General features: G+C 42.9%; 2 protein-coding genes across 7 annotated transcripts; one reads left to right on the top strand and one right to left on the bottom strand.

Annotated features, from left to right (window-relative positions):
* Positions 1-55741: 55741 nt before the first annotated feature.
* LOC130887920 (26S proteasome regulatory subunit 4-like) lies at positions 55742-57298 on the bottom strand. Its single transcript, XM_057790644.1, has one exon. It carries the CDS (start codon positions 57270-57272, stop codon positions 55950-55952), a length of 1323 nt encoding a protein of 440 aa, XP_057646627.1. The 5' UTR covers positions 57273-57298; the 3' UTR covers positions 55742-55949.
* Positions 57299-61126: 3828 nt separating this feature from the next.
* Positions 61127-186634, top strand: Fam110b (family with sequence similarity 110 member B). Of its 6 annotated transcripts, XM_057791200.1 has the most exons (4): positions 120481-120662; positions 125460-125546; positions 160821-160957; positions 184845-186634. In XM_057791200.1, exon 4 carries the CDS (start codon positions 185159-185161, stop codon positions 186257-186259), a length of 1101 nt encoding a protein of 366 aa, XP_057647183.1. In that variant the 5' UTR covers positions 120481-120662; positions 125460-125546; positions 160821-160957; positions 184845-185158; the 3' UTR covers positions 186260-186634. The 6 variants fall into 6 exon arrangements, with proteins under 6 accessions (XP_057647185.1, XP_057647183.1, XP_057647184.1 ...); XM_057791202.1 differs by lacking the exons at positions 120481-120662; positions 160821-160957 and adding an exon at positions 61127-61361; XM_057791201.1 differs by lacking the exon at positions 160821-160957 and having other exon boundaries at positions 120481-120637.
* Positions 186635-288358: the final 101724 nt, after the last annotated feature.

The raw sequence follows: 288358 nt of genomic DNA, 5'->3' as shown, positions 1-288358 counted from the left end.
GAGGTGGGACTTGGGAAGTTAGGTGAAGAAGTGGGGGGTGACTATGATCAAACTATATTGTATGAAATTCTCAAAGTAATAAAAAGTATTTTAATGGCAACCTCAGGAGGAGGAGTGGGAAAGGTGAAGCTGAGGTTTGGGTTCTCTTTCTCTTACTGCAGGTTCCTCCTAGAGTGCATTGTAGAATGCCTAGAATTCCAGTACTTGAAGAATATGATAGTTTAGAGTAACAGAAGTCCCTCAGTCTATAGGCTCTCTGAGATCTCTGAGCCCACTGATATAAAAAGCATCCACAAAAGTTGGGGGTGTGGTTTGGGGGCCAGGGTGTAGCCTCAAACCACGGCTTTTCTGAAGGTTCTGTGGCCTGCTCATGAGTCTTGGCACATCCTCCTCTGGTCCCAGGCAGATCAGCAAACTCACTTGTCCAAGCCCTTCCAGCACTTGCAGGAAGGAATCCAACACTGACTTTGAGTCTGACTGTTACTCTCAAGAGGCAACTGAAAAAACACATTGGTCCACACAAGGTCAAACGGAGGTTATAGTTAAGAGATCAGGCACACAATGTTTTTCATGACTTAGAAATCAACCTGAATAAAGAAGAAAATTTTGCATTGGTCACTAGGAAGATACCATCAACAGCCCAAGACAATCCATTGCCCCTTCCCTTCATACAGAAAAGAGTACACGTAAGGGTAAAAGAAGAGAGTCAAGAACACACTCCTATGGTGTTGGGCCAAAATTATCTCAGGGCCTGTAACTCGAGGCCTATAGGACAGAAAAAAGCTGGGCTCGAGTTTGAGTGAGGATGAGACAGCAAAAATTAGGTAGCTGCCCCTCCAGCCAGAGGGAGGGTTTTCTGCCTCTCATTGGATAGAGGTACCCCCACATCACAGGATGTCACACCATATCATACGCACGATGCTCACAGTAAGAAACTGAGTTCCTGATTGACTCGGCTCCCTATTGCATCTGATTATTCTGCATCATGAGGCTGCAAAACAAGCATCCGGCATCGTGGGGCTGCGGGAATGGGCAGATACCACACTCACCTTTCCCTGGGGAATACGGAGGCTCAAGAAGCCAGCACTATGGGATGCTGCTGTCACCAAAGTGTTGCAGGCAATAGAGAAGCTGACCAGTCCTTTTCTTTCTCCCCTCTATATCAGTTTACCTGTAAAGGAGATCACTAATGAACAAGGCTGTGGGACGAAAAAGCTGTCAACAGACTGACAAAATTACAGATCAAAAAAAGATGAAAAGACATGAAATGATGTAGAAAAAGATCAGAATATATACTACCCTGGTTCAGCGCAAAGTAAAAAAAAAAAAAACAAATTAAGGACAAAGTAAAAAACATATTAAGAGTATCAAATAGATTAAGAGATACGGTGGAAGAAGTAGAAAGGTCTTTTATGTTCTAGTTAGAATCCCAGAAGCAAGTACTCCAAACAACAAAGAGAAAATATTTGGAGAAAACTTGAGACTTTTCCGAAATTATTAAAAGACACCATTAGCCTTCAATTCCTGGAATGCCAAACCCATGTAGACACACTGTCCTCAAATCAAAGAATGCTAGCGAAAACAAAACATTGGCAACTATACAGGCATACATGCACCACATACATGCACACAGAAATACAAAGCAAATTTTAAAAAATACTTCCAGATATAGGAATTGCAAAGGCTTTCTAAAAAGGGCTCCAATAATACCGCAAACAGTCCAAAGAACTGAAAATCGTTACATTAAATTGAAAGGTTTCTGGAGAGGAATTGAGTCCATTATCAGAATGAAAAACAGCCTTCAGAATGGGAGCCATTGCCAACCGTATTCCCACAGTCAACTACAATCTAAACCCATGAAGAACTTGAAAATTAAACACCAGAAAATGAATCAGTCAATAAATTGGCCAATGGGTTGAATATTTGCAAAGATGCTCAACATCTGTAGCCGTATGAGGAACACGACTCAAAACTGCTTTGAAATTACATCTTCCTCTACTCGTGGCTATTACCTAGACAACAAATGACAGCACACGCTAGCAAGGCAGTAGGGAAGGAGAAACGTGCACGCACTGCTGGGGGGAATGAGCTAGCACCGTCCGTCTGGAAATCAGTGTGCAGGTTCCTCAAAAACCTAAAACTAGAATCACAACATGATCCTGACCTGCCACTCCACAGCTGGTGGATTCTAGACTGGCAGACCACAGATGACACCCAAATGTCCATACTCTTTCCTGCAGTAACTGTGAGAGCACAAGCCAGACTTATCCTATAAGTCCATCAGCAGATGGATAAAGAAAACCTGTACAAACACAGGGCAGAATTGGTTCACGTTTGAGACAGAGTGTTATTCTATAGCTCAGGATAGTCTGGAACTGACTATGCAGCCTGGGATGGCCTTGATTGAATGGAGACTCTCCTAACTTGGCCTCCAGAGTGTTAGGATTATAGGGATGATACACCACACCTCGCTTAATAATGGAATTTTATTCAGCCGCTAAGAATGAAAGTGAGATATTTTGGGTAGTTGGAACTGAAGGTCATTATGTTAAGTAAAATAAGTAAGGCTCAATAAGACAAACACAACATTCTCTTTCATGTACAGCATCTAGGTTTAAATTTGTATGTGCTCGTATATGAATATGTATGTTGTAAAACGTGAAGGTGGAGAGGTGATTGCTAGAGAGGAGAAGGAAGTGTGACATTAGGGAAAAGGGTAAACAGAGAAAGTCATGGAATATGTGATATAAAAGCAGAAGGAAGAACTATTGGGGAGAGCAGAAGGTGACCTGAGAAAGGGTGATGGGAGGAATGAGGATGGGCACTGCGGGAGATGAAAACTAAGAATAATGATATGAATATATGGAAAGGCCACAGGGAATTTTGTTAATGTGAATGCTAAGTAAAACCAATTATACTTTTTAAAGAATTACAAAGAAACATTCCATTTTTCCAAAGGATGGCATAATATGGAGTGATCTCAGACTAACATGCAAATAAAACAGGAGAAAAATATGCTTACATGCCTTTCTTTTAAATGAAAGCAACACAGAGAACAAAGAAGAAAGCATAATATAGATGATGATTAGGAAATGATCAATACAATGCTCAGAATGTAGCAAAAACCCTAGCCAGCCACAAAGGCAGTCTCCTTAAGAGATAACTTCAGTGACCTGGTACATCTGAACTCCCCTATAGATAGAACCATGGGCATGGATTCAAGACTTGATCCCATTAATTAATCATTGAGGGAGTCAAGGAGATAGTACAGATGGTTGAAAGAGAATACGGAGCACAAACTCATACACAGACCAGATGTTTGCAGTTCCTGCAAAAATGGGAGTCCTGTTTTGCAACAAGGGAGGAGGGAAGTCAGCTGAACTGCTAATGAGCAGGGATGTGTCTGTCTTTAGATAAAAATCACTTGGCATTTCTCTCGATTGTCTATACCTGCAACACTGTAAATTAGCAGACAGCAAAGGGAAGAAAGAAATCAGCAAGCCCAGAAGACTTATCATGTAGATAGTGCACAGTCTTCTTGGGAAGCACATGTTATTTTTCCCCCACAGTTGTTCTTTTTATGATAAAAAGTACCAGCAAGAAGGATGATTCATAATCACAAAGCAAGGCTGTTCTCAGCTTTGTCTGATTATCTTTGGGGTCCAGTAACTATGTTAACTGATCTTACAGAACTTGTTGAATTTGTTTCGGTGTGATTTACTAAGTATATAACTTGGGAAGCTTAGAAACCCTATTCAAATTCACCAAATGACAAAAGATAAGGTATGTGAAGATAAGAGCAAAGGGATAAAGCAAGCAGCTCCTAAAGTCTGAATGAACACAGAAGAGAAAACCTGCATTAAAATGGCACTCTTCTGCGAGTTCCTGCAGACAGCCATGCCGTGTCTAGGAGACAGCATTTCACAGCGCTCCTCCCCATCCTACAGGTGCTTACATTTTTTTCAGCTCGCCTTCCTCTGTATTTCCTGAACCTTGGAGGTAGTACAATGAGTAGATATGCTCTGTGGAGGGTTGAGCTCTTGAGCTCCTTCCTATTCTTAGTGTGTTGACCAGTTATGCATATCTCTACTCACTGCTATTCAATGCAGAAATAAGCCTCTCTGACGAAGGTTGAAAGCAGCCCAGGTCAATGGATATACAAAATCAACATATCCAAAATATGCACATGGATACTGTCCTGGCTGGTTTTGTGTGTCAACTTGACTTCCTCAGAGAGGAAGGAGCCTCAGCTAAGGAAATGCCTCCATGAGATCCAGTTGAAGGGGACTTTCTCAATTAGTGATCCATGTGGAATGGCCCAGCCCATGGTAGGTGGTGCCATCCCTGAGCTGGTGGTTCTATGTTCTATAGGAAAGCAGATTGAGCAAGTTATGGGAAGCAAGCAATAAACAATATGCCTTCATGGCCTCTGCCTCAGCTCCTGCCTCCAGGATCCTGCCCTGCTTGAGTTCCTGTCCTGTCTTCCTTCTGTGATGAACACTAATGAGAAAGCATAAGACAAATGAAGAGAAGAGGAGAGAAGAGGAGAGGAGGGGAGGGGAGGGGAGGGGAGGGAAGGGGAGGGGAGGGAAGGGAAGGGAAGGGAAGGGAAGGGAAGGGAAGGGAAGGGAAGGGAAGGGAAGGGAGAATACTGGGGAAAGAGAGAGAGAGACACCCAGGGCCAGACAGACAGACATGGAAGAAGCAGGAAAGTAGGACATACAGAATGAAAGGAAGGTAAAAAGCCCCAAGGCAAGATGTAGATGAAGATAAACAGGTTAATGTAAGTTGTAAGAGCTAGTGGGACAAGCATAAGTTAAGACTGATCATTCATAACTAAAAGTCAGTCTACATGTTGTGATTTGGGAGTTGGTTGGTGGCCTAAAAGAAAGTCTGCTTCACTTGTTGGGTCCATGGGGAGGTCATGCAAAGATGGGGGACAGACCACCAAAGTCTATTAAACCAGAAGCAAACTTTATTCCAGAAAAAAATTAAAATTAAAGAAAATATATCCATGAGGCACAAAAAGCTGTCAGCTCGCTGAGACCACAGCCAAAGATAGACTTGTAAGGCTGTAGCATAAGCCAGTTTCTGAACTTCCCCTGTTTACAGTAAGAAGCAACAAGCATTAGGCATTATCAAAAGAATTTTTACATCTTGAGGAAAACTCAGATACAAATTGCCTTTCTTACAATTTTCATTAACAGAATTTAAACTAGTGTTTGTATTTAGTCCATTGTTGTCCTTGGCACTCCCTGATGGTGTTTACCAAAGCTCTGCACTCCCATAATGCTGCCAGTAGCAGGGACAATACATAACCAAAATCACATACATCCTACCCTTTAAAGGTTAACTCAGCTCCATTGTTGGCCACAGGTGGCTGGGGTGTGATCGTAGGGCTCTCAGTTTGCAGAGCAGACCCTCAGTTTGCAGAGGGAAGCTTCAATCTTGTAAACAGAGCAGCCACTTGTAAAGCAAAGTAACCACTGTTAATAGTTAATCCTTGAGCTGCTGACAGCTGCCCTCGTTCTCCTAGGTTTACAACTTTGTATTTCTTTATTGATATATTCTTATTTCTGAAATCTACATTTCTATATTCTTATTCTTGGTTCCTTCACACTATTTCCCCAGCTCCAGTGCTGGCCACACACACGGCTCATCTCATAGGCACAGGCCAGCTCCACACCTCAACTGCTACTGTCCTTGGCACTGGCATCTCCAAATTGCTGACTTCACCTTCTCTGACAGCCTCTCTTAGGCTGTCTAGGGGAGACTCTGACCCTACTATGATGGAGGAAGGTCATTGGTTAATTAAAAAAGAAACGCTTGGCCCTCATAGGTTAGAACATAGGTGGGTGGAGTAAACAGAACAGAATGCTGGGAGGAAGAGGAAGTGAGCTCTCTTGATAGCTCTGCTCTCTGGGGCAGATGCGATGAAGCTCCGACCCAGGATGGACGTAGGCTAGAATCTTCCCGGTAAGCGCACCTTGGGGTGCTACACACATGAATAGAAATGGGCCAAGCAGTGTTTAAATGAATGGAGTTTGTGTGTTGTTATTTTGGGGCATAAGCTAGCCAGGCTACCAGGAGCTGGGGCAGCAGGAACACAGCCTGCAGCTCCCACTATACTACTACATAGTGTAAAGGTTCAACTTTTCTCTATGACTTCTTCAGTTCTGGGCTTCTGACTGCAACTGAGGCTGAGCCTTCACCAAAGGTTTCTTGGCCTCACTTGGCCTCTCGCTGTGCCAACTCTTAGTTACTCTCCTTGACGCCTTCATCCTTTCAAAGCCATTACCATTTGGGAGACTCTTACACATTATCAAGTTTGGCTGCCAGCATGAGGTACAACCTTGGCCACCTCTGGAACGCTGCTTCTGTGTCTTGACCCAAAGTGGTACTTCACAAAAATTTCACCCCAATGATATTGGCCTCTTCTCAATGACAGCTAATTTCTCAGTTCCTGCTGACCAGCATCAGTTGTCCCAGTAAAGCAAAGGTTTTACTTTAGTGTTTCTGGTTTCTTGATAATCCCAGCTGATCCTTCCGCACCAGCTCACCAGAACCACAGATTAATTCAGAATACCATCCAAATGGCTCTGTACCATCTACGAAAGCTCACAAGTCAGGTCCCCATTGTCTGCACTGCTCTCAGCATTATTATCTTTCCATCTGGCATAGAGATCTGAGCACTCTCTTCCAAGTCCAAAGTTTAAATGCTATCACAACCTCAAAAATACATGGTCAGGTTTGTTACTCAATACTCTACTCCTGGTGCCAACGTCTGTGTTAGTTAGAGATTCAGTTATTATAACAAAGCCTCACGACCCAAAGGAACTTGGAGAGAGAACCCATTAGTTCATTTGCTTTCACATCACAATAATCGAGGAAAATCATAACAAGGCATTCAAGGCAGGAACCTGGAGGCAAAACTGATGCAGAAGTCATTGAAGAACATGAGGAACAGCAATTACTGTTAAGTCAGCTTAATGTTGAGAAGGAACTTAAGTGCTATTTTACTTCATAAGTTTGGTGTACCTTAGACCCAGGTATTAATAGATTTTCAAGGGCACATTAGTGTTTCTGGGAGCCATGGAGACAATTTTTGAAACCCATCTGTGCTACACCCAACTGTTCTAGTCATTCTCATATAGTAGTGATTGCTCTCTGTTCTTGTCTGACCTCTCCATTGAGCCTGTTAGATGAGTTGACAGGCTAACCCAAATAATCATCAGTGTCTTCTGGAACATTCTATCTAAAAATCACACAAAGAAGGAAGAAGGGCTTTAGAGGACCTCAAAAGGTTTGCTCAATACCTCAGTATGAAAGATGGGCCTCAGTCAAGGCTGGTGATGCTTTGGTACAAGAAAATATGGGGAGTCAGATAAACAAGAAGGTGTACACACCCTCCTGAGACTTTGCTGAGGGCACAGTCTAGATCATGGAGCAATAGACCTACCCACATTACGAGACGTTGTTTCTTATTTTCCTGCTAAAAGTTCAGGACAACTGGGAGAAAAAGTAACTTTGTTTCTCCTTGGACAGATGAGATCCCTTTTATAGAGTTTAGTTGAACTGTTCACAGCACAGGCTCCTAAGGAGCAAACATAATGTTTGAAGTGAGGCTTGATTTTTAAATTCATAAGCCGTAATAATTCTGCAGAAACACTGTGAACTAATAGTGTCGTTCACTGTCTTGCTACTCTCCGTGGGGCTTTCTTGGATTTGCAGCTTCATTGTTCCATTTTCTCTCCCTGTTCACCTTGAGTCTTTAAAAAGCAAGCTGCTTCTTTCTACAGAAGGTTATTACAGAAGAAATGGTCACAAATCCTATCTAAAGGTAGAGAGTGGGGCTTTCCAGGTCCAGGTGGAGGTTGCCCTGTGTGACTGACTTATTGAGCCTCAGCAACCATTGCTTCTTTTCAAGGTGCTGGTGTACCTTGAGGTCATTTGGCATAGCAAGATATTTCTAGTCTGAGCCTTTCTGAAAAATTATGTCCCTGGAAAAGGTTTGTAAAGTTATGTTGAGTTGATTTACTCTGAGAACTCTAGCCAGATTATTTTTTTTTTATATTAAGCATGGACCCAAATATCTCTTCTTTCTTCAAAGGCAGATTCTTTTCAGAGAGGAGTAACTCATTTAATTAGTTCTACCTGACTCTTGGGTTTGAATTAAACCTTTAAAGTCGACATAACAGGGTGAAGCCATAGCTCCCTGAATGTGGCTAAAGAAGCAACGGTAGAGAGAGGGACAGCATAAAAGAAAATGAAGAGTTAGGAGACGCTTCTTCTCTGGGGTTTAACTGCACAGTTTGTATGACAAGAAAAGGCTGTTCTATAATACATGTTCCCCAGCATCTTAACACAAGGTTATGTAACAACACTTGATAGTTACGTCAATGACTATTTCCATTGAGTTGATATCCATCACTCAAAAACTGACATAGGAAAGTGAGCATCATCGTAAATGTTTATGTACTATTGACAGTCTCATTAAATTTGCCAATGCTCTTCTTTCCTGTTTTACCTCAAACAATTTCTCCTTAGCTTATCTGTCACTGGCAATGATCTCAATATTCTTGGACTTAGCTTGGGGTCACTGTTGGTTTTATGTTTACCTTTAAGAGGAAATATAGTAACGGCCAATGCAGTGGCGCCTGCAAGCCCAGCATTTGTGAAGTAGAAGCATGAGGGTCATGAGTTCATAAGGAGACGAGGCTACGTAATGAGGCCCTTTTTGGAAAAGAAGGGAGTAAAGAAAGTTAGGACCATGTTCAAACTCTGCCACCATCCTTCATTGGTTGTCTGCATTTGAACAAGTATTTGTTTTTTGTTTTTGTTTATTTTTTTAATTGGTGAAGTTTAGAATAAAAAGGTGGTTTTTACCATTACTTTGAGGACTAATGAGATAGAGCACAGAGAAATCCAGCAAAGGGCCAGATGCACCTTAAGGATTCCATGTAACTTAAGTTCTATGTTACACAGTTTGTTCCGCTATGATAAAATATGCCTGAGGGACATAAACATCATACATTATACTTTCTTATAGTCCCAGAGGCTGGGCATCTGACAACACAGTGACAGTCGTGTTGTAGGCTGGGGACAGTACCTTTTCTGTGTTCTGACAGGGCAAAAGGGGCAGATGGACAAGGAGGAAAGGAGAAGAAAAAACAGGAAGAAGACAAGGGAAGTTCTGGTATGCCTTCTAGGGAAGAACTTCGTCATGAGGCCTCATAGCCTCTTTCCAACCTAACTACCCCACCAAAGCCACACCCCCTCACCTCACTTTAGTTATTGGGCTTCAACATACAGATTTCACATGGGCGCAGGGGAACCGACAACTGGTTCTTATGGTGAAAATTAAGGGGGAGATCTGGGAAATTGTGCCTGAGTTTTCCACAAGCTACAGAGTTCATAAGCCAGGCTGGGACTGTACCGCAAGCTGCCGCAGACCAGCACACCTGTCTTAAAGGAAGGACTCAGCTGAAGCCCTTGCTTAGAAGAAAGTGTAGTGATTTCTAGCCACAACTTTACGGAGGTTGACTGGGCTGAGAAGGGTGGAGTTCTCAAAGCACTATTCGATGTGACGACCCCCGTGTCGTGACCATTTCCCCTAAGCTGGCATTTCCTTGACTCTCAGGAATGTTCACTCTTGCTATGTTTTTACATTTTTACACTAGCTAAATACTAGTTCTTAGTATCCAGGACAAGTTGCTAATGGTTGATTATGTTTGATAGTCATACAGAGTACATGAATATGTTTAATAATAACTCAAAGTCAATTTTCTACTAAAAGTGCTACCGAAATCTAGCAAATTGTGAAGCTCATGCCGTGCAGTCACAGAGGTGCTTCTGCGATTTTTAAGAAAACCGCATTGGATGAGGAGCACACGCTCCCGTCTTGCCAGATGCTTATATAAACAGTAATTCTTTTATGTAATACCTCCCACGTAGCAAACGCTGGTAAGTAGTAATTACCACTGCTATTTAATTCGCTGTAGTCAATCACTTGCCAAACCTAGATGTTCTTCCTCTGAGGTGTCCTCCCATTTCCACCAAGGTCATCTGAACCCAGTCTGGCGTATTCCACAGCACCATGAGTCAGTGCCTCCTGCGAGCCTTGATTGGCCTGGCTGGTCTGCTAATCACCCTGCAGCTGTGCCAAGCGCCCTGCGATGCCATGATACAACAGCCCTCACTGCTTCATTGGGTCCTAGCTACCCACCCCTAGTCCAGTCTTGCTTGATTCCCATAGTTTGAAAAGGCCAAGGCATGTTTTCCATTCCAGCGAGACAAGTCTTTCCTAGTCTCAGGGAGTACTGGGAATTCAGGAGTCATGGTCTGCGCTGGGAAACCCTGCCCTTTCTACAGCAACTACCCAAAAATTCTTTCAAACCAATCTAGCATGCATTAATTTTCCTACTACCAAACCTCAGAAACAGCACTGGCCAACCAAATTCATAGCTCAATAATGCATTATATCAAAGTTCCTTGACCAATACAAATATATATTGATCAAGGGCATATATTTAATTATGTTTAATTAATATTTTTCCTTAGGAAATTGTGTATTTTTAGAGGCTGTTCAAAATAAATAATTAAATAGGCAAACAAACAAATGCTCCACCCAGAATGCATGGAGAAACAATCAAATACTAAAAAACAAAAGCAAAAACAACAACAACAAAAAACTATGAATGTCAACTTTTCAGAATAAAATGTTCCACATAAATCTACGTTGATAAAGATTTGTTCAGCAGCTGTAGATCATAAGTATGCTTGCCTGATATCAGCCTATCTTGTGGAGACTCTCTTTCAAATCTGCATTCAGTGCTTTTCAATCTCCAAAAGCTTTGGCATTTGTAAAGATGGCGGGTTCTGTGTTGGCTATTTCATTTTCCAGAGTCCCACCAACTTGTTTCAAACCGTTTCTAAAATCAAAGAGGCAAAATCCTGCAGGCCCATTTTTCCTGAGAACATTATGATTTGATTATTTTAATTTTGCAGACACATCTTGTCAGATGCAGAGATTTGATGGTTTTAATATCTGAAATACTTTTTTCTTTGTTTGTGTGTTTTTTGAGATAGAGTTTTTCTGTGTCGCCCCAGCTGTCCTGGAACTCACCGTGGAGACCAGGCTGACCTTGAACTGAGAGATCTGCCTGCCTCTGCTGCCCGAGTGCTGGGATTAATGATTGTGCCAACCACCACCCAGCTATGAAATAATTTTTAAGATGTTCCATTTCCTGGACCACCACTCAATTTCTCCTCTGAACTATATGTACTAAATGTACTGGCAGTTCTCTTTATGTTGTTCATATCAAGCTTAAAATTAGAACTGGTTTACTCAAAGCTTTCTGCCTCAGTATATCTGAACCCACAAAATAGACTATTTCATTATCTTGGATAGTTTCCATTATCTCCTAGCTGGTAATAAAGGATAACACAGATAACTCTGATCAAAAACATGAAAAAAGAGCCGGGCGGTGGTGGCGCAAGCCTTTAATCCCAGCACTCAGGAGGCAGAGGCAGGCAGATCTCTGTGAGTTCGAGACCAGCTTGGTCTACAAGAGATAGCTCCAGGACAGGCTCCAAAACCACAGAAAAACCCTGTCTCCAAAGGAAAAAAAAAAAAAACATGAAAAAGAGCAAAAGAAAAACCTCGTTTCTAAAATGAGTTTGTTGCACATGAGAATGGTTTGCACTCTGTACTTTGGGCTCAGAGTAAAGCACACTGTTGATAAGGCTCCCCTGCCAAGGAAGGTCAGGCTTCAGCCGGTTCTTTAATTGGCAGGAACACTTAGGATCATCATATATACTGCTGTGTGTTTAAAGTAGATGCTATCCACCGTGGGTGAGAGACCAACTTACAGCTCACCTGACTGTGCCTATCAAACTTGACCTTAACTTCCAACCACTCAGCTCTGCCCTGCTGAGAGAGAGAGAGAGAGAGAGAGAGAGAGAGAGAGAGAGAGAGAGAGAGAGAGAAGCTGGGAACCTAACTCAGTACCTAAATGGAGTAATAAGTATAAAGGAGTTTGCTCAGAATTCTGTATGACATCAGCTCAGCTGCCAGGCAGAATATTATGCCTTGGGAAGTAATTTGACAGGCGTTTTCCCTACAAATACCTCCTGAACAGTTTCTTTCTTTCTTCCTCTTCTTCTTTTGCCAGAAGACAGTAAAGGTTTAAAATCTGAACGGGGCAAGCATAAATCAAGCGCATTAGCGTGCGTTCCCTCTCACAGACCTGTTGCGCGAGTGTCAGCTTCATGGGGTAGGTGAGCACGATGGCTCCTGGGGGGGATTTTGCGTCTTCTGTTAACAACTAAGTCATATGCATTTAGAGCCAGCCCTGAAAGAGGCAGAAAAATCTCTTTGGTTCCCAGCTACTTTGGGGGTGCGGGGGTGGGGGTAACCTCTTTCCCGTGCTGATACCTTCCTAACCATCTCCTTGTCATTTTCCCCACGGGAAACTGTGAACTTCTGCAGGCCAAGGGCTGAATTCCCCACAGGGAAGTAAGTGAGACTTTCTCAGGGAGTGGGGACTCCTGCAGCGTGCGCTCACCCACCTGCAGCCCTGTTTTCTCCTTGGCAAAGTCAAATGAATGTGAAAGCATTTCAATTGTTGGCTTCATGGAAGTCATAGCTGAACAGCTTCCAGCTTGGCAACGGCTTCAATTGCTTCACTGCTGGATCCAGTCGAAGAGCTCCAATGGCCTCCCTGAGGAATTCTTCTATGTTACTACTGAGCACAGTGCAGCCACTGTGTGATCTGTGGCTAAGAGTCTGAGGTTCTCACTGGAGGAGCGCAGGCCCCAGGAGCTCTGCAGTGAACAGCTGCAGTTGAGCAAGGCTTTGAGGCTGAAGTAGCCTCCCTCTAGGGTGGAACGCGGGCCCCATCGGCTCAGGCTGATTATAAATAGCTGAGAGAGAGGGACCAGGCTGAAGTGAGGCTCTGACAACTGGACCCTCTGGAATAGTGAAGATCATTTTGTCCCTAAGTATTACAGATAAGAAATATCTTCTGGAATGTTAGGGCTGATAGTTAGGAGACTGTTTGCATCCCCCCCAAAAAAGTGACTCAGTCTTGATTTCACGAGTAGCAGGAGCAAGGCAGAGCTGTGTAAAGAAAACCAATGACTGTACTGAAATACTTTAAAGTGTAAGCAAGTGATTTAACCATGTTCTCTTTATCATGACGCACAGTTAAATATGGAAAAAAAAGGTGACAAGAAAGGACAGAAGGGTGGAAGAGAGGAATGGGAGAAAAGAAGGAAGAAGAGGCAGAGATGAGGAGGGAGGGACAGAGGGATGGATGGAGGGAGGGAGCAAGGGAGGGAGGGAGGCTTTTGTACTTTTTAAGCTTCAATCACCAGCTTTGTTCATTTAAGATGTGTGAACTGTATCACAGCAACCCAAATACAAGAGGGAGGCAAAGGTTTAATTCAGACCTGAAATAGATTTAGAATTAGAAATCTAGGCTCTTTAGAAGTAAACCCAATTTCATCAGTTTTGCAGACTGTGGTGGTTTGAGTGGGAAACGCCCCCACAGGCTCATGCATTTGAACTCCTGGTTCCCAGTTGCTGGGGCTCTAAGATGTGGAAGCTTTAGAGTGCAGGGTCTTGCTGGAGGAAGCACATCACTAGGGGTGTGGCCTTTGGGGTTTTACAGCCTGGCCCTACTTCCTTTCTAGCTCTGCTCGACTTCCTGTGTGTAGATGAGCTGAACTCACTCAGTTTCCCATTCCTGCCCCCGCCCCCCCCCATACCTTCCCTGACTGTTGCGAGCTTTGCCAGCCATGATTCCCCATCCCTCTGGAAGCAGAAGCTGAAATTCTCTACTTCCATAATTGGCTTTCAGTCATGGTGGTTCAGCACAACATGAGTTAGTGATATACAGGCTTCAGAGGAGTTTCTAAAATCACCAAACAGTGTACTCATGGGCATGGCTTATGAAAATACATCAATAGCGCTGGACATGGTGGCACACTCCTTTAGTCCTGGGGGGGGGGGCAGAAAAATATGGAGTTCTGCTAGTTCAGGGCCAGCTTCATTTACATAGAGCATTCTGCTGTAGTATATGCTTAACCCAGTATGTTGGTTCATTTGATCTTAAAACTGCTTAGAAACTTTAAATTTTGGTCATCAATACAATAATCTGTCAGCATGACTTCCACTTGACACTAAAAAGTGGCTTGTGTCTGCACTCTTAGAACTGCAAAGAAGTGGGCTTATTCAAAAAGTTCCGAAGATCCACCACATAGGCACTCGTGTTTTATGTGTCATATGTGAGGAGGTATGTGTGTGTGTAAAATATTAGTATGCATCAGCTTTTCGTAAAGTTCATCATTCTAATTTTATTTATTTGATCACTAATTAATAGTCTATGAAGATGAAGATTGGGAACTGAATGGTAATTTTGAACAGTCTGCGTCAAGACATTCTCGGCCAAGCACATTTAAGTGTTAATCAGACGTCTACAGAGATAATGAAAAAAAAAACCAGGGAGTAAAGCCTCCAAGACGTGGAGAAGGGTGAAGCGCTTATGAAAAACCCCAGACAAATTACAGCTTTCATAACAACGTCCAAGGATCCTGGGATTGGAGCAGCAGGAGGGAGTGTGGACTGCGACCCTCGTTACTGAGAGCAGAGAAGGACGGCACACCCTTAGAGATTCACACGGGCTTCCCTCCACGTGCCACGGCAGCTTCTAGAGCAGAGAGAGTGAAAACAAACCTTTGTTTCCTTCTGCAAATGTAAGCATTAAGAATTTTAATTTAGACTTCAGTGAGTCTAGTAAAGCCGCAAGTAAATCTAACTTTGCACAGGTGTCAGCAATTCCCTGCACTAATAACTTTAGTCAGCTGTGAAAACCACTAAACGTGTTTAACAAGTCCCTCAGAGTTCTAATATTGCTATTGGGGAATCATAATGCTATGAGTTAAAATTAAAATTAGTTACTCAGTGCAGGGAACAGAGAAAGCAAAGTGAAATGAAATGTGGGGGCTCATTGCCAGATTCGAAGAAGCAGGGGTCTGTCTGCACTGGGCACTGACCAAGGTTCTTTGCTCCAGTTCAGACCTGGTCTGCTCCCTAAAGACTCCTGTTTTGGACGGTTGGTCCCCTAATGATGAGGTACGAGAGGTACTGGAACTTCACGGAAAGTTAGGCAGAGATCCTTGGGTCTTACTGGATCAAAAACAAAAACAAAAAAAAACCACTCTGTGGGTCTGGGCTCCTGAGTTAGCTCTCATGAATATAATTTGGAGACGTGAGCCCCACTCAACTTATCTCTTTTTGCACATTGGCAGTGTGATCCCTCCCCGTAAATCCAGCCAGAAGGATTTTTACCAGAGCTGAGCTGAGACCGGAACATCCCACTGAATCTCAACATCTACGAACTAAATACACTTTGCTTTGCTCAGGAGCCTAGCTCAGGTGCTTCATCAAATGGACTGACATACTTCTCACCCAGTCCAGTCATCTACTCAGCAAGCTGACCAGGCAGAAGCCCCAGCGGCACTGCTGCTTCCTCTTGGAAGTCTACTCTGCTGACAGCTACTTTATCTGGCTGTAACCTCTTCAATTGCTCAGGATAGTCTTTAGAAAGTGGTCTGTCTTCTCCCTTCCTGTAGTATTTGGAGTCCAACAGCCTTTACCCTACAAAAGAAGAACTCAGTCTTCATTTTTTTTAATTCCCACATACCTTTAATAAGTTAAGTAGTCCGTTAACTACCTGAATACCCTGATGACCATGTGCCAGTTCTCACCTGGGTCCTCCTCATGTATGACCTCGGGTCTTCCCACATCCCGGAGGAAGGCAATACTTTTTCATCATTTTGCAAACAAGGAAACAGAAACAAGAAACCAGGTCACAGGTCTGGTACCTGAAAAGCTACTTCCTACCCTCCACACACCAATCATACTTATCAACCTGTCTAGATTTTCTATTTGACTGACTGCCAACATTAGCATGAAGAATTTGCTAATGGACTCTTAGCCTGAATGATAATCTTGTAGAAAATATTATGTGTGTGCATGAGTGGGAGAGAGAAATCTCAACAGCACGAAGCAGGCCTCGGTGTTAGACCAAGTGAGCATGTGCCTGGGACAGAAGTTGGGGCCACCTGACTTTGTCTAGGTGAGGCCAACTGTGTATCACCAAGAGCATGGCTTCTTCTACTCATGTGACAGACAGGTCACCTCTCTAGTACCTATTATGTATGGGCTCTCAGGGGGAAAAGTAACCTTTTTGTTCCTTATTTTTTTCTTTCCTTTCTTTTTTTGTTTTTATTATTTATTTATTTATTAAAGATTTCTGCCTCCTCCCCGCCACCGCCTCCCATTTCCCTCCCCCTCCCCCGATCAAGTCCCCCTCCCTCATCATCCCTAAGAGCAGTCAGGGTTCCCTGCCCTGTGGGAAGTCCAAGGACGACCCACCTCCATCCAGGTCTAGTAAGGTGAGCATCCAAACTGCCTAGGCTCCCACAAAGCCAGTACGTGCAGTAGGATCAAAAACCCATTACCATTGTTTTTGAGTTCTCAGTAGTCCTCATTGTCCACTATGTTCAGCGAGTCCGGTTTTATCCCATGCTTTTTCAGACCCAGTCCAGCTGGCCTTGGTGGGTTCCCGATAGAACATCCCCATTGTCTCAGTGTGTGGGTGCACCCCTCGAGGTCCTGAATTCCTTGCTCGTGCTCTCTCTCCTTCTGCTCCTGATTTGGACCTTGAGATTTCAGTCCGGTGCTCCAATGTGGGTCTCTGTCTCTGTCTCCTTTCATTGCCTGATGAAGGTTAATATTCAGGAGAATGCCTATTCCATTTCAGAATACTGGTTCTTTTCACTGACTCGGCAGTAAAATGGTTGTGTCCATGCCTTCGTACTTGCGTTCTGTTGCAGGCAGAACAAATCAACACAAACTTAGAGATATCAACAGTCCATCCCAAGGGCTTTTCCCAGCCCAAAGGCAAGTGTCTACAGCTGTGTGACATTTGGTGGGTTCTTGGAGTGAGCTTGGTTCAGTCAACTGCTGGCTGGATTCAGCTCATTTAAGACTGGCTTTTCCCCAGCTGGTGATGGGGTACGAGTAGGGGCGGTGTGGGGGTGGGAGGGTGGGGTGTCCTTCTCAGCTTGTAGATACCTTCAGTCTCCACTCACAGCCCCTTGCTCCATTAGCAAGTCACCAACAGAATAAGGGGCTGGGAGCTTTTTCTTCTGCACTGTCTCTGAGCTCCACTTCAAGCGCTGTGTTGCCTCCCTCCCTTTCACTATTTAGACCCTCATAGGATCCTAAGGGACCATCTATGCAGATAGCGCTGCATAATCTTCCAACGATGAGAAGCCTTAATCTGATCTGAGAGTCCCCTCAGAGCAGACTCTCCATGAGCTTTATGAGCTTTGAATGGGATAATCAGAGGACGGGAATCCTGAGAGGCATCTCAGGAATTTTTGCCAGTCAGGCATGCTGACCCCCAAAAGATAAACTCCAAGGTGTTTTCTTAGGGAGAACTTAATTTTTGTGTTGTAGTTTTATTGCTCTAGATCTGTATTTTTCACACATCATTTATTATTAGCAAATGCGTCCAAATTGGAAGCTAAATTGATAAAATTCAGTTAAATTTCAGATAATATTTTTAATCAGTAAATAAGTATATAAGTTATCTTATATAACTTTACAATTTGTAAACATACTGAATTGAATTAACTTTAGCGATGTTAAAATTTTCATTGCATTATATATGATGATACATGCATGTTTGTGTTCAATTATTTGGAGAAGAATTGTTTCGTGTTTATATATACATTCACACACATATATATATATGTGTGTGTATATGACAGATCTTGTCATAACTATGGATAACACCATATTCATAAATGTGACATTTTATATAGACAGAAGAAAATTTATATAAAGCACTACGCATTAGTTTTGCTGACATTTTCCTTTGACTATCAATAATTATGCTTAATAAAATAATTTCAATGTTATGGCTAAAAGGTTTCTAAGATAAGCACATAGAAATAACAAGACAAGTAGGAAACACTGAACTAAGTAAGACATATGCTTGGTCAGAGTCACATAGTGATGGTGAGCTATGAAGATTTAAAAAGTCTCTGTATTTGAAGAAAAAATCAAACACATAGTCACACCAGCATTTTTGACTGTGTAGAACACCAAGTATTATTCAGTATAGGACACTGAATAAGTGAATGAGCGAGACATAGTGGGAGTAGAATTTACTGTATGAAATATTTAATGAAATGATCTAATGAAATTGTCCAAAAAATTGATCTTTGTTTTCTCACCCATGAAACCTAAGTAGACACTAAGATCCCTTCCAGCTTCCATCTATGATGGCTTATAATAATTTTCATTCTGAGTCCTTACAGCTCCACCCAGCATAGTCACAAATGTTCATACGTAGCAACAATAGAAATGAAGTTTCTCCCAGGGGCTTTTTTAAGACAACTGAGGCAAGATTGGTTGTGAGATTTCATTAAAACATGGGAGGAGCTTGGACAGTTCACTGAGGATGTACAAAGCACTTACCATTCCCGGAACACAAACAGGTGGCAACATGCCACTTCCTAGGTGTATAAAGAGAAGAGGGGCTTGTGAATGCTGAGGATTTCCATTCAGACAATCAGCCTTTCTACACAGGTGGTACGGGCTGTTCCCAAAGTCTGGAACTTCCAACACCAAGTTGAGTAGGGCGTTCGCTTCTGATATCTTTCTCATTGCACCGTGACTGCATAGAGCTTCTACGAGCTGAATGGTACGTGTGTCTAGGTCTTTAGGAGGAGATAAATTCTTAAACCCCTAGGAATTACTGACTGTGTCAGAGTCTCATTGTCCTGTTCCCTCGCCTCTGACATTTCCACCACTTCAACCAGAGGCCATTTCCTCTCGGTCTGTCAACAATGGAAATTGAAAACAGCTGCTCCCTAGCCCTGTGGATAATGGTCCCTCTATGCATGTCATACCAGCAGGCCTTAGAGGTCCCTGCCAATCTCTGAGGAGGTCAGAGAGAAGAATTTTAAAGTTAAAAGGAGCTTTGGTGATCAGAGAATCCACCTTTCACCGAGGTAAGATAGCTAATGGCTATAAAGATGCAGCTGAATTGGAGAAAACTCTTCTAATTGGAGAACAGTAGCAGAGTGGAATGACGGTCATTGGTGATAATGAGCTGCGTATCTTGAAAAACAGCATGAAGGAATGATCGGTGGAGGCTAGAGAGATGGCTCAGCTCAGTGGGAAAAGAGTTCTGGTTGTTCCTCTAGAGGACCTGGATATGATTTTCAGCACCCACACCCACATGGTGACTCAAAACCACTGTAATTCTTTTTCTAGGGAATCCGATGTCTCCAAGTCTTTGGGGACATGGCAAGTGTATATGCACAGATAGATAAGCAGGAAAACACCTACACACTAAAAATTAAAAATCAGTATATGTTTTTTAAATGATGTTGGAGTGATAAATATATCATTCACCCTGACTTTATCACACATTGTACCCATGTACTGAAGTACCACACTATCCCACAAATACATACAATTTTTAGGTTTTGGTTAAGATTTATAGAAGCTCACAGAGATGGCTCAGAAATTAAAAGCCCTTGTTGGTTTTCCAGAGGACCAGAGTTCAATCCTCAGCACCCATGTTATTTGGCTTGCTGCCACATATAACTCCAACTCTAGGGGTCCAGTGCCCTCTTGTGGTCTCCACTTACATATATGCATATATACATAAATAAAAAATAAAAATAAAATCACAAAAGTTTAGTGTGCGTGTGCCACACCCTAGAACTTCTGTCTCAGATCAAACCTGGTTACTGACACCAAGCTGCCTTGCCCATCCTGGTCCCTCTGTCTCTCCCCCTTTTCTTGCCTTTCTCATTCTTGGACCCAAATTTCTGGTTTTAGTTAGATCTCCTTCCTTTACAGCTTACTGTAAAGCAGCAGGTGGAAAATACTCTAAGATTGTAAATGTTCAAAATGTCTTTTTTTTTTTTTGACTTCCCATTTCATGATATCTTTTGCATGAATCCATCAGGAACCATTTTTCCTCAAGATTCTGAAAGGATCACTCCCTATCTTTTGGTTTCCAGGTTGTAATGAGAACTCTGATCTCATCAGATTTTGGCCTTTCGTATTTATAATTTTCATTCTTACAATGTTTCTCTCGGAAAGATAGCGTGATCTTTTTGTCACCAGCATTATGAAATTTAGCAGGGATGTCTCTGTCAAATCGACAGCCGTCTTCCTCTCCACTTAAACTGTACTGTGAGCCCCTTTGATCCAAAAGCTTGAGGCTTTCTATTCTGAGACACAAGAATTCTTTCTCTAATGTTTCCTTCCCCTCCATTACACATTTCTTTCTTCCTGTGTCTTCTATTCAGAGTTAAAGACTTCTGGATACCTTGTGATGTTGCTCTTATCTTTTCTCCCCGTTGTATGCTTTATCTCTTGCTGAGCGTTCTGAAAACTTTATCAACTCACCATTATAATATTGTGGTGGTTATTTCTTAATTCATATTTTTGTTTACAAGAAAACATTTCTAGCCAGGCGGTGGTGGCGCACGCCTTTAATCCCAGCACTCGGGAGGCAGAGGCAGGCGGATCTCTGTGAGTTCAAGACCAGCCTGGTCTACAAGAGCTAGTTCCAGGACAGGCTCCAAAGCCACAGAGAAACCTTGTCTCGAAAAACCAAAAAAAAAAAAAAAGAAAACATTTCTATCACTTTATATCTACTGAAATACTACAATTTTTTGGTTTGGGAGAAGAAAAATGCTAATTATAAATGCACAGAAAATGCCTAGTGTCGAAGAAGAACTTCTATGAGGGTTACTGGGACCTTGACCTGGCTTGCTCTGAGCAACACTGCATTCTTCCTTCTTTCCTGTATTTTTTTTAACTATTGCATAAAATATACATAATTATGGTTATATCATGTAATGTATTGGTACATGAATGTAGTATGCAACATTTACATCCAATTAAACATATTTTCCTCAAATATTCATCATTTTCTTATAGTGCAAAAATTCAAAAGCTATTCTGATAAATTAAAAAATATGTATTTATTTACTTATTTTATGTGTGGGATGTGAGATACACGGACCAAGTCATGCATGTGGAAGGCAAAGAGCAGACAACTTGTAATGCTTGGTTCTGTCCTACTATGTGGGACTCAAGATCGAATTCAGGTTATCAAACTTGGTGGCAAACACCATTATCAGCTGAGCTATCTTCCTGGCCCTCTGTTAACTTCCATAGTATACTGATGGAGGTGGTTCTTGTATTTTATCTGTTGCTTTCATTGGTTAACTAATAAAGAAAACTGCCTTAGCCCATTTATAGGCCAGCCCTTAGGTGGGTGGAGTAAACAGAATGCTGGGAGAAAGAAGCTGAGTCAGGGAGTCGCCATGATTCTCACTCTCCAGACAGACGCAGGTTAAGATCTTTCCTGGTAAGCCAGCTCGTGGGCTACACAGAATATTAGAAATGGGTTAGATCAATATGTAAGAGCTAGCCAATAAGAGGCCGGAACTAATGGGCCAGGCAGTGATTAAAAGAATACAGTTTCCGTGTAATTATTTCGGGGCATAAGCTAGCCATGCGGGCGGCCGGGTGCCGGGGACTCAGCCCCGCCGCTCTTATTACAACAGTATACTACTGTGGAATAATACACCATAATTTCTCTTATATAACTATAACTTAGTTATTGCTCACTGATCAATGGGTCTTTAATATCTTTTAATTGGGACATGACTGCACATATTTATGAAGCACTCTGGGATAATTCAATACATATATGTGATGCATAGTGATCAAATAATGGTAATTAGTCTTTCTATTTAGTGAATGTTTGTCACTTATTTGTGTTGGGAATGTTCAAAGCCATCTCAAGAGCACTTGCTTGATTCATGAATGTTCCTTATGTGTAGAACCCCATTCTTGTTTCAGCACTGTGTACTTCTGTTATCTCTTTGTCTGATAGTTTCATTCTTATTTTATTCTTCTATAGTATATTTATGTCTTTCTAAATGCTTCTCTCTACTTCATTTCTTTCTTTCTTTCTTTCTTTCTTTCTTTCTTTCTTTTCCTCTCTTTATTTAGCTTCTTTTATGTTATAGGACTCTTGGTTACGTACCAAAAAGGAGTTTGGAGACTCCACAAGGAAGCAAGATGTTAATTATTAGTTTCACTGTTAGGCGATCTGAGTAAACCAATTAATTAGATAACCTCCAATGATAGTGCCCTTGGGTCTTTTGGTCAAGGTAATTGAAGTTAACGGAAAGGATTGTTTTAAAATATTCTGATGGGAGTGCCTAGGTCTAAGCGAGGAAAGATGCTACAGGGGGCAGTAAACGGCCTTCTCTAGTCCTAGTGAGTTCACTTTTCTGTGATTCATGGTTTTCAGGGCATAGAAGCTGACAGTCACCTTACATATCCTCCTCAGGGAGGGACCCACTGTTGGACCAGAAACTAACATGCAGTTTTCTATCCAAGCAGCTGGTAATCTGGGAGTTGCTTAAAGAAACTTTCATAGAAATCTGTCAGTGTAATCCAACATTTAACAAACTAAAGAGAAAAAAAAAACACAGGATCATCTCATTAGATGCTGAAAAAGCCTTCGACAAAATTCAACACCTTTTCATGATAAAAGTTTTTGAGAGAGCAGGGATACAAGAAATATACCTAAATATAATGAAGACAATATACAACAAGCCAACAACCAACATCAAACTAAAGGAGAGAAACTCAAAACAATCCCATTGAAATCAGGAACAAGACAAGGTTGTCCACTCCCTCCATATCTATTCAATATACATACTTGAAGCTCTAGCTAGAACAATAAGACAAAAGAAGGAGATCAAGGGGATACAAATTGGAAAATAAGAAGTCAAACTCTCACTATTTGCTGGTGATATGATAGTATACATGAATGACCCCAAAAATTCTATCCCGGACCTTCTACAACTCATAAACAATTTCAGTAATGTAGCAGGATACAATATTGACTCAAAAAAAAAAAAAACAGTAACACTTCTTTGTACAAATGATAAATGGGATGAGAAAGAAATCAGAGAAACATCACCCTTCACAATAGCCACAGATAACATAAAATATCTAGCTAAACAAGAAAAAGACCTGTATGAGAATAACTTTAGAACTTTAACGAAAGAAATTGAAGACACCAGAAAATGGAAATAACTCCCATGCTCTTAGGTAGGTAGAATCAACATAGTAAAATGGCAATCTTAGCAAAAGCAATATACAGATTCAATGCAATTCCCATAAAAATCCCAGCAAAATTCCTCAAAAGAACAATACTAAACTTCATATTGAAAAACAAAAAAGCCAGAACAGCCAAAACAATCCTGTACAATAAAGGAACTTCTGAAGACTTCACAATCCCTGACTTCAAACTCTACTACAGAGCTACAGTAATGGAAACAGCCTAGTATTGTCATAAACACAGACAGGAGGACCAATGGAATCAAATCAAAGACATGAATATCAATCCACATACTTTTAAACACCTGATTTTTGACAAAGAAGCTAAAAATATAAAATATATATAAAATATAAAAATAGAAAATAGAAAAAAACATATTTAACAAATGGTGCTGGCATAACTTGCCTGTTTCCTGTTCTTAGTGTTCCGGGCGCACGGCCAGGCTCATTTGTCTGCATAGCATCCATAGTTTCTTCTACACTGCAGTGGCAAAATTGAGTTGCTCCAATAGAGACCATTTGATCGGCATCCCCTAAATTATGTTCTCTGGCTCTTTTCAGAAAAAGTTTGCCAGCTTCTGCACTGACTCACTGATAAAAGCATATCATATATGGCAGGCCTAGATCTCAGGTGAGCGTTGAAGTTTCAGCCCTCTGCAAAAGCTGGCATTGATCCATTAACCAGATTAGTTTAACAGTAAGTCCACTTAAGACCGTGAGCTTTAGGTATAACAGAGCAAGCGCATAAACTAAAAGCATAGAAACTAATGCTGACTTTTATAAAGTAATAAATTCCCATGGCTTTAGCATTCAAGAAGCAATAACGTTCAAATATAAGCAAATCCTCTAGAAGATAATTCATGTACAGTATTCCTGAATTCAATAAATAGATTTTTGGAGGGTCTAAGAAATCCCCAAATGTATCATAAGACACATAATTCCATGGAAAGCGAAAAGTTCTTGCTAGGGCAAGTTTAGGAAATATTGTCAAGAACTTTAAATTACTTACTTACCTTGTTGCTGTTTTAAAATACCCTCGCAAAGGCAATATGAGGAAGAAAGGGTTTATTCTGCCCCAGAGTTTGAGGGTACCCTCCTTCACGCTGGAGAAGGCATAGTGGTGGGAATATGGGCCACTTTGCCCCATTGTGTGCACAGCCTAGAAGCAGAGAGTGATGGCTGTCGGTATCCAGTTTCCTTTCTCCTTTTCATTTAGTTCAGGACCCCAGCCCATGGAAAGGGGCCTCCCACAGCTACGCTGGACTTCACCCATCAGTTAGCCAAACCTATCAAAGCCTTTACAGATAGGTCCAGAATCTCGCCCACTCTCAGGCATGTCAAGAAGCTAGGCCCAGGTGATTCTAAATCCAGTCAATTGGCAACATAGACCACTTTAAACAAGCTTCTTTTTAATGGGTTAAGATACATCACATAAAAGATTCTGAGAACTTCTGCAAACAAAAACTCTAAATAACTTTGTTCGTGATAAGTTTTGTCTGTGTTCATGAAAGAAAACGAACACTTGAAGTTCTTCTAATTCTGAAATTCTTTGATTCCATCTTACCTGTATTCCTATCTTTGGAAAGAATCATTGCCATGGGTCTCGCTGGCATTATTGGTATGAACCCAAATGATTACTAATGTTTTCAAAGCCTTTCAGAAACCCCAACCCCTTTACAGTTCTCAGTTCGCTGTTGCCGAGTTTTACGTGGAGTTAGAACCAAAGAACCTTGAAGTCGGCAAAGACAGAGGCAGATGACTCGGACGAGTGGGGTTTGTTGTCCATTGCCCCCCTCTCCTTAATTTTGAGTCCAGGGAATGAACTGGAAATTAGGACAGCCCTTTGACTGAACAAATAAAATGACTGCAACATCCAGAGAGCAACAGTGGGACCAGCAGGGTACCCGGGGAGCTTGTCCGTCCACATCTGTGCAGCAATGGGACCAGTAGGGTACCTGGGAGCTTGTCCATCCACATCTGTGCAGCAATGGGACCATCAGGGTACCCGGGGAGTTTGTCTGTCCACATCTGTGCAGCAATGGGACCATCAGGGTACCCGGGGAGTTTGTCTGTCCACATCTGTGCAGCAATGGGACCATCAGGGTACCCGGGGAGTTTGTCTGTCCACATCTGTGCCGCAATGGGACCATCAGGGTACTTGGGAGCTTGTCTGTCCACATCCGTGCAGCAATGGGACCATCAGGGTACCCGGGGAGTTTGTCTGTCCACATCTGTGCAGCAATGGGACCATCAGGGTACTTGGGAGCTTGTCTGTCCACATCCGTGCAGCAATGGGACCATCAGGGTACCCGGGGAGTTTGTCTGTCCACATCTGTGCAGCAATGGGACCATCAGGGTACTTGGGAGCTTGTCTGTCCACATCCGTGCAGCAATGGGACCATCAGGGTACCCGGGGAGTTTGTCTGTCCACATCTGTGCAGCAATGGGACCATCAGGGTACCCGGGGAGTTTGTCTGTCCACATCTGTGCAGCAATGGGACCATCAGGGTACCCGGGGAGCTTGTCTGTCCACATCTGTGCCGTACTCACCACTGCTTTTACCATAATAGATTTGAAGTTCTCTGAAGAAGCCACATAGACAATGTAGACCCTGAAAGCTGCTTGACTGACAAGGCCTTCATAACTGTGAAGAGACACACACTGCTGATCTTTGTCCAAATCACACCGATCTACCTTTAGTCCTCTCGACAGCGCTTGCCGCCAACTTCTGCATACAATCATCTTTGTGAAGACAAAGTGAACTTTGGGATAAATTATTACACATAACAGACCACAGGTTTCCAGGAACTCTACACCCAAGAGCGATAACTTCAGAAACCTACCGCAGAGAGGCCCCTGCTCTACTGTAGCTCACCTAACCTGAATCCCCTGCCAATGGATTTAGCAAAGCTTTCTTTTGTCTGACGACTTTCTTTTGCCTGATGAAAATAAAAGTCCATGTTTCCTCTCCACAGTGAAATCATGACCCTGGGCTATGGACACATGTTTGCTCACAAATAAACTTTGTGCTTTTTCCTTTGGAACAAGAGTTGTGTGTTGTATCTATGTCAGTATGCAGCTTTGCTGAGAGTCTTTGACATAGGACACCTCCTCTATGAAGTCCCCTATGACAAACCTGTCTTCTGCTCCTTATTTTCACAAATGAGTCTCATCATTTAAAAAATTAGTAAAAAATAAAAACATAAATTAGCTGACTACTATCTACCACCTTGTTATATGTAGTAAGGATGGAGCATTGCATGTGTCATGCTTCAGCTAACCAAAGCTGCAGAGCCAGCCCTGAGAGCTGTTTCTTTTCACACAAAGCAAGGCCTGAGAATGGGCTCAGTGACTGAGGATATTCTCAAATTACAGAATTGCAATGTTTTGCTTCCTGGTCCTTTATCTCATTCAGAAATCAAGCTGTGTTATCATTCCTGTTTTGAAAGCACAAAGAGCCAAGTTCAAAAATGATTAATTAACATACTGAAGTTCCCTAAATAGAAGCAGAATTCAAATTTAGATCCTTTGTCTACAGATCCCATGGTTGGCTCTCCCAGACCCTGCTGCCTCTTTGTCTTTCACATTCTCCAGTTCTGTCACAAAGAGGCACAAGCATCTCCAAATGGACCACGGGCCTCAATATAAGTCAAGATGCTCTGAAGCCACTTATGGAAAAAGTAGGGAGTTCACTGCAACATAGAGGCACAGGTAAGAATTTTTTGGATAGGACTTGGTATCTCAGAAAGTTAAGACCAACAGTTGACAAATGGGATTCTATGAAATCTACAAGCTTCTTACAGAAAAGCAAACTGTCAATAAAGTAATGAGTAGCCCACAGATTGGCAGGAAATCTTCACCAGCTTACTTCTGCCAGTATATAAAGAGCTCAAAAGCAAATAACCCTATTAAATTATGAGAACGGAATAGAGAGTTCACAAATTGAGAAGCACAGTTGTCTAGTGTGGAGGTGAGCTCTGTCCATTTCACACTGTCTAGACTCCTCTGGGAAGAGTGTCCATGATGTAATGTCTAGATTAGGGTGGCCGGGCCTGTCTATGAGGGATTGCCCTATTACAACATTTGATGTGCCATTCCTAGGTTGGGATCCTGGACTGCATAAGAGTGGAGAAAGTGAGCCAAGTGCAAGAAGGCATACATGCATCTTCTGCCTCTGACTGTGTGTACGGCCATCTGTTTTCATGTTCCTGATGCTTTTACATCCCTGCAGTGATGAACATGGCACCTGTGAGCTCAAAGAAACCCTTCCTCCCCTAAGTTGTGTCTCTTGGGGTATGCTGTTACAGAAAATGGGATCATGATGACTAGAAATACTTCAGAAAGCACTCGGCATCTCTAGCCATCGAGCGAACAAGCGAGATAAAATTGCTATACGAGTCCAGCTCATCCTAGTCAGAATGGTTGCCACCAACAATACCGTGAGGACAAATGCAGATGCAAATGTAGGGGAAATATGCCATTGGCGAAGAAAACCAGTGTAGCCACTTTGAGAGCAATCTGGAAGTTTCTCAAAGAAATGAGAACTAGACTATAATATGACACGTTTGGCGGTGTAACCCTGGGTGTCCACCCCAAAGACTCTAGATTCTATGACAGAGATACTTGCACTTCCATGTTCATTTCTGCTTCATTCGCAATAACTGGGATATGGACTCCATGTTGATATCAAGTGACAGATGGAGAATGAAAATGTGGTGTATTCTACACAGTGGAATTCTACTCCGCAGGAAAGAAAATGTAATTATGAAAATTGCAAGTATATGGGTAAAACATGAAAATATTATATTGAGTTAGGAGTTCTATTGCTGTAATAAGACACCACGACAAAAAACAAGTTGGGGAGGAAAGGGTTTATTTGACCTTTGCTGTTCATTGTTGAAGAAAGTCAGGACAGGAACTCAAACAAGGCAGGATCCTGGAGGCAAAAGCATCAGGGTTCATGAGGGGGTGCTGCTCACTGTCTTACTCCCTATGACTTGCTCAGTCTGTTTTCTTATAAAACCCAGGACCCGCAGCCCAGGGATAACACCATCTACTATGGGTTGGGACCTCCCCCATTGATTACTAATTGAGAAAACGCCCTACAGCTGGATCTCATGGAGGCTTTTCCTCAACTGAGGCTCCTTCCTCTGATGACTTTAGCTGTGTCAAGTTGGCACACAAAAACAACCAGGACAGTAACCCAGACCTAGGAAAACAAACATGTGTTGTCTCTCATATGTGGATCCTAGCTTTAGTCTAGTTCTACACTTCCAACTTGGAGCTCCAGTGGGCCTTAAATTTAACCAGGTATTCATCCACACCGTTCTGCTACACTCACAGATCAAGACCTTGCTCAGCCATCACCAGATGACTTCCTTCTGAATTAGATGGGAAGATTGAAATTTCATAGACAAATTTAAAGCAGTCGGACAAAGAAATTTAAAATAAATGTGCATATTGGATAAAAGAATTAAGGATTTATGTTCCTTCTATAAGGAAACTAAAAAAAAAAAAAAAAAAAGGGTCTCCTTTTTGGAAATCCGTGTACTTAGATGGGTTCCATACTCAGAAATCTCACAAAAACCTGTACGGAAATCAGTTTCATAACTACAAAATTTTGAGGAGCTAAGAATACAGACAAAAAAAAGATTTTAATGCAGCACCACAAAAAAATACATTGACTTTCCAATAAGTTCACGCATAGAATCGGCACCCACAGTCATCAGAGAAATATAAAGCAAAGCGATGCCACAGCCCGCCAGAAAGCTCCCATTGAAGAGGTCCACAGAGCCACATGTTGACAAAGTGCTAATAGGACTGTTATAAAGAAGGAAATTTGGGAAATGTCAGTTTCTCTGAAGTTTAGCATACCTTCCATCTGTGCCTCAGAAACTCACTGAGGACTCTATCCAAAGAAATGAAAGTGTGTGTTTTCACAGAGGTTTATCCTTAATTGTTCAGCATGCTGTTATATATATATATATTTCATCCCAGCCTCAGTTTCCCTCCTTTCGTCCCAGTTCCTCATTCCCATCCCCCCCTGTCCCCACTCCCCAATCCATTCCTCTTCCACTTCTGTTTAGGAAAGGGTGGGTCCCCCATCAACGAAATTTGGCATACCAAGTTGCAGTAAGACTAAGCGCCTCCCCGTGAACTGAAACTATGTGAGGTGGCCCAGTATGACGAGTGTGGTTCCCAAAGCCTGTACAGGAATCGAGACGGCCCTGTTCCCACTGCTAGGAGTCCCATCAGAGGACCAAGCTACACAACTATAATATAATATATGCAGAGAGCTTAGGTCAATCCCATGCAGACTCTCTGGTTGTTCTTTTGGTGAATAATTTCTTGAGTTCTTTGTATATTTTGGAGATCAGCCCTCTTTCTGATGTGGGATTGGTGAAGAACTTTTCCCATTCTGTAGGCTGTTGTTTTGCCCTATTGACAGTGTTCTTTGCCTTACAGAAACTTTTCAATTTCATGAGGTCCCATTTATCAATCATCAATCTTAGTGACTATTATTGATGTTCTGTTCAGGAAGTAATCTCCTGTGCCAGTATGTTCAAGACTATTCCCCACGTTCTCTTCTATCGGTTTCAGAGTATCTGAATTTATGTTGAGGTCTTAAAGCATTGTATTATGAGTGCATGTTTCGAAATACTTTTTTGCCCATTTATAGGAACACCTTTTATCTTCATTTGAGTTAAAAATAAATTTCATTTAAAATTTAAATAGAAAGAGGCAGAGTTGGAGAAAGCAACGCATACCTTTATTTGTATGTGCTTCCGTAGTTGTTACCTCTGTCACTGAAGTTATAAAATATCCGACAAACACACGAGCAGAGAGGGAAGGGCCCATGATATTTGGGGTGACACCGAGGAGCCATGGTGGTGGCTGTGTCGTACAGTGGTAAGGCAGTGGCTGTGAGGTACAGCTCCCTGTTTGTGGCTGTGAGTGCAGCTCCACAGTGGCGGCTATGTCGTACAGTCGCATGGCAGTGGCTGTGTGGAACAGCTCCATGCTGGTGACTATGTGTGCAGCTCCATGGTGGTGACTATGCCATACAGTCGCATGGTGGCAGCTGTGTTGTAAAGTCGCATGGCGGTGGCTGAGGGGTACAGCTCCATGGCGGTGGGAGTGTGTGCAGGAGGCTCTTCACAACCTGTGACTACCATTAGGTTCAGGTATATTCTTCAAAGTTTCAAACCTGGTGAATAACTCTTGCCAGCCATGCCCTATCTCCCAAAGACTCCACAACCTTCAAACTAGTACCACGAACTGGGGACCTAGTATTTAGATAATTAGGCTATGTGGGACATTACAGATGAAAATTATAACCACGACTTGATACTCAGAATCCATCCAGAGCAGCTGGGAACCAAGTCCAGGGCGATTCCTGCCTATCCTTCCCCTTCACAAATTCTGCTCCTGAAAGACAGTCTTCAGGAATGATCCTTTATGATAGGCAGTTCATCCCAAGAGCACAAGACTGAGTTAACGGGCTCAGACTCTCTTTCCAAAGTGGGTTGTAGCTCAGATCTAGGGGAAAATGGTGGAATGACACACAAATAAACTGCCATCCACATACGTTCACACACTAACCCCTCCTTGAGTTGGGGGACTGCTGAGCATCCGTATTAACTGTATAATCCAAGGAAGGCAGGAGCCCCATTCTGCATGATGAATTCAGCTTCCTGGAGCTTTTCCAGAACATTGGTGGGCAGGGTTATTAAGGCCATATGCATCCTCTGCAGCCAGGAGGATCTGGGGGGGCTGCTAATATCTACTGCAAGTAGGCTCTGTGAGGCCAGAAACAATCCAAGGACGAGGGGAACTTCATAATCTCTACTCTAATTCTTCCTAGCAAATATTTTTTGTGTTACTCCCCAACCTGATTCCTGCCAAGTAAGGGTCAAAGCGATGGTTCGGCGCCAGCATTCGGCTCACACACTCTTGCCTGTAAAACTCAGCTCTTTCTCCTCACTCACACAACGACGGAGCCCCCAGCGCTAAGGGTGGCACCTTGCCTGTAGGAATGGCTAGTCATTATGTACAGTATGGAAATTTTAAATTGCTTGTGCATTGATTTTGGCAAGGGTTTTACAGCTCTCATTAGTTTTATCAAAGACCTGAGCCTCATAAAGAGAACAGTCTACTTTCAACACATTTTATCTCAGAAAATGGAATAAATCAGGTATGGCAAAATGAGCTTTCTTCAAATATCCTTGAGAGCATAGATCCATCTGGACCACTTTTTCTTATCTTGTAGCATGTCAAAGATGACGCCCTTAGTTATAGGAGGCTCAACGAGTCAACTTTTGTGTTACGACGCCTTGAAGGTTGTTATGGTTTAAATATTGAAATGTCTTTTACGGGCATGTATTTGAAGACCTACTGGTCCCCAACTGGTGGTGCTGCTTTTGGGGGGTTGTGAAAATCTTCAGGGAATGGGGTCTCGTTAGAGAAAGTAGGTCCCTGGGTGAAGACACAGGCATTCCGTGCCACAACCCCACATCTTTTCTTCCCTATCTATTCTCTGCCTCCTGATTGCCAACACAGTGTAACCAGCTGCCTTACATTCCGGCTGCTGTGGAGTCAGCCTCCCTGTCACCTGGCCACACCAGCTCTACCTCCAACCATGATGCAAAAGTAAACTGTCCTTCCTTAAATTGTGCCAGTCCGTTTTGTCCAAACAGCATAAGCTTGACTAATAAAGAGGTGGGCCTATGCCGCAGTCACAGCCCTCTCTCCTCTGACTCAGTTCAGAGTCCTAGGCAAACAATCCTGCAATATAGTGTTTGCAGATCGCTGGTGACCCTCTCTCTGAGAACCTGATTGTTCTCTTCTCCTTCAGTGTATGGTGCGTTTTAACCATAGAGAATATAGTCAACCACTTTGTAGCCAGATTCTCCACTTAGTTTGAAACAGTGTAAAACTACTGGATGAGTCCACTCTTTCCCCCCAAATCCCACCTCAGCACTTGTGCGAAGAAGGCCGCTCTCCAGGTGTGAGAGAACTCGTCTGCACTTCTCTCTCCGGAGTTCTAATACCCCCTATTTTCCCCTAGGCTGTGGAGTACTAGAAGAACTCTTACCGAGTGTTTTGCTTCTCATTGTAGATAACCTCAACTTTGAAATGAAGAGTGGCCCATGAAATCTAAAAATAAAGACAAACAAAGCGTGTTTTTCTTAATTCTTCAGCTGATGGAGCCCAGACCTTAGCCAGTGCCCTCCAGCCTAACTTTTTAAAGTACCGGATACTGGGAGACACACTCACAGCCGTGTTCACTGCCATTCAGACTGAAGGGAAATACTGGGCAGGGAGAAAGTGCATAAATATGAAACTTTAAGTCATCCCCCGATTCTCTGAGTCTTTCTTCTCTTGCATTTTCTTCCTTGATGTGTAATGCTCATTTCAAGTTGAACTGGGGTTTTCAAGAACATTGCCGGTGATTTCCAGCATCTCCTTCTTTTCTCTTTCTCTTCACCAAAAGCCAAAGTTGTTTAGCTTGTAAGGTAGTCTAGTCACCATGCTTTTTCCTCAAGGTTTACAATTTTCTTGGTGAAGAACCTCATTGTGCTTTTCCCAGTCAGTCCAGCAGGGAGGACCACTGAGCCCTTGCTTCCTCAGATGGGCTGCTTTCTCTTCCTGACTCTTCTGCCCCGAGAACTGGCAGATAATTGTTCCCACTCATCCCACTACGGCCTGGGGACAGGGTACTGCAGAAGAATGCCCTGTCAAAGGCATGTGAACTTATTTTCAGCCCAGTGTGACAGATACAAATTCGGTCTTGTCACCAAGGGAAGCTGGTTCCATCTGGGAAGCTTCCTTTGGACTCGGTACCCGTGAGTGAAAACAATCACGGAGGCACACTTGTGCACACATCCCTGGCCAAACTCCCAACCTCAGTTTAACTTAGTTTAGGACCTGGGAGAGTTGGATGCAGTTAGAGTTGTCACACACCTTCAGGATTTTGATTAGTTACAATGTCTTCCTCAAACAAAAGGCCAGGTCTGGTGGAACCCGAGAAGGTTTCAAATCAGATCTGTCATGCTCTGGCTCAAGCTTCTACAATTTCATTTGAATCAAATTCAAGACTTTTCAGTTAATAAAGATGATAAGTTCTCTTGTCTGAAATTGCACCTTATAAAAATATTGGGATTTCTTAATTAGATGAAATGCTTCATTGATTTATGAGTTCCTTAGCTGTGTTAGTAAGTGCCACTCACAAAAATAAAAAAAAAATAAAAACTGGCAGCAGACTGAACAAATGTTCCTCTTCTGTCTTCATTGCAATAGTTTGAGAGAAAAGAATCAGTCAAGAGTTCTTGAGTTACACTCGAATAACATAAAAAGGATTTTTAAGGATTGCTTTTGCTAGAAATATTGATGTTCTGCTTCTTAGTTAAGAAGAATCTTCTTATAAAAATATTTTAGTGGTCTATGAAGCATCATTAACTTGAAAGAATGCTCTTTGGGTAAAATTGATTTATGTATATGGCAAGGTATAACTTCACTTGTGTGATTCTTTTTACACAGTTTTAAAGTTAATATTTCTATACACAGAATACAAGTTGCCATGGGATCAAGTTTATATTTTCATATCTTCATGCTGTTCCAAACCTATGTACACAAGATGACTGTGGGCTCAGGAGTGTCCCTATGACAAACTGCAGTTAAAGTTTTAAGCTCCTCCTCAAGTTCCTGCTCACAAATCCTGATTGTGATTCATTTAAAGAAGATGGAGTGAGCCCCAGTGAGATGGCTAGCAGGGGACAGCTCTGGGCTTGAAGACTGGAGTTCTGATTTCCAGCCTTGCAATATGGTAGAAAGAAAACACCTACCCCCACAAGCTGTCCTCTCACCTCCTCATGGGCATCCTGGCAAGCACACACATCACACGTGCACACATTCACACGTGCACACAGGCACACACCATGTACACATGCACAGTGGAAAATGCATACAATGAATCAATAATTGTTTCATTTTTACTTTAAATGTTAAAAAAATCAAAGATGATGCAGTTTTAAAAATAAATTGTACTCATTATATAGACTTTAACTCACAGAGACTCCCCCTGCTTCAACCTTCAGAATGTCAGGATCAAAGTAATACGTCACCACGCTTGGCCCCAGATTGCATTTTCAGTCTATAAAAGGATATGAATTTATTTCATGAGAATTTTTACTTGAAATGTAGGGATGTGTCTTAAGCTTTGTATTATAACCAGGATAATTGCTCACGAGTGTTCACACGTGAACATGAACTGACAAGAGGTCTCTTCGGGTACAATGGTGTGAATATCCCCAGGCTTCTGGAACGGAAGTGTAATTTAGAAGAGGAAAGAGGAGGAGAAGGGTGGGTGAGAGAAAGAGAAGGGGAGGATGGAGAGGGAGAAAGGGAAGGGGAGGAGGAGGAAGAAGAAGAAGAGAGGAGAAAGGGAGCAGAAGAGGAGGAGGATAAAGAAAAGGCAGAGGAAGAAGGCAATGACAACAAACTTTCCCCATCTCTAGTGCTTAGAGACAAGGCTTTGGAGAGTTGAATATGATGGTTAGATTGAATCACAGAGGTTTCAAAAGAAGCAGCGAACCCAAGTGACTGAACACATACTAGTAAAGGCACAACTGCACTTTTCATTTCTTTTGTTCTTTTAAGTTTGATTTGTGAGATTATAATGTAATTACAATGTTTTTCCTTCCCTTTCCTCCCTCCATATCTTACTATATCCCCCCACTCCTTCAAATTCATTCTATCTCTTTCACTGTTATTATATACATATTCATAACTATAATTTTCTCAGTTTGTATAGTGTTGTTTATATTTATGTTTTCAGGGATGACCATTTGGCACTGAACAACTAATTAGTATGTTCTTCCCTGTAGATGACCACCTCTCCTGTTCCCAGCTTTCCATGTGTGTGTGTGTGTGTGTTTGTGTGTGTGTGTGTGTGTGCTATGGGGACTAGGGTGCCCCTGAGGAATAGGGTCTCAGATTCCCTAGCACTGGAGTTGTGGCAGCTATGAGCTGCCAGACATGAGTGCTGGGTACTGAACTCAGGTTCTCTGGGAGAGTGGGAGGAACTCTTAATGACTGGTGGTGCATCAGCACTTCCTTCTGTTGATTGGCATGTGACATTCCATACCTCTTGTCTGTCACCAAGGAAGCAATCACAGGCTGGAGAGATGGCACAGCTCTTAAAAGCCCCGATTGCTCTTCCAGAGGACCTGCGGTTGAGTCCCAGGACCCACATGACAGCTCCCAGTCCAGTTCAGGGCAGCTGGTGCTTTCCTAGCTTCCTCAGACTCTGAAAACACACATGATCACAGACATACATGCAGGCAAAATACCTGTACACATAAATTTTTCAAATTAAAATGTGTAGGAATTTAAAGATGGTATTTTCATAATGAAGGCAACCACCAAATGTGGCCCCCAACCTTCGATTAGAACTGTGAACCCCCCCCCACCAAACCACTGCTTTTCATGTGATTCACCCTGTGAAAGTGAGTTAGTAAAAACAGACTATGGACAGATGTACTAAGCAGTTTTGTGTAGCTCACTGTAACTCTTAAACTTCTTTGGTTCCCTGAGCTATGGCATGAGTTTGGTTTGAAAAGGATCCTTTAGACATGCTACATTTCAGAATTGTCTCAATGAAACAGGGGTAGATAAATGATGCCCATGTGGTTAATTGGAAGTGAGTTCCATCATATTTCTACTTTGGGCACAGCCACAAGGAATTCTCTAAGCAATGTTTAACTCTGCCATCATTAAAGTGCAGTAGTGGCTTGATTAAATCCAAGGATCACGGTAGGCAAAAGCATATATGTGTGACCAAATACTGAGGTTTTGTGTGCCATTGTTTGCTATCTGTTCTGTATTGACATACACAGGGGTTGCGTGATAGGCTGATTAAGTTGCTGCAGCTAATGACAAGATGCTGTGGATGCACGCATATGCTAAGCAAATCAGTACAAGCTGTTCTGGCTGTCAGTGTTAGCACACTAAGAAGCTTTGTTCTAGTCAATCCCATCAGCACCAGTGCTGCGGCATCAAAAGGCTTTGTTCTCCAAGCCCTCACTCAGCCTTGAGCGTTCTGTTTTGCAGACCTTATCAGTGAAGACGTGAGATGTGTGCTTGACTAGGACAGGACACTCGGCGTAGCGCAGCCCTACCAGCCTGAGAGTCAGGGCTTCCTCTTTTTGATGGAGCTGCTCATAATCCCTCCAAACACATCAGAGCCAATCAAAGTGCTGCCTATTCAACACATATGCTGTATGCAAGATTCACAAACACTTTATTTGGGAAAATTGTCATGGTTTTCTTCTGCTGTGTTTTCCTAACTCATGCACAGTTTAGTTCCACAATAGTATTAAAAGGATGAAATACAGTCCTCCTATGGTGATTGAAGGGACCTTTGGCAACTGATTACAATAAAGTCATTGGAACTGAATGCCCATGAAGGAAACTTGCTGTCAGAGGTGCACAAACACACAGACTCCCCTTTTCTCTTGCCACGTGATACTCTGTACATCTCAAATTCTTCCATTATAGTAAGAAGGTAAACACGGATGAAGATACTCAACTTTGACCCTCTGGGAGGGGGATGCAGAATAAAGCTCCTTTCTTCCTATAGTCCTCCCTTCATGTATTTCTGTATACAAATGACAATGCTGTGTTTCCAGGTAGAAATCTTTCTTGCTCAGAAAGTATGATAAACCTGGTTTTGTCTTCTACTTGTTTTTAGGCCCTTCTTAGTGGTTATTCTATGGCATATGTCTGCCAGGTCAGAGTCTGAGGCTCTGGTATTCATCACCTAAGTGAGAAACTTAAGGTGGAAAGCCGTATTAATAATACATGCTTGCTCTGAAAATTCTTTTTGACATTATTATTTTTATCTTATGCCTATGAGTCTTTCATGTGCATCTGTATATGCACTGACTGCGTGCCTGGTACTTGTGGAAGCCAGAAGAGGGTATGACTTCCCCTGGAGCTAGAGTGGATGGTTGTGAGGGCCTAGGTGGGTGCTGGGAACTGAACCCAGGTCTTTTGCAGGGACAGAAAATGCTCTTAAGCACTGAGCTGTTTCTTCATTTCTAAGATATGTTCTTAAATGTTCCCAAACAGCTTTGAAATTATAAATAAAGCTGGTCAAAAGATTTTATTAGGAATAGAAAATAAAATATTGACAAATACTTGGTAAATTAAAGAGTACTTGTAAATATTAGTAAATATTAGTTGTTCTAACCTCAGAAAAGTATGTATTTCAAATGATCAAAATGGTTAGAAAGTGCAATAAAACCTGATGCCACAACCCAGGGTACAATCACACAAGGCAGCATTTAAAAAGCATAGATACTTCCTTAGAAATTTCAAATTATATTTTAATAAGTTCATTGACGAAATCATAGCAAATAATTAGAATTCAAAGAAAATCACCTGTCAGATATAGATTGGTTAGCATTTTACCTGAAATAAACCCAAGAGACTATTCTTATTTTAGAAAAGAAAAAAAAAACCTGAAATTCAATAAGCTCATTGTCAAGGTTAAGATGTTCTAGAAAAACAAAAACAAAGCAAAAACAAAACAAAAAAAGGTTAAATAAACTTTCATTTAAAGTGGCAAAATGAAGTAAATAAGAGCAGAAAGAAAAGCAGGAGGCCATGCTGGGCTCCGCGTGGCTGGGCACTGGCGGTTTGGAAAGCTCAATAATGCAGAAAACTGATCAAAGAAAACCCGAGACTTCTTTTCGCACATACTGTAGCAACATAAGAAGGGTAGAGCACCAAGCATTAGAGCGTGAGAAACAAGAAAACAATATGGATGGCAGCAGAGCCATTCTGTTTAAAACAGATAAAATAGATTCTGAAAAGATCAGTAGGTAAGTCTGTCTGAAGGGGAAATGCAAAAACTGAGCAGTGTGTAATATTTCAAGACAGAATCGGTATTTAACCACCTTCACACAGAGGAAATGCCAAACCCAGTTTATTTATGGGCTACGTTCGTTTTAATTCTGCAGAGACGTGGGCAACAGGGAACACCAAGGAGCTTTCATGTTTTAATACTAAAATTACATTTGTGGCAAAAAAATATGCAAGAACAGCAAATGAAAGGTAAACTCTAAGCCAGCTGACTCATGTACATAGACTCAAAACTACGTCGCTAAGTGAATCCAAGCAGATCGCACACGGTAATGCCGAGAACGTCCAGTGGGAAAGAAGCTCCACCACAGTGGTTCCTTCCACTGCTATTGTCTTTCAACAATCGTTGCTACAGCTGAAGATGTGTCTTTGAAGTAAATATGACTTAACAAGAGGCTTCGCAATTAAATAAGGAAAACCATCCGTGGCAACAGGGTTATACAGCTAACTTCAAGTGCCCTGCCTTTTTGCACTAAATTATAAATCTTGAAACTCATCTTAAAAATGAAGATTTCTGTAGGAGCTGAAACACAGGCCACAGAGGACTGCTGTTTACTGGTTTGCTCCCCATGGTTCTCTCACCCCACTTTGTTACACAATCCAAGGCTACCTAGGGGTGACACTGCCCATAGTGGCTTGGGACTCTCACATCAGGCATTGAACAAGAAAATGCCCCATAAACTTGTTCATAAGCCAATCTGATGGAGATATTTCCTCAACTGAGGTTCCCTCTTCCCAGATGACTCTAATGTGGGTCATTTGTTGTGTGGCAATCTCCTCCAAACAGAACATTCTATCGTAAGAGGAGATCTTGTAAGGTTCGAGAAGTAAACACAAGTCTCAGGAAGCTCCTGGAACTTTCCAGATTCCAGAGCCCATCTTAAGGTCAACTACTGGGGAGAGGAGACACTCCAATCTCTTGAGCTGCCTGCAGGTTGTCAGGGAGCTCCAGGGACACAGCATACATGAGCTGTCACCGGACTGGGGTGGGTTTTCTGGGGATGCCGGTACCTCTGGGGGCATCTATCCTTCTACGAGAAACCTCTTGCCAAAATTCCAGTAAGTAACTCCAGTAACTTGGTGGTTCTCTACCCACATTAGACTTCCATAGAATACTTTTTTTGGCTTGTTGCCAGTGCCTTTCTGGGATGAAAAGATTCTTTATCAGTGCTCCCCCGAAACACTCCCAGGGCACCATGACTTAGCATATCACACATGGTGACCAGGCACAGTCTGAGCTGCTGCCATGGTTCCAGTAGCTTTTACCTTAGAAACGCCTCCGTCCATTTTCTGTTGCTCTAACAACATACTTGATGCTAGGTAAAAACTTAAAAAGAGGAGGTTTATTTAGTTCACAGTCGGGGACATTTCCTGAGGTTGTGCGCGAATCTGCTTGGGCCAAGGAAAAGCTTTGGGGTGGATGATGTCACAGCGTGAGAGAGCATAGGAAGAAGAGCTCACACTGTGAGATGGAGCCTGGCTCACCAGTGAGCTGTGGGGCTCCTGCTCTCCCAGGAGTTTGAGAGTAACAGTGAGCTGCAAGAAAGACTTGCTCCTTCTTAAAGACCAAATCACTCCGGGGCCTTTTAAAGTTTCCAGCAACATTTCACACGCCACACTAGGGAACAAGCACGTGAAGCTCTGGAGGCACACTGCAATCAGTCCCAAACCAACGCAAATATCTTCCCTTAAATGGAGAGCAAACCACACACATCTGCCTCTGTACATCAGGAAGCAATGGTGCCTGCGGCTGCCATTATAACCACACATTGCCACATCCATACAGCTGCTGCCGGAAGACACAAAAGATGCTCGTGCTAATGCAAGAACACATCAGCACGCTCAAAACTGTGATGCAAGCTGATGGCCTACGACATGCCTTGGTGGATAAAAGCATGGGGAGTTAGGTGTAAATACTGTGAGCCACACACTAGGGTTCACGGTAGATTGAGCTGGAGATGGTTTACCTTTGCTGACTTTGCTAAAGTAAAAGCCGGAGCATGCCCACGTGAGGCTTGGTGTTCTATCAGGCTTTGTAGTTTACAATGAAGAATAGAGTTGAGGTGAAGGTCATTGTAGGAACAACATTGCCACCACCTTACAGCAGTCTGACCAATGTCAGTGCATTGGCTTCTGATTTTTCCCTTATGAATTTTTTTTTTTTTTTGTCAGCTTGGCACAAGCCAGCATCATCTGGGAAGAGAGAGCCACAATTCAGAAAATGCCTCCATTCGATTGGCTTGTAGGCACATCTGTGGGGTCATTTTCTTGATTGATGACTGATGTGGGAAGACCAGCCCACAATGGGTAGTGTCACCACTGGGCAAGTAAGTGGTTTGGGGTTAAAAAGAAAGAAGGCTGAGCAAGCCATTGAAGCAAGCCAGAAAGCAATATTCCCACATAGTCACCACTTCAGCTTCTGCCCCCTGGGAAATCTAACAAGTCCTTTCCTCTCCAAGAGGCTTTTGGTCATGGAATTTTATCACAGCAATAAAAAGGAAACTAAAATATCTATCTACACTCGAGTCTTTGTAGTTTGTGCTAACTTCAACCAGGCTGGCTGCCCAACTTGATTGTCTCTGCAGAATTTGTGGCCATTTTCTTCCATGTGCCTCACTTAAAATGACACAAACTCTGGTTGCTCCTTCTTTTTTCATAAGCTGGAAGCACAGATGGATTCAGGGAGCAGTTGACCTGGGAGCACTTTCTCTCCACAGAGAGGGAAAGGATGATATTACATCATGGTAACCAAACAGCAACCCATAAAAATCACGGATGAAATCGAAGAGACTGGGTGAGCTGAGGAGAGCAGGGGACAAGCCTCATATGTGAATGCACAGGCTATAAGCATTGGCTCAATGTCAGTTGCTAACTTCTATTTAATATCTGGATGATCAAAATTCAAATAGCTCCTCACAAATCTCATAAACCCAGCATACACGTAAAGGTTAAATATCATAGGAAAGCAAAAATACCATCTGGTTGGTATATTATAGGCATTTACTGAGAAACAAATTTTTAAATATAATTATGCTCGAAATATAATGTTATATTCACAGTATATGATGGTTCTCCCCCTTAATCTCTACTCCTCCTAAATCTTTAAGACGTCTGCCTTCAGTGTTATGTTCAGTCCCCTCCACCCACCACTCCACCTCACTGGCTGAGAGGATACCTGGCTCTATGGGACTTGAATCCCAAAGAAAGACTCATTCGTTTTGCTCAGTATGTCTAAACTGCCATAGTCTAAAAATGAGACTGGATGTCTTACTTCTGATTTTCTGAGAAGACTCTCTTTAAACACTGAAGAAATCAGAAATAAAAATAACCATAAACTTGAAAATTGCAAACCAAACCAGTCCTAACTTGGTGTCCCGGTGAACAGCTGATAAATGTGCCATCCTTTTCCGGTAAAGATGTCCTGGGAAAGGGCACAGGTTGTCAGCACTACCTTCGTCCAACTATAAACTGATAGGGATACGAGACAATGAGTTGGATGGTCTTTGATCATGAAGAACTTCCCCTCGGCAATTAAAACCAGTACGGAGCAAATCACTGCCCAATAGTGCCCTTACAAACATGGGATCTTCTCCACAGCTCAGAGGCAGTTTCTGCTTCACCAGCTGATGTCATGCTTGGCTGTGAACTGTTTGGATGTGGAAGCGTTCCCTAGGCAGCAAAGAAAGAAAAGCAGAAGTCTTGGTACAAGGAAAATTATATGTCTAGCGGTGTGGAACATAATGGCAGGAAGTTTTCGGATCCGTGGTGAGGGAAGGGAAAGGAATGAGAAAAAAGGCACAGGCAGAACCTGGTGATGAGGAGCAAAAGGACCTGGGATCATTGTGGAGTCACTGGATGATGCCACGGTTTCGAAACAGAGAGGGGAGAGTCTTTAGATTTGCTGAGGATGAGAGAGTCATAGAAATGGGGGCAGTTAGCTATTGAAATATTCCTGGGCTCAGGGGGACTTGTCAACAGACAAGGGGACCTGCAATATCTGAACATTAGCTTGCTTTCTCCTTGTTATCATAAAATAGCTGACAGGATTTCTTCCGATTCATGGGCTCAGATGGTTCAGTAGATGACAGTGGAGAAGGCATGGGAGCAGCAGAAGTCAGCAGGAACATGTGGAGAAAAGCTCACAGGCTTGGGTGCCGGGGAAACGGAGACTATGGACTATAGCAGGGGTGATTACAACCTTCAAAAGTAGCTGAAGCAACAGCTAAGCTTCATTTTGGCAAACAGCGAGAGGCTTTGGTGGGCCCATAAGGTAGTTAAGCAACTCAGGTGATCCTTCCCAGGATGGGTGAATAATTCTCCGATTGGGGAGTGAAGCAAGCTTAGGAAGTGTGGATTCCTTACCATATCAGCCAGTGATCCACTACAAAGTGACCAGTTCAAATGCTCCCTCGGTCTCCTCTTATTCATAATATAAGACCTGAAAGAGCCCATTGAACTGAAGGGCATGGCAACGTTTCTCCCTGGGATCTTTTCCCTTTTCTCTCATTTCCCTAATGACTGTATGTTCTTCCTGCTTACCCTTGTCTGTGTTTACCTATTATCCTCCGACTCGAGACAATGACTTTGGAAGGCACTGGCTGGGGGTGACCCTAGTGTGTTGTACTAAAAGTTGCTGGAACCTTTAAGAGGCTCCAGGGTGATTTGTTGTTTGAGGAGTAAGTCTTTCTTGCAGCTCATTCTTGCTCTCAAGGTCTTTGGAGAACATGAGAATGACAGCCTCCTGGTGTGCCATGCTCCCTCTCATACCGAGCGATCTCTCTCACACTGTGACACCGTCTGCCCCAAGGCTTTCCTAGGGCCAAGCAGATGCCATCATAACCTCAGGAATCTCCAAAACTGAAATTGTAGTAAAAGCAGCTCAACTATACATTTTCAATGGACAAGTTGTATAATATAGTATGATATATTTTTCATCTCTTAGCAAAGGTAAAATCACCTCCAAGTAGACTGAAGACTAAAATAGAAGACTCAAACTTTGACACCAATAGCAAAAGCATATAGGGAACACTTTGGGTCACTGATATGAAAAAATGTCTTTAAAAAGACCTCAAAAGCAACAAGAAAAGCTCCATCACAATGGTCATGATCCGTAAAGTGACAAGAATATCAAAATGCTGATTGAACCATGAATATCATAAACATGTATCACACATGAACAAGTAAAATTCTTTGACAACTCCAGTATTAAAAATCACAAGCCAAAGTGATTTCCAGAATCAAGGAAAGACCAACACGAGGAAGAAGAGAACCCTGAGGCAGAGGTGACCACCCTTGGGCTGTCCTTCTTCCCTCTCTTTCCCCCTTTCCATTTGGAAACCTTTGTTCTTCTCTAACCCTGGTTCTGTTTCTAATATTGAGTTTCCTGTTTTCTAATTTCCACCTGGAAGACCCATAACTCACTTCTATTGGAGCCCAACTTACGGTGACAGATTCCGTAAGGATTCACCTGTGCTCCAGTTTCTCCTAAAGGGAGCTTGTGAGTGGACAGAAACTGCAATTCTTTTCTCGCTGAGCACACACAGAGTGTCAGGGAAGTTAAATGCCCTGAACCAAGGTTTATTTTGACTTTGCTTAACTTTTAAAGTTAACAACCCTAGGAGGATATTTCAAAAGGGAGTCTTTTAATTTGATACACCAGAAACCAGAACCATACAGAAATATTAAGATAATTACGGATAAAAGTTTTCATAGTATATAATTTCATAATCCTAAGTGTTTTCATACCAATTGCAGAGTATTAATTCAAAATCGTGTTAGCATCTAATGCTCACAGGAGAAGCACTGAGAACAGCATGTTTCTGCTCTCCTAAAAGTAACAAATTGACACTCATACACACACTCACACACACATGTCTGTCTGTCTGTCTGTATGTATGTATCTTTATCTTCCTCATTCTTTTTTTCTCTACCTCCATAAAAAAGCACCTCACACAGGCAGCTCTCAGCCCAGAAGAGGTTTCTCAGCAGAAACTGATCTGGCTCACTCTTCGATCTTAGTCCTCCAAGATCTTCACTGCCAGAAACAGGTATCTGGGATTTGTGACACTGAGCCTATGATGATTTTGTCTTGGTAGCCCTAAGTGAAGCAGACTTGAGGGACTGCTCAGCCATTAAGAGCACTTCCTGCTCTTCCAAAGGTCCTGAGTTCAATTCTCAGTAACCACATGGTGGCTCACAACCATCTGTAATGAGATCTGGTGCTCTCTTGAGGAAGAGACCTGGTCAGTTGTCCTTATCAACTTAGACCATGAAACCCAATATGGACAAGTTCAATAGAACCACCATATGTGGGCTACCCATGCGCGCTTCAGAATTGCCAGGGCATAAATTTCAATTCAATTGCAAGTGAGGCAGAGCAGAGAGGAAACTATTAACTGAGAGACCCTGGTGAGATGTAGGTGAGGCTGTGCTAAGGTCAATGCCCCTGAAAATCCCTAGCTGCCCTACCTCACCTTCCGTTTCCTGTGTGTTTATCTTTCTGTATGACTCAATTGGTTACTGTTATTACAGAGGGCATTTTCTAAGTTTTAGCAAACACATTCAAGGAGTCCATAATAGATCTGGTCAAATGCTTGAAAGCATGGAAAACAACAAGACAAGACTGAAAGGAAATTTCATTCAGATGTCACTGCTGACATAGTTCCCTGGTGCTATCAGAATTTTCTCCTCGTCATTTTATCCAGTACTACCTCCCACAGAGTTTGCTTTGATTAAATAAATAAGCAAATAAATACTTGAAAACTTTTAGTGTTTGTAATCTTTGAAAAAATAAAACCCCTCAGAAGTCACCTTGGCACGCACACACACACAGACACACAAATAATTTTTTAATAGGACTTTCCGTTTCACAGTCTAAAGAGTATCTGGTTAGCTTGGAAGTATTTGTGTAATCTCAAGAATGTGGAGTGGCTAAAACTCAAGAGAATTAAATGCAGTGGAAAATGGAGTCAGCGTTATTGGAAATGTGTGTTATTATAAAGCACTTAAGATTTATGGCTGAGTTGTAAAGATTAGCAATACAGTTTTCTCACTTTTCCGTGTAAATAAATCATATTAACAATAGTTTTGTAAACATCAGCAGGTATAGTATAATTTTAATCCACATAATAAATGGTGAGTAGAAGAAACATTGTAAGCCAATTAAGATTTATATTGAAATTTCCCTATTAAATTTAGCTATAATTATTCTAAGGTCTATGATGAAACTTTCCATCTTGTTGACCTGCATCTAATTACTGAATTTAATTTATGCACATTTTAAAATAAAAATGATTTACATAGGTCATTAATCATATGCCATATTCTCATTTGATTCAAGGCATATGGAATGACATTATCAAAGAGTAAATGCTTGCTGCATGTCCTTTCATGAGATGAATTCAACAGGGAATAAATAATTTTTGTTTAGAAATCTATTCTTTCAGGACAGGTTCTCTGAGCATAACTATGGAAAATTCATAGGGTTATAAACCCCAAGCTAGCATCCGGTAACAGGGTCATTAATTAAATTTTTATTATAGAAAGTGGATCATGTGAAAAAATAATAAAAAGAACTCTATAGATATCTATCACAACTATTTTGACTATGACTTTCATATGACTTCCTTTTTCATGGTTGAGATGCTAGTGCAAGGCCAGCACCTCAGCACCCATGGCTGGGCTGTGAGAAGGTGGGTAATATGTGGGTGTCTCCATAGAGTGTTGTCCAGCCAAGTCCTGGAAACACATTCTGTGGGTTCTTTTTGCCTCTGAGTACATTACTCCATTTGGAGAAAACAACACAAGAGGTACATAAATGAAATGGAAATATTAGATAATGTTCTGAATTCCAAGTCCAGGCAAGGATATGCTGCCGTGGACAGAAACAGCTTATGAAGCTGGAACAAAGACCATGCTAACACCCCAGCTACAAATAATCTAGAAGGAGATTGTCCCTTGCTTTTTTTTTTTCAATTTGATTTTCTTTTCATTATTTTTTTGAAAATTAAACTGTTTTATACAGTATATCTTGATCATGGTTTCCCCTCCAACTCCTCCCAGATCGCCCACGATTCCTGTACTCATACTCTGTAGACTTTTGAATATCTTATACCTCCTCAGTCAGCATCTGTCATGAGCCTACAAGAAAGGAGAAACCACATAGGAAAACCCTTCAGTTTTATGTAGCCGACAGTCCATGAGAGTTTTCACCTGGTGACTCCTTGAGAAAGCACTGAATAGTTCTCCCCTCTTGACCGTCTGTCTCAGGGAGCAGGGGTCAGCTTCATAGATGTGACAGACTGGGGCTCCATGTGCGTGTGGTCTCTCTCTCTCCCTCTCTCCCTCTCTCTCTCTCTCCCTCCCTCCCTCCCTCCCTCCCTCCCTCCCTCCCTCCCTCTCTCTCTCTCTCCCTCTCTCTGTCTTTATAAGACACTGCTTCCTTAGTGGCTAGCCTTCATAGTGGAAAAAGGTCCTGCATGAGCTGCCGAAGCAGAGAAGTCAAGCTGTGAGAGCGACCTGGCTGTGTAGGGAAACCAACTGTCCTGTGGTGGGGATTCAGGCCACTCTACAAGAGGGAAGTCAAGCCTTGTTCTGTAAGCCTGATCAAGAGCCCATGGCTGGGAAAGTCAAAGACTGGACTTACTGCTATTGCTTTACAAAATAGTTACATTGTCAAACTGTCTTCTAAATATTCAAACACCCATAGATTGGTGCTGTGCCCAGACTTCATCATGGAAGCTTCCCAGGCAGGGCTGACTGCAGAAGCCAGATACTGGCTAACATGTGACTGGCTAACATGTCAAGAATAAGTGATGGTGGAGTACTTGGCCCTAAATAGGAACCTGCATCTTCTCTGCAAGGCTCTGGGAACCTTGAGGAGCCAGAAAGAATGTAAGAGCTGCAGGATGGGAGAGGAGCAGGAAAACATGTCTTCTGGACATTACAGACCCACTGAACTCAAGATCTGGCAGCAGCTGTGTTTTTCTGCACAAGAGTGTGCCCCTCAACATTTGCATCACAGAAGACAGAAGAGCCATAATGTTCGTAGGGCAATTAGCTGGAATTAGAGGACCAGGTATCATTTGCAGTGGTGTAGCCACAGATACATCACCCTTGCTCTTGGAAATAACCCCTTACTCATGCTTAGGCAAGAAATTGCAGTAAACACAGTGGGCCACACACACAAAAGAAGACACAGCAGTTGGAGGGGTCTTGTTGAGAAGGAGAGTTTCAACAAGAGAGGGAAGAGGTTGAAGGAAGGGAATAGGAGGAGTGAAAATGACTAAAATTCATTATATAAGTTAAGAATATATCATACAAATATAATTAAAAAGAAAAACTTAACAAAAGAAAAAAATATGTCCATATTTGTGGAATTAGAACAATTTTTGTTGTGGTGAGAAGGAGCACAAATTTGTTTTTTAATGGTAAGCATATTGATTATTAGAAAAGGCATCAGCATATTGTATGTTCATTGTAAAATATTTTTAAAAATAATAGCCATTAAGTTCTATGATACTGTGACTACATGGTACAATGCTTTTCCACATGCTGAGGTCAACCACATAACAGACAAACACTAGAGTAATTCCAGCCACAAAAATTTCTGCATATTTCCAGTCTCTGCTCCTTTAGATTCATGTGAATTTCTGTCCTCTGCAGAGATAAAGAACGCTTTAAGAGTCTTAACAGAGAATTTAAAAATATTTTGGATTAGAGAAATCCCAGTAAATTTACGAAACCACTTGGATGGTCACAATAGCAGGAAATACCTTCGATGTTTTATGAAATGAGAAGCAAGTGCTGCCATTAAGTCATGTGTGTTACTGATGGGAGATTAAAGAACGTAAATCATTTATTTTCTAGAGAGAAAGTTTGAAGTATTGTATAGAAATTGAGTTAACAAAGATGAAACCTTGTAGTCATACACTTGATATTCTTTAAAAATAAATTATGTAGCCGGGTGATGGTGGCGCACGCCTTTAATCCCAGCACTTGGGAGGCAGAGGCAGGCGGATCTCTGTGAGTTCGAGACCAGCCTGGTCTACAGAGCTAGTTCCAGGACAGGCTCCAAAGCCACAGAGAAAACCTGTCTCGAAAAACCAAAATAAATAAATAAATAAATAATAAATAAATAAATTATGTAATATTTTTGCGATAGTAAGTCAGAATTAGGAGGACAGACTGCCAAATGAATAGGCTTGTCACAGGAGAGTTTATGCGTCATTCATTAATTTCCTTACTCACCCTCCTGGCATTTAATGCAGAGCTCTTAATCTAGGCTCTGCTAAAAGCTCTAGGCCAGCAGTTCTCAACCTGTGGGTCACAACCCCTTTACAGTTGGATGATTCTTTTACAGGGGTTGCCTAAGACCATTTGCATATCAGATATTTATAGTATGATTCATAACAGTAGCAAAATTACAGTTATAAAGTAGCAACAAAAATAATATTATGGTTGGTGGTTACCACAACAAGAGGAACAGTATTAAAGGGTCACAGCATTAGGAAGATTAAGAACCACCACTCTAGGCATACAGTAGCAAGGTTCTTTTGCTCATAAAACTTTCTGATGTGGGATGTCCTTCTGTATATGTGTTGCATTTATTGGTTGATGAATAAACCTATTTTCTCCAATGACTTAGCAAAGTCAGATGGAAAGCCAAAACAGAGATAGATAGAAAAAGTAGGCAAAGTCAAGAAGATACTATGTAGCTGCTGAAGGAGAGAGATGCTGGGAACTTACCAGTAGGCCACAGCCTCATGCTGATACATTGATTAATAAAAATAGGTCAATTAAGATGTAAGAGTTACTTAATAAGATGCCTGAGTGTGTTGTAATTAATATAGTTTTGTGTGATTATTTGGGCCAGGGTGACCAGGAAACAAATGAATAGTCTCCATTTACAACTTCCAGCTCTCACACTGGGAAAATTAAATCCCACAACTCAGGAGGCAGAAGCAAGCAGATCTCTGTGAGTTCAAGTCCAGCTTGGTCTACATAGTGAATTCCAGGACAAACAGGACTACATAGTGAGACCCTGGCTCAAAACAACTACAGCAACAAAAACCAAAACAGGTAAAACTCTCCTCATATAGTATATAAATATAACTTTAAATTATTGCAAATTTGTTTTAAGTAATATGGTATTATAGAAAAGAAGTGATTCTGATGCATGGGATTTAGTTAGGGTATGTAGTTGGGAAGTATTTTATTAGTGAGAGGCAATTTGAACTGAGGCCTCAGGAAGTGGAAGGAACTAGACAAATAAAGATGAGAACCAAGTACATACGAGGTAGAGAGAATAGTTGTTACAGAAGCCCTTTGGTAGGGCTGACTGGGTATGCAAAGGAAAAGGTCAACATACTTGACTTAGAGTCAAGGCAATCATCAACTGAGGCCAAGGAAAGAAGGCCACATAGAGAGTTTGTGTTTTAGTCTATATGTAAGGATTTCCCTCCACATGTGTGGCCTGCTTTATCTTTCTGTAATGTAGCCTTCCTGCTGAAACAAACAATTAGGTTAGGACTGCATGAGAATGGTGGCTGGGAAACCAACCAGTTTGGAAGATTCATACAAAGCGTGTAGGAAATTCTACAGTTAGTAGCCCACTTGGGCGTGGCCTCTTATACTATAAATGCCTATGTAAAGCACGTGTTCCTTCTCTCTTCCATTTGCTGGATTCAGTTCCTGTTCTCCGTTCATGTAGAGGATTGTGATCTGTGAGCCTACCCCAAAATAAATAACCCTTTATTATGCTCAATTCTGAGCTCGTGCGGGATTTCTTTTTAGTGTCCATCTTCAAAAGTGGTACAGAGAAGCAGATAAAGGCAGCTTGTAATAAATTGACAGTAACAAAAATGAATTTTTAATGAATTTCTGTTGTTTTAGTTTTAATATCTCTCTCTGTGTTTCTGTCTCTGTCTTTCTCTCTGTGTGTATCTTTGTATGTGGTAATGGAGATGTATGTAACTCTGCATATTGGCACCCCTTGGTCTTCTTCTATGCTTTCCTACTTTTTCTTTTGAGACAGGGTCTTTCACTGAAACTGGAGCTGAACAAGTACGTAGACTGGCTTATCAAGATGCCCCAGATATCCTTGAGTCTCTACCTCCAAGAACTGGAATCACAGGTGTAAGCGGAGACTGCTTTTTGTTCCCAGCCTCCCAGATCTGAATAATCACACAGAAACTATATTAATTACAACACTGTTTGGCCAATAGCCTAGCTGTATTCCTACCTAGCCCTTATAGCTTAAATTAACCCATTTCTATTGGTCTGTGTATCACCACATATGACTTACTGGAAAGGTTTCCGTGGTGTTTGTCTTCTTTGGCAGCTACACAGCATCTCCTTGACTCCACCTACTCTCTCTCTTATATCTCTTTTTGATTTCCCACCTGGCTTTGATCTACTAAACCATTGACCTAAACAGCTTTATTTATTATCAGATAAAAGCAACACATATACAGAAGGACTTCCCACATCACACAGGAGTAAGTCTTCATGCTTAGGTTCTTGTTTAGGTTCTGGGACTTTGAACTCCGGTCCTCATGCTTATACAGCAAGCATTGAGCAAGCATTGCCCCCATCGAGTACTTCTCCAGTCACAGGTTGCACTTCTAGGGTAGAGCTAATCAAACTGAAAATCAAACTGCATATTAGATATGGAAGAATGTACAGCAAAGGAAAACATTAACCCCTAATAATAAATGTACTAGCAATAGAAATTTCAAAATAAATGCAGCCTGAGCAAGTGCTGGCAAGAAACTCTTCTCTGTAATATTGGGCATATGGTAGAGGATGTTGAGTGGAATCCCATCCACGTAGAAGTCTGAACCACTAACTAACTGTTCTGGCAGCTTCTGCAATCACTCTTCTATGAGGAGAGCACCTTTGCAAAGTACTTTTTAAGTGATGGTCAGCCTCATCCAGATGACCTTGAGCTGAATCAATGTCACATTGAAATGCATATTCAGAATAAATATTTATTTCTGTCTGACAAAGAGGTTTTCTGTTTCTCTTTTGTTGGTGTTTATGAGTAGGTAAAGGTAGCAAACTTAAAATAAGTGGAAATGGGTCGCAGAAGCACTGAGAAGAGAGAAAATGTCTCAAGTTCTTAAAGGCTTGGAGCTGGAGGAAGCAGAACACTGACACGTTATTCTCGATTTCCATGAAGGTTTGGGCATAAAGTGACATCAATTAGAAATCAAAACCATTCTATTTTGCCCACAAGGAATAACATGGTAGATTTCAGAAGTAAAATACTTCAGTATTCCTGTGGGTCTTGTAGCCCTCTAAGACATCAGAAAAACAATTAGTTCTGGGTAATTAAGGCCATCTATCAAACGCAAAGGACCACAGGATTCCCCAGAGCTAGAGCAGGCTTGTATGCCCACTGAATGAATGTAAAGCTCTCCCAGCCGCCAGACGTGATTGAGTATAGGCCAAAGGACACCAGAAATGCTGTTCACTCCATTTAGAGTCTAACAAGAATTTTCATCTCGTTAACGGAAAGAGACAGATGCTATTACACAAATGTGACAAAGAGCTGGGGATGTCGCTGAGGTGTCTGCCGCCTACAAAGCTCCTGGTTCACACCCTGGCATCACACGAACTGGGTGTGGTAGTACACGCCTGTGATCAATATATGAAAGAAAAGGAAAACACATCTCCAACCCTAATGCCCAGAGGAAGAATACAAAGATGTACACACACTTCGTTAATGTGTGCAAAAGCTAAGCAACACCATTTTCCATGAGCTAGCAATTCCATTTCTTTGGTATATATTCTAGAGAAGTAGGCCTGCCTGCACATGAACCAAGGGGCATAGGCAGACTATTTACAGGAACCAAATGTTGACAACAAACTGATATCTCCTAACAGTAGGATGGCAAAAGCAAGTGTGGAATATTCATTTATGCAATACTAAAGAGAGTGAAAATAAATTAGTAAACAATGCATGCAACCTCAAAGATGAAACCCATAAACCTATCATTAAAGGAAGCCAGATTCAAAAGAATATGAACTATATGATCCCACTGTGTCATAATAATGTGTCATAATAAGGAAACTCATCTATGACTGAAGAAGTCAGGCTATGAGTTGTGTTTGGAGAATACAGTGGTATTAGTGAGTAGGAGGCCGTGCAAAGTGCGCCTAAGAGGTGCTAGCAATGAGCAGTGACTACAGGGAGCTCACTGTATGGTCAGTCAGCAAGCATACACTTGAGAGTTAATGAGACCTAAACTGAATACATAGTGCAATCATGTAAATCTGTATATTATACATTAATTGGGCAGATACAAATATAAGGTAAATGTATATAAGTTATCTTTCGGTTAGCATTTTACTTATATAAAGGAGGAGTAAAATCATTTGAAAATTTCTAACTTGAGTTCTGTATTACTCAGGTAACACTCATGTATTACTTGTTAAGAAATACAAAATTGTATAGAATTAACCTCAAAACAAAATAAATACTAAGGAAATTTTTTGATGGATTTTGAAAATAGACCAAATCTTCAGGGTGAAATTTTGCAAGTAAAGGGACAAAATCATCCTGGAGATATGAATGAAGTAGCCATAAGGAGACAAAGTGTCTACAAAGCAGATGAGAACTGTGAGCAGGGAGGTTGACATGGTCAACACAGGAGCCTTCTGTGACTTCATTAACTTTTCTCTAGACCAGCTATGAAAATGCTGAAAACAGAACGAGAAGCCAAGCGCCAATCAGCTTGCTTCAAAAGTAAGACAACCCTTAGAGATAATTCTCCAGGAAGTATTTGAAAACCAGTTGACTTGAATTAGAAGCATAGTTGCTTATCCTGCAGCTTTTTGATCAGATGAATGGAACAAAGCTAAGAGCAAAAATAAAAGCTAGGACGCAATAATTTCCCCTTCCCGTGCTGCCAACCAAAGCAGAAAGGCACAGGCTGCACGTCCAGAAAACGCACAATGGCCTGCCTATTTGTTCTCTTTCTGGCTCAGAGAAAAAGCCTAGAGGCTGTGTGTAATTTCCTGAAGAGAGGGAAGGGTTGAGTGGGGAACACACAGAGCACACTCCATGTCAAGGCCGTCCAGTTGTGGCCAGGCTGGCATCCCTGAATGCCATCAAAGGGGCCTATGCAGGAAATAGATAGAGGCAAACTTAAGTCCATGAAATAAAACTCTGGACTTTGACAAATGCAAGGAGAGCAATGACATAATGATATGGAAATATACAGATAGCTAAGATGATAGAACTGTGTATGGTGAAGTGTTCAAGACAGCCACAAGTGCACACAGTCATCCTTGTGTACCAAGGCTCCAGCGGCACAACGGAGCTGGGTTAGTACAGACTAGACGCTCCTGGAAGGACAAAAGTTAGTTTAACTGCTCCAAGTTTATTCTTTCCCACACCGAGTTCTACTAACAGCGATCGATGAGTTAGTGCTGTTTCCCTTTCATTCTAAATCTCCTATTTCATGTGTTTCTCGCACGCTGGATTCACACCCAGGGAAATCGGGAATTGGAACAATTTGACTACTTTTAGCGAGGCTTGAGCACAAAGCTTTGCCTCTTATTCCTGCAGAGCAGGAACTTGTTTTGCCAGAAGTCTTAATTTCCGAAGGAGTAGGATTTCCACTGCGTCTCCAACAACGAATTCTTGAACTGGACACACAGACTGTCACATGGCCACTCTGGGGTCTTAGCAGTAAATCAGTGGGCAAAGGACACTTACTGTCTTGATTGCATGGAGGAGCTGGACCCTTAGGGGGCAATTAAGTGACTACTGCACCTTGGGGATAAGAAGCAATATGTCTGGAATGCAGGGAGTCTCTCAGGGGCTTTTCAGGGAGTTCTGAACGTCCTGAAATAAAACTCAAAGGAAGCTGCAAAAATCGAATTCAAGCAGGAGTTGTAATGTCCACAATCTTGAAAATTTAAAGTTTGGATGACCCAAGAGATAAGATGGCCTCACCAGCTAAAGGGTCTTCTGATGGCAAAGAGAATACAAAATACACAGTGAGATGAACTGATTATCATTAAAAGTACGACCGTTTTGAGAATTTATTTCTCATTTTTATAGAAAAGTTTGTATTTATATGTTAACAAAGATTGTATTTTATTCTCTTTCTCAATCTCTCCTATTAATATAAGATGTATTACTAAGGAAGTGTGTGTCTGTGTTTTTGTTAAAGGATATCAAATGAGGAGCGAGAATCAATAGGAGGAAGAGAAGACATACAAAAAACATGCCTTCCTATCCACTTTGACTAAAGTGTAGCATTTTGCTGTTTGTTTCACACTATGTGGAAACATGATTTTATTATCTTCACTTGGAAGTAAGACGAGGTTTAGAGTGACGTGCATTGATCGTAAGCTGACAAGGAATGGACTGACGGGTTTTAGAACCTGAAAATTTGGTCAGAATGAGCTGTTTATCTCCTTGGAGCGGTCAATGTCTACGTGCACATAAACATGGCCCATAGGAGATGCTCTCACGCAGAAGATCCAGCATCTTAGTATGCACGGTTGAGAGGCTAGATAGACGCTGTCTGTAGCTCCCTCCTGTTGTTCATTAACTGGCTTGCCTCATTGGCTCATGCAGCACCTGGCTCTGCCTATACTTCCTACCAGTCAGTTCTTCATTAACCAATGAGAATAATACATATTCACAGTGTACAAAGGATTATTCCACAACACTCGACCCCTCTTTTTAGTTTTTATTTTGAGACAGGTTATCCCTGAATTACTTAGGCTGGCCTTAAACTTGCTTATATACGTACTCTGACTAAGGGCTTTAGCTGCCGAGGTAGCTGGGACTTCAAGCCTGCACCACCATGTACAGCTGTGTTCAATTTCAAATCCCTTGTAATTTATTAACCATTTTATGTACATACATTATAGTGCAATGTCAGGTGATAAGAAGTTGCTATAAAAGAGTCAATTTTTGAGTGTATGTCTAAATCAGTTACAAATGGCTCACCGCTGCTATTTAAGTAGACTCTTCTAGGAGAAAGCTCAGGGCATGCATTGCTCTGAAAGGAAATTGGGTATTAAAATTCCTAAGTCCCAAGTCAGTGGTACATTTTGCCCAAATACCCATGGATTCTGCATTCTGGGATTAAACCATCCATGAACCACAAATATCCAGAAAACAGTGTATTTGCACATGTTCTCCTTTCCATCTTTCCTTAAACAATGTATCATAACAGCTATTAACAAAGGGGTACAAATGACCCAGAGAGGAGTACTTACACCATAGAGGACAAGCACTAGGTATTACAAATAGCTCAGAGATGAGTTCCCATTTGCAAGAGGCTTTGCATTGATGATATGTAAGTACTACACTATATGATGTATAACCAACTTGATCACCTAATGGACTTCCTGTCTATGGAGGTCATGGATCCAGTGGACACTAAGACCCAGTTGTGTTTTGAGACATGAAATTAGAAAGAAAAATCCATAGAGAGAGCACATGAAAACATGGAATCAGACTTGGGGCAAAAGGCTAAAGAGGACCATGGTTTTCCCGGTGTCAGGCCGGTATTTTCTTTTTTTTTTTTTTTTTTTTTTTTTTTGAAAGCAAACCAGACAACCCTTTATTGGGAGCAGAGAGCACAACACGATGACCGCACACGGAGACACCTAGTGGGCACCCTGCACAGCATCCTTCAAGACAGGCTGTCTACTAGCAAACTCACTGGGAAATGGATTCCTTGGGCAGCTTCCCATCCTCCCGGGGGTACGGGGAACTCACTAACTTCCCTGAAGGAACTGTGGGTCACTAGAGATACAGCCCCTCAGGGGTGCCTTCTTGTTTTTTATAAAGAACGTTCTCTTTAGATTTTTTGAAGTCTTCATTTGTAACTTTCATTCTGCGTTCCCGCAGGGCCATCAGGCCAGCTTCTGTACAGATTGCCTTAATGTCGGCCCCAGACAGGTCATCCTTTGCCATGATCAAGTCATGCAAGGTTACGTCATCAGCCAGGGTCATCCTGCTCGTGTGAATCTGAAAGATCCGCTTCTTGGTCTTCTCGTCAGGCAGGGGGAACTCGATCTTCCTGTCAATGCGGCCTGGTCTGATAAGTGCTGGATCCAAAGTTTCTATTCGGTTTGTGGCCATGATGACTTTTACATCTCCCCTCGAATCAAATCCATCCAGCTGGTTCAGCAGTTCCAACATTGTTCGCTGAATTTCTCTCTCACCTCCAGAGTTTGAATCATATCTTTTGGTCCCAATGGCATCGATTTCATCAATGAACACAATGGACGGTGCATGTTCTTCAGCAACTCGGAACAGCTCCCGAACGAGCTTGGGCCCGTCGCCTAGGTACTTCTGAATAAGCTCTGAGCCAACCACTCTCAAGAAAGTGGCTGAGGTTTGGTTAGTTACGGCTTTGGCCAGTAACGTTTTACCTGTTCCTGGAGGACCATAGAGAATGACCCCCTTTGGGGGCTTTATTCCCATCTCCTCATAATACTCAGGATGGGTAAGAGGAAGCTCCACAGATTCCTTAATTTCCTGGATTTGGTTGTCCAGGCCCCCAATATCTGCATAGGTCTCCTGGGGGGCCTTTTCCACCTTCATCACTGTGACCAGGGGATCTGTGTCATCCATTAGCACCCCTATCACAGCATGCACCTTGTGGTTGAGCAGGACTGAACAGCCTGGCTCCAGCAGATCCTTGTCCACAAATGACAGGATGCTGACGTAGTGTTCTGAGCCCACAGAGGTGGACACAATGGCGTGATTATCATCAATGATCTCTTCCAAGGTTCCTACAGACATGGGAGTACCCCTGAGATCATCCACTTTCGATCTTTCCTCCTCTTGCTTTTCTTCCAATGGTTTCATTTGCTCCTGATTTCTGATGAACTCTTCCTCCATGAGAAGATAGTCTTTTATTCTCTCTAACTTCAGCGGCTTCAGGCGGCACTGAGTGTGAGGCGTTACCAGTGGCAGTTTGCTGGCAGCATCTGGTCCCTTTGTTTTCTTCTTCTTTTTCCCCACTCTAGTTGGGACAGGAGGTTCATATTTCTTTTTCTTGTCCTTGTCATCCTTCTTGCCACCCCCAGGACCATGGCCACCACTCTGACTTTGACCCATTTTTCCCCAGTCGTCCGAGCCGCCCAGGCCGGTATTTTCAAGAAGATACAATGTGGAAATGCCAGAGGGAGTATCTGTAAGCACAGGGCCTCATGGTGTGCTGCGTGTGTCCCTGGAGGGTCACTTCTCACCCTTTGTGCCTTCCCATGTCCTCAGTACAGCATGCTATGCTCACAAAGACGGGCACAGAAACAGATCTCACCCTTAGGACCCAATCCTATAACAACACCTAGCATATGTGAGCTGGAAAAGCATACTCAGGAAATTGAATCACGGGGAACCCGGCCTTACCTGATGACACAGGCAAATGTCTGAAGGGCCGTCCTGTTCAGCAAAACGTTGACAATGGAAATGCTTTTTACTTAATTTGGGCCAGTCAGCGGGGCAGCCATCAGTCACATGTGGTTACAGAACACTTGAAAAAAATAGCTACCATGGCTAAGAAAAAATTTAAATCATCGACATTTAAAATCAAAAGTCTCATTGAGTGAATCAAAATTAAACGCAAGGGATTTAGATGTGTTGAAACTTAACTCATATGTGTGCCAGTGGTCTCTTGTGGTTAGACTGCCTCACCGGAGAGATGATTTGTGGGATCCATGAGCAAGTTTGGTTCAGAGTAAAAGATATATGGGACTATGGGTCACATGGGTCAGCCCATAAATCTTCTAAATACTAACTCTAACCTTAGATATGTCACTCACCATTCCTTGGCCTGAATGTCTTCACAAAATGCACATCATAATATTTATGTTTAGTGGCCTGTGTCAACTAAAAACAAAGCATGTGACTTGCCTAACGGACTAAGTACCCAGGAGATGGCAGCTATGAGAGGTAACCTAGGTCCTGGATGCTGTCTGCACACACCCATCTCCATCCTGAGCATCTGCAGGGGTGCAGGGTAAACTGTGAGGCCGAAGCACTGGATAAACCAGGGGCTATGACCTACGGTGAACTGACCACCGACAGTCTTCCCATTTCTGCTTGCTGGCCGCTGGCCTTTCTCTTTTGGGGTATGGTTTCTAACCCATCCCCCCACTCCTGAAATGCATTCCTCTCCTCCCTGCTTTTTCTATAACTTCAAAATAACTGTTGAAGAGAAAAGACAAATGGGGTTTGTGCAACCGATAGCTTTAATTTTACATACAATCCAAAGTTAGAGGAGTCTGGTCTGAGGGCTGAGACTTTTCCATAGAAGGAAGAGCACAAGTTAACCTCAAACAACAATCACACACTCTTGAGAGAAGTCAAAAATAAGCTTTTGCATCATGCTTGTCTTCTCCTGGTGCAGTCCAGGCACTCTCCAGGTAATTTCAAAATCAGACAGAAACCATTCTGCGATACTGTGCTCCTAGGGGGAGTTCTGGACAAACAGAGCTTGCCTGAGCCCATCCTAACTAAAAGAGAAGAAAGAAACAGCGTAGACCTTACAGGGCCCTGTCAATGGTATTGGAGAACTCTACTTGTTTGGTTGAGGTTCTCTTTGGAGAATCATAAACACTTGCCAGATGCTCCCGGACTGGGCTTTGCACACCCTGGCTCTTTTTGGTCGCCTGTAAGCTGCTGAGTCATGATTTCTTCCATGCCTCTCCTGTGTGAGGCACAAGTGTTTTCAGTACATTGGTTTTCAGCTCACAGGCCTTTATATTTTTAAAATTTCACTAGTGATTGAAAGACCACGTTCTCACTGACACAGAGAAACAGTGAGGGCCCTGATCTCTCCCTTAGATGTTGTATTATTCTCCCACACGAAATAAATCCAGCAATCAGGCTGCGGCTGCTGCTGAGAACTGCCTCTGAAAATGCTTGTCTGAGTACTTTCAGAGACAAAAACCTTTGTGAGGCAAATGAATCCCACACATAGGCCCATGACCCACTTCCCTGGGACCATACTTAGGCACAGGAACATTCCTCGCTCAAAAGTTAGCCTTGTCAGTCCCCAGAAGAACAGAGTAGCCCCGCAGATTTGGTCTGGAAAAGACAAATCCTGGACGAGTAGACAGTGGGAATTAGCAAAAGTGCATCTTATTGTGCTGAGAAGACAGGAAACTTACTAAGAGGTTCTGGTTTAGACATTATTGCTTGCCTCTTGTTCTCTGGCCACATGTCTTTTTGGGTTCGGATTATGGTAAGAACAATATGGGTGCAATAATTCTACACTGAAAAGTAAGATGACCATCAATGAGAACCTTAATCCTATTAAAACCCAGGAGTGTGTTTAAGTGACTTTTAGGCCTATACTTCATTATCAAGAAATAATTTGATTTGAGCAACACCAAAGCTAGAAGTCACTAGTTATGTTTCTGATTTCCAAAGCACAGGATAATCTTTTTGTAAATTTTTTGTTTGTTTGGTTTTGGTTTTTCGAGACCGGATTTTGCCGTAGCTATCAAGCCTGTCCTGGAACTAGCTCTTGTAGACCAGGTTGGCCTCGAACACACAGGGATCCTCCTGCCTCTGCCTCCCGGATTAAAGGCGTAGGCCACCACCGCTAATCTTTTAAGATTTTGTAAGTCAACATTTTGACGAGCCTGTGGCAACACTTCTTAAGCAAGAAAGGCAATTCACGGTGCACATCCTTAGACACCCTGTCCAGACGCTTCAGATAGGGCTTTGAGAATTTGGTTGATATGTGGGCTTCTCTGGCTTTCTTGCTTAAGGTTTTCTTCTGACTTGGCTTTTTTCTTTGTGGGGTACACTCAGCTGCTGCAGGCTTACCTGACACAGTTAGGAGAAAGAGCCTTGATTCTTCCTGAGTAGATGATGTCCTCCGGCCTCCCGTCTCTATGTCCGGGGGACAGAATACACTTTCCTTGGCTATCCTGGGCACCTGAAATGGAGGTTTGTGTCTCATACACAATGGGTTGAGGCAAGGAGCAAATAAAGACCGGGAGAAAATAAGCAAAATTGTGTGTGTGTGTGTGTGTGTGTGTGTGTGTGTTGGGGGTGGCTGGGAGGGTCTGCTCTGGCCAGAAACTGCCTGCCTGCATTTGCTATGGTAATGATGAAAAATAGCTGTCACTGGGATTGGAGTAGGAATGGAGGCTACAGTGTAATTTGCGGACAAGGAACTCATTTGCATGCCAAAGTTCCACTCAAAGCCAAGTTGTGTCACTTATTAACACAATACTCTTGTAAATAGGCAGAAATTTATTATGGAAATCTGACTTTTAGTTTATAATTTCTGAACTAGAAGGAATTAAGAGTTGAATAATTTAAACACGCATAAATGGTCTTTCCGAGAAAAACCATACAAATGTCATCACACTTCAAAGTACTAAAGGGTTAAAAACTGAGACATTTTGCTTAATATTTTTGAGAGGAATGTATTTTGACCGCGCAAATTCCTTTAAATTCGGTCATTTGGATAAGCATGGATTTTTAACTTTTAGATTTCCTATTAGCGAAGCTCAGACAGCTCAAACTGTGCTTACTCTTACTGAATGCTTCCTGCCGGTGGAGAACACCCTGCTACCAACCACGTGGAGTCAGATGGGCGCCAAGATCTTCAAGAAGGCGCTATCAGGTGGGCTCAACGCATCTGCATACAGGTTCTGGGTACCAAGCAAAGACTGATCTGTACTGTCCTGGCTTGGGAGAGTCACATCCCTGGTAGCTTCTCAGGGGTAGCAGCAGTGGGGCACAGGATGGGCGTGGGACTGAGGGGAGCAGGAAGGGGCACATGTGGGCGGGGGGTGTAGGGGGGCGGGGAGGAGAGCAGGCTGAGGAGGGGGTGGGGCGGGAAGGTGGGCTGGGGCGGGGCGATCCTGGGGGCGTGCCGGCTGCGTGGGGACAGGAGCTCTGGGCCGCTGCGACTGGCTTCAAGTTCCCTCCCCAGCTCTCCGGCGGAGCCTGCCTGAGCCCGCCCCTCTGTGCTGAGGTGCAAACGCGGCGGCGGTCAGCCCAGTCCTCCGTTGCCGCGCGGTCTAGGCCCGTTCGGCCCCTGCGGTCCGCTCGGATTCGGCGGTGAGGACCCGGCGGCCGCTTCACGTCGGCCTGCAGTGCCCCGCGGGGCCCAAGCTCCTCCTCGCGGTCGCCGGAGCCTGGTGCCCGGCCTGGCCGCCTTGCAGGGGCGGGAGCGCGGCGAAGGTAAGCTGGGGCGCTGGCGGCAGAAGAGTTCGGCTCAGGGTCCTGCTCCGACCGGGCCAGGGCGTCGGGAATCCCTGCCCCGCTGTCCGCCTTGCGCCCGGCTGCGAGCCCTGGGCTGGCGGCGACGCCGAGGCTGGGAAAGAACGCTAGCTGCTGAGGAGAGGGTGGGCGAGAGGAGGCGGCGGCCCCAGCCCCTCTCCGTGCTGCGTCCCCACGCTGGGCATCCCGTGGGCGCGCCAGTGGGCTGCTAGTTCCTGAGGGAATGCAGATCCCAGGGCTTTGAAAGTTTGTTTGCACCCCCACCCCCCACCCCCAAGCACACCACACACACCCTCCAGTCCTCCCACAGCTCGGTTGCCTCTTCTTTCTTTGAAAGCATGCAGGTTGGGAATAGATAAAATTGGTCCTGGCTCACTCGTGCCCCGTCACCTAGCGCCACTCAGTACTTGGCGACAATGCCAGGCTGTGGGCAGCTGGGTGTCTGCGCTGCCCTCCTTTTGTTAGTGCCTGACTGTGTAAGCGGCAGTGGCAAGTCTCTGCATCCTGGCTAGTGGAGAAGGAAGAGGAGATAACTTTGCTTTATTACTTCCCAAAGCGGGAATAAAACCACCTGACACCAGCCTTTTTTTTTTTAAACCCTTTCAAGCTGCTATTCGGATTTATTGGACGCCACCCTCTTTCCAAGAAAGACTAGGCGTTCTTTCCTGCCTAAGATTCAGACAAACTCCGGGTTTCCCCACAGCCAAGTTATGTCCTGTGCAAATCTGGTGCACATCTGTGACAACAGTGCCTGGCTGGCTTGAGAGGACCGCCGAGTCTATTTTTACAGAGAAGGGTATGATAGCCGAATCAGCATTTTTTCAGTATGAATAATACGACTTCCATTTTCATTTCCTCTGTTGGTGCTAAAGAGTTATTTAGCACCCACCATGCTAAGTCATGTGACCGTACTGGGTAGTTGCTGTTGTTATTGTTTGTGTTCATTTTGCGCTATTGAGACCTGCTCATTCAAATGAGGTATTTATTACACATCGCTATTTCAAGATAAGGGTAGGCTGATGGTAACACGCCATTGATCTGCCCCATTACATTTAATCTGTAACAGTTCTAGGATCGTTCACCTTAAAATCATGAGTTAAACACAGGGATGGCATTGCTTCTTGAGCCCGAAAATCTGCAAAGGCCTTAATATAGGCCGTGGAAGCAGAGCTAGAAAAATACCAGCTATATTTATTTTTGTTTTTATTTTCAATTCATGTTCTTGCTGTTCAGAAAAAAAAAATGTTTCTTTTGTTTGTTTCCACCCCAGATCTTTTACAGCATGCTCTATTTTGAGTCTGTGATTTAATTTTAGATCAGAATTGAGATTGGGTTGTTTGTAGCAGACTGACAAGCTCCTGGCTGTGTCTCCTCAGTGTCTGGGAAGAGTGGATTTGTTACTCATTGGGTCTCTGAGTCTGAATCCAGTCGCGGCCTAGTGGGTTTCTTGATGGGAACTGATTGTCTCTAAGGGGGCTCGTGGTCTGTGAAGGGCTTACATGTAAGGGAAAACCTCTGTTTTGAGCCTCATCCCCAGATCACCCCTTCTCAAGGTTTAGAATGCTGATTTCAATTTCTAGTTAAAATACCCACGTTGTCATAGTGTTAGTTAACCCTCATCATTCCTATCATTAATGAAAGATGAATGTATTCGCTGTGTGACCACCTTCTCGAAGAATGTCATGACTCTAGCTTTAAGATCTTGGGATCAAGATCTAAAGCCTAAACAGTTGAGAAAAATAAAACTACCCAGTTGCCGTTCTCAGTAACCAGAGATGGTGCTTACAACTTAGCTAATGTGGTCGTCAGCTGGCTATCAGTCCACCCTCTAACTCCACCATTGACTTTGAAGTGACAGTCTTTTTCATTTTTCAATGTTTTCGAGTCTTGGGGTCCTCCCAGAAGTGGCGCTGCTGAAGGTACAGCCCAGGACCAGTAGATGGTGCTGTGGGGAGCTCTGGGAGCCCAGTCACAGCACAGGTATGCTTCAGGAAAACCAGGGATTGATTAATCCGCACCAGTGTTTGTCTCTCTGTGAAAAACCCACAATGCAGACACCGGCCTGCACCGTCTCCTCTTCTGTTTTTAAATCTTTTGGGCATTTGCCTGGAGAATGTTTTCTCTTTGAGAGCCCGGTAATGTTCTGGATGTTCAGTGCAAATTGCTTATGAAAATCATTTCTGTACTCTTCCCTTTTGTCTCTCTCCACCTTAAACTTAGGTGGAATCGCCTAAGCCAAGAGCCTCTCCAGCTCCCCTCGACTTTTTGGTTTTCTGATATGCACCTCCAACAGAGAAAAATAAATGACAAGGTGCCTATTAACAGTCTGAATTAATTCAGGGAAGCCTGTCTTAGGGTCTGTGCCCCCCCTCCCCGCGCTCATTTTTCTTTTTATTGTTATTGCTTCTTATCATTTTTTTTTTTTTTTGGATCCTGGTATGTTATGATGAGAGTTGATGTCAAGGTGATGACTGAATTTATTCTATCCTGCTGGGGTCTGGGCCGTGTGAGCACCCATGCTAGGAAGTAGTAAGTGCACACAGGAGAGGTTCTCTGGCCCCTCATCGGTTATCTCCAAAGGCCAGTTCTATGAGCAGCTTATCTCTAGACTTTCTCCTACTCCTCTGACAGCCAATAGCTTTGCTGTTATTGGCTTTCTGTGAGTGAATCGCATGCCTCATCCGACTCATAGCTAATAAACAGTGAGATGTGTATAAGTACCAGAGCCCAGGGAGGCAAAGCCTTCGCCCCCCTTTGGCGGCTGGAGCTGCCTGCTCCTTAATCCCAGGCTTTGGTATCAAGAAATGCCATCACTCAGTGATGGGGTTTAGGTTTTCTGGTTAGCGCTTGGTCATCAAACAGTCTAAAACTAGGAGAAATTAAGCTTTCTCTTTTTTTTTTCTCTTTAATCCCAGAGGAATGTCATAATGCGTGACAAAGGTGACCTGCTTTAGGAGGTGAGGGTGCAGCTGAGTGTCTTTGAATTAGATAAAAGGCTAATAAAGATGGCTGAGCCATTGGGTCTGTTTAGCTCTCCATTTAGCCTTGTGACATCCCCTCCCTCCGTGAGCTTGTTTATGAGGATCGCTTTCATCTGCTAGATAGGACCCTGAAGGTCGAAGCAAATCTCTGCTCTGTTTTCCAGTCCCTGCATATTTTGTTTGACAGTTGAGGCAGACTAACTTAATGGTTTTTATTTTTTTGTTTTTTTATTTATTCTTTTGATGGTTGGTGTTTCTGAGTCGACCACAAATAGTGATATAAACAAGCAGTACTTGGGGACCCCTGAAAAGAGTGGGTGACTCAGGCCCAGTGTTGACCTGCTGTCCCCAAAGCTTTAATGCAGCCATGACTCTGGGCCATGAAATGATGGGATGATGGAGATGGAGAAACCGAATGATAGCTGTGGGAATGTATCTTCTCACTGTCCATACCGATACGAGCCAACCTTTTCTCCTCTGCCACCGTCCTTTCTCATCTTGTTTGTAGATGACTTGGGCAGGTTTTTTAATGATGCTCTTGCTATATGAAATTAATAAACGCACACAACCCATCTGCCTATTTTGTCATCTTCAGCTTCTTCTTGTGCATGAGAAGGGACTGAGGAGGACCTTAATCTTTTTCACGTGATGCAGTATCTCTCATGAGTAGACATATCTCCTGTGTATAAGACATATCTCTTTTGAGCTTTGACCTCCCTCCTCTCGTCTCATGAGGGGGCTACATAAGGACTTATACTTATGAGCCTTGATTCCCCCTCCCCCTCCAATTCTTTTAAAGTTTAGTAGCCAAACAAATTGCTTCCTTATTTCTCTCTCTCTTCCAGCATTGTAAGGGAGGGGGGATGGGCACAATAACACAATTTTCAGCTGCTGCTAGAGTGGGAATTTTAAAATTGTAAACGTTTTGGATACAGACTCAAAGAACACCTCAGCTCAAGGAAACTGTCATTTAGCAGACTGGTTTCTGGAAGAGTGGTAAGAATTCCATGGTGGGGTTTGTGCACCAGGCCAAGATCAATGTGGTTTGAAATTGTCCAGTTCCAGATAAGGACTTTGAAAACACAATCCTAAGCCATCGGTATTTTCGGGTGTTTGTGTTGTAACAAAAAGCAGGGTTTTTTTTTTCCCTCCTCCTGACATTACATGGTTTTTTCATCTTTTTAGATGTCTTCTTAAATAAGAATCATGGGTAGTACTTCAAAATGACCCTTCTTGCCAATGGTGCTTTGGTTCCATAAACTTAGTAATAAAAAAGAAATAATTATGCAAAAGAATATAGTTAATATTTTCTATTATTATGGTTACTATATTAAAAATTATTTGCAGAGGATTTATTGTGTGCCAGGAATTTTTTTTATAAACACTAGCCAGGAAAGATGTAGTTAGTCCCTGCCTGTTCCTGGCTTGTATTATGAATTGCTTTTCCTTTAACTCAGAGTCCTGTAGCTATGATTCAGTATCTGACAAAGGCAATTTAGAGGAGAAAGATTTATTTGGCTCAGAATTCCAGGGAAGTCGGAAAGGCACAGCCTGAGGCAGCCGGTCACATTGCAACTACAGCTGGGAAGCAGGAGGTGGGAGCTTCTGCTTGCCTAGCTTTCTCCATCAATGCAGTACCTAATGGAAGCCTGGGGAATGGTGCCGCCCACATGTGTGGTCCATCTCCCTGCCACCTCATCTGACTGGAGATCAAGTGCTTACTTCACAGTCACGCTCAGAAGCCAACCTATCCTCAACAAGCCCTGTCGGTGTGATCGAAGCACTTTGCCTTGGTGATTCCAGACCTTGTCATTCAAAACTAACCTCAGGAGGCGTTAGAGGGTAAACTGAGGAAACAGATAATAAATTAAATCAGTGGTGTTTCAACGCTGTGACCCTGCAGTGCGGTTCCTCATGTTATGGAGACCCCCAATTCTAAAACTATTTTCATTGCTGCTTCATAATTGTAATGTTGCTACTTCTACAAATTGTACTGTAAGAGTCTGATATCTGTAGGATATCTGCTATGTGACCCTGAAAGAGGTCTCGGGCTGTGGGTTGAGAACCACGGAGTTAAATGAATATACAAATCCCATCTTAAAGGAATAACAAGTCTGGCTGGGAATGGTGAGGGCTTACCACCTGGGCTGTGTGGGTTTGGAGCATCTCATTAAGAACTTTAGTGAGTATGATCATTAAAAGTAAATAGTAAATCAAGGCAACATTTGAAGGGTGCTTGATCATAGGGATGGCTTATGCAAAGGCCCTGTGATAGCCAGAACTCCTTCTACCCTTGTAATAAGAAACAAAGGAACCAGGTCACCTGGTGGCCTTGTAGACCACAGTCTCTCTCTCTCTCTCTCTCTCTCTCTCTCTCTCTCTCTCTCTCTCTCTCTCTCTCTCTCTGTGTGTGTGTGTGTGTGTGTGTGCTCACATGCACACGTCCATTCCATTTACTCTGTGTGTGGAAGGAGCTGGTGGATTGATCCTGAGGAGACCTGGCTTTATTGTCCCCATTTGGAAACTCAGTTGTGGGGAAGGGGACAGACAGTGGTGGAAGCATCAAGCCATTACCAAGGAATTGGGGTGGGGCCTGGTGTCCTGGGCTTCTCCTCCTCACCTGACACACCTCTGATTTGAGACAGAACGTCCCTTTCCATGCCTGCCACTGGGATAGAACTATGGTGTCACATGGACTGGGACACGACACGAGTTGTGATGAGGGTCCCGATTTCAGGTCATGAGACAGGAAAGCATGTATGCATTGCGATCAGGGACATGTAGCCGGTTCTGCAGATCAAGCTGCAGGGACTTGCTGGCCTGTACTTACTGTATGTTGCTGACTGAAGTGAACGAAGCCCTGTGTTTGGGAGGATACATGAGCAAGTTTAGGCCTTGAGGAAGCACCTGCCTGCCACTCAGAAACTGCTGCAGAAAACGACACTGGGCGCGAAGACTGCAGTGTGCTTCCCATACACATGAGGGAGATGCGCATTGCATTTATGTGGAGATGGTTGCTATCACGGAGACCAGGAATCTGGCAATGCCAAATTCACTATGCTTCAGGGAGTTTCTCACCTCTGGGTTCTAGGCAGTGCCTGTGACTGGCCTGTGACCGGGAGATCCACACTGTTGCTGTTAAAACACTAGGCAGCCTGAGGCCCTGGTGACCCCAGGTCAGAAGTGTACTTGTAGCCAGCAAATAGCAAGTAGATTCCTTGAGAAGAGAGAGAATCTTCCGGTCCAGTCAGTGTAGGTACAGCTGGCCCTGGGAAGTCCATCTAGTCCCCATGCCTACAAGACCTCTGTTCCTTGTCTTTACCATGGGAATGACTGCCCTACCTACTTCCAAAACCACTGTGGAAGTTAGATGAGAAGCTTACCGAGTTCAGAACTCCTGTCTTTCTCTCTTATGGATTCTGTGCCTTAGTCCTTCCCAGTCGTATGATGTCATCATATGGGCCGCAGGACAGAACCTGCGGTGTCAGGTCGACCGTGACTGTCGAAGCTAGGGTGGTAGCCCCGTTCTCGGCTGCTTTGGTGGATTTCACCAATTCCTCTTCCCCCTGACCCATACTTCACATGCATTTTGTTGGTGTGTTGAGTGAGCCTTGGCCTGAGCTGGAATTCATGCTCACCTTTGAGCTGCAGGTTGTGCAGGGCCTGGTACTGTGGTTGGCCACATACTGCCCGCTGCACTGCCCTGCTGCTGGCAAGGAGGCCCTCATCCTCTGGGATCTTGGTGACACAGCCCAAAAGTCCAGTGTCAAGTGGTGATCTCTGTCACAGCTGTGAAGTGACTGACTTTTCAGCTGAAGCATGCATACGTGTTCTTCACAGACTGGGAGCAGAGAGGCTGGAGGGAAGAAGAGGTTGTGCTTAGGAGCAAGGGCCTTTTTGGGGGCAGCGAATTTGCCATGGCTTATAAGAAACTAAGGTTTGTTTGTTCTCTGAGCTGAATGTTGCCACAGGTCACCTGAGGCTGGTGGTTCTGTTTACAGATACCCAATTGTTGGATAATAAAATCCCAGGAGGGGGATGGTGAAGATCCCTCCCGTCTCTTCCAGAGGATCTAAGCTGGACTCCAAGCACACATGTCAGGGGACCTATAACTCCAACTCCAGGAAATGTGACGGCCTCTTCTGGCCTCCAGGGGCGCGCACACACATATACAACTACCCATAAATAACAGTAATAAAAAGGTTGAAAAGCAGCAGGAGTCAAGGTGGTGGGAAGTGTCACCTGTGTGAAAGTGGCCGTCCCAAGGCAGTGGAGCATTCCTGTCAGCTGCTACTCCAGACTGGGGGTTTTCTTCCCCAGTTCCTGCTTCCTAGTTTCCTGTCACTTTTAGGGACTGTCTCTCATTGCTGTTACCAGCTGGGGCTTTGTCTGAAATGCTCTCATAGCTCTCAAAAGGAAATACTTCTTTTAGAAATGACGATGTTTGTGTCACCTTTAACCCTTTAGTCTTTCGAAGGGCTTACCAGTTGCTTGTTGCACACTTTTTTTTAATGGGAAGTTTGTTGAGTAAAACACAAAGTTCAGACCCCTGTGCAGACACCCCATAATAACGGATGTGTATACATGTACACACTGAGTCACCACACACATGCAGCCACATTCATCACCTTTCTGTCCGTGCCTTACCAAGGGCCACCATTCCCATTCTTGTTGGAAACAGCTTGAGTTGGAGACACATGCTTAGTATGCAGAGGCCCCCGGTGCTACCCGCACACAGCACTGCAAAACAATGAATAATAAACTTCGGAAAATGGGCACATGGTAAGTGGTAACTAGTGGCAGATGATGAAAGTGTGTGTGTGTATTTTCATTGGTAAAGAAACACTGTTGAACTGGGAGGCTCTTTGTAGATTTGCTTGTGCTTTTGTGCATTTAAAAACCCTTTTAACCTCTCACTGCCCTGTGTTCTTTCAAATGATCAATAATTGAAACATTGTGTTTCTGTTGGGCTTTTTGTTTTTGTTTTTGTTTTTTTGAGATAGGGTTTCTCTGTAGCTTTGGAGCCTGTCCTGGAACTAGCTCTTGTTGACCAGGCTGGCCTCGAACTCACAGAGATCCACCTGCCTTTGACTCCCAGTGCTGGGATTAATGGCCTGTGTCGTCACCTCCTGGTGGGACTTTGTTCTTGTGTGGTGGCCATGGGTGACTGGCTGTTGATGCCCTGCAGTGCCTGGGCTCCAATATGGCTGCATGCCTGGCTGTGGGACCCAGCTGAACCATTATGTGTGGCCAAGGTGGCTTTCAGCTTTCAGGGAACTGGCTGACTGCACAGAAACTTAGTTCTTTGATTTATTAAAGATTTTATTAATTTATTTTTATAGCTCGTTCTAGGGGAGAATATATTATCACTATAAAATATATATTTTGCAGGTACTTGAAATATTCTTAAATAGTACCAGGAAAGATTTGTGGGCTATTGGAATTGCTTGAATTTAAAAAAACAACAAAACTAAATAAACAAATAAAAACACCCATTTCTTTAGAGGTGGTGAGAGTCCACTCCTGCCAGATTGGGGGCGAGGGAGGGCAGGAGAGAGAGGTATGTGTGTTCGGGGAAGAGATTGAGCTGTGTTCAGTGTGAGCATCCATGCTGCATTTTTTTTCTCTTTTTCTTTCCTTTTTTCCCCCCAGCAGAACTGGCTCTGCCTTCCCACCAGTGTGATGTGTTTCAGCTCACGTGACTTTTCCTGCCTTGCTTATCTGCTTTTTCCTGTGGTTACTCTCCTTTCAGCATTCTCTAGCACAGGACTGGGCTGTTTTTCTTGTTAATCCCCAACCACTCTTTCCCCTGAGGGTTTTCTGGAGCCATTTCTCCATGTGAAGCCTTCTGATTCTTAGGTACTGAGAAGTCGGCGATAAAGAAACCACATCACAGGAACTTTTAATTAACGCACCGACACAGGAACAAATTGTTGTGGGTTGTGTGTCTGAAATACTTAGGTATCTTCGCCTTACTTCCAGTTTCGCATTTTAACTACCTGACAGCCTTAGTGCCCATGCCTTGCAGCAGTCAGGGCTTTACAGGAAAGCAGAGCCCTTGCCGAATACAATAAAAGGAAGAGGCTCCTGAGACTAGAGAGGCTGACATGTCCCACAATCTGCAGTCTACACACCGGGGAAACAAGGGCCACCAGAAGTGTGGGTACCAGACCAAGGTCAGGCTAACAGATGGCTCAGCTCCAGCAGCCAGGCAGAGAGGGAACTGGGGAAGAATGTGAGTGAGTTCAATCTTCTTGCATCCTTTTGTTCTGTGTGGTCGGCCAACTGCTGTACCTAAGCCCCCCAGTTCAGTGATACCCTCTTCTGAAAACACTGCACAGCTGCTAATAATGCAGAGCTGAAGTTTCTGGGTACCCTGTAGGTCATTCCGATCGCCTTCTAACCATTGCTCTCGAGTACCTCCAGTGTGATCAGTTTGCCTCACTAATTAGGTGAATGCTTAAAATCATCCTGGGAAGATGCAGTTTTCCCAGTCTGTTAAAATAGGCCAACTAGGTCCCCTAAGTCTCGGTCCTCTGGAGACCTTCTGGGCTGTTGTGCTGCAGCTCTTCCTTTCCTCCAGCACATCTGCCGTGAACTCAGCCGATGACTGCATCTTAGAGCTGCTCTCCTGATGGCTGCATCTTAGAGCCGCTCTCCTGATGGCTGCATCTTAGAGCTGCTCTCCGCCGATGGCTGCATCTTAGAGCTGCTCTCCTGATGGCTGCATCTTAGAGCTGCTCTCTGCTGATGGCTGCATCTTAGAGCCGCTCTCCTGATGGCTGCATCTTAGAGCCGCTCTCCTGATGGCTGCATCTTAGAGCTGCTCTCCCCCGATGGCTGCATCTTAGAGCTGCTCTCCTGATGGCTGCATCTTAGAGCTGCTCTCTGCTGATGGCTGCATCTTAGAGCCGCTCTCCTGATGGCTGCATCTTAAAACTGCTCTCAGCCGATGGCTGCATCTTAGAGCTGCTCTCCTGATGGCTGCATCTTAGAGGGAGGGAAGTGTTTTGAAACTTGTACATATATACTACCCGATTTCAACATTGAATGGGTTTGATCTAATAGCAGGGAACATTTTTACTCTAACCTGGGAGGTTCCACAAAGGAAGTGTTTTTTTTCAGTATAACTAAATTAAAAGCATTTGATTATTTATGGCTGATTTATTCTTCCTTAAGTCCATCTAAAAAAATCTTAATATATACAAAAATGAGGCAGACCTTTACAATTGTGTTATGTTCCTGGCTCTGTTTTTAACACAGTGCATCATGTTATAGATGATGCACTTGATATATTTTTGCTTTTATTCTCCAAGTGATAGGAATGGGGAGCTCTGGGGTGCGATTAGGTTAGGAGGGAAGAGGACTCCAAGGATGGCACTAGCGACATCGTAAAAGAGCCAGAGAGCTATCCTGTATCTACCTGATCTTGAGGACACAGTGATAAGCTACAATATGTGACCCAGGAAGTGGACACTTACCAAACAGCACATCTGTGGGCCCCTTGGCCTTGTGCTTCTTGTCTACAGACCATGAGAAGTAAGTTTCTGTGTGGAAGCCACTATGTCTAGGGTATTTTATGAAATACCACCTGCTATAGTGGCAGCAGAGGGGGTTTAAGGTCCCCCCCCCCAAAAAAAGTACGTCATATGGAATATTATATCAGAATGCATGTTTCCCCTGCGTTTGGACCTGTGAAACAGCACAAAGCTCATGAGAGACTTTGTTCTGCAGACAAGAGCGATGTTCCTTCAGCCTCCTGTAGCCTCCTGCAGCCTCCTGCAGCCTCCAGCAGCTAACATGTCACAGTGCTTTGTGCTCAGAGGTTTCAGTGGCTCAGATGATTCTCCGTGGAAACCTGGGAAACCTCATGTCTGGCTTTTGTCGACCTGAAGCAATCCTCGATAACACCCGGGAAGAAGAGATCTCATTTGAGGAATTGCCTCCATTAGGTTGGCCTATGAGGATGTCTGTGGGACATGATCTTGACTACTGAGTAATACAGGAGGGCACACCCCACTGTAGGTGGTGCGCCATCCCTGGGCAGGTGGTCCACAGCTGTGCTGGAAACCTGCCTGAGCAAGCCTGGAACACTGCTCCCCCATCAGTCCCTGTTACAGGTCCTGTTTTAGCTTCACTTGAGCATGAATTGTAACTTGTAAGCCTTTTGTTTCCCAGGTTACTCTTGATGATAGTGTTTATCACAGCAACAAAAAAACCCAGGACGCTTTCCCTAGAAAGGGGTGAGTTCTTTCCTATGACTGAGTCAGCTTCCAGGCGGGCATGCCTCTGTGAGCCAGGGTCTGCACTGTGCAGGCTGAGGACTGGTCAGACTCTGAGGTGTTTCTCGTCATGCTTGGCAGCTTACTGGAAACTGAGAACCCTTTGGATCCTTCAGCCATGCCCCCCGCTTCAGTGCCCCAACCCTGACATTTCTGCCCTGCCCAGGTCTTGCTGCATTCTTGGGGTACCTCTATCTTAGTTTCTACATTGGAAATCTTTCCTTTTCTCATCTTCTTTCCTCTTCTGTACTCACTTCTGCATCAGCTGAGAGATCAGCTGGTCACATTTCCAGGCTGCTCAAAGCCCTGGCTGCTGTGCTTAAAAGAAAGTATCGTAGGCTTTTCTGGGTCTTCCCTGGCATGGCCACAGCATCTGCAATCCTCTTTCTTACCATCTCAAGCTCCACCCCTGTTCTTTCATTAGCCTGAAGTTCTTTTTGTGTATTTTCTGGTCTGTGTTCCCTGGTCATTCTAAAAGCCTTCTGTTATGATGTCTTCTCTTGAATTTTCTTCGGCCCTGTGCATTCTGAATAAAATGAACAAAGGAAGCAGTCTTAGCTTCATGATGCCTGAGCGGTCTGGATGCAGAGACGTGAAGTCCACTTCTTCCCGGCAATAAACAGAGGATGACGGTTGTAATGGAGCCGGTTGAGTCTGCTGGCCATCTGGTTCAGACTTAAGTCTGTGCTGTGGTGTGTGTGGTCCTTATCTATAAGTCAGGGTGAGTCATTAGTTGCTGATGTGCTGATAGAGTTCGTAGTGGCAATGAGGAACTGCATCTTGAGGGATTTCGGAGCATGGGAGGTGTGTTGTAATCGTGCACATGCTGAAGGAGCTCGCAGTGGCAATGAGGAATGGCATCCTGAGAGATTAGGGAGCATGGGAGATGTGTGGCATCGGAGGTGAATGCCTTGGTCTTTTCGGGAAGCACTGGCAGCCCACACTTGTGCTGGCTGCTGTGGGGGACCGCTGGCTGTTATGGTGGACCACTGGCCACTGCGGAGGACCACTGGCCGCTTGCTCACCTGGCACTGAAAATGGAGCCATCCTGAACTGAGACGTTCTGCCATTGTGAAACTACACTCCGGTTTGAAGATTTAATTTGAAAAGGGAATGCAAAGTGTTTTTATACTAAACACTGGCTAGAATGATAATTTTTTTCCCTAGATTTCTTAGGCTAAAGTCAGAATATTGCCCATTACTTATTTCCATTTTCCTTTTTCTTATGGCTGTAGGAGAAAACGGAAGGCAGTGTGTGCTTCATGGCTGTGGCTTGCTATTTCCCCTGAGTACTGCCATGCAAGACTCTGCAATTCCTTGACTCCATGTTCTTGGCAGCGCTCTGCTAAGCAGATGGCCGTGTACTCACAGAAGGCAAAGTAGTAGTAACTGAAAGCCAGAATGGGCTCCCTAAGCACAAATCACATGACGTTTGCTTCATGCCTCTTATCTTTCATGAGGTTCCTGGGCTAGAAGATGAGAAGGCCTCGATAGGTTCGCATTTGAGTTTCTATAGTTCACTGGATTTTCTTGGAGTTGTGGTCACACATTCAACGTTCCCTGATACCCTCCAAAATCCGAATATACTGAAATATGAACATTTTAGAAGTCTGTCCTTTCAAACAGTTTGGGATTTTGAAGCATTCTACCCGGAGATGCTTCTCGGTCAAGGTGTGCCAGTATTCCAAAATCTGAAAGGAAGATATCACTTCCCAACATCTGAAGTACTTCTAGGTATTGTGAAAGCTAGGTCCCAAGAGTTTCCAGTCACAGGTACTCAGCTGGTCCTCCTCTGATAACACAGGCGTCGGTGCAGAGATAACACAGGCAGAACCTAAAGATAAGACAGTCTTTAGGTTGTTTGGGAGAGGTCATGTGCTGGGGGTGATGTCGTCCCTTTCCTGGTGTCTGAGGGCTCATGCACTTGAGTTTGGCGTGATTGAGTAGCTCCCACAGGCCCTGACTTTGGGTCTACCCGGACTGTCCCCTCCCTACTTACCCCAACCTGTCTGGTGAAGGTGCTCGCATTGGTTTCTCCACAGGACCCGCCTTCCTAGAGGCTGTATTTAGTATGAAACCAGTATGCTGACCCTGGGTATGAGGCTGGCTGAGCTACGCTTGCAGCAGAGATTTCTTTCCTTCAAATGCCTGTCACTGTGGTGTCTTCACCCTGTGTAGGTGAAGAGGATCATACATAGCAGGAAGTACCCAAACCATTGTAATAGCACAAAAGAGTGTGTGTGTGTGTGTGTGTGTGTGTGTGCATGCATGTGCACATGTGTGTGTGTGTTCATAGCTGTCCTTAGGCCCACGATAATGCAGGATGGGTGATGGGTGCTGTGTCATCTCTCCTTGGGCACTGCCCCAGCCTGGCACTTCCTAGGTTGAGTCAATAGCAGCTTGCTATATCAGAAAGCCCTTTTAGGAATTAGTGAAGTGCATGTACTCTACATCTCTGAAGCAGAATCCATGGAGGAGAATGGCGGGAAGGCAGGTTTCAGCCTAGTATGACGTCAGAGGCCCCCAGTCCAGACTGAACTGCTGTTCAGGGGGCAGGGAGGGTCCATGAAAGCTTGAGATCCATGTAGTCATCGCTCTGGCCTGCAGTCCTAGGCTCATACTGTAGCATCTTGAGACCTGCTGGCTTTGCCCATTCCTTATCATGATTGCCTTGTTTCTCACACATCTTTTCCCCCTCTCTTTGTGAGATGATTGTATCGGGCCCTGGAGGCTCTGTGCCTGTTCTGTGATAGAATTAGCGGAGGAGTCTATTCAGAGCGCTCTCGGGGGCTTGTCGTTGTGAAATAAGGTCGCTTCCCCCTTTAGCACCACTGTCCGCTGATAAACACTTGGAAGCAAAGCACAGGAGGGGTGAAGCTGCCACCTTCAGTCCCAGGATAGCCCTTCCTGTTCTGTGACTGTGACCCTGTGGAGCGGGACTGACCGAGTGTGCATTAAGGTCCTGGTGCCTGCAGGGAAGTGTTAGAGCTTTGCCGCCTGTTCTCTGGCTTGGAAGAGACCTAAGGAAAACTAGAGCTATCAGAGCCAAAGTGGCAGGACAGATACCAGTGCTCTGTCCAAAGGCTGTTCAAGATCACCTGCCTTGTGGTCCAAATTATCAGCCCATCACATGATTTTGTGTAGTGACCTCCTTTCTGGAGTAGGGATGGTGGGATCTCCGAGGATCTTCCCTGGCACACGCTGGGAAGCCTTGGGCCAGCAAGTGTTTTGCAATATAGTTAGTGCCATCAAGCACCTACTGGTCCTGGTTCCTGACTCTTGGAATTTCCCATGCCTTTGCTGGTGACTCTAAACTGGCGATGAAGTCTTACTTGTGAAGTGTCAGTGCTGAAACTGGGACAACAAAGCCGGGCGGTGGTGGCACTCACCTTTGATCCCAGAATTCGGGAGGCAGAGGCAGGTGGATCTCAGTGAGTTTGAGGCCAGCCTGGTTTACAGAGAGCCAGGACTGTTACACAGAGAAGCTCTGTCTTGAAAAAAACCAAACTAAACAAAACAAAAAACCAAAAACTGAAATAGCAAGTACATTTCGTTGGGGATCTCAGGCTGGAAGGAGGGGTCATTGCCTGGATGAAAGCATTGCAGAGGACCTGTGGGATAGTAAGAGCCCCTGTTAGCACTGGAGCCTCGTAATGAATGCTTTAGCCTTCTCATCAAGAGCCTCCGAAGGCAGTCCATATTCCTTAGAAGGCATGCATGCATATGTGTATGTCTGTATGCACGTGTATCACTTTTTGAGACAGAGCCTTGCCCAGTAGCCCAGGCTTGAATGAAATCTCCTGTTTAGCCCAAGATGAGCTCTCAAGTTGTGATCCTCTTGCCTCCACTTCCCTGGTGCTGGGATAACAGTCTGTCTCAGCACACTGTGTACCAATGTTCCTCATCTTTAGCAGAATCATTCTTTGTAAGTCATGTGATTTTGCTGAAGTCCTTTGTACTTGCCTTTAGGCTGTGTAGATTTTCACAGTTAAAATCCTGGGTCAGCTCTGATTGCTTTTGGGGGTGTCATTTGCTGAGCATGTTAGCTACCCAGAAGTAAACCAGTTATCTTCATTTTTCATTTTAAAAGAAAATGTATCCTGTACATTAAATGTAACATAAGGAAATCAAGACATTACACTAAAACTCTAGTCTTTTTTTCCTTAGGGTTTTAATAATTTCTTAGTTTGTAAGCTGATACTTTTATTTTCAAAATAAAATTTTACTTTAAGATAGATGTTAAATTTACATATTGAATTTTTTATTCTACCAAAAGTTGAATAAGATACTATTGAATTAATTAAATATGTGGAAATATGTAACTCTTTCTGAATTCTGTCTCAGTTCCTTAAGTTAAAATGCCCCCATGGACCAAATAAAAACTTTTGCAAAATTATCAGGACTTCAATTAGAAATCTAATGGAATGTGTATTCTACAGTGAAAACTAGTTTTATTTGGAAACCAATTTAACACCCAATATTGAACTATTTATTATTGCAGTATTAAACCCATTCTATTTTTATGGTTTAATTATGTAGTTGACCCCTTTAATCTGACTGTCACACTCAACAGAAGCAAGCGGAGGATCTTTTTATCACTGCCAACATTTGAGAAGGCTGACTTCTCTTTGGCGTGTATGGCTGAGAGAAAGTAGAACAGTGCCAATGGCATTGTGATGAAGTTTAGTTATTTTTGTAATCTGTGAAATAGATACTTTCAGATAAAAGATTTTACTGGGAAGAAAGAAAGCTAGAAGTTGAAGTAAATCTTTGTTATCTCTTGTTGCATAATGATGTCCGGTGTCCTCAAAGCTTAGTGGCAGAAATGGCCTCTATTCCCCTTCACTGTCAGTGGGAACTCTGGAACTCTGTTCTGAGATTTAGACTCTTTGTTCTTTACCTGCCTTCAATCGAGGTGTTTCTGAGGTTGCTGGCATGCTCTACAGGTGGAGTGACCCAGAAAGATGGCTAGAAATCTGATGTACATCGTAGTGAGGAATAAGCTCAGGCCCTTCCCCCATTCCTGGCACTGTTTGATCTGTCTGGATTATAGGTCAAATGTTTGACCATGGATGAGCCTGTAGGTGTGGCTTTCATTATGCCCCAACGTGGTTAAACTCCTTGACTTTGGCTATTCATCAAGCTTCTCCTAAGGGGATGCCTTGTACCAGGAAGAGCTCCAGAGAGCCTCTGTAGAGTCTAGAGAGGAGTCCCAGCTCAGAAAGTGCTCCAGAGAGTCTTTATAGAGTCTAGAGAGGAGTCACTGCTCAGAAAGTGCTCCAGAGAGTCTCTGTAGAGTCTAGAGAGGAGTCCCAGCTCAGGAAGTGCTCAGAGCCTCCATAGAGTCTAGAGAGGAGTCACGGCCCAGGGCATGAAGATGATGTGGTTAGGAGGGTTGGCCTGGAGACCAAATGAGAGCCCAGATCAGCTACTTACTAAGTGAGCAGCCAGAACAGATCAAATCCAAGGTCTTACATAGTGTAGCACCTGGAATCCTGAGCACTTCAGTTTTGTAGTGTCAGTCAGGGAAGAAGCAAGAAGCAGGAAAAGTGGTTTTTGTGTGGTACACAGGGAGCTAGAAAGCCTGCAAGTTGAAGGTCCTTAGATAGGACTAATTTATAGCATTGCTACCATTAGGAACTAAAAGATATTTATTACTTACTATTTTAAATATTCTGTTGGTGATAGTAAATATATTGTTATTTGATATGGAGGAAAACTCTGAAAATAAGTAAAATTTCATTTTGGGGTTGTTTGATGGCAAATAAGCAGTAAGCACTAATCTTTTTAAACCAGGTAGTTATTGACTAACCAGCAGTATTTTTTCCTAAGACCTATGTTGATCTGAGAGTGCAGCATGATGGGTATGAGCAAATTCAAAGGTTAACTTTCAGAAACATTTTAAGTAAGACATAGAGTAAGTTTTGTGTTTGAGCTTGGATTCTACCCCTAAGAAGATTCCTTTTCTGTATGAAAATCTGAAATCTGAAACACTTGTGGTTTTAGTCATTTGGGTATGGGATTCCTTACCCATTTCACTATTAAGATAGCAAAGCTGACATTAATCTGATGGGGGCCTGGGTTTGAAGTATATGTTGTGGAGGTGTTATTTTGGATAGTCTCAGTTTTCTTGCCATGTCATTTTTCCTGACATTGATTTCTTTGGAGACCTGAGACATAATGAAGCAAACATTAAGTATCAAAAGTCAAACCAGAGTGAAACATCTTATTTAATTTTATAGCCAGGCCATGAGGTTGAGCTAACACACTCCTTGCAGACCCTTGTTGCAAGGCACTGGCCCGTGCCAGTAAATAGCCTTCTGAGGCTGGAGTGCTGTCTCTAGATCCTGGCCATACAGGGAGGCCCTTGCTTTCTTTCACATGCTAGTCTTCCGCTAGTACTTTGCCTATCCACTCACAAGGGTTTGCTGCTGAGAAGTACCAGGCTTTCTGTTTTGGTGATGATGGCTGAATGTTCCAGTACCAAAAATGAGAAATGTCCCACATAACACACTGCAATGTGGCAGAACCATGGGAAAACATAAAAGAAGCTGGCTATGAGGTGACAGTATTACATGATCCTCTTTGTACCAAATATTAAGCGTGGTCAGTCAAGAAGGAAAATAGACGTGGTCCAGGGTGAGAAAGAAAGAATGCAGAATTGCTTAATGAGCAGAGCATTTAGGTTTTTAAGAGCAAAGCAGTTCTTCAAATGGATGCTGGTAATGATGTATTTCATCACCCAGTGGTATGATTAATATGGTTAAGGTGATAAACTTCATGTTATGCGTATTTTATCAAATTTAAAAAATATATAATATAAAAACATGTTTCAACAAAACCTGCTGAAGCCTTTAAAGAAAAGTCATCTAATAGATTACATTACATTTTACTAATGCTATACTTAATTTTGTAGGATAGCAGAACATACCGGTGTTGATATTGGCATCGTTTTACACTTGGTTCTGAAGAAGATGAATGGATCTTAGGATCTGCGGGAAAGCCAAGAGAAGATTTTTTTGGCTTGGAATTAATGCCACCTGCTCAGAAAAGCACTTGAGGAGGGCTCCAATTATATATATAGCGTAGAGGAGAGAGCCAAGTTGGGGGGTTGCTAGTGATTATCTCCCAGGGAACAGAAGTATGCAGGAAAGCGGCGTTCTTAGAGATGATGCACATCGGAGCTATTTTTCAGCGAGCTAAGACGTTGTGTGCTAAACCCTATGATAAATATATAGTAGAGATTTTTTTTTTTTGGCAGTATCTGGATAGAACAAAGGGCCTAATTCATGCTATACCAACATTCTGCCACTGAGATGTCTCCAGTTCAAAATTGTGTGTGTGTGTGTGTGTGTGTGTGAGAGAGAGAGAGAGAGAGAGAGAGACTCTCACATGCATGAACATGCTTGCTGTCTTTTGAGACATGTTCTCTTACCTGAAACTCACTAATTTGGCTAGTGTAGCTTAGCCTGAACTATTTAAGTGAAAAGAAAGACTTGCATTTTGTTGAAGTTACTTCTTGGCATTTGGCGATGCTTGCAAAGGGTGGGAAACTGCCAGAATATAATAATAGGAAGCAGAAACTTGTTGATACAGTTTCTTGGCATTGTATACGAGGGTTACTTAAATAACATTCTGTAATTTTTATTTTTCAAGCAACACAATTTAATAACTAATTTAATAGCTAGTTATTTAAAAATAATACTTTAACAGTCACCCTCAAGGTAAGATCAATTCTTTCTGCCTTAGGTGGTTGGGGGTTCATTACCCCCGTGTTTTTCTTTAAAGAAATATTTTCCATAAGTTAATAAGGGATTTTACACAGGAGACTTTAACAAATGTGAAGCACGGTGTCTACTGGACAGGTGAGGGGAGAGACTGTGGAAGGACTCGCCTGACCATAACAATACCGCTTAACGAATGTTGGACTTAGGGAATACCAGAGCCTCAAAAATGAAAACATTGAAAGTCAGGAGGCGTCACTGCCCTCTTGCCGGCCTGTCTCCATTGTCCTAAGTCACTTTCAGAGACTCTTGCTTCTATTCATGTACCTAGAATAAATACTAGATCCTCCTACCCACTACCGGCCATATGGTTGGGAACTTAATAAAGTCTAGATTTGGTTCATAATTATAGGAATCATGATATATAGATATAGGAATATAATCTTTTCTGTCTGAGTTACTTCTAGGTTCTGACTCATGGTCACTGGAGCCCTGGAGAATGACATGATTATTGATTGAATAATACTCAGCTAATAATGTGCTAGGCTGAAGATCTTGTGTTAGTGTGCTAGGCTGTGTGACTACATACCATGTATAGGAGTGTGGGAGTGAACTCTTGAGAGAGGCCATGTTCTTTTTGGAAAGGTGTGTTCCTTACAACTGGGTGGTTCTAGTCTTAATTTGGAGCTGGGTACATATTTATCCTCAAAAGATGCATGATGCTGGCCCTGCAGCCAGTTTCATAGATTTTTTCATCAAGTTGTTCTCTAAACATTTTTTAACATGGATAACATTTTCTCAACTGTGGTTTGCTAAGTGCTGTTTATAGAGAATCCATGAATATAAATGATGGGTTGGATGAATTTAATTTGAGTGTATTTAATGAAACTTTTAGTGTGCCTTTTTCCCCTTATAAATTTATTTATTTATGGGACTCACCTTCAGCTTAGTCCAAATAAATTAATCCCCAGGAAGCAAATGGCTTTAAGGCACCTGTCCCATGCAGAAACATTGGTGTGTGATGTGTTCAGTTTTTTGGGGGGGTGGGGGTGTTGGGGGTTTCTCAGTGTAGCCCTTGCTGTCCTGAAACTTGCTCTGTAGACCAAACTTAAATCTCCTTGCTTCTGTCTCCCAAGTGCTGGGATTAAAGGTGTATACCATCACTTTTAGTCTTTTTGGTTTGATTTTCTAACTATTGTTAATTGTGTAGTCTTTTTTGCAACATGATGGAAAATTTGCAGGTTGCCCATAAATCAGGGTCCATAACCCAAGGAGATGGGGAGAATTAGAAAAAAGAAAACAACAAACAACACCAAACATGTTGGGGACTGCAGACCACCAGACCCTGAATTTCTTGTAAACAACTCAGCTGCTCTGAGCAGGAGACCTTGATGGCAGGGGGGTTGGTTCTGAGGAGTCTGTAGCTGAAAGATCCCGAGAGCTGGGGCGTGGCCAGAGCCCTATATAAGCTGCCCCTGAGCACAATAAAAGGGACATTCTTTGCATTTTTGTCTCAAGGATGTCCCTGTCTGTCTGTCTGTCTCTGTGTGTATGATTTTAAATTTTCAGCCGAGCTCCTGTGGCACACAGCGAGTAGGGCGTGGAATAGAACTGGTGTAGTTTTACACAAACACCCTCTGGTTACATGCCTCCTGTACGCCCAGCATTTTTACATATTTTGTTATACTTTCATCTAGAGAAAGAATGGTTTCCACTTGTTGATGAAGAAGCCCAAGGAGACTTAGCCCATCTGTCACAGTAGTAGCCAGGATGTGAGCGATCATTTGCTAACTCACAGACATTTAATCCTTGATACGACCCCTTTAGGTAAGGATTTTATTGTCCTCATGTTACAGACATGGAGATGGACCTTTAGATGGGAAGTGAATTACTTATGTGACACCAGGCTATAGAGGCAAGACTTAAATCCGGGTGACCAGAATGCCTAGAAATGTTCTTTGGATCATCATTTTGTCTTTTTCTCTGAGTTCCCTGTGTCCCAGTTAAAGAGGACTTTGTTTTTTTGTTTTTGTTTTTTGTTTTGTTTTGTTTTTGAGAGTGCCAATCTTCTGCCCTTCCACCTTTCATAATTTCAAAATATTATTTGCTTGAGCTTACTCAGGTTATCACCTAACCCAAGCTGGTCCAGCACTGAATGGATGAGACATGACACTTAAGCCGCTGTTTCTTCTTGGGAGCCCTGACTCATTCACAAACATCAGGTCTCCCTTCCTGGGTTTGACCCTCGGGGCTGAGATAACCAGGAAGGGTTTTGGCTTAGAGGGGAGTTACAACAGTATCTGATTTCACCTGGCCTCAGGGTCTTCATGGAACCTGGCAAGGCACTAAGGCATGGCAGTGAGCTTAAAGATAAAGCTGAGAGAGGCCAGGGAAATGCATTCAAGAGCAGGTGATCTGAGCTATGGTTAAATGAGCTGGAGTTCTCAGACATGCCAGGATGTAGACAAGGTATTCAGACGGTAGTAGACAGGATGTACACAAGATAAAGGAAAAAGCATGGCCAGCTGGGGGCTTCTGCTCATGGTGTTGGTGTCTGGGATCCAGCCACATGAGGGACAGTGGCTAGGGAGGCTCATTCACGAAAGGCCTTGTTGGCTGCCATCCTAAGTTTGAGTAGCTGCGGAACAGCTTAGGGAGAGGGGCTGGAGTCTGCAGCAGGTGAGTCTGAGCACAGCGGGACTTGGGAATGAGCAGTTCTGATGAGCTGAAAGTCTGAGTTCTGGGAAACAGACTGTCAGGAGCTGACACTGCTCCAGGAGGCAGATCTATTAAAATGAGGTTAGAGCTCGCTGCTGCCTCCAGGCGTCCATGCAGTACAAGGCAGCCTATTCAAACACGGGGCTGCTTTGTTACTAGAAGGTGCTTGTCAGGAGTCACTCTACTTCTCAGTAACTTCTGCTGCTCAGGATGCTGGCTGTCCCCTGGGCTCAGCTCCTTGCTCCATTTTCACCCTAATGAACTTTGGCAGTTGATTTAAGTATTTCTAGATCTCCGTTTGTCTTAGTTACATTTCTATTCCTATGAAGAGACACAATCAGGACAACTTAGAAAAGATTTAATTTGAGGGGCCACTTACGGTTTCAGAGGGTGAATCCATGACCATCATGGCAGCGAGTATGGCATCAGGCAGGCGTGGTACTGGAACAGAAGCTAAGAGATTACATCTTATCTACAAGCTGGAGGTAAAGAGCGAACGGAACTGGGCCTAGTGTGAGCTTCTGAAGCCTCAAAGCCCCGCTGCAGTGATATGTGCTTTTCCAAGGCCACACCTCCTAATCCTTCCCCCAGACAATCCCAGCAAGTATTTACATATATGAGCCTTTGGGGGCCATTTTCCTTCAAACCACCATAACTTTCTATCTGCCCAGGTCACCCTTTGTCAAGATCTGGTATTCCCAAGCATTCTTACTAGCTTGGAAAGTACTGGCTCACTTTGGATTCATGCACCATTTTTAGACTTTAGTAGTAGAGGGTCATTGTCACTGTAAAAGATGAAGAGACCAGAAGATGGACTTTAGAAGGAAGCTTGTGAGTCCACCCAAGGAATACCAGTATCCTGTTTGGGCTGACCAATTCATACAGTGCAGTAGAACTCATTTTGTACTGAGCACTTTACTTTTGACAGTACAGCCTATAGTTACTATGGTATTTATGCTGTAGTGGAGTTGAGTGATTATCTCAAAAGCTATTAGATTCTTTGCACCTACTTAAATATATAACTTCTACCATAGAAGACACTTCATTTTAGTAGAGTGGGCTGTGTGTGAGCAAGGGCCTTTCTTGCTTAATCTTGATGCCTGTTTCTATCTAGATAGTGACCAACGCATGGAAGCCCATTGGGAAATGTTTGTTCAAGTATTTTAAGAAGAATTTCAGGTTTCTACAGTTAGTTTTTAGCAACATATCTCTGTTGTTTTATCCCTGCACAGTTGCTATGCTTTAATCTACTGTTTTTTTTTTTTTTTTTTAGCAGAAATTGCAGCTCTACAGTTACTAGCTTGCTTCTCTGGCAGCCGACTTAGCTGCAGCCTGATGGAAATTCTGTTTCCACAGGTACTTGTTCTGTAGCTGCCGCTAAAGGTAGCTTTAACTGAACCACTATTGTTCTATTTATTAATAAGTCCCAAGATTCAAAGGCTGGGGTGAAAACCTGCTAGCTCAGAGAGGTTGAGTAGCAACTAGCTAACCTCCTTTCCTTGTTGGTATTTTCCACATAATAATTTGTTTATCTGTTTACCAGCTAATGGACATCTAGGTTGTTTCATGTTTGGGGCTCTGATGAATAAGGCTTCTGTGAACATTCCTGTGTCAGTCTCTGTGTGGAAGCTGGATTTTTTATTTCCTTATTCCTAGAAGGAGAATTACTAAGTCAAACAAATGTGTTCTCTGCTTTAGGAAAAAAACCTGCCAAATTCTTTTTCAGAGTGCTTGTAACATTGTAAATTTTCAACCATAATTCCTTTATAAAATTTTATATATAACAGTTCTAGGAGCTGTGTCCTGGATGTCATTAAAGATTTCTTATACATTTTTAAAATTATGCTCACAATTTCTTTGTATATGCTTACATGGTACTCTACTTTGTTGACAAAGAGTTGAAGCCTAGACTCTATTGCTTCTTCCTTAGAGTCGTTGACAGTGATATTTTATGACAATTGTGAGTTCATATGAAAATATAAGGAAGCCACCATTGCATGTTGGTGTTTGCAGAGCATTGGTTCCCAGGCACCCCTCATTTGCGAAAGTCTGTGGATAATCAAGTATGTCTATAAACTGGCTTTGTATTTTGAAAGAACATGTAAGCATCTTTTAAATCACCCATGGCTGGTTTAGAATATGGGTATGGTATAGATGCTCCATAAATAGTTATGTTACATGGCTCAGCAGTGATAAATTCTGTTCATGTTCAGTGAAGTTGAAATTGTTCCCCCAGATATTTTCTAAAAAGTGTTGGTTAAATCTAAGATAAGAACCAATGACTACGGAGGGCTGACTGTTCTTAATTGCCCCAGTGTCAAGAAATAAATCCCTCTTAATGGATGCTTTCTTCCCTGGCCTCTTTGCTCTCTGCAGCGTGTGTGGAGGGTTCTGTCCCCCGCTGCCCTGGTGAGTCAGTCTTCCCTTTCGTCCTTACCTGTGTGTGTCAGTTCACACTCGTTAGAGAATTCATCAGTGGATTTGCTAACTCACCCCACCCCCATACAGACACTCATCCCAGTGGAACCTCCAGGCCACAGAGAAGGCCACTCTACAGCCTTGTGTTCATCCATCTGAAGTAAGCTGGTCATTGCCTCAGGCTTTCGGGATCACAAGCACCCAGTACCCACCCATGTAAACAGTGAGAATCAACAGGTAGCTGCTGGTCTGAGCAAACTGAGCAGTCCTGGAGTTTCAGAGAATACAGAATCTTAATGGTGGGTCTGATGCTGAATATGCTCAGATTCTTACTTTACACATTGCTTGTGGACACTTTGAGCTCCCTTGATAGATGGCTATAAAATCACTTGAAACTGTATTTTAGCAAACCCTGTTATTATGAGCTGACTAAGAACAAGAGAGAAATTGTAGTTTTAGATTACCCAAGCCTAGAATATCCCACATTTTACTTTAGTTTCCCATGGATCCTCAGCACATCAGCCAGTATGAACAGTGGAACAAAATGTAGATTATGCTCTGGTGGTTAAGTTGCCTTATGAAGTAGTATTAATATTTTACATTAATTATTTTATATTAATGCCATGGAATATTTTTATTTTACACTGGAATAGATACAACTATTAGCTCTTCAGAGACTTGTGGAAATTAAGGATGGACTATGATGTAACAGAAAATAGAATCGGCGTGTGGGAAATCTGAGCGCTCAGGTGTTCTGTGTGACTTTGGAGCAGTCGTTTAAGCACTCTGGGATTCATCTCCTTATTAAAAAATGGGACAACTGCCCATAAGGCCTCTAAGTTTCACTCATGCATGACATTAGTTATTTTAGTAGGAGGACTTTGATGTCACATGACAACTCTGAATATAAACCGACACTGGATTTCTTTACGCGTGCCGTTTCATTTCAGCTGTAATTGTGTGATTCTGATTTCTCTGAATCTTAATGGAGTTTAGCTCTTCATTTTCCTCTCTTCAAAAGTATGAAAGCAGGCAAGAATAATCATAAAGCTGAAAACGAAATTTTGAGCCAAAATAAAAAAAATACCCACTAGTTGCAAAATAGCATAGTATAAAACCATTTATTTTATTCTGAGTCACAAACATTCTGTACATTAAAAGTACACCCAGATAATTCTAAAAGTATATGATTTTGTTGATTTGAATCCCTGGAATCCCATATAAAATAGTGTCATTAAAATTCATGCACCAAATAAACCAAAGAGAAATAGGGAAGCTGAGTCCTCATCTCCATTCAAGCTTGTGCTAAGTTCTACCTTATATGTGGCAGAGCATCACTGAGTGATCCAGTAGCAGCAGACTATCTGGAAAGGTTTCTAGGTGACAGTGTGGGGGTGGATCCCTCTTAGCTGTTATTAAAGTAGACATTTTCGGGATTTATGTCAGTATTTAAAGCCATATAAAATCTGGGTCAACATGTACAGGCCCACTAATAAACCTCATATGCACCATTCATCATGCATACCCCAGAAAGGGGTGTGCGATGGCTGTGGATCTGGCAGAGACCCCAAGTGATGTGGTCCTTAGCCATCATCTGTTGCAATCGCAAGCCATTCCTTAGTTACCAATTGTTCTTCTATCCGTGCTTAGATAGTGTGTTCAGTGAAGAAGACACCTATGCAGACAGAACTTGCCTTCCTTGCCGGGCCCTCCCACTTTCAAGCAAAGATGCGGTCCATTTTTTTGCTGTTATGGCATCGGACAAAAGCAGATGTGGGAGGAAGAGAGAGTTAAAATTTCCAGCCCTGAATCTTCTTGGGAGTTGCCAGATGTCATCTGGATAAACATTGCTTTGATGATTCATGCAGCTATCCCCAAGTACAGTGAAAGCAGTCACACACACAAGAGATGTGCAGAGCCACTTCCCTCAGGGAGCCTCGGTTTTTCATCATCGTTTTAAAATGCAGCATGTTGGTTAGGGCCAGCCACAGGTCCAGTTTAAGTTAATCTTTTCCTTCCTGAAGATGAGGTATGGTATGCCCCAACTCTTACATGGCCTACACCACAGTCTGGCCACCCTTGACATGTAGGGGCACTCTTGTCTTGACTCCAGGTCACTGTTGCATTTGGGACATACACTGTTCACTTCCTTTATAACAAGAACTGAGTTCTAGAAGTTTCCCTTGCCCTGTTCTGCTGCTCCTGGCCCTGTGAGCTGGAGCCTGGTGGGAGCTGCAAGGGAGGCTGCATTGCGGGGGGGAGGGGGGGCGTGAAACCCAGGGTGGCTGTTGAGTGCCCAGAGCAAACCCTTTCAGTTGTTGATTTTTGTTGTTTTCTCAAACCAATGTAAAGCCTGCTACATTAGATCGGAATATGCCTCCACCCATCTTTCCCCGCAGCATTTTAGGAAATGCTTTACTTTACGTTATTCAGTGAAAACTGGTTTCATCTTTATGCTTGTCTTGTCTATGAGAACGTCCAGTCTATGTTCATATTCTTTCAGAAATCCCTGAGTTGGACACTGAGAATAGCATCCCTACTTTTCTGAGTCTGAATTGAAAGCTGTCAGGACTCCATGGCCTAGAAGGGAAATAAAAGGTAATCATGTTTTAAGATGTATTATTAAACTCACATGTAAATCTACAAGTAGTGAATGTGTTTCTCTTGTGTGCTGCGCAGAGTCTTGGTTTCCCTTCTTCATTTTCCCTGTTTCCTTTACTTGCCCTCCTGTTTGCTTCTGCCTTTCTCTGACTTCATTCAGCACACAGGCATGGAGTTCTTTTAGAGTCAACCAGTGATTGAGGCACACACACCGTAACCCTTCCTCTGGCAGTCTGGGTGACATGGGAGGGGTGGTGAAATGACATCTAAAAGTGGCAACCCTTGACTGTTTCCCAGTGCTTCTGGCGATGGTCTGAGCATGGGCCTGCAGCTGTTCCGGTACCCACTGTCCTTCCTTCATTGTCGCTGTTGGCCCCAAACAAATGCTCTCCTGCCCTCTGCATACTGACTTGGGCATTTGCTTACAGTAGCCTTTTATGAGTTACCTGAAACTACTTCCTGTTTATATTGAATCTGCATGGTTAGGACTGGTAGGATCAGAATTATGCATGGTAAACACAGCTCCACAGCCAATGAATATGTGGACATTTCCCCTGCTGAGACCTGACATGACAGTTCCAAGACGAACATTGTCTCTATCCTTGTCCTGTGTCACAGTTAAAATACAGGTGCACCAAAGTGCCCTATAAAATGACCTTCTGACCATTCTACAAGGTATGTGTGAAACATGAACGTATTTCACATGTAGACACAGTCTGGATGTGTGCACAGTTCTTGATAGTCTGCAGGATGCGGGTAGTAACACTTCTTTCTCGGAGCTCTGCCCGTACTGAATTGGTTCGTGTATATGAAAGGCAGTGTCCCAGGCACCCCGTGCATACCTCATGAGGGGGAGCCCTCAGTGATGTGATAAAACAGGAATGGTGTTATCATGTTGTGTGTGAGGCAGGACTCTGAAGGCCGATGGGAGCCTATCAGTAGGAGGGAAGAAGGGCGACAAGTTCAGTGATCCCATTGTTAGTTCATTAAATAATTGCCTCCGCTTGGATCACAGAGGTTCATTCATAAAAGCTTTGCCTGTGATTGGCAAGTGGACCGAATAGTTATGTTCTGTAGTCCTAAATCCTTCTGTTCTTACCGTACTGTCTAAATACAAAGGGCAGTTATAGTCTTGCGTTTTTATAAGTTTAAACGCAATTAAATATGCATAATTATTCCTTTATTAGATACTTTCTTTTTAAACATGAAATGTTCTGAAATATTATCACCTTTATTATACGTTCTTTTCCCAGACTTTAAGGAGCCAACCACCTGAAATTGAACAACACATACACAGCACACGAATTAAATGTAGCTTACTTAAATTTTGGCTTTCTTTTCTTTGTCCTTTGAAGTGAAAACATAGTCAAGTCTATCGTATTAGAGAATTTTCTAAGCATTCATTGCATAGCATTTGCTTTGTGTGCAGTTGAAATGAATGACATTTCCAGGTAGACAAATTATATAGAGCCGGGGTGGAGCTCAGAAGTAGAATTTTTGTCCAGCATGTGCAAGGCACTGATCTCCTTCCCTAGCAACACACACACACACAACAGACACAGACACACGCATGCATGCACACACACATACACACGACAGACACACGCATGCATGCATACACACATACACACGACAGACGCACGCACGCACACACACATACACACAGACACACACAGAGAGCCATGCACAGAGACCCACATGAGGCATAAAGAAAAGAATATGTAATTATATAGTTCGCTATGTTTCTCATAGATTAGCAGCAGCTCCATCTGAGGCCTTTCTTTGTCTCTGTGCCGGCGTTGCATATGCACAACGCAAAGGAGAACTGTACTGACAATGCTCCGAGGGGACTCAGTGAATGAGAACCCATTGCTAAGATCCCGAGGCCATGATGACTTTCAGAGGTGCTTCTGCTAGCCCTGTAAAAGGGAACTGCGAAGGAAGTCATGTCCCTGGGAGGATGTGTGCATTTGAACACAGCAGTGTCTGTTCTGTCTGACGTTTGGGATGCTGCTGGCTGGAGTCTGCTTGCTTTCCTTCTGCCGTCTAGTCTCCCTGCTGCCCTCTCCCACCCTTCATCTCCGCTTCCCTGCTCTCCATCCTTCTAGGCCTTGCTCTGAGAACCCTGCTGTCCCAGCACTCCTTGTCTCTTGAGAGGGCAGGCTGATGAGAGTCCTACCCAAGCGTGGTAGCTAGTGAGCAATAATACCCCTTTGCTGCCATGTCCGCTGCCGTGGCCACTGCTCCAGTAAGCCTGCCTCGCCTGTGCCTGGGGAAGGGGTTCCTGGCTCTATGGGGATCCCTGACAGTGCCTCTCAGACTCAACTCTCTGAGGTGGTTTCAGTGGTGCCCTTTGATCCATCTTTTCTCAGCTGGCTTTGGAAAAAAGCGTTCTGCCTCTATCCATATTGGTATTTTATGACAGAGAACAATTTATGGTTGCATTTTTACAAATCTCTCTGCATTTTGCCAGGAAGGACCAGGCTCGGGCAGGAGTTGTATGTTCTGTTTGAAATGAAAACTCACTAACCTTAAGGGATCTCATGAGCCCCTGTGATAGGAATCTAAACCTGGACTTGCAAACTGCTCTTCTGAGCGGTAGACACCAGCCTCTTTTCATGAGGATTTTTAAAGGAAATTTGCATTTATTGCTTCATCATTATTAGAACGTGGTTCAGAGATGGAGGAAGTTGTGTGAGGAGAATTCTGAGTGCCTGTGAAAGCACTCCAAGAAAACAAGAGTCTTGTGACCTCAGTTTCTTCAAAACACAGGGTTGTTCTTGGAACGTGACCCATTCTTGGAATGGGTCCTCCCAGATTGTAGCAGATAGGTTGAGTTCACTTCAGATTGCTCATTGCTGTTTGCTGTTATTAACCAATTAAATCTTTAAAATATCCTTTACAGGCCTCTATGGAAAACACTTTGGCACATGTGGCTTGTCCTTGTGAGGCTGTGCAACTTGAACTCATGGGAACTTCACTCATCTGACCTTTCCTAAGCCTCAGAGTATAAACTGTCTCTGAATAAAGCTGGCCATTGCATGAGGCTTTGGTCCACCTCATTTATCGATGGGCTCCATCCTCCCAGGTCCCTCGCCTCTAGAGTGAGCAAACATTATATGGTCACGTGTGATAGGTTCTGGTGTGTCCTATGAGTAAGCAAGTGAGGAAAACATAAGTTCTTCTTAATATTTGGAAAAAACAAAGTGAAAGTTTCTGAAAATGGGAAAATTACGATGTTCATTCTGTGGGTAGTAAAGACAACCCCCTCCCCCTAACACCTAAATGGACCCTGCCCAGACAGTATGATGTTCTTATGAAATATCCCCAGGGTCTAGTCCCTGGCTGATGGTGCTGTTGAGGTGCTAACTTCATCCATCCACGAGTTCATTCATACCCAGTAGATTACTAGAAGGAGGAGTCCCATGAGATGGCCAGGACGGACTGGTGTTTAAAAGCACTCATAGCTTTCCCAGGGGACCCAAATTTGGTTCCCAGCACCTATGTGAGGCATCTCACAACTGCTTGTGATTTCAGTTCCAGGGGATCTGACATCTTCTGGCCTCTGCAGGCACCCACACATATAGCATGCACTCAAAAAGACAGGCACACATAGACAGAAGTCTTGAAAAAAATTCTAAAAAAAGAGATTATAAGAAGGTAGAGCCTGGTTGGAGGAAGTGAGCCACTGGCGTCAAAGCCTTCAATGGATGTACTTTTTCCATAGCCCATCCTTGCTCTCAGATCTCTTGTTGTACCACTGTGATATTTTTGCCTTGTCGCAGGCCTTAGAGCAGTTGGCCTGCTGAGCACACCCTGAGTAAACACAATGCCTTCTATGCTGTTTTTATGAGGCATTCTGTCACAAGGAGGAAATGCTCCAAGGGACCTTTTATTTCACTTCTCATATCAATCTAACCTGGGTATCGTCAGAGCAAACTGAGCATGGCTGCATTTTACTATCAAGTTCCTTGAACTTTGCATCTGGTAAGGGTTTGCAGTCTCTTCTCTGAGTGTGCTAGTATCTTTAAACTTCTAGAATACAACCCTAGATTGTCCTGAAATGAATTTTGGGATTGCTGTCTGATTATTATGGTTCCCTTTAACCAGCGGAGGTTTTTATTTATTTATTTATTTATTTATTTATTTATTTATTTATTTATTAAAGATTTCTGCCTTCTCCCCGACACTCCCTCCCATTTCCCTCCCCCAGTGAAGTCCCCCTCCCTCGTCAGCCCGAAGAGCAATCAGGGTTCCCTGCCCTGTGGGAAGTCCAAGGACCCCCCCAACCTCCATCCAGGTCTAGTAAGGTGAGCATCCAAACTGCCTAGGCTCCCACCAAGCCAGTACGTGCAGTAGGATCAACAACCCATTGCCATTGTTTTTGAGTTCTCAGTAGTCCTCATTGTCCGCTATGTTCAGCGAGTCCGGTTTTATCCCATGCTTTTTCAGACCCAGGCCAGCTGGCTTTGGTTAGTTCCCAATAGAATATCCCCATTGTCTCAGTGTGTGGGTGCACCCCTCGCTGTCCTGAGTTCCTTGCTCGTGCTCTCTCTCCTTCTGCTCCTGATTTGGACCTTGAGATTTCTGTCCGGTGCTCCAGTGTGGGTCTCTGCCTCTGTCTCCTTTCATAGCCTGATGAAGGTTAATATTCAGGAGGATGCTTATATGTTTTTCTTTGGGTTCACCTTCTTACTTAGTTTCTCTAGGATCACGAATTATATGCTCAGTGTCCTTTATTTATAGCTAGAAACCAAATATGAGTGAGTACATCCCATGGATCTTCACCAACCCCGCAACTGACAAAGGTCTGATCTCCAAAATATATAAAGAACTCAAGAAACTAGACCGTAAAAGGCTAATCAACCCAATTATAAAATGGGGCACTGAGTTGAACAGAGAATTCTCAACAGAAGAAGTTCAAATGGCCAAAAGACACTTAAGGTCATGCTCAACCTCCTTAGCGATCAGGGAAATGCAAATCAAGACAACTTTAAGATACCATCTTACACCTGTCAGAATGGCTAAAATAAAAAACACCAATGATAGCCTTTGCTGGAGAGGTTGTGGAGAAACGGAGGTTGTTTTAATAAGGACGGCTGAGGTGGTAGATGGTAAGGAAAGCTGCATTCACTGTTCTGTCCTACGCATATATCCCTCTGGCAAAGCGTTAACTTATACAATAGTTACAGCAAGAGATCACTGACGTAGCTGATACTGTGATAAGAACAGCTATAACAATATCGCAGTACATGCTTTCACTTTGAAGTCATTATTAAGTAAAATAAAGATTTGCTAGAGCATAGGCACTGAGCTACTTGGGTATCTGCCTGGTAACTGAGAGGCCCCTGGTTAGTAAGTGACTAACAGGTGCTCTGACTATACCACAGAGATAGCTCAAAGGCCGATCAGTTCCTGGTGAAATGACAGCATGGGAATTCATGACCCTCCTCAGAGTCATGTGTGATCTGAAAAATTGAGGCAGATGAATGTCTGAACTTTCCCACTTAATATTTTTTTTGCAATGACTGACTACCTGCCACTGAAATTGTACGAAATAAAACGTAGCCATGGCTGGGGCACTACGGTCTGCCTTTATTATGCTTGGTAGGAAGCAATAACCTGAAGGTATGTTTTGATTTTCCTGTCCCCCTCCTTTTTTGGAGGCCTTGATTTCTTCATCAGTCTTTTAAATATTAGTGTCATAAAGCCATGGTGTGTTACATTTTTTTTCAACATAGTCTGTGATGTAGGTTGACTAACCATCAGCAGAAGTTGCTCGGATTCTTTCTGTTATATAGGACTCCCTTTCTAAACAAAACCACAACAAAAAATGCACCTTTAGTTTTCCTCAGTCATTCGTACTCAGATGTATGCTTCTGGCTTCCTTCTCACTTATATCGCAGATTTAAACCTTTTTTGATTTATAGGCACACACCAGGCATAAATGATACATGTGCTTTTATGTGGAATGTTACGTGCAAGCTGTTTATGGTCTTAGTGGAGTCTCTTTCTGGTGAGCACTGTTGCTAGCAGTGTCCTGACTTGATTCCTCAGTTCTTCAGAATTGGAAAGCTGCCATTTCTTCTCATTGTTGCCAAGGCCACCAAGCCTGGGCATCTTCATTGTCCCTCTGTTCTCTGCCCATTGCAGAGTACCTCTGATTTCAGAAGGCTTTAGTTTCTTTAGTGTCTGTCACTAGACAGATAGGCATCGCTACAGCACAGCCCAGGCAGGGACTGACCGGGCTGCAATTCAGGGTATATTAGATCAAATGAATTCTAGATTCTTCTGCTCAGTAGCCCATCCAATGTATGTGTAATATCAGAAGATAATCATACCCATTAAGAGACACGTTGGCCTTCTCTCACTGGGTGAGGGTTGGTGACATGGAAATGTACCTTAGCCCCTTTTGGCTTAAGCACTAAGTCTTGGCTGATACTCATTGTGGATCTGGTGATGGTTGCCATCATCTCTGGCCGACAGCCTTGGGGGCATTGTTCTTGACTGCTTTCTGCTCAGAACTGTGTCATTGAAAGTCTTGAAATGTTTAAGGCGGAGAGGTAACGTTTTTAACACCAAGTGAGAAGAGTGCCATCGTTTTGCTGTTGCCTGCCTTCACCGTATTTATAAGAGTGTAGCGGGGGATGTCATTTTCTAGGTGTTTCTTCTTAGCATAGGTACTCTTAGTGTAAGTACTCTTCACCTAATTTAAACAGTTATGGAAGTGACTAGTGCATCGAGTCACATTTGAAAGGAACCATCCCCTGCCCCCGCCCCACACCTATCAGAGTGGGAGGAGCTTCATGCTTAGCTTTTAGGAGTTCCTGAGTGGAACTCTCTACAGGTGTGTGCCCAGAAGCCATAGCAGCCTGGGGAAAACCCTTGACTTTACCTTTAAGAAGTATAGCTAATCTGCCAGAGTTGTTCTGTGCTGTAACTCTGCAATGAATGCCAACAACCTGTTTGCATGTTGTTTCTGAGAGACTCACATGAGTGCGCTAGAGAAAGAGGCCCTTGTTGCCCCATCTGAGTATTTCCCATCCACGGTGCCATATGCTTAGATTCAGGCAGGGGTTGAGGTGACCTGGACTGACAGTTGGTACACACGCATGCATACACCTCTACGGCTGCCCCTTCTCCTGATTATCCCTTCCAGAGCTGCCTGGGCTGAGTCTTGCTGACCACACAGTTGTCTGTGAGCCGGAATGTGGTGCCCGTAGAGTCGGGTCCCGCATGTGAACCTGACATGCCCAGTCGTCATGTGAATGTTGCCTGGAGAGGCAGCACAGAGGTGGGCCTGAAGTTTGTGGGGTCTGTGCTGAGGGTCACAAAAGCCTTTGTCTCTGGTTTGGTTTCCTGTTCTTTCTATCTCAATTTCATATGCCACACGCATGCAACATGTCTTACGGTTGTAAATTCTCCTAGATTTACCTGGCCTTGAAATTCAATCTTGTGCTTTCTGATCGCTCTACTGAGCAGCCAGGTAAGAGGTTGCTTCTGTGATGAGGCTGTGTTGGGTTGACCCCTCTGGGCAGGGGAAGGACCACAGAAATTCCTTTGCTGGCTCTGGTGTGTTCTTTGATGACTGAAGTCCCTAGAGGCCCTCCTTTGAAAGTCATAGATCCACTTGATGAGCTCCCCCCTCTTTCTTCTTTCTCAGAGTTTATTATTGTGGGTATGAATAATTCTGTGCCAAGAGCGAACTCAGCCCAGCCTGTGATGTGACTCCTGCTCAGACAGCCAGCGGAGGGCGAAGGCACCTTGCTCCTCTCTAAGTGGCTTGTTTACTGGTACTTGAAGCGTGGTCACAGAGAGGACTGTGTCAGTGACCTGTATGCAGGGCAGCTGTCCCCAAGGTTGCTTTGTGACTTCTGTGTGACTCCACAGTAGACACGAGGATTCACATATGACCCCCCCCCCCAATCACTGGTCCCGGAAGAGAAAGAAACCTGCTTCTCTAATGTCATCTGAGCAGCAAGACCATGTGCAACGTCTCGGTAGGACTTCAGGCAGTAGTTAGTACCAGTTTTCTCCCATGTTTCCCTCACAGTACTAGAGATTGAACCTGGGATGCGTGGAAAATGAATTATAACCAGTCAGAACCACACACACACACAATTTTCAATGAGGCTGAATTTAGGATATTTCTCCTTTCTTTGCTATCCTTGCTTCAGAAGTCTTGTTGACATGATATTCTGTATTATTGACATAAACTATATTGATAAATGATGTGTTGTCCCCTTGAAGTCTATTTAGGAATGGGAAGTTTATTTTATTTGGGTAAAAAGCTCCCCCTGTGGCTCAGATTGACCTGTCCTACCCTGCCAGTCCCTCTGGGCCTTCTCATTGGCTGAGGATGACATGTCATTCCTCATGCCAATGTCTATGGATCATCTTGCTGGCTCAGGCACGTCACAGTAATTTAACCACACATTTATGCAAGTGAGCTTAAATGCAGGAGACCGACACACCCTCTCCATCCAGAATGTGGTGCTCCTCACTTTCCTCTGCCTTCTCCATTTTTGTGGTTCAGTATGATCAGCGATTAGGCATCATCCGTGGGTGATGACGATCTTCCTACCAGCTTGTTGTGATGATCTCATATCCCCCTCCCATGGGCAGATTTGTCATTGTTTTATATTGTGCCTGTTTGTGGTCAGCCACAATCAAAGAAAACCAGAGCAGGCGATGAGTCCTATTGCCAGTTAGGTAAGACAGTTAGGGCATTCTTCTGGATAAAGTCCACTGGTAGTATTGGCCACCACATCACCAACTTGCTACATTATTTTGTGCGACATTGACTGGCAGAGGAGGCTTTGAGGTCAGCAGCATTTCGTGGCATTAGTCATCTAGTAAATAAGGACTTTGCCTAAACAGTGTGCCTGTATCCTCTCCTCTCTCCCTTTCGGCTGTAGGATTTGGTACTGCCATCTGCTAGGAAGAGCGCTCGCACTGAAAGTCGGCTGCTCTGTTTTCTATGTGATGTGCAGTGGCCAGGCTCCCCGACTCCTCTGGCCTCACCTTCTTCCTGCCTTCCTGCTAAAGGAAGGAACAGCTAGGGCAGGACCACCGGACCGAGCTCTCCTATCCCCTCTTTCTTGCTTCCACACACCCTGTACGGTGAATTGCGCTGATTGGGTTTATGATGAACAAGTTCTACACTTGCAGATGTTAACTAACTTGAAACACGCATGCAGCAGCTGCTGCAGTCACGAGGGTTGCACACACAGCAGTGCCATCCGCGGGAACCCATTTGTTCTGCACTTGATCCTTGTGCAGATGGCTTTACACAGTGTGACCCTTAGTTTCCCTGGACTCCTTTATATGCTTGTTTTAATTTTAATTTTAATCCCAATGAGATCCTTTTATCAGACTGCCTAGAAGTGGGGAGCTAGGGCTGGTAATTAGCTCAGTGACTACAGATACTTACGTCCAAGCTTGGCAACCTGAGTCCAAACCCCAGTATCCCCACATGGTGGAAGGAGAGAACCAGTTTCCCCCAATTTCTTCTTTGATATCCACACATGCATCTACAAAACACACACACACACACGCTCAAACATACACGCACACATGCTCAAACACACACATACACACACACTCTCTAAACAGAAAGAAAGATGAGTGATAGCTATACAAACACATAAACGTGTAATAATATCTTTTTAGCAGAGCGTGGAGCTAACTAGGTCAGCCATTCTGGTGCCACATGCACCACTCACATGCCAGCATTTCTTACCTGGGTGTATGGTGTCTTCTGCAATGGGGACTTGCCTTTAGCAACCATGGACAACAGCAACAGCCTATATTGTTGTGAGAGTCTCTTGGACCCCCCTGACTAACATCTTAAAAGGCTGTTTCTTGTGCCTGATTCTGATGTCTTTGTTAGGGAGTCAGTGGTTCTTGTGGGAACTATAAGTTAGCATAAGTTGGCTAACTTCATTTAAACTATGCATGAATATGTATATATATATACTTATATGTAATAAATGTAATTTAAGTAAAAAAAATATTCTTTCTGACTGTTTTAGACGTCCTTAGTGTTATTTTTCCTCCCCCCTCCTCCCCTGTACTGATCTCCCTCCTTCCCTTTCTTCAGTTAAAGCCTTCCTTAACTTTCCCATGTTCCCCTTCATATCCCTTTGCCACCACTCCCTAGTGATACTAACCCATACCATCACACTTTTGCATAGTTCTTACTATTCTCAGGAGCCTTTCTAGCTACTCTCTGCCTTCGGTTTGCCTCCTTAGACCTCTGAGAGCTGAGTTCAGATCTTTTATCTTCATATTTTATAGATCAAGAAACCAGAGTATTGAGAAGTGAAGTCCTTTGTCCTGGGATGCAGAAAATAAGAGAAGACAGAGGACTTAAGCCCCATGGGATTGTTCTAGAACTCTGTTCTCTTACCTGCTATATTATATGATCACGGAGAATTGTTATTGAGTGGAGAACCAGTAGAGAGCCCTGATCCCCTCACATGTGATTTGAATCAATGACTGTATTCGCCCTTTTGTGGGACATGTGATCACTAGAGCTTGCATGAAACTCCATGTCTGTGATATTGGAGAATTCATGCCTACAGCATTGTGAGTTCACTTGTAGCCATGTGTGTTGCTCAGAGCCATCAAAACATTTGTGCACATGAACAGTGGCATTCATACAGTCTACCACAGCCTGATACTCTGAGATGGTACTGTATCCCCAAACAGCTCTGAGTGAAGCCCTTTATAGCTGGCTGCCTCCCTTACAGAATGTTCATGAACAAGTAGGAAAATGAATATATTGTCCCTGTGATGACTCATGCTTTGTAAGCTTGCTTCAGTGCACCAAAAATATGCTTTAGTTAAGAATATAAGAGAAAAACAAATAGATTACAAAACAGATTTATCTGTACTAAAATGTCCTTATTCAAACAGCAGTTACTACATACAGAAAAGGGTGTTAAGGTTGCAACAGGACAGTCAAGTAAGTATCTGTTGTGATTTGAAATTTAGATGGGTATTAGTCAGCTAGCTTGGATATTATTCTTAACAAGTAATCAGCTTTGTAATTTTCTGAGACTAGTCATACTTCATAGAATTGCAGAATAAAGGTCAGCTTGAAATCCTTGAGCTGTGATTGCCTTCAGTGCTCAGTGACATCATACTATAGGGATGCATGAAAATGCTCTCACAAAATGCTGGTTGTGGTTAAAGTCCTGACATTGGCAGAAGACTTTATGATGGAAATGGAGCCCCCAAGCTTTTCATCAGTTAAACATGATCTGTAGTAATAGGTGATGGAGACTTTATTCTACTTTGTTTTAGAAAACAGTGGTTAACTTGCTAAAATTAAAACTCTCAAAGGAGCATTAATTTGTTAAAAGTCAAAGCTTAATAGTTTGTTAATGAAATATTTTATTAGTGGAGCGAAACTAGCTAACCTTACAAGGTGGCGGGGGGCAGGTCTGTGCAGTTAGAAAAGTGACCCCCACACTCAGGATGTGTGTGGCCAGATGGTAGCTGCAGGTCTGTGTAGTTAGCCTGGTGAACCCCACACTCAGGATGCATGTGACCAGATAGATGGTGGGGGCATGTCTGTGCAATTAGGCTGGTGACCCCACATTCAGGGTGCATGTAACCAGATGATAGGTGCAGGCAGGCCTCTGCAGTTAGCCTGGTGAAGCCCACAGTCAGGATGTGTGAGTTTGTAGCCTGTGATGTGACATCCGAGCCTACATTCAAGTAATGTGATATGCCAGTGGAAGTCAGGATGCTGGGGTGAGAGTCCTATCCCCCCAAAGCATCACCAGTCTCCCTTGCTACTGTATCTCTTCTCAGAATGTTAACTGAGATGCCTAGCATGGTGGCACACACTTGAAATCTCAGCATTTAGAAGGTAGAGGCAGGAGGATCAGGAGTTTAAGGTTATCCTTGACTTCTTAGGGTGTTTGAGCTTAGACCATGCCTCAAAACAACAATAACAAACAAACCCACAAAATCCAGCTAACAAAGAAACCAAATGAGTGTGGTGAGGGAGAGGGCAATGAAGCCTCTTGAGGGCAGGGGTTTTGCCTACTTAGTGACTTTGCTGTCTGGAGAGCATGGCATCCATTAGGAGTTCAGTAAATGTTCACAAAGTGAAGGAGGTGAAAAGTTCAGCAGTCAGACTGCGTTCTCTACGCGCTTGATACTTAGGGCTCTTTCCTGTGTCCACACACTCCTTTATATACAATGCCTTTTTATGAGTCAGACACATTTTATTCTATGCCTTGAAACCACGGAGTTCCAAGTTCCATCCTATGGTTGGGTTCTTTTGTTGATTGTATCAGTTCAGATCTTGTCTAAAGTTCAAGGACCTCTGGGCATCTGTGAAAGCCGCAACAGTATGAAACACAAACCAAGGAGTGTTTTTGTTAGGAAGCAGTATTCATATTATAGTACCAGATAGGGGACAGACACACTTTTAAAAAGTCTATCTAAGTTGAGGCCAAAGAGATGGCTCAGTGGTTAGAAGCAATGGTTGCTCTTCCAGAGGACATAGGTCCAATTCCCAGCAAGCACGTGGTGGCTTATACCCATCTGTAATTCCAGTACCAAAGGATCTAATGCCCTTTGCTGACTTTTACAGTCTATATGGATGTGGCGTACAAGCATACATGCAGGCAAAATACCTACCCATATTTTAAAAAGGGAAAAAAATTAGAATTAATATGTAATCTGTCCAGGCTGCTGTAACAAAGTACATTAGACCAAGCAAATTAAAATTAATGGGAGTTTATTGCTTAAGAGTTTTGGAAGATAGTAGGAAGTCCTCAGTAGTCTCTGGACCAGCAAGGGCTTCTTCTGCAAGCATGGAGCTTCTGTGATCTCACATGGCAGAATGGGAAAGGAAGCTGTGTCACTAAGGATCACCCCACCCTTAGGATTGGGGACCTAAGAACCACTCCGAAACCTTACTAGTCTCACTGCCTTGCTCATTGGATTTAATATATGTATTTTAGGGGAAACATAAGCAATCAGATACTAGCAGAGAAATTTTTATTCAACTAAGAATATTTTAATGTAAGAAAATTAAATGTAATATTCACTGAGCAGATTAGCTGTAATTGCATTTCTATGTTTTATGTAATTAAATTACCAGAACAAGTCTGGCCTGATGGCTCTCACTTATAATCTAAGTATTTAGGAAGCTGAGGCATAAGGATAGCAAATTCAAGGCCACCTGAGGTTATATAGTGAAATATTGCTTTTAAACGAGTTAGTAACTTAATAAAAGTTGTCAAAACATCCTTTTCTAGATATTAATATATAACTACAGAAACATAAAATCATCATAATCCATTCAGAAAAACTTTGTATAACTTGGGTCATTCTGAAAAGTGCCCATTTTACAGTTGAGGATAAAGAGATACAGAGTTTTAAAATGATATCCAGACATAAACATCAAAAATGAATATCTTGAGTACTGGTTCCATGTACTGTGTGTTTTTCTGGGTGTATGGTGTTTGTTGAGAGTTCTGAGTACAGCTGCCTATTGGTATACCTGAAATGACTACAAAGCCTTTGCCCATACCTGTGTACGCTCTATGTATATGGTTTTCTTGCCCACTTAGAGCAGGGTTCCAAGGAAGGAAATCTCTGTCCACGTCTCATTCCAGGAAAGGAAGCATTCCATTCTCTTTCTTCTTCTTTTTTGTGTTGTTGCAGGATATGGACCAAGGTCCTGCGCTCGGCAGCTCTGTTGTTGAGCTGTACCCTACACCCATCCCAGCCATATTAGTGTCAGCCTGCACCCCTGCTCACACTGATTTCCTAGGAAAACTGATTCCGAGTCAGGCAGACACCAGAGGCTAGGTTTAAGTACTGTGTCTGTCTTCTGTCCTCAGTACTTTTCAGGTGGACAGTGGTTGTAGGGTCATGATCTACTGTGGCTGTCATGGTTAACTGCCAGTGTTAGTTTTACAGACATTGGATAGTTTTGTATGTAATATATAGACTTTTAAGAACTTAAATGTGGAAGTCAGGAGGCTTAGGTATATAACAGATTTCTATAATGGCCATAGACTTTGAAACAGAAGAAAATCGGATAGAAGAGTTATTTAGAGAAAATATTGGTGACGGTAGGGATGTTTCCCAACAATACTGAAATTGGTATTTTAGTGCTGAATCTAATTAAGCAGGATTATGGAAAATGGAAAACCAGTGGTTTTCTTGGCTGTTCAAACACTGGAGACAGAAGGAGAATGAAAGCCTCTTCAGCTTTTCCAAGCAGTGACACAGTGCACTGCAGAATCTCAGCTTATCCCACATGCCTGCAGACCCACCCCAGGAGTCCAGCCTGACCAAGGGAAAGGTAGATATCACACAGCTGAAGCTATATGGTCTATGTTTGGGGAAGATGTGATAACAGGCTTGAAGATGTTGAGTAACTTCATTGCGATATTTGTTAGCTGCATCTGCAATCTACCATTTTTGTTTCTTTGGAAGGTGGAAGGGCACATCGTAATCTCTTGTTCAACCATCATTCCTTGTGCAGCTTCCTGGGGGCCACCAGAAAAAGCTGTGGTTTGCTAATCCACAGCTCCTGAGCAGAGGCTATTTGTTCATCAGACTATAATTATGTTTTCTCAGTCTCTCTGTCTCTGTCTCTCTCTGTGTGTTTCTGTCTCTCTCATTTCTTACTCTGTGTCTTCTCTCTCTGTTTCTGTCTCTCTCGTAATGTCTCACTCTGTCTCTGTGTCTCTGTCTCTCCTCCTCTCCCTCTCTTGTCTCTCTCTCTCTCTCTCTCTCTCTCTCTCATTCTTTCTCTCTCTCTGTCCTCTCCATATCCCTCTTTATAGACCAAATCATACGTTTTATCTCATGGTGATAGAGGAATCCTATCTTCATATATTTTTGTTTGTTTTGGTGAATAACTAATTATAGAACAAGAAGGATTTTGTGGCCTTTTAATACCCATAATGAACAATGAGATTTTGGAATTTGAGAAACTAGCTTCTTTGTGTAGAAGTTGGTGTTCTCAGTGACCAATTGAGAATTAAAAGACAAATGTGATGTCAAAGTAAGGCTTAATTTAAGCATTGATTCTGTTTTGAATCTTCTGGCTCCTTAGAACAGTTGTTGGCATGAGAGAGAGCTCCGTGATTCTCAGTGGCTGGTTTCTGAGAGCCAGGGGAAATCGGGGCTAGGAAGCCTTAAACTGCTTCTGACATCAGGCTGCTTGCATGCAGTTCAGCATTAGGAAACCTTGGCCGACGGCGAGATGTCCAGCCCTCAGCGCTCTGCAGAGCTTTTGTCTAATCAGACCCTTCCAAAAGCATCTACAACTTACTGTGTTAGGAGAATGACCTGCTCATGTCATGAGGATAAAACTAGGAGGCTCAAGTGTTCCTCAAGGAGAGGTTTTGTGAGACTGTTGGGGGCTGCTCGTTACATTCGGGAAAAAGAATTGTCATTGTCTGCATTATGCCATCCGCTTATGAAATGGAAATGGTGAGGTCCTGTGTAGTCACGTGGCCTTGTAATGCAGCAAGTGACACAGTCAGCAGACGTGGGAGGCTACTGCTAGTGTAGGTCATCAGACTTTAGCTGTTTTCCTGTGAAACTATATGTCGAGTATTTGATGAAGATATCCGTAGGAGTGGACCCTGCTAGCATAATATACCCTTGAGTCCAGAGTATTAAGGCAGAGGTGATTGCTGCTTAGAGATCAGCCTGGGCAAGTTAACCAGACCTCGTCTCGAAAGTAAAATGGTTAAAGGTTATTTTGAAGGTCTGAAATATGGTACGGTATTAGAAAAATCGCCTCACATGTGGCAGCCCCTAGATTTAATCCCTTGAACTGGTGAGAAAAGTTCATATGCCAGCAATAGTCATTGCTCATCAGGATTAGTGCTCCGCCCATCACTGTCTGCACTGTGTTTTCATATGACTGGCAGTGAGATACAAACACATCACTCTACTGTGCTCCCACGCTATTGTGGCTTCAGGGGTCCTAGGTGTTGGGCCCTGTTGAGTTGTGTAATCATCATTGACTGAACCATCATAACTGTAACCCTTCAAACATGTTGGAGGCTACTTTCCTTGGGCATTCTCTCTTCCTCAGCTCACCGTGTTTCAATGGGAAAGAAAAGTAGTCCTTCTTGTATATGTCATTCTTGTTATTAACAGAACCGAGGGACTTGAGCTTATGATTTTCATTCATGATCTATATATTTTAGTCGGTAGTCCCTGGGTGAGCGGTGGCCAGGTGAGGCCTCGAGTTTCTCATGCAGCCATGCAGTTAGCATTGAACCCAAACTGGAACAGATGAGAGGTTTCGCCTGGGTTCATTTTTCACAGGCAGAACCCATTCCAGGGAGAGCAGTGTGCTGGACAAGATGGATTCCAGAGAGCTATGGTGAGTTGGTGATCAGAGAGAGACTTGCCAAACATTGATTGGTGTGAACTAATAAAGGTACATGGGAAAAGGCCAGAAACAGAAACAGCTGGGCATTTAGAAGTGAGCAAGCTTATATCACTAGCAAGGGCAATTTAGAATGTATTGTAATGACAGTGTTCTTAGTAGTGCTAATTAAAAGACAATAATTATTTACTGGTAAGAGAAGCTCTGGCTGCTTTCTGGAAACCCTGCTCGCGTGGGTAGTCTCTGAGTTACTCGCGAGAGAACACAGGCAGGGATTCAGAGTGCGTTGTCAGGCAACCATGAGTGAACGCGCTGTGGCGCTCCTTGTGGGCTCCTGGATATCGCTTTACTCATACAGATTTTGAAATCCCCTCAAAGAAATTGCCAGCCAGAAATGTATGGGTCTATAGATGCCAAATGTGTATTTACAAGGAGCTGTATCTCAACGCTTCCGACATTTGGCCTCACTTTCCTTCCGACCTTTTTGCAGAGAAGTGGCTCCGCTTTAGCTAAGGTGACCAATGTCTCCCTAATGTCCGTTACTCCAGTGACAGACTCTGCATGGCTTGTGACACCCATGCCTCTCTGTTGAAGTCACACACCTAATCATATTTTTGAGATCTATTTTTTTTCAAATTTGTATGCAAAGGAAGTTTGGATTTTACTTCCTTTTCTTTCTACTGTTTAAATAATTTTTTAATTAAAAAAAATAGCAAAAATTATCTCAAGCCTGAGAACCCGAGAGTAGAGACGTCTGTTTCTTGCAGGAGTGAAATGCTAGCTTTCAAACGCTTGGTGTAAAAGTCTCACCCACAGTTGGCTCAAGTGTTCCATGTTCAGAGTGTAGCTTGAAGTGAAGATAAAACTCCCGCTCTGTTGCCCTGGGAAGGCCACCATTTAATGTTGTCTTTTGTACAAAGCAAAGCTCAGTGACAGTAGAAAGTGGGCACAGAATTCCACCACACAGAAGAATGAGAAACGTTAGGTTCCAAAACCGTGTAGCAAAGATGCCTATCAGATGGTAAGTACTGGCTCTGTGGGCATTTATTGAAAAGTTACCCTTCCCAGCATGGTTCTGAAGGCCAGGTGTGCAACAGGAAGGAAGAGACAGGGTTCCATCCTCATGAGCATTGTGTCAGTGAGACGAAGCTAAGACTGTAAAAGGAACAGATATAAAAGGTTTGGAATTTCTAATGATGCAGCTAAAACAAGCTTAGGATAGATGTGTGTATTGTGGTACGTGGGGGCCAGTAGTCTAAAGGCTGGTGGGAAAGCTCTAAGGGACCTTTGCTTTGGAGAATTGGGCCAGTTCAGTGTGGTGGTATTGTGTATAAAGATTATGTGTTAATTACTTTTTCTTATGCTTGTAAGAATGTCTCCCATTTTGCCACATGCCCTGCTTTTCCTCTGCTCCCCTTATTCCTGTGTGTGTGTTCTTCAAAGTGTAATATTTTCAGTGTTTTCCTGAGGTTTAGTAACCGGGGCTTGTAAGAGATAGATATGAATTTGTTTTCCTCTTCAGTGTGCTTTGTACCTGTTGAATGCTGATCCCAGGCAGATGAGCCATCCTCTTGCAAGTGAAATACTTTCTGTAGCCTTCTTGAGCCACGTGCAGGCTATGACGGTCTCCAGCTGTGATCCATGCACCTGTTCACGTGCTGTCTGTAGGAGAAGGCACACACTATGGATCTCCTTATGCATGTGAAAGTTAGCAACTGCCTGAAGCTTCCTTGCATCTGATGTTATGTTTTAATTTTTTTTTTTTTTACTGTAGTTTCATTTTCAGTATGTACCCAAGGCTGAATTCAACACAATGTTCTAGTCTCATTTAGTTTAGTGCTTGGCAAGCTAGGGTCCTTGGGCAGATTCAGTCTTCTTCTTTTTTTTTTTTTTGGTTTTTCGAGACAGGGTTTCTCTGTGGTTTTGGAGCCTGTCCTGGAACTAGCTCTGTAGACCAGGCTGGTCTTGAACTCACAGAGATCCACCTGCCTCTGCCTCCCAAGTGCTGGGATTAAAGGTGTGCGCCACCACCGCCCAGCTTTCAGTCTTCTTTTATACAGGTAAATTTTTACCGACATGCATATATGACCATTTATTTAGGCCATGAATGGGACTGTTATCATACTATAATGACCTGAAAAAATAATTACTATTTGTTTGTTCATGAAAAGTGTTCCAACCCATGGCCCACAATATATAACTTTTTAAAAGCCAATAATGTTAGAGTTATAAAATAATTTTGGAATAATTCATGTTTTAACTTTTAAAATTCTCAGGATGAGTTCTAAAATAAAACTTCCTCGCTACTTGGATTGCTATTACTATTTCGATTTCTCTAGTTTTCTAAATTTAAATAAGATGGAGAAACCTAAGAAAGAAGACATCAGGTCAGATAAGGATAAACTGATACTCCGTTGGGTCTGATGGAGTAGGTCTGTGATCTCACCTCCCGGGAAGGTGGACACAGGAGAAGTTAAGGGCAGCTTGAATTACAGAAAGAGTTCAAGGGCAGCCTAGGCAATTTAACAAGACCTTGTCTCAAATAATAAGAAGCGGGTTGGGGATATAGTATAGGGGTGGAGTGCTTGCCTAGTCATGGACATGGCCCTAGGTTGGAAAACCAGAACCTCAGAAAAGTTTAAAAAAATAGATTTCAGTTCACAGAACTTGATAACATTTAAAACTAAAATCTTCATGAGGGTGTATTTCAATGTGCTGAAGCCTCCTGTATGAATTGACCAAGGTGACACACTTATGTCCTAAAGTAAAGGTTGGATTTGCTTTGACCAAAATCATTTGATTGTTTATTTTTCTCTGCTTCCTCTGTGTGTGTTTGTGTATGTGTTGTCTGTCTGTCTGATTGTCTATGTCTGTGTCTCTGTGTCTGTGTGTCTCTCTGTGTGTATGTGTCTCTGTGTCTGCATGTCTCTGTGTGTGTGTGTATGTGTTGTCTGTCTGATTGTGTATGTCTGTGTCTGTGTGTGTGTGTGTCTGTGTGTCTCTGTGTGTTATATGTCCATGTTTTATGTTTGCATTTGTGGAGATCGCCACATTTCTTCCTATAAACTAATAGCTTTCCAACCGCTGTAATTTTTAACTGATGTGATCCTTTGTTGTCAGGTCATATTCCAATGTGATCATTTCCGATCCCCACTGACCCAACCCTCTTTTCATCCCATCCACACTGTATTGCCACACAGTCTGCATCCTAGACTGTGAGCCCCATGGCACCTCTCACTAGCCCTGCACCTTAGAACTAAGGTTGGACCCAAGGCTCAATACAAAGAAGCTTGTGCTTTTAGTGAAAATGGGCTGCTCTCGTCTGCTTTATGATCGGCAGAGGGGGGTGACAGATAGAGCGCATTCAGTGCTGTGAAAGCTAATTACTACTTGATTTTTGTACACCCGTGCTAAAAGCAAATTCACTACCATGACAACACTTAGCTGGAGTTCCTGCCTTACAGTCATTGTGGGTACCCTACGAGGCTCTACTCCAGTCTTTAGGCCTTAGGGTAGTGAACACATAGGTTCCTTCAGGTATCTCTTTTCCACTACAACCTGAAATACAAGCTGTAGGCATGAATTAAAAAAATGGGGAAGGGGTGGTCATTGGTAAGAGGACCCAGAGACCTGCAGGACATCTGAGTACATGCATGCATACATGCACATACATAGACACACACACACATGTTTTTGGCAGCTGAGTGCAAAGTTATTTGCAAGGCTACTTTTCTCTTTCTTAAATACTGAGAAATTTAGACTGTTATTTGTTTTCTTGGTGCTTAACTTATGTCCTGGCCAGTTCTTGCTGTCAACTTGATACAACCTAGTCACCTGGGAAGAGGGAATCTCAATTGAAGAACTGCCTTGATTATATTGGACTGTGGCTTATCTGTGACAGACTGTTCTGATTTTAGCCCACCGTGAACAGCATCATCCCTTAGGCAGGCGGGCCTGAGCTGTGTAAGAAATCTGGTTAGACATCTGCCAGAAGCTAGTCAGTGAGCAGCAGCATCCCTCACTGGGTCCCCTTTACTTCCTGCTAAAGCTCCTGCCCTAACTTCCCTTGACTGTTACTCAAAGTAAAGCCAGAGAAGCCCTTCACTTCCCTAAGTTGCTTGTGGTCGGTTTGGTCATAAGTTATCTATAAGCACCAGAAATGTCAACTGGAACAACTTTTTTTCTACTTTTCAGTTTTAATTTTCTCTTCATTACTGTGTGCCAACCTTTAGAATTCAAATTTCTACCCAAGTATTTAAAATCATTATTCTCTGATCCGGGCGATAATGGTGCATGCCTTTGATCCCAGCACTTGGGAGGCAGAGGCAGGCGGATCTCTGTGAGTTCGAGGCCAGCCTGGTCTACAAGAGCTAGTTCCAGGACAGGCTCCAAAGCTACAGAGAAACCCTGTCTCAAAAAATCAAGAAAAAAAAAAACTGACTACCTTTAAACACATAAAGGAAACCACACAGCAAATCATCTCTGGGATAGGTCTGTCTTTGAGTGACATCTTTCATATCTGGTTCCTAGTCATTCTCTGTTGACAGTAGTTTTCCACTGTGTGCACACACCACCATTTGTGTATCTCTATTAATGCTGTTCTGATTGTTTTCTCTTGAGCATTTGAAGAACGCCACTGTAAATATGTTTTCATATGTGTTGAGTAATAACTGTGAGGGCAGTTTTCAGGTTGGGTCTTTCTTGGGGCCATTTCTGGTGTGAAGTTGTTGTTGGGAAGGTCACTTGTTCATCCTAGCCGCTTAGCCCCGAAATGATCACACAGAAACTATATTATATAAAACACTGCTTGGCCCATTAGCTCTAACTTCTTATTGGCTAACTCTTACATCTTAATTTAACCCATCTCCATTAATCTGTGCATGACCACAAGGTCGTGGCCTAACAGCAAAGTTTCAGCATGGCTGTCTCCAGTGGCAGTTCCATGGCTTCTCTCTGGCTCTGTCTCCTTTCTCCCAGCATTCAGTTTTGTTTTCCCCACCTATCTAAGCTCTGTCCTGCTATAGGTCCAAAACAGTCCTTTATTAACCAATGATATTCACAGCATACAGAGGGGAATCCCACATCATGAAGTAGGGGTTACATTTGACTGTTTCTCTGAATGGGTATCGAGATGTTCTCTTGCTGTGTAGTATTGAATATGCCTGTGACTTGTCTGGGTGTGTGTTTCAGAGTCAACTGTACATGTATCTGATGCATTTCCAGACTCGTGTCTTCTCTTAGCACTACAGTGCTGGGATGACTGTGCCTTTGGGTGACAGCTCGGTTCTCCTCCCCAGGTGGGAGGATCCTTTCTTAGCAATGTGAACACCTGTACTACCCATCTGGGCTCACCCTACTGTCACGTGGCACTCATCACTAACGCTTGATTGTGACACTAAGTTTTGCGTGTTTTACTGTTGGATGAGTTTAGTTTTTCCAGTTATGAAAAATGTGGTGCAGTGCGTTCCATTCACTCGGATGTAGGTCAGAGAGCTATACTGAGAGGAGATGCCTGTGGAGGCTTGAGGGAACACAGATTACACAGCAGCCCACACCACTTAATCAAAGAGGAAGCTGTAGTAGTAGATATATTTGCAAAAATTCTGGCTAATTTAGGAAGGCTGAAACCAGCCAGCATTGTCAACATTGCTTTAGTGTGACTTTTGTTCAGTTATGAATGGAGATTTTTTTTTCCCTGCAAAATACATTCTCCCCAAAGGTATGGACAACATACTTTGGGAGTACATAAATGATTCTGCAAAAAGAACAAGGAGGAATTGTATGTAACAACTGCTAAAATTGAGGACATTCTTAAGAAAATGTCAGGCATCCGAGTATAAGAACAGAAACGCTGATTCCCAGACCACATTCCTGTGCTGGAGAAGCAAGACCCTTCAGATCTCTCACATCCCCTGCAGCGGTCAGAATCCACGCTGATGGATCTGACCACTGCAGATAAGATGAATGAACCAGCATTCCTGTTTAGGGTTGCCGTGTTCCCTATAGGCACTTGTGTTAAGATTTAGCCCTTACCCTAATGCTGCTAGACAGTAGCTGAAGCCTGAAAGGCATAGTGGGAAATCTCAGGTCCTTCAGTGGCATGCTGCAAAGGAATGGCTGGCATCCTACCTGTTCCTCTTCTCCATGAAGTGAACACTTTGTACCCTGTCAAGGTGTCATGTGCTGCCATGAGACCCAAGCCATAGGAGTAGTCCTGGGATGAAACCCCAAACCTGTGAGCTGTATTAATCCTCGAGTACTAAGTGGATTATCTCCAATATTTGTTACAGAAACCCAAAACTATCCCAACCAGCATCCCCAGCCTACTGTCTTCAGTTTAGAGGACACCAGGGGCCTTCCCTGCACACTCACTCATGGATCTCACACCACATGGCTTCTATTGTAAAGGCAGAAGTAAACTTGAAGCTCCTGCTTACTTATTTGGGGACGATGTCCAAAGGCACAAAAATTCCTCTGGTCTCTAACATGTGGGATGTCTTTAGGACATGGCATGGACAGTTGTCACTGCCCTCTGCACCCCAAGTCAGTCCTCTGTTCTCATAGGTATTTGGCCACTTGCCCATTAAGGAATATTTTTGGGTCATTAATTTGAAGCCTCTCTGTGATTAGTACAGTGTCACTTCTGTGAACTGGAGTCAGACTTTTTGATGAAAACCATTCATCATCTTCTCATCCATGTAAGAGAAACGGAAAGTCTCCCCTCTGAGGAGACCTGTCTGCCATGGACTTAACCTAGCTCTCTGAACAGGGCCTTGGCCAGCAGAGACCTTGAGCAGTCATTTGAGAAGGATGTAATCAAATACTTTGAAGTCACTTGCAATCTGACTTTGAATATAAAGTAAAAGAGAAGCCTAAGAAAGTTTATTTTAAAGGACATAGTGTCCTTCAAGTCACATGTTTCAAAGCTAGTGTCACACACGTGTGAAAAGTACATGCAGCAATAAAACTCATCTTTCGCATGTGCTTACTCTGCTGGGGACTCTGTACTTAGCAAAGGTGCCTACCTACGCAGCGACAACCCACAGCTCAAACTACGACTTTCAGATACGACCAGAGCCACACAGACTGTCCCTACAATGTTGGAAGGAATTGCTCTTTTATTATGTCCATACTGTATATATTGTTAACCTAAGAAAGATCCTGAAATACGTGACACAGATTTTCATCTTTATTTAGAAACTAGTCTATGGTTCGTACTTTCAAAAGATTACTTCTTTTTATGTAACTTCCTCATTCTTGAAGGACACAATACTTTTCTTGTTCACGTCACTGAGTGAAAAGGGCTGCCAAAGACTAGCACTCCTGAAATGAAAGAAGGCACTATAATTACTGCCGCTGCTTTTCAACAGGATTATGTAAGTAATAAAATTATTTCCTTGCTATGAAGGAATTTGGAACAGGGCATGGACCTGTATTATTTTGTATAAACGGGGGAGACATCGGGGACCCAGATACAGTTCATGAGAAACACAACATTCCAAAATGAAACTGTGGTGGTAATTTGCAGTAGAAAAAAACTGGCTTCATAGGCTATTATATACTTAGCCATTGTACTGGCTAGTTTTATGTCAACTTGACACAGGCTAGAGTCACCAGAGAGAAACTTAAGTTGAGAGGAGAAAATGCCTCCTTGAGATCAGGTTATAGGCAAGCCTGTAGGGCATTCTTAATTGGTGATTGATGTAGGAAGGCCCAGCCCATCAACCATTCCTGGGCTGGTGGTCCTGGGTTCTATAAGAAAGCAGGCTGAGTCAACCATGAAGAGCAAGCCAGTAAGCTGCACTCCTCTGTGGTCTCTGCCTCAGCTCCTGCTTCCAGGTTCCTGCCTGCGTGGGTTCCTGCCCTCACTGCTTCTGATGACGAGGTGTTTTATGGAACTGTGAGAGAAATAACCCATCTCCTCCCATAACTAGAATTGGTCATGGTGTTTCCATCACAGCAACACTCTCCCTGACTAAGATGGCCACATAGATGGAATACACTTCAATTTGATTAAAGGCAAATTTTTGTTAAGGAAGTCCCATTCTCTCATTTCTTCTGTAGAACTTAAAAAATAAAGTCCCTGGGAACAGTGAAATTAGCTGTAAAACATGCATAAATGAAATAGCTTTATGATATTTGAGACATAGAGAACTGTTACCTGCTAATGTAACTGAGCCCTGATAAACTACGAAAGTAAAAATGCAATCAGTATTAACTGACCCAGTAATGCCGTTGTCTGTCTTTCCATCATTCTACATGCAGTTCCTGGGCTAGCAGTACCAAACCATAGAGCCTCAGAGACACTCCGGGTTCCAGTCCACCTCGACTCATGCTAACATTCCTAACTTTATATACAGATAAATTCTTTTTCTTTTTCCCTGTCACCTAGACTTGATAGCTTCTTCTCAGACACCGTGGGCTATGCTCCAGGTGTTTGCAGATCTCTTTAGGTGAAAGGGGAGAGTGTGGAAAGAGCTGAGGAGTGGAATACCCAAGGCGGCTGTGGCAGTGAGGACGCACCAGTGCCAGCAGGCCGTTGTCACGGTGCCTATGATACCCACCTAGGCTGACAACTCTGAGCCGAACACCTACTTCCCAGCCTAGTTGTTTGAATGGTAGTTGGGAACGGTTAGCCCAACACAATCCTGCCCCTAAGGCCATCCTTCCACATTGTTCAGAAGAGCCAGACTCCACTTGGTAAACTGGTAATGGGCCAGGTCAGACCAAGAAGGTATGAGGCAGCAAGCATTCTCAGCCTGAGGTAGCACGGGCTACTCCTCGAAACTCCTGGGGGCCGCTGGTATAGTGCGGTGCTGGAGCTCATGCTTGGCATGTAGAAGGGCCTGTGTTCGATCATTCTCGAAGATGCCATGTACCGTTTTATTACTTTCTTGATTCTAAATGGGAAGATACTATTGTATAAATCATTTATGCTTAATGTTATTAATAACGTAAGACAAAATGAAGCAATTCAGACACATCCATCCTTGCAACTATGTAGACTGTAGACATGAAAGCTGCTCGCAGGCTGCATTTTTGCTAGATCTTCGTGTATACAGCCCTTGTGGTGGTTTGAAAGAAAACGGCTCCCAAAGGGAGTGGCACTATTAGGAGGTGTGGCCTTGTTGGAGAAGTGTGTCACTGTGGGGTGGGCTTTGAGGTCTCTTTTCTCAAGCATCACTCAGTGTGCTAGTCAGTCAACTTCCTGTGCCTCTGAGTCAAGATGGAGCACTCTCAGCTCCAGCACCACATCTGCCTGCATGCTGCCATACTCTCTGCCATGATAATAATGGACTGAACCTCTGAAACTGTAAGCAAGCAACCCCTCCCAATTAAATATTTTTTTGTAAGAGTTGCCTTGGTCATGGCGTCTCTTCACAGCAATTAAAAAAAAAAAAACCTAATTAAGACATTCATAGAGATACATGTCTATATATAATGTTGGTAAAAAATGTCCTAGTGGAAGAGGGGGTGGACAGAATGTGAGCTGGGTGTGGGGGGCATGAAATGTACAGTCACTGCACACATGAATTCAGCCCAGGGGATTGCCTGCACGGAGCTGCACATCATAGGGGCCGTGAGTGTTCAGTCTTGAGTGGGGTAGGTGCCTGAGCGCCCCTGCTCCCTGCCCAGGAAGGTGTGAGCAGCCTGGGAGCTGCTGTGGGGACAGGGAGTAGTCTCCGGAAGCAAAGACACGGGGTCACAGGCTCCAGCACATAGGTGCACACCCGTGCCCATGATCTCCATGGCTTTCACTCAGTGGGTCACAAAACAAACAAAACAGCAGCCAGAATTGCCTGACAGAGGGAGATGTGCTTGTTTGGAACAAGGTGAAGGTGACAGGAGTGTAAGCAGGGGTTGGCAGGGTGTGATCAGAAGGCCTTGTGTGCATGTAGGAAATTGTCAAAGAATCAGTGTTTAGACTGGAATCTTAGTCCTCAACTTCTCCTACTGAAGGGGACTCCCGCACAGACCCCGGATTAGGCACAAACTACTCCCAAACATCTATTTTCACAGAGAGATCCTTTATTAAGAAGGGGAGAAAAGTTAAAGTGGCTGATTTCTGACTCAGGCTGAAAAATAGCAGCAATGACCTTGCAGGGGTCATTCGTAAGAGGAGAAAAAGGGAAGGTCTGTGTCAGAGTGGATCAGGATGTGGGGCAAAGGAGATAGGATGATAGGGGACCAGGGAAAGGGGCAGGGATTGCTTGTCTTCGAGGGACAAAGTCCTGTCTCTGGATAAAGAGGAGGCAGACATGGTATATAGGCTAATGGCAGTTTACAAAGGTAAAGGGAAAAATCCATGTTAGGATGAGGTGTTTAGTTTTAATTGGGCATGTTAATTAGAAGAACCAAAGGAGGCTTTTGATTGCTGGGCTTTGTTAGTCAGTCTTGGGAGGGTGAAGTGGCCAAATAAGGCCAAATAAAGACCTTGGTGGCTAGCTTTAGGAATATGATCTAATGGTTTTCAGCAAGGCGGAAGGGATGGGAGAGAAGGGCAAAAGCTTGCCAGAGCCACATGTGCCAGTGGGCTGTGTCCCTTCATCACCCTGCTACTGACAACACCTGGGAAGGATGTTGTGGTTACCATGCCATCTTTTAGTTGGTCGGCTGGCTTTTGCTGACTAAGATCTTCAGGGTATTATGGTGTCTCAAAGGATCCTATGAAAAATATGTATATCCCTTTGTGGGGTAAACACAGATCAGGTCATTTTTAGACAGAATTTTCCAACATGGAATTGTTGAGGTTAAAAATATACACATCTGTAAACATTTTGGGGCTACTCCTTGATTGACTTGCGTAGACAGTGTGTGTGTGTGTGTGTGTGTGTGTGCGCGCGCGCACACATGCTTTTCTGAGCATTGGAACTTTAAGACCCATCAAATTCTTTACACATAACCGTTCTGCTGAGGGGGAACAGATCATTTTTCTAATAATATTGTATCATTTGCTATGGGAGCTTTAATTTTGTCATCAGCTGAAAATTAAGGAATCTACTGAAATTATTAACTAGAAAAGAAGTTGGGGAGATATACAATGATACTCTAGTCTAGCAGTCCAGTGTCTCCCAAAGCACTTAGCATATAACTTCCAAATTCTTGACACGGCCCTATTCAGATAGTGATCTTTTGCCTTTCTCTTTCCCTATAGCTTTGGGGAAGTTCTCATGTGAACAACAGGTGATATTCCACTGTGATGGATTTGTTTTGACGACAGCCCAATCTTTCACACCCCCTATGTGGAAATGTGAGTTTGCAGGCCCCAGAGTTCCCATGAAGTAGCATCTGAAAGTAGCAGTGTGCATTACTCGCGCCTCAACAATGAATAAGACATCTAGAGATGCGATATCAAACTGGTTGGTGCTGATGCTGCACAAGGCTAAGGTCATGGAGCTGAGACGCATGGATCTCAGACCCAGCTAAAGTTTGTGTGTGTGTGTGTGTTGTTTGTTTGCTTGTTTAATTGGTTCCTTTTTGAGACAGAGTTTTGCTCTGTGTCTTAGACTAACCTTGAACTCTCTTTGTTGTCCAGGGTGGCCTCAAACTTGCCATATCTTGCCTCTGCCTCCCAAGTGCTAGGATTGTAGTATGCACACAATGCTCAGCCGTTGGCCCATCTAGGAATGTTTCCAGCCTAGTGGGAGCCCACTCCTAGATCCTTTGTGGCACACAGAGGTTGGTGAAGATGCTGTGAACATCCGAAATGTTCTGTGATCTCTGGACAGAGTGACAATGAGTGCTCGGGTGACACCCACAACCCTTTATAGCGTGTACTAAATACTGCTGTTCTTAAGAATTATAATGCCTTGTTGCTACTAGGTTATTACGAATAATTTTTAGGATTCTGTGGTAGATCATCTAATAGTATCTGATTATTGTGCCCATGGGTGGAGCAATTGCCCAGAATACTCAAAGAAGCCCTAGAGAAGGAAAGAAGAAGGACTTCAGGGACCAGCCACTCAGCCACTCAACTACACAGGAAGATACAAAATAAGAAATAAAGAATAGTGTACAGAAATAGAGAAAAGTAAAAAGTCCAGAGACAAAAGATAGATGGGATAATTCAAGAAAAGCTAGAAGTTAGCCAAACAACGCCTGACCATTCATAAATAAGAGGTCTCTGTGTTTGTGATTTATTTGGGAGCTGGGTGGCGGGCCCCCAAAAGAGCTAAGAGTAAAGAGAAAAACAAACAGGTTAATTTGCCTTATTTACTTATCTTGGCCACATTCCATTGAGAAAAGCCAAGATGGGATAGCTAGGAGGAACGGAAGCAGGAGCTCTGGAAGATCACTGCTTACTGGCTTTCTCTTGATGGCTTCCTCAGCCTGTGTCCTTATACACCCCAGGACCACCTGCCCAGGACTGGCACCATCCACCATAGCCTGGGCCCTCCCACATCAATCACTAATTAAGAAAATACTCCACAAACTTCCCTACAGGCCAGTCTTAGCGATGCATTCTTTTCAATCGTCATCCCCTCGTTGACTTAACTCCAGCTTGTGTCGAGTCAATGAAGAACAGCAATGAAAACAGGACAAGGGTCATGGGACTGTTAAGGAAGAGCTACACGAATAAATCCAACTATCACCCACACCTCCTGAGGGCTTCTGCCACTCACTCTTTTCCCGCTTCAGTTTCTACTTGGTTCTCTTCCTGCTGCCTCTGCAGCCTTTGCAGCCTCCCAGGGCCTTCCCAGCTCCCAAGTTGTCACCCCAGTGGCAGCAGAGAAATGGTCCCCAGTACCAGCTGGCTCTTTAGCTACCCAGATTCCCTCAGACTCCTGCATCGCACTGCAGTTTACTGAGTGCTCGTTTGTTCATTATCACTCAGTAGCCGCCTCCCTCATCCGGGTGGACATCATGTCAGAATCAGGACACCGCTTCCTCTGGTATCGGTGCTTCCAAATAATCGCAGTGAATGAATGCTGTTTCTTAATCAAAGATACATTGATTCAAATCAACACAGCTGCTTATCCCCATGTGTGTGTGTGCGTGCGCGCATGTGCGCGTACATAGATGTACAGATAACAGATTACCCCAGCTCCCCTCATAGAGTATGAAAGAATACCAATGAATTGTTACTCTGGTTCAAACAAATATCCAGTCTGAATGTGTTGGAGGTTACCATCCAAGAAAGGATAGTTGCTTCCTTTTCTTGGAACCTATCTTTTTAATGTCTTCAACAAAATAAGCGTGGAACAAATTAATCAAACAGCTTTTCCGTGCCTATTTTGAGCGGGCAGTCTGTTAACTGAAGAGGAAGGCAGAAACTGCGAGATGTTTCCTAGATAGATGCCTACAAGTGCTACTAGTCTGTACCCCACAGCCGATGAGCTGTGCTTCAATCCAAGCTCCAACCTAGAACTCCTTCTAGAGTTCGCCCAGTGATGGCTGTGATGGGCTCTGATCGCCACTCATGGTGATGCCTCGCCAAAACACACGTGGCAGCCACTTTCTCTGGCACGTTTCTCCATCCTGTAGTTCCAGCTTGTTGTGATGTCAGCCATCCTGTCTCACTCACTCATGAGTGTATGGACCTGAGTTTCTGGGCTTTTCCTGGTGGAGCATGGGCCAAGCCATTCTTTGTACTGGTTTATTTTTTCCAAAGAACCTTGTGTTCTTCTTCAGTATTTGTTTCCTATTTCTCTTGACAATTTCTCAGGAATATCCGAGCAAATTGCAATGCCTGTGGACCATGACAGCTTTCTGTAACAATTTTTAGCTAAAAGTCAAAAGAATGAAATGTGTGCAGTAAGAGATTGTCACTGCATCCTTGGAGTGGAACATGGCTTTGTAGAGCATACTCTTGTCAAGGAATTAAAGATGAGCAGGCCTGATTAGCTGTTAACCTATAGAACCTGTCAAGAAGAAGGAACCTGGTGCTGAGGGAAAGCACGAGTGAGTGGATCTCAGAACTAACATTGCATCTACTAGCTGAGTTTTCTCCCCTTCTTCGTGTCAATTTGTCGTCTGAAATTTTTTTTTATTAATTAATTTATTTAATTATTAAAGATTTCTGCCTCTTCCCCGCCACCACCTCCCATTCCCCCCCCCTCTCCCAATCAAGTCTTCCTCCCTCCTCAGCCCAAAGAGCAAGCAGGTTTCTCTGCCCTGTGGGAGGTCCAAGGACCACCCACCTCCATCCAGGTCTATTAAGGTGAGCATCCAAACTACCTGGGCTCCCACAAAGCCATTATGTGCAATAGGATCAAGAACCCATTGCCATTGTTCTTCAGTTCTCAGTAGTCCTCATTGTCTGCTATGTTCAGCGAGTCCGGTTTTGTCCCATGCTTTTTCAGACCCCGGCCAGCTGGCCTTGGTGAGTTCCTGATAGAACATCCCCATTGCCTCAGTGTGTGGGTGTACCCCTGGCGGTCCTGAGTTCCTTGCTCGTGCTCACTCTACTTCTGCTCCTCCTTTGGATCGTGAGACTTCAGTCCTGTGCTCCAATGTTGGTCTCTGTCTCTGTCTTCTTTCATCGCCTGATGAAGGTTAATATTCAGGAGGATGCTTATATGTTTTTCTTTGGGTTCACCTTCTTATTTAGCTTCTCTAGAATCATGAATTATAGTCTCAATGTCCTTTATTTATGGCTAGAAACCAAATATGAGTGAGTACATCCCATGTTCCTCTTTTTGGGTCTGGCTTGTCGTCTGAAATTTAATTTTTCATTATGAACCTAAACACTTGTGTGATGACTATCTTAAAATCTGTACTGTAAATTCTTGCTGATATACAGTTATGTTTATAATGTCCTAAAGATGTCTTTAGTCTCATTTGTGCGCAAACAAGAATGCTCCATATCCACACAAGAGGAGGAGAATGACTTCCAGTTACAGGGAGTGCCTGGGATAGCTCTGTGAAGCCTGCCTGAGCTTCATTTATCGCTGGATAGGGGTAAAGAGGTTAGGAACTTGATACAGGGAGGGAGGGATGGAAGGAGGGAGGGAGGGAGGGAGGGAGGGAGGGAGGGAGGGAGGGAGGGAGGGAGGGAGGGAGGGAGGGAGGGAAAAAGAAGGCAAAGGGAAGAAGGAAGGGAGGGAGGAAGACCAAATAGATCCATAAAGATTACTTAATTTTGACCTCATGTGCTAAGTGCTTAGAATTCACTGGTAATATTTTTTTGAGTTGGCACCTTGATTATTTCTGGGACACAAAGACATCTAAATATTTGCAAAAGATCATATAACTTGGAAATGAAAGATCTAGAACTTAAGCCCAGGGAGCCTGCTGCTATGTTACAGGGTGTGATTTTTGTCCTGTACCAAGCTGCTTCTCACAGGACTTGGCTCCAAGTAAATTGTGTGATGGACAAATTCATCTAGTTTGTTTCTTTTGCAATGACTTGAGATCACTTTTTCTCTTTGAACTGCGAATTATTAATCATTATAGTCAAGAGGATGGTCTTTGATGCCTCGATTAGCATGTTTCCACCATGGATGGAAATCTGCATGGCATTTTAAATATATTGAGGAGAAAATGATTAATAAATTACTAATCGTGGTAAATAAGGGAAGCCATGGAATTTCTAGCTCTCTTGCTAATATGTCTGGGACTTCAAATTGATTATTGTTTTTCAGTGCTGGGGTCTAAGTATAAGTCAGCAGGTAGCACTATGTATTGATCTAAACACTCTTTGTTTCTCAGATCGGGGGTAAAGAAGGATGCACTTTAAAATCACTTACGGTTTAGCAGGTGATACCATTAATCCTTGAAATGACAGCAAATCAAGATGATTGTGTCTGTGGGGTTTAATTTATTAAAATTTAATTTGCTCCTGTGCCTTGCTCCAGTAGCTCCTGTGCTAGCAAACTAGCTATAATTAGATTAGCAGCCTGCTCAGTGCTGGTGACAGCCTGTGCCTCAGAGAGCATGTGCTGGACTCGGCCTGTGCCTCCTCCTCATTGGCTGGCATTGCTGCTCACCCGCTTGATAGGTTTCCACAGAATCGGTATGCTGCATTGGAGCTGTAGATCCAGAGGCACTGTGCTGTGTTCTTGCCGAGCAGAGGCGAGGCGCTTGGGTGGTTGTATTAAAGAAGGCATACGACCCGGCAGAGCAGGTGTTCTTTGTTGCAGAGACTCGTGGATAAGGACCTTGCAGCTAGCTGCAGTGGGAGGTCAGTGAAGGAGTCTCAGTTCACGGTAATTGCTTGGGTCTTTCTCTTTCTTATGAGAACACAGCCATGCATGAAATGAAGCCTGCTCGCTCATAGTGTCGTCTGTCTCATCTGCTTGGGCTTTGTGGACGCTGTGTCTGCCCCTGGGTTCCGTACTGACACACATTCTCACGAACTGCTTGCCTGGCAGACAGCTTGCCTGTCCAGGAAGGAGCTTTGTTTTCACCTGAATGCAAGGATGCATGTGCCTAGGAGCGATTCTTATTGGTTCTCTTCTGTCCGGGAAAGCCGATGCGGCTTCCATGTAGGTGTCTTTGTTGGTGCATGTCACGACTGTTGCCTTCACTCTGAGTCCTGACTCCTGAATAATTCAAAATTAAGGAGAATTTAGCTGGTCATACTTTACTTAGCAGAAGGCAAAAGGCTCCTGATTTGTCGTCTGGCTTTTAGCCGGGAAGTACTGTGCTATTGTTTCTTCACAGATGTGTGCAGCCTTCATTTTGGATGGCTTTCTTTGTCTTACCTTCTGTAGTTTTACTGAAGCATCTTTAGTACAGGGAGTGTTAGCAGAACACCTTCTGCGAAATAGGCATACGCAGGTGTTTCCCAGCCACGCCTGAGGAAGTGTTTGACCCCAGGCTTTGTTTAAAGGATGCCACTCTTGCTGTTGAAACCTCACAGTAGAGAGATGAGGTCTTACCACTCTGAGCGCTGCTCAGTGTTTTTGCTTCTCTTCAGGACTACCTGGTTTATTTTCCAGACAAGGCAATAAAGAATCTTAAATTCTGTAATAAAGGTAACCTACTATCAAGGATAAAAGAGTTACCAAGAACAAGTCCAAAAATCCTCAAAACCAGCCGGCCCTGTCATGGGTCCAGAACCCCTGCTTCCGTTTGAGTCCTTAAACTTGAAACCTGATGTCCTTCCCTATCGGACTGCAGACTGTACAGAAACTTGTGTCCTGAGTCACCAGTCACAGGGCTGGCTGGCGGCCACCATGCGTCTGCTATCAGCAGATAGACAGGCAGATTCTGAAAACTGTTTGGGATTGTCTCCTGCTCCTGACAAGCCAAGGCTGCAGTTTATATAGTCTGTACCAGTAACTGCCGTCCTCCAGATCTGTGTCCTGCTTCCAGCAGGTCAGCATGGAGTCTTTGCAGCCCCCTAACTCTGCCTCAGCCCATGCCCTCACTCCCAGGTCTGTCTGGGAGAGAATAAATTATCCAGAGTCAGCATTCACTCGACTAACAGTTCCGAGAGGAACGCAGGAGCCCTGTGGAAGTTCAGTGGGTGGTAATGCAATGTTAAAGGCTGAGAACCTTTGAGCAGTGGTATACCTACAGTCTCTGTGCCCTGAGGCCGTGGGGCAATGTTTTCAGCTTTGAGACACCCTGCATGGTGAAAGGAACACACAGCCATTCTACTTCATGTGACACCCCGGTGCAAACCTCATCAATCTCATGGGGACAGCGCCCACCCTGGTGCACTCCTGGCCACTTCAGGGAGGGCAGTGTCAGCCAGGATGGTTTAGTTTTTTGTCAAAAATCCAGGTACCCCTTCTGTCTCTTCATCATTCTTGGTCTGACATTCCCCCTATTGCAGACATAGACAGAATCTTTCTGCCTTTTAAAACTTAGGTTTGGACACTCATCTAAGGAGGAATAAATTGATACAGTTCTATAATTGCCTCATTTAGATATGCAGGGTTGGGATCGAACCCAGGGCCTAGCACATGCTAGGCAAGGGTCTACCTCTGAGTTGTTCCCCCCTCTTCTCTCCTAGTCTCCTGGAATACTCGCTACCTTTCTGAGGAGGCCGCCTTAAAAATAGATTGCGGATGTCTTCTTGTTTACTGCTGAAGCTCTGTCCCCTGTAAACTGCGGAGTGCCTCCTGTGAGCTGCACCCGGTCCTGCATTACCTGAAAAGCTAGGGAGTAGCGGGGTCTGTTCTGGGGGCGGGGATGGGGGAGCTGAGCCTGGCTCTTCAAAAATCACCATATCTTAAGGAATTTCTTAAATCCTTAAGTGTAAATGTGTAAATATTGTTGCCTGCTGATGGCCAATGATCCAGTTAACCTGAACTAGGAGACATTTTTAATAGCAGAACGAAAAGAAGTTCATGCTTTTGCAAAGTAACACAACAAGCAGTTTAACTTTCTGTACTTTTTTGTTCTTAATACATTAGGGAGACTCTATCCCCGAGAATGAAAATAAAAGGGGATTTTTCTTTTTGAGGGGACACAGTAAAAGTTTGTTCAGTCTCCATCAAATTCTGTAGCTTGTTGAAAGGAAAGTAATAATTCTGACCAATCAAAATAAATCAGTTTGTGTGAGCATGAAAGGGAATGTTTTAAGAATTAAAGCATTTTCAGGGGGCTGGGGCGTAGCTCACTTGGTCGAGTGCTTGGCTGTTATGGGAGAGGCCCTGGGTCCAATTCCTAGTATCTCAAAACGAAAAACAGATAAGACAGTTCCCGTATTTGATACTTTCTCATTTTCTTCTGGAGGCTTACAGTGACAGGTGTGGGAACCAACTTGGGCACAGAAAGCATAGATACCACAAGACAGCAGGGCTGAGCAAGTTCTGAAAAACTAACGGTCAAAGAGAAGAGCAATGGGCAGTGCAGGCTGCTGGATGCCGGCTTCCAGGGCAGGACTCCCAGTGACTTGTGACTGGCCACTCGGGTTCCTGTGAGTCCAAAAGAACAGGAGAGATGCCTTTTGTGGTTGATGACTATTTTAGGGTTCACCCTTTTGAAGCTGCCTGGATCTGATAAGAATCTGAATAGATTTATTGTTCTTTCGTTATTCTACTCAGCAGTAAAAGGCATTTACCATGAGCTGAGCCCTGTTAGCTGTTTTTGAGGAGAAGATGAAAAGCCTAGTCCCCTGCTACAAGAAGTGTTTTCTGAGGAACAGAGCCTAAATTACTACTAGCAGGAGCACAGGAGCAGACCTGTGCTCCGTCTGGTGATGCCAGTGTGGCCGGCCAGGTCCCTGGGAGGAAGGGAAGTGGGCCTTGGAGACAGGAGAAAGGCAGCTTCCTCCTCTGTAGAGCGCATCTGCTGCCCATGCCAGGGAGGCATGTGTGTAGCCGCCTGTGTGTAGTTGGTTGTGGATTTGGAAGCATCACTGTGTCTTATTTTAGACACTTAAATGTAAACTTATCGTTTACTACTCTGTGAAGTTGTCTCGGAATCTACGTGCGATTGCTGCCTGGAAAAAGTGTTATCATTAATGCTGCTGTATCACGGTAGACTTGAAATTTTTAAGAGTGTATCCACTAATTTGAAAATGACCTAGGAAGCATCACGAAGACACTGTTATGACTGCTGTATTCTGAGTCATTCAGGGATGAGTTTGGGATTTGTTCACAGTGCCACAAAGTACCCTCTCTGCTCTCGGATGCCAGAAGACTCTTAGAGTTTGTCTCTTATTCTCTAGAGACGCAGTCAAGCCCAGCCTCTAAAACCTGGCCATGGACTATAGCACTCTGTTGCGCCTGTGACTACGGCTCCTGCTTCTCTGGCACTCATAAAAATTAATTTCTGAAAATGCCATGTGCTTTAACTTTAGATGTCCTTTAAGTCTTGATGAATTGATAAGGGAGGGTCACTTTAGAGGTCAAGTATTTTTGCTACTTGTATTATCTTACTATGTGTAAAATTTCTACATGAAAGTGGGTATCATGTTTACCTTCCCTGTAGCCTCCAGTCTAGGAGCCTCATCAGCACTGGCCTGGGCAGACAGCAGTGCTCTGGCAGGATGACCTGGGCAAGCCCCTCTCTTCTTAGGCCTGGTGTGTCTCATTGCTCCTTCCCAGCCTGCCTTCTCAGTAGATATTCTCCAAGGTTCTACCTGTCATCAGCTTCCTGTCCCTGCCCAGTACTTAGTGCTTACACTGGTCACTCACCTGCCATCTTGTGTCCCCTCTCCCTTTGATCTTTTGGATTCCTGGCTCAGCTAGGCTGGGTGGCCTCAAGGCCTTCCTTGGCTTTTTTTTCCTCCTCTGCTGAGAACCTGCTTCCCGGGGTCTTTGATTAGTTAGTGGCCACAGCTCAGCAGGACTTTCTGAGGTGGTATCTGCTTTTTGTTTTGGTTTTCCTCCCCAGTCACTCCTCTCTGGGTTGTAAATTCCATCAGGTCAGATTTTTGTCTTAAACCCCCAGAGCCTTGAACAGCACTTGACTCCTAGAAAATGTTCAGTCAGGACCTGTTGAAGGAGTTAATACGTGAATGAGAAAATGATCAAGGAAATTAGCTGTAGTGGGAAAGTCCTGTGGCAACCAGATCTCTGCTCCAGCCTGCTGAGCGCTTCTTACCCAGGCTCTCCCCTGAATGCGCCTGGGTCTCCTGCTTTGTGCATGGTGAGCACCAGCCAGCACTGAGGTTGTGTTTCTGCGATTTCTCTAACTTCACTTTGCCTGGTACTTTCTGTACGATTGTTATTGTGGTTAAATTCTCGTTTGAAAACAAAATAAAAGCAGGAGTTGAAGTGTAGAGGTGCCTTATAAATAAAATACAAAAAATAATGCATTTGTGTTACTTCCATGTCTCCTGTCTAGTATTTAAATATCTATTGTCGAAGATCTCCTGAGTAAATTGGGAGCATGGGGACCATAGGAGAGGATTGAAGGGGAGAGGTAAGGAAGGGAGGGGAGTAGAGAAAAATATAGCTCAACAAAATCAATATATATATATATATATATATATAGTCGGATTTTTAATGGATTACCATTTTACGGTGCTAAATATCTTTAATAATCTCCCTCTTATTGCCAAATAAAAAACACTAATAGCCCTCTCTTCCTGTGTTTTTCAGATATTTCCTGCTGCAGAGCGCACTTTAAGCAAGGAAGGCTTTCCTTGGCTTCTGCCTGCATTCCATAAAATACTCATTGCCTTTTCGGTAAGTGTATGACTTTGCTTTGATCCGTTCTAAGTAGAAGATATTGATTGTCTCTGAAACCTGTGTCACTGTTCTGTTAAGACAAAGAGCCTGGGGTTTCAGGTATTTATGCTCTCTGTCACTAAATAAACAAATAAGCCCATCAGGACCAAGATACCACCACCCAGGTTTCTCACACTTGCCTGCATATGTGCTAATAATTACAAGTGTTATGTGCAGTAGTGCTTATCAGTAACCTCCCAGGTATTCAGAAGACTCCATTTATTGCCTGGATTTGGAGACAGTCTACAAAGTGAGCGTCTTTGTCCCTTAGTGAGAAGTGGAGTGCCTGAGATGGGACATGAGGTGGACCCTTGGAGCTGTGTGGGAGCTCTGAAGCCATCCTGAAAACCAGAGTGCCGAGACAGAGTCTGAATTCCAGCCCAGGCACTGAGATGGGAGGACCAGATAGATGGTACAGGTCAACCAAACCGCAGCCCTGGCCTATTCTTGCTTTCTCAGGGTAGAGGTCACTTACCTTCCTGGCCCAGGCCATTGTGCAGCCCGTTATTAGAGTGACTCAGCTCAATTCTGTGTTCGTATGGTTAGAAAGATTCAACTGTGTGGCACATTGCATATCAGCTGGGCTATAGGCACCAGATCTTAGCCCTGCCTCTGGTTAATTCTGAGAGGGTCCGATCAGTGTGTAACAATTACTTGGAGTTCTTTTTCATAACCATTTGTAGTTTTCTCATAAATGGCACACTATCTTATTTTTTCTTAAGCGCTGCAAGATATATAAGAAGCATTAAGTTTTCTCTTACCCTTAACTTTTACCTACCAATTCCTTATTGCCCGTCTGTATCACTGATCTTCGTTCCTGCCTGAGCTCATGCACTGTGGGTTAGCAGCGTAACGGGTACATAGGTAGCCATGGCACCAGCGTTTTCCATTGTTCTCAATGGTGCGTTTAGGATGACATTGTTTTACAGTGCACACTGGGTGTTTGAAATGATTCCTTGTTCGTAGAAACTTAAATGAGGGGTAAAGTCATGAAATAATAGGATATAAAATGATCTTATTAGGCTCTTTTCTTCAGTTTTTTTAGTTTAATTATTCTAGAACATGAGAACCCCTGAGCATGCGACCTAAGCCATTTTAAAAGAGATGAGGGCACCAGTTACTGAGAGGCCCTCCTGAGGCTACTTTCAGGAAACAGGCTTCAAGGCCCCTTTGTGTTTAGTTCCTTGCTATCTTAATCATATTTGAGTAACTGATAAAGTCAATTTCTCCTTGAAAAGTTAACTTTTTAAAAACTTCTGTGGGGCAGATTGTAATCCTTTCATATCATGCCTACTAAAAGCTTGATAAGTCACCAGGAGTGAACACAGCCCTTGCACACTTCGGTATTAAGTTCTCCTGACTCGAAAGTCATGCTAGTTCCCTTCCCCCCACCCCGCAAACACCTTTACTTCTCTGGATCCTCCATAAAGAGCCCTGTGTCCCCTGCCATGACTCAGCTTCCTTTCACATTGGCACCGCACTGGCACCACTGGCTTTTCTCTTCCCAGAACAGCTCTTTGCCAAGAGAATGACTCAGAGCTCAGGTCCCCTAGCAAAGTCAGGTGGGGCTCCCCTTGGGCCCTCTCAGCTGACCTTGAGCAAGGTCTCCTCAGGAACTAGGGCAGGTCAGCAACTGTAATGAGACTCTGTGCCTTTGGGCCAGCCAGAGCTGTTTAACAGGAGGGAACAGATAGGCCATTCTCTTGGAAAAGCAGTTGGGGTTTTAGATGTTTGTTCTGGAGAAATTTCTGTAAGAGATGACGGCAGATAGTCTGTGCTTTAAAAGAAAACTCGCCTGCCCTGAACAGAAAATGTAACTCTAATTTTAAGAATTTAACATACATTTCTTGTGAAGTTTAAGAATGATTGATTATAATTACTAAGTTATTCATTAAGATATTTGGCACATTTAAAATGCCCTTTAAATCAAGTAAAAGACTAATTCCGTTGCCTTGTGTGCGTAGTTGTTAGTCATTCAGGAGCTGTCTCCATAGAGACAGATTGTGATCACTGTCATGATCAGTGTAGTCACTAGCTCCTTCGCAGGAATCTACAGCAAGGAAGGCCAAGCTACATTTGAGCTGGTAATGTAGATGTGAGCACTGTGTTGGAGGTGACTCATACCACATCTGCCCATCACACAGGCCCTGAAAAGAAAGTCCTAGGAGGGCTATGGTGGTGCACACCTGAATCCCAGCACGCCAGAGGCAGAGGCAGACGGATCTCTGTGAGTTTGAGGCCAGCCTGGTCTACAGAGCGAGTTCTAGGACAGCCAGTACTGTTATACAGAGAAACCCTGTAAAGAATCAAAACAAAACAACAACAACAACAAAATGAAGAAGAAGAAAGCCGAAGAAATTCATGTGTAGATGCGGGAGGTAGGGCTATGTTCACTAGCTTCTCAACAACACAGTAAAATACCTGGAGTAATTATTATACAGAGAAAGGGTTTACTTTGGCTCACAGTTAGGCAGTTCTGGTCTGTGATTGGCAGACCCATTATTTTAGGTGAGAGCACCATTTGGTAGTGAAGAGGAGCACATAGCCCAGCAATATGGGCCCCTTATGACTAAGAAGCACAAGAGGAAGACGAGGGTGGCTTCCTGCAGTCCCCTGAAAGTCACTCCTCTAATGAACTTCACCCGGCATATCACTGCCCTGTGCTGTCCCGTGGGAATCAGGCCTTTGACACACAAGCCTATGGAGAGCATCAAACATCCAATTCATTCTGTAGCAGGGATCAAAGAGGTTAAACCTCAGACCAAAGGACAACCTTGTGATTAAACCCAGAACTCCAATGTCAAACCTCTGTAACCTTGACACCAGTTGATCTCTCTACAGCAAAGGAGTGATTAATACCTCTGACAAGTTGGTTGTGGCGATTTGTGCAACGAAGAGAACAGGACGGGAAGGTTCCAGAGAAATAGGACTATCCAGTTTGCTATTAGGATGATTCCACATGTTTACGAAAGGGAAGGAAGAGACTATAGAGTTAAGAACTGGTGGGTGAGACTGTGAAGAGGGCAGGTATGGTGGCTGCAGTGGTCCAAAAGAATGCAACGCTTCTTGTTTTTTCCAAAACTCTGAGGTGTCTATGGGCATTTCTCAGTGTGGAGTAAAAGAATGTTCTGTATACTGAGATGTGCAGAGGACCACATGGTTGGCAAGTATCCTCCCCACTCTGGTCTTTCTCTTTCCATGACAACGTAAGATGAAAATATATTAAAAACTCTGTTTTTTTAAAAATAAAAAAGTTGCTTTAAAAATAAACAAATCCATTCTTGAAGGTGTGACAGAAAACCTGAAAGTCGTTCTAGCTGTATTTTGTTGTCTTTGGGAAAGTCTTCCTCTGGGTCAGTCAGTGGAGGAGACACCGCCGTTCCTATGCCTACTCTTATACTCTTTATACACTGCCTTGAAATGCTTACATGTTAGCTGTTCCTTGCCAGCATCTAGAATCACCTGGCAGGTGGGGTGTGCACATCTGGAAGGGATTTTTTTCATGAGGATGATTGATGTGAGAAGACCCGTCGTAGCTGTCAGACCATCCGCTAGGCAGGGGACACAGGCGGATGTAAACTAGAGAAGGTGCGCTGAGCAGTGGCTTGTGTTCATAGCCGTCTGCTTGAGAGTGCGGATGCTGTATAACAAGCTGTTTCCAGCCCCAGTCCCCCAACTCTGAGACAGAATCAATCCTCTCTACTTAACTTGCTTTTGTCAGGGTAATTTCATCAGAACAACAGTAAAAGAAGCGAAGATAGTGGCTCTGGCTCTGGAGGACACATCCAAAGCCACATTCTCATTCCATCCTTGACCAGACAGGCAACTTTTCCTTGGCAGTCAGGGGGAAAGCCTCCTCGCGAGAAGAGAGAGGCTCATTCTGATCTTCACACAATGTCCCTTCAGCCATCAGGTCCTGCTGACCCTCCTCCTAGGCAGCCTGTGCTGTGACCATCTTCCTTCCCAGAAAACCCTGTCACTGACTTAGCCCTGTGCCTGTATTCTCAGACCAGCTCAATAATCGATTGGAGATTTTTATCATCTCTTTTCCCTGTTCCTAACTTATTCAGCAGAGTTACCTATGCAAAGATAAATTGAAATTACAGAGCCAACGCTTATCTAACATCTCCAGTCTTATCCCAAGTCACTGTCTGCAATTTCTCTGTTTTCTGCATGCCTGGCTCAGGGCAGCTTATGGTTGGCTTCGTGTGTGTATGTGTGTGTGTGTGTGTGTGCGTGTGTGTGCACATGTGCCAGCACATGTACTTGTTCCTGTGTGTTATCAGAATCCACGAATACTTGACCATCCAGAAAGTCTGTAATTCATATAAAGAATGTCTTTACAACTTGTCATAAAACGTGCTTATGGGCGGCTTTCTGTTTATAGCAGTCCCTGAGACAGGCTACTTATAAAGTATGGAAAAGTCTATTTAGCTCATGGTTTTCGAAGACCAAAGGCATGGCACCTGTATCAAATTCAAGCTGTAGAACCGTCTGTAAAGGTGATGCTGAAATCAGTACTTTCTTCAAGCATCTGTGTGTTTGTTCTCAAATTCCATGATAAAATCCTTTCAAAACTTTCCATTAAAACTACAGACATTGACTCAAAAACCTGAGAGAACACTGGGGGGCAATCATGACTTTCTTCTCACCTGTGGGTTTGACTAAAAGCCCTAGCATCTTTTGAATCCTCCAGCATCACAGAGTCCTATGGATGTGTCAGCCTGTTGAAGTGGGTGGAAGCAGTTTGCATTTGCAGCTCACAAGTTCTTCTGGAAATGGAAACTTGATTCAGTAGTGCAGAAGGAGAGTTGATGTCACTTCTTAAATGGCCATACTAGAGTGGCATCTTAATGGACCTGATACAGCAAGCATAATTGGGGGTAGCAACATTATTTCCTCTGGAAGTCACAGAGACCCCTGACAGCAGAGAAAGCTGCAAGTATACCTGAGCCTGAGTCAGGCCCTCTGGGGAAAGTTCCACTTCAGATTTCCCTCCTGAAGAAGGTTCTTAGCCTTACATTCGTAACTGCTCAAGACAGCATTCTGCGCACTCAGGCCCTTGAAAGAGGGTGCATGCCTAGTCCGTTAGTCTGTGAATACCCAACAGGTACTGATCAAGACCCATCTGATAGTGTTGCTCATTTCCTCTGCAGTATTCTGGTAGCTGATAAACACATTACAAGTAACAAGCTGGTTTTTACTCTGGATGTGCAGATCTGGCTCAGTAGAGAGAATTTCAGATGTTTGGGACTTCAGTAGGACTTACACAGGAAGAGGGGCTGGTGTTTCTCAGCTGCCTCTCTCTATCTCTCTGACAACAGCAGCTTGAATCAAATCCAGCAGCTGGGGCTCACATGCCAGCCCTGAGATATCAGTGAAAGGGGTTACCCAGTCTATGGGTGCAGCAAGAAAAGGAGATAGTGAAGTCAGAAATAAAAAGAAAAAAGAAAAGACGTCAGAAAGCTCGTGTTATTTATAGATTGTTATCCAAATGTTCGTTATAGTATATCATCCAAGAATTTAGCTAACTTAAGTCTGCTTTAGCTACCCTACCCACAGAGAGAAAAAAAATAAAAACCTAGTAACTGTAAGATGACGGATCGGTCTATTTGGTCCTGGACAGTCACCGTCTTAGAACCTTGTGTTGTATACTCCAAATGCATACAACCAAATTGATTTTAAAATAAAATCTATTTATAGGACTTGAGGTTAAACTTTGGATGAGTCAAATGACACAGCAACCAAAGCCCAAGTGTCAGTGACAATGTTCTTTGCAAGGCTTGGGACTGCCTGTCTAGTATTTTCTGGGCTCTGGGATCAATCCCCAGCACTGATAGTGGGAGACGGTGGGGAGACTCTTAGGATCCAGACTCAATTGAATTCTATATTTTTGTTTAGAGTCCAGCTCTTTTAGAGTTGAGATTTTTAGCTCCAATTGGCTATTTCCTTTGGGTACAAAGGTCTCACCATTCAGACTGGATTCTTTATGAGTTGCCTTCTAACTGCAGACTGGGAGAGGTCTATCTCAAAAGTACACACATCAAGGCTCAAATATGGCCTTCCCCACTGTTCACACCTCCTCTTGGCTTCCAGTTGCATGTAAACTCACACTTTATGTGTCCAGTGCTGGCTACACCGCTTGTTAAATGGAGATTCTGACTCTCTTAAAGCAGGCATGAAAGATACGCTTCTAGTTCAACAATTGATGGTATATTTCTTTAATTTAAAAATGTACTTTTATCTAAGAAGAGAGAGTGATGGCCCTTCACTTAAACAATGAGAATCTTAGAAAACTGATATGTGACTTAATCATCTTACAATCCAGAAAAATGTGTAAGTTTTCCTCAGGACCAAGGGGCTGCACATTTGATTTTAGGAGGTTTGAGAAACTGTCCAGACACATTTCTCTATCTATTAACTATTTGAAGACTTTTCTACCCCTCCAGTAGCCATGTCCATGATGCAGCCTGCTGCTGGGTTCTCCAGCAATGGCTTATCCCAGCTGTTGTCCCTGGACACTGGCCACTCAAATTTAGTAGCTCCCACTCCAGTATACCTACCTCAACTGTCTATAGCATCATTTTTATAATTGGATCACTGGCCCTCTTAAGGGCAACCAACAAGAGTGTCAGGCCAAAGTGTCCTGCTTCATTTACAGCCTTTGAGAGCATTCTTATTTTTAGCAGCCTTTGGTTACTTAGCATTTAGTAAAAGATGTGATTTGAGCATGCCACTTTAAATTTTCTTTAACCAATGGGAAATTAAGAGATCACTTGAAGACATTTTTACCGAATTTCTAGCATATTGGGATTTCCCATTGCACCTTGGAATGATACTTGGTATGTGTGTTTGCTATGCACCCTATTAATTTAAATGCACAGTTGTGTTTTTGAGTACTCGATGATGATTGACACTTGCACCTGGTTGGTACCATTATTTTTAAGACTGTTGAAACCTGGCTTTGAAGTATTGTATTAGTCAGGGTTCTCTGGAGTAATAGAACTTATAGAATAAATCTCTCTCTCTCTCTCTCTCTCTCTCTCTCTCTCTCTCTCACACACACACACACACACACACACACACACACAAACACACACACACAGGGCTTACAGGCTTATAGTCCAGCTAATTCAACAATGGCTGCCTAGGTACAGAAGATCCGAGAATCCGGTAGGTATTCAGTCTATGAGGCTGGATCTCTCAGCTGGTCTCCAGCATATACCAGAATCCCCCCAAAAGTGGGCCCTAGTGCCAGTGAGGGAATGGACTTGCTAGTGAGGGTGGGAAGAAGGAGGCAGAGGGGGGAGAGACAGAGACAGAGAGAGAGAAACAGAGAGAGAGATACTCCTCCATGTCCTTTATATAGGCTTCTAGCAGTAGGTGTGACCCGGGTTAAAAGAGAATCTTCCCAGCTCAAAAGATCTGGATTAAAGGTGTTTCTTTAAAGATCAGAATTAGAAGTGGATCTTCCCACTTCGAATGATTCCGTTGAGAAAAAAATCCTCAGAGTCCTCCCCAGTCATTTTTGAGGTTTTCATTAATTCCAGATGTAGTCAAGTTGACAACCAAAAATAGCCATCACAAAAGTGTTGTTATAGTTCAGTCTAGTAAGTCACCTCTTGACTGGCATTTGGCCTCATAAATCAGTAGGACCACTGTGCACTTAAGAAATCCCATAGAGGTTTCAGCATATCTTGTTTGGTGGCAGACCTGTTCCTCTTAGTCACCTTGTCAGGAACAGCAGAGCAATGGTTCCTGATCTCTGTTAGAAACTTGTGTGGCACTGCCAGGATGAGTGACATACTTTACAGCTACCACCTCTGACCTTTAGCCCCCGCATTTGCCATGGTAGACTGGGGTTCCTTAAGAGAATATGTCAGTACTTGTGTGTTTCCCAGTATGGAGAAAGGGATTTTAATAGATGAATTAGGTGTCAGTGGCTTACAGGGTATGGCAGGGACAATTATAAAGTTTCTATTTTGCTTTGCCTCCAGTGGCAGTTCCCAGGGGCTGGTCACGGTCGAGAGCTGGTGATGTGTAGTTGCTCATGTAATTCTGGCAATATCTATAGCTGGGTAATCAACAGGCAGAATTTAAGGTTTCAGCATACCTTGTTTGGTGGCAGACCTGTTCCTCTTAGTCACCTTGTCAGGAACAGCAGAGCAATGGTTCCTGATCTCTGCAGCTTTCCAGCTCCTGGAGGTGAGCATTTTCCTCTGGTTTGGAACTCATAATTCTTCAGTAAGATTAGATTTCAGGAAGGTTTTTCTGAACCAAGAAAGTTGTTGCAGATATCTACTGCCGTAGTTTGGATATGAAATGCTCTAATTTAAATTTTAAGAACCCACAGACTGAAGTTGTGCTCCCCAGGCTGGAGGCTGATGGAGCCGTTAGGAAGGGGAGCCCAGTGTGAGGGGGCTAGGCCATTAAGAGCTGTATCATTGCCATGGGACACAGATACTTTGGCAAACTGTGCCATCGATGCTTAAAACACTGTGGGAATTGTCCATGAACTGAACCTTTGATACTGTATGCCAGGACAGGACAGAAACAAAAGCCAGTGTGCCGGTCATCACTCCCACTGTAGGCATGTTTGTCGTATGTTCTCAGAGAGATCGTGTTCATGTCCTCAAGGTCCATGGCAGAGCTGTCTAGGTTTCTGAAGTCCAGCTGACTGGTCTGAGACTGCCAGTACTGCAGCCAGTGCTGCAATGTGCTTTGTTCGTAGGCTTGTACATTTATGGAGCCCTCCCAATAGCCTTGAGCGGCAGGGTATGGGTAATTGTCACCTTAGCCTTGCAGATGAGGCAGTGCACACACGGGGAAAGGTCTCCTCTAGAGTGGTGAATGACGGTTTAAGACCCAGATGCCCAGAGTGGAGTCTTAGGGGATTCCAGGAAAAACTCAGGGCTTCTCCAGCTCTGCATCAATCTGTCTTACATGCTGATTTTCCATGTCATCTATGCTCTACGGCAGTGGTTGTCAACCTTCCCAGTACTGAGACCTTTAATACAGTTCCTTGCATGGTGGTGACCCCAACCATAAAATGATTTCATTGCTACTTCATAACTGTAACTTTCTTACCATTACTAATCGTAATATAAGTATTGGATATGCAAGAGATCTGATATGTGACCCCCAAAGGGGTTGGGATTTACAGGATAAGAGCTGCTGTTCTAGAGAAGCCTTCTACAGAAAACGAAACAGAAAAACCACAGCATCATCAACAATAAAACCACTTTGAAGTCACTGAGCACCAAGTTATTAGGTCCTAAGCTCTCGAGGAGCCAACAAAAAAGAAAAAAATCAGTGAAACTAATGTAGGCATGAGCCAATTGTCATTATGATTTGGTTCATAAAATTCATAAAATTAATTTGCAGTTTCCCAAAAATTATAATAATTGGCTAAGGTCAAAAATCTTGTCGAGAGGTAACATTTCCTAATGTCTGGTACTCAGTCCCCAGTACCTTGGGTGGCTTAGAGGGATGTCAAATAAATGCTGATAAAATGGAATTAAAGGAAGTTTTATATATTTTAATTAATGCACAGGTTATATCAAAATTTACCCCATTCTAATATCCTCAGATTATAATTAAGTTTAAAGAATGATCATAATTTAGTTTATCTGTTAAATATCACTTTATTGCATGTATGTGTGCACACAGTCTATATAAAACATCTTGTTTCTACCCAGTACTCCTTAACATTATTTGATGAATTTGATAAACTGCCCATTCTGAATGATGTTTTAAGTCATATGCCTAGTTTATAATGCCTCCAATAAAATAATATTTCTAGACAAGATAGTTCATCTTTCGTAGTAAAATTCTGAACTGTGAATTCCATTTTCTTACAATAAAAGGTTATCTATCCCTTCATTTCTGGGAGAGGTTTGAGTTCAGAGATTGTATATGTATCTTGTTGCAGGATGCTGTCAGTATGGATGCTCAGTGTGATAAACCCTGTGATAGTTCTCTCACTTCCAAACTTTAGGAAGGTTTATGATTGCTGGCTGAGAGTGTGCCGTGGAAACTGTGTAACTGTACATCATCTTGAAGAATGCCTTCATGCTTGGTGGCAGCAAGAGGAAGGAGCATCAGGGTGAAGCTGAAGCAGTATTTTGTCCTAAAATTATCGAGGACAGTTTTCCTCTAACCCGGGCCTTTGGGTTAGAGGGCTTGCAAGGACTATGCTCATCAACTGCCTTGTAACCAAGATCCCTTGTAAATCTTCAGGGATTTTGCTGCTACAGCAGTTTTATATTCTCGTGTGTATAAATACTTCCTTCCTCTGACAGCAGAAGAAACCAGTGTCGTGCATATTCCACAGACAGCAGTAAAAACTCTCAGCATGGCTCTGAAGTTTTAGGATGACAATCAAATGATCCCACAAAGGACAGGAGAAGAGGAAATAAAAGCCTTCATAGCTGAGTGGTTTTATTTCACATCTACTGTGGGGTCTGAATCTTGCCCATCACAGGCACCTCCTTGCATCATCCTCTGGAGTTGGTGGATGTTAGTATAGGATCATAAAGTATTTGGTCACTTGAAGGTTGGCTGTGTCTAGGCTTTTATTACCACAGTACTGAGGAAGTTGGGGTACTTCCTCAACTTGTCATTTGTATTGGGGATCTAAAGGTAGAGGGCTGACATTTTTATCTGATGGCTGATTTCCATTGTGCTTCTGAAATAGTGTCTTCATGACGCACTAACTCAGTCTTATGACTAGATTTACTTATGAGGGCTTGGGTGCATTTCCCTCTCAGAGCAAGGTACAGTGGAATCTGAACTCACAGGCATGGCCTTCTGCTAAATAATGAAGGACATTTCTTTCCCTTTTCACTCTTTCCTATTAGATATTATGATTTTGCTTTAGAATTCAGTTTCCTGTGATAAACAGACCACAAACAAAAAGAAGACTCAAATTAATGGCAACTTAAAACAACACTTGCATAGACTAGGTATGGCCCCCGTAGACTCATGCATGTGAATTCTTGGCCTATAGGGACTGGCACTTTGAGAGATATTGTTGGAGTGGGTGCAGCCTTGTTGGAGGAAGTGTATCACTGTAGGTGTGGGCTTTGAGGTCTCATATATGCTCAAGTCACACCCAGTGTGACAGCTCACTTCCTGTGCCTGCCTATCAAGATGTAGAACTCTCAGCTACCTCTTCTGCATCCTGTCTGCCTCCATCCTACCTTGCCTCCTGCCGTGGTGATAATCCACCCAGTTAAATCTTTTTCTTTGTAAGATATGTGGTGGTCATGGTGTCTCTTCACAGCAATAGTAACCCTAACTAAGACAGAAGTTGGTACTGAGACTTGGGTATTGTTGTGATAGAGCTGACCATGTTTTTGTTTGGAGGAATTTGGATTTTGGTGCTTTGGGTGAGGAAAACAGCTTTAGTCACTGCTTCATGGGCCATGCCAGTAGGAGCATGGAAGACAGTGTTGCCGAGGGTGATTTGAACTGCAGGGGCCTGGCTCAAGAGGTTTCGGAGAAGAAGAATTTTACTATGTTGCCTAGAGATCATTTTTGTGATATTTCGATGAAGAATGTGGCAACTTTTTGTCCTTGTCCAAAGAGTCTGCCTGAGACTAAAGTAAAGGGAAGAGATTTGGATTAATTTCATTGGCAAATGAAATCTCCAAGTAGACTTGTATGCATTCTGGTATGAGGTTATTAGTGGTAACTCTAATGAAGATTTATAGTGAAAAGGAGCAAGCTGAGAAAGGAAAAATAGAAAATGTACAATTTGAGGAGAAAGGAGCACCAGGAAATAGAGTAGAGCTAAATCCTGTGTTTAATGAGATAAACAGATTAAGAAATGGATTAAAGGAGTGGTGACCTTAGGGCAAGAGCCTACTCAGCTAAATCTCCAACTTGTGAAAAGGAATTAAAGGAAAGTTTGGAGCCGGGTATGGTGGTGCCTACCTTTAATCCCAGAACTCAGAAGGTAGAGACAGCTGGATCCCTGAGTTTGAGGCCAGCCTAGGGAAGGAAACCATTGAAATCAAAAAGTATAATTGAGCAAGGAGGCCATGTACCAGCCCCAACAAATGGCAGAACTTGGCAGCTTTAGCCGTATGATTCTGGCTTTAAAGTTAAGGATAGAAGAAAGGGGTTATAGAATCTCCCTCTACAACTAAGGAAAGCTACTAAGGCCAGGCGTGTAGATGGAGCATCCCTCTGCAGAGACCCAGAGAGGCTATTGCATGAAGCTCTGAAGATGAAGCCTGGATTTCCTTGGAGACCCCAAGATGTTGGAGATGCCAGAGCTGTGGGATACCTGCTAAGGAGAGCTGCTAACAAGGAGTGGAACCAGCCCGAAAGAAAGAAGTGTGTTGCCATCAACAAAGCTGAAAGGAGCTAGAGATCTGGAGAACATTTTGACATCAGACATAAAGATGCAGAATTTGGAGTTTTCCCACCTAGTTTTCAGTCTTGCTTTGGTCCAGCATCTCCTCATTATCATCACCTTCCTCTACTTTGGAATGGCAATGTATGTCCTGTGCCGTCATATATTGGAAGTATGTGATCTGTGTTTTGATCTTGATTTTATATCGGATTACATTTAAAAGGTTGTGTGACTCTCAGAAGTGAGTTTGAACTTTAGACTTTTAAACATCATTGAGATTGTGATAGACTATGGATACTTTTGAATTTTGCATTATGTTATGACAGCAGACATTAGGGGGTCAGGAGATGGCCTGTGGTAGTTCAAATAGGTATAGTCTCCATAGACTCATTTGTTTGGATGCTTGTACCATAGGGGGTGGCACTATTAGGGAGTGTGACCTTGTTGGGGGAAGTGAGCGACTGTGGAGATGGGTTTTGGGGTCTCATATATGCTCAGGCTACACCCAGTGCTAAAGTTCACTTCCTTTTGCCTGTGAATCAAGATGTAGAATTTGCAGCTCTACAGGTACCCAGTACTCTGTCTGCCTCCACCCTGCCTTGCTTCCCATCATAGTGATAATAAACCAAACTCTGAAACAGTAAGCCAGTCCCAATTAAATATTTTTGTCTACAAGACATGCAATAATCATGGTGTCGTTTCACAACAAGAGAAACCTTAACTAAGACAACATTCTTTGGAGGAAAACTAAATATTATGAATAGCCTATACACAGGCTTTGAAAAATATTATAGAGATTGAATTATTTATTATAATAGTTTAAATAATTCTTTTTACTCTAGACCATAAGGTAACTTTTAAAGGAAAGTATTTCCAAGACCAGGATACAACTCAGTGCTAGAGTTGGCCCAACATCTACAAAGTGTTTAGATTGATTCTCCACAGGGAGAAATAGAGACAAAGAGATGGAGACCTGGTGTTTGCCATTCTGACCCTGCTTAGAAAAGTTTGCCTTTTATACATGTGTGATGTGGTTTCCATCCTTCTTGTGTATCAACAAAGTGGGGTAGCACACCTCCAGGTGGCTAGCTTTATTCTAAACAAAGTTCAAGGTGTATGTGCTATTTAAAACATTCCTCAGTGATCTCATTTCATCATTTGTAAAGATAGATGTGAGTCATCCCCCCATGCAGTACACACACACACACACACACACACACACGCACACACAGCCTAGAATGGGATACTGTCCAAACTTTAATATCAGTAATACTGATAAATAGCATCCATAATTATGATGTGTAACCTTGCCCTTTGTAAAATATTCCCAAAACGTTCTCATTGATCCTCACTATGGTCCCACTGGGCAGATCAGAAAGCTAGAGCTGGGTTCATCCCTGTGGTGCTGTCTTTCCTAAGATGGGTAGGCTTTGTAAGCCAACCTTCCCTCTGAGTGAGACCATGTGCTAATCCTGCTCATTGTCTCCTCATACCCTGGCCAAATGTCAATGTTGCTCCAAAAGGTGACATGGGAGACAAGGATGCTATTGTGTATGTCCCCAGTATGAATGGTGTCTGAAGCACAGCAGAGTTGACTCATTTCTTTGAAAAAGGATGCCCAATGAAGACTCCTGCCCACTTCAGGATGCATATGGCAGTCTCCCTCTGCTTCCAGCTGTGTATAACCCCTGCGTGATGTGAATGGAGGGTGTGCACATCACCACTAGATGTTAATCACTCATTTCTCCGCATATAGGAAGTTTCTGGGGGACCATGGCCACTCATTGCACACGTGGGGTTACAAAGACCCTGTCTTTGCCCCAAGAGTTCCTCAGCAACAGAAGTTTGCAATCAGGTTGTCTGTAAGTCATAGCATGGATTTTGGGTATTGCTTTAGCACCAGTGTACCCAAAGAATGCATTGCTGGCTTCCTGATGGTCTTAGGCAGACCAGAAAATAAGGAAACATTTAAGATTAAGTAACTTTCAAATATTAGTGCCAACTTCCCATCTGACATTCTTATAAGAATAGAAACCCTACCCCAAGTTATTATTGGTAATGACCCTGAAAATCCAAAATTCAGTCACCTCTTTTCCCCCTGTGTGGTCTCTGGGATACAAGAAATATGTGAACAATCTCTCCACTGCAAGGCAACCAGTTCCCATGGAAACAGCTCAGTACTTTATAAACCTTCTGGCTAGTTCCTGGAATATGAACTCTATACTAGTTCTAAAAAACATAAAAATTCATCTAGAATCAGACTTTGATTTTATTTCTTTCAGAAGCATCCATATAAAATTGCAAATATCAGGATGATATTAAGTGTGCTGTAACTAAGGCAGGCAGGCTCAACTGCTCTTGCACCTGACTGAGGCTAGCATCTCACAGCCCTGCTTTAGGCTTGGTAGGAGAACATCTGGAAGAATGTGATTGTATTTAGTCAAACTTTACTGTCTTTGCATTATCTTGTGCTTTGGAGACATGCTGTATTTATCATGCCTGTCTCAGTTCCAGGAAAGTATGTCTAATTTCACTTACTCCATTGGCAATAGGTTTGGTTTGCAGTGTTCTTATTCTGGTTCATTTCTTCTTCTTCTTCTTCTTCTTCTTCTTCTTCTTCTTCTTCTTCTTCTTCTTCTTCTTCTTCTTCTTCTTCTTCTTCTTCTTCTTCTTCTTCTTCTTCTTCTTCTTCTTCTTCTCGTCTTCGTCGTCTGTTTGGTTTGATTTTGGTTTTTCAAACAGGATTTCTCTGTGTTGCTTTGGCTGTCCTGAAATTCTCTCTGTAGACCAACCTGGTCTCCAACTCACAGAGATCTTCCTGTCTCTGCCTCCCAGTGCTGGGATTAAAGATGTGTGCCACACTGTGTGCCACCTTTCTGAACTGAAAGGTGGGAGAAATATCTCAGGAGATAAACAGAAATCTTCAGTGGTGTAATAAATTGTGATGCACTTAAATATTTAAATGTAGTTTTAAAAATTGTACTAATGCAGATAAAAATTACTTAAATATAGAATTAATTGCAGCATTTAAGCTTGTCTTTGAAACTTAGGTAAGGAAGTTTGTTTACTCAGTCTGCTCCTTTCTTCCTTAATACATAATTCAGCTCTGATCTCTTTCCCTTCTGGGCATGTTTAGTACCACATTAATAGACAGAGAGTTATTATTTAATATACCCATTGTTAAAATTTATTTCTTGATAGTTCTCTACTACACTGTAATTTGATTATGATGGACTATTGCTTCCAGCCAACAAAGCAACCATGATTCTAGACGGGACAGCACCTCTTGGTTCTCAGCGCTGCTCGTGCCTCTCGCTGCCTGGTTCCTTTAAGCTGCAGGCTGTACCTGGAGCCAGGAGGCAGTAACAACCCTCTTGCTGAGAATCCCAGAATGTAGGCTCCTCTGAGTTCCAGGGGAGACAGTGGAGCCATAATTGGAGCTCCAGCAGTGACCAACTGGTATTTCTGTTATTTTCCAAGTCCACAGATGACATTTGAAACCTCAAATCTCCAATGTGAATGCTGTTTTTAGTCATTTTCAAGACCACTGCATGTTTGTACCTTTTACTCAGTAGTCCTAGCATCTTCACTCTTTTTAAGGATGTGTTTACAAGAAAGCAGAATGAAGATGCGAAAAGGCCCAGATGGCAAATAAACCCGCCACTGTGCTGGCGTCGCTCGACCACACCCCACACCAGGTGAGGAAACAGCAGGCACAGTTGTCAGAACATGGAAAATTCAACCTAAAATTAGGCTTGAGAGCAAAAACATTGGGAGATAACAAGGTTGTCTACAAACTTCAAATGAAAAATAATCTACAGACTGGATTGATACGGAATTTGAGTGCACTGCTGGAGGACTTACTCATTTTTATATAAATTGATTTCCAAAAATGTTACATGTTCCTCATGTATGGCTGTTGCTTCAGATTATATCCCAATTAACTGATTAAAAATATGCCTTTAAACCTGGCAAATAACCATAGACTCAATGCTAAGATCCCTTCCTGTGGGAAGAAATGCACTGGGCAATTATTCCTGTTAATGCCTATTACTGAATACCCTGACTTTCATGTGAGTTAGTGGTGTGGCTCACAACATGCAACGGGTAGCTGCGCCTGTCCCCTCCATCACCCTCTCCTCTTCCTTTCTTTGCCCACTGGCACAGTCTGCAGGCATCTCCTTTCTTTTGATTTCCGGTGCCAGCATCTCCAGGCTCTCAACATCTGTCTTTCCTTTCCAGGGACTGCACATCTCCACCTCCGTATAGCACATAAAGCCACAGCTATGGTAGGTGTGCGAGAAACCAGGGTGGACATGTAGCCATGACTCAGGCGAGGAACTTGGAAACCTTGAGAAAAGCTCACAACCTGAAACAGAATCAGATTTGTACCATTGAAAAGATTTGTGTGTCACCATCTGCGCTGTAGGACACAGTGTGATACTTACTATTTAAAAACCACTGAATTAAAAACAGTTTTGCGTAGCATGGAGAAATTCTTGTTTCAGTTAAGGGAATATCTGATTCTCATGATCAGTGTGCCTTAGGATGAACAGAGAAGCTTTGGCAGTTTGTTCAATAAATGGAATGCTTGTGGGAGTGGCATCTATTTCTTTAGTAGACACCCTGGACCTCTGCTAAACCAATCCACTTTGACAGCAAATCCCTAGATAATAACGTTTAACTTCTTGAAGCTATAAAGGTTCAAAAATTAGTCATAATGATTCATGTTCTCATCACATGCTGTTTGTCATCCTGGCTCTCTATACACTGTATGTGAGGGTGGACGCGGGGGTTCAGGTGAAGCGCAAGTCCTTGGAAGGCCATCGCTAGCACCATTGCTTTCGACGGCCCCTGTGCCAACTCTTCCAGCCCTACACCGTTCCTTCAGTGCTTGTTCTCTCTTCCTCTCCCCAAGCTTCTCTCTCTCCCTCTCCTCCCCATCCCCTCTCATTCTCTAGTTATCTGAGCAAGGACTCGGTGAGAACTTTGTCACATTAGAAGCTGAAGCCATCTTCTGTTCACTTTTCCTGCCATGAACTGCGTGTTTGCTAGGTAAATGACTGAGATGAGAGCCCCGTTGCTTTGGGACAGTATGTCTTTAAGGTTGGGTGTGTGGCAGTCATGAGACTTCTGCTGTTTTCCTAAAAGTGTTTTGAGCTTCAGGTTACCTAAGACTGGGGACAAAGCCCTACCCCTGCATTTTGTGATAGCTCTGCCACCTAATAATGGACTGGCCTGCTGGGTAAGGTACTTTACTTCAGTGTTCCTCGTTTCCTCAGGGTTGTACAGTTCAGGGGAGATGGTGACTATGGAAGACTTAATATCTACCATTATTTTTTTTTACCAGTTGTGATTGAATATGAAAGAATGGGTTAATTTACAGATGATTTTATTTCCTTTTTCTTATACCCAGATATTCTTCTCAGTTTCAAACGCTTGGCAAAGTTTGGGAAGCTGGTGGTTTCTTTCTCAGCATAACTAAATTAACAGTACTTTATTGCAGCTTGTTGGATTAGAACAACGTGTCTAGTGGATTTAAATTGTTCCTAATCATTGCTTTTTGCTTACATCATTCCAATCTGTATGATTTCCAGTTACTGTGTTCTAGTTCAATAAACCAGTTTGCCAACACCATATTTCAAGCTGAATTAATGGTAACTATGTTTATACAGAATATAAGCCTCCGAGTTAGCGCTTCCTTCCACAAATCAATGTGTAGACAGTGGGTGCCCATCCTCAGAGTGGGTGGTAATGGAAGTTCTTTCGGGGCTTGCATCCCCATCAGTCATGGGACTTTGGTCTTTTGAGGTTCAGTGCCCATAGATAACAGTGATTTAGCTGTGTTGCCTACTTGTCTCTCAGTGTTGACTCACATGAACTTGAACAGGAAGACACTTACAAGGGAAGACTGACCAGCAATCAGGTCAGTGAGGGGAAGTGATGGCAAGAGAATAAGAAAAAGTGGTTCTTCTGGGGGTGAAAGCTGAACCACATGTTTATAGGTGCTTGCCAGTGTTCTAGATCTTATCCCTAGAGACTCTTGGCCAACAAGAGTGACTCAGGGAAAATCAAATTAGTTGCTTTTGAATGGGGAGTGTTGTAACTTGTCTTAGTTAGGGTTTCTGTTACTGTGATGTAACCACCCTGACCTAAAAGCAAGTTGGAGAGGATAAGGTTTACTTGGCTTATCCTTCTATATCACTATTCATCACTGAAGGAAGTCGGGACAGGAACTCAAACAGGGCAGGAATCTGGAGACAGGAGCTGATGCAGAGGCCATGGAGGGATGATGCTTACTGACTTACTCATGACTTTTTCTCAACCTGCTTTCTTATAGCACCCAGGACCACCAGCTCAGGAATAATATCACCCACAATGGGCAGGGCCCTCCCCCATCCATCACTACAGAAAATTCCTTACAGCCAGATCTTATGGAGGCATTTTCTCACTGAGGTTCCCTCCTTTCAGATAACTATTGCTTGTGTCAAGTTAACATAAACTAGTCAGCACATGACACAAAGGATCAGATATTACCAAAGCAAATAAACTAAAACATAATGCAGTCACCGAGCTTACCACCAAAGGAGTCTTCAGAGACAGACTTGGAAGTTATTGAAACTATGAAGGGGAAGCTGACAGGACAGTAAACCAATTGCGGAATGGATACTCACCATATTGTATACCTTGTGATAGGATGGAGAAGGTAGGACCTATTTCAACCAGTCCGGATAAGAAACACACACACACATGCACAAAAATTCTCAGTAGGCTTGTCATTTATAGTGTTTTAAGTTACATTCATTATGTGTTCATTATAATGGTAAAATGTATTTAAGAGTCACAGAAGGACCATAATTTTTTCCATTAAGTACAAATTACCCACCTTTTATTTGTATGGTTATTTTTATACTTAGAACTTTGCAAAGCAAAAACTGTACTGAAAGACAGATGCTGCCCTTGCCATTGGGGTTTTCTTTGGATAATACATTAATTCATACATTGCCATTGCTATTTGTAAGTACATTGTTTTTCTTTTTTTGTATACCTTTTTAATATAATTGTTGTTATTGAGCTATACATTTTCTCCATTCCCTTGCTTCCCTCCCTTCTCCCCTTCTACCTTCTCCCATGACCTCAGTGCTCCCAATTTACTCAGGAGAACTTGTCTTTTTCTCCTTCCTGTGTAGATCCATGTATGTCTCTCTTAGGGTCCTCTTTGTTGTCTAGGTTCTCTGTAATTGTAGACTGTAGGTTGGCATTTCTTTGCTTTATGTCTTAAAGCCACTTATGAGTGAGTACATATGATAATTGTCTTTCTGGGTCTGGGTTACCTTATTCAATATCGTTTTTTCTATATTTTACCATTTGCCTGCAAACTTCAAAATGTCATTATTTTTTATCACTGTATAGTACTCCATTGTATAAATGTACCACATTTTCCTTATCCATTCTTCAATCAAGGGACATTTAGGTTGTTTCCAGGTTCTGGCTATGACAAACAAAGCTGCTATGAACATAGTTGAGCACATGTCTTTGTGGTATGATTGAACATCCTGTGGATATATACCCAAAAGTGGTATTACTGGGTCTTGAGGTAGGCCGTTTCCTAATTTTCTGAAAAATCACCATAGTTATTTACAAATTGGCTTTAGAAGTTTGCACTCCCACCAGCAATGGAAGAGTGTAAGTGAAGGCTGTTCTTACATTTCCTATTTTTGTGGGTCTAGAGGCCTTCTTTTTTTCTTCAGCTTTTTTGTATTTTGTTTTTGTTTTTTTACATCTTATGTGAATCCATGCCCCCAGATAAGAGGCGCCATTGTGTAAATGAAGACTGATTATTCATTTTTCAGCCACCAGACCCAAATAATCACACAGGAACTATATTAATTACAACACGCTTGACCAATGACTCAGGTGTATTTCTAGCTAGCTCTTACATCTTGAATTAACCTATTTCTAATCATCTGTGTATCTCCTATCTCCATGAGGTTGCGGCCTACCGGTAAGGTTCTGGCATCTGTCTCCTTCGGCAGCTATTTGGCATCTCCCTGACTCCACCTACTCTTTCTATATATCTCTTCCACCCTGGCTATATTCTACCATGTCATAGGCCAAAACAGCTTTATTCATTTACCAATAAAAGCAACACTTATACAGAAAGACATCCCACATCAGAGGAGTGTTCCTCTTACCCCACATCCTCTCTAGCATAAACTGTCAGTGTTTTTGATCTTGGCCATTCTGATAGGCGTAAGATGTAATCTCAGAGTTGTTTTCATTTGCATTTCTCTGATGGCTAAGAATGTTGAGCATTTCAGACAATCCTGTAAAATAAAGGAACTTCTGAGGCATCACAATCCCTGGATTCAAACTCTACTATGGAGCATTAGTAATAAAAACAACCTGGTGTTGGCATAAAAACAGGAGGACCAATGGAATAGAAACAAAGACCTGGATATCAGTTCACAAACCTATGAACACCTGATTTTTGACAAAGAAGCTAAAAATATAAAATGGAAAAAAAAGGAAGCATCTTAACAAATGGTGCTGGCATAACTGGATATCAACATATAGAAGAATGAAAATAGATTCATATCTATCGACATGCACAAAACTCAAGTCCAAATGGATCAAAGACCTCAACATAAAGCCAACCATGTTGAACCTCATAGAAGAGAAAGTGGGAAGTACACTTGAACGCATTGGCACAGGAGACCATTTCCTAAATATAACCCCAGTAGCACAGACACTGAAAGCAACAATTAATAAATGGGATCTCTTAAAACTGAGAAACTTCTGTAAAGCAAAGGACATAGTCAACAAGACAAAATGGCAGCCTACAGAATGGGAAAAGATCTTCACCAACCCCACATCGGACAGAGGACTGATCTCCAAAATATACAAAGAACTCAAGAAGCTTGACATCAAAAGAGCATTGTTTTTCTTTTAAAGGCAATCTACTGCCTGTTATGGATAATGTATGTGACCACTTCAGCTCCCCATACCAAATCGTCAGACAGTCAAGTCACTCTAGGTAAAATAGAAGTGTTTGCGTGTGCCCTGAACATCCTTTCTCATTTGCTTCGAATCATCTCTCCCCGACTTTTGATATTTAATGCAGTGTGAATGCTTGGTAAGCTCTTCTGCTTGCAGAATAGTGACTTGAAGAACATCCATACATGTTTAGTACAGGGTTTTCCCTCAAGTTCATGATTTATGGTTGTGTGGAGCCCTGATTGCATACCTCAAGGGTACAGGTAGATGAGCATAGTCACTGCTGCTTTCTGCTTACGGAATATTGGACATTCTTGTATTTGTCAAGAAAAAGGGTCAGAAGTCGAAAAAATGGGTATTTAAAGACTCATGTTTCTTGGGTACATTTCAGTGAAATGTTTTACAGTCTAAAGTTTAGTTTGTTCTTTCTCATTAAAAAAGAGACACAGGCATATGGCCACATGAGGTGTTATACAGCCCAAGTTCTAGTGACAGTTCCAGTCTCATGAGGGTTGTGAACCCAGTCTCGTTTGCTAGTATAAATCACTGAGATATAGAATTCATGATCTCTTTTTAATATGCATGTGAATTGTTTTATTTTTAAATATTTAAAATAATTAGAACTTGTTTCATTCAGTCTTATAATACATATCTATAATCTAAAACATCAAAATTGGTTGCTTTTGGAAGATGTTTCCATAAAGAATAATAATAAAGAACTTCAAATGCTTTTAGTCTGCCCAATCGTGTGATATGATCTGTGAGAAAGGAAGCTTGATTACAGGTTGGGAGATGGATCCCAGCAGCCCCTGCATGGCCACAGTAATACCACCTCACTTTACTGTGCTCCAGGGGGACCCCCACCAACAGTATGCTTGACTATATACAGTAATGCACAGCCTTGTTTGGATAATGTCTGCCCTCTTATTTCAGTGGTGGTGCACACCTTTAATCCCAGCTCTTGGGAGGCAGAAGCAGGTAGATCTGTGAGTTTGAGGCTGACCTGATCTAGAGATCGAGTTTCAGGACAGCCAAGGTTGTTATACAATAGTGAAACTCTAACTCGAAAAATAAACAGACAAACAGAAAGATTGGTTAAATCACATTCAGAAACGCAGTTCAGTGTCCATCTGGGAGGGATCTCTCCCCACAGCCTTCCTAGTGCTTCACCACAGTGACTTCTTACACAGACAGGAAGCAAGGCGGTTGGTTCACTGGATTTGGTCATTTGGGTATCAGCCCTTCTTGCAAACATAAACATACAGCTAGTTTTTTGTAATATATTGTAAATTCACCAACTTTACCCTCTCCCCCATTCAAATAAAACTCTCGAAGGTTTTCCAAATTTTTCTCTGAGTCTGAAGTGAAGATTCCTATAAGGAATGGTTGATCTGTAAGGAAGCTCAGAAAGGAGGATAGACAGAAGACATGGCTGGGAGATCCTCTCCAGCACCGTGAGGGAGGCAGACATGGAGGCTTCAGGACGCTCTGCAACACTGTAAGCAAGGCCAGACATGATGCCTAGAGCATCCGCTCCAACAGGGCACAGAGGTGGTGACTGCTCACGGTGAAGGAGGCAAATATGATGAGCAGATGACTCCCTAGTACTGTTCAGATTCTGCTTGTTCACACTTCTGTAACCAAGAGCAACTTGGGGACTAGGAAAAGTGGGGAGCTGGGAGCTGCAGGTGCAGATGTGAGAGACCTTCGGGGTGCTGCTATGTGCACAGAAAGCTAATGCCACCTCAGGCAACTGTAACCGCAGACTTGACTCAAATGAACTTGAAACCTAGCCTATCTTTGAATCAATCACACATGGTGCTTTCTGGAATATTGAGGACAATAGCTGTCCTGGAATTGCTGCTGCTCTTACCCCAAAATAGCCAGGGTGTGAGGGTTTCAGTCCCCCTGTTCTCTCCCCTCCATCATTCGTGACTCCCCACCTTCCCTGACGTGACTTGGATCCCGACATTGTTCAGAAGTTCCACACACCCGGAGTGCCTGCCCCGCCTTTCACTTCACCATGTAGTAAGCTGCAGCTAAAGTGAGGAGTTGTTCTCCACTCACTTCAGGACTTCTTCAGGTGGGCTGTGCTTTATAACAGAATACCTTCTGTCTGTGGGGTGGCCACTAGGCATGGGCCTGTGACAGCATGGTGGTAGCCCACTTAACCCTTTCAGTTCCTAGTAAAGACTCATGGGGGTGGGGTCAGTTGTTGAGGACCTAGCTAAACACCTAAACAGCAGGTCTTCAGTGGGGAGCTTTGCTCAGTCACCTGTGCAGGTAGCATCTCTAGGCGGCCTGCTTCACTTCCGTCCTTGTCTACTAGACCTTGACCTCTGTGTCATAAATGTGTATCATTTCATACCACTCCTAACATGAAGTTTGAAGCTGGGCCTGCTTTAAAAATAACTGTTTGTCAAAGTACCAAATAAATGGGTAGAAGCTTAGATCAGTTACCAAGTACTTAACAGTACAGGCACCAAGGAAGACTGAACTCCAATTTGGCAAATTTAATGTAATATTTGCAAGAATGATTTTCTGCTGAACAAATTTGACCATGGCCAGAGTCTGTGAACTAGAACTATGGAAGCCCCAGGGCTTAATTCGCTTATTAGTCTTAAAGAAAGACACAGTAGCAGTTCCTAACAATGACCCTGAACATGGCAGTTTCCTTTTCCACAGTGTTAATTTTGCCTGGAGGCTACACTGGCTTGGACAGGAGGGCAGTTTGGGGGCTGGGGTGGTTCACACTCTTCACCCCAGCTTCACTGCCACAGTTGTAGGAGGGCTGTCCAGAAAGGAGGTTAGGAATCCTGGACAGTGGCAAGATGCCCAGGACACCGACAGACCAGCAGGCGTCCTCAGTGCCGCCAGAGACACAAAGTTGTAACACTGCCAACGCTGGCAGGGCAGCCTGCCCTGGTTTCTAACTCTGAGACTAAATAACATCCTACAGTCTTCATGCCATCAACCTGCCTTCAATGCAGCCAGCCCATTCTGGAGTGAGTGAAGCCTGCGGCAAACACTTACTGTGATTTATTCAGAAGCCCAGGGATAAGACCCAAGGAAGCTGCAGACACCACACCCTCCCTCTGTGCCCCTGCCTCTCTTCCAGTGCTGCCTGCGGAGCAACACAGGGAAACAAAATGCCCTCAAGAGTGGCCGCACGGCTTCCACAAAAGGCCTGGAGCTTCTATTCACAGGAATAATTTACGATTTGAAACTAATGGAAATTTGTTCTGCTTTCGGTCATCTTTAAAAAAAAACATGAATTGGTCAGAATTATTTATTTAGGAAACCCTCCAAGGTAGATGGTTCTCCATCACCCCTGGCGTTTTGATGGGAGTAGGAAGTAGTGTTGTGTGTTTATGGTTTAACACACTCTAAAATGGAAGACTTTTACGTCCTGCAATTAGAAAAGGGAGAGGGAATCTGTTTATAGAGAGACTTTTGGATGTTCTTCTACATTTGAAATTGTAGAGAAAAAAGATGGTTAAGATTTTTAAGACTTTAAGTCTTCAGGGCATCAGCGGTGGATGTGAGTCACATGGAAGATGGAAGTGTGCTGATTTACGCACAGTGAACATTTAATTGGGATGTAAGCAAAAGCATCTGTACTTCAATGATATCTTACCTGCTAATATTTACAATTTCTTTATCATATATTGACAATTTATGATTTCCTAAATGTCTGTAGTACAAAATGACATTATTTACAAATATAGTGCAATAACTAAATCAAGTCAGCTAATGTACCCTTTGCCTCTCAAATACCTAACTTTTGTGTGTGTGTGACTAGAACATTTGAAACTTATTATTAGTAATTTTGAAATCTATAACACGTTATCTATATTAACACTGTGGAATATAATATTAAAAACAATTTTCTCCTTGAGATTTGGAAACTTGGTTAAATTTGCTTCTTTGAAAATTTCAAAACGTGATTTTAACTTCATTGTTTTCCAAATATTATGTTTCATTTTTCCTTCAAATGCAGATTAACAGAGTAGAAAATCATGTTGGGAGAACTATTTTCTATTTTCTTTTTCTTTTTTTTTGAGAAAAATTTTTACAGAATGATGCTGTAGTGATTGAGATAAGAATGTCCCCATAGACTCAGACGTGGGAACACTTGGTTCCCAGTTGGTGGCACTGTTTGGAGAGATTTAGGAGGAGTGGCCTTCTTGAAGAAAGTTTGTCACTGAGTGTATGTGGTCGCACTCTCCATCCAGTTCGCCGTGTGCTGCAAGCCTGTAACTGGTGTGTGAGCGCTCAGCTTCCTGCTGCCGTGCCTGCTGCTTGCTGCTAAGTCTCCTGAGACTCAGCACTCTGGAACCATAAGCCAAAATGAACTGCCTCTTCCTGAAATTTGCCCGTGGCGTTTATCACAGCAGTAGGAAAGTAAATAACACAAGACACGTGTTAATATACAAATCATTTAGATTATTAAAGCAGCAGTGTTAGTTGTGCCCAGTTTTTTTTTTTTTTTTTTAGAAGAGATACAGAACGGGAAACAAAAATGCAGCACAAGGGACCATCAGGGAGAACAGAGTCCAAAGCGCAGCAGCCCGGCATGGGGCTACCTCAGGCTCTGCTTGGAATTTTAATGTTCTCAGTGTGGCATCATTTATAAATCCATAAACTGATTGGTGGGACATTGCTACCTCATTATAATAATCCTTAAACTTCTTGTTAGGAAAATATTGCTTTCGAATAATGTAGATGTGTTCATCTTAATAAGCCTAATTTTACATTTTGGATTATTCACCAGTCTGGGTGTCCCTTCTTGCAAACAGAAAGGAATCTTCTAGATGCTCATATAAGATGTGCAGTGCCGGCCCCAGCTCTCATGTGCCATTCTGAGTCTTGAGCCAGCTTCCTCCCGGGGGCAGCATGTAACTGTGATCTTCATTCCTTAGCTATTAAGGTTTCATTCAGCATGTTATTATTTATCTTTAATGTGAGTTTGCACACTTTAACTACCTGCTTCTTTAACTCCGTAGATGAGAATCAGTAACACTGCAGTGGACAGATAGAAGCAAAGGTGATAGGAACATTATGAGAGTAATGACGAGGAATCTAAGTCATAGACATGAAAATGCTTGTGTGGTTGTAACGATGATACGGGTACAAGTCACCGGTAAGCAGAGATGTGCAGTGAGCTCCACTGAGATCTGGTTCCAGGACCCCTCAGATGCCAAAACCTAAAGGTGCTCACGTCCCTTGTATGAAATTCTCTGTTTGCATCTAACCCCTGCACAGCCTGCTATGGAGTGTGTATCATCAGCAGACACGGACTGTCTAACGCGGTGAAAATGTCATGGCAGTGGCTGGTGAACGCCGCTATTCACCGGAAAACAGTGAGGAAAGGTTTTCCTTGGAGGTTTTATTTTATGTTCTCGGTAGTTAGTGAGATTCACATATACACATAGGTAATTGCTTTTCTGTGATGCCATCAGAAAGACTGATGTGAACAAATTGTTTCATTTTGTAAATAAAAGGAACTGGTTAGCTAAAGCTTGTTTGAATTTCCCATAGTGGCCAACCAGTTCCTCTCTCCAACAACATGTAGGAACAGAAGGAGGTGTGCTGTGTTCTCTCGTGCATTCATTTAGCACCTAGCTTGTGTTGGGCATTGTACAGGGACATGCCAGGTCTTACTTAACTAATATACACTAAATAAGTTTGCCCGTGAATGCTTACAGTTTGACTTGGTTACACTTCAAGCCCAAGTCATTGGAAACAAAATTTCATTTTGTTACGTAGCTCTTAGTACAGTTTAGAATTAGAATATTTATTTATTTGTTTATTTATTTATTTTTGGAAGCTATCATCTTATAAAAAATATGGGTCGCACTAGCAGTCACCTGCATTCATCCCCCGGGAGGTGGCGTAGCTTCTACGTGGCACAGGATAGCGCTGAAGATCCGCTGGACTGGGCCCCTGAGCTCCCCTAGCAAGCTTCACCTTGTTAGCATGTGTCCGTGGCTTCATCCCGACCTAGTCCCTCCGAAATTTACTCCCACAAACCTGGAAGCAGTTTCTAGCAATATGTTCCCAAATGCGCCCTCAGGTGAAACATTCATCTTTGTGATTCCAAGGTGTTCTTGAAGGTTTCTGTTCAGTGCAGCGACAGTTCACCTGGACTGCTGTAACCGAAGACCATAATCTGAGTGACTCCAACAGCCGGAATTTACTTCTCAAAATTCTGTGGAACAAAATGCACATGGTGGGAGACCAGTATCTGTTGAGGGCCCACTTCCTGGTTCACGGATGGACAATGTTGCTGGGTTCTCCTCAACACTTTCCCAGAATGTTATAGGGATTTTCCTTCCTAGGCTGCTGGCCTTCTGCAGTCCAGGCCTGCGAACACTGTTGCAGCAATGATTAGGTTTCAACCTGGAAATGCTAGCAGGTCACATTCAGGCCGCCGCGATAAAGGAGCAGATCTGCACGTAGGAACGATTGGATGATAAAGAATGCACCCTGGCTGTTTATCCTGACTGTCATTGTGTGGGATCTCCTGGATGTCATTGTTCCAGGTCACATCTCAGCTAACATGTCAGGAAGCAGTGAAGAAGACACAAGTCACTTCCAGTGTCACCGCCTGTTGGAGAAGCCTGTGCCCCTTCATAGTCCCTGTCACTTTATTTTGAGACTCTGTGCTTGAGAGTATCTGTGGATGCCCAGCCATTAGTGCCATCTACACACTTGATAATGACTTCAGTCTGGCCTGACCTCTGGGTCACTAATGAGGATGGCCTGTCACTTAAGAAGAGGAAAACTCACTAATAACTCAAAGGCCAATATAGTGCAGGCAGACTGTGTTTTCCTGTGGTGTGGGGCAGACATGGACATCCCAGTAGAGTCGGTCTGTAGGAAGGGACATTATTAATCCAAAAGCCTTGTTCTCAGACTGTATCCTTTGTTACTTAGGCACCAAAGTAAAGATACAAGAACAGATTACATATTTTCACGAAGCTAGAACTTCCTTTCAGTACTGTGGTTTATCTATAATGTAATTGGCATTCTCAAATACGCTCACCCTTGGCCCCATGGCCTCCGGCACCACAGCCGAACTCTCAGTACCTTCAGAAACTTTGTGTTCTCCACGCTCAGGCATGGCTAACGCCAATCCTATAATACTGTTTTTATCTATGAATAAATGCCTCTGATAAATGTGATTTATTTATCAGCCATGGTAAGAGCTCAATAACATTATGTTAAAGTAGGAGAATTATGATAATACAGAATTTCAAAAATTATCTAAAGATTACAGGTTTCTTATTACTATAATTTCTTACTTAATTTTCTTCAGTAGATTAGGGCACTCCTATATTTGCAGACTAGAAGCAGAATAGAAAAACACATCAGTGGTTTCATGTAGGATATTCAACAGGGCGAGCTCCATATAAGTTCTCGAAACGTTCCCATGTGTTCATTCACTTCCCAATCCGAGGAGATGAGTAATACTCTCTGTCTTGTGAGATGGGAGAAACTGAGTCACAGCGAACCTGAGTAGCTGCTGAGTATGACCTGAGAGCTGCACAGTGAAAAAATCCCTCTGTTCCCCAGCTTGCCTTTTGGTTGTGATATTTTATCACAGCAGTAGAAATCCTAAGACAGTTTTGTTTTAATCTGTAATGGGATCCCTATAAATTCTAGACTAATCTACTTGCTCAAAAATCTGTGACTTATTTGGTAAAGGAAGTGTTTGGAATAGTCCATAACCCATTGGGGTGTGCAGCCCTGTCTGCTTCCTCGGAAGTGAAGAAATAACCTTCCTGGCTCATTTTCCATTTTTGTTAGAACTAAAGAAATGAATTCTCTTTGTGTGCATTTTGCCCAGTAAAAGCATACTACTCATTTACTGCTTTTGTAGACAATGACTTCTGAGCATGAGCACACAAACGTGTGCACACCAAGAGACAGTAGCCGGAAGCAGAATCCTAAGATCTTGAAACCGACTCACCTCTCAGCTTCATGTTCCGTGCTCATATTGTCGCTAGTTGTTGCAGAGCACCTTAAGAAATGCATTTCAGCAGTATACCTTAGAGCAGAGAAAACTCCATTCCTGACTCCTCCCCACACCACCCCCACTCTCCTTCCCCCATAAAAGGGTGTAAAAGGAGGCAAAATGCTACAGCCTTCCTGAGCTATGCCTCCAGAGGCATAATGACCCAAATTGAAATGCTAGCTCAGCCATTTGGCAGCGCTTTGAATTGGAGCCAGTTCATATTTACCAGATACTTGTAAACATAGCACCGTGTACTGTGTTATACACTGGACATCCGGAGATAAAACAGAGCGACTGAGCTGTGCAAAGCAGGGGAGACTATAAATGCATGAAAATTTCTACCTTCCTATCTCTGGAAAATGACCAATTGTCCCCACCTGTGTGAGTTAGTCATTTGTCTTGTTGCTACTTGTCAATTCAGCACAAGCTAGGGCCACCTGGGAAAGGGGGACTTTAATTGAGGGACTGTTTCCATCAAATTGTCTGTGGGCTTTTTCTTTTTTCTTTCCCTCCCTCCCTCCCTCCCTCCCTCCCTCCCTCCCTCCCTCCCTCCCTCCCTCCCTTCCTTTCCTTCCTTCCTTCCTTTTTCCTTCCTTCTTTCCTTCCTTTTATTTTTATGTGATTGGTGTTTTGTTTACAAGTATGTCTGTGAAAAGTCAGAGCCACTGGAACTTGAGTGTTGACAGTTGTGAGCAACCATGTGGGTGCTAGGAATTAAGCCGAGGTCTTCTGGAGGAGCATCCCAGTGCTCTTAACCACTGAGCCATCTTTTAATGATTGATACGGACAGAACCCATCCTGGGCAGCTGGCCCTGTGTGAAGTAAGAGAACAGGCTGAGCAAGCTATGGGGAGGAAGCCAGGAAGCAGCTTTGCCTTCCTTCCTCCTGGACACAGAAGTTAAGTTGTCATGGTTAGTAAACCAGAAGTTATCAATGCAGTTAAACAACTTTGTATCTTCTTATCCAGAGACTGAAAGACTGAACAAGACAGAATATTAGGAACAATTCTTACCCAAAAACAGCCTCAAGCTTCTCTGTCCTGGGAGGCTCACAGCAGTGGGGATGTGGGGATGTGGGGATTGCAAGTCTGTGTGCAGCTCAGAAGACCAGAGAGTGCTTGCTCACGACCTCCTGGGGCAGCCAGAGGCTAACAGCCTCCCTCTCCACAGTTCTGTTTTAGAGCATTTTAGTGCCGTTGTGTTCAGAATCGTTTAAGCGGTGTTTGTGGGGTTGAGGGATCAATAGCAGGCAAGCCCATTAGAAAATCTAGTGAAATTGTTTCTCAACGTCTGATCAAGCAGAAGCAAGCTGGTAAGAGTCTGCGTGGCACTTTCTGGTGAGCTGCAAATACAGAACAAAGAGGACTTGATTCAAATGCAGTCCCCAGTGAGATGGTGTGAAAGTTAATATTTAAGAACAGATCGGAACAAACTGAGAACAGGAAAGCTGACGCATGCTCAGGTCAGTTGCTGTGTGGAGCTCAGAGCCGGGGAACAACAGCCCAGGAGAAAGGGTGGCTCCTACCCTCGGTGCTTCAGTTCCTTCTTTGCTGACCAGGAGAGGCATCTGAACTGTAGCAGAGGCAGAAGAAGCATTGATTATCCTGACACCTTGGGACCTCATTATCTTTATGTATAAAATTTGGCATCTGTGCCTCCTAGACCTCCTAGTAGGAATTACTATGTTAATGTCCATGGGTAGTTCTGATTCACAAGAAAAACCTTGTACCAAGTGTTATTTCTGTAATGGTTGTGTAATGTGTATCTCATAGATATGCATACTAGTAAATATAATCTGTATTCATAACCTGAAGGCAGTTTTTGCAGTTTCCTTAATCATTCTGCATTAAACTTAATAGATTTAGTTTGTCTGGTAATGTCATTCCAAAAACAGAAAGATTCGATATATTTTATGTATTTAAAACTTAGAAACATGTAAAATAACATTTTTAAACTTTGATGCCAAAAGGCTTTTGTCTTTATAATTAATTGTATAATGCTACAAATCTCAGCTTCCAAAACCATCTGAAAGACTGTAGCGTCAAAGCTTTGCCTGTGGCTAGATTCCAGGTCTACACAGGCCTTTAGCTGTAAGTTTTGGAAACATTTACCTTTCCCCACTAATGTGTTTATGGATGATAACACAGTTTCCAAAATCCCCAAGGACTTAGTTCACCCCATTGCCTTTCTGCTTTCCACCATGAGCATGGCTCTGCCATGTGGCTTTCATACATGTGGTTGGTGTTCGTCCTGGAAACACCAGTTGCTACTCGTGATTAGGACGGCCAGCTTCATGCTAGCCTCGGGAGACAGAGAGCCATGACCTTATCTTCCTTATCTTGCACCTGGATCACTCTGAGGTAGCAATATCCTTTGCTACTTCAGTTAAGAGATTAGCCACCCCTTATGTATGACCGTCATCGAATTTCTCCTTATTTGGTATCTCTTTATACCCCAACCGGCTTGTCTTCAGTAAAAATCATAGAAGGTTCACTGAACCAGAGGCCCTGCATCCCTGATGCTTCCACTTAGTGTAATTTTGATTCGCTGGCCCCGGCTCTCCTCCCTTGCTGTCAGTCTCCTGTACTGAACCATGACTTATCTGGAGTAGAATCCAGCTCTGTTCTGGTCTCTTTCCCTATTGCATTAACTCCTAAATGAAGCCTGTTTATCCTAAGGTGTGGAGGGAGGGGAGAGAGAGACAGACAGAATGAGACTGCAGAGGTACTAATTTGCAGATATACTGACCCTGGGAGGAAACCAGCTGATTTCCTGGGCATGGATTTCAAGCTCTCTTTCCTCGGGTAGCCACTCATCTGTTTCACCTGAGGAAGAAGAGATTGGTGGCTGGTCAGGTTCTGACTGGGTTAGTGGTGAGGAAGTGCTTCTTCCAGAATGCTCCTTATTCATGCTCACTGCTATGCCGATGCTCCTCGTGGAAGCTGTGGCTGTGACTTTGTGCTGTACCTCGGGAGCAGGAGTGTGGCGAAACAGATGACATTCTAAGAGAGCATATGCCATTAATATGAGCATGGCCATGTCAAGAATCCCAGTGCATCATGGGAATGGCAAAGCTTCCGTAGGTCAGGCTAGGAAAATAGCAACACCTTCCCCTGCCCGTCTGCAGATGCTAACAGTGTGTGCCGAAAGTGGCAATGTGTGCAGAAAGTATCTACCACAGCTTCAGCCTCCCAGAGGTTTATAGCCTGAGACTGCCCCATTAGAAAGAACCCTACTGAGCTGAGACTAGCTAACACTGCCATCTCATTCAACTGTATACCATAGACCCTCCTCCTCATTCAGCTGTACACACAGACCTGCCTTCTTGGTCAACTGTTTTAGTAATCCTGACTCCTTGATTCAGATGTATAAAATAAATGCATTGAGCTTCCAGGTTGTTGCTTCTGCATCTCCATCCAGTGTGGCCCAACTGACCCCCTCTTTCCTGTACCTGTGTCTGTGTGTCTGTCCCTTCCTCCATTCCCTTGTTACCTCATTCAGGTTCCCAGCTCATAGCCATGTGGGCTATAGTAAAGAGGCTGCTAGAAGACTGCACTCAGAAGAATGTCTCTCCTCTGATTTTCCACTGAAAAGCAGCCAGGATTTGTAGCGACATCAGTCAACATGTCCCAAGTCATTTGTGGGCTACAAACTCCAAAACTCCCCCTTTGACCCATAGAAGAAGTACTTGAACCACCTCTCTAGTGTGGATAAAACTTCAGAAGTTGGTTTGGCACAGCCTTTGAGAAATGATTCCACTTTGTTACCTTAAAACAGATGATAATAATCATGATGATAAATGTACAAGTCACTCAACCATATTGTGCCCATTGCACTTTTAGATTCTCGTTTCGACATTGCCTAGAGGCATTATTCTTGTATATTCCCTTAAACATTAGAAAGTAACATTTTTCATGGTATTTCTGTGCAGCAGTCTGGCAGGCAAGTTATAGTCACTTTACCATCATGGAAGGCAGAACCCAGGTTCATATTGGCTTCTTTTTCAGAGTCACGCAGCCGATATACAGCAGAGCCAGGGTGAAGGCAAGGCAAGGTCTTACCAACTTCAAGCTCACACCTTCAGTCAAGACTTGAACTTGACTACACACATGTGAGAAAGACCCATATCACAGATGCAAGTCCCTGACTCCCTGGAAACAAGGACAGCTTCTGCAATAGGGAATAATGTGGGTGAAGAAGGGCACACGGCCAGAACGCACTTAGAAAGTGATCAGACTGTATTTGCACATAGGTACGCTGTCCTGTGTAACTCTCCCTTCTTGCACATAGGTACGCTGTCCTGTGTAACTCGGTCTTCTGCAAGATTTTTGGGAGGTCACATGTTGTGTCACCTCTTTTCATCTGCACAGCCCCTCTTTTCTTGAGCTGCCCTGTGAACTTCATAGTAGTGACATGCCATGAGGAGAACAGGAGAATAACCCCACTGGCTGAGAAGGTGTTCCTGTCAGAAGTTCCAAGCAGGGCAACTTAGGAAATGCCTCTGACATTCCAAGAAATGAGAGCTTTCATTGTAACTTCTTTCTAATGGGAGCATGCACGAGAGATTTCTGTGTTCCATCTCAGAAGTCACTGCCCCTCCAGTGCAGACGGGGTAGGTGGTGGACAGTTCCAGCGTGTCTCTTCCAGCTCATATCACCGAGACAGTGGTTTATTGCCCAAGTGCTGTATTTTAAAGCTACTTTCATTTTGAGTACATGCCTCTGGAACCCTTGAAATTCCCAAGGTGAAAAGAAAAGGATGGCCGTGATTGGTTTCATCTAAAACCTAGAGAACAGTTATTGCAAAGCCCGGAAGGGGAGCTAGCGTCCGAATCTGTAGAGACCTGGCCCTCCCTGGCACACAGCACCTGAGGGGATGCTTCGCTGGTTAGTGGCCCAGGAGGTGTAGAAGGTTAGGGACAGAGAGCCATGTGCTTCTTTCCTCTAAATATGCTGTGTATTCGGTTATTTGGATGTTTGAGCAGAACTATGAGGTGAACAGTGGGTATCTCCATACATCAGTGGCGCTGTCTTGGCTTCTAGGGCAGGTCACAGACAAGAAATTCAGATGTTTCGGCTGATCACATTCATATAGAAAAGCCAGTCCTGCAATAGGAAAGTGATGGAAGACTGAATACAACCAGGAGGAAAGGAACCAGAGAAGTTCAGGGACCTCCTTTGTCCATTAGGAAAGCCAGGGCTGCAGAAATTGCTCATTGCTATAGTAGCATAAGACGCCTTTGACGTGGGCCCAGAAGGCTGGGAGAGCTCATCAGAGTCGGGGAACATAATTGTTAGTGAGCATCCCCTTCCCAGACTCCACAGTACCCATCTGAAAATATAAACATTTGTAAATATCAGTCTGTATTGTAAATCGTTTGTGAATTAATCTGTATTCTGGGTAAATCCTACAGTCTTGCTTTGGCTTGTTTGACGTTGGTTTTAGACTTGAGTTGCTGGGTGGCTATGCTAGAAAGAAGAAATGCTTGCAAGATGTAGACTCTTCATTCCGAGCTGGCTTTTTAGTGAAGCTGCACATTCCGGGACTGCGCTGCCTGTGTTCCTCATCAGTCCAGGGTTCTGTTCATAGTAAATGCTTCCCTGTCTGTCCTTCCCCTTGTTTTCTGACCTGGAGTCACACCCACACGGCTCTCTAACAGGACTCCTGACTTTCCGCACGTGCCTCTGGGTCAACCTCGTGCGTTCCACCTCATCCTCTCCGCACCTCTGCTCCGTGACTCGTTTCTCTGCAGCTGCTATGTTTCAATGTCATGAACCTACTGCCATATCTGCCTGTGGCCATCCCGGGTCCGGAGGAGGCTCACTCTTGCCTGGATGTTGTCTCTTTCTTCCTAGGCTTATTCTGTCACTGTGCTGAGGAGCACGGTCAAGCATTCTGAGTGAAAGGACCTGAGTGGTTGATTCCTGAGTCTTTCTGTCAGCAAGACTCTATTCTATCCTCCCGCTTGAAGGATTGTCTGAGAAAAAAAAATGTAAGTAAATCATCATTTCCCATTAAAAAAAAAAAAAAATCATTTCCTGCAATTCTGAAGTCACATCAAGTGCTGATTTTAAATAGCAATGCTGCTGTGTGTCCTGGTGGGGGTGTTTTTCTCCCGAAGCTGAGGTTCTGCCCTGATATTCTGAAGTTGCACAGCGGCATGCTTTACTGTGGGACCTGTGATAATCATGGATCTACATTCCCAGGCCTCTCTACGTTCCTAGAAGTTGTTCTGAAATGGTTGCTCCAGGTTAGCCTTGTTTCTTCTGAACAGTTGTTGTCTTCCTCGAGTGCTAGTTAGATGGCCTTTGTCCTTGACATCATCTCCTCCCTGAATTCAGTCTTCAGGTATTTTGTTGTTTCAGAAAACACTCTGGATTTTCTTCAAACCTTATTTTGAATCTTTTTATTTGAAGGATACATTTAATTCCTTAAGTCGGTTTTTGAATTTTCATGTTTTTAAGACCATTTGGCTTTATTTGGGGGCTGTAGTTGCTCCACTGACGTCTCTGGGTAGTTTTTCAGGTCTTTTGAAGTTATCATCAAATGTCCTTTGAATGCCTTATCTTCTGTAGGTCTCTTTTCATCTGTGTGATTATCTGGGCTCTGGCTTTCATGCCAGGCTCAGATTAGCAGTCCCATACCACTTTAAAGAGGTTCCTGAGAATCGAATTAAGCAGGAATCTTTGTGTATGAAGGTGAGAGCTATTTATGGCCATATGCATGTACTGAATGAAGTCGTATGTTGAGTCAACATTCTACAAATTGGGATCCCTAGCTTCATCAAGGACAAAATTCCTTCCTGTTGTGTCTCATGCCCCACTCTTGTTCTTAGGCATACTCAGCAATGAGCAAATACGGACCCACAGCTGTGTTGATGATCTTGGCCTATTGCCTTCGGTGTAGGCCTTCACCCAGAATGCCCTGGCTACTGACGGGGAGGCTTCACTTACAGATGTGGTAGGACTGGTTCCTGGCTCACCATGGCTGCGTTTGGAGCCTCACAGATTCCATGTTCTCGGCTTTGTTTCTAGCCCTCTCTGTCCCTTTCTTGTTTCCAAGTCCTGCATTTTGGGGATACGGTGACAAGCAAATACTCTCATTTTTCACCAGAACCTCGTCCAAACACCTATTTTGCTAGGTCAGTTATAGCACACTTACACATTGTGACAATGTTGTCAAATTGACAGAAGCTAGAATCCTCTAGAAAACAAACCTCTGGGCCTGTCTGTGGGGCGGTTTCTGAGTTGGGCTGACAGTGGTGGAAAGAGCCACCTTAATATTGGCAGCACCACTCCTTGGCTTGTGTCCTTGGGGTCTGGGGATTCCTTGGCTTGTGTCCTTAGGGTCTGGGGATTCCTTGGCTTGTGTCCTTGGGGTCTGGGGATTCCATGGCTTGTGTCCTTGGGGTCTGGAGATTTCATGGCTTGTGTTCTTGGGGTCTGGGGATTCCATGGCTTGTGTCCTTGGGATCTGGGAATTTCATGGCTTGTGTTCTTGGGGTCTGGGGATTCCATGGCTTGTGTTCTTGGGGTCTGGGGATTCCTTGACTTGTGTCCTTGGAATCTGGGGATTCCTTGACTTGTGTCCTTGGGGTCTGGGGATTCCATGGCTTGTGTCCTTGGGGTCTGGGGATTCCATGGCTTGTGTTCGTGGGGTCTGGGGATTCCATGGCTTGTGTCCTTGGGGTCTGGACATTGAGAGAGGAGAGCATGCCAGGGACAGCAGCGTTCATCAGTGTCCTGAGTGCACGGTGACAACTGTGGTGGTCACAACTATGAGCCAAATGAACCCTTCTCCTCTTCTTCTACTAGGTCTTGGTGATCAGGGGTTTAATCACAACAGCAGGACAGATGACTAAAGTACCTCTGTATCTTCCTGCTCTTTACTTTTTATTATTAAATTCTTATTTTAGGGGATTAGAGAATTGAATGATAAACCAAAAAAAAAGTCATGCTGTCATTTTGAACCAAAAGCAACATTTGGGTCATTATGAAAAATACTTTTTATGTGTGTTAGTCAAGTCATGGCAGGGAAGTTCCTTAACTGTATTCTGTGTACGACCTTCAGAGCCCAATGTGCAGAGAAGGCTGGATTCTCTCTCAAGCCAGCATGATCCGCTGACTGCTTTATTACAAAAAGTCATCAGGCATCATTGGACCTATCACAGCTTCTGCTTTATAAATAGGAATTAAGAACAAATCTGTCGGTTGTGCCAGACTTATTCTCCCGGCTGTTGTGATTGTAGCTTCTGAAATACAGTTCTCGCCCCACCGTCGCTTCAGAAGGCAGAATGAAAGCAGAAAGTTAATCAAGAGTGTTTGTGACACGGGGTTCAGTTTTGTTCTATTTATGAGGAAGCCGTGTTTCTTATTCTAGAAAGAGGAGGCCGAGATGTGTGAAGGAAGCTTCTCTGCCTGCATCTGCACCTGCCCGTCTGTTCTATATCACTTCCTTTTCCTCTATTTCCATCTTTATTTTGGGGACAGTCTGGTTATTTCTGTCAAGCTAGTGGAGGAACAAAGGGGAAGAACAAGTTTGTCTTACTGTTCACTCGCTTGTTGGGATGACCCCAGTTCTTCCAAGTAGATGCTGTGTGTGTTGGCAGAAACCTCCCTATTCTTTGCCTTGCAGTAAGCTGAGCTTTTGAGCATAGGTGTCTAAGGCCCTGGTTTCTCTGAGTTCATGAGACCCTCCTAGGTTGTGGTTACAGTAAGTTCTGGGTTCCACTCTCAGCCAGCACTCCTCACCAGGAATACTTTAGTCTCAAAGGCAAACACATAATAGGCCGGGAAGATACGGACTATGGTCCGTGCTACATTGTGTATGTATTTTCATTGGACATTGTTGTTATCTTTGTTTATAGCCCTTAAGTCCCACATTCTAGGTGTGTGTGGAGAGGTGAGATATAGTAAAGATACTCCCTAAACCTACAGGGAGCATTGGGGGTGGGAGGTATAAGGAAGAATAGAAATCTTTTGTTATTTTTAGCAAAAGAAAAAATGCCTGTCACTGTTATTAGAGCAGATTTTCACATGTCAATGGAGCGTGAGCTTTCAGGGTATTCCTTCTTTTTACATCTATTTCTATTAAAATGATAACTTAATAAAAATGCAGAACCTAGTTGTGTTGTCCCAGCAGTTAGGAAACAGGGGCAGGAGTATTGTAAGTTTGAAACCAGTCTGGGCTACAGAGCCAGTTCTAGGAAGTTCAGGCTAAACAGGCCCTGACCCAAACAGCCAAAGTTCTGGATAAATAAATACAGAAATATTAGAGTACCAAGCGAATGAAGAAATTTAGGAAATCTTAAGTATGCTGTCACTGACTTTTATTCTATATGGATTAGAAAAATACTAGGAAATTTAATCAGAAAAGTGGTTTGTTGCCGGGCAGTGGTGGCGCACACCTTTAATCCCAGCACTTGGGAGGCAGAGGCAGGCGGATCTCTGTGAGTTCGAGACCAGCATGGTCTACAAGAGCTAGTTCCAGGACAGGCTCCAAAGCCACAGAGAAACTCTGTCTCGAAAAAGAAAAAAGAAAGAAAAGAAAAGTGGTTTGTTCTTCTAGGTTTGCTAGACAAGAGATCAGTTCTGAGCAAATTCTCATTTCCTTGATTTGTTTAACCTCTTATCACCACGTTCTTAGGGAGCAAGAAGGCAGTCTGCTGTGAGAACTGGCTGCCTGCTTCTCCTTTTATTTTTAATTATTTTTAAATAGCACACAAATGAGCTTCATTGTGCTATCTTCATACACCATTGCACTTGGTGTTTGCCTCCCATTACCTGCCCTTGTCAGCCTCCTCCCCCACTGGTCCCCTTCCTTCCTGCACAGAACTCCCTCCTACTTCTACGTAGAGGTAAATAGAGGTAGGTAGGTAGGTAGGTAGGTATGTAGGTAGGTAGATAGATAGATAGATAGATAGATAGATAGATAGATAGATATGGTTATATAGATGTATTGCTTGGTAAATGTCTCAATCAGTAAAGTGCTAACCATGCAAGCATGGAAACTAAGTTTTTCTGTATGGCTAAACTAAAATTCCTGTGTGTACATACCCCATATTTTCTCCCCCCTCCCCCACTTTTTCTTTATCCATTTATCTGCTGGTGGGAATCTAGACTGGTTCCATATCATTAGCCCACTTCCTCGCTGTTTAGATTGTCTGACAAGACTGTACACATAGAAACCTTGGAGGAATCTATAAAACTTCATGTAAATCCCTACAGCTTACATGTGGTTTCAGCAGGTGTAGGAAGATGGACATTAAAGGCATAATTACATTTATAATGCTTTAAAAATAAACTCCCTAAATGCCTGTATAATGAAATATGGAAGGCATACTGCAAAAAAAAGAAAACACTGCGAGCGGAAAAAGCACATCAGGAGCTGGAAGGCAGCGTAGCACACGTGAACATTCTCTTTAAGCAGGTAACAAATTTAATGTCGTACCTCCTAAGCTTCTAGGAAGATTCACTTATAAATAATGGATTTCATTTTGGCATGTATCATCTTACAAGAAAACCTTGAGTTTACATGTTTGGTTTTTTGTTTTGTTTTGTTTTGTTTTTTGCAACTCTTGAGTTGACCAGGGATGTAATTTTCCCACAAGGTACTTTGAATTTCTTTCCATTAAAAATAACGTCTCTACTGTAATAATTCCTAGCACAACTTCTGTGTGTCAGGTTATATGCTGAGTGCATCCAGCCTGTCTGTCACCTCCCCGGCTACCTTAGAGGGCTGTGCTCCTCTTCTCCTGTGGCAGCTGACAAATGCCAACACCCAGAGGATTTCTGAATCCTTTCAGGCATGGTCAATGAAGGACACTGCCTTCTGTGGTTCACTGCTCCACGACCTTGCCCAGGCACGAGAGGATTCTGGAGCACAGATATGGTCAGTGAAGGCCAGCATCTGCTGTGATTAATTGTTCCATGACCTTCCACACATCACAAGAGGATACTGGGCCCAGACATGGTCAGTGAAGGCCAGCATCTGCTGTGGTTCATTGTTCTATGACCTTCTGCAGTCACAGGAGAATAATGGTCCCCAGATATGGTCAGCGAAGGCCAACATCTGCTCTGGTCCATTGTACCATGACCTTCCATACATCACTAGAGGATGTTGGGGCCATTATACTTCCGTATGAGTTATTTGACCAGAGAAAACTAATCTCTTAAAAACCATTACAATCTTCATATCCCCTTCATTCCCCCACTGCCCTGCCAGACTCTGTTTGGCACATTCACAGTCTGGCTGGAGAACTGAACCAAGGATATCAAATGGTCATACCATAAAGGAACATTTGATAAATGCTTTTCAGGGAAGAAAATTGCACAAACACACACACACACACACGTACACATACTTTATATTTTTAGAGTTTTGCTTAAAGGAACCCTTCCCATCAGTCAGAGAGGAAGGACAGGAGAAGTGTCTGTCTTTTTCCCTGTGTGTAGAGAGACAGACTTTGGGAAGGATGACACATAACTTTCTAAGCTGGGAAGTAGATCCCTCTGTGCTGTCTGTCATACTGTTTAAAAAAGCTGGCATGGAAAAATGAGAAGCTAGGTGTTGATAGTTCTTTGTCCACAGACTGTGCTCACTGAGAAACTTGTGGAAACGGACAGTGATATCTATAGGTATTGCTCTTTTCTTTGTCTCCTGGGATAAATTTCATTTTGGTGGCGAGCTGTGGGGAAATTTACTCTATAGGTGCACCAGCTTCATTTACTAAAATATTTCTCCCGTTATACTTGTAACTACAGGAAGGCTCAGCCTCTTTGCTGTTTACACATAACCCTCCGAGTGATGCAGAATGCGTTAGTAAGTCAAACAGATAAATGTATGCAAGCCACCACCTATCTTCAAAGATTTTACACAAAAAGAAAAAATCCAATACCTTCCCGCCAGTTGTCAATAAAGGAAGAAGAATTTCACAGCAGAGTGCGAACCTGAAAGCTAATGCAGGGATACTGTGCTGCCCAGAGCATTCCCTTGGAGACGAGATGTGTCTCTGTGGCACACCTCAGTTCTGAGCCTGGGGCCTCCTTCTTCAATGTTCTAGGCCCTGACTGGAGGTTTTAGTGGCTTGGTTTCTGGCCTGCAGTTTTGGCCAAATGTTTTCTAATCCATTGCAAGCTGACGTGTTACAGGTAGATGTAACACATCATTAACACATTGTTAAGCAGGCGAACATCAGCTCTTAATGTTATTAGAGGCTGTCACAGACCTCCAGACTACAGCCGCCTGCTTCAAAGCCCCAGCAGAACATCCCCAAGGAGTTCCTCCTTGAGGGTCTCCTTGGCGAGCCATAAACTCCCATCAAGTAGTTTCAGCGACTGCACCACCAGGAACATCACACGTGTACATACCTAAAAAGATTCTGCTTCTGTGCCTGAGGTCTGGGTCCGTATAAGATGTCAGATGTCAGCCAGCACAGGGAGCCAGCTAGGGAGGACAAGCCAGCCTCCTGTTTAGTAACCCTCGTTACTCTTTCACCCAGCCCACTTCTCTTGTACCCTTTGCTGTAGTGTCTGTTTCTTCATAGACAGAATCTCTCACACACATTTTCTTACCATATGCTTAATACATTGCACAACAATTAAGATTTTCATGCTTATTACTTGGTTTCATTTATCTTTAACTTCTGTTTAATGTTTTTCTTCCTTTTTTTTTTTTTTTTTACTCTGGAAATAGTAAATTTAGCTTTGGCAGTGAGAAGCATCAGAGTCCTAGAGCGTACTTGAACGTAATTTAGCATTCTTCTCCTACCTATTATAGGACTCCGTCTAAAGTTTTCAGGCTGGACTGTAAACCAGCCTCTTCTATACTATCCTTTGTCTGGTTAAAACTTTCATTTCATTGCAGAGTAATTCATTCTGGATCTCGATTGTTTTACCTATTCAAATGTTTGTATTCTTCAAGTCTGGAAGCAGCCTTTACGTGATAGGACTTTCCACAATACATTAACTACATGTGGGGGTCTGTGCAGCCACCACAGCCAGCAGAGTCGTGATCCATGGGAAGCAAGAAGGTGATTTGGTCAACGCATCTCAGTAGCTGGTGTTGGTTCAACTTTGGGAGTCTGACCTCAAGTAGTCTATTTTTGACAAATTTGAATGCAGTGCTGAAAGTTTTCTTGGTGATGAAACCAATCCCCGTTAAAGCTCAGTGTGTGACTGCGTCAAAACTCTTCCTACGTGTGACACCTCCCCAAAGATGGGTTCTATAGAGTGACGAGCCTTGTGGTCTTCCTACATGTGACATCTCCCTAAAGATGGGTTCTATAGAGTGACGAGCCTTGTGGTCTTCCTACATGTGACATCTCCCTAAAGATGGCTTCTATAGAGTGACGAGCCTTGTGGTCTTCCTACATGTGACACCTCCCCAAAGATGGGTTCTATAGAGTGACGAGCCTTGTGGTCTTCCTACATGTGACACCTTCCCTAAAGATGGGTTCTATAGAGTGACGAGCCTTGTGGTCTTCCTACATGTGACATCTCCCTAAAGATGGCTTCTATAGAGTGACGAGCCTTGTGGTCTTCCTACATGTGACACCTCCCCAAAGATGGGTTCTATAGAGTGACGAGCTTTGTGGTCTTCCTACATGTGACACCTTCCCTAAAGATGGGTTCTATAGAGTGACGAGCCTTGTGGCCTCAGCCACAAAGATAGCACAAGGGTCATGAGGCTATTAATCCCCATCCTCTCCAAGCCTTCTGAGTGGAAAAAAAGCATTTTATTTACCCCTTCCTTTGAAGAGACAACCTAAATGCTTACCTGTGAGCTGAAGAACCGCTGTACCTCTCACCACAGCAGAAGCCAATATGTGCACCCCAGCATCACCCCTCCTTGAGAGTAAAAAGCCTGAAGTGTTCACGGATGGGTACGAGGGTCACATAACAGTCCATGGTGTAGCCCACGTCAAACACTCCTTATCCTCACGCACAAGGCCATCCCGGCCATTTCGCCTTATGGGCACAGGCCACACTTCTGTGAGAATCTAGCCAGGAACTCTCACCTGGTAAACTTTCAATTGTACACTCTGCTCCCTAAGATGTGTGAGGATGCCCCAGGATGCCATGGGCCCAAGGTTTACACCTGTGCCTTTCCCACGAGTGTCTCTAGCATCTGGCACAGGGCCTGTCACGTAGGACCACTTGATCAGGGGTCACACAACCCAATCTCTATGGGAGTTCAGCTCTTTTTCCTTAGGGTTTCAGATTCCCCATTGGTAGACTGGGAATCCGCAAAAGCGGCACTCCCCTTCCCGGTTCTGTAGGTAGACTTTTCATTCAGACCGTTCGCTTTTGGCAGGAGTCTTGGAGCAGATGGGGAACTCCAGCTTCCAGCGCCTACGAGGCTCTGCCTCTGTGGTAGCTCACCGTCTGTCCTACGTAACTGCTGATTCGCCCGCATGTAGGAAGCTCCCTGCAGCTTTCCGTTCAGCCTGTAGCCTCTGCACACCCCTTCCCTGTGCCATCTCAGTGCTCTGAGGAGCGGCACACACCTACACCACTCTTCCTGCAAACTCCTTCAGAACCCTGATGTCACAGGCAATAGTAAATGTCCCATTCCGTCTCCTGACACCTGTGACTCACTGTCCCTCCATGTTCACTTTGAAGTTGATTTTTTTAGTCCCCCACTTTGAATGTGCAGGTATCTCCTGTAGCCTGGACACTCTTCTTTCTACTGTATCATTCCCATCAGCACAGGATACCCCACTTCTGCCACCTTGAAATAAATACGCTCGCCTGGTTCTCCTTACCCTCCGCTAGCTGTCCCTTTATCTCCAAACCCAAGAAACAAGCCTTCTCTATTCCACTGACTCCTGGAGGCCCCTCGATTCCTCGTTTCTTTATCTTTTTCTTCCTGTGAACATTGACAGCACTGTCTACCATGCTAAATCTCTGCTCTCTTTTTCCCTTCAACATCCATTCCTACCCTGCCGCATACAATATTTACCTGTGCCATATGTGTACACTTCATATGTCATTCATTTTTCTCCCTGCCCACCATGTAGCAGAGGGTCAGTCAAGTTTTCTGAGTCAAAAGGCCCCTCCTGGTGTCCTTGTGCCTTCTAGCTCCTCTATTTGTTGTCTTGACTAATGTGCCCCTCCTGGGAGCACCTCTCGGAGGACAGAACATGGTCCGTGCGACCCCAGGCTTCTCAAGGAGCAGCCCTGAGAAGATGAGGCTTCTCTGATCAGTCTGATTCTATCTCTCGGGTCGTGGCTCTGTTATTGTTTCCATTGCTCCCAAGATATTTTAATTTCCTTAGCTAGACACTAGAATGTTTATTTTTCACGAAGGAGGATGCTGTGACATTTCAGGAGCCCCTTGGAGAATCTCATCAAACAAAGAGATTGTATTGCCTTCACCTCGTATTGTATTCTTTGGCTTGTTTTTACATTTTATGAATGGCTCTGGTCACCAAGTTTTCGGGGCACCTGGCTGTCTCCCTACTTTATCCTGTGGCATAAGCGGTAGTACTAGTTAGGGCTTTCTCCTCGCTGTCTGGCCAGACCAGGCTAGACCTGGTAAGCAGTCTGCAGGCCATATTGTCCTTCTCTCCATGCTAGCGGTGAATGTCACCGCCAGTGTTCCCGTGGCAGCCCAGAGCAGCACAGGGTGCAGGCTTGAGTCTCGTCAGAGCTAAGGTGTGCAGAAAGCATAGCAGTGCAGCGGTTTCAAGCAAGGTACCCAAACTTCAGTGCTTTTATTTCCTCATCCAAGTGAGACCAAAGATGCATACTGAGCAGAACTGGGTGGTGAAGAGCCTGTGTCTTATCTGGCATGGCACTGGCTGGTGAGAGGCGGCTGCTGATTGGATGCTAGCGGATTTCTCTAGCATGAAGCTGTAATAGAGAGACTCAGAAGCTGGGGGAGATGGAAAGGCGCTGAACTTCAGTTCTGACCTCTTGCCCCGAACAAAGATACAGTTTTCTGTTAAAACACAACAGAAAACTCCCTCTCAGTACACAATAAATAAAAGCCAGTATACAAACTTCAGGCGGAGGGTAGCATTCCCAAAGCAAACAGCAGCCCTCCCCCATGTCAGGGAATAGTTTCTCTTGAATAAATAGGAATTTGAAGTGTCACAGTTACAGTTACTACAGAGGCTGGTGGTGTCTTGTAATGAGGAGACACTGGCAGAACAGTGTGAACTGGCCTCTGTTTTCAGGTCTAGTGCAAGTTCTTCCCAGAGGGGTTTGTAGTTTGTTACTTTAAATATTTATTAGATTACTTTTAATTCAGAGTCTAGGTGATCAGGATCCTCAGGAAGCCTCAAGAGAGCTTGCTCCCCACCCCCATTGTCTTTTCTTTTTCTCTCTGCAGCAGAGTAGGGACGAGATAAGGGCTCAAAGCAACTGAAACTGACAAAGAAGACATCACGTAGATTTTTACTCATTTGCCTTAAGGGAGTTGAACATACCGGAAAACAATCCATGCAAAAGGCTCCAGACTCTGCTCACACCAGCCCCGGGTGCTGTGCTGCGGTCCTTTGAGCCAGGCCATGGTTGGGAGAGGAGTTGGGACCACTGCTCCATAGTAGGAGCAAAAGAGATGGCCTGGGCCTAAGGACAGCAGCTGAGAAAGGATCCCATAGGTTTGGTGGCTTGTCAACTTACAAAGTTCAAAGAACATCCGTGAGGTGTGGAGAGGAGCAGAATAGGGAGGAAGACAGCACATCAGGCCACAGAGGGGAGAGCGCCTGCAGTCATAGACCTCATTCCAATGCCCTATACAAAGCTTCTGCCAGTCTCTTCAAGGCCATGCTTTTATGTCCACACATCAACGGACTGGCTCAGCAGCCCCCTATCTGGAACCTTCTGCCTGCATTCCAGGGCTCTCAGGAGCGGAGCTGGAAGGGCCTGGGCAAGCTGAAATGAACTTGGTAGACATTCCTGTGCACCCCACTACTTGAACCCCCAAATAGTACTGAGTGGAAATCATGGTGGATGTTCCCTCTGCACCATTCTAAGCAAAGATTATTTTATATAAGATGTGCTAGGTGCTGAGAGATGAAAGTAATACGTTCTGAAAATATGTCTGTCATCTCATGTGTCTTATTTTAAGATTATTTTTATGCCACAACTGAGACAGAATCCTTAGAAACAAAAAAAGGGGGGGGGGAATTTTAACTGTTTGTTTCCAGAAGACACTCAAGGCAGAGGATTAAGTGGTTCAACAGCCACTCTCCCAAAAGCCCTTCAGGAGATGGAGAAGAATTCTAGTGTTCATTAACAAACACACACAGTAGTCAGTATTGTTTAAGATGCACCCAGTGGCTCTGCCATACAGCCTTCCTCCCGTCTGTGCTTTGTCTTAAGCACAGGGAGATGCTAGTGTTCGCTAGGTTGTGAATGGTTTCTTTGAACTTGTGTGCCAGTGGACTGTGATCCTGTATCAGAAGGCTGTATCTCAAGTATCATTCCAAATTGGTAAATATTCCTGTCTTCCAAGGTTTCTATTCCATGTATCCATTGAGCCCTGAAAATATAAAGTGGTCCGCTTAGTATTTATTTTACCCAATATTTATCATCTTATGTCATCTGGGTGAGCATTTTAGTGAGCACCTACTCCTAGTAAGAGGAGGGCTTTAGTAGGCATACATTTTTAGGCACATAGTAACGAAATGGCACTGTCAGGCAGAGTAGAGTGCCTCCGTTCTAACATCCGGGTCAAGTTCCTGCCACTGGGGCGTAGGTCACTTCTGTGGCGTCGTCAGACATTTGAAGTTAGTAATGCCTGATTCAGAAACGCAGGCCTGCTTAGCCTTTCACTTACTGGTTTTGACTGCGGTGATGCAAAAGAGGTACACATGCAGTCGTCTTCGAGCATGGAATGTGGTTCTGCTCTCCCAAGGACTAGCAAAGTGCCATGGTGTCCCTACCTGTGGTTCTGGGTAACTAGAAGCAAGCCACAGCTCATAGTCAGGCTTGAGGTCACAGTGGCAAGCAGCTGGCGTGCTGCGGTGCCGTGTTGCTAAGAAAGAAGGCCCGGCGTAGCACATGGATGAATGCCTTTTCCCTGTCTGGTATTTGCAGTGTGTGATGGGTTTCTCAGGCTGCAATCCTGTTGTGAGATGAGGAGCATCCATATTAAGGATGAACCTTAAAGCACCTGAACAGCATCAGTACAATTACAGGATGCCACGTTGTGTCTGGGAAGAAGCGGTCATTGTATTAATAGGTAATTTTTAAAGGGAAAAGCAATGATATACAAAATATAGATAGATAAGGTTAATGTAGGAGGGAGAACTGGACAAAATCTTCCAGGTCCGAGCAGCTCAGAAGCCCCTTTTCCTGCAAGGGGACCCACCTGCCACTTCAGAAGGCAGAACAAAGCCTTAGCACCAGCATTCTCCACTCTCTGGAGCATACACCAAGATGCTGCTGCTGGCAGCTATTCCTGGATCAGGTCATGAAGGCAGCCAGCTCATTCTCAGACCCACAATAACTGAGGGACTGGTGATTCCGGAGGGCAGAGGCCCTGAACTTTAGTCCCACATGGGCTCCCACAGTGTTAGCGGTGAAGGCGGAGCTACAGAAAATTTACATGAGAGAACAACGCTGGTCTGCAGCGGCATCGTCCTGTGTTTATTTGTCGTAGGGTAGCTGTGCTATTGGTTGTTCACTAGGAATTCGGATAACCATACTTTTTAGTTAAGAATTTTGCCATGATATTTCCCCAGCGCCTTTGGCACCAGCTACACATAGCATCGACTTCTATAATCCCAGGTAAAAGGCTGAGCTCCTAAATAGAGGTCGGTGGCCTCAGAACCACCTATCCCTTGCTGAAACCAAGAACGTTAAAACAGAATGTGGTTTTGTTTGCTTCTCATTCTGTTTCATTTCTCTGTCCGTTTAAAGAGAAGCACATTGCAGTTTAATGATGATTCATTTCCATGTGAAAATGATGCTGTGCTCAGGTCCTCTAAAGGACCTTGGGGAAGGACAGGAGCATAAAAATCCACCAAGCGTGAGATCGCCCTGCTCCGTTCCCCCCCACCCGGATTGGGCTGGATTTCATTTATAATAATGGCTCTATTTTTTGCTTTGGCCCATTTTGCTCACATAACTGTTTGCTTTGAAATCTGAAAACATATTTTCTTTGCACCTCAAATAACAAAATGGGGACATGCAAGTGACCTGTTGGGCAGAAACTGCAGGCGGTCCAGTTTGACAGAGATGGTACTAACTCCATTGTGTGAGAGCAATGGAATCATTTTAAGAAAGAAGAAGAGGGGAAAAAAGATTGTTAGGTGGCTGTAAAGCTGAAACAGAATGAAGGTGATTCTCAATGCCAAGTTGTGGACAGGGAGGCGACAGTCAATACAAGCTTGCATTGGCTGGACAGATGGGGTGCCCGGCCATGAACTGTCCCTAGTGAATTCGAGCGGCAGCCTTTGATCTGGGCCATCCTGCTTAGCCAGTAGCCAGGCCAGGCATTGGAGTTAGTGAGTGCGGATGGATCCAGACCTCATGCTGCTATCTGTGAGGACCAGAGCAGGGGCTGCAACCATAGGCAGTTCTCAGAGTTCATCAAGTCGATCACGTAGGAAAGCCTAGTAGTGTTTTCTGGCTTGATCTCTAGAGAGGTGAAAGGAAGATGTCTTCTTTCCCCTTGCTCCTCTGAATTCCCCTTTCTCCCCATGAATAGCATCTCAGATAGGACCCAGGGCCTCTGCAGTCTTTCAATAATTTAGAGTCCTCACCTTAGTTTCAAGCAAGGGTTCTTAACTTACTATCACAGTGGAAGCTCCATCTTCATGTTCAGTTAGTTTGCCTCTGCTGCTCCCAGCTCTGCCCTGAATGGTTCTAGAACCTTTGGGGGAAAGGAGACTTGATGAGAATCCCCCCCCCCCTCGCCCTGCCCATGAGTCCCTCTCTCTGCATCATCAGGGTCACTCTAACCTCCAGATCAAGTCCTGTGGAGGTGTGTCAAATGCACAAAGGGGGAAAACCTGCCTGAGGGAAGGTGACATGGTTTCCCTGGGCTCTTGCTGCTGGAATTTTGGTGTCCCTGGCCATGGCACATTTCTGAGGGTTCTCTCTGGGAGCTTCTGGCTTCCTGGATGGATGCAGGCAGCTAGGTCTCAGCAGCGGCTAATCCCCATTTGGGGATTACAGCAGTGTTTTTGCAGGCTTCTGATGGCCAGCTTGCACCTCTCCCCTAGTACACAGCCACCTTTCCCCTGGTGCTTATGGAAAGGCAGCTTCCTCTTGCTGCCTGTTGGTTTTAGAGTCTACCACTTTGACCTCCCCCATTCTAGTTACAAGCTGATTCCCAGTCTTCGGAGCCCCTAAGGACCTGCCAGGCTCCCTGTGTGACCTTACCGCTGTACACCCCAGCTCTGGGCAGAGAACTTCAGACTTCTCTTCCTGATCTCCAGAGGCGCTCTCCCCAGTCCCGCCCGCAGTTCAGGAATCTTGCTTTCTTTGCCTGCCTGATGTCATGGGAAAACTTTGTGGGTAGCAAACTCCCTCCAGACAATCTCAGTTCAAAACACTACTCAGAAGCAATAGCAACAAAAATGGTTAATACAGTTATCCTTTATTTGAGCTGCTTGGTACTAAAAGTCCGTAAGATTTCTGCTGCTTGGGGAGGTGAGGGAATATGTGCCTGTGTGTAATGAGACAGCTTGAGGGTAAGACCTACTGAGAACAGGAGACTCACTGATGTTTTATGTACGGTTTATACTTACAGCCTGGAGGGAATTTTATGCTGTACTACAGCCAATCATACGTTGGGTGTGGGATTTCCCACGTGTAGCTTTTAAGAAACCTTCAGGTGTTTAGACTAAGGATGTGGCCCCTGTATGTACACTGCACATCCAGACACTTCCCCCACACTGACCACACAGCCATTGGGTAAGTTTTAGGGCACATCTTGGTGTCCCTCAGCTTACGCTATATGAGCCATCAGAATACATATTTCATTCCTTGATCCATATTTATAAAACTATTGACAGGTGAGCATTGGCTTCTCTGGCAACTACACTAGCCTCGACATTGACTTCCCCTCTTCTGGTTGTATAAAATTCATATGTCAAGAACAGCCAGGTGTGAAGGGTGGCAAAAAAATTCTAATGTAAAAGAGCTACTTGCCCTTGTTATGAAAAGATATAACTAAAGCAAACAACTAGAAATGTAAGCCCAGGGAATTGGGGGGGGGGGGGTGTGCAGATGTCCATGTGGCTATGTGAACATGTATGTGTGAATATGTATATGTACATTTGTGGAGGCTAATCATCTTTTTGACTGGGCTGGCTGACCAAGAAGTTCTAAAGACTCTCCTACTCCACTCCAATGCTGAGGTTATAAACAGCACCTACATCCTGGCTGTCTGCTTTTTTTGTTGGTTTGGTTTGGTTTGGTTGGTTTGGTTTGGTTTGGTTTGGTTTTACCTAAGTTCTACAGATGGAGCAGCTTCATGTCTGTGTGCTTATGTGACAGCCAGTTTACTGACTGATCTGTCTCCCCAGAGAAGACTGACTATAATCAATAATAATAATAGTAATAATGATGACGATGGCAGTAATAATAAGCTAAACATGGCTATCATCAAAGGTTTCAGTGTGATTAGGAAGTGTTTGGGATTTCAAAGAAGATACAAGGTGACGGTGGCACTGAAGAAGGTGATCTCGTTTTCTGTGTAGCCTGAAGCTGCTGGCTGATGGCAGCACCCAGAGAGAGAGCTGCTGGAACTCTAGATGGCTAGGGATCTCACTGTAATGAGAAAGGAGGAAACCCGCCATTCTCTAGTGCAAAAGGTGCGGGTCCTGAAGAGGTTCATTTGACCCAGTTTTTCCACCTGGTTGGACAAGCTCCCCCTCTGCCCAGTTTGTAGTGAGCAGATCCAGTCTTTTCCGACACACACACACCTTATACACACACACCTTACACACACCTTACACACACACCTTTCACTCCTGTTTGCTTCTATTGTTCGTCACCTTCACAAAGTCCCTTTTTCTACACCTGTCCCAGGACCCCAGGTCTTCCTGCAACCCGAGGCAGCCTTGAACTTGCTGTGGACCTAGGCACACACACACAAAAAAAAAAACTTGGTCTTCCTTGGTCCTCCTTCCTCCACCTCCCAAGTGCTGGAATTACAAGCATGTGTTACCACACCCATCTTATATTTGTATTACTTAAAAGTTGCTGCCTTGGGGATAAAAAGTACATTTGTACTAGGAAGGGAAGGGAAAGGAAGGCGTGAAAAATGCGACTAGTCTTATCATTGAAATGAATAACTGCTTTCCGCAAGGGCTAACAATATTGTCTCCTTAGTACCTTTCGCTGTAGTTGTGAGAGCCACGGTGCTGTTAACTGTGTAGGTGTCCAGGGGCATTTGGCTGTAAGCCTGTAGAGGGAGAAGAGCAAATGTGAGAACAAGGATAGCTGCTTCAGAGGCTGCCAGGGTGGTGTGTGACAAGCCCCGTGTGCAGAGAAAGAGGGTAGAGAAGGTTAAAGTTCAGTGAGTGTGTTTCTTACAAACCAGCCTGGAATCCACAGCTGTCCACATCTGCCTTGAGGTTTCTTTCCTCTAATGAACGTCATAAACACCTTTGAGCACTACCGTCTTCTCATCCCAGATCTAACTGGAACAGAAAGTGTCTGTGTGCTCATATAAATCCTATCAAAAACCCAGCTAGCTATCCATCTGTCCATCCCTCCATCTGTCTATCCATTCCTCCTCCATCCCTTTCCTCCCCTCTCTAGGCTTCCATAGTGGAGCTGCTTTGGCGTGCCCCTCACATACCAAAATTTATGGATGCTCCAGTCCCGTATGTAAGTTAAGAGAATTACTTGCATGGAATTTACACTCATCCTTCTGTCAGACTTGTCTAACTTGACTTTGTGGCACAACATTATTGTCTACAAGTTAAATGAAAATCACACACAACTCAGTATGTTTTAAGTAAATTTATGATTTTGTATTGCGCCATATAAATAGCCACTCTGGGGTACATGCAGCCTGCAGTCACAGGTTGGACGTACTTCAGTCACCCCTAGATTATGCCGAGTACCTCTGTTGGGTTTGGAATCTCATGTGTCCCACAGAGGATTAGGTTTTAAATATGTGTTTGAAAAGTTTCTGCACCCCGGTAGGCCTCTCCGCTGATGCAATAATCCAGCCATACAAATCAGACTAAATCAAACTGAATTAGAAAAAGCCCAGGTTTAATGGATAAAACACACCTGGATGATTTTCCAGCCCCCCCCCCCCCAGAGAGGAGACGGAAAAAAGAAACTAATAAAAAATATACATGTGTCTGTTTTCTGCGGGGGTACCCTGTGGGGTTGTGATCTTGAGCATCTCTGGGGGAGAGGTCATAATTTGGTGGGCTTTCTGAGATGTCACAGGGTTTAGAGAGAGATGGGGCAGGGGTCTTAGGGTAAAGCTTCCGTCAGAACATCCCAGGCTCTTTGGGTATATGGATGCCAGGGGCCGGGGAGGAACTCCCACCAGAACAGGATCCTCAGCTAGAATGCTATTTGGTGAAGCTGTAGGACCTTTAAGAGGTGAGGTCTGACTGACAGAAATAGAACACTAGGGACAGTCCTTTAAAGGTTGTTCCCATTCCCGGTTTTAGCATCTTTTCTGCTTCTTGGTCTGTTTCCAAGTGAACAACCTCTGTCATATTCTTCTGCCGTCACAAATCAGACTGTTCTGCATTGCTTACCCCTCCATGATGGGCTGAAAGCCCCAGGAGCTGTTAGGGAAAGTAAACCTTTTCCCCCTCAATTTGTTTCTGTCCAGTCTTTTGTCACGGTAATAGAAAAGTAATACAGACAAACAGAAGGTAAACCGTATGTAAATAGTTACACTGTGTTCTTCGGGGGATGCTAACAGGAAAGCAGGTTAGAGCGTTCTGTTCACAGGCTTGGTGGAATCAGCTGCATGGGACCAGAGAAGCTGTAACACCGGCTGCTTTACCTCTCCACAGCTGCTTCAGCAGAGTATTGGCATGGAAAACATTCCAGGGGTAGTTTGGGGAACTTGGTGAAAGCTGTTGTTTTCCATCCGCCCGTGGCAGAATCTCTGGATATAGAATCAACAGATATGGAGAGCTAGCTGTTTTATTATCCCTATTTTCCAGATGGGAAGGCCAGAACAGGAAGAAGAGGCCACTCAGCTACCACTAAGCATTCAAGCCAGTGTTATGCCAGAACTCTCACAGCCTGGTGGCCATGCTCCCTCCCCCACAGCTCTGTCTTCTGCAGTTGTATTTGATACTTCTCAGACCATCCCCTTATTGACCAGGGCATTAAGAAAACAAACGTAACCGTGTGTGATAGCTTCACTTCTCTTCAGTTACCCTCTCGTGACTATCTGGAGAGTCTAAGTCCCTCCTGCCCCTCCTACCAGTCCCGCCAGCAGTCCTGTGTTGCTCCCCTGCTCCCCCCACCCCACCCCACCCCCGGCCCTGTCACTCTCATTGGTCATCAGTGTCTTTCAAGCTTCTTGAACATGCCATGAGCTCAGTTTGTTGCTGCTCTGGTGACATTTCCACCATGTGATTTAATTGATCTTCAATTAGATGCATCTGAATCTTCCTACAATGGTGGCTTTTCTGTGTGACATCTTACACATAACTGCTCAGGCAACAGACATGATTCATTTGAAGAGTGTCAACTTTAGTGAGGAGTCACACTTTGAGCGCTCCTTCTGCTGGAAAAGAATTCAGAAGGTCACACTGTCACACAAAACTGATAGGGCTGTGTTTTTTAGTGAGGGTAGTCCAGGATATAGATATAGGGAGTGCGCCCCAGACATGTTGGAATTTTATGCTTAAAATGTCAAAATTTAAAGAAAAAAGTTGCGGGAAAAGAAACTTTGCCAGAACCAACATGCAAAATAAAGGCAGAGATACCAGACCAGGGGCTGTGTAGCAGATGCAGTCACACATGCTCTGGGCAGCGTGGGATCAGGGGATGCAGTCACACAATTTCCAGACAGTGTGGGATCAGGGGGCATAGTCACACATGCTCCGGACAGTGTGGGATCAGGGGGTGCAGTCACACATGCTCCGGACAGTGTGGGATCAGGGGGTGCAGTCACACATGTTCCGGACAGTGTGGGATCAGGGGGTGCAGTCACACATGCTCCGGACAGTGTGGGATCAGGGGGTGCAGTCACACATGCTCCGGACAGTGTGGGAGCAGACCCAAGAGAGCCCGACGGCATCAGATCTACAATCTTCAATTCAGAGGCCCAGCAGCCACTTTTCCCACGTACTCTGAATGAACAGGACATGCCCAGCTCACTAGCACAACACGTTTGCCACTGTACATAGGCCATTCAAGTGGACTAGCCAGGCATGCTCTGTACAGCAGTGCCCCCAGCCCCCTGCTGCAGTGCCCAGGAGGAGAGGAGTGACCCACTTTCACCCTTGGCAACCTCTGTGGTTGCGTTCAGTTCCCACAGGCTGGGCTCTAACTCTGGTGGCTTTCTTTCCTGCTTATAATTTAGAGGGTATTTCTCTTTTATTTACCAGACGTACCAAATAAAGGAGAAGAAACCACTGAGCTGAGCAGGCTTGGCTTACAGTGCTTCATGGGACAGAATGCTATCCAGAATTCTGGATTTGTTCCTAAGCAACAGAGAGTCATGTTCCTGGGCAGCCCTGAACTGGGGGCTCCTTGTTTGGACCAGGAGCTCTTACCTCAGCAGTGTGGCCTTCTGGGAACAGAGGCATGCCTGGCCTGGCTCACAGGAATATTGACTTTATGTCTTCAGAAGAACCGTGTGCGTGGAGGGCATTTTTTGACCGTAACCCTTCCACGCCATAAACATTCCCTGATACTTCATGTGGGCTGAGGGGCCACGTCTTTACCTCACTAACCATGTGAGCTGCTGGCAGAGTGGAAATCAGAAAGATTAAAAACATTAGTTTTAAAACCTGAGTCAGCTTTGCTCGTTTCCTGTGATGGAACATACACATGAACATACACATACATGTTCTGTAACATACACATGAAACCAGATGTGGGCCTTCTCTGCTTCCTCCTTGGTACTCTAAGGCAATAGTGTCTCTTGAACCAGACTTGGCATTCTTCTGCAGTATCCTGGAGACTAGCACAGAGCCAGCAGCCAGGAATCTCACTCCTTCTCATCATCAGCGTCCTCCAGCTCAGAGGCACCAGAGGCCTCCCGCTAAGAGCAGAAATCCCATTATCCATCACAACCCACTGCACCCACAATAGCTTTGGAGCTCACATCTGCCGTGATGTGGCCAGCTGTTTTAATAGTGACTCACCCATGTCTCTATCCTGGTCTTTTTACCCTTCACGTTGCTCAAGGCTTATTCCCTAGGGTAGAATGCAGACAACACGGTCTTAAATGGAAGTGTCTCCTTCTGTGGGGTTTCTGTTATGCATCCTCGGCCTTGTGCCAGGAGTCTGAGAGTATTCAGGGACAGGGGTCTAGCCAGTGATGAAGGATGTGCTTCTCTATGCCCATGCCTGGGATTCTACCCCACCACCACAGTGGAAAACAAATCATAGTTACTTTTATGTGTGGACCATTATGAGACTGAGACCAGATTTTTCCCTTCCCTGCTCCCAGCCCAGCCATTGGCCTCACTGCTGTGATTCGTCTCCAGCCACACTAGAGAACGCATGCCAGATGTCAGGGTCTTGTCCCCCACCACATTCCCTGAAGGACTCTATGGTTGCTCTGTCGAGACAATGAGGTGTAGCTCCAGGTACCTGCTGCGTCATGTCCGATTGACCGGTCAGAGTATATCTCCAGGCCTGTACAGCTGTGTCCCTACAGCAGCTCCCCCTGGGAAGTAGCGGAGCAGATGGTAGGGAGGCAGTGAGAGCAACCTACACCGCCCTGTGACTTCCAGCTGTTGGCCCGCCCAGATAGCAGACATCAAGTCTGCCGATTATTATCCTCAAACACCAGCATTTCTGTAGCTGTTCCCCTTGCTGGGAGTCTTCCCGCAAGACCTTCTGCTTGTTCTGGTTTTCTCCCATTACTATTTAAAAAATATTACGGAAATTGGGAATGACCAAGAACAAAGGGAGGACGTGGAAATGGAAAGAAAATGAAATATGAAGTGGTTACAAATGACTACTTTTTAATGTAATCCTTCCATACTGGCTTTATGAATGTCTAGCAATTTCTAGAAAGCCCAAGGAGCCTTCCTATGGGAGGGTGCCAGTCTCAGGCATGAAGGAAGTAATAGGAAAAGAAGAGAGACTAGGAACGGACCCTAGAAGATGCATTGGTATTCCCCAGTCTTGTGAATTCAGAGCAATGATGCTTATTCGGAGCTTCAGAGGAGACCAAAGCCTGCTCTCCCAGGTAGTCCAGCATGCGGGAAATCCGGGCCATGATGTCAACATTTTGTACCTTTGATTATAATACAGTAAAACCAGAGGCGATGATAGCAAAGAAAAGCATAGGCCAGCAAGAACGTTAGCGCCAGCATGTGTTACCTGATCACCTCATCTCACCTCAGAGGAAGGTTTCCCTAAAACAGTAAAGGCAGGAGGCATAGGAAAGTTAAGGCAGTCACCAAGATCCGACTAAACCATTTTGAAATTGAAAACAAGTCCCTGTCTTTGTTCCTTAAGCCACGTGGTTTTTGAGCAGGAATGGATTGTAAGAATTGTACCCAAATAACTCGTGCCCACGAAAGGGCCCTGTGATCCGTCTTTGGGTGCCGTGGGAAGGCTCCCTTGATTCTTCGGCATGATTCTCAGCCCACTCTTCACTCTCACCTCACGTTCTGGCATTTTCCCAACACGGGCATTTTGAACATTTTCAAGGTAATCAGCGGGGATGGTTCTAAGGGGAAGGCTCCTTTCTTGTTTGTCACACTAGGTCACAGGTGGCAAAAGGATGACCTAATGCTGGGTCATAGGTTTACATTATGCTGGAGCCTTTGGATTAAAGAGTCAGACCCAAGGTGAACTGCCTGGTTTTTGACTTAGCCCATTAAAAAGTATGACTGAACTAAAGACGTGTGTCCTAATGGCAGCAGGCTGAGGGAAGTCCAGCATACCTCTCTAAGTTCTTTCCTTCCTCCTTCAGAAAAGTGAGCCCCGCCTTTCTGAAATGAGTGCTGTCTCATAACCTGTAGTCAAGCAAAGTAGATCAGAGACTTTTATTATGGGCCACTCTTGCCCAGAAATACCTCTCAGAGGAGTTAAGAGTCTGGGAATATTGTGGCGCCGTCAGGGAAATGGGTTGTGGGTTTATCATCCACTTTTCAAGGAAGAGTTTGGCTTCTTTGGCTAAGCAATAAAAGTTAAGAGAGAAGACGGTCACAGAGAGACATATTCTAAGGCCCACAGTGACAGTACTCAGGGTATCTGGGACATCCCTCCCTCCCATGGTCCACTTTGATGGCCGAGGTTGCCTCCCAGCCCAATCTTGCTATTGCTGTGCAATCCACTCCACATCCAGTAAGACACTGCCTTTTCTCCAAGATAGCCCCTGTGTCCTTGGCCAGTGAGATGGCTCCAAAGTAGTAGATTAACCAACCTAGAGACTCAAGGAATTGGGGCTCCTTGAGGCAGTTGCATTCAAATCGCATTCAAAGAAAGACTGCCATTTAATTTTCATTGGAGGAGGTTGGTTATTGTGTTTTGTTTTATTTTTTAACCAAGTCGAGGCATCAAAATAGAAGAGCACAATTAAAGAAAATCATTATGTAGTCGTCGCCTTGGGGTTTCTCAAACATTGCATAGGAACACATTTTTATTAGAACAAATCCCTTTGCAGATTACCAAAATTGGCTCCAATAAAGTAGAATGGATTTTATTTAGAGATGAAGCATTTGAGAAGATTATCAGGAGAAAGAGCGCTGATTTCCTTCCTGTCATCAGTATCTCACATGCGAGGAAAAAAAAAGAAGTCAGTAATATCATCACCTTGTATCTCGGGCACGTTTGTGCCTCGACATGTTACATAGATTGCACTCCTAATATTCCTAATGATAATGAGAGTGCTGACGAGGTCATTCTGTGTGTTCTGGAATGCTGGTGGTTGGTGAGCAGGCTCTCCCTCTAGCAAAAGGAAACAAGAGATGTTTCTCACTTGTCAAGTCGGAGAAATGATGGCTCATTTCATAATCCGTAATCCACTCCTAGCGTTCCCCTCCAAGTATTTCTATAATAGTTATTTTTAACTCAAAAAAAAAAGAAGTAAATTTTAATGAGAGAAACATCGCATGCGTTATTAGTTTCCAGGACAGTGCTGCTTGCTGAAAGTAAGCAGACCGAGGCAGGTTGTATTTCTTACTAGTTTTTGTTTGTTTGCTTCCTGCCATTCTCGTTTCTCACCTCCTTTCCTCTTATTGAGTCATTAAAGAAATGATTGTTTCGAGCATTACTGACAGATTGGTCATAAGCAGTCACAAATTTTACTTCACTGCAAAAGGGACCCAGCAGCGCAAATCGCCCACGTTGACGCTAAAGTAGATGGAGGTCTTAGGAAGCCCCTAGCATTTAATGTGCTACAGAACGGAACAGAACTTGGCTGAACCCTCCGTTCTTCATTCACGAGTATTTCCTGGGTCTCACTCTAAGTGATGCCTGCCAGGCGTGTTCAGGTTTCGGTTCGCACCAATGGGGAGGCAGCTGGAAGAGTTCCCTGGGAAGCCTCAGCCCCTTTCTTTCTGGCAAACGCCCACATTTGACTGCTGCCGGAGGCGGCGCGCAGGCTCCGGAGAGGTCCCGGTTGCCCTCCTGGCACGGTTAACCGGGAATTGCCAGTGCCGGCTTCACTGACCTTGGGGGGCTCTGGGCGGGCAGGGGTGCCACGGAAGTGGGATCACTGCGGGGTTCCTCTGTTGCTACAGCGGTGATGTCACCCGCCCCTCCTAACCCGCGGTTGGTTGTTTTGTGTTTCAGCTCTGCCTGCAGTTAAGCACAAAGACCTGAAGGAGACTCCCACAGCCTTCAGGGAGAAGAAAGGAGGCACCCAGCCGATTAAAAGGAACTTGTGGCTTGTGGCCTTTTTGCGCAGGGGCCGCCTGGAGGGAGAGAAAAGTGCGCTGAAGCCAGGGCGGCAGTTAGTGAGCTGTGAGATGAGGAGCAGCTGCGGCTGACACCGCTTCCAGTATCCTTCGTCTGCCCTTTGTGTTTCGTGTACATGTGTCTGTTCAGGCCGGCCGGAGGCGCCCAGAAGAGCATCCACCACGGCTGCCGGGGAAAGACCGCCCACCATGCCCACGGAGACGCTACAGACAGGTAGCATGGTGAAGCCGGTCAGCCCTGCGGGCACCTTCACGTCCGCGGTGCCCCTGCGCATCCTGAACAAAGGACCCGACTACTTCCGCAGGCAGGCCGAGCCCAACCCCAAGAGACTCAGTGCAGTGGAGCGGCTGGAGGCTGACAAGGCCAAGTATGTCAAGAGCCAGGAGGTGATCAACGCCAAGCAGGAGCCGGTGAAGCCGGCTGTGCTGGCCAAGCCCCCGGTGTGCCCAGGAGCCAAGCGCACACTGGGCAGCCCCACTCTCAAGGTGTTTGGCAACCATGCCAAGACCGAGAGCGGTGTGCAACGAGAGACCCTCAAACTCGAGATCCTCAAGAACATCATCAATAGCTCCGAGGGCTCTAGCTCTGGCTCTGGCCACAAGCACAGCTCTCGAAACTGGCCTCCTCACAGGGACGCCACTGACCTGCACCGGCACTCCTTCGCTGAGTCGCTGAAGGTATACCCTACGCCTGGGCGAGGTAGCCCACAGGAGAGCAGCTCCCACGTGAGCAGGAGACTGCTGGAGCAGTCGGCAGACTCCTTCCTGCACGTCTCACACAGTTCCTCAGACATCCGCAAAGTGACCAGCGTGAAGCCCCTTAAAGCCATCCCCTGCAGCAGTTCTGCCCCTCCCTTGCCTCCCAAGCCCAAGGTGGCTGCCACGAAGTCCCCTGAGGCTGACCAGGTGGAACCAGCCTGTGGGGTCAGCCGGAGACCTTCCCTTCAGCGATCCAAGTCAGACTTGAGTGACAGGTATTTCCGAGTAGACGCAGATGTGGAGAGGTTCTTCAACTACTGCGGACTCGACCCGGAAGAGCTGGAAAACCTTGGCATGGAGAACTTTGCAAGGGCTAACTCTGACATCATATCCCTCAACTTCCGCAGCGCAAGCATGATCAGCTCAGACTGTGAACAGTCTCAGGACAGTAACAGTGACCTTAGAAATGATGACAGTGCCAATGACCGGGTGCCATATGGCATTTCTGCCATCGAGAGAAATGCTAGAATCATCAAGTGGCTATATAGCATCAAACAGGCTAGGGAGTCACAGAAGGTGTCCCATGTGTAAGGGGCTTTAGTGGCGGAAAGGAGGGAGGGTGGGTCTGTCTGTGCATACACAGTTGTGAAGGTTGTGAGGTCTCCTTGAAGTGTTGTGAGCTTCTCCACTCTTTGTGTTGCTTGTTGTGCAATGTTCTCAAGTTGCATGCCTGTCAACATGGCGCCTGGCCTGGCTTCCTCCTCACCTCTCTGCAGAGTCTTGCTGAACACTCATCTGCCAAAAGTTTTCCAGCCAGAATCTGACTGCCTAGGGCGTTGCTCTTAAGCAAAACTGTTTACAGGAGGGGAAAAAAAAAAAAGTTTTCAGTTTCTTCAATATTTATGTGGTTCTTGTGTTTTTATACCCCGCACTGTTGTGTCTTAATTAAAAATTTTATCAACTGGCTTTTAAGTTGAACACAGAATTTTTTTGAAATAAAAAGCCACTTTACCTAAATGGGAGATCAAACACTGGGAAATGGATGGGACACGCTCCGGGAGAAGACGGACAGGACAGAGAACCAGGCTAGAGTTTGTTTCTGTGGAATCCAGCGGTAGGCCTTGCCCACATTTTGCCATTCTCTTGCCACTTAGTGGAGCGTTCTGGGGCAACAGTGTTGTCTTGTGTCCAATTTAGTGTATATGTCGGTGGTATTTTTGTAGTGGAAGACAATCAGACAAAACCCACAATGAGCAAATGCAGGAGGTTCAATACTGGGAGGGGGTGGAGAGACTGTTGATGCTGTTCAAGCGGGGATAATTCCCAAGTATCTAGGATTAACCTGACAGGAAGACCCACCCTAAAGCTGGTTAAAGCTGATACTGAATGTTTTTTTTTTTACAAAGTTACTTTGTGGGATTTTATTTGTTTTTGTCGTGCTTTTGGCCAAGAACTACTACCACATGTTGGTTCTTTCTCTTGCTCCCTTTGTAGTTGTTCTGTTTGGCGCGGGTGAGTTGGGGCTCCACAGGTTTGCACTGAGGACAGGAAGGGAAGTGAGATTACCATCCCTCAGTACAGTCTCCCGTTCCACAGTGCTTCTGTCCGTCCTTCGTGACTGTCCCTGTGGAAGCGGAGTCGCATCTCATTCTCTTATCTTGCCCTTCTCTCAGGCTGTGGGTATTTGTTACAGCTTTAGAAAACTGTGGAAACACTATAGCTTTCCACCTGGTCTCGTGTTGCCTCTTCCCCAATAACCTGCCCTCTGGGTGAGCCAGGCGGCGGAAGCAGAGGGCACCAGGCAGTGTGTGCTGCAAGGCACTGGCAGCCCGCAGGTTCTCGGCAGAACCACCTTCGTCTTCCTCAGCTACCAGGAGCCTTTAAACGGTGTGAATGCTGTAAGACTCTGTACATACTTCCGTTGTTCTGGAACCTAAGAAGAAAAGATATGCTAATAAATAGCTCTGTAGGCTCTACCTGTGCTGGTTCCTTTGTCCTTTTCTTTTTCCTTCATGAAAAGCTAACTTTGGGCTGTGGGCCAGAAGCACATTTTTTATAGCCTTCTAGGAACATTTCCTTAAATTGCTCTCACCCGAGCTCAATGATTCTGAGCAGCACTCTTCTTGGTTCGCTGAAATACTTCCTGCGTGCTCCCTAAAGTATGCTGCCTCTTCACTTAGTTACACTTCTTTTATTTTTGCCTTTTCCAAATGTCGGGGTTTTTCATATTTTCCAAGAGACTCTTTGGTTGAAATATTTAAGTTCTTACTGCAGAGTGTGTCTTTGAAATGACTAGCCTGTTTTCAATTGTTCAGGCTCAACGTCAGTACCACTCTGTGTGGTCATGTATTTGCCCACTTGTCTTTCAAAGTGGCACCCAGTGAACCCCCATGGTCAACAGCCTCTGCCTCAAAGAACTTAGACTGTCACAGCTGTACTAGAGAAGTATTTCTCCTTAGGGGCTGTGTTCTTTCTCCTGTTACTTGAACATTGAATATGCAATGAGTATTTATTCCATGAAGTTATTTGAAGAGAATTTCTTCTAAAGTTAAGGTTATACTTAATATGCAAATTTAAGGAAGCATTATAAAATGTAATTTCAAAAACAGTAATGATTGTCAAACTGTTTTATTGATAAATATTTTTCTCCAGAAAGGCAAATTTGGTTCTTTGACTCTTCCTACTGGTCTTGAATTCCTCCTGCTTCTCTCACTGATGTTTCCTGAAACTAGAACCCTGCTTTTCCAGAAGAAATGTTTGGGAATGCAGCTGTGAATGGCGATGATACTTATTCAAATTAACAGAATGAGAAATTTTCTAAGGAAACAAAAAAGGTTTGTTTCCTCCCCACTTATATAGAAATGTGGCTTTTCTAAGACATAGACGCCTTAGCATTTATAGATGCATTGGGGGAGCTATTAAAATACTAGAAGTAAATGTTATTTTTCTAAGGAAGCTGTCACTGGGAAGATGAGCATTTCCTGGCCCAGTGTATATCACTGCCTATGCTGGTTTAGTTGTAGATTGTGTGTGTAACCTCCAGTACCTACCTCTCCTCTCTAACAGCCAGTCCAGTCCTGCAGCCTCGTAGACTTTCTGTTCCTATAAGACGGGAGAGCTCAGCTTCTGTAATGCAAAGTTTCTATAAAGGACTGTTTCACATGCTTAATATGAAGGTCTGGGAGAGATACTTCCTAGTTGTGAGGCGCTCTACAAAGTCTGCTCTCTTCCAGCTCCTGGAAGTCTAATGCAGTTGTGCACTCATGAGTATAAGGTGATTGCACTCAGTAGTCCTGGAAAGCAACTGATTTTTCTGGAAACCATCCAGTCTTCCAGACAGTTCTAAAATACCCATGGCGTGCTGTTGTCTTGGTTCAGGCTTGTACCATCTCACCTGAAGTACTGTTTCTAAACTTTCCAACTGGGCATCTCCCCTCAGCCAGCCCCGTTCATCACACCGCAACACCTCCGTAAAGCAAACACGTAACCTCACACATGCCAAACAAAAGCTCTACTGCCTAGCCGTACCCCCTTCAACGGCCCATGCTAACAGGAATGTCAAAGAACTTGTGGTCATAATTTTAAACCGTGAGCTGCTGAGGCTTGGTAGTTGGTCATTTGGTGAATAATGTCCCTTCTTCCTTTAGTCTCCGAGGTACTTGCTCTTTCAAGACAACACTCAGTTCAGTAACATTTTGTTAGTCTCTAGGCAATCACCCTACCAACTTGTGATTTTCTCATGGCCTCAAACCCAGCCTGTGCAAGCTAAATGATAACCTTATAAAGTATACCATCCTGATAACTATATGCCTTATGAGAGGGGAAAAGAGCTGTCCTAATTAATAAATGCAGAGATCTTGGATGATAGATAGACCTAGGTTTCACGGTGTATAACACAGCATCCCATAGACTGTAATAGATGCTTAATATGTTTTTACTGGTAGCAGTGCGGGGCGGGGAGGAGGGAGTTGACAGCAGCAGTGGGTAGGGGTGGGGGGTGGGTTTTTTTTTTAATTTGAGGATCCTTTTTCAAAAATGCTTGGGATCGACCAGGCGGTGGTGGCACATGCCTTTAATCCCATCATTCGGGAGGCAGAGACAGGTGGATCTCTGTAAATTTGAAGTCAGCCTGGTCTACAAGAGCTAATTCCAGGACAGCCAGGGCTGTTACACAGAGAAATCCTATCCAGAAAGGAAAAAAAATGTTTGTGATCAGAATATTTGAGCTTTTTAGATTTGAGGATATTTGCGTATACTTTACTAGTTGTGGATCATAATGTAAAAACCTGAAATTTTAAATGCTCCAAAATAGGAAACTGTGAGCATCAAGTTGGCCTCAAGTTTTGGAGCATTTCTGATGTTGACTTGGTTCAATTCCCTTTGTTTAGCGTCCAGCCTAAATTATAAATCTAGGAAGTCCCAAGTGGTAGTTTTGCCCCCACTGTAGAGGTAAAGAACGGCATCCCCATGGAGATTAGGGTCCTTAGCAAGATCCCGTGGGAAGCAAGTGCTAGAATGGACTTGAACCCAGCACTGCAATCCCAGCTCCACTTGCCTTTGAGCCCCGTTCAAAGTTGAGGAAGACAGACTTAGCAAGAGTTAGTGCATAAGACTAAAGGGACCTTCAGCTCATTTGACCATTGAGTCTGCTGCCAGGGTACGTAAGCATGCTAAACATGTCTCCAGTTTCAGCAATTCCATCCTCACCTAAATGGGAGCCCATAAATTCAGAAAAAGGCTTCAGATGCTCCAGTGTGAGAAGCATTCAGCCCCTGAGTTCAGAGAGACAAGGTCATAGGAAACACATTGTTCCTTGCTGTATTTTAAAAGTGGCATCCTGTCTCTTCTTGGGTCATGGACGTTTGGAAGGCTAAACAGCAGAGACAGATAACCACAAATCAGGAAACACACTTGGAGCACATGAGGAGCCAGCATCTCTCTGTGCACCTAACCTTGAGGGTGGCCAGCAGATACAGTGGGAAATGATTCAAGAGGCCAAGAATGGCCCAGTTGAAACTGAACGGGTTCTTAGCTCCTTAAAGAGGACTGATCTCAAAGCTAACTCATCCACTTATCACCTCAGTAAACGGCTGTGAGGTCTGTGGTTGCTGCAGGGCCGCCTGGACACACACTGCCCTCTAAGGACCCCCACCTGTCTTGATGGACAAGAGGCTGCATAGAGCCTCTGCCTGAGTTACCTTCATAAAGATTCACCCCATTGCTTATCCGAAGCCCTGCAGAAGGCAATTCCAGAGGGAGCTGGGCTCAGTCTGTGCATCCCCTGCCTCCACTCTCCTGAGAGCCATGTGCTTAACGGGCGCCTTCCATTCCCTCACCTGTGGAAGGGGCAGGGTCATCTGATGCCGGCATTCCCTGACGGCACAAGACCTGAGGTATTAGAACACATATAAAGAATATGGAAATTCTGGTTATGCTATGTTGGAGACTAGGGGACCCGTGAGGCCCGATGGAAGTCAGACCCTGCAACAAGTGGCATTTCATGCACTAGATGCCATCAGTATTGGTGAACAAAGGCAATGGGGTCTATCAAAGGATTCTTCCTGAATGGAAGGGACCCCCAGAAAGACTCCTTAACTGTTCTGACTGACAGGAGCTGGCAGATGGGCTGCAGCCAGTCACAGTGCTTTGGGGACGAAAATAAGTCTTTCACGAGCTGAATACTCTATTCTTCTCACAGCTGTGAAAATGCTATCGAGTGCTGTGTTAGGATAAACCCTCAGTCACATTATCTCTTTCTCATGATCTTTAGGATTAAAGAAGACTACACCTGGCTGACAGAATATCTGAGAATTAAGCTTTTTCTCAAAGGCACACATTCGATAACTAGGAAATGGAAAACAAGCCAAGATTAATTTAAAAAAAAAATCCTAAGACTCATTTGTATGGATGAAAATTAATCTTGAAGTCTAGTCTGGCAGAAGCCGGGTTTGATCCTCAGCAGTTAAGTTGCATTGCAGAATTTTCTCAAACACTAAATCACTGATTGGTGATTCTTGAATATAAGTGAGTGGCTACAAAAATTCATTGTGTTTAATTGCATCAAGACTGCATCTTCTGGGTGCTTCTCCGACTGACATGAGTGGTCAGTTGACCAGCTTGTTGCACAGAAAGGAAAGCAGATGCAGAGAACTAGGTTGAAGGGACTCACAGTGGCTACAGAGGGCAGGTAGGCTGGTGAGTGGCGCTGTAACGGGGTGCTCTGACCTCAGCAAGGTGGCAGAATGGGGTACCACCAAGCCTGACTAATCTCTTATGCAGAACTGGCAGCAGTTTGCGAGCAATTGCTCACAGGTGGTCTTGATGTACAATATTTCAACGTTATGCTATTGAGACAGCAAGAACCTAAACCTAGAAATCGTTTGAATTTTGATTTTTCCCAAGGCTAGCATCAGACAACTTCTAAGCAATTTCATGATTCTGGGCATTGGCAATTGGGCTTCAGAGTTCCCTGGGTTCTGAGAAAGGATTGTTGGTAGGTTGGCGTATAATGCCTACTTTTCGCAGGTTTTCAGCTTCCGTGGGCTTGCAGAATACTAGAGTATCTGTGTCCCTGTTTAGTGTTTCTTGTCTCAAGAACTCGATCAGTTACTTCGATTCAGAATTTTTTTATTAGGATAAATTAACTATTGTTTAATCCTAACAGCCATAAAACTTCACAGATAACAAAAACAGTCTAAAAACTCTGGGGAAATTTTTGAAGTGACTCTATATTTTAACTGTTGCGTCTGTAAAATACTTTATCCATAGACCCCTAGTGGTCCTCAGTGTCATTTTCTGGGCCTGATCTTTCTGTCTGCCAGACTCCAGGCATCCCCTGCCTACTGTCACCCCATTGTCTTCACTCTCCACCGGCTTGCAGGAGCTGCCTCGTTTTCCCAAAGGCCCCCTCCCTGAAGATAGGCACTGTTTATGGTATGGCCCACACCCAGCAGACCACCTGGTGTGTGTTACAGACTGTGAGCTAAATAGGTGTGAGATAAAGAGAATCTGGGATTCCTAATCTGGGGAAGGGTAGGTTTGTGGAATGACTCGGTACAATGAGCTCCCGAATGTTAAGTACTATCTCCCAACAGATTGTCCCGACAGCTCCCAGCTCCGACTCAGAAGCCTCCCGTCTACTTTTTCACTGGTACACATTGACCTGGCAGTCACAGGTTCACTCTCCTTGTCTCTGGAATTCTGCTGACAGGGCTGAGGAGGGAGGAGCCGGTCACACCTGAATGTGATGGCGGCAGTTGATAACACCTGGGAGTTCTGCAGGAGGAAGCCGGAGACCTCGCCGCATCCCCTGCGTGCACGGCTTAGCGTGTTTTGCCTCCTCTGCTTAGCGTGTTTTGCCTCCTCAAAACAAATTTTCCAGTACTGGTAGACTCACGTAATCGTTTCTAGTGTCTTCTTTGACATAGGTGATCACATCAGTCACGTGAGCCTTAGTTGAGTTCATCTCAAGCCCGAGCTCGAAGGTGTCCTGGCCTCTGCGCTCACCTCTGGCAAGTTCAAGGCCATCACTTAGCTGCTGTACATTTTAATTTGGAGAAAACTGTGAAACCCCCTCCTCGGTAACGTCCGAGGCCTGCAGCCATTTCACTGAAAGCTTTTGCGTTCTCCTAGTGAACTGACAGCTGTACATGGCCCCGGAGTGTAGAGCTCCTGTCGTGACTGGGGAGGAGGGTTGGGGGTGCTGCTCTGCTTGCTCTGGACAAAGGCCCAATGTGTCCTGCCCAATGTTTCAAATTTCTCAGGGCAGCTCAATGCTCAGGCATCTGCTGTAGCGCCGGCTGGCTCCCCTGAAGACCCTTTCTCCGGTTTTATGGGCTGCTTCCATCTGTCGAGAATTCTTGGGTGTGAAGAATCTGTGAATTGAGATCTGGATAGTGTTTCACATTCTCAATTGGTCTCCGCATTTAACGTACCACCTGATGCCCGTTAAAGCCGGTTTAATAGCTGGCATGGGTTTTTGTATTTTCTGCACTTGAACGAGTATGCATTCATATGCATACACATGTTGGATTCTTCAGGAATTTGCTCCAGACAAATGTGCTTCAGGTCACATTACACTATACTTACTTCAAAAATTAAAATCCTAATATATGTATATAATATATATATAATCTCTACTGATAGGTATTTGACCAGCAGGAGAAAGGCTGACTTTAAACGGAAAGGGTGAACAGTACAGAATCTAGTCTCTTAACCCCTCTGCATTTGCTCTTAGCCCTTTTTGTTGATGAGTGAGTTGCTTTTTTCCCCACAGGACCTCGCTTTAAGGACACACCTTAAAGTTCTGGAACAACAAAACAACAAAAAGAAATAACACCCCAAAATTGTGAGAAACACCTGTAGGGCTGAAATAAATGAAATTGAAAAAAAATACAATACAAAGAATCAATAAAATTACAGTTGGTTCTTTGAGAAAATTAGTAAGTTTAACAAACCCTTATCAAAATTAACTAAGAGACACTGAGAGAAGATTCAGGTGAATAAAGGTAGAGATGAAAAGAAGGATATCACAACAGACACCAAGGAAATCCAAAGGATTATAAAGACATATTTTAAAAACCTGTACTCTACCAAACAGGAAATCCTAAATAAAATGGAATTACTTAATATATGTGACCTGCCAATGTTAAATCAAAATTAAATAGGCAGTTTAAACAGTCCCATCACCCCTAGTAAAATAAAAGCAGTGGGTAATGAAGACTCCCAACTGAAACAAAGCCTAGAGTCAGATGGATTCAGCACAGACTTCTACCAAACTCTCAAGGAAAAATTAATGCTAGTACTCCTCAAATTATTCCACTGAAGGAACATTTCCTAACTCTTTTTATGAGGTCACCATTACCCTAACACCAAAACCATATAAAGACCCAACAACATAAATGGAAATTATACACCAATATCCTTTATGAACATAAATGCAAAATTCTCAATATAAATAACTGCAAACTGAATCCAAGAACACTTCAAAAATATCATCTACCATAATCAGGTTGACTTCATCCCAGAGATGCAGGGATAGTTCAATATACGTAAATTGATAAATATAATGCACCATATACACAGACTGAAAGACAAAAATCACATGATCACCAGATTAGATGCACAAAAGGCATTTGTCAAATTCAACATCTCTTCATGGTAGAAGCGCTGGAAGGGCTGGAGATACAAGGTAATAACGCAAATGTACAGCAAGCTCACAGCTAATATCAGCCTAAATGGAGAGAAACTCAAAGCATTTCCAGTAAAATTGGGAACAAGACAAAAATGTACACCCTCTCCATACCTATGAAAGAGAGTGCTTGAAGTCTTAAAAAGAGTAATAAGACAACTAAAAGCATATAAACAGGAAGGCAGGAAGTCAAAGTATCTTTATTTGCATATGACATGATTGCTTATATAAAAGAACCCAAAACTCCACCGGGAAGCTTCTACAACTGACGAACACTTCCAGCAATGTGGCAAGATAGAAAGTCAACACAGAAAAATCAGTAGCCTTCCTATATACAAAGGCAAGCAGCCCGAGAAAGAAAACAGGGAAACAATACCTTTCACAATAACATCACAACCAACCAACCAACAACAACAACAAAAAAACCCTTGAGGTACTTCTAACCAAGCAAAAGAAAGACTTGTATGACTAAGAACTTTAAGATATTGAAGAAAGAAGTTGAGGAAGCTAGCAGAAGATGAGAAGATCTCCCATGCTTGTGCGTTGACAGGAATAATAAGTCTGAAAATGGCCATCCTACAAAATCAGTCTAATGATTGAATGCAAACCCCATCAAATTTCTAACACCACTTTCTCACAGAAATTGAAAAAACAATCTTCACTTCACATGGGAACATAAAAACTCGGGATAACTAAGACAATTCTGAATAATAAAAGAGCCACTAGAGGTCTCACCATTCCAGATTTCAAGTCCAACTACAGAGCTATAGTAATAAAAACAGCATGGTATTGGCATAAAGACAAATACATTGATCACTGGGCTCACATAAAGTCTCTGTCTTATTCATTCACTGTTATACTAAGGTCACAGTAGAGGAGCCTGAGAGACAGTATGGTAACTTAGGGAACGTAGTTAACACTCACTGGCAATGTGGGAGCAAACTAACATTAAGAATATCCCGACAAGCCCCCAAAGGAAAGAAACCTGCCTACACAGAGACTGTGGGAAACAGGATGTGAGGTGCAAGAGGCAATGAAATTTATTTGACTCCCTTCACAACCCCAGTGACAAAGGAAACTTGTGATACGTGACGAACTCTTTTCCTAAGTGAGAACCTGGTAAAATTAGAGATGACTGAGCTAAAACTGAAAACCAGAAGGACTGGAGCCTCACTTGTCGCCAGAGCTTCTGGCTCCAGGATGCACCGTTGCTCTGCTTTCTCTCCCCTCTCCCAGGGCCTTGCACACACAGGAGAACAGAACAGCTCCACCAGAGGAAGGGAGGCCTGGTGCAGGGCACCTAGAAGACTCAAGCTTTGCTTCTCTTTCCACTCCCAGCAGGAGATGTGAACCCAAAGCAGGGATGCTCAGAGTCGTGCGTGGTGCCTGAGCATTAAGTGATGGAAAGTTGGATCCACCTCTCTAAACGTCCTGCTAGTTCTCTCATCCTAGAAGACGGGCTTTCTATGGGAAGGTTCATGCCGAACACCTGGCAGCCATTCATCCACAGCCTGAGCTACAACCTGCAAAGAAAGTGTTAAGGGGGCGGTTTCCATCAGAATCTGAGGTTTTGCTGAAATGCAATATCTCGGTTCTGAGACAAGAACAAATAGATGTGAAATCATAGCCCATTCAGGAACCTCTTCTGCTCTAACAGAAAGTGAAGTGAAATCTGTAGTGCTCTGACCCAGCACACACACTTCAAAACCTACCACTCAGTCTTTCAGTCATATCTTTGAACTGTAAGTTTCTAGGTCACATTTCTATTTAAAGCTTTCAATATATAAAAAGCCTCCAGGTGTTAGAAGCCTAAGTCTTTATTGGATGAACTGAACAGCGAAGTGCCACTGTTGAGGTCCTAAAAAGGAAAGTTTTGCTAGATATCTTCACTCTGGTGAAATCTAAGATACCAACTACTTTCTAGGCCTTGTGCTCTGAGATGTCGATAAAGCTTCACGTGGGACCTGGATCAGGGAAGATAAAGGATGGATAGATTTTGCTTGTGGGGGTGGATTAGAGTCGCTACAAGCAAGAACAAGGGCGGAACTGTAGACCTTCTTAAAAAGAGTTAGCGAGACCCATGTCCCTAGTCCTGAACAGCGCTACTATGTGCTCACAGGACCCCCCAAATTATGGCGAGGAAACTGGAAACAGTTGTTTGGAGAGAAACTAAATGATACTCTCCCCTCTGCTGAAAGTATCTGGGAGCTCTGAGGTACAGTGCCTGCTTAGATTTTGAACTTTCTCATGAAAATGCACAGTGGTACTGCTCAAGGTGGTCAGCGTATGTGCACCGCAGCTTATCTACAAAGTTACAGTTAGCTCATAAAAACACCAGCGGAGGCTGGTGAGAACAGGGATTGACTGCGGGCTCAAACCTGGCCTCTGCTTGTTTTTATAGCTAAAATATCACTAGACTTCCCCTCCAAAAAGAAACAAAACAACAACAAAACATAAGTGCAAATCAGTTAGTAAATGCCTAAACACTTCTATGCCGAGTTGATAAAGTTTGTTATCAGTTTACTTAATTGAGCAGAGTGGAAATACAGAAACACTAGCCTGCAACCGATTTTTAAATGAAAACAATAAGCAAGAATGAAAACAAAACAAAGCAAAAACATAAAAAAGACAGGCCCCATTCCCACAGCTAGTTCACCAGCAGTGCAACGAGACAGGAGAGGGACCTGGGTTTACCTGGGTTTCAGTATTTATCCTGAGAATGCTTTGAGTGCAGGCCATGTGCATAAGCACATGGAGACCACTGCAATGGTTTCTAGAAGAGAGTATACTCTTGATTACATCCCCTCACTCACAAAAGCAGGCAGGACCTGGGCTCAAGGAAAATAAAGCTGTGTTTAAAGATCATAAAGTTAGTACATGGAAAAATAGAATTCATCAATCACCTGATTTCAAAGAGCAAACTCCTAATCTCCACCCACGTTGCCTTTAATGGACACAGTCACTTTGTGACTTAGTGGGGAAGAAAACTGTGGACATCACATTTACTGGGAAGCACTGACTCCATAGCAGCCTACAAAATGTTAGCAAATAACAACAAAAGAGACCAATACAAAGCAATGCATCTGAAATAGAAGACACTTTTTTAGTTTAAGGATTAAGGTTTTCATACTCAAATGAACAAAACACAAACAGCTCAACGTTTCAAATCAAAAATCGCAGCAGGCACCCTTTGTTCTCAGCCATTTAAAATCAACACAAGACAGGCAGTGGGAGGCAGAGGCAGGCGAATCTCTGTGAGATCGAAGCCAGCCTGATCTACAGAGTGAGTTCCAGGACCGTCAGAACTGCTTCACACAGAAACCCTGTCTTAAAAAAAAAAAAAAACTAGAAAAAAAAATTAACATGCAAATGTTGTTCTTATCGCTTACTACCGGGTGTTTGCTTAGCGTTTTCATCTCCCCTTTGCTGACAGAGTTCAAAGCAGAAAGGACAAAATAGTATGAGATAAAGATTTCTCCAATATAAAATGATCTAGAGGAACCAGCAAATGTCCAAGAGAGCTATTCTCAAAATGATTCTGCGTGGATCGTTACAGATCCAAGGGATTTAAATAGACATCACAGGTTTTGCATGCCTATCAGAATTGAATCTCTGAACCTGCCACACACGGAACGATCTGAAGCAGAGGAATAAGAATAAGAAAGTCACAGTTCATGAATAAAAATTATGCTTGACTGTAAGTGCGCCCCTCCTCTTAGCAGCTTCCTGTAGAAAGAGGGCAGGTGATATTTTGAGCCTATCAATCAAACACAATGAGTATGCTCCAGCTGCATACACAGCAGAGTAAACAGCATAGGACGGACCCCCAACAGACACAACCTGAGAAAAAAAGTGTTGTCACTTCTCTCGAGGCGTTGGTATTTTTTTCCGAAATAATTGCTTTTATTTGGTTTCCATGAATATTTGATGTACACATATTGCTGGGTTTTCAATCTGTCTGCTGCAAGCAGATGGCTAATGGTATAAAAACATGGAACTTATTAAAAACGTCTGAATCCCAGGCCATTTGGCTTATCCTGAATACCAAGTTGAGTAATGTTTTAAATTAAAGGACACCATTTTCACTACCTTGATGAGTTGTTTAAATTCTGTTCCCTGACTAACTACTAAAATCACAAATTATGAAAAAGTTTGAAAATAAAACATTGTAGCACCTTTATAAACAAATCAAATTCTTCCTTATGATGAGAGAATTTGAAAACAATTATACCAACCCATCTACCACGATTACATACATGTGCATTTATATGTGTATATAACACAATAAGGAACTCTTATTTTTTCTGTGCCACTGAAACATCCCTATCCTATTGTGCACTAAAGCAAGTTTACCGGGTGCTTCCAAAGCTAACTGGAAATGTATGAAATTTAATTTAGCCTGCCCCACTTAATGGATGATATTATATGTCTTCTTGTCTTCTATCTTTTGAAATATTAATTTCTTCTGACAGCTCCCCACTTTGATTGACACAGATAGGGTTCACTATTTCAATCTATGCCACGGTTTCTTAGTGGGTGGAGTAAGTTGTCTCTTGATGGGCAGCAGGGAGGCTGAGGTCACCTCTCCTTGCCCCTGTTACAAAGTAGTAACTGCCTTACCTGGTGCACCTTACAAGTCACATCCTCAAAAACTCGGTTCCTCCTGGGATCAGCCCCAGTATTATTTTCTATATGCTCCCGTGGATACTGGAATGAATCATTAATGTTACAAGTATCACTAAAGAGTACGTTCCTTGTTTGATGAGCCCCTGATGCACATCCAGCTGCCCTTTCCCATTCTTCTTCTCTTGTGCCTTGAACTTCCCAGGTCAATAGAATTGCACTTCTAATTTGTTCAGATCATGGACCCCACCCTTATTGTATTGGCCAGAGACTTCCTGGTAGCAGATGCACTAGACCTTTCTGGGACATACTTCCTCATCCCCGGACCAGCTCTTTAGCTGCTTGCATGGCTTGGTCATGTACTGCTGCTGCCTCTGACTGTGCTGGTCACTCCTCAGGTTTCTCTGCTCTCTCTTGTCAGAACTCTGGTAATGGTTGAGAGTTTCAGAGCTCTCTGGAGCTTGCTTTCCACATTGTACTCTATTTGTTCTCGTGCACAGATGACATGCAAAATTTCCTATTCCATGCTGTTATCTCTTGAATCAACTTCCCAACATATTCTACCCCCACTATCCCCACTCAGTCTTCCTTGTCTCACTAATTGGCATTGCCCTTTTAATAAGAGTCAAAATTTTTAAAAATGTATTTATTCTTGAGAAGTGCACAAATTTATTCAATGAAATGTGACTATATCCACCCTTATTTTCCTCTCTAACTCCCTCCTTCCAACTTCAAGTCATTATTTTTTGTGTGTGATCGCTCATGATATCAAATAGTGAATATGGGTGTTATTAAATCATTCACTAAATCAAACATGTGTATGGGTGCCAGCCATCCAGTATGACATGGAAAACTTAGCAGTGGCCACATTCTCATAAAAAATGCTTCCCTTCTCCTGGCAGCTGTCAACTCCCAATAGCTCATCAGTAAGTGGTGGGGTCTGGAAAGTTCCCCCCCCATCCATGACCACATTTGGGGTGACTTCATCTTATGTAGTTCTGATGCAGACAACAGCAGTGACCGTGAGACTGTTCAGCCATAAGAATGTTGGCAGTGCCATACCCAGGAGACAGCATTTCAGAGCACACCCCTCCACCCTCTGGCTCAGAGATTCTTTCTGATTCCTCTTTCGTGCTACCTGAGCCTCGATGGACAGCGGTACTTAATAAAGATGCCCCATTTAGGCAGACACTCACAGTCACTTAGACTTGGCGCAAGTCTAATTTTAAGAGCTAGCCGTGATGTGCCTTTCACTCGCTTCATTTCATATCACCATGTCAAGTTTTTAAAAAAGTTTACCTTCCTTCCCCACAGTCCTTGTTGCCTTGCACAAGAGCAACTAGTTTCCCAAGGATGGTCCCTGGATCATCAGTATCCATGCTACCTGGAATATTAGTAGAAATAAAAATACTGAAATACTGCATGCAGGGATCAGTCATCCCTGTTTTAACAAGCCCCTGAGGATTCCCATGCAGTCCAAAGACTACCATCCTCTGCTTCATTTCATCATAGATCACACTGTCCCACAGAAGAGAATCTCCAAAAAGCTACAAGTATTCTATGTTTCATTTTCTTAAGTCATAGCATATAAAACTGCGATTGTTTCACTACCTTCTACACCTATGGCAGTATTTTGTAATGCATTACCCATGCATCTCAGTGCTCCAGGCTCATAGGCCCTCTGCTCCATGTCACATTTTTAGAACTGCAAGCAGTAGAAGCCTATGTGTCCAGTAATTAGATAATATTTTAAGAAATAACTCTAAAACAATATGATGGAATACTATGTATTTATTTTGACATCATGTACATGTGTGTATACATGCATATGCTTGCTGTGTGTTTGCATGTGTGTTCATGTTCATGCGTGTGTGCATATATGCACCTGTGCATGAAGAGGACTGAGGTTGAAGTTGGATGTCTCTGTGGACCACTCTTCATTTTATATATGAGGAGAAGTTGAAGAACCTCCTGGAGCAGATATGATAAACTGCTTTCTGCCTGACCTCATATTGTTTCTGAAAATTCATCCTCCAGAGATGGGAAAAAAATGGTTCAGTGCATAAGATCTCTTGTTGTAAAAGTGAGAGGACAAAATTTCAAACCCCCAGCACTTACGTCAAAGCCGGACATGACCACGTGGGTGGGCGGCAGGTGCTCACTACATGGACAGCCTAGGTGAGAAGTCAGCTCACATTCAGTGAGAGATCCTACTTCAAAGTACAAGACAGAAAGCAATAAAGGAGAACACCTGATGTCTTCCTCTGACCTTCCATGACCTCCCCCCCACACTCCATGAAAACATAAAATAACTATTAACAGATACTATGCACATGTGTATTGGTATAGACAGAATTTGTGTGTTTATTCTCAAGAAGTTATGCGTTTCTCAAGATACACATTACGTAGTGATACACTTATCCTTCATTGTTCATCTACAGATATGCATATATGTGTACAAACTTATGTATGTATATAAACACACGTATTTGTATGCACATATATATTGTTGTATGTCTACAGTCTTACTTTTTCTAGTATATTTTAGCTCTTGCAGCAAACTTTTCCGACAGGTGGGTATTTGTTCATTATTGGAGATATCCTAGCTCGAGGCACTCATGAGACTCAGAGGTAGTTCTCACTTTCAGGAACAGAAGGAAAGGGTGGGTTTGAGTCTTTGTGGCGCGAGGTTGTTATGAGCATCTAATCTGAAGCTTCATCTGCACAGTCGTTTCTATTTGCTGGGAGATATTATTCTAGAAAAGGATGAGAGAAGCACATGTGTTAGCCCAAGCTCATTTGATCTTCCAATTTCTGAACTACAGCTGGCCCTTTCAAAATTTAGGTTTATACCTGCTACATGAATTATTAAAATTCCTATTTTCAGAAAGGAAATTACAGAAGAAAATTATCGGGAATAAGAATTATCTCCCAACAAAGCAGGTTGGCACAGGCCTGTCATTCCAGCTAGTCAGGAGGCACAGGCAGGATAACAGCAAATTCAAGACTTGCCTGAGCTACAGAGTAAGTTCAGAGACAATTTCGACAATTTAGTGAAACTCTGGCTGGGATGTGGTTGTGTTTGCCTAGCTCAAGAGACTCTAGTTCCTATCGCCAGAACAGGAAAACAGCAGCAAATATCATATCTATTCCCTGAAGTCTGTAAATAATTATGTTCTACAATAACTTTGAAAAGATACAAATAAAGGAAGCAAGCAAGGCAATTCCACACTTACTATTTTCCATTATTTCAAAAATAATGTAGAATCGCTTCTTACTTTTATTATAGGTTTCTCATTCAAAAGTGGGTCCCAAAGGACTTCCTGAGTGTTATACTCTCTTCTAATAGTAAGATGCTTATTCTTGAATATTTATGTTTGGGAAATGGCTTTATAAAACAATATCCACTGTAAAGCTACTAGAGAAAGAAGGGTTGTAACGGAGTCATAAAAAGATATAGACGACGCATAGTGCCTAGTGGTTCATATCAATCTTAATACTAAAAACTACTGCAGAATGGGCTATTCTGAGGTAATAAGCTGCATTTGCTGTATCATATTTTTAATCTCACTTTATTTTATAAATAAGAGGTATATTATTTGCAAAAAAAAAATGCTCTGCCTCCAAAGACTACTGAGTCATATGGAAACAATAGAAAGCATGCTTTCTAACAACGCCTAGGAGTGAATGGTGATTCCCATCAGTAGTTAGCATTGTGAGATGATTTATGATTTTTTATGCTCCTACAATAAATAGTCCTCCTGCCCTTTTGTTTATTGATAGACTCTTGGGAGGTGAGGGAAGGGGGCTGAGGAAGAAGGAGAGGTGATCCTTGTTGAGGTGCTGTCAGCATGGGAGTGAAGGCAGAAGAGCCCTGGGCACACAGCAGGGACTCTGTGCAGGGAGCGCTTCCAGGAGATCTGATGGTCCAGGGACAGAAATGGCAGATGTGATGCCAGGGCAGAGGCTTGTGAGTACTAATGCTAAAGGAAACGCTGAGCCTAGTAAAACCTAACTAACCTTACTAAGATAGAAGTTTTAGAACTCGGTAGCATTCTAGACCAAAGATGATTCAGAATATACCTCGTCTTAAAATAGAGTGACCTATCTCTTTCAACTGCTAGGAAAACAGGGAATAGCATACAAAGTTTCCCTGCTTGCTACAGTCCGGTATTTGTTGCATTGAGCATAATTTGGTGACCTTTGGCATGGACTCGGCTAAGGCACACTTGCTTATTTACAAGGGTACAGCCGTGGGTTAGATTATAGTAGATTTGTACAGAGGCCGCTTACAGCCAGATCTTATCACTCAAGTCCAGGTGAGTCTTAGGCCAAACTGATTTCAGTTTAACAAAGATGGTATTTGCTCTGTAGGCAACAGAGAGACCATTAAATAGATTTTCAAACAAGCCTTTAGCATAAACAGCACCTGCCTTAGGAAGATTGCTCTAGCGGACGATTATGTGTTCTTTGCTCTGAAAAGCATTCACCGTGCTGCTTCAGTATACCAGATGCACCCTAAATGCTGGCAGAACAAGACCTTGGGGTGCTTCTTTCTCTCAGTCCAGTGATGCTCTGTAGACTGGCAAGGCAGTGTGAGGAAGGCAAGAAGCAGGCATGGAATGCCCATAGCTGCCCCATAAACAGTTGATTAGATCGTCGATAACGAGACACTGTGTTGTGGTGTGTGCTGGGAAACAAAGATAGACAGGAGGCTCTAGAGTTCAGAGAAAATTTTTCCTTTTTATTGTTTAGAAATGTATTTGGTACTTATTTTGACATGCACATACACAGACCAGAGAAATAGAGTGGCATAGTATCATGCCACTATGAAGTTTTCTTTTTATAGCAACTACGAGGTTGAAGGTCGTGCAGCCTTAGTCAGAGGACCTTGGGGCATTAGTGTGTGTGTGTGTGTGTGTGTGTGTGTGTGTGAATGAGTTTATAGAAGAGCAAACATGACCACCAATGGAGGAACTATGTTCATAAACTATTAATAATTAATAATAGGTCATTTGGAAGGGAGTTTTCTATAGTCATAACAAAGAACAGAACTGTGCGATTTACAAGCACATAATGGAAGTAGAGATCACCTTGTTGCCTAAAATATGACAAACTCCCAATGATATTGTGTTTACTCTGATATGCACATTCTAGATATTAAATATACAGAAATACTAAACACACATATGAGGCATGAAAGCAGAAGGAATCAATTGTATGGCAGAGGACAGGAGGAGAGGAAGGTGACAAGAGAGGGTGCTGGGGATGAATGTGATAAAGAGCTATGGTGGACATGAAAACGGACACCTGAAGCCCCTTATCTTGTATGCCAATTAAAAGTAAAGACAGAGACAAAGAATGTGTGTGTCCGGGAACTATTTATTTTCTCATTGTCTCTCCTTTGTCAAAGACGTAAGTTAGAAGGTAGGTTAAGAACCGTGAACGAAGTGCTGAAAGAATTGGATTGTAAGTCTGTCTAGAAAGCAGAATGTAGACACAGCAGTATGTGTAACAAAAGGCTTTTCCAATTTTCATGCTTTAGAAATGAAATCTTTCCTTTAGGAATATGCTAACTTGTTCGAAAGGTCTCTACCATAACATGCCATAACTGGACTATGTGAATTCACAACCATCAACTGTTAACTGTCAATCAATTTTCAGAACTTTTTGAGGTGTAAAAAAATAGACAGTATTCAAAATTTAATTATATAATTATTCAACATCACATAGCATTATGATACTATGTATAAAGGTATTAATACTCCCTAGCATCTCTGTGATGGTTTATGCACTGTGGGATCGATCCTGGAGAGGGCCTTTGCTTTCCCTTGTGTCCGTGTGGTATTCTCTGCAATCTGTCACATCAGGTTGAGTTTGATATGGGCTATGATGACTTTCCACAGCAGCGCTGCAGGGAAGCACTGGAACCAGGATGCCCTACTCCCCCAACCCTGAGAGGGAGCTATTCTTAGTTAGTTAGTTCTAGCACTGTTGGCTACTTTGCCCACTGTGTCTCCGCGAGTACCGGAGGAAGAGTTAATTTGACTCCCGGTTCACAGCTGACCCTCCATCGCTGCAGGGAAGAATAGTGACACTCACAGTAAGGATCTCTGTAGCCCACAGAGCTCGAAGATGGCTACATCATGGAGGAAATGAAGAAACCAGTACCAGCAGTTGATGGTCATCTGCGAAGTTAGCTTTCAGAGACTCACCTCTGCTGGCTAAGGCTACAGCCGCAACTATTGGAAAGCCTACCACACAGCACTACCAGCCGGGAACTAAGCATTTTAACACACGAGCCTGATAGAAATATTCCAATGTGAACTACACAGCATACTTTATTTTCAAACTTTATAACGATGGTAATAGACAGGTTGTTAGATTTTTTGATGGGGCTCCTTGTTTAAAAAATGAGGCAGTGACAGTTCCAGTGTTAGCATCCCGTTAACTGAAAACATTTGTTTTTAATCCCCAGCATTCCCCTTTGGGACGTTGAGCATTTTGAAGTCTATATTTCTCTGAGAAAAATTTCCTTTAGCAATGACGCATCCAGATTTGAAAAGAAGTCTCAGTGTGGACACAGCTATGTGTTTGTGGATGTGACATTTATTCTTTCTTGGATTCTTTACCTGGGTTCTAGGCAATGACATTACAGATTTCGGGGATCTTGTGTTTTCCAGAATTAATGATAGACCATAGATACAGTTGGCCCTTCTAACAGCCCTTACTTCATTTTACACTTATAATTCCTTCTTTGTCACTTTGCTCGGTCTTTTGCTGAAAAAAAAAATGCCTACAGAGAAAGCTTGTTTCTAAAATACAAGTCTGTGTGTTTCCAACCAGAGTCATTTTGCCATGACAAGTACATGTGCCAGACATAAAAGAATTTCTTGTTTATTTTTTCTAATGTATGGATGTGGGCCACATTTGAATAGGGCTGGCCCTGGTAACATTTCCCTCAGGAGAATAAAGCCAGCACTGGCTGCATTCCTTCACCTCAAGGACTTGCTAATAGGCTGATTTAAGCCCGAATTTTACAGGGTTACTTTGTTACTGTAGGTTTCACTGAGATACTTTCATTGGTCCTAAAGATCTAGCAAAGGCTGAAAAAGACTAAGACCATATCAATATTCTTTCTTCTACCAGCAGTAAGAGACATCCATGCAGTAACCTGTATATTTTAATCAATGAACTTCAAAACAGCTCATGCATCAATATTCAGAAGAACAAAAGGAAAAAAATGATTTGTCAATTGTTTGGCATTCATAATCTAGTGTTGTTTATGAAAATGATATTATTTAAGATGGCATTAAATGCAATTATAGGCAAGTGCTCTACCATGCTGGTAGCCCTGGATTCAATTCTCAGCACAAATTAAAATCATAAAATAGTAACTATAACCATTATTTATAGTTGACCACTCCTTTCTGTTACTGATTTTTTTGAACCTAATAAAGAAATAATTGGTTTGACTCTTCCAATCCATCTGATTTACCACATATGTAAGTTTTCTGTTTGTTTTCTGAAGTACTAAGGATCAAACCCAGGGTCTTGAGCATCACTTTATCTCCAAGTTTAACCCATCTCTCGTGTGGTCACCTTTAAGAAGCTAGCCATGTGGAGAGATACACATATAAATTTTAGGAGGTCTTGCTCTATTATTTAGTGTAAGTCTTTTTTATATCTCACTGCACAATGATGCCACAGACTGGAAAAACTGTGAACCTCTTTTAACCACCCCCCCCAGGCTCACTCACAGGATGTGAAGTTGAAGGATACAGCAAAGGTAAAACACAAGAACACTGTGAAGGCAGAACAAGTTGGACAAAAGTCTTTACTTTCTTCTCCAAAAATATTACTTGAGTAAAAGCTGAACAGGGTGTGACTGAACCTTAAACCAAGACACTGTGCTCTGGTCAATAAGGAGCTGTATAACGGAAAACTGCAAACTGAGGCATAAAAAATATTTTCTAGATAGTATATTCTCCAAAATCATCTTGATCATGGATAAAACAGTAATATAGCAGAATACAAGATTAACCCAAACAATGCAATGCCCATCAAAATCCCAGCAAAATTCTTCACAGACCTCGAAAAAATGGTACTCAACTTCATATGGAAAAGTAAAAAACTCAGGATAGCCAAAAACAATCCTGTACAATAAAAGAACTTCTGGAGGCATCACAATCCCTGACTTCGAACTCTACTACAAAGCTACAGTACTGAAAACAGCCTTGTATTGGCATAAAAGCAGACAGCAGGACCAATGGAACTGAATCAAAGACCGAGATATTAATCCACACACCTACGAACATATGATTTTTGACAAAGAAGTAAGAAATATAAAACGGAAAAAAGAAAGCATATTCAATAAATGGTGCTGGCATAAATGGATATCAACATATATAAGAATGAAAATAGATCCATATCTATCATTATGCACAAAGCTCAAATCCAAATGAATCAAAGACCTCAACATAAAACCAACCACACTGAACCTCGTAGAAAAGAAAGTGGAAAGTACACTTGAACACATCGGCACAGGAGACCACTTTCTAAATATAACCCCAGTGGCACAGACACTGAGAGAAACAATTAATAAATGGGACCTCCAGAAACTGAAAAGCTTCTGTAAAGCAAAGGATACAGTCAACAAGACAAAACGGAAGCCTACAGAATCAGAAAAGATCTTCACCAACCCCACATCAGACAGAGGTCTGATCTCCAAAATATACAAAGAACTCAAGAAATTGGTCAACAAAAGCACAAATAATCCAATAAAAAAAAAAAAGGAGTACAGACCTAAACAGAGAACTCTCAACAGAGGAATCTAAAATGACTGAAAGACACTTAAGGAAATGCTCAACATCCTTAGCCATCAGAGAAATGCAAATCAAAACAACTCTGACCTGGAAGAAGAGAGGTCAGATGTCAAGGGGGATGTCACAGAGGTGATCTCTGATTTGGGAACACCTAGTGATGATAGCTTTAGGGCAGAAGTCTGACCTTCCACAGGCCCTACAGGTCAGCTTGGGTCACCCATCCCAGTATGCTGGTTAAGAAAAAGTGAATGAGTGATGCTGAAACATAGATGGGGTCAAGCAACATGGCCACATTGGAAAGAACAGATAAAGAAAACCGTAGACTCCAAATCCATCTGCATGGCATGAACATGGCTTTGGATTTTAAAAGAAAACATGCAATATTGCATAATTAAGAAGTCCTAGGCTGGGCGGTGGTAGTGCATGCCTTTAAGGGAGGCAGAGGCAGGTGGATCTGTAAGTTCAAGGCCAGCCTGGTCTACAGAGTGAGTTCCAGGACAGCCAGGACTGTTACACAGAGAAACCTTATCTCAAAAAACTGAGAAAAAAAAAAAGTCCTGCTAAAGATGAGGTTCTTCCCAACATTGTTTTAGCCCCAATCCTGCATTGGCCTTGATAAGTTGTGAATCTGTTAATAACTTTAATTTGAAATGACTTTCATCGGCTGAGGGAGCCTGCTGGTTTTCTACAAGATAATTACTTCTGCTACAGCATATGGCCTCACACTCAAGGATAAGTACCCTCACTGGGAGACAGTCCTCCTCACGTTCCATGTTGCTTTTCTTGAAATTCAAGGTGAGTGCAAGTTAAGGAGAATGACTTTCCTTTCTGGCTTCAGACATAAAGAGAGAGGAAACGAAAAAGGCAGACAGATACCAGCATGCCTTTAGCAGCTTATGCACCCGAGTGACAACTTAATGCTTCTTTAACAAAAGCAGCATCTAAGGGCCTGTTACACCTAGAAGATAAGTGCCTGTTACATACACTTGTAAGGTAAGAACACACAGGAGGACTGCCTCTCTAGCCGAGAGCAAGGAGAGGAAGAATCTAGAAGTAGCATTAAAAATGTTGATGTAACCAACTGCGAAGCAAGTGAGACTGATGGCAAGATGTGATAAGAAAGAAAGAAAGAAAGAAAGAAAGAAAGAAAGAAAGAAAGAAAGAAAGAAAGAAAGAAAGAAGAAAGAGAGAGAGAGGAGAGAGAGAAGAGAGAGAGGAGAGAGAGAGAGAGAGAGAGAGAGAGAGAGAGAGGAGAGACAGAGGAGAGAGACAGAGGAGAGAGAAAACAACTAAATGCCAGCAAAAGGTTGTAACCCAGGGACAGTGCATTTTTGTTTTCATGAAGAGGACCCTGGGTTTGGGTTTTGTGCCTAGTGAGATAGGATAGCCATCCTGCTCTACAGTGAGTTCCAGGATGGCCAGGGTTGTTTCACAGAGAAACCCAGTTTCAGAAAAGAAAGAAAGAAAGAAAGAAAGAAAGAAAGAAAGAAAGAAAGAAAGAAAGAAAGAAAGAAAGAAAGAGGAAAGGAAAAGAGAAGAAAAGAAAAACAAAGACCAAGGTAACATGAGAAAAGTCCTTTACCCCAAGGTCTACTTTGCTTTTTCTATGGACTGAAAATCAAGATACTTCAAAGCAATGAACAAAGCCACGATTGCCTACAGAGCTAATGCTCAAATTTTCCCTTTTCTAAGGACATTTCAAACAAGAGTGTTTAAAATTCAAAAGAACAAATGATGCTTTCTTTGGGCCAAATTGTTTGTGGCCTTTTTTGTTGTATTAACTCTCTTCTTTCATAGCAATATTGAAACAATACATTTCATTAAGGGCACTGAACGAGTTCTCTTATAAAAGGAAATTCTGTAATATGTGAGAAACAAGTTAACCAGCTCATATATTTTTAGTGCAGCAGCTTTTTGCATGATATTTGCAGTGATGCCAGCACGTCTTTTAGAATAGTGATTGAAGAACACCTAATAAAAATAAAAGACATGGCGCTATAACCATGAAGTGCAAAAATTATTACATGAGAAAAAATACCAATAGTAAAAACATGATAATAATACAATTTGCTATGAAAAGAACAACCAGACTTGTAGTCATAACTTGATCTACAGCAAGTAAGTTGCATCTTTAGGGACCAACCCATTCTCAAAACCCAAGACAAATCACGTAGTTTCTCTTAGGCCAGAGATGTCATGCTGACTCATGTTTCTTTCCCAGATAGAAAATGACTTTGGAAATCAAGACTTAGCAATAACCATTAGTTAGCTGAACCTTGAGGTTGGGGAGTACATGCAGACTAACCTTGCCTCAAACTCTGGCCTTGAATCATAATCAGTAAAACAACACCCGGGGAAATGGCCTTGTCTATGTGTCTCTAGGGGCAACCAGATGTTTCCAGGGGCAACCAGCCTGCTTTGAATCTGCTCTGAAGTCTAACATAGCTGACTTTGTGATTGAGAATAGCATGTCAGTCTGAGTAAAATAAAATACAAGCAGAAATCATTTTCTTGATCATCCACAGCTATATGTATGTCCAACAAGTATAAAACACACCGTTCAAAGGGCCCTGGAAAGAACCCCACAGCTGATCCTTATAGGGAGGCATAGCAGGGGCATCTGAGAAAGATATGGAAACACCTGGTCATCCAGTCAATAATGCCAAAGCTTTGCCAAGTAGGGCTCCCCGAGTGAGCTGACTTGTTAAACACAAGTTTTAACTCTGTACATTCCCACGGCTCTCTGCAAGAACATATCATGTTTGTCTTTCTAGGTCTTGGTTACCTTAATCAGGGTGACCTTTGCTAGTTCCATCCGTTTGAGTGAAGGCATTTTCTTAGTTACGATTCCCTCCTCTCAGATGTCTTTGAGTTGTGTCAAGTTGATATAAACATCCACAATAGGCCCCTTAATCTTAGGCAGAATCATGGAATCAAATGACACTGATTTCCCTCGGAATCTATTCTGTTATATTGTTATATTCAACATTAATGGGTTATTTCCTACCATGGTCAAAAACTGCGCTTCAAATAGGAAAATCCTCCACTGCTTGCTAACACAGCCTTATACCACAGTTATACCATTATCTGACCTTGGAAATTACTTCTCTGGGTTTTAGTTTCCTTAGCCACATAAAAGATTTGCATCCTGCAGCTTCAAACTGATCACCTGGAGTAGCGGTTGTTTAACGGTGGGTGGTCCTCTAGTTTATTGCATTTTCTATTCTATCTGCCCTGTCTTTGGCAACAATGGAAATTTTTTTTTTTTTTTTTTTTTTTTTTGTCAAGAAGCGCTTTATTAAAAAGTCTTGCTGGGAGATTTAATAAGGAGCCAACAGCCCAGCCGGTCTAATCAGTGGCTGAGCTGTGGAACTTCACCCCTGCAGTCCCTTACCAGGATCATCTGTCCCCATACACTCTGTGCCAAGCTCTCTAGACTCCAGCTTCAAAGCCTTTGCTTTTGAAAAACAACCAAGACAAATGAAGAACAGCAGGTGTGGAATAAAGCTTAAAACCTGCAAGGACCAGCTGAGGACCAGAGGGAGGCAGAGACACACAGTCTGTGAGGAGGACTTCCCCAAGGAGAAGCTCAGGTCAGGACCCTGAGGGACGAAGGCTGAGGAGACAAAAGCAGAGCTGCTGTGGCTGGCACAGAATGGGTGTCCGAAGGAGCGCTCGCCCTGGGCTGTGTCCCCGCATCCCTGTTTCCCCTAACAGAAAGAACGAACAAGGAGTGGGAGACCTTTAAAAGGGCCCTGTAATGAGGGAACAAGGAAGCGCAGAAGGTGGAGGGCGGAGTTTTCCTTGATACACTAAGCAGGAAGTCATAGGACTGTTTCAACCAGAACTGAAGGAGTTGAGGACAGGAGCAGAAACAGCAGGTAAAGGTGACTCTGGCCCCGATTCCTTCCTCTGAGGAAGCAATGAAAGTTCGCGAAAATAGTCAGAAATTACTTTTGTTCTGAACTCTGGAAATCAACCAACTTTATAGCAACCTGGAGAGCATTTATTCAAGTAAATCTTAGTCAGAACAGTTCCTCTGTGGCTCCAACATTTCCTGCCAACAGTCTTGCCACTGAGCCCTGAAGCAATCTTGCAACTAACAACAGCCAGAAATCCTGAGGAGAGTTACCAGGCTCGCCACGCCCTGGAGATGGAGGTGGAAGAGCAGAGCGAGGGGCTACTATTGATCCTGAGCCCTACTCCCAGGGAATTGTCTCTGCCATGGTTCTTTGGAATTTTTCCATCAGAAAGGGCAAATGACCAAAGTCAGAGCAGATAAAAGCCTGACCGAATCGATGAATAAGACAACTTTTAGCGTGGGAGTTCCATGTGAGAATTGGAAAATCTGTAACAGTGGACTCCTAGAAGGCTGTGGATGAACAGGAAAGAGCAGCACTGCTCCTAAGTGCACAGCTGGTGAAGGCAAAGTCGAAGCTGGTTGGGGCGGAAGGATACCCCCAACATCCGGCAGTGAGCCTGAGTATCGCTGGCTCTAGAAGCCTTGAGAATCTCTGTCCAAAGCTCTGACAGGACTGACAGAATTTTAGATCAGCTGACCAAGGAAAAATGAGAAGTCTCAAAGGTAAGAAATGAGAAAGGGGACATAACCTTAGAGAAGTCAAAAACCATTATAGAAGTCAAAAAAGATTCTTACGAAAATATCAGGAGCTGTTGTCTACTTAAAGGCAGAATATACATATAAAGCTAACACGTTTCTAGAAATATAGAGTATAAATATTGACTCAGTCTGTCAATCAAATGAGTGTATGTCCATAGACTTATAAGAAGAGATTAGGTTAATATATTTTTAAAATCTCTCTCACACACATAAAAATTCATGGATCAGATAACTTTACTGGTGAATTCTACCAAATGTTTAAAGAAGAATTAACGAGGGTTCTTCACAAGCTCTTTCCAAAAATAGGAACTAGGGAAGATTCTCTATCTCATTCCATGAAGCCAATATTATCCTAAAAGCATAATAAAGGAAAACGGTAAACCATTTCAACCCCCAATGACTACAAAAATCCTTAACAGAATATTAACAAACTGATGTTGTTGTATCTTAAAATAATAACACACCATGACCAATTAAGATATACCCCGGAATCTAAGATTGTGTCATTTGTTATAGTATGTTCTCTTATCAGAATAAAGGAAAAACAACAAAACAAATAAAAAAAAACCCACACCATCTTCTCAGTAGATAGTGAAAAATACATACAACAAAACTCAGGACCTTACATGAGAAATATATTCTAAAAGAATTGAGGGGCTTATCAATCATATACAGCTATGGCCCCTTCAAGCTATAGTGATGACTGACCTGGAAAGACATTACCATTGGTGTAAGGGTGGCATAAACATCATGGGAGTGACTAACTGCTTTCTGATTGGATCCAAGCCCCACTCCGTAGGATGAATCCCATATCTGACACCATTACTGAACTAAGAACCTACAGCTAAATAGGCCATAGGCTCTAGGGGAGAACCCATTCCTATTATACAACTAAATGTCCACAGTGTAAACCAATTCCTAATGTTTTATTCCTACCCCCCACAGATCACCCCCACAGGTCAATGTCTCTCTCCTTTCCCCATCTGAGAAGCTTCTGCAGAAGACTGTGTGTAACACAATGATTACACTTGGTCAAGGTGCAGAGAATTAGAGATGCCAGAATTTTCAGCCCTAAAGGAATTATACATATATGAAGGCACACACACACACAACCTCTCTTTCCAAGACTCATGGATTATTTTGGAAAAGAAAGTAGAGAAGTAGAGAGAGTGGAAGAACCAGAGGCAGTCCATGATGACAGCGACCTCCGGACATAGCAGAACTCAGTGGTTCAGACCTCACATCCAAAACCTGTACAAGGCCAAACCAGACAAATTCCAGCAAGGAGAGGGGTCTGGACATACAAGTCCATCTCAAACTGTGCAGATAATGGCAACCATGACCTGCGGGGGAAAGGAAAGCCAGTTTGCTCTATGAGGGTAGCCCGTGATGAGTAGGTGACTACCCTCCAGTAGAAGACCAAACATCAAAGAATCGTTATCGGAGCTTGAAGGTTTTTTTCAATATGACACAGATTTTGGTGGGTAGGGAAGGAGATGCAAATTAGATAAAGTGTGGGGGGGACGGGGGAAGTAGAAATGATCAAAACTCCCGATGAACTATGTTTTAAAGGGAGCTCCCTTGACATAATAAGCACCCTTGTGAACACCACAGCTAACATGGGGCAGGGTGTTTCCATCTAACGTCTTTACAGGGTGTGCTGGACTTTCTAGCTCGGGAATCCAGGCAAGAGAAAAGGGGGTGGGATATTAGGCTACAAAGGAAGAAACAAAAGAATTTTTATGTCCTGAAGGCTTGACTTTGTATTTAAAAAAAAAAAAAAATCTTCATGAGTGCCAAGTCTCCTAGCATTAAGAGTTGGGCATGGCTTCAGAATGTAAAGTCTGTATATAAACCACATATATGTATGTATTTATATACATAAGATAACACACAATATGTACATATACATATATGTGACAAATGTGGACATAAAAACAGTTTTTTGCATTTATAATATCATCAAAAAGAATAAAATAGTAATTAATTTAAGAAAAGTAGAATTTTACAGTGAAAACTATTACCAAAAGAAGTTAAACATTTAAAATATTTTTAATTAGCATGTATTAGTTTAACAAAAATGATTTATATTATTACATTTTTATGTATGCTAATGTATTTTGGTCATATTCCCCGCAATGCCTCCTACCATTGGTTCTCCTAGTAAAAGTCTTAAGCAGAAATGGATTTGTATCCATAGATCAGAAAAATTACTGTTGTTTATATAGCAGGTTGAGGAAACTAGTTCATCCCTATCCAAAAGAATGAAGGGACAGAGAGGTGGCCCAGCTGGTCAGAGCGCTTGCTGCATAGTGGTGCGGACTGGAGTTTACATCCCAACAGCACATTCTACAGTTCCCAAATTCCCAAAACACATGTGTGCACGCATCTTCACACAGAACTGTTATCTTCTTAGAATTTGGATAAGATCAACTCACTTTTAAAGTATCCCAACTGGAGTAAATGGAATTAAAGTTACTCTGTTAAGCATCTGTGCATTTTATAGGGCAGTGGTCCTCAGCCTCCCTAACGCTGAGACCTTTAACACAGTGGTCCCCAGCCTCCTAACACTGAGACCCTTTAACACAGCGGTCCTCACCTCCCTAACGTGAGACCCTTTAACACAGAGGTCCTCAGCCTCCCTAACGTGAGACCCTTTAACACAGAGGTCCTCAGCCTCCCTAACGTGAGACCCTTTAACACAGAGGTCCTCAGCCTCCCTAACGTGAGACCCTTTAACACAGAGGTCCTCAGCCTCCCTAACGTGAGACCCTTTAACACAGAGGTCCTCAGCCTCCCTAACGTGAGACCCTTTTATACAGTTCCTTATTCTATGGTGTCCCTAACAATGTAATTATTTGTTTTGCTAGTTCATAACTGTAAATTTGTTATTGTTTTGTATCATTGTATAAATATCTGATATGCAGAATACCTGATATGTCACCCCAGTGAAAGTATCACTTGAACCTCAAAAGAATCATGACCCAGGTTGAGAATTCCTGGGATAGGGTCTTTTATGGTGTTTAATTTATTGTATCTTAACAGTTTTAATATCAAGAGAAACAGTAATATAAATAACTGGACCAGGTTGTATAGTTTTACTGGAAAAAAGTTTGCTTAATCTGTAAGAATTTGGTTTTATTTAAAACAAATTTTTTGACAATTTTAAAACCAAAACTTACCTTTAGTGAACATTTGGCGACAACCGTTGTATTAACAGGTCACCACGCTAGGAAGGCTGAGAACCACTATGCCAGTTTTTAAAAATGAAAATCCAAATTATACTGCATAGGTGTGAAAATATACTTTTCATGCAGTGAGAACACTTGAATTTTTTTACATGAAAACTAGAATTTAGTAAAGTAAGGATTTGGGGTAGCCAAACAGAATGGAAAGATATGATTAATGAACAGACATAACAGTCTTGCTTGTAGCTTCATTAAAACAGGATTAGCATCATTTTATCACTTAGGGCTGTACCAAGTGGAATATTAAAAATCACAAACAAGGTAAAGGTATCTGATTATAAAAATGTTTAAGAAGCAGAGTGGGAGTTAGTTTTTTGGAAGCACAGGTATCCATGGAACAGAAGACGAACATGGTCTACACTTTGTAGTCTGCACGAATGTGTTTTCAGGTGCAGGGGGCATCTGCTTGACATGAAATGTGAACCAAACAGCTCATCTTCTTGAGGTCTGTAGTGCAGCCGTGGGTTAGAGCAACCCAGACGACGTCTCTTCCTCCAGTCTGAACAGTCTGATGCGGAGGTCTTTCTACCCCTGAGCTCATGAAATCATCTGATTTTCTTTATCTTCAAGGGACACTCTTGTACATGATTTTGAATTTAATTGTCCTATTTAAAAGTTCTTTTCTGAAAGCTGTTTTTGTAAACATTTCTAAACTTAAGAAAAATCTTAGCACTGTCAAAAGAATCAAACATGAATTTTATCTCAGGATAGTGAATTTTTACCTTAAAAATTTAATAGCCTTTATATTATAATCAACTTAGTTATAACTGTACTTATTAAATTTCATTTTTTACAATGTTTATACAATATACTTTAATCTTATGACATTTTTATTCATGTGCATTTTGGAACCATCTTTATCTTACCAAAATCCTTGTTCATCCAAAAACATGTTTTTCTTTAATCTTCTTTTACCAAAAATATGCCTCATGCCTATAGACATTTTATCTCATTTTGAAAAACTTGAGGAGTTTGCTTATATTATAATAATAATTATTATTATTACATAGTTAGGAAAATATTTTAATAAGATAATTTTGACGAAAATTCAGAAAGATTTGTAAAACATATATATACATATATGTGGCATCAAATATGCAACAGTTATAAACAAAAGTAAAACACATTAATAGTCTTATTTTTAAAACCAATTTAAATTATTTGTTAAAGATTTAAGTCATCATAGCCAACACTTTGAAATTGTTTTTGTTTTTAAAAAGTACTCCCTTCTCCACAGTTTATGAGAATCTAAAGCAGGATGAAGGCCGGCAGCTTTCGTTTTTCCTTTGTGAGACCCCGGTTTACCTCTGTAGCAGATTACTCACTTCAGTGTGTTATCTGAGCTATTTGCTCTTTCTCTAAAATTCAAAACATAGAAATAAGTAATAGTTTCTAATATATTATTATGATGTAACTTATTACGGTTATCTGCAAATTTTAGGATGCGTTTTTAAGTCTCAAAGCAGCTTTTCAAAATGGCGATGGAAAGAATGTTTAGAAATGTTTCCTCCATAGGCCTGGTGAAGATATGGGCCTTGAAACACTGACCGTTAGCTTGTTTTAAATAGGCAGTGCTGATAAAAATACTAGAAAGGCTTACATGTTTACATTGATAGACGTATACATATACAAACAAAACATTTCTAAATGCCCAGACGTAAGTCCTCCTCTTAATCCTTGAACTGGAGGTCAGCACCCCACAGAAGAACAATTATCTAAAAAACAAAAAATTATCCTGGAGAAGGAGCAATGGCCTTTTAAAATTAACACCAGCAAGTAATTGGGACCAGCTTGTAGATGCAGAACTGAGACAGGAGTCAAGGAGATAACACCTTGACACGAACTGTATAATTATGTATATCTTGTTCTTTAAGAATGATTCTTAAGAAAATTAAACTTAAAAATTCATATTAACTGTTTCAGAGAAAGACCCAGGACCCCTAGCCATCTTTCACATTGAGTAAATAAACAATTTTTGTCCTTAATCATTATTTTGCCCCTTTAGTTAGCATTCTGGAAATGCAACCAGCCTGAAGTTGTCAAGGCATTGGGAGCTAGGACTTTTTCCTTTTAAAATTTTGGTCTTACTATCACCCAAAATTTCACTGGGCTAATTTACCAATCTTAATTTACACAAACACTTATATAGTAGATAATTTGGTACTTAAAAATGATGCAAACACCTAAGCACATACAGACAACGTGGCTCTGATGAATGTTATCTCATGGAAAGTATTACAGCATTGTGAAATACTTGATAGATGAAAATATATAATGTTTTAAGATGTTCAGAGTCTCTGTTTTTAAGGCAACATGTATATAACAGCCTTCCTAATACATTATCCAAATGCTTATATCCATAAATCTGCATATGCACAATTTAATTGGATTTTGTGAAAAATAAAATAGTAGTTTTAGCACACTATAAATCAATAACAATAAAAAGGGACATGGCCACAGCGTGCTGAGACTTTTTAACACAAACACATGAATACAATTTCCATAAACAGAATTCCATGAAATCTAGGTGCACCCAGTTTTTAAAAAAAGAATTGAAAGTATATATACCTGTCTTTTTAAGGTCTGGGAAGGCTCAGCAGCATAAAAGATTAAAAGGTGTTTGTCATGTACCCTTAAAGCAATAGTTTTTTGTTTTTTTGTTTTTTTTCTTGTCTTAACAGCTAAGTAGCTGAGAGGTAAATGCTTTTCCTGATGAAAATGCTTTAAAAAAAATTTATTCAATGTTACTTTAGGCAAAAGTTATTTTGTTCTACTTCCTTCTCTTTTGATTTATAGTGAGGTGAAATTAAATTTCCTATGCTTGTTTTTATATCTAAAAGAAAAAAGGAAAGAAAGAAAAGAAGTTTGCTTTTGAACCGGGCATCTACTGGTCCCTCGTAGATCTGGCAACGCTGGCCTGTCTTAGAGTAGACAACAAAGACCTTCGCACACAGCCGTTTACTGAAGGTTTGCTCACTGCTAACGCCTGGGTAGCTGCTTTGCTTTTTAACATCTCATAAAATAAGAACATATGGAATTTAAATTTACCTATTTTGACTTTAAAAGTTATGAAAGTTAGGCTCTTCTTAAGAATATTATAAGGCAGGAAGCTGGTAGAGTTCCCCTTTTCTAAGCAAATCGATTTAAAGAAAGCAGAGGAGAGAGGCAGATAATCGAGGAAGCAGGGAATACCTGCAACACCAAGTTAAGATAAGAAGGCAACTATTCACAAAGGGCTGCTTTGGATAACAGTTCTCTCTTGTTCTGTTAGAGGTTGGAGGCATACTTAGGACATGTGCGGAATCGGCTCCTATGAAGTCATCCAGAAGAACCATGAACTGGTCCATTAGACCCAGGAGCAGAGTATGGATGAGCCTAGAGGATTTATGTTTTGGTGCAAATGGTGATGAACAAAATCTAAATGGGTCTCTGGCCAGAAAAAAACAGAAGCAAACGGACCCAAGATAGCAGTCAAATCATGATTTCAGGATAGAGGAGTTAAGGGACAGGCAGGGGAAATCACCAGCAATGCCTCAGCTGCAGGAAGTGCCACAGCGATGCAGGGATAGACACAGGTCATCCTTTGCAGCCTGTGGGCTTCCCCTGTACTTGAGGGATTTTGATTCTTGGGTCATAGTATGTTCTTTGATATAGAATTATGCTCTGTTAGTAGATAAGGAAGGAGGAGGTAAGGTCAAAGAAAGAAATGAGACTATGGCCTTAGTTTCAAAATTGATCTCCAGAACATTGAACATTTTTAAATTTAATTTATTTTTAACATCTGCTTTAAACTCTCAGAAAGTTTTAAAAGCTCATACTAGTTTTGTAATTTTAGTGATTTTATAATTTCTTCGTTCTTTCCCTTATTAGATGATTTTTATATTTCAGTTGGCACAGGCTGCCCACTTATTTTCTTTGTTTTATTGACTAGGTGTCCTAATTTTGCACAGAAAATACCAGTTTTGAAAGAGCAAGTTTTCTCTATTGAACGAATCATAAAGCCATGTCATTGGTGATTAGATCTCCTCATTTTCTATATACTTGCAAATTGAATGTTCATAATTACCATGCATAAAGCTAGTTGGAGCACCTAATGGTAGTTTATTTTCAAATAGTTCTTCCTGTTTAGAAACCTTGCTTTGTGTGTGTGTTTTTTCCTTCCTCCTAGAAGGTTGCAAGCTTCTTCATGCTCGCCAGGGCTATGTATCTTGGACCAGGTTTATATGATTTAGGGCAGTTACTTTTTTAGCTTTCACCCTGAGACCATCTTCTTCTACTGGTTCTTGCTGTTATCCTGAATATTTACAGAAACATAAGCTGCTCAAGACACAGGATGATCAAACCCTTGTATGTGGCTTCTTGGAGGAGCCGATAAAGTTCTTTCTGATTGAGCAACAGAATAATTTTGTTGGGTTGCTATGCACGCTATTGAAAGTGTGGGAGTTATGCTTCATATTTCTACTCAGTTAAGCCAGAGGAACTGTTACTTCTTATCTCTGGAGTCCTCATGATTGAGTGATCATATAATGCCAAGCTAAAGGCCTGGAAGGTGGCAGTAAGCAGGAGAAATGATAGAAAATGCAGAATTAGATGTTTGAGGAGGAATGTCAAGAGACAAAGATCAAGTGATAATAAAGCAAAATGTTCCAAAGACAAAAAAATCCCAAAGAGAAATCCAAACGCCTCCAAAGTTCTAAAAGTAAAGAAAAACTGCAAGCAAGCCAAACAGAATCTGAAATGTGTCAAGAGATCAGAAAGCAAGTAAACAGAAAAGTAGATGCCTAGACCAAGATGTGGGAATGAGATGCCCCACAGAACCCCCAGGCATTTGAGTACTTTGTCCTCAGTTGGTGACTGTTTGGGGAGAGTTAGTAGGTGTGGTCTTCTTAGAGGAAGTGTGTCCCTGGGAGAAGACTTCGGGATTTCAGAAGAGTCACACTACTTCAAGTCAGCCTCTTTACCACCTACTCAAGGTTTGTGACGTGAACTCAGACACTGCTCCTGCCACCTGAATGTGACTTAGAAAGCTCTAGAAGGGCATAGCTTCAGAGCTGATGCATGTCCTTCTCCTTATAGGTTTCTTGCCCCAGAATAGACAGATGCAAGACTCTCTAAAACAGGCCCAAAGCAGGGACCTGTCTAGTCCAAACTGCAGGATGATGGTTTTAAGAGCATTCCGACCCAAGGATAAGACTCTGCTACCTTTGTTGGGAAAGTTTGCAAAGATGTGAGAAAAAATAGGATCAGCAGAGGGGCTAGGATGCTAAGATTTGGTTTGCCATTGGGCAACTTAGGCTAGAATAAAGAGGATCTAATAAGAGCATTTCCTTAAATAAAGAGAACGGCAGAAAGCAGGAAACAGTGAAAGGGATTTAAACAAAGAGGAGACCTGTGATAACACTCAGAGGGTCTGACTGAAATACGGAAGAAATTAAGACTGGGGTGGGGAAATGTAAAAGAAAGATTAAGTAGTGCTAAATGAGCTATGTCTTTTGGAAATGTCACCTAGGAAGCATTTAATTGTTGTAAGCTGGGATTTGGTAGGTGGGGGTGTTGTGGCCTGCAAGTCTACAAGCAGCCAATGGGTGTGGACAGTGGGATTTCTGGTGAGAGCGGCAAGGACTGCAGAAGAATAGCTAAGAAGAGAAAGACTTTCGTTCCCTCGTTCAGCAACAGTCATGGAGGTAGAGTGAGTGCTACGCTGTGTCATAGACCCACAATAACTATTATTCCAGCAGCGTCAGAAGTAAATTTCTGGATTTATCCTTCTTTACTGTAGACACCCAGGACAATGATAAACAGTTACCTGTCACACTGACTCCCAAAGAATCTACATTGGCTCTTGTAAATAATAATTGACCGTAAGATAGGCATTGTTTATGATTAAGATTTTTCTTTATGTCTATCTCATTCAGGCAATGGGCTTTTATTTAATAGAGAATTTCTTTCCTAAGAAGGTGGCCAGCTTTGTTAAGCAAGTATGATAAATTACTCTTGTCTTAATTGTTACTTTATGATTCCTTAAGTATTAAGCTTGGTTGTATCTAAGACACACTTACCTTTACTGGGAAATACCATTTTAACCGGTCAGTGATTTTACTGATAATATCCGAAGTACAAAGAAGAACAAATAATTTACACACAAAAGCAGAGACGAGAAAATTTCCTCTTTTATTGCAGTGGGATATTCTACACAACAGGAAAAATTAAAGTGGGATTTAGAGACTCATTCTTGAATTGTTTACTGGGTTACCTTTCATAATTTTACTTTAATTACTTCCAGGTTCTTATTTGTTGTCTAAATTAATCCACAAGCATGTTTGTCTTCTATTTTTTATAGTCAGATCATGAAAAAAATTGCTTTCATTGTGTCTCACCAATAAAAATAAAAAAGTTCCCAGAAAAAAAAATGATACTTTTCTAAATATCATAAGCCAGCCCTGCTTGAAGAATCTCTATAATCCATGTCTAAATAGTGAGAAGCACTGTAGGCTGATTCTGACCCATGGCTTGTTTGTTCACTCACAAATATTTGTCTCCGATGTGGACTTTGTATGCCTGCAAATACTAGGCATGTACTAATTGGTTAGAACTTTCTGATAGAACAGAAGGAGACCTTGATGCCCTGGTCGCATTGCTATCTGATTTTAACAGATGGGCTGTCACCAAATCTTAGAACATTGCTAAGTATCTACTGCTAATTTCACACGTACACAAAAGCTATGTAAATATCTACCATACCTATGGGGTAAACACTGTTATTATTATCATTTTAAAATGCTGAGACATAGAGAGGTTACATGCATGTAAGCCAGCAAAAGCAATTCTGGCTACAGCAATATGGGTCTAGGCTCCTAACCGTATGTCCTTGAAAACATCTTTTTATTGTTAATTCACTCACCATGTAAACATGTTCCATAGCCAAATTGCTGTCATTTTGATGGGAAATGATAGCTTGGTTTTCAAATAAAGTTGCTAATATACATACATTTGGAATTGTAGTCACAAAATAATTTTTATTTTGCCTTTTAAAGTTAAAAATATATATTTATTAACTTTGGTATTTAGAAGAAATTAATCAAGTGTAATGATAAGTGCATTCACATGGAATCATTTTAACACACACTCACCCTCATACATGTGTATATAAATGCTATGAACTAAGGGCAGGTAATTTATGGTTCAAACTTATTTGCTGCAATACATTTTTGAATTTTATGTATTTTCTATGAAAAATTACAATGATCCTTCATAGTATAATGATAGTAGCACACAATTAATTTCTGTAATTCTATCTTCATCCCAAATTTTCTCAGCGCCAGATGAGAAGAGACTAGAAAGAACAAATAGAAGCTGCAGCTGCCTACGTTGGTTGAGAGGACGTCCTGCCATCCCTCAGCTGAGTGGACACTTAGGGACATTCTTATGGTGCTTCCGAGGGAGGTCAGTCTCCTAAGAGAGTCGTCCATGGGAGGGCTCACCAGAGCAAGGACTGTGGCTGCCGTGGCTTGGCACTGTATCCACAAGGTAAGAAGACCCGCACTCATTCACATGGGCAATTTCAGCCCCAGGGTGTTCTTGATTTTCGTAAGTCATGGCATCCTTTAAACCCTCCTGTCTAAGTAGACGCTCCCTTGTACACATGCCATAAATATTATTCATTGCAACATAACAAACATGTTTCTTTGATAATCACATTCTCCTGATAATAATGTTTCAAATTCTTCCATGAAGTGTGGGCATTAGGGAACTCCAGTGAAGTATTTTGCTTTGATATTTAACTAAATAAAATAAAGGAACAAAATGCATATATGCTACCAAATCAGGAAGATTGCCAGTTTGAGGAATTAAAATATTTAAAACATCCATGTATAAAAAGCATATTATCTTGATATTTGGAGGCATTGTGTCAAATTCAAAGGCATAAAGGCTGCTCGGCGGCTGTCTTTGCTCTGCATTGTTGACAAAGAAAACAGAAAGCCAAGCTCCTTGGCATACATGGGGTGCAAAGAGATGGTTATGTGTGCTATACAGAAAAATATTGTATCTCCGCTTTCCCCTTTCGGAAGAATTAAAGTAGAAACAAATGATCCCCTCAAACTGCAACTTGGTTATGAACATTTTTCTGAGCAGTGGAACCCTAGTAATGAAAAGGTGATGTGTAAGAGAGGGGAGACACCCGGTGCAATATCAGGAAGACTGAACTAAGTGGATTGCCATCTACTGTTCCTACTGACCAGGAACTGGTACAGATGCAGTCTGGGGATGCAGTACTCAACCGGCTGCTGTAAAGGGGGCCATGGGGGAACTTACTTGAGGACCTTTGGGGAGCAGCATGTGATCTAATGTGGGAACTCCATTTCCAATGATTCCACCTGCAAAGTTCATAGGTGATCGCGGGAGAGATGACCTGCAGGTGAGCTAATATAGGAACTCTGGTCCAATGACTCCGGTGGTTCCAATTACACCTGTGGTGTTTACGGGGAGATGCAAGTGTGGAACACTTATAAGAATGTGTTAGGACAATTATAAAATTCTGAACGCCATATTCTCCGGAGGTGAGAAATGCAGTCCTGAGTATTTGATAAAGTGCAGCCACTGCCTCTTTAGCAACCTGTTAGAAAGAGCTTCCGCTATCTATGCATGCATTTGTGTTTATTTGGCTGTTGCTCTGTGTGTGTGTGTGTGTGTGTGTGTGTGTGTGTGTGTGTGTGTGTGTTCTTAGATGCTCTGGATATTGAATATGGACCTCACACAAGCTGGGTAGCCTATCTGCCATTGTTACATCCTCAGTTCTGTGTGTATCTTTTAAACCAATGGATGAATTACAAAAACTCTTGAACAACTCTTCCCTGCACCCCTAAGCACAGTCTACTGAAGCAAACACAAAGAGAAATAATAACAAGCATTAGTCAACAGCATGCTCTAGATCTTTGTTTTTCAAACAGAGAATTCATAAAAGTTGACTGTCACTGTATTTGTAGCTACAGGCTTTCAAAGGGGGTGGAAAAAATGAATTTCTCAGGTAGGTTTATTTGCAAAAGCTGAAGATGTTCTAAAATGCGACTCAGATCAGCCTAGCTCTGTCTGTGAAAATACAATATGAAGTATGTGTTTATTTTTATTTTCCTGGTAGCTTCAACTGAAAATGTCAAAAAAAGTAAAATTAATTTTTAACAATATGTTTTATTCATATTAGTAAGTCCAAAGTATTATTTCACCTAAATAATAAATGACATCATTGTGATAGTAGATATTCTTTCTTGTCACACCAAGTCTTTGATATCTGATGTCTTTTCCACTGACAGCACATTTCAAAGTGACCTGGCTACATTTCTCAATTCAAGTTCCCCAATCCAAGTTTCATTTGGTCATGTAATTCTTACATGAACAGCACAGGGTCATAAAGCTCTTAGATCCCGTCTCTCCGGTAAGGCAGGTTGTTCATGCTTGAAGGAGCATGACACTACATTTAAAATTGAGTGGCCACAAGCAAGCAACTTTGTTTCTTTTGTATAAAATAAAGAGAATGGATCAAATGCCTAAACACTTGTCAGAGTTAAAGTAAATACTGTGTAAAACTCTGTTAATTTTTAGTAAAATTGAATCTCAGAGTAGTTGCTGTATTTGTCATGTAACTACAGCATGCACAATCCCTCGGCCAGGTGGTGCTGCTGCTACCCATGGCAACATTTGAACATTGAAGTGCGTCCCTCCACTTCCAGTTTTGGGTGCATGCAATCTTTCATCACACAATATTTCAACCGGTGGTGGTCTGCACATATTACAATAGTCCTACAAGACTAGAATCCAGTAGAAATTCGCCATATTCTTAACTTTGTACACATCCTAAGCCCTAAGTTGTAACACAATGTCTTCCTCACGTGTTTGGTGACAGGGGTAGCATAGGTGGGGGGATGGGCGGTTAGAAGACTTAACACGCTGTCACTTGTGTGTAAGGAGAGATACAATATGTACCACACACAATGCTTCACAACCGAGGGCTGTATCACTGGTTTATTTCTTCTCTCTATGCTACATCTCTTAGGATGTGGTCCATGTACTTACAAAGGAAAAGCTGCTGTGAAATTGTATGTCATGTGACTCTGGCAGCAGCATCCCCCTTTTGTATTGTGTTTTGACTGGATCAGGATGACGTTGAGTGATGGACCCGTCCTACCTAGGTTTGGAGAAATTCACTCGGCACTGTGCATACAAGGCAAACTCACCCCACACTTAAAGATGAGTCCTTATTGTCAAACAACATGCGATTATATCTTTGAGAATGGACTTTTCTGAACTTAACCTTGAGAACCCGTACCTTGGGAACTTTGAGTATTTGTCATCTAAATACCATATCCCCTTAATATGGAAGCAGACAAACCCTTCCACAGGGCAGTGGCACTACTTCCAGGAGTCATGGCGCGCCTGGGCTCAAACAATGTGAATGAATTCCCTAAACCCTTTGGTGTCATTTACTCAATTACGCTGTCCAGGGCTGCAGTACTGGCATTTAATGTTAGGGAGGAATTTATTGCCCTGGCTTGCTCCTGGTCCCTAATAGGTCCTGCTAGTCTTTAGTGAACACAATTACTCAACCATGATGTTGATAAAGGTGTTTCCTGAGGCTTCTGAACACATCTTCCTACTGCAAACTCTCCAATCACTTCTGACTTCGGGGAATTGACAGTCCATGTAGCAAACTGAATGGCTTGGTCGCTCCCTTCTGCCTGATCATCAGTTTTTGAATCATCAAAAAGGCACAACCAAACAAGTTGTATCTTTCCAGTAACAAGGAGAGAGCCCTAAGGAAGTATTCAGTCAGGGTCATGGGTAGAGTTTGTGGCCATGAATCCCTCAGACCTCCGAAGAACATCACATAGCAGTCTCTTCTCTAGACACTGTATGCTTCTGGGCACAGAAGCATGAAGCCAGGTCCTCGTGAGGTTGAAAGTCACCCTTTCTCTTCTGCATTTCCTAGCTCTACAACAAAGAAAGGAAGGCCCACTATCCCCACACAGAAATCTGGGCAGGTCTGCGGCAACTAGCATGTCCTCTCTGGTTCCGACTGCTCTGCAGCCAGAGAAACATGTCCTGAACATAGAAGGTCATTCTACTGGGTTGCAGGTGAGCTGACACCTCTTCCTAAGAAGCCACTCAGCCCAAAGCAAAAGGAATACTGTCTTGACCAGTACTAGCAACTCAGTTGAGAAGCTTGGGGCTCATTTACATAATGTGAGACTCTACATTACAGTGTCCCATTTGACAGGGCAAGGAGAGGGTGATGTTGACTGAGAACTAGAAGTAAGTGCTGTTTGCATCCCCAATGGTGAGTCGGACATAAAGGAGGCAGTCGCCAATCCAGGAATGGGGAAGATCACTCTGTCTACCCAGGATGAGTAGGAGAAACCTTAGCTTCTCTGCACAGTCTACAGCGAGGTCCTGAGCATGGCCAAGACAGCCTATAAATCTACAGCCTTTCTGGGGCAAGGCCAAGTTCATCACTTTGCAAACTGCAGGTCTCTGTGTTTTCTGATCTCGAAAGGCACGCTGCCTGCATCTAAATCAGCGAACCAAGGCAGCCTCTTATCTGTTGACCTCGTTATCAAGGGACCGCAGCCTCCTCATCGCCCACACTGCACAACACAGCAGAAAAAACAGAGTCTTTCACCACTGTTTAGTTCTCAGTTTTTAGTAAAAACACCCATCTGAGCACAAATGGGGTGAATGTTGGGGTGGGCCAACTCAACCTGGTCCCAGGCCTGGGCAGTTGCAGGGTTGGTCAGTCCCTGGCCCCCAGCTCTCCCTCATTCTCACCATCATGGTGAGCCCTCCACCACTGCCCTGGCTAGTTCAGCCCTTGCAGCACTGAGCAAGGGGTGGACCAGTTCTCCTGCTTTCACGCCCTCAGGGTCGGCTGACCTACACCTGCCCCATCAGAGCCAGATCTATTGTGCTGCCCAGGTGAGGTGCAGAGGTTGCTCTGCTGAGTGCTGCAGCTGGTGAAGGGCGGGGACAGCTCTCCTGCTCTTGTGTCCTCAAGGCCAGCTCTCCCACCTGTAACAAGCAGTGAGGTGGTGTGGACCTGCTGCTGGACTCCTCTCACAGGCTGGGGCTAGAAACCCTGGGCTGCATTTGGTTGATTATGGCCCGCCCTAGCTGCGTGGTCTGAGGCAGAGCTGTTGCTGGAGGTCCCTTGCAGTCCAGGGCCAGAAACCAGAGATGGTCCTGGAGTAACTTTGTGACAAACTGTGCGGAAATAAGAGGAGCTCAATCAGCCCAGCACCTGAAGCAAATCTCAAAGGGGAAAAATAACCCTCAAAGGTATAACTTCATTTACTCAAGTACAAGTGGTTGTTACTAGTTAAGATGATTGTCAAATTTTACAGTTGTGAAATTGGCCATAGAAAGTTCTGTAAGTTGCAGTATGATAAAACAAATCTCTGTTTTAAAATAGAAGACTCTCTGAAATACTTTTAATACTTTAATGTTCCATGCAGTTTGTACTGTTAGTAGGTGTGTAGATTTCATCTTGGACAAAGGTTCGGGAGCAAGCTTGAGTACGCAGTTTATGGGGTTTGCGCCGGTGAAAGGGCTTGGGAGCTGAAAGCACTTACTGCCAACCCTGAGGACCCACATGACAGGAGAAAACCAACTCCTGCATGTTGTCTTCTGACCTCCAAACATGTCTTAGCATGAGCATGTGCACACACACATACTGTAAAACACCTACACAAACACATATGGTGTGGGAAGTCCTTCTGTATATGTATTGCTTTTATTGGTTAATAGAGAAGCTACTTTTGGCCAATAGCTTAACAGAATATACCCAGGCTGGAAGAGAAATATATGTAGAGAAAGGAGGCAGAGGCAGAGAGAAGCCATGTAGCCCCGCTGGAGACAAATGCCGGGGTATAGAACTTTACCTGGTAAGCCAAAATCATGGAGCAATACACAGATGAATAGAAATGGGTTAACTAAATATATAAGAGCTAGCTAGCAATATGCTTAAGTGATTGGCCAAGCAATGACTTAAGTAATATACTTTCTGAGTGGTTATTTCAAGTCTGGGCTGCTGGGAACGAACAAGCAGCCACCCCCAACACACACACATTTTAAGACATAAAATAGTGAAGTTCAAAGTTTATGGATTTTTAAAATAGACAAAATACAGATGGGTGTGGTAATGCATACTTATAATTATAAGTAGTAAGAAAGCTGAGGCAGGAGGATTGTGAGTTCTAGGACAGACTGGGCTATAGAGTAAAATTTCAGTGCAAAATAAACAAAAATTTCACAGAATGGCAAAATTCTTCAGAAAGCATCAAGAAGCTCTTAGAGCCTTAAGAGGTAGGAGTCGGGTCTACAGGCTCTAGCCCTCCAGTGGCTCTCAGCACTCAAGATCTTTGTGCTAGAATGTTCCTAGGGAATCTCAACCACCTCCGATGCTTCCTGTCCCAGGGCATCTACTGGGAACACAGGAGGAGGGTGGATGTGTCACTGAGGCCAGTGACAAATGTCCTAGAGAAGTGGCTTTGTGTAACTAGAATTTAATTTTAGCTATGCTTAGAGGCAGATCAATAATAAGCTTAGAAAGAATTTAAAGCTATGTCATCTAGAGTTCATCTAGGTATTGACTAAAAACTGACCTCATAGTTTTTAGGTGTGACAAAGACCCTAGGATATGGTAAATACCCCTTGCAGGGATGTGTGCTGCACTCTGGATTTGTCCAGCTGTCTACACTGATCTTGCCTCTTCCCTTTCGTTTCCCATTTTTTTCTATGCATCTGGAAAATCCTAACTTCTTTAGAAACCTCCACTTTATTTACAAGTTGCCCTATAGGTTATATAAGCCAAAACCTTCAGAGGAAAAAAGATTAAAATCAAAGACCATCTCTAATGAGATTATATTTATATTATTGTTAATTTTATTATAATGGTAATAATCTGGTTTTCTCCAAACAACATTTAAGTTAGGAGTTATTTTATTGGATGTTGTATTAAACAGAAAAGCATAACAAAGCACAATGCTGACAACTGGAACAGCTCAGAAGAACACCTTATCTTCTGCCCATTGTATGTATCATTCATTCTATTATCGTATCAATTTTATAGCTGAGAAAATTAAGATGCTGGGAGATTAAATGTCATGCCTAAAGCAATATCATACACAAATAGAAGAGTCAGAGTTATATTACAGTAAAAACAGAAAATGCCCAATGAAGAGCATTACATAGTAGATGTTTGCCTGCATGTATTGGGTTCTAAAAACATATGCATTGGGGAACATTGCATAAAAATGATCCAATTCCTATTGCAAGCAGTATTTAAGCAAAGGTCTGTGGCTCCTTAGATGAACTTCAGTTTTATGGAAACAGGAAGCGTCTGCGGATTATTTTAGGAACAGTCACTAAATCTCCAGGGGTTCAAGCCAACACTGTCTACTCAGCAAGCAGCTTCTTCCAATGACTCTGCTGCTTCTACCTGCTGGCATTTTCCATATCTCCCAAGAAACTGCAGGAAGCTTCAAGTTCTACCAATGCAACATTCCACCTGTTCCACCTGCTTTGTGGTTTCTAAAACCTGCTAACAGAGCAAGAATTCGGTCATTCTGTGTGTACGCATCCTTTCCTGCTCACACAGCCCCTTCAACAGGAGTTCACAGTGTGTCGTGCAAGTGCTATGGATGACGTCGGGATCCACACCAGCAGAGCCGCTTTTGACTTACTCAGCACCACTGATAAACTCAAGGGTTGCAGCTGTGATGTGTTATGCAAAAGATACCAGGGTAAAGGCTGGTGTGCTGGATGTTTATTAAAAACTAGTGTCTGTAGATGGGACAGAAAGGAAATGGAACTGGGAAGAAGGAGAAGCCAAGTCACTATGCAGGCACCCCAAAACCTTGGCTCATCCACTAAGAGATTCTGCCTCAAATACGACCCCACCTCCATCAGCCCTTGCATAGACAAGCCTGCAAAGGCCCTTGTGCAGCTGAGACAGCACTGCAGAGGCTGAGAGAAGGAGCTTTCTGGGTGGCACAGACATGGTCTCTCTGTGTCTCCTGCAGCTTCCGCCTCGCATCACGTGGTCTCACTGTTTCATAGCAGCTCAGGATGATGTGGCTCCCTTGAGACACTGGGAGATCTTTTGAGTGTCTGTGAGGGAGACCTTGGGTCCTGAGGTTCCAAGCACCTTCCCCTTCTTCCTATGGTGTGAGAACAGCCTTCTCCTTATCCCCATTCCCATCCTCTCTGATTTTGCTTTCTTGTCTCTCTTTTTAGAAAGACACAATGTAAAACTGGACACTGCAAGCTGTTCCCAGGAAAAAGGCTTTGTTCAGAAAAGAGTTTTATCAAGTAACGTTGTTGAAGGAGAGCACTGCTTGTTTCCCAGTGAGAAACGCAGGCGTCTCTGATGATGTGGAAGGGACATTTTCATTACCCTATGACCCAGATTTCCTCTAAGACACCGTGGCAGGTGTTAAGAGTGGTCCTCCTGCACCAGAGCTTCATCGGGGTTTTTACCTCTACATTTAAAAGTCACAGGGACATAACTGGCAGGCAAAGTGACAGCAGGGAGCAGAAAACTGATGACAGCAGGAGATGGGGATGTGGGTGAGAGCCACGCTGGTGAAGGAGGAATGTACCCAAAGAGTCAGCAAATGTTATAATAGTGTTATCTCTCCTCCAGCGGCACAAGCCTTACTGATCTTAAATGTGACTACTTTATGATGGCCAATGAATAAACATGGGAATGTAGTCACTATTCCACTTGAAATGCTTCTTTTTAAAAAATAATTTATTTAACTTTATTTTACGTGCATCGGTGTGAGGGTGTCAGATCCCCTGGAACTGGAGTTACAGACATTAGTGAATTGCCATGTGAGTGCTGGGAATTGATTCCAGGTCCTCTGAAAGAACAGCCAGTGCTCTTAACTGCTGAGCCGTCTCGCCAGCCTCTTGAAATGTTTCTTCTCTTAGCTTTTAGGTGCAATGGTGATGATTGCAAATAGTGAAAACCTCGCCCTGGCCATTCTCTCCACTTCCCTCTGCAGCCAAGGAAGAGATTCAATGAGAGGTTAAGGGCAGCGCTGTGACTTCTGCATGGATCTAGCTCCTGATTCCATGGATGCTAATTTGATGCTGACAGTGCAATTTCCACCAAAGGCGTGGTGCTTGCAGTTTGCACAGTCCTGAGTCAGCTCAGTTCCGAGAAACACACACTCTATTTTCTGTGGCTGCTGATTATAAAGAATAGCAGAGTGTTGATTAAGCTTTTGAAAGTTTGGGACATGAACTTCACATGTAACACACAGACCAATTGTGCATCTTCCTAGAAATAATATTTATGTTCAAGTAAACTCCCAGAAATGTAAGGAATCAGGTAACTCAATAATCAGAGAGTATTTACAGGAAATGTTGCTAAAGGGAACAAAATGAACATTTCAACTACACATTAAGAATTAAATAAGCCAAAGCAATTGTTTGCACAGAAAATTAGCTATAAATTTGTCTCTTAAATATGATAAAATATAAGCAAATATATTATTTAGACAGAATTAATGTGCTGACAGTTCTGTTTCAACAATATTCAGAATAGCAATGTATCGTGTCTATGATAAGGTATGTAAGTAAGAAACTATCTGGTGGTTCTGAGAATACCAGCAAACTCCTTTGAAAAACATCTGGCATCGTCATAGTTCTTGGTAAATGTTCAACTATCTTTTTAGTTCTTCAAATTTTAAACCGTATAGGGAAGATCTCAAAAGAATCATAAATATAACAACCGAAGCTTCCATTTTCTTTTTTTTATTCTTTTTTAATTAAAATTTCCAACTGCTCCCCGTTTCCCATTTCCCTCCATCTCCTCCCACATATTGCCCCCTCCCCCCACTCTTCTTCTCCTCCCCCCACTCCATTCCCCCTCCCTCTCGATACTGAAGAGCAGTCCAAATTCCCTGCCCTGCGGGAAGACCAAGGTCCTCCCACTTCTATCTAGGTCCAGGAAGGTGAGCATCCAAACGGGCTAAGCTCCCACAAAGCCAGTTCACGTATTAGGATCGAAACCTAGTGCCATTGTCCTTGGCTTCTCATCAGCCTTCATTGTCCGCCATGTTCAGAGAGTCCGGTTTCAACCCATGCTTATTCAGTCCCAGTCCAACTGGCCTTGGTGGGCTCCCAATAGATCAGTTCCACTGTCACAGTGGGTGGGTGCACCCCTCGTGGTCCTGACTTCCTTGCTCATGTTCTCCCTCCTTCTGCTCCTCATTTGGACAGAACCTTCATCTGGCGATGGATCGAGATAGAGACAGAGACCCAATTTGGAGCAACGGTCTGAGCTCTTAAGGTCCATTTTCTTTAGAATCGTTTCTCACCTGGATATTTTATAGGAGGGGGAGGTCAACTCACTAAGCCCGCACTGAGCCCTTCAGTAAGGGAAAGGAAGACAACCACCTTCTGTTAGGAAAAGCACAGAAGTGGGAGAAGCTTTGATGGATTCTGAGCTCATCACTCAGAAGGCACCCGTTCTGTTCTGGTCTCCTATAATAGTCCCTGGCTAAGGCAACACAAAAGTCTCCTTTGTCTTCAACTCTAAGCAGCAGTCATGGTTTGACAGAAAATGGCCCCCAGAGGAAGTGGCACTCTTAGGAGGTTTTACCTTGTTAAAGTAGGTGTGGCCTGTTTGGAGGAAGTATGTCACTGTGGGGACAGGCTTTGAGGTCTCCTTTGCTCAGGCTTCCCTCACTGTGACATGGAGACCCCCCTCCTACTGCCTGCAAGCCAAAACGTGGTATACCCAGCTACTTCTCCAGCACCATGTCTGCCTGCATGCTGCTGTATCGCACCATGATGACAATGGAATGAACCTCTGAAGGTAGATGCCAGCCCATTTAAATGTTTTCCTTTATAAGAGTTGCTATGGTCATGGTGTCTCTTCCCAGCAATAGAAACCCTCCCTAGGACAAAACCATTTCAGGGTTTTGTCACAGAGTTGCTTGATAGTATCATAGATTTCGATGCAACCACCTCGTGTCATCATGTCTAAAAATGGAAGTTTTCTCGGTTGATGGTGCACCCCTTCCTGGACACTCAGCTAGGGCACATGTCCGGGTCATCCTGTAGCAAGGCAATCCCTGAACCGTAGCTTCTGCCTAATGAAATAGGAGCCTTTCCTATCCAGACTTGGCCCAAAATATCCTATAGCTCTCAGTCCCAGTGGGACTGTAAATTGACTAGGAAATAAAATTCATTCATTGGGACAGGGAAATTTGGAGTTGTTTATATAGTAATTAGCCTACCCTTATTCGTATTTCAAGTATTCTTACTCATTTCTCCTTCCCAAAGATAAAATCTTCTAGAATTAAAGAATTAAAGCTCTCTGCAATAGGGAAATGTGTGGTGAAAAGGCTAACATGAACAGGCTTAGCAGTGCAGATATAACATCAGGATACAGGGAGCACCTCAGGGCTCCACCTAGGAAGGTCTTGGCAAAGGCAATTGCAGTGAAGCGGGGATAATACTTGCTTTTAACCTAATGGGTAGCTTGGTTGGGATGTCCTTGATATAATCATTAGGCCCACCTAAAAGTAAAGCTATTTACTCCAAAAAGAAAAGCACCTTTTATAATTAAAATACTAGGGTAAGAGCCGTTCATTACCTAAAGGTAATATTGGTTGGCATGACGATGGAAAGAAGAGGTTATTTTTATACAATGCTGATAGAGCTCAAACTAAAATAAACTTGTCAATACCCATAAAACATTACCCCAAGAATTTCAAACTTCTTCACCATATGATTCCAATTTTCAGCTTTCCATCTCAGGACTTGTGTTCCCCTTGCCCTCAAGTGACAATGGAATTTCACTAGGTCAAAGCTTCTTAGTGTCTGTGAAGTTCAGGGTGTTGGTGGATGGGTCTGACTGTGAATGTATCTTCTCAGGTGTTCTCCCTCCTTATACAGTCTTCACGGCACACTGCTTCCTGCCCACACTTCCTCTTCCTCCCCACTGTTTCCTCCCCACACTTCCTCTTCCCCACACTGCTTCCCTCCAAGGCTTCATCCTCTATTGCACTGTTCTCCTCAGGGAACCAAAATTCAATTTTCACTGAAAATAAAAATTTAAGGTTTACTTTGTGCTTGGTAGCCTTTGAAGAAACAAACACAAGTTTAAATTAATTTGTTGCCCTTAAGGTGCTGCTGATTTAGCACTCACTCATCTGTGTTCCTTGTAACATGCCACAAATGTCCCAGACCATCTCATCATCAGCATCCAATCCAAGTTTATTTATGCTAACGCCTAGCAAGCAAAGGTGATTAATATACAGAAGAATTGTTTATGAACCCTAAAAGTGTGAGCAACTATATGTAACAGAAGTGGGCAGTTCTGTCAATATTCTTCCCTATTCATAGTATGATATGCATTAATCAGACTCAGAAGTAGATAAATAATAAACAAATGTGTAACAAACCAGTTTACAGTCACATCATAAATGTGTAATTCAGGGACTATCTGATGTCTTATGATGAAACAGTTTTGGCATGGGAAGGTCTGAATCTCACTGCAGCGTCTATGGTCTCATTTTTAACCCAGCCACAGAAAAGATGCATGAGAAAGCAACAGAGGATGCAGGATCAGCATGAAATCATTTTCTTCTGAAGAAGAAGCCTTATGGCGACAGTTCTCCAGTCCTCTGACTGCAGTCACTAGGCACAGGAAGCGAGTGGGAGCATGCACGCATGTTTTGCATTGCTTTAACCCCTTCTATATTCATACGTCAGGCAATATTGTATTTCTTCAATAATATTCATCTCTATACACATCCTATTAGTTTTACCATTACATTCTGATTTTGACCTTAGTTTGACGACAGCAGAATATAGTTTCTGTCTATAAAGAAATACCACCGATGTGCTATCAGCACAGAGGGGCAGCTGACCTGGCAAATGTTTCTGTGCCGAGGGAGCAAAACCTACTGTCTGTCCCCCACAATTTCACACTATCAGGCCTTATCAACAACTCTTTCCTCTATGGTTATATTGATTGTCTTTGATTATTGTGTCCTGGAATCAACACTCCTGGGTTGGATGCAGATGACACAATGTTCTGGGACCTTGATGGCATGTTGCAAAGAAAACAGATCAGCAAGGATTTAACCTGTGCTGTAGAAAACGCCCAAACACGGGCACTGTAATCTCTTTCTGCTCAGTGGGTTCTACAGGTCACCTAGGCCCCAGATGAGGGCACTGACTTCCTTACCACGAATTCACTGGTCCTGATTCTGAACCATCATAGAAGAATCAGTACCACCAGTGAATGGTACACATAATGATCTAAGAAGTTTTAACAATTAGATAAAGAAGAAAAAAATATAAAATCCTGTTCCACCTCTCCAGAAAAGTTCTGAAGGCACACAAAATAATAGCCACAAAGGTTGTGCCCAAGGCGGTATAAAAATAGCTCTCCAAGTAGAGCCCAGTTTATCTTCTCTGCAGTCATCACATTCCTGCATGGCAATGATGACTTAGCTTTATCAGTCTTTTCAATGATTACTCATTTATTTATTCACCATGCATTTAGTTTGTTCATACTTTCTGCTATTTGTGATATGCCATGTAATATGTTTATATACTTGCTTATTTAACATCCCTAAAGCCTTAGTGCAGTCTCATCTGTAAGGCCTCTTCCTCCCAGAAAGGTAGCACGGGCTCCAGGCATTAGGAGTGGGCATCTCTGCAAGTCATCACCAACCTGCTGCCTAAGAAGACAGCAGTGATCCACAGACAAGAAACATGACAGTGTACAAAAGGGAGGACTGGGAAACCAGAAGGGACTGGCTCGACTGGGCAGATTAGCGGCATTAGGAACACATGATGCACCCACCTACTGTTTGTCAATTCAGAGGAATCTCGGACTGTGCACATACCAGTCCTTGCTTCTATCAGTCCCTTACTGCTGCCTAAAAAGTGGAGCTCTCTAAAGCACACGTTGCTTGTTACTTCATTGTGTCTCTGAGGCAGGAATCTGAGCATCTCCCTCTGAGGTTCTGTGGTCCAAGGCCTCCCAAAATGCAATGCCTTTGTTGATGGGTTATATGCTCTTCAGAGGATCCTAAAATACCTCTTTCTAAGATGTCTGAGGCTTCAGGGATGGGACTCCAGTTTCTTGCTGGAAGCTGTTTTCAGTTCCTAATGATTTGAATCTGAAATGTCCTCTTCGTGATTCGAATGTTTATTCCCCAGCTTGTGATGCTATTTTTTGAAGCTGTGGAGGTGGGTGGGGCCTAATTAATAAAAGTGGTTTGCTAGGAATGGGCCTTTTAGAGTTGTAATCTGTCTCTTGACTCTGGCCTCCCTAAGTGCTTCCTGGGTTCCTCTGTGGTGTGTGTGACCAGCAGGAGTCAACAACAAATCTCTCTGTCCCTCATGTTTCTGCCAGGCCTTGTAGTCAGAGAAAAGCAAAAGGAACTAACACAGTTCTTTGACAGCTTAACTTCACCAACCTGGACTCATACTTCACAGAAGTTTGTATTTTCCAGTCAGGGAAAACTGACGGTGACTCTAGCAAGTCCGTAAGAAACACTGAGTCTTAACTGTCGTAGCTGCCAGCCTGTTCTCAGGAGAATATTCCATCACTTCTGTCGCCTTCTGTTGCTAAGGAGCCAAGTACTCACTGCAGCCTGGGCTCAGCGGTAGGAGTCCCAGAGGATGTTGTCTTAGAGCTTCTATTGCTATGATGAAACTTTGCATTGTGACCAAAGAGCCACTTGGGAAGGAGAGGATTTATGCCACCCACAGTTTCCTACAACAGATCACCACCAAAAGTAGTGAGGACAGGAACTCACACAGGCCATGAACCTGGAAGTCAGACCATAGAGGGATGCTGCTTGCTGGCTTGCCTGCGTGCCTTCCTCAACCTATTTTGTCATAGAACTCAGGGCCATCAGCCCAGCGAAGGCCTCCCCCACCGTGAACTGGGGCCTCCCGAATTAATCGCTAATTTAAACATTACCTTACAGCCAGATCTCATGGAGGCATTTCCTCAACTGGGCTCCCTTCCTGGCTGATGACTCTAGCTTGCATCCAGTTGACATAAAACCAGCCAGGTCAGGTGAGTACCAGTGTCTGCTGAACTCCACATTACTAAGCAAGGCTAGAACTGTTCAACGACCCGCAGTTCTTAGCTAAGAATCACACCCATTTGTTGTTTAAAAAAAAAAAAAGGAAGACCAAGAAGACACTTTGATACAGTCTTGAGTTAAAATAGAAATCTGCTTTACACTGTTGGAAAATTAAACCGTAAATGAAGCAGGAAATGACGAAAACTAGTTCAAATATTCAAATGATAATTTAAAAGTATCAACTTACTTCTAACTTTAAAAAGTGTATTTTGCTGCCTTTTCTTGTTCTTGTCACATACACAGTCGTCCTTGCTCTGAAATGGCGTGAGTCATCACTTCAAAAGCTCAGACTCTACTGCACTGCCCTGCGCCAGGCATTCATTTTATTGCTGGGATTGTGTGGTCAGACACCCTGCCCTGCCCCAAGCCTCAGGTTTTTATCTACAATAAGGTCTCTGTTCTGTAGAACTGACAGAGACTTAAGTGACATAATCCATCTGTGATGTTCACCACGGTGGCTAGGAGACAGGAAGAGATAATTGTGCTTATTACGCAGATTCAACGGAACCAGAGAACATATCCAGAAGCTTATGAGCCAAATCAGTTTCTTCAACTTAAAATGTCATTTCCTAGCTTTATCTTCTGAATGTTTTCCAAATAGAAAAGTCAAACGACCCAAACTATAGTAGATAAGATGAAAGGTTCTGAATTCTTCCTGCATTTAAATTCTGCATCTCCGCTTACAGCTGCACTGGCTTGCAGAGCCTCCATATGGCCCCACTAATTTCTGTGAGGCTCAGCCAGCCTCCACGTGACTCAGTGACCAGTACTACTTGTCAGCTCCCAGACACCGTTGTACCAGGGGACTACAGGGTGTCTAAAGAGCATTGCAGTAGAAGTACACAGCATCCTTTTGCCTGATAACCATGGCCCCTTAGGGTGGGAAAAATTAGATTCTCAGGATCCAAAGCCACAGTTCCCCCAAGGCCTGGCTCCAGGCCATTACTGGCTCTGCCAAGCATATTCCTGGCTCAGAGTAAAAACTACATTTTTTTCTCCATACAGCAGGGTCTCAGCGAATACCTGAGGTCAAAACTTGAAGGGAAAACCCCCAAAATTGGGGATATTTTCATATATATGACCATGTATGTATATGTATGCATGTTATAATAGAAATATATTGAAATATATATAGTGAGATATATATTTATGTCATCTTTATTTTTAAGTGTCTGTTCAGATGATTTGTTGATTTGATAGTTAGGTGGCTAGCTTTTGCTGCAGCCCACACTGGCTCCTTTGTAACTGACAATGGTCTGGCCTTCTGATCCTCCGACTCCACCTCTCCCATTCCGGCAATAGAACTGTACTCCCACTAGATAGTGCTGGGGCACAAAGCCAGGCCTTCGGGAATGCCACGCAAGCATTCCACCAACTGAGCTACATTCCCTGCCCTCTTTACACCTTTCAAGTTTATTCTCAGTTACGTGAAATGGTCCGGAAATTCTATTGTTCAAATATGCCCATTTAATTTTTATATGATATGTGTTTTTAAAACTAATTTTAACACTACACACTAATCTGAATTGAGTATTTTATGTTTGTCAGCTGTTAAGTTTTAAGACAGAATTGAAATCAATACATCACAGACTTCGTGTTTTACAAGAGATTCTTGAGCTGAAATGTAAGGCAAAGGCAAAATTCTTACTGAATCAGTTGAGCTTAGGCAGCACTACATCCACGCTCCATGAATACGCTCACGCGTCCAACTACTTAGCTTACTCTGCCACTTCATTCTGTGCCTCTTTTATCACTGTCTTCCGGGCAGTCTGTCTGACCAAGATGGTTTCAAATATAGTTGGCCTCACAACAAAGTATCTGAAAATGGGTTAAAGCAAGCAGTCAAGGCACCTACAGGGATTAGCCTTGAAGCCTAAAACTGGGAACATGCTTGTATGGCCCTGAATCTGAGGAGGGGGGGGAGGAGGGAGGGAGAGGAAGGGAGAGGGGGAAGGGGAGGGAGAGGAGGGAGGGAAAGAGAGGGAGGGAGGGAAGGAAGGAAGGAGGGAGGCAGAAAGAGAGTGAGAGAAGAGGGGGGACGGGAGGAAGGGTTGGAGAGAGAGAAAGGGAAGAAGGAAGGAAGAGGGGGAAGGGGAGGGAGAGGAGGGAGGGAGGCAGGAAGAGAGAGGGGGGGGAGAGAGAGGAGAGAGAGATGATTTGCCTCCAGAGCTAGCCATGTAGCCATGGGTGATTGGGCAAGGCCAGCATGGGACAGACTCAGTGTCAGTCATTTGCAGGGCCCTGCTCTCCGCTGTGATAATCCGGCTGTGATCAAACAACCAACTCTTGTGTTCTTGAAGGAAAAGGCCCCTAAGGACCTAAACCCACAGCACATGAAACAGTTCCTACTTGTCCCACCCCTCCCTAAGAATTCCCTTCATTTTTCAAACAGAGTCCATTGCTCCTTCTCTCCGGGGACCAATTCCTTGGCTGTGCAGAGAAGCACTACCTGAGAGTGAAGAGCTCTGGGGAAGGTGTGGAGAGGAGGGGAGGGAGGGGGAACTATGATTTGTATGTAAAATGAGTCAAAAATAACACACGAGATCTGAATGCTCTATTTTACCACAACATTTCATTTTTTCATATGCTTTAAATGAAAAACAGTCTAAGGAAACAAAACATGTTGTGGAGAGAGGGAAGGGACTGGGAGATAGAAAAGGAAAAGGGAGGAGGAGAGAGGGAGGCACTGACTGACAAAGAAAACCTTAGCCTGCTGCTGAAGCAGTACCTTCCCATCTACATCACTGCAAAAGAATTCTAAAGCTTGATTCTGCCAATTTGCTACAGAAAAAAATACATTTCATATTTAGCTTATACATCCCATTCTATTGAACGTAGGCAAGATCAAAGTCCTCTATTTTTTATATTTTCTTCGGCGTCATAGGAATGAATTTTCCAGCTTTTCTCTTGCTGCAGTTGCTAATCAAAGCTTCCCGTTTTTTCCTTACGGTGTTTTCCGGTGGACCCGCTCTGTGTTGGTGTCTTTGGGAATTAAACAGAGGCAACTAAACACATTGATTACCAAGTAAAATGGTTCCCCTGGCAACCACAGCCCAATGAAAGCCCTTGGAACTGCCTTCTTTTCTCAGATGTTTGGGGTTGTTTTTTTTTTTTCCCAGTGATTTTAGACTTCACGGATGGCAGAAGCAGACACGAAGCTACCTGCTACTCACTGCGTTGCAACAGTAATAAAGCTGATTCAGCGAGTATCTAGATAATTGCACTGTAACTTTTAAAAAAGAATCATTTTTATTATTTTTATGTATGTGTATCTGTGTGTGGAGAGAGTGAATGCCATATGTATAGGTATGTGGGTACCCAAAGAGGAAAAAGCACGGTGAACTGGAGTTCACAATCACCCAACAGCACTGGGAACTGAACTCGGGTGCTGAAATGCATCCATCCCTATGTGCTTTATACCGCTGGGTGGATTGGCTTCCTATGACTGCTGCGATAAGTCACCACAAATGTCGTGACTCACAAAAAGCACAAATGCATCATGCCGCGGTTTATCTACAGGACAGATGTCTGACACAAGCATCCCTGCTGTAAAACCATGGGTCAGTAAGGCTACACTCCTTTGGTGATACAGGGAGAAAGAATCTTTCCTTGCCTTTTGCACTATCTGGATGCTGCCAGCATTTCTTGGCTTCTAATACTTTTGTTCTTTTATATATTTATCAGCTTTCCCATATTGCTGCTCTTCCACCTCATCACGGAATAGTTGGGGAGGAATCTTTGTTTGAATGACTTCAAATTTCTTGAACTCTGTTACATGGCTTTTCTTTTTAGAATAATGTAAACAAATGCCTGTCTATTTACCCCACGTAGGACAGTGGCAGCAGACCAAACTACTCACTTGCTCGGTGAACAAGTAAGTTTATTGAATTACTTATAGTAGTATAAAAGAAGGGTTATTTATAGGTACATAGGTGACTTACATCCAGTTACATCACCAAAAGTCCCATCTCAGCCTAATAACAGTTATATCCCTGGATCTCCCTGCATGACCTGCAGGAAGTTTGACAGATGGAATAAATAGTCTCCTCTCCTCAGAAGTCCTTGCCTCTTATAAAACCCTGGGGAAGGAACTTGTGACATTTCTAAGTTTCAGGACCACCCTGAGACTTGTAAGTTGTCTATTACCCTAAGATTTGTAAGTTTTGCTTACTTAAGTCTCAAGAATCCTTCCGCAGGATGGAATGTTTCATTTCAAAGGAAATTACTGCATAACTGACTCATTTTTGTCAATCTCATACTCACATATAATATATTGAGGTCATACTTAATCCCACCATAGTCTCTAATGACTCAATCATGCCCAACCCTTTCTTCTTTCATACCAGTGTTCCCTTCCCTCTGATTTCATGTCTTATTTTCTTGCACAGCTCTTGTGCACATAGCCAGAGCTTCAGTATTTTCATGACTATAGAGACCACGCCATGTTCAGAAGACAGTTTCAAGGTACTCTTCCCTGTCTTCTAGTTCTCTTTTCTTTCAGTCTCCTGTTCTGTGATTCTTCTTGGGCCTGGGAGAAAATTATATAAATGTCCCATTTAGGCAATTATTTATTCTCAGAACTTTAATCAGTTATATTAACTATTCTGCAGAAAGAAATGCCTCTGACCAAGACTGAGAATCACAATAAACTGTGGGCCTAAACATGCATGTTTGAAGGGCAGCTTGACTATATGCCCATTCAGCAAAACATCAGCAGTATATTTACCTAGGGCCTGTGATTTCCCATCCACAGTCTTTGCCCAGGTTTGCAGTACCAACCACGTATTTCCCGGCATAAAGTGAGCCTCAAATCTAATCAGAATTTAGTTGGTTACCCCGCAACAGTCATGGAACTATTGGATCATTGACCATATCTAGACTTTCGGGTCAATACTATAGCACTCCAGGGGCTCAGATGGGAAGGAATTTTCTCTCCCAGCAGCCAGCACAGCCCTTTCTGGCTCCATGAAGCAAGAAGATGTCCACCCCAGTCCCAGTTTATTTCATTGTCCTGTATCAAAAGTGTTTGCTGTCTGCAGCTACAGTGTCATCCCAACTAGATTTACACAACAGCCAAGAGAAATATCAACTGTGGTTTTCTACATAGCTTTATCATAAACCCCGAGCGTGTGTTGTCCATACCCTTCACCCCTACCTTCTTTCCTTCTCATGATACTTATCCATCTGAATATTTCTGCTCCTAGTATTTTCCCTCTCTACTTTCATGGCATTGTGATATATATACCATTTTCATATAGTTTGTCTTTTACTGTCTCCTTGAAGTACCCCAACCCTCCATGACATGGTGTTTCTCTTGATTCCTAGCTTCCACAGATACTTATCTCATCTTAAACACAGAAATCTGAAACTTCAAAACTAGAGTCCGTGTGTGTGTGTGTGTGTGTGTGTGTGTGAGAGAGAGAGAGAGAGAGAGAGAGAGAGAGAGAGAGAGAGAGAGAGAGAGAAAGAAGTAGTATTTGTCATCCAGGACCTGGGCTGTATTACTTAATATATTTTTCATCCATTGTCTTGAAAACTGCATAATTTCCCTTTTCTTCAATGGTGAATAGAATTCCAATTGATGAGCATCTGGGCTGATCTCACTTCCTAGCTCTTGTGGCTAGCGGTGGACACGGTTTCAGTGTGATTCACCCATACCCCTGTCAACAGGGTCATCTCTTCTGCTCTGCCCAGGCAAGGTGCAAGGCCGACTTTCCTGCGTACTGCGACTACTAAGAGAGAGTCAGTTCCCTTGCCCACTATAGGTGACAGGGGCAAGGGGGAAGGGCATCTTTCCCTCACCTCCACCACACAGCAGGCAAGGAAGATCTGGCCCGTTATCCTATTCTCGGACCCTCAGGGCCAGTTCACCCATGCCTCTGTCAACAGGGACAGCTCTCCTGTGTGAGCAGCAGAGCCCACTTTCCTGAGCGCTGCAGTTGCTAAGGAGGGGGGCTGACTCCTTCATCTGTCACAGGCTATGGGGGCCGAGGGGTAAGAGGGAACATCTCTCCCCCACCCACACCATCACATGACGGATGAGTAGCAGTGACGGCTCTCCCATGCTCACAACTTCAGCACTGGTTCACCCACACCTCTGGCAACTAATGCAGGAGTCCCCTCTGTGTGTTGTGATTACCTTTAATGAATAAAGAAACTGCCTTGGCCTGTTGATAGGGCAGAACTTAGGTAGGCAGGCAGGACTGGACTGAATGCTGGGAGAAAGAAGGGTCGAGTCAGGAGATGCCATGGATGTGCGGCCAGAGGTAGACGTGCTGAAACTTTGCCAGTAGGTCACGACCTCGTGGTGATATACAGATTAATAGAAATGGGTTAAATTAATATAAGAGTTAGCCAGTAAGAAGCTAGAGCTAATGGGCCAAGCAGTGTTTTAATTAATATAGTTTCTGTGTGGTTATTTTGGTTCTGGGCAGCTGGGACGAACAAGCAGCCTCCTTCCCTCCAACAGACAACAGGGTCAGCTCTACTGTGCTGCCCAGGAGAGGTTCAAGGCTTGTTCTCCCAAGCATTGCCACTGGTAGCGAGAGTCATCTCCCTTGCCAGCTGAATGTGGTAGAGGCGAGAGGGCAGAGCATCTTTTCCTTACCCCTACCACCACACTGCAGATGAAGGAGGCAGGACCAGCTCTACCCCTGTCGTGCCCTCAGCGTTGGCTCACCTGCACCCCTATCTACAGGGCCCACTCTACTGTGCTGTCCAGGTGAGATGCAGGGCCTGTTCTCCCAAGCGCTGCAACTGGCGAGGGGTTGGGTCAGGTCCCCCACCTGCTGCAGGTGGCAAGGGGAGGAGGGCATCTTTCCCTCACCCATGCCACCACATGGCATACTAGAGGGGCACAACCTGTTTTTCCTAATTGCATTCCCTAGTTCACCCATACCCCTGAGAACAGGGTCAGCTCTATTGTGCTGCCCAGGTGAGGTGTAGGACCCTCTCTCCTGAGTGGTTCAGCCAATGATGGGCAGGACCAGTTTCCCTTAGAGTTACAGTCACTGTGGGGCAGGATCAACTCTGAACAGCCCTATCTTGTCAGTTTTTGATGTATCAGGAGCCATGGACATCAACAGAGATAGCTACATCAGAGCCATGAACTCAGATATGGGCCCCAGCATCAGCCCAGGCCCAGACATCACCATGGCCCCAGGTGGCAATGAAGCCACCCACCTCAGCCTGCTCCTCACCTATTTTGCCTCCTCAAACATGTCCCTGTCCACGGGACATGAACCATTCTGCCCATCTCTCTCCCATACCACACCATATTCTTGCTCACCCTAGTAGTGCCCATCTGCCTGGCACCTTAAGGTGCCAGGTAGGCCTGTGTTTTCTCCTCATAGCCTGGGTAGATCACCTCAGACCCATGAGTTGGATTCCTTGTCACACTTAGTTTATCATGGCATTGGGCAGGGCCATTCTTCCCTATCACAAAGAGATCATATTGGTGTCCAAGTGTCTGGGATTCTCCTGGTTCAGAGATGTTGCTGGACCTCTCACAGGCTGGGGCTAGAAACCCTGGGCTGTGTTTGCTTGATTCCACCTGCCCCATCTGCATGCTGTGGGACAGGATTGTTGCTGAAGTTCTCTTGCAGCCACAGACGCTCTTAAAAAGGAAAGCATTAAACAGGGGCTTACAGTTCAGACAGAGGTTTAGTCCGTTATCATCATGGTGGGAAGAACAGGCAGACATGGTTCTGGAGAAGCGGTTGAGAGTTCTACATCTAGACTGGCAAGCAGCAGGAAGAGACTGTGAACCACTGCTCTTGCTTGAACATCTGAAACCAAAAAGCCTGCCCCCAGTGACACACTTCTTCCAACAAGGCCACACCTACTCCAGCAAGGCCACACCTCCTAATAGTGCCACTCCCTGTGGGCCAATGGGTGCATTTTTATCCAAACCACCACACCTCTAAAATGTTTATTCCATAAATTAAAAAAAAAAAACACCAAGGGAATGCTTTGGATTGGAGGTGATTAAAGGAGCATGCTATCAAAGCATAATTTGTAATACCAGGTTATATTCTAAATAATAAAGGTTGTAAATGGTCTCTATATAGTATAGTCAATGATATACAGGATAATCAATGACTTGACAGTGACTCTAGCCATATATCACTGTGTGGAAAATATGCATATGAAATATTTTATAAGAAATTATGACAATTCATGAGACATAATAAAAATATCTGTTGATGAAGGGATGCTTAACTATTCCTGCAACATGTTGGGAAGCTTTAAATTAGCCCATGTGGCAGACAACAAGATGTGTATGAAAAAGCCATGTTGCTGTGCAGAAATAAGCACATGAGGACAGAGAATACCATAAGGCTTCTATTGGAGAGTCAGGAGGACCAAGACCACGCCGGCTTTTCCACCTGGCATCTTTCCTGTAGAACCAAACCCCAGAAGTAGGAGTCCTAGCTATAAGACTATCATCCCACCCCACATCCTTCTCTTCCTGTATTTCTTTGCTGGGAAAGTCGTTGGTTCTAAATTACTTTCCGCAAGTAGTCTCAATGTTAAACTACCTTTTAAAAAGCTCCAAGAGAAGATAATCAAGTATTTATCATAGGTAAAGAGCAGGGTAGTCAGTGGGAAAACGCTTTCTTCGGCTGAATCCCTATGCTTAACTGGCTTTGGACAGCCTAACACAAATAATTTTAGAATTTTCATCTCATATTAGTTAGTAGATAGTTTAATTTGTAAAGAAACACTATAATTGGACTTTAAGAAAGGAGAAAAAGACTGATTGTATTGCTGTGTTGTTAAATTGGAGAGAAGGAGATCGACTTAAATTTATAATGTGGGTTGAACTTTCCCCATTTACAGAGACCTCTACTGTGGAAATGCATGGTTTGTGTACAGGGTTTTTTTACTTCTTCCTTAAACCCTGGTTCACCAACCTCAAATCATTTTTCCCGAAGTGTTAATTGCTGGGATTACAAGTACCGCGAAGGGTGAAGGGCTGCAGCTGGCCTCGCCCTGGCATCTTTCCCGCAGGCAATCACCTGTTGTGTGCTTGAATCCCTGCTAGGATTAAGCTCCTCCTTCCCTGCAGAGTGTGACAATTCTGTTGTTCAAAGCGTCACCAGCGAGGAGACCCGCCTTGGCTTGCCTGGGCTCTAAATGCAGTCCTTGTATTCTCTCTGCGTCACCTTCAGCTGTGCTGTGGAACTGACAAGTGATCACTTTTCCTGCAGCTGGAATTAACAGTGAAAGACCATGGGATACTTACGTATAAACATGGATTCAAACAAAACCTTCTGGAAAACATTGTGGAGGGTGGGAATGTAATAGACTCCAGATTCAAAGGAACAGGGACCCAATTGTGTTAGTTTGTTTTAACTTGAAAGAACAGAAGCTAAACAGTACAAAAACTTGGTTTTCTTGTCCTCAGACCCCCCCCAAAAAAACAAACAACAACAAATAAAAAAAAGTACCATTTAAAATGAATGTGATGTTTATTTAATATGCTGCTAATAACAACAGAAATCTTTTAAAATCTTATTTTTTCCAAAATTCAACTCAAAATTTTAAATGTAGCAGGTGTTAGGAAATAGGCAACAGATACGGGGTTAACTTAACAGAAAGATTAATATTCATTCCTTCTATACATGACCTTAGCATGCTAAGCTACGGCTCATCCTGTTACCTCAAGGTGCCCCTGCAGAGACACACTTCCTCTGACAAAGCAACACCTCCTAATCTTTCCAATCCTCTCAAGTAGTTCCTCTTTCTGATTACTAAGCAATAAAATCTACGAGACTGTGGAGGTCATTCTTCTTCAAACCACTTATTTGAATCTCAAAATAAAGTACCAGTTAAGGTATGTTCCAAGTCAGGTCGTAGCTCTCCATGTACAGCATTAATGTGCTACATGAACATGTTTGGTTGAAGTGTCACCCCAGGCCCCGACATCCATATATACGAAGAGTCTGGAATGTTCAGGTGGAAGTTCTCTGGATTTGTGTTTTGTGCATTAAACAGAATATGTGTATTGTTTCACCAGTCTACACTGCTGCAATTCCTGTAGACTTAGAGTAATTCCTGAAATAGGTCAGTGGATCCCCCCACCTGTCTTTTAAAAAATTACCTAGCCCTTCTAATCTCTTTTGCTTTTTGTTAGAATTTTAGTTTTACTTTATAAATATGTGTAAGAAATCTTTCCCATATTTTATTTGGGATTAAACTGAATTTGGAGATACTCTATGGGAGAGCTGGTACAATGTGTAATATTTTCTTTGGTACATAAACACATCGGTATCACATCTCTATATTTATTCACATTTTCCTACAATTCTTCTGTCTCCTCTTGACAGTGCCAATGGGAGTGTAAATATATTTCATTAGACTTATTTCTAAATATTTTATTTTTAGTATTTCTATAAATAATGTTGGTTTATATTTTAATTTTCTAGCTATTGTACCATACACATAAATAAATAAATTCATACACACACAGTTGCTTGATTGTACGTATATAATAGCTGCATTCTGTGATCTGCTAAACTTAATGGTTAATTTCAGGGTTTTTAAAAATAGATCTCACATTTATTTAATTTAGAAAATCATGTTCTTTGCAGGGAGATGCAATTTTACTTTTGTTTCTTCCTTTCCAGTCTATTGGACCTTTTGCATTTCTTGCTTTGTTGCACTGGCTTAGATTCTTCTCCCCATGCTATGACAAGCAGTGACAGAAAACACCTGCCCAGCGTTGTCATCTGGAGAATGCTAGCTTTCTGTGGATTTTAAGAAGAATCATCCCAGGAAAGTCAAATTGGAATTTTTTTTTTTAAATTGGTACTAAATTGTAAAGGCTTTTCTATACAGTTTGGGCGTTCCGACACACACAGCATGAGGGTGGTTCTTGCATTAAAGCAGTGGTTTCTATGGAGACTCATCCAGAATATTCCTCAATATCACTAGGAAAATCTTCTTCCCCTTTATCCTCTGTTTTTGTGTGGAAATAGACAGTGGGTAAGAGGAAAGAAGATTCTTGTTAGAAACACAGCCTCTTATAAAGGCAGGACAGCACCGGGCTGTGCTTATGGAACTCGCGGTGCAGTTGTAAACACAAGCATGTGGTCACGTACACACTCATCTTCTCCAGCTCTCCTGACCTTTCCTGAGCTTTGCTCTAGAAAGACCTTTCACATTTCAGAAGTCTTTCCACCCATATCTCACACTGTAAATGAGAATTCATAAATTTTCATCATAGGGTATTTAATTTCTTTTGAAAAATTTCACCTTATTATTTGAGAACGACTAGATCACCACAGTTACATAGGTAAGAAATTTGCTAAAAATCATTAGACAGGCCGTCTGAAACACAGTAAACTGAGCATTGTAAACTTACCAATTCAGTGCCATCAAATTGTAGTTACAGTCTGGTAACATCAGATGCTCTGCACAGCTGTGGGGTCACTGCTGAAATCAAGATATGTAGTGTTTCCCTAAATGGCTTCCTTTCCAGTTACAACCAAGCTTCTCTGTTTACACTCCTCCCATGTATCCTCATAGTTATGCCTTCTTTGAAAAATTTTTAGTGTAATTTTTATTGATTGGGAATTTCACATCATGCACACCAATGCCACTCATTTCTTGGTCATTCCATATCCAGCCTTGACCCTTGTAAACTTCCTCCAAAAACTAAAAATAAAACCATCTCGCTGAGCCCTCTGGGCACGACCTGCTCCTCTGTCAATCACTGTCTTCTCTTGCTCCTGTCATGATGTCCTGTCTCCATCCAGAGCTCCTGCGCATGCACCATTCCTCTCCTCTGTCCTTCCCACCTCTCCATCTGTCAATCACTGTCTTCTCTTGCTCCTGTCATGACGTCCTGTCTCCATCCAGAGCTCCTGCGCATGCACCATTCTTCTCCTCTGCCCTTCCCACCTCTCTATTGCCTATTCAGTCTTCATAGTGGCATCTGAAGCTGTAGAGTGACATGCAGTTTACCCTTGAGCTCAAACAGCTTTGCTTGCAAGTGTTCATTGCAATGAGTTGTTGGTCTGGTTCATGGTCTTTGGCTTCTGGCACACCATCAATACTGGATCCTCAGCAAAACTCCTTCCTGCCTGATATATCCTGCGGTTGCCTCAAGTCTTGGAGATCCTGAGGCTGTGATTCTGGAGAATCGGTCCCTTCATATGCTCTAGCAGGTCATAGATGGCATAGATGTTTGGGAGTGCCAACTCAAAGACCTAGATGTGTGCCTGGTCTCCTGTAGCTGCGTTGGTCAGCCTGCCAACTCTCCCCAACCCATGCCACAGGTCTTTTACAGCCCATGCTAGGGGCAGAGTCAGCTCAGCAAGGCTTCTGTTGCCACCATGGCTTTAGGTAGCAGGCCAGACCATGAACATCCCTCTGGTCTTCCATGTTTTCCATAGTAACTAACACCAGCCACGATAACACAGGCTACGGGTTACAGTAGGACCATGGACCCAGATGTAATCCTCAGCGGTAGCATAGCTGGGCATCACCATGGATTCAAGAAGCAGCACAGGACTTCATGTCAGACTGTTCCTCACCACTCTCTTGGCTCCAGCTCAGCCTCTCTTCCTAGTGGACTAACCACTCCGCTTCTCTTTCTCTCCCATCTCCCCACCACATACTTGCTCACCCTAGTGGTGTTCTCCCAGCCACCTCTGGCTATCTTCCGGTAAGGCAGCATGCAGACAGACCTCCATCTTTTCTAAAATTTAATATCTGCAAAATCCTCTTTTAATTTGCCATGCTTAGATTCTTTTATTTAGAAAAATTCTTTAGAGATTCATTTATGTTTGTTTATGTATTAATATTTGGCTTTTCAATAATATGAACACATTAGATTTTGCTAGCCTTTCACCAACAGATGGGTTTGTGTCACTTCTGGATTTTTGCTATTATGAATAATTCTACCGTTATCACTTGTATTCATGTTTTGTATAAATATATGTCTTTATTTCTCTTAGATAAAGCCTAGGAATGGCATTACTGAATGTGACTATTAAAAAATACTTTCAAATTACAAGATGCTCCCATAGTTAGTTCCAAAGCATCTGAGCCGATTTTGGATTTTCAGTAGCAGTGCATGATTTTCCCCTGAATTTCCTGATTTCTCTCCATCCTCTCCTGTTTTCAGTCTTCTTAATCCCCGCCATCACTGTGGGTATACAACAGTAGCGCATTGGCTTTATGTGGCTTCCAGTTACAGTTCTCTGATGCCTTCTGTCGTTGGGCAGTTTTCCTATACCTGTGTCCACTGGTGCTTCATCTTTCACAAAATATCTTCAAACTTTTGCAATTTTCTACTAGGCTATCTCTTATAACTCTGGGGTGTAACTATTTTTCTTTGTATGCAAGTGTGTTCTTTGTCAAATATATGTTTTGGGATGACTTCTGAATCACTGTTCTGTTTTTTTCATAATTAAATCTCAAAGAGAAAATGATTTTAAGCTTAAGATCATTTAAAAGTGTTTTCTTATGCTTTGGGCTTTTCCTACCTCTTTAAATACTCTTTGCTTAAAGTAATAGCACAAAGACCTTTTCCAAAGATTATTTATTATTCATGTTTCATATTTTAGCTCGATTAAAAATCAGTAATCTATTTTTCAATAGTATATATGCACATAAATAGACATTTATGTTTTAAATTGTTTATTTATACATATATACATATACATCATATACATATCCATCATATCCATCACATACATATCCCATCATATACATCATATACATATTTTAGTCCATCTTTTGAGAAGATGTTTTCTTCATTGAATTCCACACTTTCAACAAAAAAGTTAAGAAAAAGTTTATAATGAAAAAAGTAATGTAAACTTTCCCCCAGTCCTTTTGAGATCCTTCCAGCCTTCCTACACAACCAACTTTATTTCTGTCTTCAAAAAATAAAGCCAAACACAAACAAGCAAAACCAGGAAACACAAAGGAAAAACTCCCTCAATAATAAGCCAAAAATAGATAAGCAAAAGACAAACAAAAATGTCCAACCAGAGCAAAATGAGACAAAAAGTCTACAAAATACCATTGAATTCATTTTGTGTTTTACCACTGGTGGGCATGGGACCTACCCTGAAGTGTAGTTAATACATCCAGTGAGATTCCATTGGAGAAAATAGTTTATCCATTGCTATCAGATATCAGCTGAAAATAGCTTCTTAGCTAGGATTGGGGGCCCATGTCCATTTCTTCCTCTTGATGCTACCCCGTTATGGTTGGGACCCCATCTGGCTTGAACCGGTATAGGACTTGTACATGTTTTCATAGTCTTTATGAGTTCATATGTGTGTTAGTCCAAATGGATATGGCTAATAGTTTCCTTGGAGTCTTCCATCCTTTCTGGATCTTATGGTATATCTGCTTCCTCTTCCACATAGACCCCTAAGCCTTGATTTGAGGAATTTGATGAAGACATTTGAGACTGAGTACTCCAATATCTCTCTATGTTAATTCACATCTACTGCCGAAGAAGCTTGTGTGATGATGACTAAACAAGGCACTTATCTATTGGAAGAGTTAAATGTCATCAGTAGTCACTTTATTGCCGTCTAGGATAATAGTGTTTGGTTTTCCCAAAGACCCTTAGTCTATCTAGTCTAAGATTCTGGATCACTTCAGCAATGACAGGTGTGGTTTTATCTCATGGAGTGGGACTTAAATCCCATCAGTTACTTCCATACCATTTGTATCCCAGGAGTAAATCCTGCAGGCAGGTCACCGTTGTGGGTCACAGGATTTGTAGCTGGTTTAAGAGCTCTCTACTACCATGAACGCTAGTCAATAAACTTCTAATTAAGCACCAGCTCTACTTCTTTGTGTTTCATGAGAGAAAGTGTCGTCTTCAGCAGTAGAACATTACCATAAGTTTGAGAAAGTAAATAATGCTTTTTTAACTAGCCTGTAAAGTTTGAGTTGTCTATGGGACCCCTTTGCCCAGTGACTCAAGGAGATGTACTTATTTCTGGCATAGAAGGTTTTATGAGGTGGATAATACGTCTTAGTTTTATCCCCTGCTGTTTGTGACTCCATTTAGATAACTTTCATATATGTATTTATTTTAGGAAGCTCCTACATTAGTAGGTTTCCATACGATTATTCAAATGACCCCAGTATTAGTTGTGGTTCATTCATTAAAATCTAGGCTCATAACCAGGACAGCAAGAAAATATGTTTAAGAATAAATTTAATTATGACACTTAAGATAATGCACTGAAAATCGAGCCCTTTACACAGAGAAAACAATGAAGACTTAAATAATTGGGAAGGTGTACCATTTTCACGGACTGAAGAGCCAGCACTGTTCTGAGGTCAAGCCTTCTCAACTGTCATTATCAGTCAGTAGAACTCCATATAAAGTATTATCAGGCTGCTTCTGAAGAGATTCACGATGGAATGTTATATTTACATAAATGGAGGAAAGACCCCAAATTACCAAAAGGATTTCAGGAAATAACTCCTGTGCCACCCACCGTACATCACTGAGATCTTAATTACTTGAGCTTTATAATAAGCCTTCAAATCAGGTGACATAAATCCTTGAAACTTGTCACTTTATTAGAAGAGTTCCAAGCACCTCCGTGTTATCCCTGAAACTGTCTGGGCTGGCACTACGAGGCAGGACACGCAGGACTGTATGAGCCTGTCAGCACTGCTATAGTTTGTATCTATAATGTCCTTCAATGATTCATATGTCATAGTACGATTCCTTAGGAAGACAATATTGGAAGAAAACTTTAGGAATTAGAGTCCAGAAGGAGGCTCTATTTTTGGTTGGCAGGCCTTCAAATAGATACCTTTGAAGGAAGCGCGGAAACCCAGCCCCCCCCCACTTTCTTCCTCTTCTTCCACCTCCTCATCTTCCTCCCCATTCTATTCATGTCTTCCTCCATCCCACCTTTCCTTCCTTCTCCCTTTTCTTCTCTCCTTCTTCCTCCATTCCCCCTTATTCTTTCTGATTCCAGTCATGAAATGAGCAATTTTGCTCAACCATATGGCCCTACCACAATGTGCCCTACACAATGTGTATCAGGTACAAAAACAGTGGTGTTAATGGACCAGTGGTGTAAGACCTCAGGAGCTGTTAGCGAAAATCAATCTTTCATCTTTCTTGTTGTTTATTGGGCTATTGTTACATCAAAAGGAAGCTTTTCTTCCCTGTCTCCTCTGATCTGATATTCGTGTTTTTGTGTGTGTGTGTGTGTGTGTGTGTGTGTGCTCACGTGCACGTGTGTGTGTGTGTGTGTATGAACTTCTTATTGAGTTTAACAGAACATTGTCAATTTTCCAACATCTGGTTCTCACCTTGGATAATGCCTGGTGAACTCTGAGTCTGCTTCTTCCTCTTTTATGCCTACTTAACAACTGAGTTTTTCCAGCAAGTATTTTAAACTCACAGCTTTCAGCTCTATAAATCTGTTTCTGTCTCTTACTGCTTTCCCTCTTTTGAGATTTAAAGTTCTCCATTGAGATTTTCGCTCCCCACAAGCATGCCCTGCTTTTCTTTTCTTTTCTTTTCTTTTCCTTTCCTTTTCTTTCTTTCTTTCTTTCTTTCTTTCTTTCTTTCTTTCTTTCTTTCTTTCTTTTTGCATTTCATCGAATTGTTGTAATTACTGTTTGTTTGGACCCAACTCATTTTTTTTTCCTTGAGAATGTGTTTCATTTTCCTAGATCACTGTGAGTGGTATAATCTCGAATTGCATCTTAGTCATTACAGATGTCCGTCGATCCGGGATAATGTACTTGTCTCCCTTAGTGCTTCCCTTTTATTGTTAACAGGGGGGTTTCTTGACTGTTGTTGAACTGCGATTGTTTATCGGGCAGCAGTTCGGTTGCAGTGCCAAGATTTAATTGAAATGCCTTAGTCTCTTTAACGTATGTGCATTTGAGAGACTGTCAGAGGTGTATGAACAGAGACTGGGGTTCCTCGCTATTTTCCCATTCCAGCATCCTCCCATTCTCCCCAGAGTGACAAGCCACACAAGTATGGCCACTGTGGAAGCAGGGTCATGGCAGTCCCCATTGCAAGGTTGCTGAAACTGAGCAACAAAGACTGTGCAGACAGACCTTCTGCCACAGCCACCAGGAGACAGGGAAGGTAGTTAGAGACCAGAAGCAGCTCTGAAAGAGACTGGGGCTTTTAGATAGTAGATTTTTGTAAACTGAAAAGTGACATTAGATAGCCATTTTGAAGGTATTCCCCGTCTCCATTGACAAACGATATGGAAATTTTAAAGGAAAGTAAGTTCAGTTGCAGAAAAACTATGCTTTTTGTTTTTTGCATGTTTAGGTCTTAGTCCCCTCATCACCAAACAGACCATCGTGATAGAAAGTGCATAGTCCTTGAGGAATGGCCAGCCCTTATGAAGGGTCATCAAGCTGAAGGACAAAATAAGCAGTCCAGACGTCTGGGAAGGATGCTGGAAGTGAGGGGATTGATCCCTGATCTTGTCTTCAGAGTTCAGATGAGCTGAAAATGTTTAGAAACTATAGTTTGATCATAGGTACCACGTTCACTGTGAATGCTGGGACCTTCGTGGCAAGGGGAAAAGAAATAAGCAGATAGTAATTAGATGTGGGCCATGAAAGCGTACACGTGCTGTTCTAATTCAATAAATCCAACACAGTCTTCCAGGGAAACTCACAGAATTCTTAGCACTGGAAGACTGACTCTAAAGTAACTAGTAGGAAAATTAGAGCAAGAACACCCTAACTTTTATGAAAAGGAAAAGTACTGAGGGATTACCCACCAGAATGTGTCACAAATCTGCATCACAAATCTATAATATCATAAGTAGCGCCGGACTGGTGTATGAATCAACTACATATCACGATCAACACTCCTCAAGGAAATCAACTTTCATTTTGACTCACAACAGGTTGCAATGCTCTGGCAAGAGCACATTTCATGGTGGAAGGGTAGCACTCAGGCGCTTGCCTCATAGAAACTAAAAGGTCCCAGGATCAGGTTCAAGGCGTGTCCTTAACGATCTAACTGCCTCCCATGAGCTCTGTCTCCTACATGTGTTCCCCTCCCAATAGTGCCATGGGTTGGAGAACAAGCGTTCCACACCCAGGCCACTAGGGGACATTATAGCAGGTCTAAATTATAGCAACTGGTGGTTGGATAGCCCAGCCAAAAGAAGAAAATAGAAAGTTGAAAATTGCCTCTAATTTGTATGGCATAGTAGTTACTTTTCCCATTGTTCTAACAAAATACCCAACACAAACTTCAAATTGTGGTCTCAGAGGGTTTAGTCTACCATGGCGAGAAGGCAGGAAGTTGGAGAAAATGAATGCGTGTGGCCTTTGCTGCCTGACAGGGCTCAATACCCACGTGTCCCAATCCTTAGCACAACTGGGAGACTTTAAATTGTCCAGCACCCCAATAACAGCCTGACTCTTTGGAGTCGGGCCTCGACATCAGTATTTCTAAGTGGCTGAGTGGATTTTAATGACCGCACTGTTAGGACTTGACACCTGAAGAAACCAAAGAACTTCTTCTGTGCATAAACTCAAACAGAAGCAAAATGGTGTGGAAAATCGTGATACATTTTGCAGCACCAACAATAAAAACTGCAAAGGAGCAGGAACGAGTGTTCCCAGATAAACATTTCCAGAATAATGGACTTCTCTTCAGAAAGACTTGCTTTACCGCTGGCATCGTTTCCACGGAAGCTCATCTGTAATCTGCTCAGGATGTGCTGATGAGCTAATGCATCCATTTCTCCTGCACACACAAAAAATTGCCTATCATGCAGCGCACAATTCAGAGGATGGAAATTGCCATAGGAACTAATTACAGCTCACAAAGAAAACATTCTGCTATTTTGATGAATCTGTGTTTTTCCCGGCATTTCTGTTATTTCCATTGGTAATTGCAGAAAATAGTCTGCAGTGGAGACGATGGTTAGGTTTGCTATGTATTTCTATTCTAAGTCATGAGAAGGCAGTGCTCCTGCAAATATTTTGGGCTCCATCTGAGGAGGAAGGGTAAGTGTGTGCTTTCAATGTCCCTTCTTAAACTGTCGCTAAGCAAAACACAAATATGACAGCATCATGAAACTCAGAGAACTGCACCACATCTTGCAGTTTCGAATATACAGTTCTGAAATTTCTATTTGGAGAAGGGAAGCATGCGGAAAATCAAGGGGGAGGTTGTGGCTATTGGTTTGTTGGGTACACGTAAGGATCAACTGCAAAGGTCTTGGCAGAACCAGCTGTTTTCTTTATAGAGAATATTAGGGAGAGCCTGTGGCAGGCTGTCTTTTGAATTAATTTTCAAATCTAACCTAGGGTCTCACATAGTTCCTGATCTTACTGCTTCCACAGCTGTTGGGATTATAATGAGGTCCCAGGAATATGAGCTTGTGAAACCAATACACAAAAGAGAGATTGGTTTTAAATGGCGTGGAAGTGCCCACATTTTATTGATTTATAATCATACATTTCCCAATCAGTTTCACAATTTATTCTACAATGAGTGGAAGAATGTTGTTAGCTACTGGCATGCATTTCAAATCTAAAACACATTTTTGCCATGTTGATAATGTGAAAAAGATGTTTGGGGCCTTCTAGGCGCTTTGACCCTGCACCACGCCTGAAAACAGTGTCTGTTTTAGGACACACGAAAATCAGACAAAGCGTTAAAAGGTAAATTGTGTGGGTCCAAGTGATGGTCCTTAGGAGTGTGACTCCAGCTTTGGGCTGTTCTAGATTCTTCATACATCTCCCTTCTGTCCTTTGTGATCTTTGGGTATTATTTTTTTTTTTTATTTTACTTTGGGTATTTTCTGAGGGCCAGTCTTGTCGTTGAGACAGAGGCACGGGACAGTAGAGACACTTGTCCTTGAGAGCCCTACAAGAACTAACTTTTAACATTCATAGGCTGTGAAGCAAAGATTGAGTCGTGGTCAGTTTCCATTATAAAACTCCTCTTGTTAACGTTTTACCTCTTCATTGTTTTTTGTTTGTTTGTTGAGACTTTGTAACTCAAGTTCACCATCCCAAGCTCTGGCATCACAGGTGCACACCACCACACCAACCTTAGCTATTATTCTCATTGGCAATGAGAACATAAACACATTTTCCAAAGAGCAACTTGACTGGAACAGGGACTATCTAGCCGAGCCAGTTGGGACCATCAGTAAGTGACAGAAGCAGGCCTAGGAGCCAGGTTCTGAGGTCACATTTCAACATTGCAGTCAAGTGAAACATCAGAATCTGGATCTTAGCTCCTGCTGGTAAACTCGTCTCTGCTTGAAGCGTGTCATTGTCAACAGCCTCATGCTAAATCCCTCCGTAGCTGGAGTTCCAGGCATCTCTAGAGCAGTGGCTCCCAGCTCAGCCTTGAGTAGATCTCACTCTGGGACTCTCTCCTTGGACTCCCCTCCTACCTCTTCTGTGAACGGCTTTCTTGCTACCGGTTCTTCAGCATCTATTGAGCCCTGCTGTGTTCAGGCACACGTGTGCAAGTATTCAGCAACAAGTCAGTCAGGCTTTCAGGAGAAGTGTTATTTCTCAGGCACGAGTGGCATTGGGAAGGTGATGGTAAATACAGCTATCTAATAAGACGACGACCATGGGGTACGAAGAACTGGTCTAGATCAGGGCTGATGAATGTCAGTCACTTTTGCATAGTACAGTGTGAAAGAAATGAAACCGGTCAGAGTGACCTAATTGCTTTCCGCCTGAACCATGCTGCCTAGGCGAGGCTATTTTGAAAAACACTTCCTACATGACAAGGGTCATCGCAGGAGCCAATAACAACCAGGAGAACATTACCTCAAGGATATCCAAGAACTGGCCAATTAAAAATATGTCTATAGTATGCTTCATCTACATACCCCAAGGACAGATAGGAACTGGCCAACTGAGAACACACTTATGTCCATACTTCATTTACATAATGATAGCATGCTTATTGAATTTTGTGCCCATTTGTAATCATTTGTTGTCCTCAATTAAGCCCAAGTATGCAAATTAGGTGAGAACTGGTGTCCTGCAAGATTCTGTATAAAAAGTCCTATAATCTCTGGAAGGCAGCTCCTCCTGCTGCCCTCATTGTGTTAAGTGTGCTGGATGAATTCCGTGCCTAGGCTCGTACTGCGCTTTGGAATAAACCTTGCTTTTGCATCCAAGTCCCAGATCCCTGGTGGTCTCTTTGGGGGGCAAGAGTCTGGGCACAACAATTGAAATTTTGTCACTGCAACCAGATCAATTTTTCCTTATTTTCCTGCTCATGGTTTCATGTCCCCTTTGGTTGTTCTTTCCCATTTCAATAAACAGTAAATTACAAATTCATATAAAGACAAGGCAGAAACAGTCATCTCTGTCGTGAGTACATTTTCTGTTTGTTGCAAACCATTCATCTAAACTGAATTGTTTTCGGTGTTTTTCTTTTAATTCACACCCTTTAAAGAACACCTACAATTCATTGACAATCTACTAGAGACAAGTATTACATGAACTTGTTGCTTAACCAAGCATAAAGGAAATAATGAAAGAATATATCGAGTGTGGTGTTCATTGACTCTATTAACTTAACTTTTAAAATGTGGGCCAGTGAGATGGTTCAACAGGTAAGAGCGTGTGGTGGCTACTCTTGGTTGTCAACTTAACTATATCTAGGTTGAACTAAAACCCTAAGATGGCTGCATGCACCTGTGAGGGATTTTTGCCTGATTATTTGAAGTGGGAAGATCCACCTTTAATCTGGACCACACCTTCTGCTGGAAGCCCACGTAAAGGACATGGAAGAGGGAAGTTGACCTTTTTGCCTGCTTCCTCTTGTCATTGGCCTTAGAGCCTACTTCTTTGAGATTCCAGCATGTACTGAAGACCAATGGAGACATCTATCTTTGTGGACTGAGCAACTACTGGATTCTTTGACTTTATAGGCAGCAGCTGTTGTATATTATATATATATTATATATAGATAAGAGAATTGACTTTTGAGAGTTGTCCTCTGGGCTCGAATTGGGGGTGGGGGATTCAGTGAGTGGTGTGGAAACCTAGTGTATTAAAAACATCCTGGAGTCTATGATGGTGATCCAATGAGGGCTTCTAGTAATTGGAGATATAGAGTCTTACCTGGACATCTCTTGCATCCTGGCAAGGCTTCCAAGGCAAACTGAGAGCAGGGTCTCATTGCTGAGGACAGCATACATACAACTCATTGAACATGGAGAAGTTGAGCTGGTGCCCACATGGAGCCTTCACTCCTGCTTTCTGGTCTCTTTGGTACAGAAGGGTATGCCCCAGGCTACAGAAAGAGAAACATGGATGCCAGCTCAGCCACAAAACCTTTGGCCTGCAATCTGTCCTGCTTGAAAAATAGGCTAGGGTGATGGTGGCACAAAACTTATGGGAGTAGCCAAACATTGTCTGATTTAACTTAAGTCCCACTCCACAAAAAGAAATCCACACTCAACACTGCTTGGATAGCTAGGAATCAAAGACTAGATATCCCAGAAACCTAGAGTAAAATCAAACATGACTGGCAAAAGAAAACAATAAAATTACTCCTAATAATATTCTGCTATACTCATAAATCAGTACCCTATCCAGTCATCCTCAGAGAGGCATCCTCCTGCAGCAGATGAGAAAAGATACAGGAACACACAGCCAGACATTATATGGTGAGAGAGATAGTCTAAATTAGATGTTTCCATCAAATCCCTCCCCTCAGAGGTCAGGGAATACCATGGAAGAGCAGACAGAAAGACTGTAAGAGTCAGAGGGGATGGAGGACACGAGGAGAACATGTCCCTATGAATTAACTGAGCAAGGCTCATATGATCTCACAGAGATTGAAGCAGCAAGCACAGAGCCTGCATGGGTCTACACCAGCTCCTCTGTGTGTATGTTATAGCAATTAGCTTAGTATTTTTATGGAACTCCTGACTGTGAGCACTAGTAGGTCTCTGGCTCTTTTGCCTGCTCTTGAGACTCTTTTCCTCCTGTTGGGTTCCTGTGTCTAACTTCTATATGAAAGTTTTTGCTTAATCTTATTATATTTTATCTTGTCATGTTTGGTTGTTACCTCTTAGAAGAAGCCTGTTCTTTTCTAATGAGAGACAGAAAGAGAGTGCATACGGAGGGGAAGGGGTATGGGGAGGAACTTGGAAGAGTAGAGGGAAGGAAAACCATAATCATGATATATTGTCTGTGTAAAGAATCTATTTTTAATAAAAATTTTAAAAAGTAAAAAAAAAAGTTGTCCTCTAACCTCTATATATGACCATGGCACACACTCACCTACACAAATAAGTAAATAAGCAAATAAATAAAAATGTATTGGGCCAGCAAGAGAGCTTCATGGGTAAAGGTACGGCACCCAGCCTGATACCTCAGTTTTATCCTTAGGACCCATATGGTTGAAGGAAAGAACCAACTCCTTCACGTTGTGTCTCGTCTGACCTCTACAAGTACACCATAGCGTGCATGTTCCCACCCATAAGTGATACACATATACAGATAAATGAAGAATAAATGTAATTTAAAACCTAAAATGTGTCTGGCTCCTCTGAACTATGTTCATCTGGAGTCGATTAGGCTGGCATCTCTCAAGAAACTCTTAAGGATCCTCAGTCGCTCTTTCTGAGGAGTGGAGAGGAAGTGGGATTCTGTGGTGTGGAAATCAGTAGATCTGTGGTCATCGTATGAGGACCTGGTGAGGTGAGGGAGTGTCCCCAAAGATGTCACACACTCTATCAGATGAAGTGTCATCCCCAGAAGGCAGGCTTAGATCGGGTAGGAGAACCAATGAACTAGAGGCAAATCTAATATGATATGCAGCTGTACTTTTGGCTTCCAGCCAAAAAGAGAATGCGCCATATTACATAGTTCAGTATCCTCTTTCCATTCCCTTGAAAACTGAGGAGACCAAAGGCCTCTCTTGGTCACAGAGATCAATTTCTTAGCTGCCATTTCTGCTTAGCAGAATGTTTTTCAGCTACATACTTTAAAATACCACTTGTTAGTGTAATCGAGTGAATTCACATCTACGTTTAATTCTTGAAAAAGCATCATTTCCTTTTAAAGGGTTAAACGGCACATGGAGGAGCACACACATCCAGGCCTCCAATTCTGGCAGCTTCCCGAGAAGTATTTACGCTGAAACGTGTGCCTGAGCTTGTAAGTGCCAAGCTATTTTTCTGCTCGACCAATGTGTCTCTCCTGTGACAGGAACATAATGGAGACAATAAAGCATCCACATCTCCCCTATCAGATTGCGTTTTTGAGGTTAAACCGTTTGCTCCTTGGCTCAAGGTTGCAGAACGTATATCACCCATGCCAACACCTAGGCGTTGATGCCATCAGCAGGTTTAGCTGTATTTGCTAAACTGATTTCGAAGGCTCCAAATGCATCTCACTGGGTTCCATGGAGAATCAATCCCTGTAACATTTTTTCTATGTGTCAACAGCAAAACCATTGCAGTTTCACAGCAGAAGTCTGCAGCGGGATGCTACAGGTTTAGTTCAGTGGTAGAGCATTGGCGAAGTACTGGTGAGACCCTTGAATCCATGGGTCACCATGAAAGAGAGGAGGAAGGAGAGAGTGACGATGCTACGGTGGGCAATACAGGAGACCCCATCAGAAATGAGCAGGGGGAGAGTTGTTTCTCATCCTCAGTGCCCTGAGTTTTTGAAAGGCCATTTGGAGAAAAGATGGTTAAGGAGGGGAGTCCTGGGAGCAGACACTAGTCAGCGCAAAAACTAAAACACACCTGGAATGACACTGAACCAATCATCTCAGTTTGCTTGTCTGTGCGTATCTGTGTCCGTGCTCAGTGGATCACGGTGAGCTACTCAGCCTTCTTGTTCATAGTATGGAAGCCAAGGGTTCATGGCCAGCTGTCACCAAAGGTTCAAAACGGTTGCCTATGGCAGAGAGATTGGGGGCTCAGAAAGCATGATCCAGGCTGAATTTTATGCTCAGGAGCCTTCGGGCTTGCTGGGTGAAACCCTTCTAGTCCTCATGTAGGGAACAAAGGAAGACTGAGGTGTTCTATAGTTTTGTTTTATTTTTACTCTATATCCATTTTCTTTCTTTCTTAAGCCTATACACATTATAGAACATACTGTGAACCTGTTTAGGAGTTTTCTGTCTGAACCTGTCTTTATTACATATCTCCAGTCTCTTTTGTCTGCATGAGCAAAACACTGCTAAGTGGCATGGCTACGGCCTCAGCTCGGCTTTGGCTGCTGGCACCACCAGCTTCTTGGGTTGAGAAAGTCAAGTCTAAGGCTCATAGCCCAGTTGGAGGTGTGTTTGACCAGGAGCTGCCTTCAACCTTCCTGACTGTACAAGGCCAGTGCCCTGCACTGTGGCAACCATGTTTATTTAGTTTTTTGTTCCTACTGAACTTACGGTTGCTCAAGGGTTAACCATTTAGAAAAAAAACTCTTAAGGGAGTCATACCTTTTTTTTTTTTTTTTTTTTTTTTGTAGCTTTCTCAGACCCAACATGGAAATACAAGCCCAAGTTGGGAACACCCCCACACTGTAACATCAAAATGTAGTTGGTTTTTTTTTTTTTTTTTGATCTTTGCTTTTTAGGGGGCTCACCACCCAGCTCTCCAATAAACACATGGAGAATTATTATTTCTTATAAATGCCTGCCCTTAGTTTGTATTCTTTCTAGACAGCTTTTCTTCACTTAAATTATCCCATCTATCTTTTCCTTTGGGACTTTACTTTTCTATATACCTTTCTTTACATTTTGTCTACTCCATGGCTTGCTGTGTAGCCAGGTGGCGGGCCCCTGATGTCCTCCTCTCTTTCTTTTCTCGCTCCTGGATATCCTCCCAGATTTCTCCTCCTCTTTATTCTCTCTGCCTGCCAGCCCCACCTATCCTTTCTCCTGCCTAGCTATTAACTATTCAGCTTTTTATTCAACAAATCGGGTGTGTTAGACAGGCAAAATAACATAACTTCATAGAGTTAAACAAATGCAACACAAAAGAATGCAATACATCTTTGCATCATTAAACAAATATTTCACAGCTAAAACGAATGTAACACATCTTTAACTAATATTTCACAACAGTACTCCTTATCTCAAGAGAGGTAAAAACGAGAATGAGCTGGGTCGGCAGTGAAACTGGGAGACTTGTCCTGCTCAGCTGTCATTATTTCTTCAACGTAGCAAGAAACCCGGGTGTTGCTTGACAGTAGTTTCTTCAGAGACAAGATTTGTTGGGAGCTTGAAAGTCTTTGCGCCACAGATCGCTAAGAAAGCCAGGGATGTTAAGCACACTGGATTGCCCTCTCAAAGGAGTGGATCTATAGCCTGTTCTTCCACCCAGAAAGCTGGGAATTGGAGGCGATTAATAGCCTGGTGATGCTGGTATCTGTTGGGCCAGGTCATATCAATCTTTCACAACCAGGACCCAAGGTGGCAAATAATCAAAATCATCCTTACATCACCTCTATAGCCAGGAGCTCCCCTAAGCTTCCCAACCAGGACTGAAGGTGGCCAATAGTACAAATGACCTCTATGCTACCTGTACTACAGAGAACAGACCAGATCCTTCCCTAGGCCCTAAAGCTAGCACAGGTAGCCTATCTCTAGAACCCATTTTCTTTGAAGAAATGACCTGTTGAGTTTCAATGTAATTATGTTGCCTTGTGCACCAGGGATTATATTACACCAGGAGACTGTTTTCTATATGGTAGTTGGTTTAAATATGCTGGCAAAAAACTGCCTGGAGTCAGCCTCGCTGAAGTTCGATCCAGGTTGACAGAGACAATCCTAACTGAGTTTTCAGTCTTGCCTCTTTGAGATCACAGCCTGTCTCGACACCCGCAGAGATCTCTGCTCCCCCTCCCCTCAAGATTCTCATGTCTTATTGAGGGAACAGCATTGTTCTGGGCAACACAGACTTCCTATGAACTCTGCTGTACTAACTCATCCAGCCTCTGTCTTAAATGCCCTTGCTTGGGTTGTCAAAGAAGAGATTAAATCTACAGTTATGAGAGCTTTGTGGACAATCGGATTTGAGAAAAGTAGAGAAGTAGCTAGGAGAGGTGGACTGCTCTGGATAAAATAGGAAGAGTTGGGTAGGACAAACTTTGGAGGATAATATAGCTTCAAGAAAATCTGCAGGGGGAGTTTCTTAGCCAGGACTACCCACTAAACATACCATCACCAACCAAGGAGCAGCCTGCCCTAGTGTCTGCCTGTTTTCCATCATGGACTGAGAGCACCCAAAGGAAGTGTGGTTGGGCAAGAGTTCTGGGATCTGACTTCACAGCAGCTACTGAAAGTTTTCAATCAATGCTGCCTCTTGCGGAGAGAGACTTAGGAAGGACACATTCCTGTGTTTTACCTACTAGTCATGAAAAGAACACCAGAGAAGCTTAATCTAAACAATAACATCTAATGTAGAAGATGCTGAAATAGAAATACAGCTCTCCTAGAGCTTAGGGAGAATACCACAGGAATATAAAATCACAGAGTGGTATGGGGTTTGCAGGTGCACAGTTCTCCCTTTCTCTTTCCCCCAACACAATCACACTGGCTTGCTGGAGCTTGGGCAGGTATGTTGTCAACCAGCAAAACTGAGGTCAGTCCTCTGAGACGCCCCAGACACCAGGAGGTGAGTGTGCAGAGGAGCAGTAGATGAGAGGAATTTCCCCAGGGACCTACAGAGGAGTGTGAAGAATCCTGACCAATGGGGTGCTGATTTCTACTGAGAGAGCACAGAGAGGCCACCAGACTGGACTGGAATTCCAAACACAAGGCTGTGTCAAAGCCTCAGTAGGTCCCTCACCTCATTCTATAAGTCCACTATCTTCCAATGAGGCCTTTATTCTGCTATGTGGTGAAGAGAATGAACACAGGTCCACTGTGAAGAGAAGACATTAGGGAAACCACCCATTACATCAGAACCAGAGGGAAAGGTGGCTCAGGAGCTGACAGGAAAGACTCATCTCTAGGACTCGTGGTCACCACAGAAACCCTTTGATATTAATACTTTCCTTTACTACTTTGTTTTGGCAAACAAGAAAAAATTAACTCTACTCAGTTCCATTAATTTTAACAGATGTATAAAACTAGAAATACATAGAATTAAAATAATTAAAATGGCACAATCATACAGCTGTGACTACTCTATATTCCCTGTAAAGAGAACATCCTTTTCTTATAAGTACACCTCATAATGAAATAATAAAACCAAAGTCAGTTACAAACCCATAAACCTAAATTATATGGGCCTGAATGGATAATTTTGAGAAGGATTACTTTTATGGAAAGGATAATTTAATAAAAATTATTTTCACAATATACACCAAAAATCTAAATATACAATATTTCATAGAAGAGAGAAAGGGAAATTTTCTTCTTTAAGAGAGGAGAAAGTTGAGGCTTGGGGACAGGGAGGAGCTTGCCAGACAGGGAGGAGCTTGCCGGACTGGGGAGGAGCTTGCCGGTCACATATTTAGCAAATGGAAGAAGTAGAGTTAGAAGCAGAAGCATGAACAACTCCAGAGCTGCCCTTGACAAACGTCTTGTGTCGCCACAATGAGGCCCGACTGGCCTCTCTCAATAGCTGGAAGATTTCTCTAGAGAAGCCTTGCTAGCATATCATCAAAGTAGTCTTCGGTTTTGTTTTTCGGTGTGAAGTAGGCGTGAGATGTCTCTCTCTCCCTCGTATCCCTATAATAGCTCAGCTCTGCCAAGAAGGCAGGGGCAGGTTTTCAACTGGGTGTGAAGAAATAAAACTTGCTTTGTAAGAGCGAATCAAGGATGAAGTCACTGGAATGGATGCCCATGAAGAGTGCAAGGGTCCTGTGGCCACTTGGCCTGGGGGACCTCAAAGAGTGATGGTTCCTCCACAGAGATCCTCACAGTTCTGCTCCTTTCTCTCCTCAGGACCAATTCTGAGAAAACAAGCTGCAGCAAAGCCAGATTTGTGCTGGAAGAGTCCCATCGCCACTACCACGATGAGACTCCAAATAAAAGTCCCTAGGACGCATTGAACGTCCTTCCCCGAGATATTAAAATAGAAAACCAAAGCTGTCTCACACAGTTTAGTCCTCTCTCCATGGAAATGGTCTCTGAAGGTCCCTGGTGCCCTCAAAATCTGTGTCCTTGTCATTTAATTCTTCCTTGCCAACAGAGGTAAACACCACCCAAGGACAATGGGCTCAAAAGAAAAGGAATAATAGCTCTGTGAGTTAAGAGCTGACATCAGCAGTGCTTTACAGAATGTCTCTCATCATTGCGCTGTAAGTCAAGGGACATTGTTTCATTTTACAGATTGTGGGGCTCAGAGAAGTGAAGTAATATATCAGAGATTGCACAGCAAACAGCTCTTTAGCCCAGAACCCTCTGGTTAAGCTGACATGAGCTCATGGATGAAGTGTGTCTTTAACCTTTTCCAGAAGACTCTTTGGTGATAGCCTCATACTTCGTAGCTAGTTGGCAATTAGGTCACTGAAAACCTTCCCCCATGGTCAGCCTTGGGCTTCCTTCCTGTTTTGTCAGTAACACACTAAGTTTAAGGAAGACGAAATACCATGGAAAAGAAGCGGAAAGCGTCACATTGCCCCCCCCCCACACACACACCTTTTAAAATGTCATAGAGGAGCCCTGGATGTCAGCAACACACACTGACATATCTGTGTCTCTCCACAGTGTCAGACTTTACTGAATAATAATAAATTCAGAAGCTATGCCAGTTTTCTTGGTTGCAGTCTGCCAAGCAGTCCTGCTAGTTTTCCTTGACATCTGCCAGGGGCAAGCATGGGCTCTTTTATTCCAATCTTAATTACTAATATTAATTCTCAGCTCACACATTACATACCCCACGATAATTATATCTCTGTGTGTGTGTGTGAGCATGCACACATGCACCTGCGTGTGTGTGTGTGTGTGTGTGTGTGTGTGTGTGTGTGTGTGTTACAGACCAGCACAGTTCAAGCAGGTCAAAGAGGCTTTCCTCCCAAGGCAAAAGAAGGAAGCTCACACAACTTCAAAGAGATAGCTAAGTGCTAATAAGGAACCCAGCTAAGCTGAAGGGTCATAGGGTTGATCCCTACCCCAAGCCTGAGCAGAGCCTCAGGTGTGAGTCTGGCTGCTGAGGAGAGAAAGCCCTGAAGGAGAAATGCCAAGCCAAAAGAACTTGGAGGCAAGCTGCAGTACTGGGTTTTGATGGACAAACGGATGGGCCAATGAACGGATAGATGGATAGATGACAATTTGCATATTAGGCTGTGTCGGTAGTGGGGAACTACACTGAGCTGAAATGAAAGCCCTGCTTCAGTCAGGAGTTCTCTACTTCCTTCCTTTGACTCAAATATAAGTAGTCATACGACAGGTCAGTGGGGGCCCGGGCCACGACTGCGTTCTGTCATCTTCTCTTACGGGATCCAGGAAGGGGTTGGCATCTGTTTCTTGATGTAAAGTCCTCAGGCCTTGCTTTCCTGATAGTTTTAAGTCCCTATGTCTCAACGTGGTCTATTTAGATTGATAACGTTCTAGGGCAGCACCTTTTGATTCTGGGGGATGCATCGCCAAGCTGTGCGCCATGGGTGGTACTGGATACAGAGGGGCTCTCTCCATGTACAAGGTGCAGGGTCATCCTGCCTCTGCATCGACGCTCACGATGGAGCCCAATGTGGTTTGTGAAATGACCGCTCTGAGCAAGGTTCAGTCTGGAAAGCTAATGCTTTGTGCGACGAGGAACAGCAGAGAACAGCAATCATTGCAGACCTCAGGGGAGCAAACCAAAAACGAGGAAGGTAGCCAGCGGTTCTGTGCGGAGGTCTACTGAGAAAGGGCTATTTATTCCTAGCAAACGGTAGCTTTCTTCTCAGACTTGCGCGATTATTTTTCTGTCTTCATTCTTTTTCATGTACTTTGTTACATGATTTTTTTTTTTTTTTATCAAAAGAATGAGAGCTCTGAGCTGTATCCCCAGCCCTGGTAGAGATGTAGAGACGTGACTTTCTGAAGTGATGGAATAATGATAAAAGCTTCTGTCTAGTGAAAGACTTTCCTGGAAGACGTGAGGACACACCACTGGCCCTCCCTTAGAAGTTAATCCAAGTGCTGGCTGGATGGCTCAGCAGTTCAAAGCACTTGCTCTTCTTGCAAAGGTCCAAGGTTTGGTTGCAAGTACCTACATGGCCTCTGAAGACTGCAATTCCAGGTCCAGGTGAACCAACATCCTGTTCTGGCCTCTGCAGACAACAGGCAGTGTGTGCGGTGCACAGACTTACATGCTTGCATAATAAACCACTCAGGCACATAAAATAAAAATTCTTAAAGAATCAATCCAAGTGCTTTATCATTCACCAGTACAGGAGAATCCCCTTGGAGAATAGATCTGCTCAGAGGCTTTAGAAAGGAACATAAAGCCTATTAAACACATGAACCAGCGCAGTAACTCTGTGAGACTGGCTCACACCGCGATGCTCTGCTATGAGTCTCACCTGTCTTCTATGGTCCAGACTGTGCCTCCCATCTGAATCCTTTATATGGCATCCCCAAGGAGGGGAAGCAGAAGGGAGACCAGAGTGAGATTCTGGTAACATTTGGACGCTTCACAGTTGAAATTTGCCAAGTCTGATTTCTCTTGGCAGCTTTGCATTGTGTTTCTGGGAAGCTAGCAAATGCAGAGGCCACAAATGGGAAGGGAAAAAAAAAGATAAAGACGGGTAAGACCCTAACGTTGCAGATCTCTGCTTCCTGGGCACTCCTACAACAGCAAAGAGCTGATTCGATTCACAAAGCTAATTGGAAGGAGGGATTAACGATACAGCCCTAGTGGGGCACGCGGAAAGTGGCCACTGACAGGTTTGCTACGGGCCAGAGCCAGAACTGAACAGCAGGAGCGGTACATTTGGAAATGGAGCTCCATACCGTGCATCTTCCTTCCTGATCCTCTGGAGATCTCACACTACGTCAACAACTGCTGAGTCCCTCTTTCTCCCTTGCCATTAATCTTTTGTACCTAAGATCCCAAGATGAACCACAAAATTCCTTTGCTTTTGCTAAGTCCCCTGTTGAGAACATTTCCTGTTTGGTGCCTGTGCCTTCCCCAGTAAACAAGGCTCACCCAGAGACCTGCGGGGTCACACCACCTGCCCCTTCAGTGCACTGTCCACGTGACTTCACGGTGGAAGCTACTCATGAGAAGTCTTCAGTAACCCATCCCTCAAAATCGCATATGCCTTGGTATCTTCTAGCAAAACACCCATATGTTCAATCACTAAAACACAGTCTCTGCCCTGGGCCGCCTCCAACACTAAATAAAATAAGTACTGTGGGCTTTGATGTAAAAATGAAGAAGAGGATTTCCATGCTATGAAGAAATTAAAGCAGTCGTATAAAAGATAAAATTCCTCCCCCCGAAAAAAGATAAAACTGTCAAACCCATACTATGATGAGTAGATGTGTCCAGCTCCGAGTGTAAGCAGCAGGAGGGCTTGAGCCTCAGGCATCAAAGCTCACAGAGATCGAGTGATCAAGGCTTTCTGTTACATGGTCCAGGCTGCTACAATGCAATACCATCCTGTGCGGCTTCCACAGTGGACATCTATTGTTTCCTCGCAGTTCTAGAAGCTCGGAGTTTAAGATCACATGGTCCTCAAGCAACCTCATTTAGCTCCTCTTGCCGTCTAAAGATTCTGTCTCCAAATGGTTCCATTGGGAGTTAGAGTTTCAACACATAAACTGGAAGGCCATACAGTGTAATCTGTTATGCCTCCAAGGTGCTAGGACTTGGCCAAATTGAACGCAGCTAAGTGGGGGTGCGGTGCATTGTGAGCAGTTTCAAAGACTGCAGCAGATCCAGCACACTGGAGCAGAGCAAAGAATTGGACACAGAGTGCTAGACTAAAGGAAGTCTGGAATCCTAAGCATAGTGTACTTTGCCACACTTTATCGGGTAGGAAATCGGGATGCTAATGGAACTTTAAATAAAAGAATTGAACAAGTTCTCATTGTAGAAAAAAAAACAAAGTAGCTGATGTTCATTTGAAAGACAGCAGAAGGCAGAGAATTAGAACTTGGAACCCACCCCTATAGCAATCCCAGAAAAGGGTCTTGCCAGGCCAAAAGCAATGAATGTATCTTAGTTAGTTACTCTTGCTATCATGAAATACCATAACCAAAGCAACCAGGGGAAGAGAGAATTTATTTGACTTACAGTTCCACATCACTGTTCGTCAGTGAAAGAAGTTATGGCAGACACTCAGTAGGGCAGTAACATGGAGGCAGGAACCTGGAGACAATTGATGCAGAGACCGTAGAGGAGTGCGCTTCCTGGGTTGCTCCCTGTGACTTGTTCAGGCTGCCCTCTTATAGAACCCAGGACCACCTCCCAGGGGTGACCCCACCCACAGTAGGTGCTCCCACCTAGGATATAAATCCTATCTGCAGAAGTCTTATACATTGTACTGTTTTTTGTTTACAGTAACGCCAATGGTAAATACAGGAGCTGTTAGTGTCTCTAAGCTTCTCTATGGCTCTGGGGAGACACACATTTTGAGTTTTCAGATCCTAAGACTATAATACAACTCTACCCACTACTGTTAATTCAAAGACTAATCCTTATGTTTAGACACCCTGACCATCTTTCTGATCATATTGCTCCAGATCAGTTCTGCCCAACAGAGGTGCACCTAGAACAACAGGTATGAGTTATGGCTGTTGAAAATATAATCTGAAAAACTTTAGTAGCCATATTTTTAAAACAAAAAGAAGTTTGCAGTTTGGTGTCCAAATGGTAAGGCATTGGTCTCATAAAAAAAAAAGAAATGAATAAAATTAAATTTCACAATGCCTTAAAAATATGTAAAATGTTAGCACCTTATCTTTTGTGAATATAAAAAGGTATTTTACATTTTTGTGGTACTGTTATTGAGCCCCGGTGTGTAGTTTACACTTTGTAGAACATCTGGAAGCAGTCAGGATAACTGCCAATTGCTCAGTGTCATGTGGCTTTGCGACTTCAGAGTCCTGTGCTGGGTAGTGCAAACTAAGAAACGCTCAGAGAAGCATTAAATATCTGGCACCATTTCTCAAGGGTGTGAGCTAAGCTGTTGGTTGACTTATAATAGTAATAACAATAATAACATTATATTAGCACTGTAATATAAAACTCTGAACAGTATTTCAAAGAACATTTGGTCACATGATTCACTCTGTTTTCTACTATGAATTCTAGCTTCCAAGAGCTATATAGTAAACCAATATTTAACATGCCCATGTTTTAAGAATATTTTCTGATGTGTTTTTAAAAATAAATCCATCAATGCATTCCCAGCTAGTCCACGAGGGAACCAACGGAGGTTTCTTCTTTCTCTATCAGCTGTCACGTAGGGCTCCCCCTCCCCATTAGGTGACAGGGGTGAACCGTGACAACAATGCAGCCATGGTTTATGACTAGGGTCAGGGCTGCCTACTCACTCAGCTTCCGGGAACATATCCAATAGCATCTGCAGATCAAGTACTTCATCTCAGCCAAGGCCTGGAGTCGGGCCTGAGACTATTTATAAATATCTGCCTCTCTGTTGAATATTGATGACTTTGCCCTCCAACTCCCAGACTCTCTCCGCTGACCCACAAAGTGGGAATGCCGTAAGTGCCAGACGGCATGTTTCCCACCCACCCCAGATAGATTAGCTTTCCTGGGGCAGATTAACTGGCTCAAGAAGGCCATCGACCGGGCTGTGTCCTGTGGTCTGTCTCTGCTGCTCTGCCTTCTACTCTCTGACACCCCACCTGGTTCACAGGTATAGAGTATACAACCTGTACAGTCTCTGTGCTCTGGCGGGTACTGTGCTTTCTTCAGAGATGAGAGCTGCAGGGTGGACGACAGATGTGCTACTAAGTCAGGAAGGAGCCCAGGGCCAGTATTGCACAGGGCTGATGCATGCTCTGGGCTCTGCATTCTGCTCGGGCCTATGTGTATGTCTCTGACCCACACAGTTTTAACTATAATGGCCCACTTATTCTTATGTATTGCAATCCAGGCCCATTTATTCATTCTTTCATAATCATGCTTAGACCATTCTTAGTCCTTTGCATTTTCATGTGAAGTTAGGACAGTCGACTCAAGATACACATGTACACACAAACAAGCGCCTGTAATTGTTATTTAGGTTGTAATGCTTTGATTATAGAGATTGACTTGGTACTAATAAGGGTCTTTACATAGTCAGGCTTCTATACAAGTAAAATGCTAAAAACCTATTGGATTTGGGGGCAGTTAATCATCACTGTGAGCTTGGCTTGCTCTAAAATTAACTAAAAGATGAATGCAGCACAGCTGAAGGTGTGTTTGTGAGGGTCTTCTCTGAGACACTTGAATGCTTTGAAACTGTTAGGAGAATGAATCCTGCCTCCCTTAGGTTATTTGTGTCAGGATCTTAGCAAGAAAAATAGCTAAACATTTCCTTAATCGTGTGGTTTCTACATAAAGGAGTTGTATATATAGTTCTTTTCACTCTCATTTTGTACTTTATGCTATTACTAGTGATATGTTCTTTTTTATAATTTTATTTTTAAAACAATCTTATTTTACATACCAATCCCAGTTCCCTCTCCCTTCCATCTTCCTGCTTCCCCCACCCCCATCCACTCCTCAGAGAGGGTAAGGCTTCCCATGAGGAGTCAACAAAGTCTGGCACATCACTTGAGGCAGAACCAAGGCCCTCCCCCTTGTATCTAGGCTTAGCAAGGTATCCCTCCATAGGGAACGGGCTCCAAAGAGCCAGTTCATGCACTAGGGATAAATACTGGTTCCACTGCTAGTAGCCCCACAAACTGCCCAAGCCACACAACTGTTACCCACATTCAGAGGGCCTAGTTCAGACTTATGCAGCTTTCTCAGCTGTCAGACTGAAGTCAGTGAGCTCCCACTAGCTCAAGTCAGCTGTTTCTTTGCCTTTCCTCATCATTGACCTGGCCCTTTGCTTGTAATATCGCTCCTCTCTCTTTATGGCTGGACTCCGGGAGTTTGGCTCAGTGCTTAACTATGGATCTCTGCATCTGCTTCCATCAGTTACTAAAATGAAGGTTCTATGATGATAATTAAAGTAGTCATCAATCTGATTACAGGGAAAGAGCAATTCAGGCACCCTCTCCACTATTGTTTAGATTCTGAGTTAGAATCCTTGTGGATTCCTGGGAGTTTCCCTAGCGCCTGGTTTTTGCTAACCCCTAAGGACTCCCTGTTTCTAGGTATCTCTTTCCTTGCTCTCCCCTCTGCCCTTCACCCGACTTCACACAACTCGATCTTCCTGATCCCTCATATTCTCCTCCTCACTGTCTAATGATTACCATTAAGCAAAAATGTTGTCAAGAGTCTTGCTAACACTGTTGATCCCAAGGACTTATTTCTAGTTTCTTTTTTTACTTCTAATTTTTAAAATTTCTATCTAAACTTTTTATTTCTAACTTTTCTTTGATTCCCTTTAATTAAGTGATGGCCATTTTCCTTTCCAGTCACTTTAATTTAGTTCATTAATCAATTATTTATTCCCCTGTGTAAGTCAGCATCTCTCAAACTTTTTATAAAGAGCTCATACTGATTGTTTCTGCTCCAGTAAGGTCCTGAAGAGAAAGGCTTTGTCATGTCAGCTTGAAGCATATAGTTTCTACTTTCTGTTTCTTTATATCTTTTCCTGGTTTGCTAAGAAGCACACTTCTAGGGGCTTTGGGATTTTTTAAGTGTTTTCTGCATTTACTAAAATAGCCATATTTTCCCTTTAAGTAACCAAAACAAATTTTTAAATAAGAAATTAACCTTTCACTTTAAAAGAATAAATTCAACTCAGTTTAAGTGTGTTCTTGTTGTTTTTATCAATAGACTATTGGGTTCTGTTCTGATTCTATTTTTCATAGATTCAAGAATTTTAAAACAATATCCTTTATTTCATTTTTAATGAGTTAGTTGGTTTCAACAATAAATTTACAGTAATTGACTCATTGAAATTTATTTATATATTTACTAATTCTTTTGGGGGGTTTTCAAGACAGGGCTTTGGAGCCTGTTCTGGAACTCACTCTGTAGACCAGGCTGGCCTTGAACTCACAGAGATCCGCCTGCCTCTTCCTCCCGAATGCTGGGATTAAAGGCATGTACCACCACCACCTGGCATTCTATTTATTAATTCTTTAAGAAATACATGTGTTCTATTTTGATCATGTTCACCCCTCTCCTGAACTCCTCCCAGATCCTCTCTTATTCCTTAGTCACACAACTTTGTGTACTCACTTAAAAATAAGAAATCAAGTCCCACTTGTGATGTGTTTATGCTCTTGGATGTGTGGTCTTCCCCTGGAGCATGTTGGACTTCCTCTCCTGGCAGCTGTCAACCACCATGAAGTTCTCAGCTAGGGATGGAACATCATGATGATGTCCTCCTCTGGGTGGAGTTTTGTCTGCCTTGAACTGCACTGGTCTTGTGCGTGCTGTCGTAACCTCTGTGAGTTCATATGGGCGACTGCCCTGCTGTGTCTGGAAGATACTGACTCACTGTAGTCACTCGCCTTCTCTGCCTCTTACAGTCTTTCCGCCCTTTCTTCCACAATGATCCCTATGCCTTTGAAATGTAGGGAGCAGGTAAAGCACCTTGTCCTAAATACTGCCATTTTGACTTGTGACTCCATTTTACCTGTAAGATGAAACAAAGTTCAAGTTCCCATGGAGTTCCCATGGGAACTGTTTAGAAACTAACCAACATCCTCTCTAAGCAGCAATCCCCAAAACATAGGGCCTGTTCATAACAATAAAAAGAACAATTAAAACTAATTGGCTGAAAATTCTGTGTCAGTTTACTTTTGGAAGTTTTTCATATATGTATAAAGTTATTTCATAAATAATTATTTGTGACAATAAAGCTTTGAAAATTGTCTAAACACCCAATAGTAGGGTCTTACAAAGTCATCTTTTTATAGCTAAGTTCTGCTTTTGAATGGCTAAAGAAGGGACATGGTTGTGTGTATTTTATAATAGCCCTCCCCAAGTTGTATTGCGAAACAAATGCAAAAGAAAACAAATGTTTTTGCCAATGATTTGAAAGCACTGTGGGTCTCTAGAAGAGATGAAAGGTGAAAACTGAGTATGTGTAGCAATTTGGATTTGGGGGCAGCTGGGGTATGAGGAGACTTTCTTTTCACATGGAGAATTTTTTTTACATATACATCATGAACATATTGCTAAGTGTGGTAACATAAAAAAAAACCTATTTATCTCAGTGATAAGAACCCACAGTTGTTATGGCAACCGCCTCTCATTCATCCAACTAGAAAACAGCTTTAAAAACTCATTTAAACAGGAGGAGATAAAATTATGCAAATCTATACTAATTTTTGCTTTTGGGGTGTAGTTTTTAAAAATTCTTCCACCAAAGCACAAAGAGATATTAAGAAAATAAAAATCTTCCTATTGTCCAGAACTATTATTATGATAGTATGGTAGCATTGCCAGGCAATTAACTCAGTCAAATGATTTTTAAAGCTCTCTCTCTCTCTCTCTCTCTCTCTCTCTCTCTGTGTGTGTGTGTGTGTGTGTGTAGGTTTCATTTGTACATTTGGACATGAACACGCCCCAGTGCCAAGGTGAAGATCGAAAGGCATAACCTTTGCTGTTATTTCTCACCTTCCACCTTGCTTTGAGACATGTTGAGGGCCAGCCTCGACAAAAATGCCCTCTTCCAACGGCATGGAGGCGTGGGAATTTGGAAATATAGTGAAGATTATGAAGCATAAAAATAAAATAATAAAACACAGAAACATATAGGATGGTGTTGGAAGGGAATTTTTCACTGAGTACCGAAAATTCGCGCGTGTTTAATTTCCAACTGCTTAACATACCCCTGACCCCAAAACGTAGGAGTAAGACAAAAGACTGCATTAATACACAAATTGAAAATCTCAGGCTACATTCATCACTCAAGCCCAAGACTCCGTCCTAGAACAAACGCTCTCCAGGCAAACTCCCTGGGTGGAATCACAACTTATTTCCATACAGGGAACTGGAACTTAGTTGGATCGTTAGACTTTTGTTTTAGGTAGGAACCAACTACACCCCAATTTCAGGTACACAAGGACTAGCAACTAGCCACACCTGTGTTGACAATAGCTTTGAGAGAACAGAACTCTTATTTACAAGTAGGTGGGACATTTATTTGAGTTAGAAGCACAATAACTGTGAATGAACTAAAATCAAGTCCCAAACTCTCTGACCTTTGGCCTCTTTGGGCCTCCACAGAGACAGGTCCTTATTTAACCTGCATATGCCAGGGAAGCTGGCCCATGCGCTCCCAGTAAACCCCTGTCTCCACTTCCTATCTCTCTGTAGGAATGCTGGGATGCCAGACTCCTGCTACCACGCCCGACTTCATATGAGTGCTGGGCCCCAAGGTCTCAGACTTTGTGGGAATTGATTTACCTACAAAGTGATTCCACCCCCAACAGCTCCTAAATTAATAAAAAATAATTTTTAGGAAAATATTCAGCGTTTAAGAAAATATTTTTACTGCTAATGGTCAGTAAGTCATAGCCTAGATTCCCATATACATTGTAAACAACGTATGTGGCAAATGTCACAGTTCTCACAAACAGGAGATGCCACCCAGATGGCAAGAGAAGATACACTTCCTAAAAGTTTGACATTCAATGTTTTCAAGTACATAACTACTCCTCAGTGTTTTATGGATCCGTTTTGGAGTGGAATGTTGAGCTGGAACTGCCAGTGTGTATACTCAGAGCTTCATGAGCCACTGTGGGGACTTGGAAAACGGGAATGAGGAGAGCAGTGCAGATGATAGAGGCCAGGACTGGGAAGCTTCGGAGGGAAGCAAAGCCTCTACCAGAGGCACTTGACTGACATTTTGTATTGTGAATGTGTGGTTTCAGGTCAGCTGGGGCTGAGGAAACAGCTGTAATAACAAGAGGCCAGCATCACTAACGGTGAAACATTTGCTTTGCTGGAGAAACTGTTTTTGCCTAATGGGAGTGAGTGCTGCTTTTCTGATAATTACAGGTTTCGCCGCACTCTGTGTGCTTAACTCAGGGTTAAGATTTTCAAGCTATCTAGGGACAGAATCGCCCTTGCTTCCAGATAATTTCCCAAACAACAATCTTCCTTAAATCTCTCCTCAAATTACTGACCATCATTTTTATGAATTGTCCACCTATATCCTTGATACGTGTGCTCCTGCATTTTTGGGTAAGTAGGTCCAGTTTGTTAGATTCTTGGTAATGTTAGCCAGCAGACTAGAAAGTGAATAAATGCAATAAAAGTAAAGAGAATCACGCCCGGCGTTGGTGGCGCCCGCCTTTAATCCCAGCACTTGGGAGGCAGAGGCAGGCGGATCTCTGTGAGTTCGAGACCAGCCTGGTCTACAAGAGCTAGTTCCAGGACAGGCTCCAAAACTACAGAGAAACCCTGTCTCAAAAAAACAAAAAAAAATAAAAAAAACTAAAGAGAATCATAAACTCTTAGAGTTTCTTGTGCGTGTCCATGTTATCTAATCCCAGGAGAAGCCACCTTCCTATGAGAGACCTTGCTTTAGGTTTTGGTGGCCAAGTAATTCCTGTTATAATGATACAGTTGGCTGGGATAAAAAGAATCATTAACAATATGTTATGATATAAAGAAAAAGGCACAGTCTATGTCTCCAGTAAAATTTTATTTGTAAAATTATGCATCTCTCTGGATTGGTCTGTGAGCTGCTGTTTATAGGCCACTGAACTAATAAAACAACTCGATCATCCTACTCATGCAAAGTAATTTGAGCATGAAGAATGAGCAGTGATATTTCAGATGGAACCGGGAGGTCTTGGTGTGTGCCTATTGTCTTACTACAATTACCAATTCTCCCTTCTTCACTCTTATAAACATCCTGGTCTTGATGACAAATTAGATGGCCACCCTTTCCCAAGTCATTTGGCTTAAGGAAATCCTCATGCATTAAGAGCACCCCAAAACTGCTCCAAGTTAAGTGCACATGTATCAAAATACAAATATTTAATCACTACTATATTGCATTTGTTTAATTATATAAAGATGTACTGTTGTTTACCTTCCGTGTAAGGCACCTAATTCATCTAATAAAAAGCCTAATGATCAATTGTTAGGCAGAAGAGGGATGGGTGGGGCTAGCAGGCAGAGAAAATGGGTTAAGTTAATATGTAAGAGCTAGCCAAAAAGAAGCTAGAGCTAATAGGCCAAGCAGTGATTTAATTAATACAGTTTCTATGTGGTTATTGCTGAGCTACCCGGTGGTGGGGAAACAAACTAGCAACCTCCAACAACAGGAAAGACATCCTGAAAATCTTGACCACAGACATAAAGAAATAAACCAAGAAAAACTACATGTCACGAGACCTATATACTGATCCCTCTGCATGGGAACAGTTGGAGACGGAAAGAAATGCTCAGGGGAGTGGCATCACCCCCCAGGTAGCTGGGCCATCCCACCTCAACCATTAATCAAGAAAATAGCCCACGGATGTGCCCATAGACCAATTCAATGGAGGCAATTATTTAAATTGAGATTCCTCTTTCCCAGATATGTCTAGGTTAGTATCCATGAAGAAAAAAAACAACCAGCACAATACTGAATCTTTTAGTCCATTTCCCAAGATCATTTATTTAACCTTGGAAAATGGATGACTATTGGGGTATCAAAAATTTAAGCATTATTTTATTCTTCATCAAGAAACAGTAGCATAGTAGCAGTGTTGTGAAATATTGCTCTAACTGTGAGGATGTGTTTTATTTGTTTATGCTGCATTTGCTTAGCTAGACAAAAAAAAAGTGTTACTTGTTATGCTGCATTTTTTTAATTAAGTAAGGATGTATTGTTGTTTCACCTTGCCTACCTAAGGCACCAAGTTGTTCTAACAAAAAGCTGAAGAACTAAGAGATAGGCAGAAGAGGGGTGGTTGGAGTTGGGGAGGGAAGAGATAATAAGTAGGAGGAGGAATCTAGGCTAGAGGGAGAAGAGAGAGAGAATGAGGGGAAAAGAGAGATATTCAGGGCCAGCCTGAATGAAGTAGGATATACAGAATGAAAGAAAGGTAAAAAGCCATGAGGCAAAATGCATATCAGTAGAAACAGGCTAATTTAATTTATAAGATCTAGTAGGACAAGCATAAGATAAGGAAGGTCTAGCATTCATAACTAATAAGAAGTCTCTGTGTCTTTATTTGGGAGCTGGTAGGTAGCCCAAAAGAAAGTCTAATAAATACATTTGCCCTTTTTGTCTAAATAAAAAAGAAGGGGTTTAACTTTAACATTGTAAAACTATATAAGATAAGAACAGTTATCAAATAAGAATTGCATTTACAATATCCAGTCTATTTGCATTTGGCAAATTCATAGAAAACACTCCATTATTCATTCTGTCTTGCTGAGTTCAAAGCTTTGTGCATAATTTACCTTCTATCATAACTAAGGAAAACAGTAACTGTAACTATCTCGTCTTCAATTCCATCAAAGACCCCAGAAGGATGTAATACTATCTGAGTAAACAGAAAGTTCAGTACAAGTTACTTCCAAAACTACAGAAATGACAGAGACATCTGACTACCTGGATAGTCATCCTAGGTTCTTCTGAAGCATTGGGACATCCATCTTCAGCCTACAAGCCTAGAATATCAGGCAGACTTTTCTATGAAGCAGGAATTTTGAAGGACTGTTCTACCTTGTGTTGGCAAATTCAGCAGTCACTTTCCTTTCTGTCCTGCATGTCCAGTTTGGATAGTATGCTTTTAGCAGTTGAGTCAAGGACAGTTTTTCACCCAATTACCTAGCTTTGCCACATAGAAAGCAAACTTCATATGGAGGTTCTTTGATGTTCATCATTCTTTTATTGGTAGATTGGTGCTACCAGAATCAAATGTGTCTCACTGTCAATGAATATCCCTGTGTTAACAAAACATTTTAAATGCCATGTCAATAGGTCTTTAAGGTGCTTGAAGATTATGTATCTATGTAAAATATATCTCTATATGATCTTGAAAGCAAGATAACTACAAGTTTGGTTGTTATAGATGACTATTAACCTGCGTTTATCTATTTTTACATTTATTTACATTTTAAGTGATCTGCATAAGCACAATATCCCAAACAAGAGTAGAAACATACATACAATATAACAAAACACATCCACCCAAGAAATATGATAATGATAATATGAGCAAAATTATATACCAGAAGTTAAATGTGAATTTATCCAATTCTCTAGATCATAGGTATTACTAGTAAATACAATACCAATTAAGATTATAAAATATTTACCCCTAGAAACTAGCTATTCTAACTGCACAGAAGTTTATGAGATATATAGACTTTGGGTCTGGTTAATTTCACTTGTGTGATTATTTTTATTTGTAATTTATTCATAATAAAATCAATTAAAATGCAAGGTAGATTTGGTTCTTGAGCTTATAGAAGTATGGGACATACTAGGAGCTTCTCACACTTCTTGCAGTAAATTCTCCAGGCTCAACCCCACAGACTTGGCACACATCTGGATGTGGAAGAGATGCTCCAAATAGCTCTGAAAGAAGCACATTATGGACCATCTTTGATAAACATCATCCAGGGGAAGGAATATTTACCAAAAAGTTGAAGGCAGTGTGGAATCTGGGTCAACTGATTATCTCAGCAAGTAAAGAAGAGGTCAGGAAGGGGGAACAGATCTGACTCAACCTTCACCATAATAGCTTTCTCCATAAGTGCTTCTTGTCCAACAAGTCTGCATGTTTCCCTTCCATGTGTCTGAATGCAATAGTACTTTTTAACCACAAAGTCCAGTCAACTGATGGCTATAAAGTTAATATCAGAAACTAACTAAACTCAAACGAAGGGCAGTGCCCAAGGAAGTGCCACAGGCTTGACCGCAGGAAGCCGGGAGGCCATGGGTGCTTGTTGCCACTTCTGCTGCACTTTCTATGAAAGTTTTGATTTTATTCCCAAAGTGGAAGAATAATTTCAAATCCCATAAATAATACATCCAAGGAGAAAAGTTGTTTGAACCTTGTATCTGGAGAGGTCCTGCTAGGATAAAAGGCTCCATTCCACGCTTCTCTTGCTGGCAGAGAACAAGACAAGCAGTCAGGCAAGGCTGTAATTTACCCAAAAGTGTATTGGGGAAATGAGCTAAGGAGAACGTGGAGTGGAAAGCCTTGTATAGAGAGAGCAAAAAGCTACACATGCTGCAAACCTGCCATTCAAGTGATACGAAAATGGGTTTAATCTAGAATATTGGTGTTCTGAATTCTATGAAATCCCAATATTTTTCCTATTGTGAATAGGAAGGTGCAAAGTAAATTTGAAGTCAGTGCTTCACCCTCCTATCTCTGCTTGTGCTAGGTAATTTTTACATCAGCTTGACACAAGCTAGGACCTGGGAAAAAGGAATCTTAATAAAGAAAATGCATCAATAGGATTGGCCTATATGCAAGTTGTATCGGCATTTTCTTAATTGGTGACTGCAGAGGGAGGGCCCAGCTCACCGTGGGTAGAGTCATTTCTGGTGGCTCTAGGTTGTATAAGGGTAAACTGAATATGTCCATGAGTGAACAAGATGGCTTCTGTTTCCGTTCCTGGAGGTTCCTATCTTGAGTTCCCGTCCTGACTTTCCTGGATGGTGGACTATAGTGTAGAAATGAAAGTAACATAAATGCTTTATTCTTCAAGTTGCTTTTGTTCATGGTGTTTTTTGCAACAACAAAAACTATGAGATGCTCTTAGACAAGCAGAGGATACAAATAACCAGAACAGGTGGTTATGTGAAATCTTCACGGGGAATGCTGGGAAGCCAGTATGTACAGAAGGTAGTTTACAATAAATATGATCCCATATTACAATAAATATGTCTAAGAGTCTTGCTATCTCTGCTTTACAGAGACACTGTTCTTACTGTATCACACACAACAAGAGTTTCAGCATTTTCTGATGAACCTGTGAATGTGCATTTAAATGTTCACAGGTTCGTGCCTCTAAATGAAGACCTATCACTACATAGTAAATAAGGGAGGATACTGGTCTGATAAAAAGGCTCCTAGGAAAAATTAGTTTTACATTAAGCAGTCAATTCTTAATTATCTACAGAAGTAAAAAAACAAAGATAGTTAACACTTGGTTTTAATACCTATAATAATTTTACAATTGTAAATTTACAACTTATAAATTCTTATAAATCTTACTACTTATATTCTTAGAAAAATAAATCATGTAATATTCTGGATACCTCCGTATGCACAATACAGAAGACCAAAAAATATACCAAGACAAGTATTACTTAGATGTGTGTGTGTGTGTGTGTGTGTGTGTGTGAGTGTTCATATATATGCATGAATGTTGGAGGTCAAAAGTTGAGGTCAAGTGTCCTCCTCAGTCATTCCCCTCGTTTATTGAGACAAGGTCTATTGTGTACCTGTTGCTAACAGAATTGCCTCTCTATATGTCCTCAGTCCTCCAAAACATCTAGGAGTAATTTTTGTCAGCTAGTAGTTTCAGGAGTGTCAGAATGTCATTAAAATATCTCAAAACAAAGGATGCCAATGCCTTGGATCGATGGGAATGCCAATTCCAAGGCCCTCCTCTCTCTCTCTCTCTCTCTCTCTCTCTCTCTCTCTCTCTCTCTCTCATGTTACACACACATATGTATATATATGTATATATATACACACACACACATATATATATATATATAGCATACGTTTATGTAAAGATACACATACAAACATATCATAACAGAGTCTCTCACTACTCTGACACTAAGAATAGGCAAGATATTTTATTTTGGAAGAGAGATGTTAGCCACAGCAATAGCTCTGTATTGTTTAGTGTCTTTCTAACACACTGACATGTGAAACTGTTTCTGAGCCTGAGGTGAAGTGGATAACATGGCAGTAGAGTGAGGAAAAGACTGTGCTTGGGGTGTAGCTCAGTGGAAGATGATGGTTGGTCTGCAGCATCATACATGTACACACACACACACACGTACGCGCACACAAACACGCACGCGCACACACACATACACACACGCGTGCAAACACACACACAAGACTGAATGCTTCCTTCTGTGATGGGTGATGTAACAAGTACTCAGCATTTTCCAGAAGTCATACTCAGTGTACTAACGCTAGAAAAAATGAATACAAACAATAGCTTTGGAAAGTAAACTAAATAAATGAGTAAATAAACAAATAAAACCTTCTTTATTTTTGGTTGGACAAATTGTATATGGAAAAGTCTTTTAAATTTTAGCTGTCTGCAAGCTACTGGAGTTAATAGTGTCTGTAGGGAAGTAAATAAATACAAATATAACTCACAAAACAACCAGTTACATTCATATATGCCAGAAAATAAGTAGAAAATAAAATTGCTTGAAATTTCCTATGTAATAGCCTAAAATGCAAACTTCTTTTTTTCTATTTATTTATTTACCTATTTATTTATTTTTCCCTTTTGTTTTACATACTGACTACAGCTGCCCCTCCCTCCTTTCCTCCCACTCCCCCCCCCATTTCCTCTCTGCACCCCTCCATCCATTCCTCCTCTGTTTCTGTTCAGAAAGTGGCAGGCCTCCCATAAATGTCAACAAAGCATGGCATATCTAGTTGAGGTAGGACTAACCTTCTCCCTTTGTGTTAAGGCTGGGCAAGGCCACCCATATGGGAAACAGGCTCCTAAAAGCCAGCTCCAGTGTTAGGGACAGTCCCTGCTCCCATTGTGAGGAGTCTCGTAAGTAGACCAAGCTACACAACTGTCCCACACATGTAGAGGGCTTAGGTCTGCCCCATGCAGGCTCCCTATATGTTGGTGCAAGCTTCTTAAAGATAAAGAAAAAAACCCGTGTAAAACAAAAGCATTGAAAATTTCAAACTTTGCTGAAAGACACAAGAGCCAGATTAGCAAAAATGACAAGTTCATGAGTTACGGTACTTGCTAACGTCAGATTATCAATGATTCCTAGATTGACCTGTAGGTCCACTGAATGAAACTATTGCAAATATTAACAAGAACTGCATAGAAATTAACTAGCTGACTCTGCCATGTATCACCAATGACCTAGAATGACTAAAATATGAAGAAAAAAACAAAATTGTGTGTTTCTACATCATTTTAATGTTATACAGCTAAAAGAATCAAGGCAGTGAAATATTAACACAAAGATTCTGTTCATATGTGTGTGCACACGCACATGCATGCATGTGTCCCTATGATATGAAAAAGAATAAATGTCATTATCTAAAAACAGTGCTATATTAAAAAACAAATAAATGGAAAAATTAAACTGTTCACAAAATGAACTAAAATGGGTCAGAGACCTAAATGTAAAAGCTACATGGACACATTTGGAGAAAATAAATGTGACCTATTCCATCATAAAGATACACTACATACAGACACTTCAAGCAACAGCAGCCAATGAAATAACAATCACCAGTAAGATGTCACCAAAACTGCAAAGTTGCTGCTCAAAATACATCTTTATAAAAATGAAAAGCAGGTTTGGAAGTAGTAGAAAACATTTGCAATCTCTATCTGTGGCAAAGGAGTAATATCCATGACAAAGAAGTTAATAATTAGAAATCATAACAAAAATTAAAAGGCAAAAAATAAAAAATAAAAAAAAGAATTAAAAGGCACACGAGCTAACAAGAAAGAAATTGGCAAGGTGTCTTTCAGTCAGCTGTGTTCATAACCATGGAATGTGCATCTCTGTCAGTCATCAGAAAATGCAAGTCCAATCTCAGATATATCAGTACATACTCACTAGAAAGGCTAGAATTGGAAAGACTAAGCAAATACGAGCAAGAACATGGAACAAGTAGAGTCTCCTACTCTCCAGTGGGAGTAAATAATAGTACAATCATTTTGCAAAGCAATTTGGTGATGATTTACACATCTAGAGATAAATCCACACTATGAGACACCCATTCCACTTACAATAACAAGAAAATATGTGTCCACCAAAATCTATAATTACTGGCATAAATTTAAAGATATAACCACTTCATAACACAGTAATTCTACTCAAGATAAATGTGAAAGTTTGTTAATAAAACATTTGTAAGCACACTTACAACAGGAAGCATCACAAACATTCATCAGAGTAAAATAGATTAGTAACTCATTCAGTGTTTACACCGACTACTCAGCAATAAAAGGGACCATTACTTGCACAACTGCAAAGAAAGACATCGGCAACACACAAGCACACAATGGCTGCATTTCCGCCGTGTTCAAGAGCAGACAAACTGAACTGATGATGGAAATCAAGACCCTAGTAATCCCTGAGTGAAGGGAGAATTGGAATCCAGTATGACAACAATTTTCTTTGTGATAATGCGATGGTGTAGTGTGGTGTGTACATTTGCCAAGCTATGCCACATTCCACATTGAAGATCTATCCACTTTATTGTATGCAAGCTTGTATAAATTTAAAAGTATATTTTAAAAACTAAAGTCATGTTAGGGTTGTTTATTTCTTTGCTATGAATTTAGTGATTTCATAACCATTACATCTTTGCCTAAGTTAAATTGTCTCATGTTTAAGATGCTAGTAAACTGAATTTCCAGACAGGAGGATGATAAGTCAGTGGATCTATGTTGTGCTTCCTACAAGATATGCTAATGTAACTGTGGAACCAAGCTTCTGGGAATAACCAACCAATGTCTGATTTGACTAAGAACCATTCCACAAGATCGAACCCATGTCTAATACTGCTTGAATGACCAAGAACCTGAGAATAGCCTAGGGACCTAGGGCAAAACCTAATACTACTGTTCTTAAAAGCAAAAAACATAGCAATAAAATCATTATTAACACCGTTCCATTATACTCATAGATCAGTGATTTGCTCAGTCATCATCAGAGAAGCTTCCTCCTGCTGCAGATGGGAACAAATACAGAGACCCACAATCAGCTATGAGAGAGAGAGAGAGAGAGAGAGAGAGAGAGAGAGAGAGAGAGGAAGAAGAAGAAGGAGGAGGAGGAGGAGGAGGAACGAGGAGGAGGAGGAACGAGGAGGAGGAAGGAGGAGGAGGAGGATTTTGGAACACTCAGCCCTAAATGGGATGCCTCCATCAAATCCCTCCCCTTAGGGCTCAGGGAACCCTGAAGAAAAGGAGGCACAAGAAGTGTCAGAGTCAGAGGGATGGAGGACGTCGAGAAAAAAGGCCTCTAAATCAACATGATCAATGCACATACACATGCAAGAGACTACAGCAGCGTGCACAGGACCTACATGGTCTGCACAGGTCCAGTGTTTATATTATGGCTTCCAGATTAGTGTTTTTATGGGAGTCCTGGGTGTGGAAATGAGTGGACCTCTGATTATTGTGCCTTCTCTTGAACTCTTTCCTTTTTTTTTGTTTGTTTTTTCCAATTTCAAGGTGTTAGTTATTATTTTATCATACGATAAGGTATTATATTATCCCTTAGAAGCCTGATTGTTTTCTAATTAGATAGAGAAAGGGAGCAGATTTAGATGTGAGGAGGAACTTGGAGGAGTAAAAGGAGGAGAAACCATAATAAGGATGAATTATGTGAGAAAAATTTATTCTCAATAAAAGGGAGAACATTTTAAATGTTTCTTTCACGTATATGTTATTTTATAAATCATATGCAGAAAATACTCTTAATGAAGTTCCACAGAATGCTAACCTGCATTAAATTGTTTTTCTAACTCTTTAAAAAATAAATAAAGGAGAATTCAGGATTTGGTAAGAATCAGTTGTCTCTCATTGAGTCTTCATTAAATGACTATTCGATCAACCTGTAAGCCCACAAACATCTCCCTCTTTAATTTCCCTACTTACTAAAACAAGTAGTTGCCACTGATGGTTTTGTAAAAATGTAGAGACTGTTGCTATCATTTTCTATAGTTTGAATATGACATATCCCCCACATGCTCCTGTGTTGAAGACTTGAGAGTACTCTTTAGAGAAACTGTGAAACTGAGGAGAAGCAGCTCTGGGGGATCAGAGAAGTGGAGGGAAGG

This window comes from Chionomys nivalis, chromosome 16 (genome assembly GCF_950005125.1).
Source record: "Chionomys nivalis chromosome 16, mChiNiv1.1, whole genome shotgun sequence".
NCBI lineage: Eukaryota > Metazoa > Chordata > Mammalia > Rodentia > Cricetidae > Chionomys > Chionomys nivalis.
This window is presented reverse-complemented; position numbering and strand designations above follow the sequence as displayed.

Excerpts from the sequence above, each read along its gene's own strand:
- LOC130887920 (XM_057790644.1), bottom strand. The coding sequence starts at position 57,272 with ATGGGTCAAAGTCAGAGTGGTGGCCATGGTCCTGGGGGTGGCAAGAAG.
- Fam110b (XM_057791202.1), top strand. The coding sequence starts at position 185,159 with ATGCCCACGGAGACGCTACAGACAGGTAGCATGGTGAAGCCGGTCAGC.